Below are 241870 nucleotides of genomic sequence, written 5' to 3' on the forward strand. Positions count from 1 at the left end.
TGCAGAGGGTTTGGGAGTTCTGCAGAGTGCAAAAACTTTTTTTTTAATTTACCTCCTCAAAATCTTGGTGCATCTTATACTCTGAAAAATAAGGTAAGTTTACTTGCCTATACATTCTTTCTCTTTCTACACACACCTCTCTCTCTCTCTCTCTCATCTATCTATCTATCTATCTATCTATCTATCTATCTATCTATCTATCTATCTATCATCTATCTATCTATCTATCTATCTATCTATTGGTATATCATGCATATAGTATGTTATATTCTTAAATAAATGATCCAGGCTACATTTTCTTAAGAAAGGGTCCTTTAAGAAATTAGGGTCTGTAATTTTTTATTTTAAACTCAGTTATTATTTAATTCATTAACAGGATTATATGTGAATTCCTGGTGACACAGGATTCCAACAGTGATTTTCTGAGCCAAGGAAACAGGGGATCTGTGGCTGGATGGTGTTCAGCAAAGCTCCCTAAAGTTAGCACGATGTCTACAGACAATGCTGGCAATTTACAGTATCTGGAATTTGGGTGAGGTCCTATACTGTGATCAAAATTCAGCATCTTGGAGCAAATTATGGGACCATCTGTGCTTGATGTGGCTTCTTTTTAATTTTTTAATTTTCCACTGCCATTAAGAACTTAATTTGCCTTGAGATTCTCTCTCTCTCTCCCTCCCTCCCTCCCTCCACACACAAACACAACTTCAATGCCCTCCTCCAAGAATCATTACTGCATATATGATTACAGAGTTACAGCTTTCCAGAGTGAGAACGTCCTTGGCTTGTACTGCAATCTTGGGAACTAAAAAGACATTCAAATATAGCACAGCATATCTTACAACATACATTTGGGCTTCTGCTGGCCAAATCTTTGAAAAGAAATAAAGGGGGAGGGGTAGAAAAAAAAGTAAATGTTGGACCAGGCTGCATTAATTGCTGATATTCAGCCTTTTGTCACAAAAAACAGCTGTTCTGTATCAACCTGCTTAAAACACATTATGGTGAAGAGTAGATACATTGATAAACATGTATTTTTTTTTGGTTTGTTTCTATCACAAAACCCCTGTGAAATATAATTGGATGTGAGTGCAAGAAAATCTTCATTAACCAATTCACATCACCTTCAAGCTATGGGCTTTCCCTGCTTACGTGGCAGGTTTATGGGGTGAAAGAAATGAACTGCTTGCTGTAAAGGAAGGAACATAAAGATGAAAATATATCTTCAAATACAATCATTTTAGAGATATAATTTTAGAAATTTGCTTAATTTGTTAGAAATCCAGAATCTGTGGTATAACAAAATGTTTCACAATAGGATGGACTTTCTAAATAACTTAGTTATAGCTTAAATACAAATTAATCTATGTGGTTTAAACACCACCTGGTATCTTCTGGGTACATTGGGACTATACCTTTCATAATCCAACAACCATGCCAGGAAAGACTACAAAAGTTACATAACCATTAGTCCAAAAATATTGATTCCATTAGAGAAACCAGGAGTTATTCTAGTTTCATTCCAGTTCATAGAATGGAAAGAATAACTGTGTAGCTAAGTTGTGAGCATCCTATCCATGTGTATATTAGAGATAATTTCTAATTTTGCCACTAAATGTATCCACATAAGAGCAACATGATTAAAAAAATTAAACAAATGTGACTATTTGGGAGATGAAAGACTGTGTCTCCAACAATTGATTCAACTTCCTGACCACAGGAAGAAAAAAATAGGAGAAAACCAATTACTGAAAAAGGGAAGAAAACTCACAAGTGATCTGGTGTAAACACAGCTAAATTACTTCAGAAAGCAACCCCATTTTAAAAGTAAAACAAGGGCAAATGATCGAGCATGAGCAGCAACTGTAGCACAATCAAATCAGATTCATGGTATTAAATATATTACATTTTTAAAACAGAAATAACACGAAGAAGTTGTGTTGTTATTTGTGCAGCCAATATAAACAACTCCTAGGACAAAGAGCTCCTCCACGTGCCTTGTGGAAAAATTACAAGAACACGTGTTCCATTAATTTGGCATCCTCTGCATCATCTGCTTGAATTTCAAACACTCCTTCCAGGCTAGCAAGGATAGAGATGATAAGTTTGTATAAATTTTCCTTTTTGGCATTGAGGCATGTTTCAGCTATCTCCTTCCATCCTTCCACATTGGTGGCATCTTTTACAATAATCTGTTCCAATGTATCTACAAATATGTTGAGAAAGAAGACAGACAAAGAATATTTGGCTGCTTTTTGTCTCTGAATCAGTAATGCTTTAAAAATGCATACTTTTTTGGTATGATCATTCAGCAGGTGTTACTGTTAAAAAAATATTTAAAGCAGATAAATTTTAATTTGAATGGAAACTAGGTCCAACTTTGGAATTATGATTGAAGCATAAGGAGAATCTAACCCTTTCCTCTCTCCATTTTGTAATTAAAATCTCTCCCCTACATTTTATCTAGTCAGATAATTGCAAGCAAACAAATTTATATTGCATAGATGTCATAGGGCATGGCCTTGGGGGGGGGGAGGAAAAGAGATACCATGATAACAGTCAGATAAGAGGGGACTGAGTTCAGGTCAAGAAAATATCTTGAGAAAACATCTCAGACAATAGCAATAGCAGTAGCAATAGCAGTTAGACTTATATACCGCTTCAAAGGGCTTTCAGCCCTCTCTAAGCGGTTTACAGAGTCAGCATATTGCCCCCAAGCCCCTTCCTAGTTCACATGAAAATAAAGAGAGGGATGGGGAAGCACATTCAGACTTGCAAGATTCTGTTACTAAAGCTGTTACAATGAAAGAAGTTCCTTAGCCTGGTCTACTTCTAGGGTTGCCACATTCTCACGGGAAAAATTCAAGCTATATTTACCTTTGCCCTTTTTGGTAATATCCTCCAACAAGCGTATGCCATGTATTTGATGTTCTGTTCCAATGAGAGAAAGGATGGTTTCCGCAAGGGACATGATTGGTGGTTTCCCATCCCATTCTTGAGTAAGGAAACGGATGAAATCTATACGAGGACAATGCTTCAGTAGAAAGATATAATCCCCTGAAATCAAACAGCACAGGGGTTAGAAAGCCTAAAAAAAATCAGATATTTTTATATTTCCAGCTCGAAAAGCGTGGCTGTCATTTTTACTTTCCAGCATAAAATGAGCAGAAGTATACCATCTCTGAAAACTCAATACTGTATGGAATATATTGCATTTTTAGATATATAATCTCAGAGTTCTTTTTCATTTGTTAATAATTTAAAGCAAAGATTAAAAGAACAATGAAATATCTCTCAACCCTGGGCCTCTGTCATGTGTGTTTGTATGTGAACAATATCAAAATCAAAGGCATGATTAGATGATAAATGTCCCACTACTTTTTTCTGTGTACCACATGCATGTAAAAATAGGTAGGACTTTGATAGCACTGGTTGGTGTTGGCAATGCCACAGACATCCCTGATCTAAACCTTGCTTTGGCAATGACCAAGAAATACAGTGCTTTGTTCAGGAACAAATTCTGGATTCAATTAGCTAACTTCTGGAGGACCAGTTCATTAACACTGTCAGTCTTGATAAGATGGACCTGTAATAAAATGTTTCTTCTTCAAAAATGAATTCCGGCAGAATAAATACATGGAAAGAAGACATTATATCATTTTTAAAAATGGCTGGTGATGTTAGAAGTATGCTAAAATTCATTGGAGAGAAAATAGTCATAGATTAAAAAGAATAGTAGCCATTTCATATCTGCTCAACTTATTCAAAGTTCAGTGGATTGTTTGAGGAGAAAATGTTGTCCTTAATTGAATGGGGCCAAATTTCTCTTTTCCCACAGGGGAAGAACAGAAACATACACACACTCACATTTGCAAAACATTTACATTAAATCAGATTTATTCATTCCATCCTTTTCTCAGATACACATACTATAGGCAAACACATGCATACATCGTGATAGCACTGAAAGCCACCTGAACATCTCTATAACACTATCAGATATAATTTAAAACAGAGACGTAAATACAATGTAGCTCTGAAATATACCTGTGGAAAGTTCTCTGAAATGATGTAGATAATCTAGGGCTCCATAAATCTGGCCCTGTTTGCACAAGCATAAAACAGCTTTTTTGTGTGCCCCACACTCACTGTATGCAATTTGAGCCAAAGCTAGACACTGGGACCTGTTGTGCGTATCCACATCTGCATACCTAAAGATTGCATCACCGGCAGCCTCAGAGAATTCCAATCTGGGAGAAACAAAGTGAACAAAACATTGTTAGATAATATACGAATTCTGCACATTGTAAAGAAAAATGGAATAATGATGATAATAATAATAATAATATCTTATTCTTTTAAATGATAATATAAAATCAAAGAGTTAGGATAAATAACAGAAGAAGAAATGAGGAAAAGAAAACAAGCACATTTGAAGAATTCACAACCCAATTTTTTGTTCTCATACATTTCTCCTTTTGGAAAATAGGCTATACTTTACCAAAGCCCACCTTTCTACACCTTAAAAGTCTCTACTCTCTTTTAAGACCATATCTTACTCCTTATCATTTATAGGCTTGACAGATGTTGCAGAAAGGAATCATGAGCCCCAATAGATTTACCTGAAAGGTGATACCTCTTTCCCATTCAGATGATTATTATTTTTTACTTCTTAAACCGACCCTGGATCCTGCTTCTCAGGGATTCCAATTGCAACTGGAATTTGAGACTGAGCTACAGGTTGGCTGTCGTGTCTAGAAATTTCTGGAGATGGACCATATTCAAGTTCCACTTCAGATATTATCTTAAAAATGGAAGATGAGCTATAAACAATAAACCTCATTCTCTTATTTAATTGGACGCTTTCTCCTATAGCCTTTCTGAAAGAAACTGTCATTGGGCTAGCTGGTTTTGTCCATAATAATTTTTGCTCCAACAAAATTTGCATATAATAAATATTCTATTTTTGTTGGCTTCTCCTAACTTTAAATATCCTGCTCTCCTTCTGAAAGATTCCTTATTCTATCCTGCCTTCAGCTCACATGAATTGAGTTTGATGGAGATGGGCTAATTCAGTTTGAAAATAATGCCTGTTATCCTTTAAGAATTGTTGTCTAGAATGTACTGATAATTAATTTATCAGAAATAATACTATTCTTCAGCACCTGCTTTCCTGAAAATATGTCATTTAGTTTATAAGTGAATATTCTGGCAGCCAATTCCCATGATCCTGCTATTCTTGAATATTTGTTATAGTTACCTGGAATTCCCACAGAATGACCTATAGACTACTTGTATATAATATATATCTTCTGCTCCTGAGCCAGAATTCTGAATGACCACTTACTTGAACAATGTGATCCAATGCATCACCAAGTCTAACCGTTTCTCAGCTAAGGCACATTTGATGGCTTCGGTTGTCAAATTTGCAGGAAGAGCCTTCTTAATAGCAATGGTTGTAGTTATGAGTGCATCACAATACAAAAGCAGAGGAAGGATCTTCCCTTTAACACAACCAATAGCTGAAGGGGAAAAGCAATATTTTTAAAACAATTGCTTGTTGCAGTTTGTTTTCTATGTCAGCAATTTTTCTCAAGCTCAGATCTTCTATCAAAGGAGGATTTGAACTCAGAATACTATAAATTAAGAAAATGAGCATATATTTCTTTATTTTACATCATTTGAAAAGTTTTATAAAGAACCATAGAAAGGTGTGAAACTAGAAAACGTGTGGAATGATTAAAAATACTTTTTGGCTATAAATTGCAATTAATTCACATTCAGTATGGTAGTAATCACATTAATAGAAACTAATTAAATATATGCCTCCAGTTCCTTAAATCACAAAGCCAGAGAATTGTCAAAAAATATTCATACTTTTGACTATGGTTTACTGATATTCAAGACTATATACAAAAGAGGAAGATTGCATCTCATGGTTCATACCCCTAAATTTCTCCAAGGTTTCTTCATTGCGTAGGATTCCTCTAGGACAGTTTGCTGCATATGTTGCTGCAGCCTCATACTGACAACGGGAAAACAGTTCATTGAATCTAGCACAGTTCAAAGAATATAACATTATAAGTGATAGAAAATGGATGCAAAAACACCTTTATTACTGGCAAAGCCATAGCTAACAAAGCTACAAAGACTATCTAAAATGAAGTTAAATGTGTAAGGTCATTTGATATTCAGCTCTTGTGTGAAAAATTGGGAAATGAAAGGAATTAAAAATACATGTTTCAACTTTGTGAAAACGTCCCCATTGGAACAGATGAATCACCCTTCAGGTTTCATTACTTTTTCAAGTTCTCTTTTTCCAGAATAAATCCTTGTCCAAACTATCTCTAGCTTCTTATCATCTTGGTCTCTATCTGCCTAGGTAAGTTTTCACTAGTGATACCAATCTCTGATTTTGTCCTCTACCAATGTCTTGTCAGTCCAACTATAAATAGCAGATCTCTAGGATAGTAGCATATATCATCATGTTATTCTATCCAATAAAAATCTTTGCTCCAAACCTCTCTTCTGTTTTGTTTTGCAAAGAACAAAACAATACTTTTCACTGGCATTTTTTGCCCGGGCAAGATATCATCTTCCTACTTAGCCTCTATGCTGCAGGTCTCATGAAAAGTCTGTATTTTTGTTTTCACTTCCTGTTACTCACTATAGTGCACTGTGCTCTTGTGGAGTGGATCCAATGTGTTATAACAAAGGGGATGTGATAATATTACAACCAAGTGTGCTTCAAAGATGATTTGAAGAAATGCTTCACACTTCGAGAGAGTACGACATCTCTTCACTCTACAGTAAAGTAGATTGCCATTTTTCAGACTTACAAAAATGTGGCTGCTGCAAGAATGACTTTTAAATCACTGCTTTTTTTCAAGATTGTATAGTTATTTTAGTGAAGAACCAAGAAGTGTTGCATTTGTGTAAAGCATTTTTCACATCATTTTCAAACTGGGAGTTAGTGTACTCGGTGTACTAAACAATTTCATTTGCCTAAATAAAAGACAAGATCAGAAGACTTACCTTTCAATATATTCAATCAGATCTTCTGCCTCTTTGCTTTTAGCAGGATCACGTTCAAATACACTTGAGACACTAGAAGCAATTGAACCTGAAAGGTCAGATCCATCCACAAGAGGTTAATATTTTACACACTTAGAAAACAAAGAATACATTTTAACCAAATCAAGAACTGCAAGGGACACATTTGCAGTAGAAACACACTTTCTTTCACTATTTCAAACTGTGGCTTACATTTCAAAGGGCTTGCTGTAGCCTCTGGAGCTCTCCTTACCCTGCTGTTAAATCAAAGATAAGGAAGAAGCAGGATACATGTACTTCAGTTTATGATCATAATAGCGTCTAACCATTCTAGTTGTAAGTCATGACAGTTATAAAATGGGTTAGTTACATGACCAATCTAATTTTACAGCCTTTTCTATGGAGATCATTATGCAAAGACCATGGTTGTTAAGCAAGCCAATGCTCCTCTATGGGGCCCTTTTTTTTGCAACTTTTGTGACTGTGTGGAAAGGAATCATTGGAACTTTGAATCTGGCTTGAAGTAACCCCAGGTAGGTCCATCAGAACCTCTCTAAAAGAAAGGAAGCAAGTCTAGGCATAGGAAGTAGCATAGAGAGAGAATCTGAGAGTGTTGTTGCACAGAATTTGTATGCCATCCCAATCATATATTCAAATTGTGAAACATAACATCAAGAAATTTTATATAAGTCCACATCATAAAATGTAAGCACTGAATGATATAATATAGCCACTGATGATATAGCGACTTTCATTTCAAAAGCTTGGTGGAAAAGATGATCTTTACCAGAGGTGGTATTCTGCCAGTCCACCCCGGTTCAAACAAACCAGTAGTGGCGGTGGTGGGAGGCTCCACCCATCTGCTCAGACATCATCACGGATGTTCTGTGCATGCACAGAAGGTTTTGCGCATGCGCAGAAGCGCCATGGCCGCATGCTCCCGGTTCTGAACCGATAGCGAAGATAAGAGGATTTCATGCCTGATCTTGCATCCTGCAAAGTAAATGGGCAAGAACTAATCTTAGCTGAAAGTATTCCATATACAAGGCTGGAGTGCTCCCAGAGAAAGGCCTGCATCTATTCTCACTTCCCTTTGACTTCTTGAAGAAAGGGAATCAGAAGCAAATCTTAGACAGAATGCACGGGGTGGGGAGCTCCTAATTGGAAAAGACAGTTGCAGGCTTTAAATGTACCCTGGCTGATTAAATACATCTCTGCAGACTAGCCGAGACGATGACCATTGTGTAAAATAAAAGACCAGTGAGTACACCAGTCCTTCACGTTTCTCTGGCAAGGAGACATTGAGAGATTACCCACTTATGCTCTGAATGACAGCTCCTTGCAAGGAGACCATAAAACAGTTTGAGTTGAGTGCTAGGAGCCAAGGGAGAAGACATCTTTACACTCAGCAGTGGCAAGACCTTTTATACAGCCATAAAGACAATAGAAACGAATCATTTTGGAAATGTTCAAATTAACTATTTTATGGATATTAGAGACCTTTGAAATGACAAGCTTAATTTTATACTCTTTGAATTTAAAAAAATAAAGTTTTCAAAGTTTAAAACAATATACAAATTCCAAAAAGCATGAAAAAAGGAATTTTGATTAATTTTTTTTAACAAATTTGAAGACCAGAGATGTGGTATATTGGTTATTTGTTATGTAACCTACACAAACCAAATATATAATTAAATAATATAAGAACGACTGGCATGGAACCAAAGCCATTTTAACAGTTGAGGTTTGAGGAAAGTTTCAAGTGGACACTAGAGGGGACTAAAGCACCAGACAGGAAGGAGTTAAAATGGCTAAGCCAAGTATAAACTTTTCCTATGCTAGTTTTTTGAAATTCAGCCTGAAATATTTATTAATAAATATTTGTTTCAGAAAGAATACAGATTTTAATGGATAACTGTTTAGAGGACGCAAGAAAAAAATAAATTAAAAAAACCTCTACTGAAATAGACCTTATAGTTTGAAAACATGAAAGACAACAAAATTAAAATTACTAAAATGGGAATACAAAAGATGAACTAATAAAAGAATCTGGATATGTAACAGCTACAACAAAAGAAAGTCTGGATTATGCCTCTTTATGGGAAGAAAAGGATCTGGATCTGTAGTAGCTTTGACAAGAAATCCTGGATGATGTCTCTTTATGCGATTTATAAAAAAAGGCTGGGGAAACTTTGAGGACTTCTTTTACATACTAAAGAAGTGATAAAAGATCAAATCTTTATGGAAGATTTAAAGGTCAGATTGTGCAGAGCAAAAACAATATAAAGGACTATTTAACCAGGGATAAACTATTTCATATTTCTAGTAATGCCTAATGGGCTTTTTGCTGAACCTAGATTGAAAATATTGGTTTGCATATAGATAAAAGGCAAGGAGGGGGGTTGTTTTTTTATGTGAAGAGATAGTGAAAAAGATAGTGAAAAGTTAGTATATTATGTGTATTCAGTGTGATTAAGAGTGGAAGCAACTTCTTTATTATTGTCTTTGTCTTCTTTTCCTATTACTTTTTTCTTTTTTTCTGCATTTTGATTTTTATTTTCATTTAGTTTGTATTAATTTTTACTATGTTTATTAAAATTTTAATAACTTTTTAAAGGAAAGGACAGTCCCATAGTTAATAAGGACCTATGCCATAAATGGTTTTATAGGTTGCAATCAGCACATTACAAAATGCATCCAGAAACCTATTGGCAACTATTACAGTTCCCACAATATAGGTATAAATCAAAAAGCCTAATAAACAATGGTAAAAACAATATAATCCCTATTTCTGTAAATAAATGGCACAGTGTTTTTCCAGCATAACAGAAACACGCTGACCTTAATGCACCACCAGAAACATGTATTTTTTTCTGATTTGTTGTAAAAAGATGAAGTCTGATGTGTTTTTACCTTTTGCAAGTTCCTCACTTTCTATCATTTGATGAATGAGGTGGTGCAGTGTCTCAATACTCTTGTCTGAATTCTCCCAGACAACGACCACATTTGCAAACAGAGTTAGACGATAATAACTATAAAAATCAGAATATTGGTTAAAATGTGACTATGTCAGAATCAACTGTAGTTTGAATTCTCCAGGGTTTTCTGTACCACATTATTTTATCCCCTTGTATCCAAACACATGACAAAACTTCCTGAGAAAAAGAATTTCTCCAATGTCTAAATTTGTCAGTGGCATATAATATACACATACATAACTACACTACAATCATGATTGCAAATAGTATTAACTAAATTAAAGCATTTCCTATACTGGCAATTCTCAATGCTAAAAACAGGTTTCATATGCATATTATGATAAAGTCCCTTGCTAGATTGTATTTGCTTCTATTTGAGTAAGTGGGTTCATTCACAATCTTAATTTTAGCTCCACATTTAGTTAAAAAGTACAATGGTGGAATTTTTTTTGTTTTTCTTTCTGTTTTCTCTTTGCAAGCATCCAAAAGAATTTAATTGTCAACTGAAAAACAAAATACTGGGCATTGGCCTGATTCAGCAGGCTTTTCTGATTTTTAGTGGACCATACAATCATGATATAATACATGAATAAGCTCTTACCCTATACATAGTAATTAAATTTATTTTTAATTTATCAAAGTTATTAATATTACATCATATCATAGATCTATTAATTAAATACTAATTATTCTGAGTGACTGGCTTTCTCAGATTTCATGTGGGGGTATTTTGTACTGTAATGTGTGTTGCTAATAAACTTCAACTGGTTGTTTCATAACAATTTATTACTGTAAATTGTTATTATGCCATTTAATAATGCTAGGAATTCCAAGAACTGAGCTTTACATATGCAAAATATTTATTTATTTGGCTACCCTTCTCACAATGGTCACTTTGGATGGCAAAAAACTCCTGGCATCATGGAAAAAATAATAACCCCATTTTTAGAGAAATACATAGAGAAATACAGTAATAGCAGCAGAGCTACCTAAAATTCTGAACCAAATGTCTGGAATTAATATGTCTTCGATGTATTGATTTCCCCCATTAAACCTATTAATGGTTGCTATGTTCCAGTTGAGGTTTGTTAAGTTTTCTGTTGGTGCTAATCTAACCACAGTTGCTAAGACAGAACATACAATTTTAGAAATTACAATTCTAGGATCTATTGTAAGTCATTGCTCTAATCCAGGGGTGTCAAACTTGATTTCATTGAGGGCCGCAAGGGTTGTGTGGTGGGCATGGCCAAGGTGGGCAGGGCCAGCTCAATGTCACTTGTGTTGGGTGCCTGTGGTGGCCCAAGTGCTCTACCAGCAAAAATGGGCTCCTGAGCTCCATTTTCAGCTTCAACACCTTCCTGAAACCCTCTTCCAGCAAAAACGGAACTCACAAGGGCTGCCCGCTGCCTTTGCAAGCACCATTTCCAGCTACCACGGACTCCTGCAACCCTGTGCCAATGAAAGCGGAGCGCTGTTTTTGCTGGTAGAGGCACCACAGGACAATCTTTTGCTGTTTACAGGGCTGCCCTGCTGGCCAGATCCAAGCACCCCACGGACCAGATCCTTTAGTTTGACACCCCTGCTCTAATCTGATGAAAATAAAGTGAACAATGTTATTACAGCTATTCTCACTATTCAAAAAATGAAGAAAAGAGAAAATACTCCAAAGTAAGTAAGTGCATATCTTTATACCAAAACTTCAGATTCTCATTATTTTTTTCAGCTACATTTCGCTTTTTAAGAGCTTGATTCATGTCTCCTTCAACATTGGCTGTGTTTTCTATGGGAATGTATTTTGTCAGCATGTCTTCTTTCAACTCCTTAAACCTTTTTTGTAGATGAGTTAAGTGATTAGAAAGGACATCTATATCAAGAGAGTCTTTCATATTAAGACCTAATGAAGAAAAGGAGAAAAGTTTCCATCAGTGATCATACTGACAGACTATAATTTCAAACTGTACACATTCTGTTATAACAAAAAAGCATTCTGCTATTATTAGCCAAAATTCAAAGTCATCAGAGAGGTCTGCTTTTCTGGAAAGTATAACTAAAAAACAGCTACCATTTACAAGTAGAATTCATTCTTTGCATGGCAGATTCAATTCTACTCTTTCATATATTGCACGTGATAGTTAATTTCAATTTCATCTTGAGTACTCATCCGTTTAAAAAAAAAAAAATAGAAAGAGCACCATCCAACTGTCCATTTAGGCTTGGCCTTCAATCTTGGCTCAGCTAAGATTTAGAATGTAATGAGAACATATAATTATTCAAACAATCTTAGATATTAACATTGCAATATAATACAAAAGCTGGTTAGTGCTCCTGGTGTCAGACAAAATTGATTTTTTAAAATTATAAACAACTCCATCTTACCTGGAATTTTTTTAGCAGGATTAACTTTCTTGACTGGAGATAAATCTTCTTTTAATAAGAGTGTTAACCTTAAACTTTTTATTTTCTCTATTAAGTTCTCAGTTCTTACAGAATTCTTCTCAATTCTTTTCACTCTTAAAAAGAAAAACAATTCAAGTAACACATTACTTATAGACAATTGCATATAATTTCGATAATTGGAGAAGAATTATAAATGCCTTTCAGATATTTAAGTTTTAAGTATTCCCTTAAAAATTATGCTATTAATGAAAGTTATTTAGCTTTGCGTAACTTCATTGGGAACAAAGTAAATGAAGGAAGATGGCGGGGATATAAGTAGATAGGGTAAAACCTTCAGTTAAAAAAAAGAATATTTTTGTTCATCTTCCATAATTCCTTAACTAGCAGTCTATCGGGATGATTACTACAGTTAATCCTTGACTTATGACCAGAATTGACCCCAAAATTTCTGTTACGAAGTGAAACAGTTAAGTGAATCTTGCCTCATTTTACAACCTTACTTTACATAGTTGTTAAGTGAATCATTGCAGTTCTTAAATTAGTAAATCTGGCTTCCCCATTGACTTTGCTTATCAGAAGGTCAAAAAATATAATCATATGACCCTGATACATGTCAGCGGTCATTAATATGAGTCATATGCCAAGCGCCTGGATTACACATAATTGTATCTTTTGCTCTTTTTATAGATCATCTATATATTTAGAACCTAATCTCTCTATATAAAAATGTGTGTGTGTGTGTGTGTGTGTTCCAACATAATTCTGGAACGCCTCAAGCAATTTCAGTCAAACTTGCTACACAGATGACTTACTCTCTAGAAACAAATACTGTGGGGGTAAAACACCCTGTGTATGTTCTGTTAAGATACAGCCTGTTGTACCCTAAAATGGCTTCCACCGTACTGCCGTAAAATGGCTTCCACTGTGCAGCGCAGTGAAGTTGCCATGAAAATAGCTTCACAGTATTGCACAAGGGGGCTACCTCTTAGGTAAGGGGGAAAATGCAACATTATAAATTACATTTGGCCCAGACATTTTCAACAAGGTTATTGATTATTTTTGAGGACAAATGTATGGCTTCTAGGGGCACAGGGGAAACATTTGTAACTAATTTAATTGTCACCGAAATCAGGGCTTTTCCTGTCTAATACAATATTAGCATAAATAAATACCTGGGCAATGCGGGGTTATCAGCTAGTTAGTCTAGAAAATGAATAATTTTCCTTAGAGAATTTTCAAAAAACTTTCCTAAAATTATGTTCAAATTTGGCCATCTTAGCTCCCTCTAGTGGCCAAAGGATATTCATTGTTTGCTTGCTTGATTGCCAATCAGAATTCATAAAAATCAGGGAATTTCAGCCACCCACAACAAAGCAATCCAGGTTACAGGTTATTTAAAAATAATAAAATAAAACAACAGCTTTCTACTCTATGTTTCTCCATCAGAATTAAAAATTTGCTTCCTTATTTTAGCTTGTCTCCAGCAAACTTCTTCCTTGTCATTTAACAATAAAGAAGTCTCAAAAATGCTGCAGAGCTTCAAAAAGGGGTGACAGGCTGTGACTGAAGAGAGCCTCTTTTAGTGAGTACAGATAATACTGTCATATGTTGATTAAGAAATGAAAGATACGACGTATTGTCAATTTGAAAAATAAATTCCAAAATGGCTGCTTTTCCAACAATGAGGTGATTGCAGTCCTGCCCCAACCCCCAGCTGAATGGTTCACCAGTTGCTCTGAAGCACAGTTCCTGAAGCTTCTGGCACAGCACTGCTGTACAGAGGATCCTGTGGAATGATTCTAGAACTTTCCCTAAACCAGAAGAGTCATATAAAATGAATGCCTCTTTTTTCTGTTAGTAAATTGGAAAAAATGGCAATCCAGAGAAAGAAGCCTTTCTGGGCATGTCAACCATTGGCCATGTCCACAGGAAGTCTCCTGATTTGCAATCTTTCAGACTATTGCAGTTTTCCCTCAAATCAACCTTTGATTCTTCCATTATCACCATTCAATGGAGTATAACACTTAACTTTACCCAAACAAAGGTGCCATGGAATAATTCTGCATATTGTGGTACACTAATATGCTGTAGATACGTCCCTTTCATGTTAAATTTGCTAGCTATCATTATCTGATAGCGTGCAAACTCCAATGTAGTTCTACTTGGTCATCTGTGGTAGTATCAGAATTTATGATATATAAAAATAGCATTTCTTGCTTATTTGCCTTTCTTTTCATAAACCTAACTTTCGTTAAAGAGAATATTCATTCTGTAAGCATCCACAAAGGCATGACACACTTTTTTTTAAATGAAAAAAACATCATGTAGTATTAGCAATTTCAAATCACATCATATCACTTTATGAGAGACTAGTTCAAAATTGTGCCTTGAACATCCCACCCCTGCAAAAGAGTGAAAGAGGTTCTTACTTTTCTTCCAGCTGAGTTATTCTTTTCTTATAATACGTTAAAGTTGAAGATTCGCAGGCTAACGTTTTAAATTTTCCATGAAGATAAAATGCATCATGCTGGCCCTTTTTTATTACTTCTATAAAAGCATCATATTCTTGCTTGATTGTGGTCAAAATGCTTTTGTATGCATTAACATGCTCAATTATCTGTTTTAACAACACAGAAATTGGTTAATGTCATAATTGTTTAATAGTGATACAATAAATAAATAGTGATATAACAAAAAGAACTGACTTTACTGAAAGTTTAAAAAAAACTCTTTCTGAATCAAACAAAAGAAAATTTTAACACACTATCCTGTTCCCCATTATTGGTAATTAGATACTTCTGGAAAGTCCATCAGCAGGAAATTAATGCAATTAATATTTCCTTTTATTCTTCAAAAACTGCATGCATACTTCTAAATTCAAAGTTTCAAAAAAGTTCATAGTAAAACTATCTTATATTAGTACTTTGCCTCATCTTAAAGCACACAAAACATCTTAAAACTCATAGAAGAGGATGGAATAACCAGAATGTCAAGAACATATCAATACTGCCAGAAGGCAGGGCAAGATTTGTTTTAGGTGAGAGATTGAAGAAAGAGGAGTGTGTGTTCCGGCCTACAGTATTTATTTTCTATCTTTAGGGGGGGATGCCACACTTTTCTAGGCTGCTCCTCAAAGTGAGTGAGATCAAAATAGCAAATACTGTACAACAAGGATGCAGCCTAGGATCAGGGGTGAAATGGTACCGATTCGCACAAACCAGTAGGGACGATTGTCATTGGTTCAGTGAACCTGTAGTAAAAAAAAAAAGCTTTGATGATCACGCGGAAGCTTTTTTTCCCACTTTTTAAAGCATTTTTTTCCTGTCTATTCACCCAAACTGGCAGGAAAAAAATGCTTTAAAAAGTTGAGGGGGGGGGAAGGGTCCATAACAATCAGCTGTGCCGTGCGATCGTAGGAACCTTTCCTCCCCACTTTTTAAAGCATTTTTTACTACCTATTCGCATAAACCAGTAGTAAAAAAAATGTTTTAAAAAGTGAAAAAAGGTCCCCATGATTGCATGGCACAGCTGAACCTTTTCATTCCACTTCTTAAAGCATTTTTTACTACCCTTTCGAATGAATATGTAGTAAAAAATGCTTTAAAAATTAAAAAAAGTTGGCCATGCCCACCCAGTCACATGACATCCCCCACCAAGCCACGCCAAGAGAACCAGTGGCAAAAAAATTTACATTTCCCCACTGCCTATGATCCTGTTTGAGCCACACCACAGTGTCCAGCAGAACAGCATCCTGCTTGGGTGGGGTTGGACTGGATGACCTACAAGGTCCCGTCCAACTCTGTTAAATCTGTTAAGAACCTCTAGATAATGTACACACCCAGAAAAGTAGTACCAGCTTAAGAGTTGATCTGACTAAATCTGAAATAATTTAATTCTTGTTGTTTTTCCACCCATATGGGCTTTTTTTATAGTTTAGGGGAAACAAATAATATAATCCCCCTTCTTCTCATGCATTAGTGGAAAAACAAAATCTTTAAAATGGCCAGTTTGCCAAAAGCCTCTTTCATAAGTATATTTATCAAACTAAGATATTAGGCTGTGTAGAATAGCCAGCAAATTCAGATGCCTTGCTTGAGGACTTGTTTCTCAGAGTAACATGCTGGTATTGTGGTCTACTACCCATATTACACCTGGTGGTCTCTGAGGCTGCCATACTTAGAGAAAAGATCACTCAGAGTGAGATAGAAGGCTGTAAATTCATGTGCTGGGTGAACTCTGTAACCTCTCACCTCAAATTGGTCATCTTACATCAACGTTATTGTTATTATGAATTAATCAATTATTATTATTAAACAATTTTATTTATATTTATATAGCTGATCATTTAACAAAATGTGATTGTGGGTGGTATACAATAAAAAAAAACATTAAGAACATTCTACAACTGAAAAACATCAATCAGCCTTACTATTAACAGCCTACGAGGATTCAGTGTCATAAGAAATGAAGTTGCCTCACTAGTTCATGTTAGATATTATTATTGTACTGATTTCAGCATAAGTCAGACAATATACCAAAGCCATAAAGATCACATTCACTTATCATGAAAATTGGAATATCTTTAAAAGAGTTTAGTTACCATTTCAAACACATTTCTGTATATTATGTAATAATCCTCTGCTGGTCCTTGCTCAGTACAGCCCACGTTTTCAATTTCTGAAATGATATAATTCTGAATGCTCTCCAGAAATTCTTTCTCAGTCTCTGGGATGATGGGAGGAAGTACTGAATGTTTAGTTGCTCCAACACTGGCTGATTTCATGGTGCAGAAGACATCTAAATTTCTGTTGCCGATAGCAACTAAGGTATCAGGTCCTTACTTTGATCAGAAGACATGCTTCAGTCAGAACCTAAAAATAATGCCACATCAATAAAAGAAATGAAAATGCCATCTAACACATCAATTTAAGGATGCATTCTACATGGCTTATTCCCAGGTAAACTAAGGACCATACAGTAAATCAAGCTGCAGTACCCCTAGTGCCATATGAAATTCAATATGAAGGAAGAGGTTGTGCGAAATAGCAAGATTTTGCAGATCTCAAATACCTTGTTGAATTAAATGATAATACATTATCAGGTAAGTATGGATTGCTGAATAACAAACTGAACCATAAGTTAGAAACAAAATATTTCCAAGCCTGAATCTTACAAACCTGAAAGGATTTTAAATTTTTATTTAAGGTTACTATAGGACGTAATGTAGGTCCCCAGCTCCCCTCAAGGTTAATGTAAAATATAATGTAGATCCTAAGCTGGGCAGATTTTTGATAATGGCATCATGACCTTTGCCTAGCTAAGTCTCAGTAATGTACACCAGATCTGTGTATTCATCCACCACTGACTCATGACTGGATGCAGTGTCATTTCAGAGAGACTTGGCATTTACCAGTAGTACACAAAGGTCACATAAGCAAACAGATACAAAATCACCACCAAATATTTTGCGGTCAATTCTTAGTCTTTGGACTGGCATTGTATTGATGGGAAAACACATAACCATATTATAAGTTTAAACAATTCAAACGATTTTCTTCTTTAAAAAATGAATTGTAAGAATGAATATACCGTATTTTGATATGTGGAAAAGTGAAAGTTTCACTTACACTATATTATTGGTAATTTTTGTTATTGGTAATGTGAACAGTATTAATGAGTTTTTTTAAAAAAAGTATATTGTTTTAATAATTCAATATATTTATGTTTTATTCGTAATAATATTTATTCTGTTGTTTAAAAACTAAATGGAAATATTTTAAAAAAACTCTTTTAGAGGATAGTCTGGAATCAATGTATCTATTTTACTCATTATACATTGTTTAACATTTTAGACCCTTTGGAAACATCTCCTTGACACCATTTTTGACTAATAATACTTATGTCTGTAGAGCTTCAGCATTACAATTAAGGGCTCCATCTGCCTTTTCCTAGCAGCCTGTGGGCTCTAAGAGAACTATCTCAACGCGAGGCCATCAACTCTTTTTCTCGCTCTGACGAGAGGCCGTTAAGAAAGCGGCCTATTCGTTTCTCTTCCGATGCTGCCAAGGAAGACCCACCTCTTTCATCCAACTAAACTCACCCAGTAGCCAACTGTTGGTAACAACAAGGCGGAACTGTTAATCAGGAAGGGGGGAAAACTAGCGGTCTTCGAGGGACTGGTGGGAAGTGTAGTTTTCCTCCACACTTCCTTTCTCCCACTTCCGGTCTACTTAAAATTCGATTTAGAATCCTGATGATTCTTCCGCGACTTATCCGGTCGTAGACTTTCTCCACTAGGCGCCGCCATATAACCAAAACTACTACTCCCATCATGCTTTTCAATAATTTCGAAAGGAAATTAGTCTTGGAGATTGTAGTCCTGCCGTGTGGCGACGCATGGCCCTCCTTCCTTCTTTCAAGGCTCGGAAACCCCGTGCGCAGAGGAGTGGCCTCTCTTTTCGGCGTCGGCCATTCTGAGAGCGGGTGGTGGGTGAGCGCTTGGCCTACTTCGATTTTTCTCTCTCTTTCAGGTTTGGCGCTGAACGAAGCCTTGATTTTTCGATGTTTTTCCCCTTCTAGGTACAACCATCACTAGGCGCTCTACCGCCGCCATGCAGATCTTCGTGAAGACCCTGACGGGGAAAACCATCACCCTCGAGGTGAGGAAGGCAGGCTGGTTAGTCTGCGGACCTGTAACCGGTGCTCTTTTCAAACCGGTTCCCCTCCCTTTTCTACCTTTCTGTTCCTTTCCTTTGGGGCGGGGGTGGGCATTTTGTCGCGGGATTGTCAGATTGAGTAAAAATGGTGCCTCGCTGCACACTGGACGTTAGAAGGCTCTTCCTCGTGGGCGTTGAAGCGAGGGAATGAGCGGAGAGAATTGGTATTTTCGTCAGTGGAATAATGCTACAAAGAAGATTAATAGGAAGAGCAAACTTTTTGTAGAGGTTTAAAGGATTAAGACAAAGATGGCATTGATTAGAAAATTGGAGGTCTATGCAGGAAATCCAGAAGAATGCAGTTTTCAAATTTCTGCTCCGGTTTTTTTCAGGCACAAAAGTGCTGAAGCAATTGCAGATATTATTTAGCGCTGTTTTTGGTATGTAGGTAAAGTGGGTTCAGAGTAAGAAGTTACGGCAAAGGCCTTTTAACATCTCGTGTCCCATAGTTGCCAAGCCGCAGGAAGACATGACAGCAAACAGTTTCTTTTGTGTAGTGCAAATTAATTTAATCAAATGAACTTTCGTTCCTTGTGTATTGCTAGAAAAAGCTTTACCTGCTTTTTGCCTGGAATTTTTTATATACTTGATGATATTGATGCTGAAACTAAGCCACCCTGAAGAAAACTTGGTTTTAAATTACAAAAATAAATTACAATAGCATTTTAAATTGCAAAAATAAATATTAGCATTTTAAATTACAAAACTAAATACTAGGAATATACTATTTCTGTAATATTTACTTGTTTCCATGTTTAATTGCTTTTGCTTTGCCTCAACTTCTCTATGTGGTATGTAATGATGCTTGTTAAAGTATTGTTGGTCATTTTCATTAAAAATATCTTGATAATTCCAAATATAAGAATATAAGTATGGTTTAAATTGAATTTTAAACATGATAACTCTTTGGTAGAATTGAAATTATAATGCCAAGGACAACAGGTGCTACAAGAAGTGCTTTTAAAGTGAAATAGTAAAACATAATCTAATAAACCTTTTTAATTTGACCCTATTTTAATAAGCATATAAAGCCAGAATTGAGAAATCAGCAATAGTTGTAAATATTAGAAAATGAAGAATAAAGCAAAAATGCTTTAGAATTCAACACACAAACATTTGCAACACAACACCCCAAACAAAACAATTAATTGTTGATAAAAGTCTGGACAGTGGACATGCAATACCTGGCGACAGCAGAGTAGAAGAGAACAAACTGGAGAAAGTCACAAAACACAAACAGCTGAAAATGGAAGTAGAACAATTGTGATCAGTGTTCCCTCTAATTTTTTTTCAGTGTGAGCAGAAAAGTATAGTGTTTGAGCGGCATATTTTCATGCCTGAGCACCTGATTTTTCTTCACAGATGTCACCTAAGACAACAACGAAATCAGTATTATTTGAAACTCAAAGTTATGTTTATTCAAGGTACCCGCTTAATTAAAAGTGTTATATAATATCAGTATCACTTAACAACGGTCCTGCTTAGCAACCAAAATGTTGGCTCAGAAACTCTGGCATTGAAGCATGCAAGTCTTAAAGCTGTCAAGTTACAAGACCTTTGCACCCCTAACCCTTTAGGAAAAAAACCCCAGGGGTCTTCAAACCTGACAGCTTTAAGCCTTGTGGACTTCAACTCCCTGAATTCCTCCTCCAGTCATGTTGCAGCAACGTCATCTGCGTGGATCTGCTCCATTTTTTATTTTTTTCACAGGGGGCAGGGCTGCAGTTGAAGATGCCAATGAGCCCCCGCCACCACTAGAATAGCTGCTGCCGCCGCCTCCTCCTCCAAAAGCACCAACATATTTGCTGCCCAGCGCTGCAGCCGAGGTGAAGCCTCCAAAGTTCCCACAGGCGCCCCCACCCATGGCAGCGGCGGCGGTGCCTCCACCTCCGCTCGGAGCACCTTAGCTGGGCTCTGGATTACCTCTGCCAGCTGCCGCCGCCTCCACCTCCGCTGTGCTTTTGAGAAGCCATGAGGCCTTTTTTCCTGCTCCCGCCCCCTCCGCTGCCTTCCTATTAGCTCATGCGGCCAAATGGTTCCTCAAAAGCACGGTGGAGGAGGAAGGGGGAGGGATAACGTGGGGGCCAGCTCAGGTGCAGAGCACAGCGGCAGGAGTAACCCAGAGCCCAGCTGAGGTGCTCCAAGCGGAGGGGGAGGCATCGCCGCCGCTTCCATGGGCGGGGGCGCCTGCGGGAGCTTTGGAGGCTTCACCTTGGCTGCAGCGTTGGCGGCAAATCCAGCAGTGCTCTTGGAGGAGGAGGAGGCGGCAGCAGATATTCCCCTCAGCTTCCGGAGCCTGTGACAGAAATCACTGCGCACAGTTAGAAACGGCTGCATGGTGTTTTCTTGCCACGTGCGCGGCTGCACACCTTAGAGGGAACAGTGAGTGTGATGACAGCAATTATGGTAACTATAGTAATAGGCACTTTGAATGCAATTTCAAAACATACAGTACCTTTTGAACATTAGCATTGGCATGTCGTGTCCTTTTGGGGCAGCTTGTCCACCTTTGGTCCCCACTTGTCACTTAGTTCTCACTGTGTCTCCTAGTAGCTGTAGCATGGGTAGTGGCCACAACCTGGGCAACAGCTTCTACAGGCTGGCCAAACCAGGTTGAGAATAGCTGTTGGGTCATTGATCTTCGGTGAGATAGAGACTTGTCTATCCCAAGCATGTGAAGACAGATTCCGGTAGATTGAGCGAATGAAACCTACTAGAATAGGACAATGGTCATGAAGGTGGTCTCTGCAAGCGATGTGGTATGCTAAGAGCGTGGCAAGACATGATAGACACCATGGTCAACCACTGTGCCCAGCCCATCTCCAACTGTCTCAACTTGTCCTGCTAATGGAACAAGATGGAATCTGGGAAGAGAGAGTGAGGCTGACTGCGCACCTCTCCCTCACTTTAATCCAATTCACATGCAAGTCTTGACATTCCCTCAATTAGATGTCAAGGTCCTTTTTGAACAGGATGGACAAACATCATAGTATTGACAAAATCACTATCAGTCAATTGCAAAAGGGCAATTTTACTTGGAACAGCTTACATACCTAGGAACAGCTTATATATTATGATACTTTTTAGCACCATGAAACATCTGACTGTCCCGGGTCATTGGGAAGGAATTAATAGATAAAACTGCCAATATCTGGCTGATTGTGCAACCAACTATAATATGTATACTGTGTATCTATAGCTTGTTTGACTGTACGCCTTTAAGTGCAATTTAAAACTTTTACAATAGGTTGAACCATCTGATACTATAGAAAATGTCAAAGCCAAGATCCAGGATAAAGAAGGTGGGTGTACTATAATTTATTTGAGATTTGGGGATGGCTTGTGTCCTAAGTTACTCTGGGCAGCTTACATCACAAGTAGAAAACAATAAATGGAAACAATAACTAAAACTCATATTTGTAAAATTAGCCTGGATAAACTTCTTTTATGTTGCAATCCTAAATTCAGTATTTTATGATAATAGATCTGTGCATGAAATGGAAAAATGTTTTATTTTGAACCCAGAACAAACCAGTACATTCCAAAAGTTCTATTTCATTGTTTCAAACTAGCCATGATTCAATAGAAACCTAGAATACTTTGGTTATCTGGCTTTAGATCAAATAAAAGCCTTATCCTATAGGCAAATTGGGCAAAGCTGATGCAAATTGTTCTCTTTCCTTAGGGGCTATCAGCATGGCATCTCACTGGATTGCCTGCCTGCCAGCCAGTTTTCCCTTGTTTCTCAGCCATCACCGCCAGTGTTTAAGTTGGCATATCACATTTATCCACCTGTTTCCTGATTTTCCCAGCACCTTTCCCTCCTTTCCATAGTCACTGATCTTTCTCTTCAGCACCTTTCTTTCCTCCCTTTGTATAACACACCATCACCACCCCAATGTATATTAAAAGCATATTGTTGAGCAACTCTTTAACAGTGGTGCTTTCCAGCCATAATAGACTCAATTCTCATCATCCACTAGCCAGATGGCCCAATTTGGTGATTTCACATATATGAGGATTCTAGCCAAGATAATTATGGAAGGCAGTACTGTACCTAAAATCTGACAGTAATTATTTTCTGTCATTTGAAAAAAGGAAAAGATACAGCTTAGGTAATTATTAGAGTAGGGCTGCTTTTATTCAGATCTCAGTCTAGGGATCCAGCCATCACCAGATGAATGGGATTTTCTTCCAGATATATGTGATGTTTAATCTGGTGTGCTCCTTTGTGTTGAAAGAGTGGGGGATCTTTACATGCATAAAACAGAAAGCTGATTTTTCTTCCCATGTGAATATTGTGCATGCTATAATCTTTAATACATCATGGTTTTAAACTAGCATATGATAATACAATGCTTGAAGTATCACCTTTTAATATTTTTCATTTGCTAAATACTTTAAATCTAATATATATATATGTGTGTGTATACACACACACACACACACACACACACATATATATATATGTTTTTTAAAATTTGTATTATTTTATTTGTATTTAAAAAAAACACATATATAACAAAGGCAACAGTAAAAATATTGGGTTTCTGTCGTGATGGACTCTTGTGACGAGCCGATTGACAGATGATGGAAGCAGTTAGCTTCCTCCCATGGTTGGTCCCATGGTTGGGGCTTACCAGGGGTTGTGACTCTCTCTCTCTATATATATATATCTTAGCTTTTCTTTGTTTAAAAAATAACTCCTAAAAAGGAATTATTAGCAAACAGCAATAGCACATAAAATTAAGATTTAAGTTATTGGACCAGCATATTCAATAGTCCTGAGAAATTTATTCACAAAATATGCATGTGAAGATATTGCAAGTCATAAAAGTATTTGGCTCTGTGTATTATTTAATACATCCTATTGTGTTCACTTTTCTAAATGTATTATTTACTATAGTTTATTTAATCATATGTCAGTGGGGTAGTACAAAGCAGATGTGAACCTGGGTGCTACTGGCAGAATAATGTGTATTTTGATACATTTCTTAAACTAGACTTGGAAAATATTGAATACATAATTGTATTTCTTTTACAAATTGTTTAGTATGACTGTTGCTAATTACGTCTTATTCCAGAAGAATTTTAAGGCAATCATAAAAAAATGTTTCTTTTATCAGAGCAGGGCTGTCAAACTCACGGCCCAAGGGCCAGATGTGTCACACGCTGCCCATGCCCGGTTTAGCAAAAGGGGGGGGGGATAAGCCATGCTATGTCATGTTACGACCAGTTTGACACTCCTAATCCAGAAATTTAATAATTTGTGGGATATAATTATGTAAATAAACTTGTACCAAGTTGTTTAGCGCTTGTAAGTAATTCTAAATTCTGTTGAGCCTTCTGCTAATTCAAGTTCCAGCAAATGATTTATAATATAATGGCTCATTAGAAGAGAATATACTGTTTGTAGCTCAGGGTTGTGCTGTAAAGTCCTTGATGCACTCTTGAGCTTGGTTGTTTGCCTGCAGACATACCAGTGTCAAAGTAGTTAGCATCATCAGTGCTAGTAAATGCAGGGTTAGCTCTGTTTAGATACAGTAGCTTACTCTGCCAGTATTGGGAGTGTGGTTTTCTCCTTGGTTATAGATTACTTATGCTGCCTTTGCTTACTTTAAAGGTAATTCAAGGTGGTGAATGTACACAACAACCCTATGAGATCCTTGATTAGGATGTTGCTTTTCTGCTTGATTTTTGTTTAGTGTTAATCCCTGCTTATCTGGGAACAAACTCCACACTCACTAGCAGTAATGATGTTACCTAGTTGGTTTATGAATTGTCTTCAAGCAAACAACCAAGTTTAGAGAACAACAAGCACTCCATAAAAGTCCATTTAATGCACTTGTATGTTTCAAATTTCAAAGGGGCAATTAAGATTAACAAAAGCTTTATAGTTATTGAGAAATTTCTCAAAAGATATTTGATACATTTAATGTGATATTTTATAACCTGATAGTATTTGAAATGTATCTGCCCTTCACAAAGCAGATAGAATTAACAGTGAAATAAATGAATTGAGAATAATTGCTTACAAACACAACAAAAATCTTTACTTTTTTCCCAACAAGGAATTCCTCCTGACCAACAGCGTTTAATTTTTGCTGGCAAACAATTGGAGGATGGACGTACTCTGTCTGATTATAACATCCAAAAGGTATTTTAACGTTTGAAACCTGTTAATACAATAATTTCATAATATGCAATAGACAAGTGGCAAACATTCCATCTTCTTGTGGCAATAGTTATATATTGTATGTGAATAGGTCTTGATTCTATTAAAGATACTTTTCTGGTCAGCACAGTTTGCTGTAGATGAGTTCATTTGCCATCAGTATGTATTGCTGACTTGAATATTGCTATACCCACAAGTTATAAATTTATCTTATTTTAGCAAGTAGAAGGTTATCTTTGCAGGAATTAGTTTTGAAAGGCATAATGATGTATCACAATTATTGTTTTTTCTGCAGCATCTGTAGTAAGTAGGCAATTTTTTCTGGTTTCCAGGAGTTTTAATAACTTACGCACCAACCACCACTTCATTTTCAAGTTATAACAAACAGATAGTTAATTTTCTCTATAACAATCTGTCCCTAATCTGATCCTTTGTTTTCCATGGTGTACCAATCATCACTTAGTCCATCCATTTTACTGCTCTTTGTCCTCTTCTTCCTTCCAGCTTCTTCAGCATTAGAGTATTTTCCAGAGTCAAGTCTTCTCATAATGTGTCCAAAGTTTTAACAGAAGACAAAATTTATTACTTTCCTTTAATTATTAAATTATCTCTCAGTGCATGATTTACAATGCAGTAAGCAAGGGCCAGATTTTGCATTTGGTTCAAAGTTACTTTGGATTTTAATAAACAAGGTTTCATAAGTCTCAATTTTACCTATTTTATTGGCATTAGCATTTAAGCACCAGTTATGCTGATTTTCCAAGTATGCTGTTTTTTTTAAAGGAAGGGTAAGGCAAGCATACTATTTCAGAATAGCTGCAAAGTGAGCTGAATGACTTGACCAAGCTTCATGACTCATAGAAAACTATCTTCTGATTTCCTTGTCTAATTCTGTGCTTTTTGCTGCACCACAGAAATGCTCAAATCTGGATGTTTTTCATCTTTAAAAATATTTTCTTTTTTTTAAAAAAAACCCCAAATTTAGGAGTCAACACTTCATCTTGTGCTGAGACTTCGTGGTGGGGCAAAGAAAAGAAAGAAGAAGTCTTACACCACTCCTAAGAAGAATAAACATAAGAGAAAGAAGGTGAAACTTGCTGTCCTTAAATACTACAAGGTAAATCAGTTTCACTGTTGCAACTTGAATTCAGGAGAAAAAGTTGGCAGTTATAAGCTGCAGATTCTCAGAAAAAAAATTTTAAGCCTGCCTTTTTTAACATAAAGCTCAAGGTGATATCTAATCATGTATATGTATATATACACATACATATATATATATGTATAAATAATCCTAACATATATAATTTATACAGTTTTTAAGAGTCAGCTTTAAATAGTAGTTAAGATATCAGGTTAGAAAGGAGGAGACCACAAATTCTAATTCCACGTTAGGTGCAACACCTAGCTGGGTGATTTTGAACCTGTCACTTTCTCTTAGCCCTATAAAAAGAAAGCAATGGCAATCATTTCTGAAAAATCTTGCCAAGAAAACTGCAGAGACTTGTCCATATAGAGTTATATTATAAAATTCAACATCAATATGAATAAAAATATAAATTATTGCTGGTTGTTTATTTTGCTAGAAAGCCATTCCCATTTAGGTGACAAATGCAATCTGTTTTGTGTATGCAGAACTAGAACTTTTGGAAGCTACTACCAAACTAAACGAATAGTACTAGTTCAAATGTTTAAATTGTTTGTTTTATACTAATTATTAATAATTTATCCTACAACTTTATCCCAAAATTCTAGATTTACAGCAATATAAAATGCAAAAGATAAAAGGATAGAAGATGTTTATTTGCTGCCTTCTTAACTTGGGAACCACATAAGTGAAATTTCTGTCAACATCAGCCAAAATCAAGCTTTTGGCAGTTCCTATGTCAGGTTCATAGCCAGAGAGGCAGTCTCCCAGTTAGAGGCCCAAATTGCTAGCCCTTTCAACTCTGTTTGATAGCTAATGCCGGTATGATCATTCATAATCTTGTATTTTATACCAGTTGGCAGCCTGCATGCTGCATTTTGCATCATTTGCAGTTTCTACCTACTATTTAACTACTTAAGTTGCATGTACAGAACATTGCATTAGTTTAGACCATGTGTGTCAAACTTGCGGCCCACAGGCTGGAGATATCACATACCCATCAATCTTTCTAAAGACAGTTGTTCCAAAAACTTTTTATGTTCTAATTATAATTATATAGATAAGCCTGCTTTTGAAGTAAATGCAGTACTGCACTATTTACTGAGGATTTCTTCTTACAGGTGGATGAGAATGGCAAAATCAGCCGTTTACGCCGTGAGTGTCCCTCTGAAGAATGTGGGGCTGGAGTGTTCATGGCTAGCCACTTTGATAGACATTATTGTGGCAAGTGCTGCTTGACATACTGCTTCAACAAACCAGAAGACAAGTGAATATGTCTGTTTTAATAAAAACCTTTAAACATTGCTGCGTTTACTTCTCATAATTGCAAAAATGTATAAAGCAGGGATTTATAAAAAAAATTTTTAAGTGCATTTCTATTGTAGGAACATGATATGCTCATAAGTGAAAAACAGAGGGCGGAGGACATTATTTTGCATAAATTTACCTGCTAACTGTAGCTCAGACAAAATTTCAATTTCAATTTCAGTTTATTTGTATGCTGCCTTTTTCCCTGAGGGGACTCAGGGCGGCTCACAGTTCAAAGGGGGGGGGGGGGAAACAGACAAGTTACAAACATGAAAACCATACACCGTTAAAAAGCACAACAGTCATACCATTCGAGTGGGGTTGCAAGTCTTTTAGCCCCAGGCCTGTCGGAACAGCCAGGTTTTAAGGGCTATGCGGAAGGTCTGGAGGGTGGTGAGGGTACGAATCTCCACGGGGAGTTCGTTCCAGAGGGTCGGAGCAGCCACCGAGAAGGCTCTCCTCCGGGTAGTTGCCAGACGACATTGGCCGGCAGATGGAATTCGGAGGAGGCCTAGTCTATGGGATCTTATCGGTCTAGTGGAGGTAATTGGCAGTAGGCGGTCTCTCAAATCATACTTGAATTTAAATACACAATAGTTCCAATTACTTTTTTTTAAATTATAGAACTAGAACAGCTTTTTCAAAAGATGGTTTTTAATGCTACTTTTGTTTTGTCATAGGGTATTTTTTTGCCTGCTTTGATAGCAGTTTTAGTTCCTTTTGCAGAAGTGTTAGCAGATTTCTGTTCTTTTACCTACTATCATAAATTGCTTATCTTCTACAGCAGGGATCCCCATGCTGTGGCCAGTTGGCCACTGGCTCATGTGAGTGACTGGCCAGTATGCGCACACACACACCCACTCTTGCTATCAACATTGCAGGGCCTGTTTGCACACATGCATGGACACATAAAGGCACCTCCCCTCCCCCCCTCCCAAAAGAAAAGTTGGGGAATTCTGTTCTATAGTACATATTCTTAGGAAAAGGGGCAGGGTATCTTGCATTTTTAGCATTTTTTTTTCTATTTTATTTTTTTTATTTTTTATTGTAAAAATAGTATACCTCCCCCCCAACTTTCCAGAGCAAATACAGGCTATAAACATTTAACAATCATACACTAAAATAAACTAACTTTAGCATCGTACCTTCGCTTATACTTTAACTCCCCTTTTGTAAAGCTAACTTTAGATAAATTGTAACATTCCTTGTTCATTCATTCATAAGTTAACTGAAATTTCTTAGTCCCATATTTATTTTGAATATAATCAGTCCATCTTCTCCATTCCAACTTGTATTTCTCATCTGAATGGTCCTTGAGGCATGCTGATATTTTAGCCATCTCTGCTAAGTTTGATACTTTTCCATTCTTGAATAGTAGGCAATTCTTCCTTCTTCCAGTACTGCGCCACCAACAATCTGCTGCCGTTGTTAAATTCAGAATCAAATTAGTCTCTATAACTATACAATCTGTAATTATACCTAACAAGAATAACTGAGGAGTAAACTTTATCCTCTTTTTAAGAATATTTTGAGTAATCCACCATATTTTTATCCAAAATGCTTTGACTTTTTTACAAGTCCACCATATATGATAATACGTAGCATCAGCACAATCACATCTCCAGCATTTAGATTATAAGTTCGGATACATACAAGCTAATTTTTTAGGATCTAAAAAACAGCTTATAAAAATTCTCAAGTTTTGGGCTTGCGTAAATTTTACATTTCTTACCCGTATCTTTTCCCATGTTTCCATCATTATTGGTTCTTCAAAATTTTGTGCTCATTTTATCATACAGTCTTTAACTAGCTCTGTTTCAGAATCTGTTTCTATCAATATATAACCTTTTTATATGCATTTGACTCTGGTCTCTAATTTGTTTTACTAAATTATCCTCATTTTGCATAATACCAATTTTCTGGTCTTTTTTCCATCTAGCCTGTAGCTGTCCATACTGAAACCAGGTTTGAATTACCCTTTCCTCTTTTAGTACATTCATAGGCTTTAACTGTAGTACACCTCTTTCTGTATTGAGCAGCTCTGTATGTAGTTACATCCTATTTTTGTTCTATGCTTACATTCTCTATCGCATGTCTGGGTACTGCTCACATAGGTATCATCATTTAATATATATATATATATTTTCCAGACATGCAATAGAGCATTCCTTAAAATATGGCTTTTAAAAATCTTATCCACCTTATCATATATTAAATAAGCATGCCAACCATATACCAAATCATATCCCTCAATGTTCAATATTCTATCCTCTGTTAAGTTAATCCAATCACTAATTGTTGATAAAACTGCTGCTTCATACTATAATTTTAAGTTGGGCATTTTCAAACCACCTCTTTCATGTGCATCTTGCATTATTTTAAGTTTTATTCTCGGTTTCTTCCCTGCCCAAACAAATTTATTAATACCCTTCTGCCATTCCTCCAAGCATTTTTAACATACTTTTATTCCATGGCTGCGAAATTATATTCCAGAAATACTGTATTATTATTTGTTTATAGTGTTACTGCACCCTAACTGATTATCTGCATTTTTTCCTTATTCATTTCCATGCAATGTTATAAAAAAGCACAATTACCTAAAAAATACCTACAATTCTAATTTTAATGTAAGGCTGATTGGCTGCAACTTTGCAGCTCAAAGTTGGAAAACTCTGTTGAACATTATAGTGTGAGAGATGACAGTCATCCCCATGTTTCAAATCATTCGATAATGGTTTGGGTGTGGTAGGTTCTGTAATTTAAACATACAAAGGTGTTTGATCCAATAGCTGTTGGTTTGGGTGCTATAGAAAATGTAAAATTTTGTTAGCAAAACATCTAAAATTTTTGATAATGACTGAAAAACAACAATTGCAGTTAACAAATGTAATGTTTTGGTTTTCCTTGTAGTGAACACTTAGGTTTTAAAATGTTATTTCATAACATAAATATACACTTCCTGAAAGGGCAGACTTCTTTTTTCTGTAACCAATTTTACATTAGAAGCAGTAGAAGTCTGTAATATGTTCCTTCTAATTGTACTGTGCAGGACACTATCCCAAAGATTCTATAGTCGATACTGAATGAAGATTCAAGTTTTCTTGCCTTCCATATTTTAGGCAGCCTGATTTAAAATCCTGGGTTCCAAGAAATTATCTGCTTTACTTCCCTTGGACTGAAGCAAACAATTTCATCTCCAACTTCAAACTTCACATTATCATTCAAACTAAGTCCACAATCCATGCCAGTCTTTGCGATAGCAATATCTTCCTTATGGTGCTTCAAAGACGATAAGCATCCTAAATCAAACAAATGAGTAAAATTTCAGTACAAGTAACTGCATAATTTATCAGAAATGTCAGTAAATTGGGAATGCTATAAGGGTGGCTGTATACATAGCATTCATATAGAACTGTACACATTTATACTTAAATAATCCAGACAAAAGTGTATGAAGAAGGAAATGTAGCAGAAATATTAATCAGAAGCAATACCTTGAACAAATTAAAAAAACATTTCAACAAAGTAGAATCTGAGTAACAAACATAGCTACCAAGTTAGATAAGCACTTTACCCACCTGTCCAAATACATTCTCCGTTGCGAATTAATTTAAAGTTCATTTTTTTGTTTAGTTGTCCTTTCTGTACTCTGCAACCAGCCACTGGAACTTTATGTTTTCCTACATCAACCTCAAAGATGGCTAAAACCGCAGCTTCTCCTGAAATAAGGGGAACATGAGAATCATGGTTAAAATGTAGACTCTCAAAATCCACATAAACATAACACCTGGCCTCTCGTATTAAAATCTGCTATCACCCTCAATTTTACTTTTTAGTTATATCACAGCAAAAATTTTATTGGTTTGCACAATTTGTTTTTGTTTTTCAAGGAAAACATCTAGAATTTTTAAAGTCTGGGAACATAGAAAGTTACCTGCTGCTAGATTTCTACTATTGAAATGCAGCTTGATTATTATTTTCTCTACAGTAGGTCTAGAACAGTGATGGTGAACCTTTTTTGGTTTGCGTGCCGTAAGCGGGGCGAGCGCAGGGGGGGGGTCATGTGCGAGTGTTCTGCACCCATAATGCAATGCATTACCCCCCCCCCCCCAGTGTGCATGCGTGCATGACAGGTGCAACCCATTTGCAAGTTTTTTACGCCCTCCCCAGGGTCCACATGCTTTATAGGAGCCTGGGGAGGTTGAAAACAACCTCCCCTGCCCCCCAGAGGCCCTCCGGAGGCTTCAGGGAAGTCTGGTTTGCTCGTAGGGTCATTTTTTGTCCTCCGGAGCCTTCAGGGAAGCCTCCTGAGAGCCCCTGAAAGCTTCGGAGGCTAAAATCAGCCCTACTAGCAACCCAGAAGTGACTTTCGGTTTGCTCGTAGGGTTGTTTTTTGCCCTCCAGAGGCTTCAGGGAAGCTCCTAAAACCTCCAGCGGGGTCGGGGGAGGCTGTTTTCGCCCTCCCCAGGCTCCTATACAGCCTCGAGTCTGGGGAGGGTGAAAAATGGCTTTAAAAAAGGCTGAACCCAGCTTTCCAGCTTGCGCATGCACACTGACCAGCTGACAGGGCAACGCCTCGCGTGTCCTGACAAATGGCTCCACATGCCATAGGTTTGCCATCCCGCGTCTAGAACAATTGAATTTTTAAAAACAAACATCTGCAACTTTCTTGATTTATTTCCTCTAGTGCAGTAATTAAGAATAACTTATTTTTCATTTCTTTCACAAATACTCTAACGGTATTCAACCTGTAATAACTGTCTTGGTCCTAGAAGGCAGCCTAAGTTTGAATTCTACAAGTAGCAGAGAAAACTGGAAACTACTAGCACAGCAAAGTTATGAAGCCCAGATTTCTGTCCCCTCCCAGTTATCGACTAGATAACTTCTAGAAGCTCACTTCTAGAATATTTGAGATACCTAGCACATCCTCCTCTACACCAAGAGGCAAAGTGTTGCTGAGCTCTTCCTGTAAATCCTCCACAAGCCTGTAGATGATGTTGTGTAGTTTCACCTTTACTTTCTTTTTAGCAGCCATTTGCTGAATAGATTTATGTGCTTTTACATTGAACCCATATATGATACCTGTCAAATGAATAAGAGAACAAATATGAAGTACTGTCGCTTCTCTTTTATTAACTTCAGACTGTACCATGTATCCCAAGACAAAGGTGCAAGAAAGGTTTTTACCTGCCAAAGCTAAACTTTAAAATCCAAGCAAATTCCCTTATGCCTGTTTGTATATTCTTTCAAACATAATTTCACACAATTTACTCTTTATTTTTTTATGCTTTGGTTTCTGAAAGATTTACTGACAGGTTCTGGGGTTTTACCAAGCGCTGTATTCTGAGACTTGGTTCAAACATTTTTCATTGTAATGCCAATATGCTTAACTATTTTGTTGAAAAGGGAATTTGATTGATTGATTGATTTTATTATATTTATATGCCGCCCTTTTCCCCCGAAGGGGACTCAGGGCGGCTCACAATTCAAATCAGGGAAGGGGGATACAGACAGAAAATAAGACAAAAACATAACAATACATAATTTAAAAACACACGACAGTCATACCATTCGATACGGGGGCAACAGCTCTTTAGCCCCAGGCCTGTCGGAACAGCCAGGTTTGAAGGGCTTTGCGGAAGGCCTGGTGGTGAGGGTTCGAATCTCCACGGGGAGTTCGTTCCAGAGGGTCGGAGCAGCCACAGAGAAGGCTCTCCTCCGGGTAGTCGCCAGTCGGCACTGGCCGGCGGATGGAATTTGGAGGAGGCCTAATCTGTGGGATCTAATCGGTCTAGTGGAGGTGATTGGCAGCAGGCGGTCTCTCAAGTACCCAGGTCCAATACCATGAAGGGCTTTATAAGTGACGACTAGTGCCTTGAAGCGTATCCGGAGACCAATAGGCAGCCAGTGCAGCTCGCGGAGGATAGGTGTTACGTGGGTGAACCGAGGTGCACCCACGATCGCTCGCGTGGCTGCATTCTGGACAAGCTGAAGTCTCCGAATGCTCTTCAAGGGCTGCCCCATGTAGACAACGTTGCAGTAGTCCAGTCTAGAGGTCACAAGGGCACGAGTGACTGTTGTGAGGGCCTCCCGGTTCAGGTAGGGACGCAACTGGTATACCAGGCGAACCTGGGCAAATGCCCCCCTGGTCACAGCCGACAAGTGGTGTTCAAAAGTCAGCTGTGGGTCCAGGAGGACTCCCAAATTGCGAACCCTGTCTGAGGGGCGTACTGGAAGCATTTGCAATACAATTCATTCACCCTAGTAAGCCTCAAAGCAGCAAAAACTGAACTTGAGCAGTAAGCCTGTACATTCCCACTGAAAAATTGGATTTCTACATTCCCAATTTCTTGGCATTTAGAAAAATAACAGATAGAGTCACAAATTAATTAGAGCTCATGGTTAAAATAAACTTTGTAAAATTCAACAAATCCCAAAGTTTGAAATAGATATTATTTATAACTGACTGGTTTATTTCAAACCATTATTTCTGATTAATATGTAACCAGCCAAATCTCATGGAAATGAACAAAAACTGCAATAGTTCTGGCTTTTTAGACAATTAGGGAAGTACATAAATTCATTATCCAATGAAGATTAGAGCCCTAAGTGGAACAGGAGATGCTAGAAATTGAAACTGGCTTTAGAAACAGTCAAGGAGCATAATCCTTACTGCTAATGAACACTGGATAATTAAGAAAGCCAAAGAATATGAACAAAAAAGTATGTGTTTCCTTGACTCAGATCAGGGACTGATCAAAGACTCAGGGACTTTGATTTCTTTGATTATCAAGGTATGGAATGTGGGATGTCAAGGTATAGGAAAATAGGAACCCAGAACATCTCATTATTCTCATGCAATATCTATACCTAGTATAGGTCAGAAAGCCAGAGTATAGACAGAATTTAGCAAAACAGGCAAAAGAGAGAGACATATATTTTCCCTTTATACAACCTAAATATGGACTATGTATACAGGTAATCCTCAAGTTACAAATGTAATAGAACCTGCTTGAACATTCATAACCTAAGGATTCATTAATAGGATTGTATTAAATGAACGTAATCCTTCCCTGCTTTACCCAATGCATTCACTAATTGAATTCACAGGTCATTAAGTGCACATGAGGTATCTCAGGGTAGGGAAGTTTATGAGGGGCCTAGTGCTTCCAACCATCCAAGGCCTCTCCCGACCCACTGAGATATTCCCCTCCCCCCATCGTGCCTCGCTGGGATATTTATCTTTTAAAGATCTCAATGATCAAGTGAGGTATCTCCTCTCCACCCTCTTTGCTGTGGTTTCTTCGTCTGCTCCCAGTGCTCCAAAAGCCTTCTCAGCTTGGCTGATTCACTGAGGCTGCCTGGGCAAGATCTGCTTTTGAAGCACTGGGCAGCCTCGGTGAGTCTTGCTCCCCAAAGGTTTCTCTTCTCCATGGAAAAAGCTTTTGCAAAGGGATGGAAGGCTTAGGGAGAGCGATCCACTGTTTGAAGCCTTCTGTCCCTTTGCAAAAGGTTTTGGTGCGGACAACAGAAGCCCTTGGTGCACAATCTCAGTCCTTCAGGCTCACCGAGGCTGCCTGGTCCTCCAAAAGCGAATTGAGTGTCCTGCGCAGGCAGCCTCGGTGAGTCAGTCAAGCTGAGCAGGGCACACTCATCCGGTTTTGCCTCTGTTCTCACAATTCTGCTTTTGCACTGCCATGCAAATCTTGGAGCAGAGAAGCTGGAGAGGAGATGGCTCATTTGAGGAGAGAAGGAGCAGTCAGCCTGTTCTGGAACTCTGGATCTTTGAAAGGTAAATGAGCGAACGATCAGTAATGGGGTGGGGAGGAGCTGATGGGCTAGTGTAGCAGGGCCAGCCCCTGTTAGGTCCCTGTGAGGGATGGAAATAGGCATGTGGAATGTTGCAGTCTGCGGTCGGTCGGTCATAAGGGTGATCGACCGCTATGATGCTGCAACATTCATAACTTCAGGACTATGTTGTAAGTACTCTTTTGGGGGTGGGGTGGGGTGTTGTAACTTTGAACCATTGCTAAGTGAACTGTTATAACTTGAGGACTACCTGTAGAGAGAGTGGAGAAGCTGAATTGGAAGATGAGTTCAGTTTAAAGATAGAGGAATAAATAAAATCATTTCTGCTATGCTGATAATACTAGTCTGATAATTGAAAACTCAAAGCATTGGAAATTCTAGTAATTAAAGTTAAGCAGACAGTAAAAATGTGACTAGATTAACTACACGGCCAAACTAATGACAGCAGTTATAGCAAGCAGCTTTACAAATGACAATGAACTTATTGAAATAACTGATAGTTTTTGCCTTTTGTGATCAAGGATCACAGTTAAGAAATATGCTTCAATTAGCACTTGGTACTATAACCACAAAGGCCTTTGAAAAAAATATTCAGACACTGGGACGTTTCTATACCTATAAAGGTCAGAATCATGTAAACTGTGGAAGTCCCTGTGGCACTGAAAATTGGACTTTGAGGAAACAGGACAGAGTACTGATATTTTTAAACTTGGGTATTGGAGAAGGATTCTGAAAATATTATGGATGGCCAAGAAAAAGAATAAATCAATATAAAACAACCCAACGTTCTCACTTGAGGAACAAATAATTACTGTATTTTTTGGAATATAAGAAACACTGGAATATAAAACGCACCAAGGTTTTGAAGAGGCAAATTAAAAAAAAGTTTGCACTCTGCAAACCTCCCAAAAATGGCCCGTTTTTCATGAAAACGGGCCCGTTTTTTTCCTCTTCAAAATAAGGGCATGAATAGTCTTTAGGACACTTGTAGAGTGCTGCAGGGGGCTGGGATGGGGGGGGGAATGAGCAAAAAACGGCCCGTTTATTGCTCATTTCCGCCCTCCCCAGCCCCCAGGAGCACTCTGAAAGCCTCCTAAAAGATATGGGTGGCCATTTTGGTGAAAAGGGTGGGGTTTCGGGTGGCAAAAACTGCTGTATTCAGTGTATAAGACAGTTTTTCACCTTCTTGTTTGAGGGAAAAATGTGTGTCTTATACTCTGAAACATATAGTAAGTTCAAATTATCTGATGGACACATTACACAAGACTTAACTCTCTGGAGAAGTCTAGAATGTTGGGATAAGTGGAAGGAAAGTGAGGAAGAAGACAAACACTGACAAAATCAGTTGCCTTAATTAGAGAAGTGCTATATGCACTGTTGGAAGATCTGAATCTCTTTTTTCTACATCACAGACCTGTACAGATGAAAATTGTATATGAACACTGGTAGTATATGAATAGCTTATGCTACACTCAGAAATTGACATGGAGCATTATTTCAGTTTCCTGAAAAGGAGCCTTGTTTACCACCCTATAAGTTGTCAGAGGTATATGTAACTGCAAAGTGACACCAAACTTTAAGGGGTGGAGTAGGAAAGTGCACATAGCAACTGCAAGCCACTACCTAATTTACGTAATTAAACTAAAGAACAAGCCATTAATTCTAATTAATCCAACAAATAGATAACCTCAGATCACAACTGGTTACCTTTAAACGATTCTGCTAGATTTATGTCATTTTCACTAATATCCCCAATTCCACAATGAATCACATCTAATATACATTCTTCATCAGCATCATAGGTTTTCAGAATATTCAGAATGGTTTCTACAGAGCCATCCACATCACCTTGGTGAAACAAGAAACCTAGTTAATTTCAGTGGAAAGAAGAAAAATCATACTCAAGCAAGTCACATAACTCAGGAACTTTATATTATTGTATTGGGAATGTGTGCTTATTTTTTTAAAAAAATTAGGCAATTTATATTGCTGCCTATTTGCACATGGCGACTCAAGGCGGCTTACAGAATATAAAACCTCACATAAAAACAATAAAATTAATACAAGAAGATAAAAAATAAATTTTATAAATTCAGTGGGGGGGGGGATTCAGCAACAAAGGCATCTAATTCTGATCCAATTATACAAATATTTCTAAGGAGCTGCTTTTAATGTGTTAAATTTGTGATTGAAAGTCCGTAGTCTGGACTCCTTCAGTGGGCCTAGATGGATGCTGGGGCTTAGTTTAAAAACTCAAACAAGTGTAGAGCTGAGCACAAAGATAAATAAGCAGTAGAAAAATAAGTATACCTTTGATAAGGAGAGGCAACTTGTTTTTGTCATTCTGAGTAATTTTTTCAGATTGCCTAGTCATGGACTCCTTTTGGCTCTTCTTTATTAAATATACTCTCTGTCTCCAGCTCATGTTCATGAGACCCTCTCGCTTCTTCTTGTAGTCTTCCTGATGAGTCCTTTGCTTTTCTTCTATCATTTTTTGATCTTTATTTATCTTTTCCTGCTGTTTCACATAGTTCCTCCATTCAACAACTTCATGTGCCCTTTGCTTGGCAGAACAAAAGTAATTAACCAGTTAATTTGCCAACATAGCTTGGCTCCTATCATTGCTGTTGCATAGTATGCTCATGGCTCCCAACCCTGAACATGCTCAGGGATGCTGATGCCACCACATTCCTTTCAATGTGTATTCCCATTGTGTGATTGCTTACTCGGTTGTAATTCCTTGCTCTACAATCTCTCTGCTCTACAAGGGGAGCAAAAATCAAGTGAAGCACACAACCACCGATACCAATTATAATAGCAATAGCACTTAGACTTATATACCGCTTCACATGCTTTACAGCCCTCTGTAAATGGTTTAAAAAGTCAGCATATTGCCTCCAACAATCTGGGTCCTCATTTTACAGATCTTGAAAGGATGGAAGGCTGAGTCAACTTTGAGCCTGGTGATCAGCAGAAGTAGCCTGCAGTACTGCACTCTTACCACTGCACCACCACTCTTAATGGTGATCACATGACTGAGTGATGTTTCAAAGCTCACAAAAGTAGGCATTGATCATAAAATTGTTTTTTCAGCACTGTGGTAACTTCAAACAATTACTGAACAAGGCAGTCAATAAGCAGGGTCTGCCTGTACTCCAAGATATCAAATTCTCATAAAATCACATTTTCATTTTATACAATTTGAATAATATCTAAATGTGCCTGACCACCATCTTCGGCACTGGGAAAATGACTTTTATATAATTCTATATTGTATATAGAACTTAGAATTTCTATGCTATAATTTATACATATTAAATTTCTATATTGTAATATAAGCATCTTTTTCCATAGAGGCATGTTATTAGCTTATCCCCAAAAAGCTTTAAACATAGACTATACCCAAATTAGTTGACCCTCTTTTAATTTGAAAAAAAATATTTATCAAATTTATATTACCACCCGTCTCATAGAAAATGACTGATTAGCGTACTATACAACAGTGAAAAAACACCATATTGGTACCTTTATTGTAACTCAAAAAAGTGAGCACCTTCCAATAACAATAACATTAAAATGTCATTTTCCCCTATTACAGATTTTTTTTTATCCAAACGAAGACATTAACTACTGGTGAATAATCAGAAATTAAAACTGAATCAATATTATATTTCTCAACTAAATGAACCATCAACAGAGGTATTAAAATATTGGTCCAGTTTTGAGCAAGTGCCACATGGAGTAAAAGCCTTTCTTGCTTGAATTAAACTATTTCCAGATTTTGAAAAGAAAACATGTTCCTTTTCCCTGGTTTTTAATTTCTGCAGAACATTTTCTGGTGCATCTTGGATGAAACTTTGGATAAGCATGGAATAAAGACAATTTTAGGAACATTACACCTGGATACTAAAGCAAGAAATGTACTTACCTCAGATTCAACTTCAAGGATTTCGTCCCCTGCTGCAGGGACCTCCTTCCACCCCACAATCTCCGTGGGCAAACCAGGGGAAGCATTTTCCATGATTTTGCCATTCTCATCAAATAAAACTCGCACTTTGGCCCAGGTTTCTCCAGCAACCAAAATGCAGCCCTTTCTCAGACTGCCTCTTTGGATAATGGCCGTGGTTACTGGACTGGGGTCAGGTGGAAGGCAAGTAAAAAGAAAAATGACATTTGATTTGATATTCACAATTAATGGTATGTTTTAATGTCTAAGCCTCTTGAGCTTTATTATGTCAATATAGCTATATAATTTTTTCAGTTTAAAATCTACTTTGACACAAATCTATAAAACAGATCGGAATAATATATTTTTCACCCAATAATCAGAATGCTCAATTATCTATGAATGCTTAGGAAGCTCAAGTAGGGCTTAAAGACTTTCTTGGCAATTAATATGATGTTGAAATCTGGTGCTGCTTTGCTTTGCTGCAGGCTGTCTTGCCATTCATTTTTTTCATTAATATCCCCCCACCCCCAATTCAGGTGTAGCAGGGAGCCCATTGTGTGTGATTTAGATGAAATCTATGGGAATTGATCACAATAGCTTTTCAATTTCACACTAGCACATTATAGGAGTGCTATAGGAGAGATTAAGTCCAAGCAAACAGGTTTTCTGTAAAATCACATGTTTTAAATCAAGAAAATTTAATTTAATTTACAAAAGGACTGTTTTTAAATTTTAATTTATTATGCATTGTTATTTAATTGCATTGTTGAAAATTTTAGAGCAACTCCCAGCCAAAGATGAAATGGAATGAAAAGATGCATGCTCACCCTTTTCCTTTATCTGTGCGAGACTCTATTACAATACCTTCCATGAGGCCTGTGCTATCTGCCTTCAGTTCCATTACCTCAGCAAGAGTTACAATTGCCTCTTTTAAGTTCATCAAGTTATGGCTCTAAGTCAAAAAAGTCAAAAGTAATTAAGAAAAGGTAGGACTTAACAATCATTGTAAGTAAATCAGTATGCATAGAAGATTTACTGAAAATCTATTGTCTTAAAATCTAGGATATGCTGGAGGCTGACTATAGCCTTTTTTATCATATTTTCCAAGATCAATACCTAGGATTGAATAGCAAAATAAAGTATTTTTCCCTCATTAGGAAATTTCCTGTTCAGTGCTGAGAAAGAACTGCTTTTCTCCAAACAGCTGGGTTCTAGAGTAGACGGTCAAATGAAGGTTTTCCTCTCCTAAAAACTCTACCCGATGTATCATGTGACTCTTGATGATTCAAATTTTTACTGCTAATAAACAATGTGATACAGATTTACCTTAGGGATGGCACTGAAACTGATTTGCATTACCTTTAATGCAGAGATAGGAACAGCCTGAACATCTCCTCCATAGTCTTCACAAACAATATCATGAGCCAGCAGTTGTTTCTTTACTTTTTCAGGATCAGCGTCAGGTTTGTCACACTTATTGATGGCAATAATGATTGGAACTGAGTGAGAAAAAAATGTGGAGGGACAAGTTTCAGATACATATATATAATTTGTTCCAGATGACCAACAAATCTTCAAATAATAAGATATTCAGTAACAGTAATGTCAGTAGTAGTATATATCTCCTCCCTCAACTACCCAAAAGAGAACAAAATCCATGAATACCATTAGCATTTTTAGCATGTTGAATGGATTCCACAGTTTGTGCCATCACACCATCATCGGCAGCTATTACCAGTACAACAATATCAGTGATATGTGTACCTCTTGCCCTCATGGCTGAAAAGGCAGCATGGCCAGGAGTATCCAAGAATGTTGCCTTCTCCCCAGAAGGCAACTGCACTGCAAAAATAATGGGAAACATACACAGTATCGTCTCAACAAGAGTTTAATGCTTCTCATATCACTTTCACAGAACACACTGAACAGCTGCTTTCATGAGATTTGTAATAATTCCTCATATAAACAAAACTCTAAACAGAGACATTGCCTAAAATTGACAAGTCAGTTTTCTATAGTCCATGTTCAGCTGTTAAATTTTCCTGCAAAACAATGCTTTACTTGGGGCCTTACTCCTAGTACTTAAAGTTTACCTTCATTTCTCTATTTGCTAACTTTTGCCAAAATGGCATCCTCCAGTTATGTTGGACTACAATTTTCTCATATAACAATCTGCAAGATTGGAAATTACCATATTTTTCAGAGTATAAAATGTATTGGAGTATAAGACGCGCCAAGGTTTTGAAGAGGCAAATTAAAAAAAAAAAGTTTTTGCATGCTGCAAACCTCCAAAAATGGTCTATTTTTTGTGAAAACGGGCCCGTTTTTTTAAAAAGTCACGAATAGCCCTTAGGAGACTTGTAGAGTGTTCCTGGGATGGGGTTGGGGGAAATGATCAAAATATGGCCCGTTTTTCATGAAAACGGGCCCGTTTTTTGTCAAAAAAAAAAAGGGCATTAGGAAGCTTATAGAGTGCTCTTGGGAGCTGTTGAGGCATTTTTGCTCATTTCTACCTTCCCCAGCCCCCAGGAGCTCTCAGAAAGCCTTCTACAAACTATGCACAGCCATTTTGGTGAAGGGGCGGGGTTTCAGGAGGCAAACAAATGCTGTATTCAGTGTATAAGGCTTACCCAGATTTTCAGCCTCTTTTTTGAGGAAAAAAGGTGTGTCTTATACTCCGAAAAATATGGTATATGTATCCAATGCATCTCTCTAAGTCCAATACACCACTTAGAGAGATTCCTGCTCTATAAACTATAATTGATTTGGCAATGAAACTAGTTAGGATCCATTTTTGGACATCAGTAAATAGACAGGAACACATGTATTTAGTTGCTGTTAAGACCAGACTGGGAAACTTCATATGACTTAGCTAGGACTTGGAACTTGAGTTCTTCAGACAACTTTACTTCAAGGACAGGAGAAGTGACTTTTGTCAGATTTCATACCTAGGGTTTGGCAGTAAACCTCCCTGTAGTTAAACCTGAATTTAGCTCTAAGAGAAAGCTGGCAAAAAGCACTATTAATGACTATTGCAGATGAGAAATTGACAACAGAGTAATACTCAAATAAATCATACCAAGAAAGGCACCAATATGCTGGGTGATACTTCCTGCCTCCATTGCCGCCACATTAGTATTTCGCAGGCTATCAAGCAGCGTAGTTTTTCCATGATCAACATGGCCCAATACAGTAATAACTGGAGGCTTGGGGGTTAATAAAGCTGGATTTTGAGGAGGCCTGCAACCAAAAGTAATACATTCAATTTTAAATGAAATAAGCCTTTTTATGTTTTGTATTCTATGCTTAACAAAGCTCTTAAAATTCCCAATCTCTGTATTTCAACTTTTTGTAACAACAACAATTTGGAACTAGAGTGTCCTTTAGATGCAGTTTTTTTTAACCTAAGAAGGAAACACGGTTTTCATGGCTAAATTCTAAATAGGGAACCCATGAATGTTTGACCTCCTAAGTTTTCCGTAAACAACATGTCATATTGGCAACTAGAAGGAAAATTGAAAATCTTGGGCATTTTGGGGGGTGTTTGAAAAGGTACTTTAATCTGTGGGTAACTTCTGGGAAGCAAAGTCTCAGCTCTAACTGCACCTATCCATGAAAAATGGTCAGAAAATGCTGCCTTTTTGCCACCAGCTGTTTGAGCTGCACTTTCAGGGTACCAGGAAACCCACATGAGGGTTGGAATCATGCCCTAAGTATAGATTTTGGGTTTCCAGATCAATTGCTTATATAAAACTATGATCAGAATCGCTGTAATGAGTTCTATTTAAACTCAGGAATAGAATTCAGACCACTGAACCATAACTCTCTGTAGTGTCACCATTGGAAGTGATTTTCCAGGAATTCAGAGAAATCTGTCTCATTTAAGACCTTTTGCAAGGGAAGGTGTTCTACCACTTATCCAAGGAGCAACTTGTTTTGTTACAGTAGTTTCTACAGGATCAATCGGTGCTTAACACTTGTTAACACTAAATAAATTAGCGTGTTTTATAAAATCATCAGTTCAAATTTCTTGAAAATTACCAACTGTGATTTTCTTTCATAGTTCACCTTCTTTCAGCATCTCCCAGGAAGTAGGGGGTCAGAGCCACTTTGGTCTACGGGTTAAAGTACCGGACTAGAAACTGGGAGACTTTCAATTGTAGTCCCTCCTTAGCTGGAAAGCTAGAAAGCCAGCTAGATGATTTTGGGCAGTTACCCACCTCACATGGTTGTTGTTGTGGAGCAAATAGGAGAAGGAAGTACTTAAAAGGTTATATGAATTCTTTTATTTCATATCAAAATGTAATAAAATGTTTAACATTAGTAGAAGGCAGATAAAAATTCTTGTGGGCAACTATTTATTTTCTATTCATATGAACTAAAGAGGTCATGGTAGTATTTTGGTTCCAATTTTCCTTCTCTCTAAACAGAAGTAGCTTCATTTTGCATACAAATAGAATGGCAGAAAAATTGCATGCTAAAAATATGTTTGGCAAATTCCTGACTGAAATACGTAAGAGATGATATGAACAATATTTGGGAATTTGAGATGTTAGGCAGTTTATGTGTATAGTTATGATTCTTGGCAGGCCACTGAAAAATGTATGAATGTGAGAAAATATGTTTACAGCACATTGTTGATTTAGAGTAAGATTCTGGTAAAGTAAATGGGTTTTACTTTATGCAAATATGAAAGTGAAGTTTGGCTACTAAATAAAGTAAGAACAATATATAAAGGAAAAATCACATTTAAAAATAAATGGAACACTTACCATTCATCATTGATCAAAGATGTGTGATGTCCTGTGGTTATTTCATGCATTAATGGATAAATGTTTACAGAATGGTTGTGGTGATATTAAATGTGTTGTTCAGATAAAATATTATATAGTATAAATATGGATGTGAAACATGAATGGATCAAAAACCTACCCAACAAGGAAAATTAAGTGAACAAATACAAATTACATATAAGTGGCAAAAAGGAGGAATAAGTAAATGCATTTATCTACTTTGATAGAATGTTTACTGAAGATGGGGATATGGATGGAGAAATTTTAAGATAGCTGAAAGGTTGTAATAGTATTATGGTCTAACGAGGGGAAAGAATGCTTCCTAAAGAAGTTTAAATGGCTGCATATAAAGGTGTTTGCTTTGCTGGTTTATAGAAACAAGAATTGGGTATGTCAAAGATACATAAAAAGTTAAATGCAGTGGGAATGGAGTGAAAATGGATATGGGATTAAAGTGGATTGAATACAAAAGTGAGTGATCAATATAAAAGAAATACATTGAGGGATGAAGTTGCAAAAAAATACATGAAATAGAAATAGATGTGATAAGAAGATGGAGTGCTGAAATAGCTAAAAGGATGCAGGTCTTATGCAAGGTAATTCAATACTGAACATACTTTCACAGCGAATATGATTAGTATAATCCAAATAAATATACATTAGAAATATAATTTATGTTACTAATTAAAAGTTCCAATAAATATTTTCATGATTTACTTTTATCTGAAAATTAAATTGTGGCTTTGAGAGAAACAGTGCACTGCACATGCTTCCTAGTGATGGGATATGTTGAATAGAATGTTGCCTTTAAAGGATTTAACTGCATTATAGATCATAGCTTGCACAGCAGTATGTTTACATAAAATTGGACTTCGGTTTAGGCGCTGCTCAACAACAAACAGATTAACAACAGTCTCCAAGGGCTCATCATTTTCTGCACTTCACATATACTGGATTACATGTATTATATAAGTTATGTTTAAATCCAGCACTAAAAAACCCACTTAAGCATAGATGTTACCTTCTAACCACATCTTTATTTTCTTTTTCTTTTTCTTCTTTCAGTTCAGCCCATTTGTATTGCATGCCAGATTTTTTAACGATGTCTTTGATCCAATTTACTTCCAAGATTGAATCTGGTTCTAGTGAATCTAAATCTATATCTGTGTTCAGCAGAGCTTCATACACATGATCTGAGTATAAAAACACAACGTTCATTGAGCAATGATCCAACCAAGGAAGAGGCCTATGATATAGTAGCACTAACTGGAGAAAATGTTTGTCATGTAATTTCCATTGTCCAGACAGGATATGCAGTCCTCAAATACTTTGATGCTTTGTCAGATTTCAATGCTGTTATCATTACCAACACATTCTTAAAATATATTTTATGCAATGAAAAAAGACTAAGAGCTAGACAATTGAAGAACTAGATCAAATTATATACTAAATTCTGTGCCTTAGCAGTCTCAGGTAACACACTAGGCCAGGCCTGTTTCCCAGGCAGTAATCCACAAAATATGAGAGGAAAATACAAAAAGGACATGAAGGGGAAATGGTTAATCTGAACCACATGTATCTATTTGTACTCAAAAATCAGAAATTATGACCTGACAGAAGGAAGGAATCAGAGATTTTTCTAAAATTGTGGACTGCCAGTGCTCTATGGGTTTTTTGTGCAGTATATACCTCTGTCTTTGAAACTAAATATGTGGGATTCAAAAATGAAGCTGCAACACAAGGATATCAATCAGCTGAAAGGAAGATCAGGAATTGCTCCTTTTGTAATTTCCAGGTATTATTTGAAAGAACCGGCTCACCTATATCTTTATGCATCGCTTTTGCAAGCTCCTCCACAGTCATTGTACGCTTTATCTCAACCTCTTGCTTCTTTGCTTTCATCTGTACAGGCTTCAATTTCCCTTTGCCCAATTTTTCTCTCTATAACAAAGTTTAAGAACAATATATTTAGTCACTGGATCAACTCAATACACTTAGCCTTAAACTAAAGGATTCTCATGACTCTCATGATCTTCACAAATCCGAGTTCTCATTAATTTTGTGGCCCCTGAAACTCAATCTAAATATGACTGCTAAAAAAATGGCATAATTTCCTGTCATTCTGGAACAAATGGTGTACCGGTAAGTTCTAAATAGGCAAATAAGTTTAAAAATAAACAAAGAAATCCCCTACTCCTGAGAGAAAGTTGTGTAAATATATGTGATGTGTCTTTTCACCCACATTTCAACCTTTTGTCTCCCCACTAATGCTAAGGCTGCTTGCCTGGGCTCATGACAATGAAGCTGTGTTAATCCCTCTTCTTCTCTAATTGTTAATTTATTACTAAAGTTGACTGAAGTTTGGCAAAATGATTCCAGATTAAAACTTTTTAATACTTTTCTAATGAAACCCACATATTCTCCCAGGAAGTTGATACATGCAATAGTATGCAAAGATCTCCTAGTGATAACATTCACTGAATAGAGCACAAATGCTTGAAAGGGGCACAGCATCAAGTGAACTCAGAATTCTTCCTCTTAACTACAATTCAAAACATTTATAAAAAATAAAGAAAGGAATCAATTGGTTGTTCTGCACTGATGCATTTTGGACAGGTTGCTCTTCTTTTTGGAGGCCAGCTGGACAAAAAACATGCATGCAATTGTTTGGAAAGTCTACAATATTTATATTTACCTCTACTGCATCTCTCTATAAACAACATTGTCTTTTATTTCTTAGCTAGAGGCACACAAAAGTCATTCAAGGCAAGAATAAAGTAACTATTAATTACCTCCTTGGTGGTGAAAGGCCTGAATTGTGAGGTGGTGTGTGGATGCCAGAGCACTGGGTGCAGCTGAATGGGACACATGGGATAGGCAGAGGACAGGATAGACTTCCACTGTTTTCGGTAAGTCAGGGAGTGCAGCTGCCTGCAAGCACTAAATAAACGGGCCAATTTCTCTAGTGGCGGCATCCAATTCATGTTTCTATCTGTACTGTAACCAAGAAAAAAAAATAGAGCTTGAATGAAACAATTTTCAAGTGGACAGTCTAAAAAGAGATACCCCCAAAGCAAAAGAGGATACAGCTGCTGTAACTTCCTTCCACAATGATTTGGAAGAGAAAATGATGGCATTACCCGATGAAACTTTTTTTTTGTTAAGCCAGTATTCAAAAATACAGAGGCCATAACCAATTTTGTTTACATTAATCATAAAATTAAGACTACCAGTAGCTGGTAGCAAAGTGTTCAAATCTGTATTGTTGTCATTTTGTGGCGATCAGAATTTTTGCAGCCTGTATCTAGAAGTTTCTTGGATGAGAAGCGAAACGTCTTCAAAGAAAAGAACAAGAAAGTCCAGTTGCCTCTTGAAAAAACACCTTTGGGACTTCTAAATAAAACAGTAAACTGTCACATCTGGAACCTAGCAATTTAACAATGAAGGGATATGTGGTTGGTAAAACGCATCCCCTAAAAAGACGCCACCCAGGAGCATCGGCTTAGGACCGAGGGGTCCTTGTGCCAAAATTACTATTATTTTTCTTCTTCTTGGTGATGCAGACCAACAAAGCTAACTTTCTGCAGAAGAGAAGCAAGCAATATTAGAGAGAAAGCGCACGCGCAGTTCTGAAAGAAGCCACTCTTTCAGCTGTCCAGACGCTGAAAGAACAGACAAATCCGCCGAGCCTTCACTGTGTTTTTTCTTCTTCTTTTAATATCTCACATAGGGTTTACCTTCCGTCTCTTTAAGCGCTTTACTACCGCCCAGCCAGAAGATGGCACCCGCCCCCCTATCAACTAGTCATTCCTCTGCTTCCAGCCGTTTGAGCGCGCCTCCCTCTTGCAAGCAAGGTCCACAAGCATAGCGTTAATATCCGCTGCTGACTTTTTTTTATTGTCCCGCTATTCATCCGTGAGCTCTTCGGCTACCTGCTTTTCTAAATGAATCCGTTCAGCAAAAATTTAAAAAGTAGCAGTGTTAAAAAGGTGGACGAAGCAAACAAAATAAACCCTAACCCGCCTAGGCAATTGAGCATGCGGAGTTTTCGCGCACGCTCAGTATTAATTCCCAAAGCCACCAGACTTTCGTTTGCCCTCAGATCAGATAAGGGCTGAAACTGGGTCGTAGTTTAAAGCAGGGGTCTCCAACCTTGGCCACTTTAAGACTTGTGGACTTCCCAGAAAAACTCCCAGAATTCCTTTGCCAGCAAAGTAAGCTGGCTGAGGAACTCTGGAAGTTGAAGTCCACAAGTCTCAAAGTAGCCAAGGTTGGAGATCCTTGCTTTAAAGTGATTACGTACCTTTTTGCCAATGAAAAGGTATAAATTAGGAAAGCCCCCCTCAACCATGAGAAACTTTTCAAAAGATTGCCCGAAGAAACTTCTGAATGTGGGCTTAAGTGGGATAAATAGTAACCCATTTGTTTCCAGGTTGACTCCTGAGGACAACAGCTGCATTTAGGAATATGTGACTTCTTCAGTTTAAAGCAGCTTCATTATTTCTTTAAATAACAATTTAATTTCTTGCATAATACTAGAGTGGTTGAGTTTGTTCTTTGAGGGTGGGGAGAGTTGCATCTTTTTAAAGTCATAAATTGCATTAACAGATGTCTTTCATGTATATTTCTATTTGAGATTTGGCCTAGCAGGGCACATATTATTGTTATAACTTAGAATGTTAGACTGATCTGCTGCAAGGAGAAAAGACTTAAAACATTTGCCAAAAATCATATATTTTCTTGGATATAATAAAGTATTTGTTCTAGGGCTGGAAAACACTGGAGACAGTCAAGTTCTCCTTTAGACACAGTACACCAGTGTGTACAGTGCATAACTGCATCCTTAAATGAATTGACGTGGAATAACAATTATGATGATAATAGGGTTGGGGTCTTCCTCACGGCAGCACTGGAGTCTGTTTGTTATCCAGTGTGAGAGTTGGCAGGAAAGTATACTGACACAAAGAAGTGTTGATTGCATTTCCAAACTCTATTCTGCCTTGCCAAGGAAGCAGAATAGGGCTCTGTCTGCACAAGACATTGGAGGAAGAGTGAGATGGGGACTATCATTCATTCAAGCATATGATAGAAGTTTCAGTTGAGTCCAAAATTTCTGTTGCTAAGGAAGAGATTTGTGGGGTTTTTCCCCATTTATGAACTTTCTTGCCACAGTTGTTAAGTGAATCACTGCAGCTGTTAAGTTAGCAATACGGTTGTTAAGTGAATCTGGCTTCCCCATTAACTTTGCTTGTCAGAAGGTCGCAAAAGGGGATCACATGATCCTGGGACACTGCAACCATCATAAATATGACTCAGTTGCCAAGTATTTGAGTATTGATGACATGACTATAGGGATGCTGCAACAGTCATAAGTATGAAAATTGTGAAAATTGGTCACATCACTTTTTTCAAAGATCACTAAATGAACTGTTGTATGTACACAGCCCACTAAATGATAAAATAGCCAACCAATAATGAGTGTTTCCCTTACTGTAAGTTTAATAATGAAATGAAATGATAAAATAACCAACCAATAATGGGTGCTTCCCTTACTGTAAGTTTAATAATGAAATGAAATTATTGATTTATTTAATAAAACACACTATAAAAAGCTGTTGTCGTCATTCAGTTCAAATGAAATTCATTTTACAACCCATATAGTCAGTAAGTGCCAAATAAGGGTGAATGCACAATTAAGGCCATTCAGCTTAATATCTATGTTTCTTCAGAATGAATGCAAATTTATTCTGTTTACCATTAAAGGACCAAGATTAGAACATTTTGTTGCTCTTAACAAACTCTTCCTGCTGCATACACAAAAAGTAACAGCATTCTAAGAGGGTCTTGTGCAAAGAGGTTTTCTTATGCAAATTCCATTTAAAGAATGGTAGCTATATAAAATCATGAATTCATTTTAACAGAACTTATACAAATGAACCTATTATATTTTATAATGGAAAACAAAATAAAAATCAAGCATTGAAACATATCCATTTAAGTCTAAATGAAGTAACGTTTATTCAGAAATGAATTTCACTGTGTTCTGTGAGCTTCTTAGTAAAATGCCTTGTATTTGAGCTTCAGAATTTTTGGAGGATGATTAAAATCACTATTATTTGATTTGCTGTTTGGCTAGTTTATAATAAAAGTAATTTAGACACTACTTGTCTAGAGGTAAGTCTCATTGAACCCTCTGGAAATTATTCACAATATAGGACATACATATACTTACACATACAAACATATATATGTATCTACATATCTACCAGTTTTGAGAAGATAGTCCTAAGATTGCATCATAAATATTTCCATATGAAGCCTGAATACAAAATAGATGCAATTTTTAACATTCAGATGTATGCTTATATTGAAATATTGTAGTATAAAGATGCGGAAACTACAAATGATAAGTAGAGTTTCAGTAATTTACTTTGTTTTAAAATTAAACTGCCTATTTATAATAAGTTTTTATTCTAAAATAAAACATTATTTTCATATTTTTATTGCATGGTTAACCCATATGCATGAAATCATAAATTAAACTGATCAATTGTCTTTTGATAACTCACTTGGAAAATTCAATTATCAAGTGGGTGGTTTGGTTTGTACCATTAGGATGGTATATTATATACATATACAGGTAATAATGGAAGTTAATAGAAAAGGTCATTTTGAAAGGAGAAATGTGGCACTCAGTACTGTCTTCCTTCCATGTGGACTTCAATTTTCATCAAGCCAGGCAAACATTACCAATGGCATTTTACATTGGAGAAACAGACTGTGAGGCACCAGTTTTGCAAATTGCAAATAAAGACTGAATTCAAATACAACTCTGAAACAGAACACTCAAACTAAAGTTGTAATGCTTATGGGGATAAGTTCGCTAACCTAAGGGCCCAAAACGTAAGCTTTTTTAAAACAATGACACAAAAGTTACTTGTGAGTCAAAAATGAAGAATCTGATTATCATATGCCATTAAATAAATGTGTTAAATAAACTTCACAGTGAAGCATTACTGAAAACAGTCATTTAACTTTGGCCACTTAGTTGCTAGTTTTATATTAACGGAAACACCAGCATTTCATTTTATTACTGGATATATAATACTTTTTGGAAGATATATTTAGGAAGGAACTGGGTAGCATCTGCAGTGCCTACAAAATGTTGCAGGGGTAAAAAATTACTAGAAGTTCTCTATGTGGGCTACAAGCAGTTTGAGAGGTCCACTCTAAACCAAACTGTCATGGGCTAGTTTGGGCATAAGCATTGTTCAGTACTCATGGTTAAGACTAGATGTAACTTTTAATACATAATGTACACAGTTTTTTTTAAATCAGCATTCTCCAATCGGATTCCCTTGAAAGGTGTAAAAGAAATACCTTCCTTTAAGACCTCCAGTAACTATATGGTCACAACTCTGAAATGCTATGCCAGCGTTAAGCAATACAAATCATAAAAATTGGAGACTTACAGATGACAAGGACGTTAATCAGGGAAGGCCTATTTATTGATTGATTGGAAGGGGGGGGGACAAGCTAAAGAACAAGATAAAACTATCCCAGTGTCCCAATCCCTACCTGCTTCCAGGGAACCTGCTGGAATCCCAGTAAAGTCACTGAGGATTTATTTTTGAATAAATGCCATTGTTGCCCACAATACAAAGTTATTCTCAGAATACAGATGTTCACACTCCAATCCAGATCAAACGGCTAGTAACGGCATAGAAACACTGACACTTACTAATTTTGGCAAAATATGGAATACCTGTTTCCAGAATGTTTTTCTACTACGGTGTCTAATTTATATCCCTGGAATGTCCTGGTAGTTTTCCGCTTTTTTAAAAAACGGGCAAGGTTGGCTAAGCGGTGCCATCCAGCAGGCAAACGGGCAGCGCTTCAAGTGTTGACATGTCTTCCGCTTCCGGTGTTTCGGTCGCCGGTGGCCGCGCTAGGATTTAGAAGGAAGCTGTTATTGCTCGAGAGAAAGGCGTCTCCGCCTCCTGCTCAGTCTTCCCGAAAGGTTTGCGGCAGGTACGGTGGGCAGAGCTTGCAATGGCCGAGCCGCCGCCTCCAGTGAGGGGGCTTCGCGAGGCGCTGGAGGCTCACTTGCAGGGCCTGGGCATCCAAGCACTCAGCGTGGAACATCCCGAAGTGAGTGAAGAAGCCGCGAAATGAAGCGTTCTGGAGAGAAGGGGCCCGGCAACAGCCAATAGAGAAGCCGATGTGCGGAGAAAGGCAGCTGCGTCTGGGACGTGGCTGATCAATCCACCCTCCCTTTTTTAAATCGCTTTTTCCAAAAAAGGAGTAACTTAATACCAAGTCAATGCACGTGAAGCGAGTCGGCCTGAGTTAATGGAGTTTATTGTTCTGAAATAAGGGCGGCATACAAATCTATTAAAACTTAAACTTAAAATTGCAGGCTTGTTAGTTGTATCCGCACTACACTAGGCAGAGTGGTATTACTAGAAGCAGCGAAGTGATAAAACATGTCGAGTTTTAGGCCCTGGTACAGAAGACCTGCATAACACGTTAAATTATAAACCATGTTAACATACGGCCATATCTGCGTCACTGATCATGTTGTCCTAGAGCAGGGATCCCCAAAATTGGCAACTTTCTGGGAGTTGAACTCCACAAGTCTTAAAAGTTGCCAAGTTTGGAGACCCCTGTCCTAGAGTACAATAAACATTAAGATGTTACAAGCTACACACCAAGACATAATACCAAGACATAATACGGCTTGTTTGCTGTTTATCTATATAAAGGATTGGCCTCACTGAGGGACTTTAGTCATGATATCAGCTGATTGTCCAAATAAATCAAATATATTCTTTTTTATGTTCTTCATTATAAACATTTGTTAATGTTATAATAATTAAAACAACAAACAGGATAAATTTAAAGTGCTAAGAAAATTATTTTGGATAGTTCAGAAGCTTCCCGATTTCCTTTGATTGATTGCAATTAATTTATATCATGTTAGCTATGTGAAATATGTGCCATATTAACCTGAGCAGGGAAAAGGATTTTAGCTTTAAAGAAACAATTTAGGTATGTATGTAATTATTCTGCTGAAAGTCACCCCTTAAAAGTGCAGGTTATATGCAATTTGAAAAACATGTAGCAGGTAATAGTTCAAGGAATTCACAGTTCATTTCTCTCTTCCAGGTATTTACAGTTGAAGAAATGATGCCTTATGTACAACACTTAAATGGAGCTCACAGCAAAAACCTTTTCCTTAAAGATAAGAAGAAAAAAAGCTTTTGGCTGGTGACAGTTCTGCACGATCGACAAATCAATTTAAATGATTTGGCAAAGAAACTGGGTATTGGGAGTGGGAACCTGCGTTTTGCTGATGAAGCAGCCATGTTGGACAAGCTGAAAGTTGGCCAAGGATGTGCAACCCCCTTAGCTCTTTTCTGCGATCAGGGAAATGTGAACTTTGTTTTGGATGCTGGCTTTCTGGAAGGAGGTCATGATAGGATTTATTTTCACCCAATGACTAATGCAGCAACTATGGGCCTGCACCCAGATGACTTCCTAAAATTTCTGAAGTCCACAGCACATGAACCTTTAATTGTGCATTTTGATGAAAGCCACAAATAGTTTTTTAACCCAATAGAGTAACTAGGTTGGAACTTGCATGTATAACTATATGCTACATTCAGAGAGGTTTTCTAAAATGGAAGTCATCATTGGAAAATCACAGAGGTAGATCTCCACTCCTTTTAGTGCTGAGATTTATGATTAATTCATTCATGATTTATAAGATTAGAAAAATGTGCTCTTTGTGCACTTTGTATGTTTTGTCTTGTTTCCTTTAAAAAAAAATTAAATTTAAATTATAATTTTAATGTATTTTATTTTATTGTGTACGCCATTCAGAATCAATATGTGAGATAGGTAACTATAATAATATGATAAAATAAATAAACCCAGCACTCTTTCCCAAGAGAGAAATTACCCCATTATCACTGTGTGCAGTGTTGCTCCACCTACTTTGTGTCATTCATTGTGGCTCTAATCTCTCCAAAAGTATAAAGAGTGGTCCTTAAAGGCTTCTATAACTGTACCAAAGTTATAATAGGTCTTTTTCCAATATAAAGGTTAGGAAAACTCATTAAAGTGCAAAGCATGGAATGTGACTGTTGTTCTGAAGGGCCAAACAAGGTTCTTTCAAAATAAGAGAAAGTTGACAGCTATTTTGTTTCAAATTTTAATAACATAAGTAGTGTACAATGGCAAACATTACAAAATTCCTTATTAGGTATAAGAAAGGAAGTTACAATTTTAAATAACAGTTTCTGTATAACAGTGTTTAGTTTGTGTCACAGCCACATGCTGTTTTTTCTTTTAAGGCAGTTCCATTCTGAACAATGTTTGAGTTATACACAATACAATATAGAGTTTACAAAGAACTTATATTGGCCCCATGTTGGAGCTGTGCCATCTCTCAAAATACAAGAATTTTAAGAAATAATGCATTCTGGAAAGAATGATTGTAGCTTTAGCAATCAGCAGCAACAGAGTGGGAATATTTTCATTGTATTACAGCAAATTTGCAACTTTTATTTTGTAGCTGCTGAATGGTGTGTATAAAGAAAAAAGCCCTTGCATTTAGTCCTAAAGGTGACTGATTTTAAAGTGACACATTAATTGACACTGCTACAGATTTATATTTTTTAAAAAATATTTTTATGAATCATTAATGAAAATTGGGACAAGGAACTATGGCATACATTTTAATTTCTTTAGATTAAAAATTTGTGAAATCTAGAGAGATAAGGAAAGCCAGTTATATTCAAATGTAGTCTGGAAAGGAAAGCTATAAACAAACAAGGCTTTGGTTTTCCTGAAGAATACCTGTATCAAGATTTATTTGTCTTAAGTTATCAGCAGAAAATCATCTGGCTTTTCACAAAATACATTTTTAAAGAGAGCTATGGAGACAAATTACATATAGTTCACAAATCTCAAACTCCCTGTCCAGAAATATCAGTGTTAGGTTTCATTAAAACAAGATGATAATTCATTTTAGCTGTGGATTATGCCTAAATATACATATATAACTTTGCAATACTAAACCAAACCTACTGCCAAAATTGGATAATTAAAAAAGGCATAATCTATTATTAATTTTTCCTAGGCAAACCTCATGTGACTAATATTATGCTCTTGGTCATCTTCATTATACCAAAAGCTTGTACTACGTAAAACTGTATGTAGAAAAAGTTTGTACCTAAATCCAAATATAAACTGTATGAATCATGTACAAAACTGAAAAATCAAGAAAAATAGGTACAATCAAAAATAAGTGCTTGAAAAACAGGTGTTTCTCAACACTGCAAACATTTTGAAAGTAATTAATACAAAACAGTAGTTTATTTGATAAATATTCAGATGTACAAGATTAGAATCATAAATCCGCCTAATGTTGAGAGTTTTCAGGTTCCCATATTTCCATATCTGCAGGTAATAGTGGTTGCACAAGATGGCATAGAACAACTGAAGAGGCCCTTCATTTCTGTGTTGTTTATAAAGAGGCTTGCATAAAAATCTTTTCAGTGCCACACAGCTTTTTATTCATCTAACCTAGATTTAACCTGATTTAGTACAACTGCTTTGGTATTTTCATGGAACTAATTTTGAAAATTGTTCAATGCTTATTAGATGCATCTGTTCCACTACATTTCTGATTAATTAATTTTAGCATTAATATGAATTTCTTTTAAGTTTGTATTTTTTAAATGGTAGCTGTCTTAACTTTCTTGAGAAGACCGAGTATAAATTTAATAAACAATAATAATGATAGTCAATTTGAAGATCTCTGGATAGATATTTCATCAATAAATAAAAAAGAAAGTATCTCATTGCTGTGCCCAGTGTAAAACAGCCACTGCAAATAGTAATGTGATTTGGCTCTTGACCATGTCAATCTACCTATATCAAGTGTAATGCCATTCTTACCTAAATAGACAATGCTATCTAGGAGGCTTAAACTTTAGGATTTATTTATTCAAATTACTTTTTTCCAATAGGTTGAAATTGTATGAACTGTATGAAAGGGTTCCTGCCCTTTATTTCCATTTTCATATTTCATTCTCTGAGAAATAAAGGTGGCCACAAGTTCATTCTACTCTGGCTACTACTATAATTTTTCCCCACATTAAAATCGGGGAGAGCCTATATCACACACCATAAATTTTATGGCTGCAATTGTGCAACATATGAACCCATTTTATTGAATTATTCCAGTTGTTAAGGTAATGCACCACCAATGCATTAATACTATTACTGGCTGGATGTGTAAATATAGAATCTATACCTTTGTGGGTTGTGTGAACCAAAATATTTTAATTTTTTTCAGTTAAATCCTGATTAGAAATTGATTATGGCTTAATTTGTTACATTAATCAGGAATAAATCTACCCAGGCACAGCTGTTTGAAGATTATACATTGTATTGCTCCCAAACCAGGACATCTAGTTGTTCTGCTTAGCTGACCCATATTGCTCTGTAGGTTGCTTTTCATTTGGCACAGAAAAGGGCAGGATTTATTTTTATCTAATAGAAATAACATTGATTGTCAGCAAAATCCTGGTGAGTATAATTATAATTTTTTAAAAATATATACAATGTATAGGCAATGGATCTGATTTAAACAAGATATTGCAACTCTACTTGTGACTAATTTGGCTGAGATACAAATAATGAAATTAAAGATACACATATATTAAGATTAAATAAATCATTTAAGGTTAAATATGATACATATGGAAATATTAATAATTTAGTGGCTTGTAAGAAAATAAACTTTGAAATTTAATAGAAACCAGAAACCCTTGTACATCTGCAAAGTTTAACCAAATCTAATTTCCTGTATTGTTCACTTATAAATATTAAGTATCAACTATTTTAATCAGCCTTAATGCACATTATAAGAAAGAAATATGATAGTAAGTCATTAAAACAGCTTGAAAAATGTTTGATGGATTTTTCCTATAAACACTTTTTAAGCCATTTGTCTCAAAATACCAAATTAAAAATATAGATTAAATACTTAAAATGAGAAAAATTATTTTGGATGGTTTTATTGAAAATAAAATCAATTTCATCCAACAAAACTTTAGAAATAGTTTTTAGCATCTTTTTGTCCCCTCAAAATGAATATATTTTTGTGACACAAAGTATATGGAAAAGTAATTAATTTGAGGGTCTATTAAGTATTCAATTGTGTTTTGAAGTACCTATTCTTCTTGCCATATACATCAAAATAATCAGCAGTTTTGTTTTCCTAAGAGTAACATCATGCACACCAATAAGACTGAAGTGACAAGATGCTTGTGGAGGTATTTTTCCTACCTGTATTTACAACTATTTCCACAATTTACAACAGTCTTTTTTTAATTCAGATTTACAGAACTAAATGCTAGTAGAGTGGAAGTAGTAAGCAACTGGTGACCATGTTCATAAAGAAACTAGAACACACTAATTATGTTCCTGAAGTAGTTCTTGAGACTGCACAAACCTTGGTCCTCGGAGGGATGAAAATTCTCTTTTAGAGCATAACAGTGCAATGTGCAATATAGTATTTAAAAAAATCAGCAGCTGCTGGTACAGTTCCTTGATTCAAGGAAAGGAGATGTGCATTTCTTGACTGTTCTATTCATGAAGGACTGTAAAATTTTTGAATTTTTTAAAACCATGACTCCTATAGCCGAATACCTTGTTACTTCAGAAATAAAGGCTTCATACTGAGATACTGAAGGACACTTTTCTCTCTGTTCAATTTAAAAGCAGAAAGAGAAGAGAAAATGAAAGGAAAGCTTAGCTATAGAAGAAATCTAAAAATTTGCTGAAAAGAACTAGCAAGATACAATAGTAGCAGTTTAAGCAGCAACTAGAAGAAAAAAAGGGGGAAACCTATATAGAAAATATTATATAGCATTATCATCTGGTTGTAATAAAGTACAAATATTGTATTGAGTTAAATTATAGAAATTGAACCATGCTGAATCTGACTTTATATAGGATTGCATCCAAGGTGTTTGATTTTCTTTGCCTATACATGTATCATATGCAGAGTTGGTCATGCTATAGTTCTGTCAAAAAATGAGATAACTGGCAATACTAGATGTTTCTAGTCCCTGGAATAGCAGAAACATACTGCAAATATGTTTTTAGGAACTATAATAAGGAATGTCCTAAATATTCCTATCTTCCACTACATAGTACGATCGATATTATGCAAAAAATAAAAATAGCAGACACTTCAAGTAAGAGGCAATCTGCTTACAAAATACTAACTATAGAATCCTGCTGTTCTTGGTACAGAATCTGAGTTGCCCTGATCATAAATTGCTATCTCACTGAAATATAATGGGTACCCCAGTATTTACCCTAGACAAAATACAGTATCATCACTCAGAATAGTTGAACATAATAAGCATGAGCCCTGCTCCAAAAAGATTATATCAATGCAATACAGAAAACAACAATAAATCAATGTTCAGATAAGGATTAAGTACTGTATGTATATAAAATAGAATTTTGGATAAACACTTTACTTTTTAACAGGAAAAAGAAGATAAACTTAAAAGTGAATATTCCTTGCCTGGCAGGTAAAATTAAATGTGCCACTCTCATTTGGCTTGAACAGTAGGCAAAATATCGAGTCACTAAGCACTACTGGCAACTGTTAATGTAGTGTGCATGTGTTCTTATTTATTAATATTAATTTCTTCCTTTTCTTGGTAAATGAAAATGATATCATTTACACCCTGGGCAAAAAACTCACCACGTGGCCCACATCTCATGTTGTAGGGGCAACTGAATTAGAAGCTTTCTTGCCCCCTACAACTGCTTTTTGAATGTCTGTTTTCTTGTTTTGCTTCCACATCTGCAGAAGAAAAGCATTTCGTGTTACTTGTTTAACAGTTAAAATAAAATTTTCTCACATTGCAATAACATTGGCAAGTTTCATTTGTACAACGTTTACAAAAAATAAGGAGAGAAATAAAAAAGGGGGGAAGGAAAATAAGGAACACAGTTGATATATTTTACAGATTTCTTCTGTTAATACTTTTTCTTGCAATTAGAACTGAGAATTTATCACTTGGAAAAGAACAGTTCTAAATATAATTCTTCAGTGGAATAACAAGAACATTTATGGAATTATGTCCGTGTATATATATATATATATATATATATATATATATATATATATATATATATATATATATATATATATATATATTCATTTTATCAATTATGAAGCTGAAAATCATCCTTGCATGCAGTGATAATGGAACATGCAAAACTCAGTTATCTGAAATTAGTTCTTTACTTAGAAAAGCAACATTGCAAGTACTGCACTGTAAATAAGACAATTATCCTTTCTCAGCAAATCAACTTAGTAGCTTCTTTTCAAATCGACAATGGATGCTTTTAGTATAAGCTCCAATTGGTATTAAGATAAATGAAATCTGTAGTGCTAAAGTTATTGGGTTTTTTTTCCACCCAAACTGAGACTAGTCCTAGGCTACTTATTACTATCTCTGAAGAACTTGACTTTTACTATTATTTTTCTCTGTCTGGATCTTCCTTAGATCAAATTCTAGATCCTCCTCCCATTCTAAACCTTTACCATTGTTACAAGCGAGGAAGAACAAAGTTTGTTTCCTTTCTGCTTTGTTTAACAATAGAAGGAAATCAAGCTACAAATCTGAGTTAAGAAAATGCCTTTAGCTGTTGAAGTAAAAGAGGATCTGCTATTTCCAGAACAATTAATCAGTGGGACGACTTGTCCCAGAAATTGTGGGTGCACTCCAACACTGGAAGTTTTTAAGAACAGATTTGACAACCATTTATCTGAAATGGTATAGGGTTTCGTGCTTATGCAGGGGGTTAAACTAAAAGATCTGCAAGGTCTCTTCCAACTCTGTTATTCTGTTATATATTCAATAAGAAATTTATTTTTTAGTGACTGATGAGAAGAGTACTGTGTTTTTTGGAGTATAAGACACAAAGATTTTGAAGAGGTAAACAGAAAAAAGTTTTTGCACTCTGCAGACCTCCCAAACCCTCCGTACACCTCATTTTTTTGTGAAAAACGGGGCATGCAGAGTTTGAGAGACCTGTAAGTGCTGCTCGGGGGGGGGGGGATGAGCAAAAACCATGAAAACAGGCCTTTTTTTTGCAAAAAAAAGGGACATGCATAGCCTTTAGGAAGCTTGTAGAGTGCTCCTGGGGGCTGGCGGGCAAAAACGAGCAAAAAAATGGGCCACATTTCTAAACATTAAATGAAAGAAGTGACTATCTGATACGATCTCCAGTCCCCAGGAGCATTTTGCAGGCCTCCTAAAGGCTATGCACGTCCATTTTTGTGAAAGGGGTGGGGTTTCAGGAGGCCAAAAATGCTGAATTCAGTGTTTAAGATTTTCACCCTCTTTTGGGGGGGGGGGGCGTCTTATACTCCAAAAATATGGTAATCAAAAAAGATGGGGGGTTAATTTAATACTTTGTTATATGTGCCTCATTTGCCCATTTTTCTCTCTCCCCCAATGTCTGTAAACAGGAATGATCTTAATGATTCTGGAGCCCCAATTCTGACCAAAAATATACCATGTAAGAGAGCCAGTTTGAACTTGTGGTTAAGGCAACAGACTAAAAAGCAGGAGACCCTGAGTTCAAATTCTGCCTTAGCCATGAAAGTCAGCTAGGTGACTTTTGGTCAATCAATCTCTCTCAGCACAACCCACCTCACAGGATTTTTGTTGTGGGGAAAACAGGAGGAAGATGTGTTGTATATGTTTGCCATCTTGAATTATTTGTAATAATAATAATTTAAAAATTTAGTGTTTCCTCAAAAATAAGATAGGGTCTTATTTTCTTTTGACCTCCAAAATAAATGCTTGGCCTTATTTTTGGGGAGGTCTTATTATTTTTGAGGTGCAGAAGATGGCAAGCGTGGTCACCTCATGGCTGCTACTGTGTTGCAATATTTTCAGGGAGGGCTTATTTTAGCACATGCACTCAAAAGCCCGATTGGGCTTATTATCCGGGGAGGTCTTATTTTCAGGGAAACAGGGTAACAAGCATAGAAGGTATTTATTCAAGGAATTACAGGCAAGCCCATGAAAAGGTTTGGGAACTAGTAGCTAATCTGTTAAAAGTAGCAGGAGATGTAAAATACTAGCTGGCATAACTTGGGGCAGTAGAGAGATAAATGTGATACAAATAAAGTAAATATATGAGAAGCGGGTCATATAAAGTTTTTTTTATTGTTAATAGAAGAGGAATAGGTCTGATTCTATTCTGCAAGAATAATTCTGGAGAAAATTAGCCATTACAATGATAAATTGTTGTTTTCTTAGATTAATAATAGTATTCCATCAAGGCACAACCTTTACTCAAGCAAAGAATAATATTCTTGGTGATTTAATTGAACCTATCAGCAAACGTATAGAGCAAGACAATAATTTCATCTCTTATTCAGCTTTTACATTAACAATATTGTTGAGATGTATAAGCCTCCCTCTTACTGCTCCATCTCTAATTTATTTTATCTGATTATGCAGCCATACTGTCTGTAAAGTAAGTAGGCCTTAAGATGCCTTAAAGCTATGCCATGTTACTGCTTTAGAGAACACCTATTGTTCTGAATTACTCCCGAACAAAAGTATTGGTATTTTCTAGGTAATGCTTTAAGATCCAATTAGATGGACAATTAATAGCAAACCCATCAAGCAGGTAAAATCCTTTAAATATCTATATCTTTATTTGTATTCTTCTATCTCCTGGTTTACTCAAACAAGAAAGCTTCAAATAAAAGCCCCCAAAGCATCCTTTTGCAACCACTAAATTTGTAGGTCAACTAGTGACAATTATGTTCCAGGAGCCATTAACTATTTAAAGCCAAAGTTCTGTGTATAATGCTATATGGTGCTCAGCTGTGTATTTATAAGAACTCTTCTAGTTTAGAAGCATTCCAATAGAAAGTCCTTGAAAATCTTACCAGTACCTTATTCACATTACAGTGTGTTAACATAACTAGAAATAGACTGCTTTTTCTTTTAAAATTAATTATGACTTCATTGTCTTACATTCTGGCTGAAGCAAGACTACTGAGAAATTTCTTAGTTCATCTCACCTTGCTGAATAAATTGTCTTCCAGCCTAAGGAGATAAATTAATGATGATTTTGCATATTGTGATATTACCTTGTCAGCACTGCCTGCTTTGAAATTTGATTAAAACAGAGCATCTGGGATTCTATGGGATATCCACAATGACAGAGCCAAAGTCTCCTGTCTCTTTTGTAGCATGATCATTCCTCCCTGGTCGGTCCCTAAATGTTCCCCTAACATCTTTTATCTCCACATAAGAGATTATTTGCTTTGGCCTGAATTGGGGCAACAATGATAGGTTGATAACCTCACCATATGACAGCCAAACTTGCTTTTGTTTAGACTAGGTGATAGAATTTGTTTCATATGTGCTATTAAAATGTTCAATGTAGACCAATGGTGATCATTCTTAATACTTCCAATTACAAGGTGTCCTTGATGCTTTCTGAGCTTGGTTGTTTTCTTGCAGCCATTTCATTACCCAAACTAAGTAACATCATCAGTAATAAATCAACAACTCACTATTGATCCCCGCATACCTTTGGAGTCCCAGGTCCAGGCCTAGAACCAGGGTTTCAGGACTTTATGAAAGGCGGGGCCATTCTCCAGAGGAAGAATGTTTCATAAGCCAGGCACTAGTGCAGAAAAGGCATGTCTACTAAGCCCTACCAGCTGACATTCTTGGCCTGATGGGACCTCATCTGTCAGGTGAAAACAGCTGGGGAGTTGGTCCGTCAAGTAACCTTGTCCTTTAAAGGTGACAATCAGCACCCATAATTGTATCTCGAAGCACTCCGGCAATCAATGCAACTCATGGAGTAGTTGTGTTACAAGTGCCAAATAACTGGTACCATTTACTATCTGTACTGCTTCATTCTGCACCAGTTGAAGTTTTTTTAATGCTCCTCAAGGGCACACCTACATTCAGTGCATTATAGTAGTCCAGACAAGAGATCATGAGGGTATAATGACAAGTAAGCACCGTTGGTCCAGGAATGGATGCAACTAGCACACAACTTGAAGATGTGCAAAGGTCTTCCACAGTTGTTACCTACTCTTTGAGCAGGAGCCATGAGTCCAGAAGGCTCCCCAGATTATACACTGGGTGTATAATACACTGTGGCAGTGCCGTCCCATCCAAGATCAATGATAGAAGTCTCCTGGCACCACTAAATCCAAACACCCAATGTCACTCAAGTGTTGTTTGGATTGAGTTGAAGCCTGCTGTACCTCATCTAGTTCCCCACAGCTTTGAGACACTGGGAAAAGGCATCCATGGTATCACTCACTCAAGCCATCCGATGGCTACTCACTCAAGGGCCTCATGTATATGTTAAACAAGACAGGAAAAAGGATTGAGTTGTGAGGCACTCCACAAAATAGGGGCTATATACTGGATCTCTCCCCCATTAACAGCAACTGGAATCATCCAGTTTTACTGGCCAGATGCCTTTCCTGTCACCTATGTGGTGTTCGCAGGAGATATTTTTTCTTTGCATCCCTAATAAAGAAACATCTGCCGCTCCTTAGGATTGAACTTTCAATCTTCTGAGTGGTGAGGTGAGCATCTTCACTCCTAGGCCACTATGCTGTTCCCACTGTTTTCATCCCATAGGCCAGACTAAATCCTAATTGAGCCTAGGCCAAGGTCTTGATAACCTGTTTCATTCAGAGCTGATTGAAACTGCACTTCAACCATCTTCTCAACAATCTTCTCTAAAAAGTGAAGGTTGGAAATCAGATTAAAAGTATCCAGACTGGTTGGGTTTGAGCAATGGACCCTTAAAGAGCTCATAGAACTCCTCTCTCTCAAGAAATAATTAACCACCACCAGAACCCAATCACACATCCCCTCGACAACCTTGACCAGCCAGAAGGGCATGCATCTAATACAGGCAAAAACTCCACCCACTTCCTCAGGCTCAACAGATAACCATACAAGACCTAGCCTCCATAGCCATCACTGGCTCTGCTTCAAAGCAGAGTCCGCCACAGAGAGAATCTGAGCAACTTTATCTAACAGATTCCTAGCATATTCTTCACAGCAACCCTTTAAATTTCTATCATATTCACAGCAGCTTTTTAAATACAAAATTTTTCCTTCCAAGGAGGGTCTGGGTTACCCCAAATAGGGCCACCAGACAACTCTGCAGATGCAATAATGACAGAGAAATATACAGTATTTTGCCATTCTTTCTGTCACAAGGTAGGCTCTAAAAGAAGTTCTAGCCTGTGTTTGATGAGGTTTGCTCCTTGTCTTCCAGTGGTGCGTTAGCCACCTTTTAAACTGCTTAATCTCTCAGCTCTTTCACACTCAAAATCAGAAAGGGGACACCATACCCCCAAGCCAGATGTCAGTAATACATGATAAGTTGGCCCTCACAATCTCAACCCATAACTCCAAGAGTGCCCTGCCCCTATTTCCCATCTCCCTGCATAAGTCACTGCTGAGATGATATATCCCACCCTCATCCTTCCAGAGGCTTCATATTGCTTTTATCTCATTCCCAATATCTGCTTCAGCTTAAAATCATTTTAGCCATTCCAGTTCTGAACAGTACCTGCCTTTTAAAGCAGGTAATAACACTGATTGCCATGCCAGGGCCATTCCATTTTGGATAGTAGAGAAATCCTGTTCTTTCAAGCCAAGGTTTTCCCTTTTACCTACTAAGTAAAGGGCTTTCATATGAGGATTGTCCTGAAACAAAGCTTAACCAATGGTGGTGACAGGGGAATTGTACAGTGAAGCAGGACACAGATAACTCTCTGCCTCCCTGCTGTTTTATAGCACAGCTTTATTTGCTCCTGTCAATTGTTGTTTGGGGTACTTCTGAACATGGATGTGGTGTTCTTTAGGAATAGTACTAAACCTATGTCAAAAGGAGCCTATCAGCTATTAACAAACTGGAGCACTTTGACAGTCCCATCCACAAACTAAATTAAGGATTCTAATTGCTGGTTCTCACTGGCTGATGATATTTGTTGAAGTGGGGAGGAAAAGAATGTAAAATGTCATTGACAAGTTCAGAGTTTCTATATATATTGTAAACAGCAGTCAATAGTATATGTTGTTGCTATTTTCAATCAATTCTAGATTCCACTTTTAGAAAATATAATGCCATTTCACGCTGAAAATCTCATTTTTAATTTTAATGAAATGGAAGAGAATCATGGCAGCGAATATATGGAATCATATAATCAAGTGAAGAGCACTCAAGTATTTTTATGATACAGTTGTATGCAAAAGATCCCTTCCCTCCAGTCAAACTGTACATTCCACCAAATCCCTAAGTGTAGAGAAGACAACATAATCTCTATGTTGCACACAGATAAGCATATTTTACTGATATTTCAATGCATATTTACTCTCTATATGCAGGGTATTATGGAAAATCTGTTGGGAAATTTCAAATGCATAGATCATATAAAGATACTGAAGAATATTATAGTCTATAAGATCTCTGCAAGGAAGAGTAGGGTTAGGGTTAGACTCTTAGCAGGGATATAGGAACTTAAAGCTGTAAATTGTGTTTACAAAGTACTAAATAAGAGGATGCTTAAAGTGTATCCACTGTTTTCTTCTTTTGAATCTGTAAATAACTATACATAAATAATTAACTAGGCATTCCAATTTTCATAAAGAAGTTGCATTTAACTCTGTTATCATATGGAGGCTATGTCAGCTTGAATTATGGTGGTCTAATCTTTTGGCTTGCCTGGGCTGCACCGAGTGAAGAGGAACTGTTAATAATGTTAAAAGTTTATGATTTTGTGGAGTCGCATTACTAGCTGTCAAGGGCCCCATGCAACTTGGAACAACGTATCTGAAACTTTGGTTCTCTAATGATGCACAAAAAATTAGATCCTTCTAAAATAAGGCAATAGAGATTTAATTTGTTGTAGCGGATCTAGACTAGCGGATCTAGTCATCAGACTAGAAGCTGAAAGACTGTGAATCTTGCCTTAGAAAAAGCCAGCTGGATGATTTTGGAACAGTCAATCTTTCTTAGCCCTAGAAAAGAGGCAATAGCAAACCACTTCCAAAAATCCTTGCCAAAGAAACTGCAAGGATTAATCCAGGCTGTCACCAAAAATCAAATACTGACTTTAAGGGGACAAAAGAAAAAAAGAAATGTGAACCAATTATAATGACGTGCAAAATAGGTAAGCTGTACAATTATTAAGGTCGTACAGAAATTTTTACATTCTTTAATCTTATAGGTTTCAAGTAATTCTGCAAAGACTTTTTAAAGGCTGTGATTCTTAAATAGCATAACACAGGCTACCTTACAGTAAGGAAGGCCATTAGTTTAACCACCTCATATGTCAGTTCATAGTTTTAAGCAGAAGTAGGATTTTCCCCAGATGTAGAGACAATAGTAGCCATAAACAAAAGTTTCCTGAAATCCTTATTTTATACCATATTAAAAATGTATACTTATTGGATGTAGCTTGAAATACAACATATGATTTAATTATACAATGAAAAACAAATGAATTAAGAATTTGAGCACAACTAAAACAATATGTTGAGGCCAATTTAAAAGATTTTGACGTTTTCTAATTAGCTATTGTATTCAATAAGAAGAAAAAAGAAAGTGCGTTTCCATTTTATTTTTTATTTTAACATGTCAAAATGAATGCTATATAATAAAAATTCTGATGTACACCTACAGACAACACAACACAGGAGTACATAAGTGCTTCAAGCATGGAATGGAAAAGAACAGAAAAAAACAAAGAAATGAAGCAGGTTTGTCCTTTCAGTGCAACTTTGCCTTATATATTGTTAAACTAAATTAAACTCATCATTTAGGCTTTATGCCTTGTATTTTATACTGAGTATGAAAATGACAGTTACACTGAAATATTCTGACTATGACATTTCTGTACGATACATTATAAATTAAAAGCTACAATGCAGACTTCCTTCCATATTTTTTACTAGCCTGAGTGGGAAAGAACAGGAAGGACTCAATTCAGGTCAGGTGACATGAATACAATGAAACATAAAGCACACTTAATTTTTTTTGAGGGGGGATCCAAACAAATATTTTGTGGAACTTATTTCTGGGTATACATACATAGAACTGATCTATAAGTTATAAAGCGATAAAATAAATTCTGGACAACCAAACAATTCTACTTATTTTAAACCAGTCAAAATTTAACGTAGCTGAATTGGGCCTAAAATCTAATCCACAAAAAACTCCAGCATCTGAAGAGAAGAGAAACTGTCCCAAAATTAGTAATTGCTGTAAATCTTAATTGCTATACTGTAATTATCTTTTAAAATGTTGTTTCTGGCATGGCACCATGCAACTGGCTAGCATGCATCTAGGAACGTCCACAACATATTTTTAATAAATACCAGATAAAAAATCAGTTAGCTTGCATTAAGATTTTTGATGAGGCATGCAGCAATCACACATTGCAGTTAATACTTCATGCAAACTTTAGCATGACTTTATTCCTTCTCATGCTAAGAATTCACATGCTAAGAAAAAAAAAGGTGAGTTATTCATCCCTACTCAAGGAAATAAAAATCTTAGTTTTTTTCCTATCTAATTAATAAGGCAGGCTCTAAGTTTCAAGTCCACTCATACTTTATCAGAGAAAGTTACTTAATTGTATAGCTTATCATACACAACCATATTCATACCAAATAGTTTGGGTATCTTCATCAGCTAATAAAGGGGATTCAGTATCATTAGGATCTGTATGCTCAAGGCTTTTAAGTTTATTGCTATTCTGTGTGACATCTACTTTTTCATTATCAGATTTCTGATTTTCATAAGGTTGTTTGTGATCTTTCTGTGGCAATTTTACAAATGAATGAAGTGTTTTAGCTGTTCTGGTTATGGATGTTTGAGGTAATCCACTAACATCACAGACTAATTCAGTATTAAGTGTCAAAAATGGCATGGAAAAATGGCCTGAAGATGATATGCCTATTTTATCATTATTTACATTACTGAGAGAAAATGTTTTAGTAATAAATTTGGTCTTTGTTCTGGAATTGCTAAGCCTTTCAGGTATATTCAAATGATCGGGTGTAGTAATATTAGCTAAGTCATTTTCGGGAAAAGTAACTGCATTATCAGGAGCATAATAAAAAATAGAAGATTGTTGTTGAGGATTGTACTCACTCGAAGATGATATAATACTTTGTTCAGCTGTAGTTGGAGTTGGATCAACAAATATTGGCTGCCTAGTGTCCTTAGATAAAAAATCATGGATACTGGTCCTCCGAGTAGTTCCTTCTGCTGTTGAAATCACACTGCTTGCACGAGGTAAAGTAGCATAGGGATTGCAGTCTTTTGATTGTCGCTGTGACTGGACATTTTCTTTAACAGACCTGATCTTTCCCTTAGTGCCTGCATAAGTCTCTGAAAAGTTCAAATCTTTAGAATCTTCTGTTCTGTTTAAATTGAGCCTTGCAAGAGGTTCTTGCTTACCTAACTTTCCATCAAATAATTCTGTTGTGTTTCTCACACTCTGCGATCTGACAATACCACTACTGCCTGATGTCTGTTTGCTTAGTTTTTCTCTTCCTGTTAATTCAGCATTTTCCGAAAAAAATTTCATTACTTCATCCAAAAGATTATCTTTGCTTGAAGACTTTAGCTGCAAAAAAATAGATAGAAAAAGAGAATGAATATAAAAAACACATAGTATCCCCCATCAAATTAATATAGATCCAGACTGAACACATCTGCCTAGCCCCCATCTCTCCCCTTTTGGAAACCCTGCATTTCACCGAACAACCACATTGCTTAGGTCCCAATTAGCTACCTGTACCTGAAAACCTAATTCCAGAAGAACTATGGCATATTATAAAAAATGTTTTCTCTAATGCTAAATTACAAAGTATTGAAAAAATTATTGAGCTTTTACTTTAAGAAACCTGAAAACATAGCATAAAACATTAATTCTAAATTGCCAGTTTATTTATACTCCAAAATGAAAACATCACAATTTACTGAGATATATACTGACAGCTGCAAGAACAAATTTGAGACAACAATGAAAAAAAGGATCCTAGTAAATTATGTCAAATTAGGAGACAAAACTGAAGAATATGTAGTAATGGCAAAATTAACATTTTATATTCATAATAGATGTCTAACCAGATTTAAGTAATTGTAAAGTATGTTACTGTACTTTTTTGCAGAATCAATCCACAAGCTTAAAAATAAAGAATTGATTATCTATTTAATTATACAGCCAAAATAATAATTGTGCATCACTGGAAATCTTTATAGAATATAAAAACTGAATTGTGAATAAGTAAAGCCTCTTCAATTGCCTTATTGAAAAAACACACACAGAGAAAGTAATGAGATTTCAGAAGCAGGTATACTCAGAGAGTATTTTCTCTATTTTTTAAAATATATCTTAGAATTATGTTAATGCAGTTAACTTATATTGTAAAAGGAAAAACAAGCAAGAGACTACTTCTCCTTAATAAAGAGAGAGAAAAATGAATGAACTAATGAATAATAGTCTATGATTGGAAAACACTAGACTGGTGATGAATCACTGAGTAAAATGCCATGCAAGGTTGGTGTTTGGATGCAAGATATGCCTTGAGGGGGCATTAAGCTACTTTAAGTCTATATGCCAGCTGATCATATTTGATGAGGTAGATGCCATAAGGTCCAAAGAAATTGAATACTAGTGAGAAGTTATAAAAAAACCTGAAAACTAAAGAGAAGCTAGAGAAATTATAGTAACTGGGAAATTTCCCAAAAGTAATGGGTTTCAATCCAGTTTCAATCTCATAATTTTGTGATGGAAATGGTACAGGGTGCTAATCTGGCCATTCTCTTTGAGCAGCAAGGTGGTTTGGAGAATAAGATTTCAGGGAAGATCTATCAGGAACTTTTGTCTCCAGAATTGAAGCCTAAAGCTGATGGGTTGAATGGAGGCATTGAACTTGAGGGGTTGAATGGACAAAGGGAACTTGCTGAAGAAGAAGTGAAAGGGTTTCAGACAAATTCTAGGACATGAGAGGAGTTTGAGAGGAAGTTTAAAATCCTATGATACCTTCTACTTTAACAACTCATTTCTAAAAAGCAGGACATGCCCCAATGAATGATTATGGCAAATCTATTTTACTTAGGCAATAATGTAACAAAGTTGCTGAAAACATTATTTAGGGCTCGGGAATAACTATTCTGTTGTAGAAAATCTGAGGTTAATTTTGTGTAGCCTTATTCAGGTTTACCATGCATAATGGCATTATCTTCTTTTTATAGCTATGACCATTAATAGAATGTATTTTTTTGAACTAAATATCTCAGCTATTACTTTACTACTCAGTTATCTTCAAATTCTTAATAAATGATGAATGCTGTCTCTCAAATTTAAAATTAGTTGTTTTTCTTTACCTGGATTTCAAATCACATTGTCATGATCTACTTGAACTCATATTATGTTTACGGGCTTAAGTTATGTCTCTTAAAATTAAGTACTTTTTAACATACCTCAGCTGAAGTAACTTTATTGCTTTCTTCCAGAAATTGCTGCAGAGTAACCATTTCACTTCCAGGGGATTCAGTTTTAATTCTCCGTATTCCTTGTTTATCTATTTTTTCTGACATTGTATGATGAAGCAGGAGACTAGACTTAGTGTGACTTTTCAAATATTGTATGGGGCTGCTGCTACTGCTGGACCATGCTTCATGCTCATGAAGTAGGCTAAATTCTCCACTACTGTGGCTTTGAGGCCTGCTTTGGTTGTTACTTGCACCTGCTTTAGAGTAAACAGCACTGATATTTTTCTTAGGTAAAATAAATTACAAACATTTTAACAAGTACATTTGAAACAAAGTACAATATATTGCTAGATGTTTTAAAAGGACTGAAACATCAATTGCTGTACAGTAACATGCTTAAACACCTATTAAAATTTGTACAATAAAATGTATTTTCTTAATTTTACCCATTATCGGTCTTCATTATGACATCTAATATTTAATTTTAAAAGTTTCAACTTCAACTCTTTTAAAAGTATCAGTTTCCAATTTTCTATACTTATATACACACACACATCCAACACACAAACCTTTTCAGCAACCCAGATCACAGGGTCATAGTAATAAATATTACCATATGCTATATTTTATGTTATAAAAGTAAAAAGAAAACAGAAGCATGGAAAAATAGTTTCAAGTTAATCAAGAAATATTTTGCTGAAAAGATTTATGTAAAAATACATTGCTCTTTATATAAAGTGTCAATTCCTATGAATATGACTTGAAGAAGAAACATCACACTGTGCACAAAATAACTGAAGAAATGCCAATTTCTCATTTTGGCATTTCTTCAGTCCAAAGCAGTTGAAACTATTCTCTGCAATATTTTGAATAACATTTTAAAAAAGCAATATATACTTTTAGAACACAAGCATACTTAACTGACATAGTATTTATGGAGGGAATAATTTATATTGGAAAAACACAAATGCTCAAAAAGATGCAAAATCCAGTAAAGCTAATGAAAAGAATTCATTGAGGCAGTGATGTTTGTAATTGATCTGCTTTAAACACAGATTATTATTATTTTTTTACAAAAAGCAAGCTAAATAGATAGCCTAGTAGTGTGCTTCTGGAGCTTTGAATAGGAGACTTTTTTCCTTTGCCTTTTTGTTACTCTTATTTGTATTGATTTCACTCTAGATATGTCTAAACATTTTTATACTCTCCTAATTTTTTTTCTCTTATGAGATATCTTTCCTTTCTTTTTTAATTTTCTCTATCCCCTTATATCTACATTTTTTCTTTGCTTCACTCCTATGAGTTCTCATTTTTCCTTTTTTTTGTTCTCATGTTATCTTTCTTATTTGCATAAATTCCACTATAGAAATATCTAAATATTTTTATGCTCTCCTTTTCTGAATCCAAATATGCTTTTCCAAAAGGCAACTGGATTTTCTTGGTTTTTTTCCTTGAAAACATTTTGCTTCTCATCCAAGAAGCTTCTTCAGTTCTGACAATTAGAACTAAAAAAGTTTCTTGGATGAGAAGTGAAACATTTTCAAAGGAAAAAACCAAGGAAGTTCAATTGCCTTTTGGAAAAGCATCTTTGGGACAACCATGACCTGGATTTGAGAATCTGCATAGACATTCCTTTTCTAAACCTTTATTCTCCTAATGAGATATATTTCCTTTCCTTCTCATCATCTCTATCCACTTAAGTCTGCATTTTCCTTTGCTTCACTCCTATGAATTCTTTTCTTTGTTTGATCACTATTAATAGCAATACACATAGAAGTTCAATATTTTCAGCATTATTATGAATAATTATACTATATTACTAATGGATAACTGGGAAATTAAATGCCATCAGTGTAGCTATACCTGTAATTTCTGGACTGCATATTTTATTTTCTACCCCTGACATTTAGGGGGGGGGGGAAGTATCAAGAGTATTTTAAAAACTTTCCCCGTTAGTGATATGTTCAGTATATCATGATGTATTTGAATTCTACTTATATAAAGGGAAGTAGAGCAGTAAATAGAGACTACAGAAATGCAAGTATTTATTATATTTGTTTGCCATATACTTCTAGCACAGTAATCTATTTTAAAACTTTATTTTAAAAATAACCAAATGGTTTAAATCATCATAGTAAAAATTCCTTCATGCTATGAATATCACCCATTCTTCTCTGTAATATAAAGAATGAAGCACAGGTTCATTTCTTTAGAAGCATACCTTTGACATCATGGAGTGATGCATTATTATTGCTATTGCTAGTCGATGTTCTGCCACTGTCAAGACTGGCTGGTCTGGAAGCTAAATGTAAAAGAATCAGTAGATAGCATAAAACATCTATCAAATCAGAATATACTGTACATGAGATATTTCATTCACAGAAATGAATAAATTATCTCACAAATAGTTTGGCCCTGTCACTAAAAGTTAGAACTAGTAGTCTGAATTGCATACAAGAATACTGGTAACAACTGCTTTCTCAAAGAGCAGAGGTATCAACATATATCTGCAACTTTGACAGGTTACTGCATTCTGGATGAGTAATGTTTCCAAGTAGTTACCAAGGACAACTTCATGTAGACTGCACTGGAGCAATTCAAGCATAAGGTGGTTAATGTATAAGTGACTGTAAGCAAGGCCTCCCAATCCAGGAGTCGGTGGAACTGACACACAAAATGGATATGTGCATCTCTCAATCACATGTCTAGAAGGACCTCCAAATCGTGCACCAGGTCAATGCAATTTCATTTAGAATAAAATAAAATGAAAAAACCCTGGATTTAGGGCATTTTACAATCCATAGCCACTTTGTCTTATAAGGTTAAATTGAAGCCTATTTTCCCTCATTTGGACTCCTCCATCCTCCAACACCAAAACATAATTTCAACAGAATCCCTTGTAGGGGCCAGGATTGAGATATATAATTATAATTGAGTAGCATCAACATATTGACGGCATCTAATCCTGTGGCAATAGATAACTTCACCTAGTAGTCTCACGTAGAAATTAAACAGCAGCGGTGAGAGAAATGTTGGAGATGTACAGGCAAGAAATGAGAATCTATAACTAACAATCCAGAGGACCAAATGCTTAAGGACAGAAATCAGTGGATGCAAAATAAACAAAACTTATTACATTAGCACTGTGAGACAATGTTGTTAATTTTAACACTGAAGTAATCACTTTAGTATTTACAATACTCGTTACGAAGTTTGTATATGAGGTTGCACTTCAGAAATTCATATAAAAAAGCAATGCACAAGGTTCGTATGTCAAAAATGTTAAGTATTTATATCCATTGTCTGGGAATACAACACGATCTTGATTAATCATCTCCTTGCAAAGGCCTCCTCCAATTTTTATCAAATTGGTGGCAGATGTGTGTTGATATTAAAATCTCCAAAATTGCACAAACACTAAAAAAAGTGCATTAAATTTACCATTTACTGTAGAAATATGAATATCCCTAAAACAGAAAAAGATGTTTATAGGCAACTTTTAAAAAATGCCCTACAGAAATGGTCCCCAACCTTTCCAACTTTCCAAACCGGCAGGTGAGGGGAGAGAGGATAGTTTTGCGTGAGCAGTCGGTGAGCATGTATATACAGCTCCATTTGCATGAGCAGCGGCATACAAGCCCATCACTACACAACTGGAGCTGCATGCATATATACACCACTTCCACTGTCCAGTTCCAAATGGGCCACAGCCCAGTACTGTGCTGAAGTCTGGGGGTTGGAGACCCCTGCTTTAGAGCAGTAAAAAGATATAAAAAGAGCAGCAAAAACAAGAAAAATAGAATGCGTGTTTTGAATTGGAAAAAAAAGGTAAAAACAGCATGTAAAACATGCAGAAAATTATTTTGTATCAGGCATTTACAATAGATTCCACATGGATATGACCTATGCAGAAATGCCACCAATAGAAGAAAAACACTCCTACATTTAACATCATGTACTCTTAAACAATATAAATGTAGAGACAGTATTAATATATTCAGAATAATGCATTGTTTTGAGTTAAATCAATTTTCAATGATCAATTAAATTTTATAGCTGTATCTTCTATTTGGTACTCTTTGGTTATATCTAAATTGAAATTTGATTAAGAAAATAAATTAACGTATAAGTGAACATATTTTGAGAAACAGATTGCCGAAGTAATTCTCAACACTGAACGCTGACATTTAGAACTGAAGGAGAACTGAAAAAAATGAACCTTGCACTCAACAAGGTTTTACTTAAAACAAGTGCATTAGGGAAGTGGGGAAGAATTCTATTAGATTAAATGGAAAAAAATATGAGATGAGATGAGATGCAAAGTTGAAAGAAGAAAGAAAAACAGCCAAAAATGACAAATGCTCATTTGCAAAACTGTTTTTGGTTAAACTTCATTAATGTTCTCATAACCAACACTCATTTAAAGTACAAATCTTACCTTGAATTCTTGAACCTGTACTAGAATCGTCACTAATTCCTTGTGGACTTACATCTTCAAAAGATGTTGTATCTAGGTAGAAAACAAAAATCAAAACCTGAATATTAGTTTATCATCTAGAAAATACTATGAAGTTTTTGCTCCAATAAATCCATGTTCTCACAAATAATATGTCAGAAATATAAACGTTTTCCCCACTACATAAATCTGTATTAGAAATATTTGCTGAAAAATCATATGAAATATTAAGCATGAATAGATTCCAATACCACTAGTGTTGCTAACACAGCCACACCACACCGAAAAGTTTCTACCTATACCTTTATTATTAAGCAACTGCTTGGATCTCAAGCCTGCAGCAGAGTTGACAGTTGTAAAGTTGATGGATGTAGTAGAGAAGGCCATAGATCCCAATTCTTTTCTCCTTTTACCCGTGGATATATCATCAGGACCTTCCAGATGCTCAGAACTACCTATCCATTGTCCTCCTGCTAAGACCATGGACTGCATCAGGTCATTCATTGCTGGGATGCAAATGAAAGCAAATGAATCAGCATGATTCAATGATTTTTTTTTGCATTGTAAAATGCTTCACATTTATCTCTAATTATCATACTGAAAGGTACATTCCATGTTCATATATGTTACAACATGCATTTGGCTGAATGAATGAAAAATGTTAAAAAGCAAGGCTTTCTTGTGCAGATGATTGTAAATGTTTTTAGCTGCCATGCTTGTGCTGGAATGCTACATAAATATACATAGGAGCTCTGATGTTGTAATGATAAATGTAATGAACAGGGTAAGATGAGCACAAGTGCTTATATAAAGTCAGTGCTGGCAATGATAAGGGGCCCTTTATTGTGCAGGCTTCTATATGGATAGATAATTGTGCATAACACTAGAGAGAAGGTTCTAAATCAAATGTGCTCTATAACAGCTATCTACATATTGAATCCTTAACTTAAAAATAAAATAATACACTGGCAAAAACTTGCCATCCTGTTTCCCACTTTTAGAAACTAGTAAAAGATAAACAAGCTACTATTTATGTTTAGACAGGTTTTAGTTTAAAAATACCCCAAAGAAAATATGGCTTTATAAGACTTATAACAATTTTTAAAAATGACATTCACTTTGCAAATGTGTGCCTGCTACCTAGTTACCCATATGCATTTAATGCACATATGCTCAAATGCACATAGAGGTGTTCCTTGCTTAACCACTCATTCAGTGAACTTTCAAAGTTTCAATGGTGCTGAATAAATGGTACTTATGATCAGTCCTCAAAGTTCCAGCCATCACACTAACTTCTGGGCATCTAGCAATTGAGGTCATGTGATTGTCATTTGCTATCCCTCATTGCCAGGTTCCAACAAGCAAAGGAAAGCTGGCAGGAAGTCGCAAATGGCCATCATGTGACATTCACTTAATCTGGGCTTGCTTAACAAAAATAATCAGAAGTACAGGAACTGCATCATTAAGTGGCATGGTCATAGCAGTAGACTTATATACCGCTTCATAGGCCTTTCAGGCCTCTCTAAGCGGTTTACAGAGAGTCAGCATATTGCCCCCAACAATCCGGGTCCTCATTTTACCCACCTCGGAAGGATGGAAGGCTGAGTCAACCCTGAGCCGGTGAGATTTGAACCGCTGACCTGCTGATCTAGCAGTAGCCTGCAGTGCTGCATTTAACCACTGCGCCACCTTGGCTCTTATGTGACATCATGTGACATTGTGCTTTATGGCCATATTACTTAATGATGGAAATTCCAGTCTCAATTATCATAGCTAATGGGGAACTACCTGTAATTTCCATAACGTGAGCATATAAATGTATCTTCAATTTTGTGTTATTTATAGAGTCCTATAATTATGTACATTTGGTGTCAGTGTTTAGAAACATTGCTTCAGCTCCTTGTATAAAGCAGGACTTGCAGAATAGAAAAAAACAGTGCAGTCCAGGAAAGGGTTAGGAAAAGTTAGTAATAGATGCCAGTGTAGCCATTTAAAAAGAAGCTGAACTTTCATAAAGTCTTACACATGGAGCGACGGTAGAAGGCCTTCATTTTGTCTTTTTCCTTCGGTCTGTTCCTCAAAAAGGGCAGTCTTTTCAGTGCAACCACTTTTATGTCATAGCATAAGGAAAAACAGAAACGGTAAATGAAAGATAAGGGGAGAAGAACAGATGTTAAATGTTGAAACTAAGGACAGAAATGAATGTTTGAGTTTCCACTAGGTGCAATTTACTATCAGCTATTAATTTCATGTTGCTGAATGACAATGAAATATGAAACCTTCATAGTGAAACTTTTAAAATATCCAGAAACCCTGGAAATCCTGTGTGAGGAACAAAAAGAATTTCCATTGTTCAGGATTATTAAATGTCTCAAAAACCAATCTAACAAAACCCAAACAAAACACTAATTTTGAGACGGAAAGAAAGTTAAAAATCACCATATAGGTTTTTTTGAGATTGAAAAACATTTTTAAATGCTAATTTGGTTTATTAAAGATCTTTGAGCTTTGTTCTTACTTGCTACTAAATTGTGGCTGCAGTTTTTTTTAATAATTTAACTGTTCATTTGAGCCTGTTTTATTTCAGCAAATTGTTGTGTATACCAGTTGCAAGGTTCACTTTTTAATATAATGTCAAGGTTCACACATTGCACTAAGCCATAATCTGCTCTGTTTTTGCCTTAATTAATGCATGGATCAGGGTCAGAGAATAAAAGATATTTTATTCTTAGACAGTAAATTGTTTGAAACTATTTGCTGTTGGCTTCATTCATTATGTTAAGTGTAACATGATTTCATTATGGCTTAGTGTGATATATGAATCAAGCTATTGTAGTTTATTTCCTTATTATTTATTTATTTATTTGTTTGCTTATTATTAAATAAATATGCTACTGATTCTCGTGACCCTGGGTGGTTCACCAGCAAAGGTAATTTCCCCCTCTATAAATCATGGTTAACAAACTTTGACATAGCATGTTGTATAAACTCAACAACTGCATCTGATAATAATGAACAAATGTGAATATATACTATATGATTTCCTGGCTTAGTCCCAATTTTCTTTGTGTTCTATCAAGTATCCATTCCACATGGACACAAGACAAGGACCAATAAAAATAGGAGGGGAAAAATCAGGGATTGGCCAAATGAGCCAAGATTACTATGTTCATCTGCAAAACAGCTTTAATATGTCCATCTTTTTCTATTAGTCTCAGTTAAAACAAGTTAAGCATGACCACCGTATACTATCCAATCAAGAAAGGAAGTGTAAAAAATTGTAAACAATCCAATAGACTGTCATCTTACATAATAACACTTGCATATTGGGGCAGGGTATGCTATCATTCAGAAAATTGATACCATAACAACAACAAAAATCCCAAGAAAAATATGACAGCAAAGTGATGTTAGAATCAAGCAGAAAGTATATTCAAAAACAATTTTAAATTCAGTGTTACAGAAGGATTTTACATGGATCTCTTATTCCAGATTTGAAATCCTATGCAAGAGGACTTGGTAACTAGAAAATAATTTTTTTCAGTATGGGTTTATTCCAGTCCAAACACAAAGCATATATGTAAATTATTAAGCTCAGAAAAATAATGGGAAAAATCAAAATGATGTTCAATAACATTATCTTCTAAGAAATTTTATATGATACCATAATCTTAGAAAATTTAATCTTTATTTATGACCTACTTTTTCTATTTTCATATGCACTGCATTTTTCAGATTTTGCTGGAGTAAAGAGTAGAAAAAATTGCCAGGAGTTAAGTACGAATGTTTCCGTTTACCAATTCCAACTCTAACTGTCTCTCTCTCTCTCATCTAAAGAAAACAAGGACTGAATACTTCTAGTTATTATTTCCATCTAGAATTCCATTCTAACACTTCAATTCTGAATATGTGTTTGTAGTGTGATTCACTGCAGACAAGATGGAATTTGTATTGATTCTAGGAACTGGAACTCACAATTCAGCTGCTATACAGCAATAAAAACTGATAATCTGTAATGGTGAAGCTGATAAGGAGCCTATCTCATCCATTCTACAAATGATATCAAGGAAGGAGAGGTAAAAAGTGAACAAAGTCACTCAAATCTGTATTATAAATATACTGTACCTCATAAGAGAGTACACTCAATCAAGCAGTACACAAAAATGCAGGTCAGAATGTAACTATAAATCACAAGCTAACTATTATAAACCTACTATAAGGAAAAGTATTATTTCAGTTTTGCTGAGATGCATATAGAGTGAAGAGAAGCTTCGGTATTTGTTATCTGAAACACCTAAAATGATACCAAATTGTCATTAATATAAAACTATAAAACCTAAGAACATTTTCTGTTCATTTAAAAACAAAACATTACTTAAAATGTTTGTATAGAAATATAAAAATTAAAAGGCAGAGGCGCTACATTTACAACTTTTAGCAGTAGGTAAAAACTTCAAGCTATTAGTCTTATAAAATATATATTGTATTTTTCTTACTTTATTAATGAAAAAAACTACTTTTGTGAATTAAATCAACAAAGAAATATTAAAAACTCATACATTCCAACAATGCAATATTTGAACTGTTTTGGTACAATTCAAATAGCTTGAGAATTCTGAACAATGGCCATCAAAGTGTAATGGTCATAGACTGGGTTATGAAAATAAAGAATACTTAAGCAATGTGTCTCATTCTCCAATTTTATACATCCCACTGAGTTTACTATTTAAAGGTCTTAACATTGGTAAGTCTGAATTTCCTTCCTTTGGGGTTTGTGTGCTAAACTGATCCCATTTGCTACCAATATAACTTAACTTCTAAGATCAATCAAAATCAGCCAGTTGCTACTGAGCATATTGTTGTTTTGATGGCAGAGCACAATTAAAAATCTACAAGCAAAATGAATGCCAATTGTTTGTTTCCCTAAATTTACATAATATGCACAGACTGTGACTATTCTTAACTTGAAAGGTAGAAAGGTGTAGTGGTTAACATATTGGACTAGAAATTGGGAGAGCCAAATTGTAGTGCACCCAAGGCCATGGAAACCTTTGGATCAGTTACTCTTTCTCAGTTCAACTACCTCTCAGGGTGACTGTATGGAAAAACAAGATATAGAACCATTATATACATTGCCATGAGCTCCTGAATGAAAGATGGTATATATGTGTAATAGGTATATACACATAATAGGTATATATAATTTATATAAATAAATCTCTCATCAATATGCAGCTGAGCTTTGCATATAATATACGTGAACCAAAACATTGTCTCTTCCATGCAATGTTGGGTGCAGGGCTGTACTTTATTAACTTCAGATGGCAGGTTGGTAATGGACATGCAGACAAATAGGATCAACTTTAACTATATAAAAGTTGTTCACAAGGAAGCATTTTGCAGGAAAATCACATGATAAAAATGTCATGAGTGAATGAAAAAACAATATTAAAAAAAAAGAATTCGGGTAAAGGAGGTATAAATTTCATTAGCCAACTCGTTAATTTCATTTTAAATAGTGAACCCCTGAAAAACATTTAGGAGTGTACTCTGCTGTAGAGGTTGCTTCTCTACTATCAACTACATAATAAGAATATTAAAATACTTTAAATCTAGTTTCTTCCCTCCAGTAAATTCTGAACTGGAAACATTACAGCAGATACTACTCGCTATTTAAATTTTAAAAAATTACTCACTGCTACTTTTTTTAGTTCCCACTGTCTGGCCATCTTCAAGTGAATTTGAGCCCACAGAGGAACTATCTTGACTATCTTGATGTGGCAACTGAAGAAATCCTTCACTAGATTCTGAGCGGGTTGGTGTCAGAGTCAGAGATTTGAGGCGTTCTCGGTTGACATCTTTCTTTGATTTTATCAATTTCCTCATTTTCAGAGTAATCCAGTTGCCTCTTCTTTTGAAAAAGAAAAAGAATATTAAAGGTTTATACAATCTAAACAGAAACCAGTCAACTGAAACTGAAATGCTCTTCATCTGATGAAATTCTGAAGTTGGGACATGAACATAGGCCTTAAGTCTGTGATGGAGAACCTGTGGCACACGTGGCACGCAGAGCCCTCTCTGTGGGCACCTGTACTGTCGCCCCAGCTCAGAGGCATTTCTTTTGTGAGCTTGTTTCCCTGCAAATGACGAAACAGAAGCTCACAAAAGAAAAAGATGTCACCTCCGGCAGAGGTGCTGTTGTTGGGATATCCTGCCTCCCGCTGGCCAGCTGGTCTTTGGGTCTCTGCTGCACATTTGCAGCATGTTTGTTCATGTGCATGCATGCTCGCCTATGTGCATGCATGCTCGCCTATGTGCATGCATGCACATGTGCCTTGCAGTTTGGGCATGCACGCACAGTTTGGGCACTCAGTGCCTAAAGGTTTCGCCATCACTGCCTTAAGTAGTGTGCTATGGTTTTGGAAAGCCAATTAACACTGACTGACCTATTTAATGATATTGGATGTTAATGATATTGGATGTTCCTGAGCAGTAACTTCCTTTTTTTTTAAAGTTAGGAATGTATTTAAGCCAAATGATGTCTCCAAATTCAGAAAAATCCTAACTTTGACAACATTAACCTCTTCCAAGGACTATTCTTGAAGAGAAATTTCAAGATATTCCACTTGAACAAAGGCTTTGCCTTCATGGTGAGGAAGCTACAGAAGTATTAAACCATGTTTTGTTATATTGCCTTTATGACAAAGTTTATTGTTACAGATAGTAACTACGCATATTTTTAACTACTTTAATAATTGTTCAATCAATATGATTTTATTTCTGATTCTGAATGAGACATTTTATAATTTTATATTGTACTTGACATCATTGTACTTTAACCACATCATTGTAACTATTTTTATTATGATTTTTATTTGCTGTCTCACAGTTTATGATCTTTTTTGAATTGATAAATAACCAAAATAAATTGATTTACTGACTGATGAAGAAGAATGCTAAATTTAGAATTCATTAACCTTCAAAAATAAAATACAACTTAAACAATTCTCAACAGAATGAAAATGATGCCCATTAACTTAGTTGTCACATTACCTTCTAGGGGGAGATGGTTCATAGAATTTATACTGATCCATAATTTTTTCTTCTAATTTTTCTTTTTGTCTTCTTAATTCATTCAACTTGTCACTATAAAAGAATACATTTCAGAAGGATGTATTTCTACAAAATTGCTTTTTCTTTTAATTTTGTATCTAAATATCTTAGTACTTTTTCATTACAGGTCTCACTTTATAAATACATGTGAAATTGTTTTTTACACAGTAGTTGATCCAGATTACTTCCACGTAGATTTTGCATTATAGAAATGTATTTCTGCAAAAGGGAATTGTAGTCAGGGGCCTTTATATTGTCTTTTATGTTTTTACTGTAAATCATCCAGAATCACTTATTGAGATGGGTGGGGTAGAACTGTGATAGACAGATAGGCAGATAATAGCTATAGCAATAGCACTAGCAGTTAGACTTATATACCGCTTCATAGGGCTTTCAGCCCTCTCTAAGCGGTTTACAGAGGCAGCATATTGCCCCCACAGTCTGGGTCCTCATTTCACCCATCTCAGAAGGATGGAAGGCTGAGTCAACCTTGAGCCGGTGAGATTTGAACCGCTGAACTGCAGATAGCAGTCAGCTGAAGTGGCCTGCAGTACTGCACCCTAACCACTGCGCCACCTCGGTGATTTCTAGCACCAGGCTAGAAATAAAAAAACTGTGAAATCTAGTCCAACTTCAGACATGAAAGAGTGACTTTTGGCCAGTCATTCTCTCACAGTCCAACTTACTTCACAGGGTTGTTGTTGTTGTTGTGTGGAAAATAGGAAAAGAATATATATTAGGTTTGTCACTTTGAGTTATTTATAAAAATAATAAAGACAGGATTTAAAAAAATCTAAATCTAAAAATAATGAATCCACAATATGTGCTGTGAAAATATCCCCAGTATAGAACATGGATTCCCCTTTGCAACTGTGTGTATGAGAGTTTATGTCTGTTTTAACAAAGCAGTAACTCAGCCCCCTGAAATTAAATCACTTTTTGAAATGTAATTTTTAAAACATATATTGTTCAAAAATTAATATTACCATGTTTTACATTGATTATTCCCCTTTGAAAAAAATATTGCAAATTGAGATTACTCTTTTTCAAAGTAAATATATATATGTATCTCATAATTCCTACTTTTACCCCATGGTTCTTGTTTTAGTTTGTGTATTTCTCTCGTCGATATCAAAAGGCGTATCTTAGTTTGACTAAGATGACACCTTCAAGTACAATTCCTTTTGCAGAAAAACTGGATCTCCAGTCATGGATGATAGATGAAATCATGTTAATAATGAACGGGGTTGGCATGAAAATTCTCTCCAATCCAGAAGTATTTTATTATTACTGGAATACAGTAGTCATTAAGTATTCACAGCAAGATTCAGATTACATTTTAATGGTATATGCATACATTAAATATAATATATGTACCTGCAAGACCGCCTACTGCCACATACCTCCCAACAGCCGGTGAGATCCCACAGGGTGGGCCTCCTTCAGATGCCATCAGCCAGACAATGTCGGCTGGCGGCTCCTCGGAGGAGAGCCTTCTCTGTGGTTGCTCCGACCCTTTGGAATGAGCTACCCCTAGAGATCCAGACCTTGCCCACTCTCATGGCTTTCCGAAAAGCTGTTAAAACCTGGCTATCCTGGCAGGCTTGGGGCTGTTGACCTCATTGTTGAGGTCCAGCCCCAATCAGATTGGGTGCATGTGTGATGTTTTTAACTTGTATTCTTAATTTTTTTATTAATTTCTCTTCTTTTCGCTTTGTAAGCCGCCCGGAGTCCTTCGGGATTGGGCGGCCTATAAATTTATTAAATAAAAAAATAAAAAAAATAAAAAAATACATAAATAAATAAATGTATTTTTTTTAAATAGTTATTTTATATCTTTTATGTCTTTAGTCAATTCAATTCAAAAGATGTATTTTAAAGAATCTTATTATTCATTATAATAATAAAAACATCAGGGGAAGAAACAGGTTGCTTACAACTTGTCATAAGAAATCTGTCAATTTCTTGAATTGCCTACACAGAATCTGAGTGAGACTCATTCAAATTAATTCAACACTGAATATGCTTTCATAGTAAACATGTGACTAAAATCTGATTGGGTGTTAGTTAGACATTTTTCATTAGTTCTTAACAAAATGTCCCAATAACATTTTCATTATTTTTATTTGACAGTTCAACAGCAATTATGATTTTGTAGCTGGCTTTCCTGTATTGATACCCACATATATTGCCTTTGCTCAACATGGAAGAGATCTTTGCTTTCCATATTCTGTTCCAAAAGTGTTCTGTTTTGTAGCATTAAAGTCTGTATTTGGTCCAGTAGATGTCTGTTTTCTTCTTCCAAGTTCCCCTTTAATTGGCTAAGCAACTGTTAAAATGTCCAAACACAACATTTAATGCCAATATTGAGCCAATTTTATTTATATAGTGCAGTTATATAAGACAACTAATGAAATAAGAAAAGCTTGCCCTAGAAAATACATGATCTCCATTTACTTTTCTTTTAACCAAAAACACTCTACAAGTTCTGTTATCTTTTATCATTTTTTTGGCTATCAGTGAATATATCTAAAATTATAGCCAGTGGGGATGGTATATGGCAAATTTCTTTTTGGAAAATTTCAGGGCATCGTTACATTCAGAATGAAACAATGATTATTTGTCATGAAGATTTCTTATTGTTAGGGATAACAGAAGAATCCAACAATGCTAACACATTCTGTTGTCCTAGAAAGAATAGATTGTAAATTGAATAAATTGACAAACTAGATCTTCATTTATATTTAATTACATCCACAGAGTGATCAACAAAGATCTGTTTAATAAAGGACCAAGGAAAACTGGGAAAAGGTTGTTTTTCTCCTTTTTATCCTCTCCTATTTCTGTTATTTCCTCTTTAGGGCAGACATAATTCTTTTCATCTCCTTCCCTAAGGGATTTATTTCACATCTGTTCAAATGGAGCCTATTCTATATAGATCTGGCATTTCCCAAACATTCTCCAATACCTAATAAAGAGGAAATCCTCCTTCTGAAGCAACATCTCATCTGTACATTGAGCATTCCAATTCTACCTGTCTAATTGGTCCTGTGCATGGAAGAGGTAGCATTTCGGGAGAAAGCTACTCTGGTGGTTCTGGCTTTCATCTTAACCATCTGAATTTAGTTACCAGGACCTCCCAACTATATTATAAGAATGCCATTAGTGCCCACAATAACTGCCTCCTCTCCAGCAAATCTAGCAGTCTATTAGACAGTGCATAATACCTGCAACCTTCATACAGGCAGACAAATCACTATGCAGTCAGCAGCAGATACCAAGTATCACCACAAGACACATAGTCATCTAAATTCCTAATGATCAAATCATCTGCCACCAGAAGCCACATGACCCTGGGAGAATTTTCAATGAAAGAGGAAACCTGTTTGGACTTTGTGTTTCTTCTAAGAGAGAGCTTCCCTCTTTCTTAGACTGATGTCCTCCTTCCACAGGACCCTTGTTCTCTGAAACAGCCAAGGAGCTGTCACCCTGTGAATGAGATTGCTATTACATCTCCGAGCCCTTCACCTGTATATCTTCCTCTCCCTATATTTTTGTAGAACTATATTTCCCTCAAGGGAATTGTTTCCTGAGCACCAAGAGCTGCTGGCACCAAACAGCCACCCATGATTTCTTCCAGTAATCCCTGTTTAACACTCTCCACTTCTCCTCTGTTCTTGTTTCAACAGTTGTGGATTCAAACTTTTATTTTTTTAGCCTTTATTTTAATTATTTACTGAGTGCTTCTTCACACATCATTAACAATCTCCTGCTAGACAGATGTTCTTGTCAGAGAGAGGAGTGGTGTAATTATATTCTCCCTCTTGCAACTGAGATGGAAGAAGAATCAGAGAATACATGTTCTTTGTTTCTATTAAACATTGCTTGTTTTCTGGCTATAGCGATCATGAAATCTGTTTTATGCCCTTAAACACAGGAAGAAAGGCAGAAAGCTGAAGAGAAAGACAAAAGATGGAAAAGAGGGAGAAAGGGCAAGAGACCACTACACTGAGTTAAAGTTTTAATATCAAATATCTGCAACTTTCCTGGGATGAATGAATTAAATCTATCATTAGAGGCATTCTCAAACTTAGGAATCTTAACTCTTTATGTAAAGCATAAATTCAATATTTGATTCAATAAGGGAAAATGTATTAAAGCTCTTTATAGTTTTAATATCTTGTAGCAAAAAATACACACGATAAGTATTTTTTTTTAAAAAAAGTTTTAAAAAATTATAAGGGCATCTTGAGGTAGATTCTGGGACTAGAAGTCTCTTTTACAAATAAGTCCTATCTTCTTTTTTAAAAAAAATAAGTCCTATCTTTGATGCTGGGGTTTGGTGGGGTGAATGGGCAAGTTTTGCTATTCCATCCAGACAGACCACCAGCACATTCTAATCTAACTTGCTCCCAAGCCTTCAGAGCAAAGATCAGATAAGATATTAAAAATCAGCCATCGAAAATATTCTTTTATCTACAGAATCAAAGTCTAAATTCAGTCCCTAATGAAGTTTCAAACTATGTCCTCCCATAAATGTCCTCATAAAATCCTAAAACAGAATAAATTAAAGCCAAGAAACATAGAGACCATATTTTAAAATGTTAAATTATGAATGTTGTAATTCTAATTTACTCACAAATCCATATAAATATACCATATATTTAATTTCACTATAATAAAGTATTATAAGGATAAAATAAACTTCTTACCTCACACTGATTATTTAATTTTGTGTGAATAATATCCAGTTGTTGATATTGTTCTTTAAGTTTAGAAAATTCAGCCTCCAGTCGTGTTTGCTCTAATTTGGAACTGTTGAGTAAAGTTTTTAAATTCTTGTGATCAACCTGAAGAACTTCATTCTCTTTCAAAAGTTGTATATATGTATGATTTAATCTGTAATTAACAATGGTAAAAATGAAATAATATTACAATAAAATTTACTTTCACAAAGAGTCTGTAAACATTGCTGTTTATATATATTTTAAATTTATTATTTTTATAAGCAATTCAAAGCAGCAAGTATACCTAATATTACTTCCCCCTATTTTCCCCATAAAACAACCCTATGAGGTTTGCATCAGAGGTGGTATTCAGCGGGCTCTGACCAGTTCTGGAGAATCGGTAGCAGAAATTTTGAATAGTTTGGGGAACCTCTGACTGGCCCTGCCCCCATCTATTCTCTGCCTCCTGAGTCCCAGTTGATTGGGAGGGATGGGGATTTTGCAGTATCCTTCCCCTAGAGTGGGGAGGGAATGGAGATTTTACAGTATCCTTTCCCTGGAGTGGGAAGGGAATGGAGATTTTACAGTATCCTTCCCCTGCCATGCCCATCAAGCAACACCATGCCCTCCAAGCCACGCCCATAGAACTGGTAGTAATTTTTTTTGAATCCTATCACTGGAATACATGTAGTATTGCTCTCAACAACAGAAAGAAAGCATGATTACTAATGCTATAATCTTTTTCTATATATACAATATTTTCCTCATATCTAAGATGAATTTTTATGAATATATATTATAGATGGATTGCAATGTTTTTGAAATAACTCAGGTTTTAACAATGCTTTTGCACTTTGCTAAGTAAAATCCAATACTGCACTAATGGAAATGTCCTGTTTTTTCTCCTCTCCCATTCCCCTTTATTCCTCAAAATCTTCTTCACTGATTTTAAAAATTTCAAAACAGTTTTTGACATACCGTATATACTCGAGTATAAGCCGAGTTTTTCAGCCCACTTTTTGGGCTGAAAAAAGCCGCCTCGGCTTATACTCGAGTCTACAACTGGATCCGGCAGTGCTGTTGCCTGTTGGAGGAGGAGGAGGCGAACCAGCCTGCCACTGCCGGCCACCGCCAGCCCCGCCGCTCTTCCCGCCCCCTTCCAAGCCCCACAGTCCAGCGGACGCAGCAGAAGCAGCCCCGGGGCTCCGCTGCCGCTCCCTGCATTTTCTGGACGGGGTCTCGCAGGAAGGAATCCCCTTTCCAAGGGATCCCCGTCCAGAAAATGCGGGGAGCGGCAGCGGAGCCCTGGGGCTGCTTCTGCTCCGTCCGCTCCTCTCTGCTCTCCTGTCGCCAGCTGGTGGGGCTGACCCTGATCCATAAACACTGCCGAATTCAGCCTCAGATCTTTGTCGGGACCTCTTTCTGGTCCGCCTCTGAAGTCCATATTCTCCATAGTCTCTCGAACTGCTCCCCCCCACCTCCAGTTTCTTCCTAGTTTGATCCCACGCGCCGCTGACCTAGGAACCACATACCTCCCAGCAGTTTTTTCAGGCTGCTCCCAGATGGGAAGGGAGGGGGATTGTAAACCCCTTCCACACCCTGGCTCCTCCTCTTCCAGAGTTCAGGCTCTCTTTCTTTCTTTCTTTGAAAGAGAAGCCCAAATTAGCCAAAGGGGGGAAAGCGAGCGAGCGAGCGAAGCAGTGGGAGGGGGAAAGGTCCCTGTGAAGCCCTGCGGCCAAGGAGCGCTGCCTGCTTTTTAAGAAAACCTGGAAGGGGAAGAGGGCGGGTTTTTTCCCCCTCCCTTTTTCTTTTCGTTCCCGTGGCTCAGCCTCTCCTTTCCTTGGGGCCGTCACGTTTACTGTTTGCAGTTCCTTTCTTCGTATAAAAACCCCTCTGGCTCCAACGGGACCTCTTCCAAGAATACCAGGCGCAAAACTGCGCTCAGTTTCTGAAAGGTGGCCACGATCCCCAGTGGAAAGGCGTTATTCCCCTCAGTTGTGAGGGCAATGCTGCTCGCGACTTTCCCCTAAATGTTGGAGAAAACTTTTCGCCGCTGTCCTCCTCGGCTCATTTGGGAAGGACGATTGTAACAGGTCGAGATTTCCTTTCAAAACAAAACAAAACCAACCCCTCCCCCGGTCCCAATGTTTCAAACAACCCCCTTTCCTGCTGGGAAGAGCCCAGCCAACCCCCCGTCCCTTCCCATTCGAAAGGGAAGCTCGTATCACCTTCTAGAGAAAGTGGCAAATGCCCTCCGTGACTTCCTTGGTTTCTCTCCGGGCTCTGCTCTTCGGCATTGCCCTTGGGGAAAACTGCCGCGGTTTGTTTCCGTGAATATATTAACAGGCGCGCGGAAAGCAACTAAGCCAAGGAGCGTACATAGTCCAGCCAAGCGAGTCTAGTTTCCTGGGGTCCCTTGCTCGCTCGCTTTCCCCCCTTTGGCTAATTTGGGCTTCTCTTTCAAAGAAAGAAAAAAAGAAAGAAAGAAAGAGAGCCTGAACTCTGGAAGAGGAGGAGCCAGGGTGTAGAAGGGGTTTACAATCCCCCTCCCTTCCCATCTGGGAGCAGCCTGAAAAACTGCTGGGCGTCCCCTCCGCCAGTCCCTGCCAGCCCAGCCAGGCTGCGATCGGCGGCTGTCCCTGCTACAATCCACGCCGCCTGCCGCATCAGCAGAATCTACCGTAATTCAAGAAATCTTAATCTTGACAGCATTGTTGGGATCTGCGGTGAAGAAATTACTTTAATCAGTGAGGTAAAGTCCTTTCTTCCCCCCCCCCCCCGCAGCTCTGATGCAGGCGTAAGAAAAGTCCTCTCTTTCCCCCTCATCAGAGCTCGGGCGAGCGAAAGAAAGAACTTTACCTCACTGATTAAAGTAATTTCTTCACCGCAGATCCCAACAACGCTGTCAAAATTAAGATCTCTTGAATTACCTACGGTAGATTCCGCTGATGCGGCAGGCGGCGTGGATTGTAGCAGGGACGGCCGCCGATCGTAGCCCAATTGCGCCAGGGGGTTCCGCTGGTTGGAAGAAAGTCCTCCGCGCCACGCCTGCGCCCCAAACAGAGCTGGGTCCAATCAGCCTTTTTTTCCCTTTTTATGCCCTGTCTCAGACGTGCGGGCGCGCATGCTGTGAACTTGCCCACTTAGACGTCGAGGTTGCCGCGTGCTTAGCTGTGGCCACTCTTGTATTTTCCCCTTCCTCTTACGTGCTCCCCTTGGTGCAGCGGGCTAACGCCGGTGAAAGGAGTGGGGTGGACACAACTGGTAAATTATAAACCACAGATTTTAATCCTATTTAATTTTTAATGGTATCAAATTTAGCTATAAAGTGGCTTTACCTACGGTACTTTTTTTTCCTGGGCCTGCTAAATTCTAGTCCCTGGTGATACAATGAGTTAAATGCATTCTGGCCTGGATTTCCTATTGTGCAATTTGTGTCATGGACTTAATCATTTTAAATTCCATAAAATGCCAGTACAAATTCTTTCTGCCAAGAGATCAGAAAAAACAATGCTCGAATCTTCTGATATTTAAATGATTTATAATGTTGTTTAGATATATAATTTGGATTACATTTGAAAGCTATGCATTGATTAAATACTATGGAATACAATCCTGTGGCAGTTCTTCTTTCTTTTTTGGTTTTAGAAAAGGATAATTCCCTTTTTAGCCAGGCTTTTTGAATTAAATTAACACCAGTTTTTAAGTAGATTTCAATTTTAAAAAAATCTGTTAACTGCTTTGAATACCTTGATGGGGTACAAAACTTAAATAATAAAAAAATTGTACATTCATTTTGAAAAATAAATGTAATACTTGATTAATTTCATATCTTTATTTATCTTACAGAGCTAGTTTACTATTTTTTCTTTGAAATAAATATTCAAAAACATTACTGGTATCTATTTTTATTTTTGAAATTTACCGGTAGCTGCTGCATTTCCCACCCTAGGCTTATACTCGAGTCAATAACTTTTCCAGCTTTTTGGGGTAAAATTAGGTGCCTCGGCTTATATTCGGGTCGGCTTATACTCGAGTATATACGGTATAAATTTGATTTCAAAGCAAGAGAAAGTTATGTTTCTACTGGTTTTAACAATGGAAGCAATTACATCAACTGAAAGACTTCACTGTATTTCAGTTATGATCACGGTCAATTTCAATCTCTATAATACAATATAAACACAGAATCTATACCTTACTGGTTAACCAGTTGCTTAAGAGTTGTTTGAAATTATAGGGGACCTGGAGCAACTTGTAAAGCATTTGTGACTGTCATGTGATCACATTTCAGGTACCTTGCAAATGGCTCACATCTATTGTTAGGAATATAATTCTAACAGTTGGGTTGGCAATTAATCATGCTGTAAAATGTGATTGGTTGCTGTTTTCCTCAATAAGCTATAAGAGGGAGCCAGAACTACTGTTAGCTCTTTCTGTTTCCTTAGAAGCTGGGCTGATCTGATCTGAGTGCCGTGAGCTATTTTATGTTTTGCAATTGGTAGCAAACTTTGTGTACTGGACTGATTATATGATTACTGGACTATGTATTTGGATTATCCCTTAACTGAAAGACGTTGATGACTGACTGTCTTATCCGTGTATGACTTGGACTGTTTGATGGACCCTGATACCTCTATTTCCATGAAAGTAAAAGCCTATTTAAACTGCAGTGTCTCTGTATGCTGGTTTGTGTGTTCTCCAACACAACTCTAACAACGCGTCTCTGAACGTACTCGCTCTCCCAACGGGGAGCTTACCTAACATCTATGACTGTTTACAGTGTCCTATGATCATATGACTGTGATTTGCAATTCCCTCCCCCTCTGATTTCTGGCATTTTTGCCAGTTTCTGGCAAGAAATGTTCATTCAGAATAATGGGCTTGCCCTTATGACAGTGGCGTTCACTTAATGACCATAGTGATTGCCACAAACTCAATAAAAGGAATTGGGATACAAATAGTAAACAGCAACTTGGAAAAGAGGATTAGAAATTTTGTTATCAAACATAATTAATTCTTACTTCGAACATGTTATAAAGGTGTAATGTTATTGGATGATATTAGAAATAATTAATCTCATTATGTGGTTGTGTTTTTATTTTGGGATACGTCCCGCAAAAGGACATTAAAACAATTATAGTCAAATGAGAATTGTGGGATGTTGATAGTAAGATATATAAAGATTTTTTATTTAAAATATACAATGTGATATGAACTATAAGTAATGACTGTGGAAGAGATGCACGAAAGTTATTTGTAACCAATTGACACACTTCTACAATATGTAATGAAAGATTATTTTTTGTGTGTTGTGCTTGTCTGCTTAATCAAAAATTAAAAAAAATCTTAAAAAACAATCACCACAAAAAAGGTTGTAAATTAGGCCCATCTCAGCTTATGATTGTAACTGAAAATCTGGTCCCAAATGCAGTTATAAGTCAAGGACTATCTGTAATTCATTAGTATTGCTTTCTCACCTGTCATTTTCTTCACCAAGTTTTTTGTATTCCACTGCTACCATTTCATGTTTCTTGTTTTGTTGAAGCATCTTTTCTTGCTCCACTTTGAGGCCTTTTTCCAATTCCTCTAATTGTACTTTTTGCTGAAGTAATTGACTATATCTGTCAAGTGAATATAAAATTATAAGAACTATTCTCAAATATAAAATTATAAAAATAATTACGAAAGTATATTCTTTTTTATTAAACTGTTTTATTTCCTAAATCAATGTAAACAATTCTATAGCTTTCCTAATTTAGCTAGATTTAACACAATGTGAATTACCTGTCTTCCAAATCCTTATGTTCTACTTCAAGATTCTTATGTACAGATTTAAGGTTTCCATGCTTAGAAATGAGAGATTCATATTCAACTGCTTGCCGCTCATGAAGTTGTTCCAATTTTTCATGATCTTTGATTAGAGAATCATAAAATGATCTCAGGTCTTCCCGTTCCTTTATTATGGATTCATTTTCATTTTCTAAGGTTGATTGTTGAATCAGTAGCTGTGCATTCTGGTTCATAAGTGATGTGCTTTGAGAATTAATTGTTGAATTCTCCACCTATAATGAAAAAACTTGTAATTAGCTAATGCATAATGGACTCCTTTTAATGTATGAAAAACATGTTTTCTTTGCCATCTTCTTTCAGCTATTTTGACCTATCAATCTTACTATATCCAGCTAGCATGGATCCAAATTTGAGAAGATTGAATTTTGATAACAGAACAATTTTGCACGTTGTTTGCATTACAGAAATGATTTATAGAGGAGAAGGGAAGCCAAAGCCAACAAATATAGGTACTGGACTCCTCTGTTCTCAACCCTACAAGCTCATTTCCCCCAATTACTCTGTTAGAAGAATTCTTAAAGACAGAAGGAGGACTGAAGAAGAAGACCATCTGCAGAACTACTGGATTCTACATTCCACTGTCCACACAGCCATTGTGACCAAACATGTTCCTCAAATAAGAAGGTCTTTGAAAAGGAAGGCAGGAAAAAAAATCATTGAAAAAGTCTGCTTAACTGAACTTAAACCATCAGGTAAATATAGCAGCCTCCCTGCTGCTCTCAATTAGACACAAAAAAAGTTAGATAAGTAGATGTCTTGCAGAAAATTAGGACGTTGTGGGGAAAAGATATCTAATAGTACCTGGAAGCTTACACCCTAGATCCATGATGATGAACCTATGGCACACATGCCACAGGTGGCATGCGGAGCCATATTTGCCATCACAGCAGCACTCAGCGCCAGCGCGCATACAAGCACCAGCCAACTGATTTTCAGCCTTACGGAGGACCAGGGGGAGGCCGTTTTTCCCCTCCCCAGGCTTCAGGAAAGCCTTCGGACCCTAGGGAGGGTGAAAAACAGGCCCAACAGGCCAACCAGAAGTTCATTCCCATTGGCCTGTTGGGGCAGTTTTTTGCCCTCCCCAGACTCCGGAGGCTTTCCTGAAGTCTAGGCAGGGCAGAAATGGCCTCCCCCCCGGGGGGGGCAGGAGAGGCTGTTTTCGCCCTCCCCAGGCTTCAGGAAAGCCTCCAGAGCCTGGTGATGGCGAAAATCCCCCCCCCATGGTGGTGGTCACTTGCGCATGCGCAGGTGGGGGTTGCTCACGCATGTACAGGTGGGTGGGCCAGCACACACAGTTTTGGCACATCTATAGAAAAAGGTTAGCCATCACTGCCCTAGACAGATTAATTCCCTATAAAACCATTACAAGACTGGTAACATACAAGGTCTGAAAACAGTACGACCATGTCATATTCTGTGAAATGGAAGTATAAAGTCATTTTCAAAGAGCAGAGTCACTCTGGGGTCAGGTAGGATCATTAAGAAGGAGAAAGAATTGCATTGGCATAACGTGGAAGTTACAGAAAAAACATACAATCAAATGTCTTATTAGCGTCGCCTGGGCTTCCCGCTGCCCGCTCCAAATACCGCCTGCCGCCCTGGCTCAGCAAGCCACACAGCCAAAACTGCGAGATCGGCTATAAATTGCCCAAGCACCTCTTGTTGGCTCCCAAACGCGCAGCTTAAGTGCTGAGGGTGAGCGGTATGTCCCTCGCAAAGTTCCAGAATTGGCGAATGGGCCTGTGGGTCAAAGCCCTGTGGCCTATGGGCAATAGGGATCCCTGCAGTCCACCCAAATAGTCTAGTCACAGTCAATTGAAGCAAGGGTGATAAAGATAGGTTTTCAGAATTACGAATTAATTGAAATATCATCAACTTCGATGATAACACAACCATCCCAGAGTGGACTGAATTGAAAGCTGGGTGGAGCTACTCACAAGGGCGGGTTATATATGGTAGTAATTAATTATTAATCAGACTCAGTCCAATCAGAGTAAGGACAATGTCAACCCATGCATGGATGTTATCTCCACCCTTATTGAGAAGCAAGATAGTCGCTATTAAGTATGTAAATGGTCTTTGCTTAATGACTCTAACTGGGATTGCAACTCTGCCACAAAGCAAAATGATTGCTAAGTGGGAAATCAAGTGATTAGGATTATGCTTTTCAGATGGAAAGAGACAAAACTAATCACAACTCAACTTTTGTTTGTCTCCTAATCATGTTTCGGAATGCTGTAGTTCCTACTTATTGCCTTGTACGTATTGAAAGCAATGGGATGGCACTGCAGCAAGGTTTAGGAGCTGCAGGCATGTCCCCCCTGTACACCAGAAAGATTTGAAAGAAATTTCAAGAGAGTACTGTAATCTGTTTCCATAGCATGCCCACAGCTCCTAGTCCCATATTGCTGATGTAATTGCATTGCTTTCAATGTGTAAAGAGCAAACAGCTTACTTTATTGCAGTTTGTTTCTCTCAAATCAAACTGTTCTGAAAGGGGAGGAAAAAAGGACGAAACCACAGGTCAACATAGGATTTGCGTATTGAGTTTAATAGTGATCACATGACTGATGTTGTAAATGGGCTGTAAGATTTTTTTTCCCCAGCACCATTGTAATGTTGGTCACAGAACAAATGGTCAGTAAGCAAGGACTACCTGTACATTTGAATGGAGAAAATATTTATAGATGAAAACAGAACCTGAAGTTTTGCATTTTGGGTTTGCAAGGTTGTATTTTGCTCCTGTAAGGAAACAGTCTGTCTCTGAAGTGCTGTTATCTGAGCTTGCAAATTATTATTCTGTGTCTCAAGTTGCTTTAGCTGTGTTTTCAGGGCTTGCTTCTCTGCCTGCAGAGTTGCATTCTTTAGGAATGGAAAACAAAACAACCATATTAAATGCATGTACCTTTTCAGTAAAACAAAACAAAAATCAAAACTTTTAAAATTTTGTATCAAACATTCCAAAATGTGTGAACTTTCAAAACCAGTAAGTTAAAATCACAAAATATAAGCATAACTTAAAAACAGATAATATTTGCGCTAAAACCCCACATTTCAATCTATAATTATAGAGGCATATTTGAACAACACAATATATGATTGAGAGCCAGTGATTACGGAATAAGGGTAGAAACTGGGAAATCATGAGTTGTAGTCCCAACTTAGACACAAAACCAGTTGGGCTGACCTTGAGCAATTCACTTTCTCTTAACCTTAGAAAGGAAGGTAATGGCAAACCACTTGTGAAAAACTTTGCCACAAAACTACAGGGACTGGTCTGGGCAGTCTCTGAAAATCAGACACAATTGAATGGATGGAAACTAATCAAGGACAGAACCAACCTTAGAACTAAGGAGAAATTTATTGATAATTAGAACAATTAATCGGAGAAATGACTTTCTTCCAGAAGTTATGAGTGGCCCAACACTGGAGGTTTTAAAGAAGAGATTGGACAACCATCTGCCTGAAATGGTGTAGGGTCTCCTGCTTGAGCAGGGTTTTAAACTAGAAGACCTCTAAGATCCCTTCCGACTCTGTTATTCTAGAAGAAAAAAAAGTGCAGAAATGCTGACAAAGCTGGAACTGCAACCAGCCTGTTCTAGTCTTGGCAACAGTTCTGCAGTCTTTTTTTCCTGGCCAGCAGATCTTCTCTGGATCAGAACAGATGAAGAGACTGTATGCTCAGTAAGGCTACTTCTCACTAGGAGGCCTGCAGGACCGAGACCAACTCTGCAAGGAACCTCTTGAGTAATGCTGAGAGATTAGGAAAGGAACATAAAGCTTGAAGTCTCAGGGGAGCCTTTAACTGACACTGAGTTTGACCAAATCCCACTTTCTAAGGCACTTTGACTATAATTATTTAAAGGCTATTAAGTGATCTTTGAAGCACCACTTTTATTGAACTACCGGTCAACATTCATATGGCCAGTGGTAACTGGGCGGGAGGGAGGGGGGAAGAAAACTACGAGAATAAAAAAATTAATTTGTAGCATAAAGCAAAATTAAGAGTTTGGATTATTTTTTTTAATGGACAAAGGTATCAGAGGTATTTTGATGGACTTTGTTTATAGAGTACTATGTTTCTTTAAATTAATTAAATTTAAATTAAATTAAATACTACCTACTTCCATTGGGAAGTGTTTTGCTTGGGTTCTCCTAAGAAAATGATTGATGGACTCTTTTAAAGACAAAAAAGGATGATTGTGAAAGGGCATAGACTGCAGAATTCTGAAGAAAGAAGAAAAATAAATTTCTTCTTTTTTATGTTTCTTCATTTTGGACTATAATATGATAAAGATGGTTACTACTCGCTAGAGAAGAGAAGGAAAGAATTGCAGATTGACCAATCTGCTGGAATAACTCCTGAGAATTTATAAAGAGTGAGAAATGCGAAAGGCTGTAACATAGAGGAAAGACTGGTGAATCTGGAGGGAAAAAAATCAGAGAAACACATACTGTCTATGCAGTAGTCAAAAGGAAAGTGGAAGAACAGGAGGGAACCATGGGCATGCAAACTACAGGCCTGCATCTAACTAAAAACAAATTAAACAAAGCCCACATAGCTCTAGAAAAGTCTTACGTGTAGTCTCTACAAACATATCACCTGTGTAAGATTCACTAAAACCATGAAATGTTTAGCAGTTTCTAGTAAAGCAAATGATATACTTACATTTCTTTCAACTTCAATTAATCTATCTTTAACCTTCAAAAGTTCTCTAGTAGTTTCCTGATTATCTCTTTCCCATTTAGTGACAGGATGACTTTCTTCATCAAGTTTTGAAGAATAACTCTGTACCATTTTCTCCTCCTCTTGTCTTTGCTTGAGGGCTTCATAATTCTTTTTTACCTAAAGATAAATTAGTTCAAATTTTAATATAAAAATTCTACATTTCTACTCTATTTTGCCTTGAAAAGTGTGTGTGTGTATGTATGTATGTATGTATGTGTGTGTGTGTGTGTGTGTGTATGTGTGTATGTATATATGTATTGTGTCACAACCCCTGGTATGCCCAAATATGGGAGGAAGCATACTGCTTCCTTTCTCTGTCTATCGGCTCATCACAAGAGACCCAGTAATAAATAAATAAATAAATAATATATATATATATATATATATATATATATATATATATATATATATATATATATATATATATATATTAATTACTGGGTCTCTTGTGATGAGCCGATAGACAGAGAAAGGAAGCAGTATGCTTCCTCCCATATTTGGGCATATATATATATATAATGTGTTGAAGCAGTGGACTTCCTCCCATATTTGGGCATACCAGGGGTTGTAACTCTAATTATTTTATATATATATATATATATATATATATATATATATATATATATATGTATGTATGTATGTATGTATGTATGTATGTATGTATATGTATATATATGTGTATATGTATGTATGTATGTATGTGTATGTATGTGTATGTATATGTATGTATATGTATGTATATGTATATACACACACTTCATAAAAGCCAGTTAAAGGTTAGGTTGTAAGTCAGGGTAAACTAATTGAACGGAGATTTGAACCTAGATCTCCCCAATTCTAGTCCAATAATATGATCACTATTAAGGCAGCAGGACAATTATTAATTGTCTTTATTTCTATAACAGCCTTTTTGCTGTGAACTGCAAAAATAAACAGGATAAAAATGCAAATAACAACCTGCTCTCGAGATCTGTCACATTATTATAGAAATGTTGAGAATAAGATTTAACACTTCTTGACACTACTTATTGTTGCAGAAAATACTGTATGCAACTATTTAGTATTTATTTAGCCCATATCATGATTTTTTCTAATGATTGCATTGTTAATTATTCCATTATTTCATTTATGATTCATCAAGTACCATACAGATTAATGCATGTCCAGACTACAATCCTATACCCACTATTTGGAGTAAGCTCTACTGAACAAAGATATAGAATTTGGCTTTCAAGCACACAAAAGAACTATACATCTAAATATTCTTATGACTCAATAACTTTTAAACTATATTTTAAATAATCTATAACATTCAAGAATTAATATTAGTATACTATATATTATATATGGTATAATACTAATATACTAATATATTATATATAGTATTAGAAATAGCATGATGCAAAAATTAATACTACCCATCCATTTTAGAGTAATTGGCAATCAAGTGGAGTGAAACCCTTGCAAGAGAGGCAGAAAGAATATAGTGAAAGGTATTCTAGTGAGCTAAGACTTAACAGCTATTCCCCCTTTCCTATTCTGAAAAAAATGAAGAGTTTAATGGTGGAAAAATACAGGTTGTGAAAACTGTATTTTAACAACTCTTGCTTTCAAATTAGCAGTGTTTGCAAATAGTAGACATTTTAAATTTATGGATTTGCAGTTTAATAAGTGTAAACTTTTTATGAATTTAAAAATAAGTTGGTGTTATTATATCACAAGATGGGAACACGTCTTAACTTACTATTTTAAGCTCTTGGCGCAGCTGTCGATTGAGATTTGTTGATTCTTCTAAACGAGCTTCCAAAGCAGCAATTTTTTCTTCTTTTATTTCAAGTGATTTCTTCAGTGTGGACTCTAACCTTGACTCCAAAAGTTTGTACTTACTGTTTAATGAAACAATTTTAATGAAGTTCTCATTATCAGTAATTCACTTTTAATAATTCATAACCCTTATGTCAACTTAGTGAATTTGAAAATGCTAAACTGACAGTTTTGGAACATTTATATGTGTGGGGAAAAAACACTGTTCCCACATGTCAAGAGTGGGCATATGTTCAAAGCTAGACCTGAATTTAGTAGGGTCAAGAATTTTTTAGTCACAGTCCCAGTGTTAAAGAAATATGAATACCTATTTTCATATTTCATATTCCACAGCAGAGATGGATTTCTGCCGGTTTGCCCCAGATCAGGCAAACCGGGAGTAGCAGTGTTGGGAGGCTCCACCCACACGCCCGGACACTTCTGCACATGCACAGAAGTGTCACACGAGAGAACCGGTAGTAAAATAAATTGAAACAGCTTTTAATCTGCTCTGGTTTTAATATTGTTGGCCTTTTTTGTACTATATTTTGCATTACAGTTTGATTACTGTAATTTTGTTTGTTTTAAAGGCAACAATTGTTTTATGATATTTGTTGGTGTATATACGTTCCAGAATTTAAAAAGTTGATACATTGTAAAAAATGCAACCATGGCACAAATGTCTTAACTACCATAAAACTATTTCAATGTTAGTAAATTGTCTTCTATTCTTCTAAACAATACACTGTAATTACACTTGGAGGAAAAAGTCTAAAATTTCATATTAGCATGGATCCTATTTAACCTGACAATATAAAACATTCAGTATTAAATAAATTTCTTCATTCCACTTTATTCCTCTTCTGATCCAATCGCTAAATTTGCTTCCCCCATACTTCTAACTCTGATCTAATTCTATAGTTGTTAAGAGCTATGGATGGATCAAATAATAGAAGATATATTTTAAAATAGGAAAACCACTGGTATGTTCCTTAAGACTGCATATTGAAAACTTGTTGCAAAATATAAAATATAAAGTCATTTAACTTAGAGATAAAATATACTAAACATATATACTATATATTAATTGCTGGTAATAACCGACTGCAGGACCAATTATTACTCTCAATTGACAGAAGAAGTACTGTATTTTTCGGAGTATAAGATGCACCAGAGTATAAGACGCACCAAGATTTTGAATAGGCAAATTTTTTAAAAAAGTTTTTGCATTCTCCAGACCTCCCAAAAACGGCCCGTTTTTCATGAAAACAGGCCCGTGTCATTTAAAAAAAAAGGCATGATTAGCTTTCAGGTGGCTCCTGGGGGCTAGGGGGGGGGAGGACAAAATTAAGCAAAAACTGGCCCATTTTCTTACACTCCAAAAAATACAGTAGTCAGAAGCTGAAATTCTGCCTTTCTTAACCACCTTTCCCCCATTTTCACAGGTATATCCTTCAAGCAAAGGATATACCATACAAATATTACATTTGCAGATATAGCAAGCTAAGGATAATCAAATTATTTTCAGAGGTTGTGCTTCTTTTGCCTGAAACTGAACTGAAAAGAGTTTTCTTATTACTACGCTCCAGAATCTAAATTTCTAAAACCATCACCATTTTAAAAAATGTGATACATTTTTCGTTACCCTTGCACAAACACCACAGAGAAACTTCATTTCTTTATTAATGTACAGCATTTCTTATAATAAAAATCTGACTAGGAGACTGAAAGAAGTGCCTATTTTCTGAAAGATATGTGAGTAATAGATCCTTAAAAAAACAAGACGGGAAAAATATCTTGAAGAGTTTCCATCAATCTAATCCAGAATGTCTTTTACATATTCATACCTGTCATCAGTACTCTGCTCATCATGTAAGAGACGTTCCTTGTTTAAACCTATCTTTTCAAGTTCATGTGTAAGTTTTTCTAAGTCATTATTCATCTGCTGTGTCTTCAGTTTTTCATTCACCAAATCCTTAAAACAAAAGAATTGATTGAACAAATGTTTGATATAATATATAACAAGAGACACAGATTTTCAGAAAGTGATTCCTAGAAAGGTTCCTATACAACTCACATTTGTTTTACAAATGTACAAAATCTGTCAAATTTGTTTAGTGTAAACAAAACAAGATGGATACAGAAAAGAGATAACTGTCTTTCAAACCACCTTCAATTCTCTCTCTCCCTCCCTCCCACTCTCTTTTATTGGAAAAGACTCTGATGTTGGGAAATATTGTAGGCAAAAGGAGAAGGGGATAGCAGAGGATGAGATGATTAGATAGTGTCATTGAAGCAATGAATATGAATTTGGGCAAACATTGGGTGACAATGGGGTGTGTGTGGCATGTTATGGTCTATAGGGTTGTAAAGAGTCTGGTTCAACTTAGCAACTGAACAACGACGACGATTCTGTTCACTATGGACAAACAAATTACAAGTATGGTTTTCTAATACCACTGTGTTTAATTCAATATGTTGTTTAAAAAAACTGACTCCATTATTTCTTTTTATTAACACAGCAGGATGATGTTTGATTGGTCTCACAATTAAGTAGCTTTTTTGTAATGTCAATCAGAATAGATTACAGTATAATTTTCACTGTTCCTACTGTTGTTTTATAGCAAAATAGCTGTGACTTCAGGATAAAGCAAAGTTGCATATCCTCTTTGTCAATTAACTAAGTGCACAATGTTAGGAAACAATAAGAACCTGAAAAAGCAAGGAAGAAGCTATTACTTAATTTTGAAGGGAGACAACTTATATATGTCACAATATAGCCTTGGAGAAAGTGATTGTTATATGAAAGAAATGTAGTTAAGTGTCAATTTACTCCATTAAAAAAATCCTTTCAAGAAACGCCCAATAGCAATATGAAGCTATGGTGTGGAAAGAACCAAAGTACAAGTACTCGGAGAATTGACAGATCTAACTAAAGAAAAAATAAAATAAAATGATTCTGATTTACATATTATACGGAAGCTCATAAAATAGTACAAACTTAGTGTCTTAAAACATCTACACAATATTTCTGAATCTGAGTTTATAAAGAGCTTTTAACATTCAGTCTAAATAAATTAAAATACAAATAATTTCTGATTATTAAATTATTGTGGAAATAACATTGATATATAACTAACACATTATAGCTACGTTCCTGTTTATGAGAGCATATCATGCAATAATGAACATTACCTCACGTAATGTGACAAGTGTTTTTTTGTCAATAGTAGCTCTTTTTACAAGCTCTTTATTTTCCTTTTCCGCTTCTTTTAGACGAATAGATGCTTCTTTACATAAACCAATTTCTTTAAAGAGTGACTTGTTCTCTTTTTCCAGGTGACCTATTTTCACATTATTTTCTTCTAGTGTGCTATCCATAATATCTGCTTGCTGCCTGAGTCTTTTATTCTCTTTCTCTAGCTGTTTCTTATCTTTTTCTAGCTGGGTTGTCTCTTGCTCCAAAAGTTTATTCTCTTTTTCTAATTTTTCTAAACGTTTACTGGAGATTTTGAGTTCCTCAAGATTTTTTTGCAGGGTTTGATTTTCTGACTCCAGTTCTTGTAATTCACTTTCTAGATGTTGAATCTTTTTGTTATTGTTTTCTAGGGTTTTCTGCAACCTTTGATTTTCTGTATCCAAGCCTTGATAACTCACTTCTAAACGTTCTGTCTTTTTAAAGGATGTTTTCATAAGATCCAGGCTCTTCTGTAGCTGGCCTTTCTCACTTTCTAGTTCTTTATTTTCTAGTTCTAATTGAGCCATCTTGATGTTGGTACTCTTCAAAGATTCAACAGATCTTCTGAGTTCTAAGTTTTCTTCATCAAGTTGTGCATTCTCTTTCTCTAAGGACTCTAATTGAAAGCTGAGATTTTTCAGGCTGTCTAAAGTCTTTTTCAGCTTTCTGTTTTCAACATCTAGACTGGAATTCTCTTGTTCTAAAGAATCAATTTTTTCACATGTAATTTTTAAGTTAGTAATTCTTTTTTGTAATAGTTCATTTTCTTTTTCAAGATGATGAACTTCTTTCTCCAGCTCATCCACTCTTTCTTCCCTTTCTTTATAATGTTCTAACTCTTTTTTCATTTGCTTTTTTTCAAATTCTATTTTACTTAGTTTGCTGCTTGTCTCCTTGATAGATTCATGGAGAATTTTATTTTCCTTCTCAATATCTTTTACTCTTGCTTCAGCACTGATTTGTGAACGCTGTCGAAGTGAAGTTACAGTTTGATTCAAGTGTTCAATTTCCTGTTCCAGGATTTTAATCTAATTCATTGAAATAAAAAATACAAGTTTAAATCAGCCATGGGTATTTTGTATTTAGATAATATAAGAGTTCTAAGAGTTAAGATTTGAAAGGATGCATTTTACAGTCTAAATTATAAAACTAAGTTTTGACCTGCAGTGAGGCAGATATATTATTTTATCACTCTATACCTATTTCAATTCAAACATCTCATTTTCAAATCTGTAGAGGGCAGGCATTTCAAGAAACTAGTGGAGTTCTATCTTAAGCATTTTATCAGTTTCATCAACAGGAAGGTTTCCTTTCACAAAGAACTAGTGTCAGAGAGCTAAAACATTGGAAGGAGGACTTTTTGATCAAAGATTGTAAGAGTTTGGCTTAGTCTTTAACTCTTTACACTTTAACAAAAAAGAAAAAAAAAGAAAAAATCTGGATAAAAACATTATTATCAAATCAAATTATTTCTTGAATTAGTCAAGAAAAAAGGCTTGAACTATTCTGTTTGAATAAAAACCCAACAGTCACACACTTTAGGGATAGTGAGCAAATTTTCTGGACAGATTCCTTCCCACTTTAGAACAAATGGAATATACATGTATTCTAGTTAATCTGATATCAAAGAGAAGGGTTGCCGGCTCACTGAAAGGCTAATCATTAATGCATATGGTTTCTGTCTCTTGCCTTCTTTTGTACCCTATGGAAAAGGCTAGTTCTCAGGAAACTGACAATTTGAGATTTAAACACAAAGACATATAAATAATAAAAAGAAATTAAAACTATTCATATAAAAACCACAGTAGGAAAACTAGATCAATATTCATTTATTTATATAATATATTCTAAAATATATGATTAATATTGCTGTAAAAATCTAAAACCAATGAAATATCTGCTGATTTCTTGAAACTATAGCATATAGGATTGCAGTCCGAAGCTCTCTCAAATTATTTTAAGGATTTAATTTTTTTAAAACATGAAAGAAAACTCAAGGAAGAATTCTAATTATTCATGACATTTCAGAATGAGTTTGCACAATCTTAGAAGATTTTGAAATATTGTGAAGTTTAGGGGACAATATTTGTTTTTGTTGTTGAATTCTGAAAATATAGAATGTTGTTGATTGCTGATATTATACAGAAAAGAAGTTGTACAAAAATCATTCTCTTCTACTTATGACAGTTTCTGTTAGATTAAGAACATTTTATCAAAATTCCAGAGAATATAATCCTTATTATTTAAATACACAAACCTCAATAAAACAAATATCTGTGTATATTATGTACCTGTCTCTCTGAATTTTCTCTCAAAGTTTCAATTGTTTTTTCAAGCTGTGCTTTCTCTTTCATGAGATCTTTGCAAAGATTTTGACTACTCTGGTGACTTTGTTTCTCTTCAATAAATTCATTCTTCAGTCCTTCCAGCTGTAAGGAAATTAATTAAATTTTATTTTTGAAGTGAAAGCATATAGCTTTGAAGGAACAGATTAAATAATATTTTCCTATATCAAAATTCTATCAGAAATGAAATTTTAATAAAAGAAATTCACTTTGCAGCCTTCTTTGTATTCAGTCCTCATAAATCTCTATCACAACATATTTACACATATTGTTACTTAGCTTCACTTTCATTCATTCACCTGCCCACCCTTGTGTTCTCTTCCTTCTCTATTTTCTCTGCAAAATTATATATTAATCGAAAGTCCTAATGAATGCTATTTACTTACAAAAGAATTGATACTAAAATCCCTCCCCCGCAAAAATGAAATATTATTCCACTAAGACATCCAGTAAAATTGACCAGATTTCTACTGACTAGAGTATTGTTATACACAATAGAATAAACAGAAACAGCAACAGCAACAGGCAGTTAAGTGTAAGGTAACAGCATTGTCCTTTGGATATATTAACAAAAGCTAAATTTATAGAGTATTACGTGTATATAATATCTTTCTAACAGAATCATAAAATAACTGATACCTTTTTATTTAGCCTTTGATTTTCTCTTTCCATTTTCATTAGTTTTGAGTTATTGCCTTCTACAGAACCCATTGCATGTTGTAATTCTTCTACTGTTTTTAATAAAGTTTGGTTTTCCATTTCTAGTTTTAATAATCTACTTGATGTTAGTTCATTTACTTCATGACCAAGTGATTTCTGTGGCACTGTTGAATTAAAATGGAAGATAAAAAGAATAAGTTGTTATCTAAACTATTACTTATATATAATTGGAAAAGGACAGAGCTGTATAAAGAACAGAGCTTCAGCTACTGTTTACTTTTTTCAAAAACTAATATAAATACTAAACCTAAATAATTACTTTAATAAATGTTTTTCCAACCTGAAATTGAGCCTCAGTAGTATGGACCAAGCATCACGACTTTTTATTAATAAAAATATAATTATGAAGATTATCCTGAATAACAAATATTAATATGCATAAAGTATTTTCAAAAATAACTTTACAATCTAAACAAAATCAATAATGTACAATTGGATACTTCATTTCATTTGCTGTGAGACTGCATACATCCACTTTCTTGGATTCCATTGCATTCCACATTTGAAAAAATATTATTTAGAGGCATTTTTTCAAGATGGGCAGATACAAACATTTAAAATATTATAATAATAATAATTATTATTATTATTATTATTATTATTATTGTATCGCAGCGGCCAGTTGTTTCGCCGGATTTGGCATTGGTTACTAGTCGGGCCCTACCCAGGGGCCTAGGACGTATAATAATAATAATAATGAAGCAAACAGTTGAAGAAGAAAAACATGCACTGGCTGATTATTTAAAAGAAAGTCAAGAACATCTATTAATTGAAGTAAAGAACAAAAATCTACTGAAGGCCCAACAGACGAAACAAGAATACAGAAAACATGTGATAAAATCAAGAATGGAGAGTTGGCAGAACAAAGCACTGCATGGCCAATTTCTAGAAAAAATAAAAGATAAAGTGGACAGTGAACAAACTTGGTTATGGTTAACAACAGGTACATTAAAGAAAGAAACAGAGTCACTAATCCTGGCTGCGCAAGAACAAGCTATCCGCACCAATGCCATTAAGGCCAAAATCGAAAAATCCTCTGATGATGCCAAATGCAGACTTTGCAAAGAAGCTGATGAAACTGTTGATCACATACTCAGCTGCTGTAAAAAAATCGCGCAGACTGATTATAAATTGCGGCACAATTCAGTAGCACAAATGATCCATTGGAATTTGTGCAAAAATTATAATATTAAAACAGCAACAAACTGGTGGGAACATCAGCCTGAAAAAGTCACCGAAAATCAGATGGTCAAGATCTTGTGGGATTTTCGCATACAAACGGACAAAATACTGGCGCATAATACACCAGATATCACACTGGTTGAGAAAAATAAGGTCACAATCATAGACATCGCAATACCAGGTGATAGCAGGGTCGCTGAGAAGGAACATGAAAAAATCGCAAAATACCAGGACTTAAAAATTGAAATTCAACGACTATGGCACAAACCAGCAGTGGTAATTCCAGTGGTAATTGGCACACTGGGTGCTATTCCAAAAGCACTGGAATTACATTTAAAACAGTTAAAAATTGACAAAATCACCATCAGTCAAATGCAAAAAGCCGCACTGCTTGGATCTGCACGCTTATTACGAAAATACGTTACAATGTCCTAGGCCCCTGGGTGGGGCCCGACTAGTAACCAATGCCAAATCCGGCGAAACAACTGCCCGCTGTGATACAATTGTATAATAATAATAATAAAAACAACAACAACAACAATAATAGTAATAAAAATAAATAAAATAAAAAATGCTAATAACAATCAAAATTAGCAGGCAGCAAGTATTCCTCTGAACGAACCAGTCTGGATATTACTTTTTTCAAATAACCATGTATTTGGGTTCCTTGAAGGAAAATTGAGAAATATTTGAAAGAGTCTTTAAAGAATTTGAATGTTAAACTGCTCATATACTAGTTGGACAACAAATAAGTATAACTTTAGCTACCTTCGGAAATTTCTGATGATCTGTTTATCTGTTCAAGTTCCCAGCCTAAATGTAGTGATTCATCCATACTTTGCTTCTGAGCCATTTCTAGTGACATATTTTCCTCCATAAGTTCCTCAATTTTCTTCCGATCCATATCACGTTCCTTAAAAAATAGTTTCATATAAGCTTTCTTTAAAACCTCCTCTCAAAAGGCAATCACATATGTTTTAGTAATCAAATTTTAGCCTAATGCTACTGCTTGAATCTTCAACTTTATTAGTGAAACTACAATAAGTTATTGGCAGCACAAAAACAACATAATTAAATCTAATGCATGCATACAATGCTTATACAGATAGTCCTCAACTTAAGACCACAATGGAGCCCAAAATTTATGTTGAGACATTTGTTAAGTGAGTTTTGTTCCATTTTACAACTTTTCTTGCCACAATTGTTAAGTGAATCACTGCAGTTGTTAACTTAGTTTTACCATTAGCTTTGGGAACTATGGGAACTGATGTCATAAGTTGGTGTGGTCAATGATGGCATGCCTTATGACTCCATTGCTTAGTGATGGAGTTCCCAGTCCCAATTACCATTGGCAATTGAAGACTAGCTGTAATTTTATTCTAAAAAGTAACTTTTTCTATCCCATCCTGTATGCTTACCATCTCCATATCGTGGAGTTTAGCTTTTAATTGCAGATTCTCCTTTTCCAATTCATGCAATTTATCAGAACGGGCTCGGGTTCCCTCTAACTGATCTTCCAACATTGTCTTTGTTTCCAGTAATACTTGATTATCTTCTTTTAACTCCTACCGTAATAAGTGAAAAATATGAAACTGACAATCAAATAAGAAACAAAATAGTAAAAACAATAAAATGGCACAATCAAGCAAAAAAAAACCCCTACTTGTTATATTTTACATAAATTAATGTAACTATTTAAGAAAAATACATATGACAGAATAAAATTCTAAGGACATTATTCTAAATCTAGATGCAAAACTAATCCAATACTTTTCGAATTTTAGAGAACCATATTTAAAAATTGAACTCCAAAATTCCCACAAGTAAAATAAATAGGGAAATGTGGAAAGTAACTGATAATAACTACAGAACAAAGGAACAAAATATTTCTTGCTTTAAATGCATAGTATATTAACAATACCCTTTGAAATCTGATTTATAGTTGACCTCTGGGGAAGTAATGGTGGACTGAAAACCACTACATTTTTAGTAGAGTTGATGACTGTGGCAGAAAGTGGAGTGAGTGAATGAATTGACTTCGTGAACTCCTCTCCAGATTAAGAGGAGAATTTGGGATTGCCCAGAATGCTCCTTATAGGTGCTCCTTGTGATGAGACTGTAAAACTATGGTTTCCAGCAGGTTTTGGAAGCCATGAGAGTCAACTCTACCCAAGCAGTGGTTTGGAGCCTTCAAAAGGATGCTAGATTTCTCCACTTCTTATCTTAATCACCTTTACTGGAAATGGCTTGTAAATTGCTTTTTGGATATGAAGATCCTTCATAAGGACAAGTTTCATTATAACAATGATTTCCCATCAGTCTGCAGTGAAAAATGTTTTATGTAAGCTTAAAACTTAAAGAAGAGCTTTTTTATTTGGAATAAGCAGCAAAAGGGTGATTAGAATGTTAACTTCGGAATGCTTTTGAAAAGACTAAGGGACCTGAAAATAAGATTTTAAAATATTTATAAGACAGCATCCTGTAGTTTGTTTAAAGTATTATTAAAATATATGAAGATTTTTAGTTTAAATGCAAGAAATCTCTCCCTGGGAAAAATGTGCTGATAAGACCTTGAAGGCTGGTTAATAGATATCACCAGAAATAGTTAAGGATTATAAAAAAGGAGAAGAGTCACTAATATAGAATGGAGAAAAATATTTTAACTCTGGAAGAATTCAAGAATATCTGACAACAACATACCCAGAACTTTCCCTTTAGACTATTTTATATAATAAAAATGAGCTTAAAAGAGACAGAAGAGGATATAACTGTTTTGGCTGTTTTGATTATTGGTTTAAAATTGATAGGACCCAACAATAATATAGGTAATCTTTCACTTACGACCACAATTGAGCCCAAAATTTCTGTTCTAAGTGAGACATTTGTTAAATGAACTTTATCCCATTTCATGACCTTCCTTGCCACAGTTTGTTAAGTGCATCACTGCACTTGTTATGTTAATAGCTTCCCCATTGACTTTGCTTGTAAGAAGATTGCAACAGGATCAAATGATCCCAGGACATTGTAACCATCACAAATATGAATCAGTTTTCATGTGCCTGAATGTTTATCATGACGATGTCACAAAGGTCATAAGTGTGGAAAACAGTCTTAAGTAACTTTTTTCAGTGCCGTTGTAACTTCAGTCACTAAACGAACTGTTGTAAGTCAAGGACTACCTGTAATGACAAAGAAATTATACGGAACCTGCAAATGAACTTGGCTGAGATTTTAATAGTTAAAAGGGAAACACAAATAATAAACCTAAGATGACTTAGATATGTGGAATTTTTACTCAAGTGACTTGGAAAAATTTCTTTGGATTTACAAAGTCATATGTTATATTTATGAAGGAATTCCTGAGAAAAATAGAGACATTATCTAAAAAGTACAAACTTCAATATCTTATTTATTAGCTTATATGTTAGCTTATTTGACCAAGGTAAAATGTATATTATTCTTTTTTTCTGATATTAATAGGTTTTCCTTGACTAGCAATGAATGATAATGCTTTAAAGATTTGTTTATAGATAAGACTTAGGAAGAAAAGAGTTTTTCTTGCTTTTTTAAAGAAAGTGATAAGCTATAGTATTAATATTGAATATAAAAAATGATAATAAATTAATTTGTAGGATATCATTTGAAGAAATTAACGATTAAAATTTTTAATGTTTCATTGGCTCCTAATGGAGTTTTTCTTGATTAAATGATGAGGTTTTAAAAGATTTGTTTACAGAATAAACAAAGAAAACATGGCAAGAAGAATTTTTTGCTTTGTATTTTTTGAGAAAATGATAAGGTACTTTGTAAAAGAAGGAAATATAAAGTGTTTCATTTTTTTAAAGTTAAAATATATGCAGTGTTATTTCTGATAGACCATCATTAAAATCATCTTTTTCTGATTAAAATTGAATGACATGGCTCTATCTGCTCATAGATAGAAGAGATATGGAATTAGACTTTTGACTAAAATATTAGAGAAGGTGTTCAATTACTGAAAAAGCTATTTTTTCCTACATTTTTTCAGCTTTTCTTTTCTTTTACATTTTTTTTCATTTTTCCTTCCTCCTTTTTTTACTAATAAGAGGATGCATATTTTTTTTAGACCTGTAACATAAAACAAGATCAGCACAAACACAGAATTATATTAAAATAATACCTTGATTCATGTTAGAAACATAATCAGTAAAAAAATAAACATACATATATTTTAAAATGTTAATTACCTCTATTCTAGCCTTGTAAAATTCAATATCGTGTAGCCTTTCTTTATATCGGCTGAGTTCACTTTCAAGCTTGTCAACCCGGATTGCCTTCTCTCTGAGAACATCAAGTTCATCCCGATACACTCTGGCAGATCGGGCATCTGAAAGTAAACTCATATTCTAGCAAATAAGACAAAATATATGTTAGTGTTTATGAAAAAAGTGATTGTACAGAAGGCAAGAATAATATTATATATTAACGTAAAATTGCACAGATATAAGTGTGCATGGAAAAGGGGAACTAGTAAACATTAGCTTTTATTCAGAATACAAAATCAATAAATAGCACAATTTATATCTGGATTTGTATAAGCATTCTTCTTTCTAACAACATCATTGCATTCATTTTTGTAACCATCTTTTCAAGATCATAAATGATCTTGAGCATAAATGATCTTTGAGCATTGATTTTATTCGGATAGAATACATTTCATCAAAACTCTATAACTAGGAACCCTAATTCCCACAGTAAGCCTGTAAGGGACATGGGTGGTTCTTAAATATGACAAATAAATGAATAAAAATTCATACATGATGAAAAAGATGCGCAATTATTAAATACTTATATAATGTTAAAAATTATGTTTTCCTTAATGTATTATTCATTTAGCTATACTATCTGCTCTTTGAAATGGGCAATTCAAATATTTAATAAATTAGAATGTTTTCTTTTAGAGATCAAATGTTTACTTTTAAGATATTATATTAGTTCTGATAATGAGGAAAAATATAACATAGAAAAATATTATAGACAAAAAGAATGTGTATAGAACATATTGTCACTTTTTTATAAATTCTTCCAAAGATATAAATAAAAGTGGATGTAAGTGGCATTCAGCAGATACCTCCTTTCCTAAATGTAAATTGATTTGTTAAGGTTTAAATATAGTACATGAAAATTTTCTAAAACTAAAAAACAAAACCAGAATATAACAAATACACTGGTCAATACCAGTAATTTTATGATTTTAAGTTTAAGATCCTATGGCCATTATTTAGTTGAAATCTGCTTAATTAAGACCCACTGTTCGAAACATGTATCATTAATAGAACTGATAAACACAAGCAAGTACATTTCATGTCAACAAAACAGTTTAACCCATGATTCACAAACCTCTTGTTGAAGTCGCTTTAATTCAGTTTCATTCTGTTCAAATTCTTGCTTACAATCCAGCAACTGTTCAGTCTTTTCCTCACTAAAAACAACAGAAATATTTTATTTACAGATATAAAAAGCTTTATTTACACTCCAGTTAATAATTAAAGGAAACTGCACCAGCAAGTCTTAATAAGTTGACTAAAATGATAAAAATAAAGCAGTGATTAAGAATGGATTGAAATATTGCTAAATTCCTTCCCTCTGGTGATTTTTGCTCTCTTGATTTCCTCCAGTTACATCAAAGTACTTCAAATCTGAAAAAGAGCTTGAGAGCGAACACACAAGACAAAGCATATAAATTCTGGATTCTCTAAATCTCTGTTCCTAATTATTGCTGTCTCCCATTGCTTTTTTATTTTGTTTACTTATTTTAAATAATAGTGAAACATATGTACTTGCTCATTAACAACAGTTGAATCCCTAATTAATACCACAGGTTGAGAAGATTTATATCCATTATACACATACTTCATTATTCTCTAACAACAGTTCTTCAGTCTATCCTCCCTGCAGATGTACAGCATAAATGAGTCAATTTTCTTCCTTGGAAAAAAACCAGTTATATAGAACTTCATTATAGATTCTGGTTTTGATTAATTTGAGTAATTTTTGAGTCCTTCAAAAGCAATATTTTCTCCATATTAAGACATTCTCTTTCCCCTTCCAATTATACAGTAATAGTTAACATTAATTTACAAATCTTGGGTAATTTATTGTTGGATCCAGTTTCACATTTACTCCTGTATTTAATAAAAGTTAGATTAAATATTCAACAAGCAGTGTGCAAAATTAATTAATGTGGGAATTGACTGCTCTGGAGAACTCTGGGACATTTCATATCACTCTAGTCCAGTAGCCCCCAACCTTTTGGGCACCAGGGATGGTGCCCAACCATGGAGAGAGGTTTTTCCATGGACCAAATTTGTGTGCTGTCTTCATCCTGCAGGTGGGGTTTTGCTTGTTTGTGTGACCCTGTTTCTGGCATGTCATGGTCCAGTGACAGTCCACAAACTGGAGGTTGGGGACCTCTGCTCTAGTCTAGACTCCTACACTTCCTCCTCTTCTATGCTTTTACTGGGATTTGGTAGTTTTCAGAAAAGCAAAACTTGGAAGTAATTTGATAATGGACACCTTTTGCATATTTCTAATTCTTTCTAACCAGAGAGGTCACATATTGTAAAATGATTATGGCACACAAGATTTAAAATAATATATACAGTTTCAGTTTTGAAACATGAATATCAAAATAGAAAATATTTTGTAATAACCATTCTTTATTATCATTGTTTGATATCAGTGAAGCATTAGAAGAATCTGCAATTGTAAATTAGATAAAACAGAGGACACTAGTAGTACCTTGAAAAAAGCTGCTCATGCAATGGATTTTCCACAACCCCCTTTATTCTAAAGCTTTCCATTTTACCTCAGAAAGCCTGAAGGGAATCAACAAAGTTCCGACATGAGGAATACGGGGAAATGAAACATATAAGCATATAAAGTTTGTGCAAATTCCTTGGGCCTTTCATTTAAGACTCCTTAAAAGAAATTTGAGAAAGATTGATTGGGAACAGTTGTGGAGGGTTCAGAAAGCCCCTTTGTACTTTGTTATGACAAGGAAAGAGAAGTTGAAATAGAACCGACCATCACTGAGGAAGAGATCATGTAGGCAATGAGCCAACTGCCAAACCACAAGACTCCAGTTGTTGACACCATCCCTGTATCATTCACAGTCATTAGATACCTGTGCCAGAAAATTTAGGAAATCAACACATGGCTGAAAAAGGGTGACTCTAAAGATTGTTCCAATTATTGTATAATTACGATCATTCTTCACATCAGCAAGATTTTGCTTAAAATAGAACAAGATCTAATATGAACCATCCAAAGGGAATTACCATATTTCTAAGCTGGCTTCTGAAAGGGTCGTAGCACAAACACCCATGTTGCAAATCTTCACAATAGAAGATTTGCAGATCACAGAAGAAATCTTGTGAATATCAAAAGATCATTTACATGTGTTTCGTCAGTTACAAGCCTTTGATTGTTTTAATCATGAGAAGCCATGGAGAGCCCTACAGGACTTGAGTGTACCAGTACCTCTGGTCAAGTTGGTGCACTCACTATATTCAAATCAGGAAGCCACTGTGTGAACACCATATGAAAACACTGAATAGTTTAAGATAGAGAAAGTGATGTGTCAAGGTGGCATTCTCTCCCTTTCTTATTCAACCTGTGTGCCAAAATGATGATGAGGAAGCTTGAAGAATCAAAAAATAGAATACAAGTTGTGGAAGAAACATCAACAATATTCATGATACAACTCTCCTCTCAGAAACCAAAGAAGGCTGAGAACATCTGATCAAGAAAATCAAAGAAGAAAGTGAGAATTTTAGTCTCTTTCTGAACATCAAGAAGACCACAGCAAGGAACAGAAACATGAAAATAGACAGTGACTGTGAAGAGATAAAATGCATGGAAGAATTCACTTTCCTAGGATTGCAGATCGCTCAAAGCAGTGAATATAATCCCAAAATAAAATGTCAGATTGCACTGGATCATATAGCAAAGATAAATGAAGCTGAATATGGAAAAGCAAGGACATCAGCAACCAAATGTAAGTTAATCTGCTCTATTGTGTTCCTTGTAGTTAGCTATTGTGAAAGTTGGACCTTAAAAAAGCAAGACAGGGAGAAAATCAACTCATGATGTTAGAGAAGACTTCTGCATATTTCTTGGTAACTAACAAGCAAGTACTGAAATGAGAAAGGTGACCAATAAGCAAGTACTGGAATGCATAATGCCAGACCTATCATTGGAATGCAAAATCTCAAAACTCAATCACTTACTATCTATGGAGAGATTTCTTTTGCATCTCTCTTACTTTGGCCATGTCATGAGGAGGAATTCATTAGAGAAAGCAAATATGTTTGGAAGAGATAGCGGTAAGAGGAAACCAAGCAGTCAAAGAACAAGCTGGCTAAACAACATCAAAGCTGATACCAGCCAGATCGTAGAAAAATTCAAAGTAGCGCAAGATGGAAAGATGTCAAGAGACCTGGCCCGCAGAATAACCAAGAGTTAGACAATTACTGAATGAATAACATCAGCAGCACTTTTTGTTATCACAACTTTCTGTGTATAACTTAACATGGGGAGGACAAACATTATCCAAATACTTTTAGAGTAATCTGACATTAAAGTGATCAAGCGAAGTCCAAAATCAAGCCAATTAACTTACATTTATGAACTCTAATTTCTTCCCCTTACATAAGACTAAGATAGAGAGGTAGGTAGGTAGCTGGAAAAACAGAGGAAATAACCTATTTTTATTTCCAGTGGGAGTTCAATCTGTCAGTAAGGAGATTAAATAGGCATAGATTTTAATATTTCTCAAATAGTACCTGAATACAACAGATAGATTATATTGAAAAACAGTGCTTTCATATAAAGCAAGACATCTGATTATTATCAAGTAATCCACTTCAATCCTCCCTACAAAATCATCTGACTGGGATTTTTTTCAGAAAAAAATAATGCAGCACAAACAGCAGTATTGCATATGTGAATGTAGAGTATGGAATAGACAACATATGGATAAGAATTTGTGTTATTTCTCTAAAACAAAAATCTTCAGATTAAGGGAAACACATTTTTCCCCAAGAGAATATTACTTTATCACTCAGATTTTTCTTTCTGAGAACCTTAAACTGGTTGGTGGGATTATTATTCACTGTTCTCCTCAAAGAAATCTGATTATTAAAACTGAATTCCCATAGGTTAATATGTGTTTGCTTTTAATCAGGTTAACTGAAATATGTTCATAACAGCAAATGTGTTTATCTGCAAGACATCCTATTTAAATCAGAAATTATAGAAATGTTCAGTCAAAAATGTTTCTTTCATTTTAAAATTATAAAAATATAAGTTCCAACTATAAAAATATTCAACCATTTTATATGTATACATCTATTGCACAGCATGTATTTTATGCATAATATCAAAGCTGGAATTAATGAACTTTTCAATGTAGGGCCTGTTTTAAATAATGACAGTTCTTATGTCAAACCACAGCTTCTCATAAGTATTTACTCAACCACCATGCTTTGTATCTAATTTAAGTGTAATGTTATTTAAAACGTATAGAACTAATGGGAATTACTTTAGCATACCAGCACATTGGATGCTACTGACAATCATTAAAAGATATTAGCATTTTATAGGCAAAAATGTTATTTGTAAATAAATAAAACATTGGTAAAATGTAAAAATATTCTCAGAAATATATACACTTCCAAAGAGCTATTCAGTTAAGAGTAATGGGATTGTTTTTAATTATACATTCTACACCAATGTTCACTATTTAGGCTATTACATGTCAGTCAAATTAATAACAGCAATTTGCATTAACTTCCCTAGTGCAGCTGTTTAGAGAATATCTTGGCTAGGCTCATTTCAACAAACACCCAATATCTGAGTCATCAAAAATGGTATCATTTTTTGTATTTTTGTACTCATCATGACTAAGTTTTTAAAAAACATTATATTCTGTTCAAATAAAAAAGTAATTAAATAGACATAATGATATACTTTGCCCATTTTAGATGATCCAGTTAAAACTCTCTTGTAATAGTCTGTTGGTCTTTGTCTGTATGCGTGTGGGATGGAGCTGCTGGCTCTACATATAAATGTTCCCATTTCATGCTCCTCTCTTCCCAAAACAATATTTGAAGCCCAGCCTACCATACTGCAGTTCAGTACAATTCTAATAATGAAACATGTCAAATAATATCCAAGTAAAATAATAAAATGCACCTAAGGAAGAGCTTTGAAATTTCAAGGGGCCTAGAAATGTTTCTCAGCATCAAATTTTGACAGGAAATTACAACGGAAAAACCTTATTACCATAAATTACTATGCCTTTCTGTGTCCAGAACAAATATAGAAAATGTGACCTTAGTATTAGAGGACAAGCATACGTTAAGACTCTTCACCTCTGTTGTATTATTCATTCAGCAAGCACCATAATGGCTTAATTAGCCATAAACTTTGCAGCATTTATCTAATGGTTAAAGCATTTCACATGCACAATTGCAGCTAAGGATTGGAAACAGGCCTTTCAGACAGAGCACAGGTGGCAATCTTAAAGTCATTTCATTGCTAGACTGAATTTAACAATGATTCTGAAACTTGTATGCTAAACTCCTATTTCACATGACTGTGTAATTAATTTGCCAGAGATTTAGAAACCTCAATATACATTGTATTATCAAATCAAAATTAGGACACAACTTTGATAATAATGAAACTTATAGTCTTGGATTATATTTAAAAAGTTAATGTACAAACAAGTATTTGTGTGAATTGCACACTCTTCAGGAATTTTACTGATATGGACATTAGCACCATTTATAATCACCGAGTAACCTTAGGCACTCGTACAAACGGACACTCTCCAACTGTTAATGGCAAACATATCTGTAGCATATGGAACTCATGGGAACTCACAATTTTTTCCCCATTTTTTTTAAGTACTGTTTTTGACAGTATACAAATATATTGTTACATGTATACAAAGCCATTGAGTGGCACGGTAGCCTAGAGATGAAGAAGCTTGCCTCCCACTGGGAAGGGCTGAAAATTCAATCCTAGGCAGGGACAGATGTTTCTCTACCAGGGCGCAAAGAGAAAATATCTGCTACAAACTCCGCATAATATCAGGAAGGGCATCTGGCCAGTAAATGCTCATCTTCATTCATTCACCCCTACTCCACGCTGATAAAAAGGATTATACGGTGGTAAAAAGAAAAAAAATCTATAGTCATGCAGAAGAATGAGTAGGTATCCCCAACAACGGCTGAAACATATTCCGCTAGCTGGCATGCATTTGTAAATAATTCCATTGGCAAAACACAATACTACTTTAACTACAACAAATGATATTAAATAGTAGTCTCGTATTACTTGTAAAGTTTACAAGTTACAAAGTTACAAATATTCTACATAGAATATTTCAGAAATAATCTACATAGTTGTTTTACCTATACCCACACCAGAAGTGTACAAACAGAAATTATTGTGTTTCCCCGAAAATACGACCTGTCTGAAACAAAGGCCTTGCCACATTTTTCTGGTGGGCAAAAATATAAGCCTTCCCCCGCAAATAATCCCAGTGGACAACCCCCATCTCCAGCCAGGCAGAGCGCCGCTCACCAACCTAGCGGTATCCCGAAGGTGCCAAGCCGTGGGAACCCGGGGGGGAGGGGCGAAGGTGATCGTGTTGCTTGGCACCTTCAGGATAACCTAGGTTCTGAGCCAGCTGAAGAGGGAGGTTGCTGGGCGGCTGCTCTCTTGCGAGTGGGCTCCCAAAGAGCCAGGCACAGCCTCAGGGGTGAACAGCTGTGTTGTGCTGTCGCAGCAGCACAGCACAACAGCCATGAAGCAACTACGCTCACAAGCAGTCCCCCAGCAAACCCCCTTTACGGTCGGGCACAGTGCCATTCACTGACCATGGGGTATTGTCAAGCCGTGTGAGTGCCTGTTTGCCGCCGCCCAGCTCTCGCAGCTTGCCACCTTCGAAATGCCAGTGAATGGCGCTCTGCATGGCTGGAGAGAGGGATTGCGCAAGCGGCTGTTCTGCTCCCGCTCGTGTGCCTCCCAGCCTCATGATGCCCTGGCCCAGCTCTCCCTGCAGAGCCAGAGCACCTCCGCTGCTGCTGCCACCATCCCAGCATGGCTTTTTCAGCAGCTTCCAAACCGAGTCTTCCGGTAGTGGCCGCTCTGGACATACGCTCTAAGGGTGTACACTCTGGGAGTACGCTCTGCCGGCAGCTGGCTCACAGCTGGGGGGGCTGCAGGGAGAGCTGGGCCAGAGCATCGTGAGGCTGGGAGGCGCACGAGCGGGAGCAGAACAGCCGCTTGCGCAACCCCCCTCTCCACCTGTGCAGAGCGCCATTCACTAGAATTTTCAAGTCGTTCGCCCCTGAGGCTGTGCCTGGCTCTTTGGAAGCCCGCTCGCAAGAGAGCAGCTACCCAGCAATCCCAAAACAATAAGCCCTCCCCTGATATAAGGCCCAAGCCATATTTTGTGGGTAAAAAGAAAATAAGACCCTGACTTATTTTCAGGAAAATACGGTACTGAATGTGCATAGATGTTCAGTTATAGGTAGAAGAAGAACAGGGAAAATATGGTATACCTATTTTTATTTACATTTATAATAAAAATGCTTTTAAAACCTGTTCCTTCAGATTTACTTCTAAGCTATTTTAACCTTTTGAAATTAAATGCATGCTTATACAGCAGTAATCCATAAGAAATCCAAAATCTCTAAAAGGGAGTGTGCACATATGTATTTTACAACAAATATACACATACTTGGGTGGTAGGCCTCTTCTTGCTATAATCATTTGCTTAATCTAAAACAGTTACTAACTAGTAAGAGAGCCCACACAAAGTGCATTAATTCAATTATGTGTTCTGTTTTTTAACCATTTATGTACAATTTAGAATTGTCCATTTCATTTTCCATATCAAATCTGACTATATTGGCATTCAATATGCTAATTTTCAAGTCAACATTCCAAACTGCACCATATATTTATTGTTCACTGCAAATCATCTGGGACCTCAGCAAACAGCATAAACTGCATATAAAAATACACACTCATATTCCCAGTCAACACACCTCTAACCTAGGCATATCAAAGGAGACATCACACATCCTTATTGTCATATGTATTTTTATCAGAAGACACAGATCACAACCAACAATTTTATTCCTTTTGGGAGAAGGTTTTTTTTTTACAATTTTTATTTTATTTTACTAATGTTGTTATGGTTTTTTAATTATCATTAGAGCTAAGGTCTATGCCTATTTCCATTATTTTATTTTTTATTCCTACATTTACACCTTATTCTACATAGTTGCTCTGTTAATCTCAGCCTTATATTTTTGTAGCTATAATTTCTGTTCTCATTAGCTATTATTATCTATATTTTTATATTTTTCATTTGCAAATTATCTCAATAGAATAATATATCTTCTACATATTTAGCACATAAAACATGTGAAAAAATCACATAATTATTTCATAAGCAAACAACATCCATATTTTAATATTTCTCTAGTCACGCCTTCTTGAATACCCATAGCCTTATTATTTTTTAACATTCTCACAGTAATAAATGCTTTTCCGTTTCTTGGAAAGGAATTGTTTAATTCTACTCCTTAACATAAAACTATTTTTTCTATACAAATATTAAAATAATCCTCCTGGCATTATCTTCTTTCAGCCTCATTCCATCTCATTTCATCACTTTTATTCTTAATTTTATTCATTCCACAGAATACTTACATTTCAAGTCTTTTTAAAAATGTTCACTTACAGTGCTTCCAAATAAAATTAACAGGTATATTGAAAAATTATACATGAGTAAGATTATGAACAAATTGTTTATAAAACATGAATTTCAGACTACTTCAATTTGGTAATGTTTAATAATAACCCCCTGTGCTTTTATTTTTTTTAAAGTTTAAGACAATGAATATACTCGTCAATGACAGTTTATAGATAGCCCACAACTTAAGTCCATCCTTAACATCTGTTCAAAGCTATGATTATTACATATCTTAAGTTACACCACCACCACAATCATGTAATTTCATTTTGGGCACTTGGCAACCGACTAGTAACTAGTTGCAATGATCTATGGTTTGCAATTTTTTTGCCATTTTCCACTGGATAAACTGAATTCTGCCTTACAACCACAGACCACTGTAAAAGCAGTGGTAAAATCAAGCTGGACTTACGACTGCAATAATTTATTCTAGACTCAATTATGATTGTAAATAGAGGACAACCTGTACCAAGTTCCTAATAACTTAAATCTTATTTCAGGCTAAATTTTATATCATAACTATTACAAAAGTAGAAGGTGCAAAAAGCCAAGCATACAAATTCTGTTTCTAAAGGAAAGAATTAATCTGCTGCATCTTGACAGTTTTGTTAAGACCTTACAAATATTTAGCTATTACAAAATAAAGGCAATCCAAGCTGGAGAAAATCTACTTGCTAGATCTAAGGAACAAATGCTTCCTTGCAGGAGGGAAACTGCCCTTGGAGATTCCTGGTGTTTACCAGTTCTAATAATTATTATTTATTATGTACTTACAGCTCTTGTCTAAGCCTTCTAATCTTTGCTTTGGCATCTGCTAATTCCACTGATAAGTGTTGTCTGCTTTCAGTGCATTTCATTCCTGGAGATCCACAAGGTGATTGTGCTGCTGATGCATGAGGTAGAAAATGAAGAGAGTCTCGTTCTTCAGAAAGCTCTATGATAGTCTGACATAAAAATAAAATCAGTTAAGTATATGGAAGTAGAACCCTTCAGATTTTGCAAATTGTTAGTTAACTATGTTATTTCATACTTAACTATTTCATTTCATTGCTAATCAACAAAATCCTAAATAATAAAATTTTTAAAATGCTGTTAATACCTCAGAATGCTCATCTCGCTCATCTATAAGTCGTTTTAAATGTAATGCCATGTTTTTTAGGAGAGGTTCAATATAATCTTGTGCCAGAGCACTATCATCCATCCACTGGAGATCAAACACATTTTCCTGATTATGGGTTACCTACAAAGAATAAATAACAATGATGTAAAACTATTGTATTTAAATAATTAGATTGCTAAATTTGGACTAATTAAGTATAACTAAATGTGAAAAGAAATTGGAATTCAAGCTTGTTTTAATGAACAAATTATGTGCAATTTAATTTATTTTAGAAATATTCTGCAATTTAACTTTGAAGGTTATCATTTATCTTAATCTTTTCTAAAATTGTATTTTTTCCTTGTCTTCTCTCTAATTAGAAATTAACTCACATCTACTAATGATTTCTCTAATTTCTCTTCCAACTCACTTTGCTAGGGAAAAACAGCCTATGCATTTGAAGTCATATCTTAATCCTGTAGACATTAAAATGCAAACAATAAGTACTGGATAATTATTTTTAATAATTGTTTTCAATTATTATAGAGTGCTCTATTTCTGTTTGGAAAATGCTAAAATTTTAATATACTACCCTATTTCCCTGAAAATAAAACTTCCCTGGATAATAAGCCCAATTGGGCTTTTGAGCACATGCACTAAAATAAGCCCTCCCCTGAAAATAAGCCCTACCTGAAAATATTACATCACAGCAGCAGCCATGAGATGACCACACTCTCCGCCTCCTGCACCTCAAAAATAATAAGACCTCCCAAAAAATAATGCCAAGTGCTTATTTCGGGGGTCAAAAGAAAATAAGACCCTGCCTTTATTTTCGGGGAAACACAGTACTAAAATATATACATTTTTATTTTCATATTTCTTTCAAAGAGCTCATTTCTGGCATGTTATCTTCCTTACCTCTATGCATAAACAGAAAGTTCATATCCCAATAAGGGATAAAATTATTCTTGTTTAATCTAATGAACTCATACCTACCATCAACTAGAGAAGAAATAAAGTGTTGTCTTTGTACTATGTTTTATGATCTTCCATACAGCCACAACTAGCACATACATCATTAATCTATTTATTTATTTCTATCCCAAATTTATTGTTTTTTTTATAAATAGCTTAAAGTGGTGAACATACTTTAATCCTTCCTCTTCCTATTTTCTCCATCACAACAACCCTTTAAAGTTGGTTGACTGAAAAAGAGAGGCTCAGTCACCCAGCCAGTTTTTATGCCTCAGGCAGGATTAGAACTCAGTCTCCTGGTTTCTAGCCTGGTGCCTTAACCACTACATCAAATTGGCTTTTTTTCTGCAGATTGTAAAGTGTGTTGCCTATTCCTTTCAATCTTTCTTCTTTTAATGTATTTTAAATTGATATAATAGAATTATATGGGCTTATCTAGCTAACTGAATCTTAGCTAACTGAATTTCAAACAGGACCATATTCAACATCTTCATCAATGACTCAGATAAGGGGATAGATGGGGAACTCAGATGACACCAAGCTGGCAGGAATAACCAACACTCCAGAAGTTAGGCTTAAGATACAGAAGGATCTTGACAGACTTGAACATTGGGCGCTATCTAACAAAATGAAATTCAATGGTGAAAAAAGTAAGGTTCTACATTAAGGTAAGAAAAACAGAATGCACAGGTACAATATATATGGTATATTGCTCAATAGTAGTAACTGTGAGAGGGAACTTGGAGTCCTAGTGGACAACCATTTAAATATGACCCAGCAGTGTGCAGCAGTTGCCAAAAAAGTCAACACAGTTCTAGGCTGCATAAACAGAGGGATAGAATTAAGATTACGTGAAGTGTTAATACCATTTTATAATGCCTTGGTAAGGCCACACTTGGAATATTGCATTCAGTTTTGCTTGCCACAATATTAAAAAGATGCTTGGGACTCTAGAAAGAGTACAGAGAAGAGCAACAAAGATGATTAGGGGACTGGAGGCTAAAACATATGAAGAATGCTTGCAGGAACCTTTGTCTAGTTTAATGAAAAGAAGGACTAGAGGAGACATGATAGCAGTGTTCTGATATCTCAGGGGTTGCCACAAAGAAGAGGAAGTCAAGCTATTCTCCAAAGCACCTGAGGGTAGGACAAGAAGCAATGGGTGGAAAATAATCAAGGAGAGAAGCAACTTAGAACTGAGGAAAAATTTCCTGACAGAACAATTAATCAGTGGAACAACTTGCCTCCAGAAGTTGTGAATGCTCCAACACAGGAAGTTTTAAAGAAAATGTTGGATAACCATTTGTCTGAAGTGGTGTAGGGTTTCCTGCCTAAGCAGAGGATTTGACTAGAAGACCGCCAAGGTCCCTTCCAACTCTTCTATTCTATTCAAATTCTAGTCTAGTCTACTCTACTCTATGCCAGAAAAAGTAATTCCTAAATTGATTTGTTGCCTTATAGAATTGCTGTCCTATTGAATTTCATGAGATTTAGTTTTAATTACATAATTGCTTATTTTTGTGAAATCACTTTTGAGTTACCATAGAAACTGAATTTTCATTAGTTTTGAATGAGATTCATAATGGACAATGCAGATATGCTTTGTTTACATTTAATCCTTTTAAGAAATTGTTTCAACTAACATCCTTGTACACAGAACTTTAAAATAAAGAAAATATTGTTAATTCACCTCTTTCAATCTTCTCTTCAGGTGAAAACATATCTAGCTTCTTTCATCTTTCCTCAGTTAAATGGACCACTGTTAATTCTGTCGTTTAAGCCTCTGACACCATTCTTTCTTGTTCCAATTTAACAATATACTGACAAGACTATTCCTGATGATACCTTCTTATCAAATAAGACTGAAGCAGTGCTACTCAATACCTCATTATAATTAACTCCAACTTCTCAGACTTGATCTAACATATTTAATATTTCAAGATACATACCAACTGGTGGATTTTATACTAAGAATTCAAATAATGTACAATTTTCTACATTTAAAGAATCAGTTTGGCTTTCTGAGAACATGACATCCAGATACAGTTTTATTGATATATAACCTATGATTTCCATAAATCAACTGCTGAAATAATAGGATGACATCCAAATCAACAGGAGAATCCCACAAAAACTAAACAATCAGATCCAGGAGATGGATTGTTCTAATAATGCACCAATCATATGAAGCAGGAGCTCCAGAGGAAGGCTATAACTATACTTTATTGAGATAGGCCAAAGTATCAGAATCTTGTAAGTAGGCCTATGTTTTCCCCTCTCTTCCATTTATACCTGTGAAAGTCAGAGGCGAGCCAGTTTGATCTTTCTAAAACAAGTAACTGAGCTTAATGCATATTTCTACAGTTGTTGCCTTAACAACTTTTCAATGGCTTCTCATGGCTTCATGTCTTTGGCTCCTTGCATAAGCTCATCAATCCTATGAGAAGCAATGGCTGATCTTTTTCATTTAAGTGCCTATATAATTCTTTCAAATACAATAAACATTCTGCAGAATAAATTATTATGAAGACTGCCTTTTAAATATTTTTAATAAATTAGGATTTTGTAATAATAAACAAAATATTTACCTCTTGTATATGGGCAGCAACAGCTGCTCTGACATCAAAATCTAAACTCTGTATTCTTTCAATGAATTCTTCTTTCTTCTGGCACTAAATATAAATTTTAATTAGTATTTACTCTATAGGCAGCTAAACAAAATAAAACAACATCCTTCTGCTTTTTCTTAATGTAATACACCTGAAATACTTAATAAACACACATCAGCATAAAATAAATATTTACAGGAAGATTGTGATTTATTTATCCCTGATCATGCACTGTACTTTTTCAACTCCTTTAAATTTGTCATATTGTCTCCTACTCCCAATAAACACCAGCCATCATGGCTGTCTGCTAGATTAAAACAGTGATCTATTTTAAAAGTTTCTACTGTACTGCATATATTCTCATTTATTAAGCTTTGATTCCAAAAACTCATTTTTACATCTTTTATTGAAGGGTCTATCTTTAATTTACTTGAAGACGTTTATTTAGAACAGGAATGGGAAATGTGAGACCATTAAGGTGTTGCTAAATTATAACTTTCACATTCTTTTTTTTTTTTTTTTAGAATTTTTTAGAATTTTTTTCTTTATTGGCCAAGTGTGATTGGACACACAAGGAACTTGTCTTTGGTACATATGCTCTCAGGGTACATAAAGGCTTTTTGCTTACTGGCAATACTGGCTGGTTCTGCTGAATGATACACATTTTCTACCCCTGATTAGAGGGTATAAATGTCAATCCCTTCCATATGAGGAAATCAATGCCACAGAAATGCTAAACTATTTTTATTGAGATTATCTATCAAAAGTGTTTTAGCCCCTTCACTCAGACTACCTTCCTTATAATATACACTAACTCTAACTGTTTAATTATATATAAGACTAGGAAGATAAGTGTCACTCAAATAAACATTCTAAGTAGTTTTAAAAATTAGCAGACCTTACCTGAACAGCACAACCAAGGAGAAGTAGAAGGAGTTTTTTTACTTCTTCAGTGCCTTGTTCTGAAAATATTTTAAAAAATATTTTAAAACAATATACTGGTTTACATTTTCAGTAATATTGAACATATTCTGTTTCCCTTTCCCACACTATAGGCTTTTGGGTTAGCAGTGGTTTAGCAGACATATGGCTGCTATTGCAATATGATGTGAGAGAAGTTGGAGAATAAGCTACAATCAATGGGCAGAATACAGGTAGTCCTCAACTTACAACCACAATAGAGCTAAACATTTCTGTTGCTAAGTGAGACAGTTAAGTGAATTTTACCCCATTTTATGACCTTTCTTGCCAGTTAAGTGAATCACTGCAGTTATTAAGTTAGTAACATGGTTGTTAAATGAATCTGGCTTCCCCATTGACTTTACTTGTCAGAAGATCACAAAAGGTAATCATATGACCCCAGGACACTACAACTGTCATAAATATGAGTCAGTTGCCAAGTGCCTGAATTTGGATCACAGGGCCATGGGATTATTCCAACGATTGTAAGTGTAAAAAACAGTCTTAAATCACTTTTTTCAGTGGCGTTGTAAACTTTGAACGGTCACTAAATGAACTGTGGTAAATTGAGGGTTATCTGTATAAAATAAATATTCCAGTTTTCTATATTTACTATATTTATTATTTATATTAAATAATCAAAATATTCTTTCTGGAGTTGCTCTGCACACTATTTTATAATCCATGAATAGTTAATTCTTACCCAAATTCAGTTCCACATTAAAAACAAGAGAAATGTTTTGTGTGGGACCTTTTTGGGGAACTTTATTCATCCAACCACGTTGAGAACAAAAGAACTGTCTGACGGATTGATTTTGCCCCATGTGAGGCGGATTCTCTCTGCCAAGCAGGGGTTTTCCTCTCAAGGAAGCTATTAGTATGAAAGTCTCTCCAAAAATTGAAGCAGGATTTCCTGCTTGGATTTCATGATGGCTCTTTTTCAGCCAACTCCCAAGAACCAAAGGAAGTCTTTTCAGCAGGTGGCAGCAGCTTGCGATATTCCCTGCTTCTCCATTGACTTTCTAGGGAAGTCATCCGGGAAGAGTGTCCATGGCAATCACATGTTTGCGGGGTGCTTAGCAACCTGTCTTAAGTATCAACAGGTTGCCAAGTACCCAGATTGCAATCCCTTGGCCATAGGAGCGCTGCAATAGCCCTAGGTTTGGGTATGGGTCATAAATTCTTTTGTTCAGCACCATCATAATTTTGAATAGTTTCTGAACAAATGGTTGTTAAGTGAGGACTACCTGTACAAATATACAATGCATGTAAAGTCAAAAAACATTTGACAGTATTATACAATATTACTAATAAATATTTGTGATTGCCAGATTCAGGGCAGGCACAAATAATTCTTGACTATTTAATTCCATATTCAGAAACCTATTTACATCTAATAAGATCACAGATATAACATTATAAATTTACTACAAACAATAATAAAGCACAGCTTCTCCAAAGCAGGGCAATAGAACCATATATATAGGTATATATCATATACCTTATATATACTACAGGATTTATATTCAAAGCTTTTCCTCTTTTTCTGAATCAAAACATAATTAGCTATTATTTTAAAGGTGATAAAAAAAGATCTAAGATCTAATAGATGTAAGATCTATTTACATAATATTCCTCCCTAACCTGAGAATAACTATTATTTTCTTGCCAACTTCAACAAATAAGAATTACATATTACAGTATTTTAAACTAGATGCAATGCTTACCTGAAAAGGGATTTTTTCCAATTATTAAAACATTTGGCAAAGGCATCATGATCAATTGCTGCAATGTCTCCTGTGGAAGAAGATTTAACTTTTGTAACTTTTATAACACTTATACCGAGGCTGAACTTTCTATATGTTTCTGACCTTAATTGACTATATTAAAATAAGCAACAAAATTATCCCTTATTTACAAGTGTAATATTGAATTAATTTCAAGAAACCATAACTTTACTTCATGGTATTTAAATGGTTCAGGTTTTACTTTTTGTAAAAGATGAAAGGCCTAGAATATTTTACTTATCCTTTTTGTTCTGCAAATATTCTTCTTATAAATTGATGTTCTTTTTTCTATCAAACAATTGATATATTGTTTCTGCCTTTATTGTAAGGAAAATGAAATTGAAAAATTGCCTGTTCCTAGTTGTTGTGGACAGTCAGTATTCCTAATATACCCAACATTTAATTAGTTTTGTTTCTTAAGACTTTTGGACATTTTTATGATTATGTTATTGTTTATGTCACATAGAAAATTAATGTTAAAACAAGAAAATCTAGAAAATCTATTAAGGAAAGTTAAGGAATGTTAATGTTAGAGAACATACATATTCAAAACAACCTATGTCAGAAGTTTAAATGAGCAATATTAGAAATACGTACCTCTTTAAGGACTTTAGAAATATTTTTTTTTATTTGTACAGAGCAATGATACTGGGAATGAGGTGAAAACAATTTGTAATTGTCATTTTTTCTACTACTAAAGATTCTTGTTTATTAACAGGTATACATGTATTAATATTTGTAACTTATTTCAAGCATATTGATATTAAATAATTATTTGAGAGAATGATAAATACCCAAATTCCCATAGCTAATTTAATTTAAATTCAAGTAAATAAATACGTTAATTGTAATGAATTAAAACCATATATAGCCTAAGTCTTCAGGGTATATAGGTGTTTTAAGTTTTCCTTCTATATGTAGATTCCTAAGATGCATTAAATTAATGGTTATGTAGCAAGCATATTGATTTTTCTCAATATTGTGAAATGTCTTACCTTAAGAAAGAAGACTAATTAAATGCTAGGTATATTAGGAATACTGACTGTCCACAACAACTAGGAACAGGCAATTTTTCAATATCATTTTGCTTACGAAGAGAACTACATCTTGTGTTTTTAAACCATTTTACCATGTCTATAAAATAATTTCCTACACTGACTATGAGAATGTAAAAACCTGTGAAGCTGACATGCAAAGATGATGCTGTACTAGGTTATTCAGGATTGAAACTGAATAAAAGTGGGTTGCAACTAAATAGTATCATTTCTGACAACTGTCAAATATCCTTTAAAAAGGCAACAATCTATTCTGCAAATTATTTCCTGAAGGTTGCCCTAATAAATTATATCACTACTAGACACTAATAGTTCTTGTAAGGGGAAAAAGAATAATCTAATTCTTTAAAGTTGCCATGCATTCCCTCAACATCTGGATAACTAAGAAAAAAAAGTGGTGACTATACAGATCTGAGGGACAAGAATACAAATAGTTCTCAATTTATTACCAGTCAAAGTTCTGATGGACCATTCAAAAAAGTTACTTGCAACCTGACTTTGAAGTTCCAACTTTGGTTCCTCCAGTCAAGTGACTGCATTTTGGGCACTTGGCAACAAACCCAATTTATAACTGTTCGCAGCGCTTTTCTATCATGTGACTGTAATTTATATTATATTTTTGACAGAAATCGGTGTTTACTTCCGGTTTCCAAAAAAACCCCAGTCTACAATGAACAATGGGTTCATTTAACAACCATGATGTTTGCTTAACGACTGCCATGTTCATTTATTGTCTACCACCAAGTAATGTACTGGAGGGCTGCAAGAGAATCAGGACTGTTTTAGTACACATATAGGTACTGTAAACACTATAATGCAATGATGGCTAACCTTTTTCTAAAGGTGTGTCAAAACTGTGTGCACATGCACATATGCGAGTGACCCCATCTGCGCGAGCGTCCCAGGCTCCGGGGGCTTTCCTGAAGCCTGGGGAGGGTGAAAACGTCTACCCCAGAGGCAGGGCCGCGGAAGGCCGTTTTCACCCTCCCTAGGCTTCAGAAAAGCCTCCATAGCCTGGGGAGAACCAAAACGGCCTCCCCAGCCCTCTGGAAGGCTGAAAATCAGCTGGTCAGTGTGCCAGAGCTGAGAGCTGCCGTGCCAGCAAATATGGCTTTGCTTGCCACAGCTATAATGTCTATTTGAATACACACTCAATTATGTGTGGCACAGTTACAGATGGTATAATATAGGCATTGAAGGTATGGCTGCTCATGAGGCTACTGGGCCAAGATACTGAGCCAAGCTTTGAAAGATGTTTCATAGAGATGAAAGTTAGTCATAATTAGCACATTCTTTTTTTGGTGTTTTTATCTTTGTTTTTAAATTTATTAAAAGCATTTTGAATTGCATGATAATATAAATTGAAAAAATAAAATAAATTGATTGAAGAACCAAAAACTCTATTTTATGCTACTCTCAGGGGTGAGCTTCAAAAATTTTAGCAAGGGGTTCTCTGCCCAACCAGGAGTGGGATTTGGAGATTCTCCAAACTGTACAGAATCTTAGCTAGAGGTTCTCCCAAACCCCTGTGAACCCCCAACAGCCCACCCTTGCTCTTCTTCGGTTCATAAATTCAACATGGGCTTGAGCAAAAAGCAGTAAAAAATGATCTTGCTCTCAGGCATATAATCTAAAACAAGTAACAGAAAAAAATGGAGTTGGGGGCGGGGAGGAAGTAAACTCTAGTTCTTAATGATATATCTGATTGGCCCTCTATCCCTGAAATTTTCTAAAACGACTTCAATATTACAATCAATGTAATTAATTATTAACCATTTATACTATGACAAGCTTTAGCTGTCCAGTCATTGTCCCTTCTTCCAGGACAGATAAGTGGATTTAAATATGTTTCAAACATGTTTTACACACCTGATAATATGATTTAATTTGTCTTATTAAAATAGACAAATTTTGAATTCGAAGTGATGCATCATTGTTGACCTTCTTATTTATTCTTTGACTAGCTGCTTTAGGATTTCTGAAAAGAAATTGAAATAAATAAGTACTGTCACTTTATTTGAATTTCACAAAGAAAAATATACAGATCAATAAATAATAAACACTAGAATACTTAGGGAACTTAATTTATAATTTACATAATGTTGGAACTACACAGCAGGCACATTAAGCATTGTTTACAGTAGAGATGCTATGTATTACTGAGTACATCAAGCCTTTTGTTGTTTTGAGTTTCATTTTTTTAAGGAAGTTACAGGAGAAGCTTAACTACTACTTCTACTACAGCTGAATGTCCAGAATATGTGGAACAAAACATAGGCTAAGGGAAGCAATTTAAAGAAATAAACTTGACTGTCTAAACAGGTAGTACTCAACTTATGACAATTGAGCCAAAATTTATGTTGTTAAATGAGAAATTTTGCCCTATTTTACGACTTTTCTTGCCACATTTGTTAACTGAATCACTGTAATTGTTATATTAGAGTAACACAGCTGTTAAGTGAATCTGGCTTCCACATTGATTTTGCTTGTGAGAATGTCACAAAAGGGGATCACATGACTCCATCATAACTGTGAGTCAGTTGTCAATGATCCGAATGTAAATCACATGACCATGGGGATGCTACAATGGTCATAGGTGTGAGAAATGATCATGTCACTTTTTTCAGTGCTGTTTAACTTCGAACCGTCAATAAATGAACTGTGAAAAAGAAAGTACACTCTCTTTGAGTTTTATGGTTTTACGTAGCAGGACATAATAAAAATCATCTGGTAATCATCTGGTCAATGCCTAGAATGCACTACCTGATTCTGTGGTTTCATCTCCATACCCCCATAACTTTAAACTTAGACTGTCTACTGTTGACTTCACCCCATTCCTAAGAGGGGAGTGCATAAGGGGAGTGCACAAGTGCACCAACGTGCCTACCGTCCCTGTCCCACTGTCCCCACTTATTCATATCCATTTCCTGTGTTCATAATCATGTTTATACTTATATCTGTTATCTTATACATGCTTGACAAAATAAATAAAAATTTAAAAAAGTAAAATTACTTAGCAATGATTAAAAATAGATAAATACAACCTCAGATAAACACATGACATATTACATCACTTATTTAACAAAAGGAAAGTCAAAAAGGAGACATTAGCAATGATCTTAGAGAAGCAACTGTTATCAATCTGGGAACGGTTATATTTCCAAACAATTTAAAATCCATCATTCTGCAGTGAGGAATATTATTCACAAATGGAAAACATTAAACACAGTTGCCAACATTCCCAGGAATGGCTGTCCCAGAAAATTCACCCAGAACCTGGAATGCTCAGGAAAATTGTAAGAGTTTTACTGTATCTCAGACTCTATAAACCTCAGTTAGTATGTTAAACATTAAGGTTCATGACAATATAATTAGAGAAAGACTGGATAAATATGGTTTGGAAGGGTTGCCGGGAGAAGGTGTCTTCTCTCTAAAAAGAATACGGCAGCATAGTTTAGATTTTCAAAGTTGCATCTGAACAAATTGGAACACTGTCCTTTGGATAGATAAGACCAAAGTGAAAATGCACAAATGAATGAATGAATGAATGAATGAATGAATGAATAAATGTAAGTGCTGCTCCAGGGCTTAAACCCTGAGCTTCTTGACTCATCCATTTTTGTACAATACAGCCATTTCTCACTATAGTACAGCAGACCCATTTTTATATAATGGTTCTATTCCAAGTATACAAACTCCATCTTTCACTTGTACCATATTTTTCGGAGTATAAGACACACCGGAGTATAAGATGCACCAAGATTTTGAAGCAGCAAATTAAAAAAAAAGTTTTTGTACTCTGCAGACCTCCCAAAAATGACCCATTTTTTTGCAAAAACTGGCCTGTTTCCCCCCCCCCCCAAAAAAGGGCCTGCATAGCCTTTAGGAGGCTTGTAGAATGCTCCTTTTTTACAGCCCGTTTTTTGCTCATTTCTACCCTCCCCACCCCCCAGGAGCACACTATAAGCCTCCTAAAGGCTATGCACGGCCATTTTGGTGAAGGGGGTGGGATTTCGGGAGGCAAAAAATGCTGTATTCAGTGTATAAGATGCACCCAGATTTTCAGCCACTTTTTTGAGGGAAAAAAGTACATCTTATACTCCAAAAAATGTGATATCTGCAGTTACCTATAGTGACCATACGTCCTTTATCATGGGACATATAGTTTTATAGGTATAGAAGTATATTATACATATACTATTTCAGAAAGCCCTCCTTTAGATTTATTTTTTTTCCTGGGTTTGCTTTTGAATTTTCTTTGTAAATGAAAGTTATAAATAGAAACACATTTTATCTTTGGAAACATCTCAGATTTGCCTTCTTTTCAGGTTTATTCTTTATTTCTTCCAGGATAAAATGATCACTCTAATATTAGAAAGAATGTGAGAATGATCTGTCTATTGGCTCTCTCTACCACCAGCCCTGATTGATCCAACCAGGACAACCTGCAGGAATACAGCAGGGACTGCCGACTTGTGGCTGTTGCTTTCTTTTCTTCTGTCAAACTCACAAAGCTCAAAGAAGCAAAATGCTATCTCCTTTCTGTTAAAGTGAAAAACAAAAGAACATCTTCATCCCATTATCTTGTCCATTTGGAGAAAATTTCTGAGTCAAAACACAATTTACTACCAGAATATTGGTATAAAATGGTATTTGGACTTTATTAAGAACACCCAACAGCAAAAATAGATAAAGTTAGGCTTATTTGAGCCTAGTATCATCTAGTCAAACTTCCTGCTCAAGGCAGGAAACCTTATACCCATCCCAAACAAATGTTCATCTAGTGTATACTTGAAAACGTCTAGTGATGGAGAACCCACAACTCTGGAAAGCAATGTATTCCATTGATTAATCGTTGCCCCTGTCAGGAAATTTCTCCTTTGTTCTAGGTAGAAATTTCCTTTTATGAGCTTCCACCCATTGCTTCTTGTCCTGCCCTCAGGTGCTTTGGAGAGAAGAAGGGGTTGATTTATTCTGCAAAGCTTCTGAGTGCAGGACAAGAAGCAATGAGAGGAAGATCATTAGATCCAATCTAGAACTAATGAGAAATTTTCTAACAGGGAAAACAATTAATTAGTGGAATGGCTTATCTCCAGAAGGTGTGGGTGCTCCATCACTGGCAGTTTTCAAAAAGAGACTAGACAGCCATTTATCCTTCTTGAGCAGAGGGTTGCACTAGAAAACCTCCAAGGTCCCTTCCAACCCATTTATTTTATGTCCTATTGTTTTTAAAGCTTTTCATGGCAAGGGGTATTTGAGGGACCCAGGAGATGGGGCTTTTCTCTGTAGGACCTGCTTTATGGAATATCTGATACATCTTACTTCAGTGTCCATTTTCCCTTGTGGCAATGTCCTGGTGAAAACTTTCACCATGTTCATCACTGACTGCAAATAGATTTTCAGGAAAGAAGTCCATGCATGAATGCAGAAAATGTATCTTCACTGACATATTGTAGTTCATGGTCTTATATGCTATAAGATGCTTGTCAACCAGCTGAATATAGTTTAGTGCTCTGTAATTGCCAAGAAAATTCTCAATGACATCCTTGAATGCCTTCCAGGCAATTTTCTCTGGGTCTACTAACAGATCTTTAAATCGTGTGTCACTGCAGTATCTGATCTTTGGACCAAAAAAAAATGCCTCCCTTAATCTTAGCATTAATTATTCTTAGAAATATCTGTCTGATATACTGTAGCTTTCCATATTGTAAAAGCTAGTTCGTTAGTAAATTTAATAGGAAATTAGGTTAAAATTCCTGGATTCTTTTCAAGAATAAAAGCTTGAAAAATTAACTTTTTTCCGTCATCCTGTACATGGTGGCTCTGATTTTGATTTAGAGGTTTTTATTTATGGAAATACCAGCTAGCCACAACAAATGTGACCAGAGCTCCAGCTAGGAGGAAAAGAACTGGTAATTGCTAAATTATCTTCAGCCTGCAACATGGTAGGTCCCTTACTTATGTTAATGATAAGCTTTGCTTTGTGTAATGAGCATGATCATATTCCTTCTCAGTGATCCATTTTCTGCAAAAGCATCTAGAGATAAGCAGCCGCTACTTTCCCCAAGTAAAATATACCCAGGATGAGATTGTTCTTTAAATCATTATTAAGTAGTAAGTTTTTCATTTTAAGTTCTTTGGTGTCCTGTCCATATAAATGGTGGCAAGCTCAAGAATATACTTCATATGTTTTTCATTAATGTACTACACAATTTCCATCAAAATACAACTTGTTTGTTCATAACATAAGCAAAACTTAGCTGTTTTGAAAAATGTTATTCTGACTTTTTTTCAAAATACAACAGCATAGTTTAAAAATCGTGGTGTGACAATTACTACCGATGTTGATATTGCACAGGTTTTCTCTCACCGTGTTTGAGCTTCAGATTTAGTCTCATTTTATGTACATGAATTAAAAAATACTCATTTGGGAAATCATTCATAAGCCTTAAACTAACAGCATCCCAGGGTCACATGACCACCCTACACAACCTTTCCAAGAGACCTTCATAAGCAAATGAAGGAAGCCAGATCTGCTTAATAATCATGGTGATTCACTTAATGGCCATGGCAAAAAGGTCATAAAATCGAACATGAAAAACTTAACAAGTTTTTCCATTGCTTAGCAATGGAAGTCCTGGTCAAATTGTGGTTGGAAGTTATGGGCTACCTGTACATTTATTTAAAGAACGAGATCCTTCTTATCAATGGAATGAGTTCCATTAGCAGAAAGAAAGTTATTATATTCTCAGCCCTTGTACCCCAGCTCTTAAAACAGAGAAGCAGAGAGAGGGAAAAGATATTAGATGAGGAAAATTTCACTCATTGACATTACATTTTACTCAACATGTCTAGCAAATGAAAAGGTTAATTAATATATAAGATTATAATTTAAATACAAATTTACATTAATTTAATTTCTGCAAGATTACGGATTTTTTTTTAAAAAATGCAATATTGTGTTATATCTCACTTAATTTTTACCTGTTGCTACCTTAGTTTTAACAATGTATCAACACATGTATATAGTATACTTTCATCATAACAACACAGCATTTATTATTTGTAAAAAAACTGAATAAAATTATTAGAGTAACAGAAGTGGAAGATAACTCATATCTGAAACCATACAAAACTACTCCATGGAAGTTAAACAGCGCAGAACCAAATAAGTCAGTGATTTTATGTTAAAAAATTCTTTAAAATTCACTTTGGATAGCAGTCATGTTTTTCTATGAAATGTACCCTTCTCTCTCATATATAGGTATAGGTATAGGAAATGCCCCTTCTCTCTCATATATAGGTATAGGTATAGGTATAGGTATATATGTATATGTTTGCAATTGCCAAATGCAAAGAAGACTTTGGGTGGCTTACTACATAACCAGTATAAGAAGTTAAAAGAACACAACTAAAACAATATTGGATAATATAGCACTAATATTCTAAAAAGTGAACAATAAAACTACTGCTTTGAAAATATTTTAAATACCAACATAAATCCCTTATTACTGCACTGTATTTAAACAGCAATATGGATGAAATAATTTCTGAACAGTAAATTCAGTAGTCAAAATAGATAAGTATTTTAAGGCAATGGTTCCTACATAGTTCAATAATTCATTCTTTAAAGCAGAGAATAGTATAGCAAAATAGGGCGGATTTGTCTAGAAGTCAGTAATTAGCGCAATTGTAAAAGCTAGCCTTAAGCTACTATACTATACTTTTAAAAGCAACCTACATATGACAAGTTACATTAATTTCAATTGGGGAGAAAACAGGGAAGAACACCCAGAATGTTGTTTGTTAAAAACGAAAAAGTACAGGAAATAGAAGAAAGTCTGTCATTTCTCAAAATCTATCAGTGTTACAAGATATATTCAATCATCACTTAATTAGGGATTAGTTATATTTTCATTCAGCAAAATATCTCAAATAGGTATCTAGCCATTACACTACCAGATTTCTAAATATAAACAGACCACAAACCCCATTATATTCACTGAAGATATTTAATAACAAGACATGCTACTTTACCATATGAACTTTTGAACATTTATTTGTATAGCTAAATAAATATATTTTATATAAATAACATAAACTGTTCTATCATCCATACCTGTTAGACCTACATACAAACAACCGATCCCTCAAATATTCCAAGTAAAATAGATCCTAAAGTAGTCTGTGTTTTGGTTTTTAAATATATTTGAACACAACTTCACAGAACGTGTACAAACATTATATCACTGTTTTATATGTATAGAAGATACTAAATGAATTAAACAATCTCACTGATATATTAGTAACTTCTTTCTTTTTTCATTAGTTATCTAAGTGCATATACTTTAGGGTGGCATACATTATTTGAGATCATGAAAGAATTATATTACAATATTGCCACTTTTAGAAGAAGGAAAAAAGAAGCATACAGTATAATCATCAGGGGAGTCTTCGACTAAAGCTAAATTAAACATACCTAAAGATATTGAAAGGCAGAATTTTCAAAGGCATTAGTGGTCTGAGTAATTTAATACTGTGGTTTGATTTATGGTCTAAGAGTCCAACTGCATGAACAATGTTCAGTAGCACGGCAGTTTTTGCCAGTGTATTTATACTTATTTCTCATGTGATCTCTCTGGATGTTAAAATCCGATTAAAAATGAAATATTTATCCAGCTTATTTTGTTAAGATTCTGCATTGAGCAAAAATGACTACATGTTGTACATTTTGTTGATTGATACAAACATAAGGCCACGTGCTTGAAAGTATATTCAAAAGTGGATATAGATAAACTTACAGTAGTGCTTAAAGATTGTGAACTCTTTTAAATTGTTCATATTTTTGCATAATATTTCCGTCCCACCTCACAGGGTTGTTGTTATGGGTTAAATAGGAGGAGGAAGGTGTATTGGATATGTTTTCCACCTTGAGTTGTTTGTAAAAATAACAAAGGCAGTATACAAACAATCAAACAAACATCATCAAAAACATGATCAGTTCTACATACGAATTATAAAACTAGATAAAGAGATCCAATTAAACAAATTAGTCAAAAACATACTTGTTCATTAATTTATTGAGGAAAATTATACAGAGTCAGTTTGGTTAAGGTGCTGGCCCTGGAAACCAGGAGACTGTGAGTTCTAGCTCTGCTTTAGGGATGAAAGTCAGCTGGGGGATTTTCAGCTAGTCACTGTTTTAGTCCAACCAACCTCACAGTGTTTTTGTGGAGAAGAGGTTTGAGTTCTACATATGTTTGCTACCTTGAGTTATATATTTAAAAAGTGGGATAAAAACATTATCATCATCATCATCATCATCATCATCATCATCATCATCATCATCATCATCTCTAGATAATTGTCTTTTCCTCAACAGCAGGTGACAACCAAGCCTAAGAGGAATTTCAACAGAACCATTTTGTACACCAATTACATCAATTTATACTCAAGGTTAGTCATGCTTTGGTCACGTTCTGTTTGGATTCTGGCAATGCCCTCTATCTGGAACTCTTCCTTCAGAACACCCAGATAGTTATGTACATACCACAACACGTCCATGTACTGCAACTACTTTATTAGCTTCATGGGCTGCTAGAAGGCTTCTAGGAGTAATGCAAGCACTGGTAATCACCTATAACTTGACGGCGAACCTATGGCATGCTTGCCAGGGGTGGCATGCAGCGCCCTCTCTGATGGCATGCAAGCCGTTGCCCCAGTTCAACTCCGGGACGCGTGCCTGTGCGCTTTGGGCACTTGGTCCGGAAAAGGTTAGCCATCATTGGATTAGGCTGTTTCACCCCTGGCTCAAACAGGAAACCCTACACCCATGATGACGAACCTATAGTACATGTGCCAGAGATGGCACGCAGCATCCTCTCTGATGGCACACGAGCCGTCGCTCCAGTTCAGCTCCAACACGCATGCACATGTGCCTCCCTCTGGCCAGCTGGCCTTTAGGTCTCTGCCGTACATGTGTGTGGGGAGGGGCATGTACGGGGGCACGCGTGCATGCACAAGGGTGGGTGCATGCATGGGGCGACATGCACATGCGCAGGGTGGTGGGATGCATGCTGAGGGGTCATGCACACATGCACGGTGATGCATGCATGGAGGATGCATGCACAGGGGATGCATACATGGGACACATTGCATTTTCTGGGTTCGGCCGTGTGCGCTTTAGGCACTCGGTCCGGTAAAGGTTAGTCATCACTGACCTATAAGGTATCTATGACACATAGTCATGAAAAAAATCCATGTAGTCACTAAGAGTTGACACAATTTGATGACATATAATCAATTCCGTCTTTAAAAAAATTATGGACTTCTGTGAATGGGCTTAGTTTTGAGTCATCAAGGTCTTGATTAGTGGATTACATACTTTACAATATTAAAAATTGTAGAACAGGAACAACAAATAGGAACACAGAAATTAGTAAGAATACTGAGGAGCATTTTATAGTCCTATAAGCAAATTATTTTTGAAAAAAATGCTGTTCAACATTTACACCTCATTTATAATCAAAGAGTAAACAATGAGAAATATTTCTAGGTATTATTCTATTTGAATGAACTGATTTAATTTTCATTCCATCTCTAACATAAAAAACAACATGGTCCTTCTGATCAAAGTACCAAGGAAGCAGCAAACAGAGCTCTCCTTTATTGGAAGTGTTGAAGCAAATGAAGGAGAATTTGTGTCAGGAACACTTCAATCTGGAATCAAGTTTAGGATTGGATTTGATGGAGTAAATAGCCCCTGCCAACCTCTTGATAACCTCTTATTGTCATGAAACATGGTAGTCCAGAAAACAGAATTTGAATTCCACTTCGCTGGAAGAATTGTCTTCTCAACCATAAGAGATAGCAATGGCCTCCTCTACCAAAAAAGTAATCTCTATTCCCTCCCCTCCCAGCTTCCAGGAGTCTGACACGGCAAATCAAATGAGGGCTCCAACAGTGCAACAACACTACTGACATGGTGGAGGTGACCAAACTATAAATTCTGCATAATATTTCAGTTGGCTTTAGAGAAGGCAGACAAACTGATATTCATAGGATCCAGTATTAAGGGTTTCTATCTCTCTATACTTCATTTTTTCTTTATATTCCTTAATCTTTTTTTTAAATGGAATTTGAAATGCTATGAAGTGCTAGCTTTTATTATGACTCTTCTTATTATTTATAAAATGATGGGTAACCCACTCTCTGCATGCACCTCCCAAATAAATTTTAGCAATAAAATCTTGTGTCATTTTTTGAGTCTGGGCAAGGGGAGTCAAGGATTACTAGTGGTTGTCTGACAGAGATCTCCCTTTCATATGCTTACTCTTAACCTCATAACTTCTCTAAATGTCAACCAGGCTCTTTCGGTTGATGTCTGTGGATGGTAGCTGAAGGTTCTCCTGAAAACTGGGAAGTTTAGTTTTGTTCTCAACCCCTCAGAAGATGCCCAACCAGACTCGACGTTGAATTTCTTTATTGGAATCCAAGGTCACTAAATTCCCTTATGTGCCAGGTAATCACAGATCAATGCATCAATTAATTGATACCAAAATTAAGCGTAAGTTTTCTTCTCTTCCCACTACCATAATCAAGCACCTTTAAGGCCAATGAGGTTAAAAAAACATCAAGTATGAACTCAATGTAATGTCTACCATTCTTCCAATCACATGTTCAAGAGTACATTAAATATTTGTAGCGGTTATGATTTGATATCAAAGCAGTTGAAATATGTCTTGCATTGTAAATTCTTCTATGGAGGTTTAAGGAAAGCAAATATTTTTCATAAGATTCAGATTTCCCCCTCCTGCCTTAGGGTATATATCCGTGATGTCGAATCTAAGGCTCGCATGCCAGAGGTGGCACGCAGAGCCCTCTCTGTGGGCACATCCGCTGTCGGCAGCTGCTCTTGAGGTTTCCGGCACACGCAAGCATGTGCCAGCCAGCTGGTCTTTGGGTTCCCGGTGCTCTAGCGCGTGTGAAGACCAGTTGGCCAGTGTGCATGCGCATGCCGGAATCCCAAAGATCAGGTAGCTAACTCACACATGTGCACTGGCCACGTGCACATACGCACACACACATTCCAGTTTGGGCACTCGGTGCCGAAAAAGTTCACCATCACTGGTATATATACTCAATATTAACAAGGAAAAAAACAATTCAGCAATAACACTTAAACTTATATGCTGCTTCATAGTGCTTTACAGAACTCTCTAAGCCGTTTACACAGTCAGCATATTGCTCCCAACAATGTGGGTCCTCCTTTTATTGACCTCGGAAACTGGAAAGCTGAGTCAACCTTGAGCTTGTCAGGATTGAACTCCTGGCAGTGAGCAGAGTCAGCCTCCAATACTACATTCTAACCACTATGCCACCATGCCAATTTATTATTATAATTCATATTTAAAAGCAGACTGATAACTTTATTTAATTATCTGTTACAGTAATATCCTGTCTTTCTGCCAGAAGCCCAATAAATTTTACAAGTATTGGCAGTGAAATGCTTCTGAATTAGAAATCACTGAAATGTTTCCAAAGTCTCACATACTATCATATCTTCTTCTGTGCCCCTTATCATCATGTACAAATTCACAAAATGTCCAGGGGACAAAAAAGGTGGTGACCCCAATTAAAACAATACTGTCAGAAACCTTACAGTAGTACACTTTTATTTACAAATTTTTAAAAATGCCTGTTATTCTAGTTTCCTCAATTTGGTTTGCAGCACTGAATTTACTGAATCAGTAAAATTTGACAAATTTCTCACTTTTCCATTGCTAACTACAATTGTGCTTTCTTGTGAAGACCTTCCTTATTTAGGTCAAAAAGATTTAGTAAATTATTGTGTCATATATCCAGAATAATGATTCATGTATGATGATTCCCACATGTTGAATCACTAGTTTCTGAGGGATGCTCTTGGGCAAACATACAGCACAAGGAGCTAGTATATCTAATCAGCCTTCTTCAACCTAATATTATCTTATCAATATTCATTAATTCAACTAGTATGGCCAAGTTGGGGAAATCTCATCTAAATATAAATATAAAGTTTCTATGTAAAATTGGATCTTAGTCACAAATCTAAGCCCTTTGAATAGTAGATCCTATTATAGATAAGTTATATTCATCCCACCAAATATGTATTTTAACTGTATTACTGAATAAAATACAACCCCATGGAATCATTCTCTTCCATTTATTTGATAAAGCATGTTTTGTACACTAACAAACTTTTATTTTTCAGTGAATATAATAAAACAAATTTTAAAAAATAATTAGACCTATAAAGTCTAATGTGATTGTTTTACTAAGTGAATCAACTGGAGATCTAATTAGACTTCATAATAATTATTGCAAAATACTTATATGAAAATGAAAATGTATAGTCCTTAATTGGAGCATGTTAAATCCTCCATACTTTTGTTCTGTCTTTCAATATATATTATAACCCAGAATAAATATATTAAAACTGTAGTTAGCCTAATCAATGAAATTTAGTTCCAAACAAATACTTCTAGAATCAGGATATAGATAAATCATGCTACATTTTAATAAACAACTGATTAAAATCAAGCATTTGCTATTCCATATGCTCTCTACAGATGCAGGGATGGGCCACAAATAACAGGCAGATTATTATTATGCACAGGCAAGGTGCAGTGCTTAACCCTTTATTTCTGCCTGATTTTCTCTTCTTGCCCCCGCCTTTTTTTCACTGAAATCAGAGATTTGTAAGACATCAAAAATATAATAGCAGAGAAAAACAGCATACATCTATGTTATAAAATCAAATAACAATATAAAATGAAAATATGGTAAGGCACTATTCTGTTCCTACAATACCTGAAAGAAAATAAGGTCAGAGAGGGAGCTACCTTCTTGAAGGAATTCTTAAAGCAAAACATCAAAAAGCAATGAAATCACAGAGCAACTTACATTTGCAGCATAACTTCATTTAAGAAAACTCCATCTAGAAGTGCAACATATTCTTCCAGGTTGGTTGCATTTTGTCCAGCTAAGGATCCAAATGTCTTAACCTAGAACACAGAACATATTTATCATCACTATGACACGAATTCTGCTTGTACTTGGCAAGAAATCCTTTATATAAATTCCATTACTGATCAACAAATGCTTACCCAGGTAACAAGTGGGCTCGATACGAAGACCTCCAAAAGAGGTGTGAATATCTCATTTTCCATGTTTTAATAAAATATCTGAATTACAAAAGGTTAGATGAGAAAAGTCTCTTCTTTGCGGTAATTCCGTGAAATGCCCAACGTCTTCAGGAAGAATATACCCTGGCTAGTTCCCAAATAAAATTCAAAAGTAGTCAGAGCTGTGGCAACAAAGATTTCATTATCCACCTCGTCCAAAAACGGACTGATCGAGAGGCCATGGACGTTCTTGGGGTTTTTCGCCTAGGGCTCCGATTGACTCTTTCTTCCTCCTCTTTCCGCGCTGAAGGGGAAGGAGAAAGGAGAAACCCGACGACGATCCTACATCAGCCGCAAACTCTCCCCCCCACCCCCCTCTCTCTAGGCTGCACCACCATAAGCAGGCTAGCCGCAGGCATGCGAACGGGAGGAAATTTCAAGGAAACTCGCCCCGACAGCTAATTTTAAACCCCCAGCTAGCAAAAAACCGTACGTATGACAGGAAAAGCAAAAATCGCATTCTCCTTCCCAACCACTCGAGAAGTCTCTTAGATTCAAGCTGAGAGAGGTCGCCCTCTTTCCTATCCAAGCCCCCCCCCCAACACACACACACAGACACACACACACGTACGTTTCCCCCTTTCCCAGGCAGACAGGACGCCCGCCGGTTCCTGCGCTCACCCCACCCAAGAGCCTCGCACTGCCCCTTTCTGTGCTACCTCTATTTCTCGCCTTGTCCCCAAAACCTTCCTTACTTTAGGGGTAACTGAGCAACACCCATCAAAAATGAAGCAGAGCCCCACCCCCTCGCCTAGTCCCTCGGCGCTCGCAATTGATCGCTCCCTCCCGCTCGGTTCCAAGGCTACCGGCAGCTCCAGCCTCTCCCTTCCGCAGCTTCTTCCACAACCACGGCCCCCTCACTCCCTCCCACCCCACCCCACCCCACCCGACTTCTTCGCTCCCTTAAGCCCTTATTATTCGCTCCTCCTCTACACCCCACCACCCTCGTTTTATTCCCCCCCTTTCTAGTAGTTCAGTTCCAGGAGCGGTTCTCCAGCCCCCCCCCCCCCCCCGCCCAAGCCTACCACCCTTCCCTTCCCTTCCCTTCTAGGGACTAATTTTCCGCTTGCGGGTGCGCACACCCACTGCCGTCTCCCTGAAGTAACGGCCACCGATCTTCAACAGATTCGCATGGCTCACACGCGCACTCCCCTTCCTTTCGCTTCTGTAAGGAAGAGGAGAGAGATCCCTCCGCAAAGCAGGGGAAAGGGGGGGGGGGGTTGACTTTTTTCTTCTTCTTCCTTGCAATCTGTAGGTTTCGACTTTATTCCTCCGCCGCTGGACTGACTGATGTTGGAATTAAGGGAAGGGGAGGGACGAGTGTTGAGGAAGGCAGAAAAACCGCTGCAGGGCGCGCGCGAGGAGCGCACCCGGGTCGGCCGCAGCTGCAGACCCAGCGAAGGGCGCGCGCCGAGCAGCTTATAATGGAGAGAGGAGGAAAAATACTAGTATGCTTGGGAGGAGGGTAGCATGATAAAGAGGTAGTAGATTTTTCCCCCCCTATATGACATGCCACCAAGTCTGGAATTCTGGCTTGAGTATGTAATGTATATGAATGTTCTCTCTGGATCCTGCATTTGCTTCCTTTATGCATTAGAAAAAGATAGGTGAAGAAGATAAATAACATGTTATATGCAGATCTTTATGACATTAAAAAAATAATGGGTGAATTCCTTATGTGGGGAAGGCTGGAAAGATTAAATATATTTTTGTCCATGTTAGAAAGGACTAATTCTATTTCCATCATAACCTCCAAGCAAAAATAGTACACTGGAAGAGTTCTTTTCCTGTCTGCATTGCATGGATGTTGATGTGCTCCATGACTATATATCCCATGGCTATCATTCTGTTGGATGGTCTTCATTCCACTTGGTGGCTCTCAATCTATTCCTTAGTTTACTGTATGAGATCTCTGGCTGCCTTTCAGTTACAGGACATTTCAATTTTAAGTGTCTTGTGCTACTTCTGGAGTGAAATATTTTACTTTCAATATTGCCATTATGGTCCAGTTGGTGTCTATCAAGTCCCTTGTACAGAGGGGCCATTTTTTTCTGGTCTCTGAGCTGTCATTCTGAGAAGCCATTATTTCACCATTCCTTTGTGTCATGCAATTCTCCAGTATTGGGGGAGTTCATTAATATTTGATGTAAAAGTTTACCAAACTAGGAAGAACATACATAAAAATATTAGAGAAAATAATAACATTTAATGTAATAAAATAAGTGCAACATTTCTATCACTGGCGTATTTTAAAATAATAAAATGAAAAGGCTTATACAACTTTGCCTTATTCAACTCTTTCTTAGGACATTCCTTGGTCTACCATACTGAGAAGGTATAAGCAAAAGAAAAAAAGATAAGTCAGATGAGAGTTGGCAGAATAATCAATAGCTTGCATTGTAATCTAGGACACAGAAGAAGAGAGATAACTACTGGCAGATATGTCTTCCCAAAGGTGTCATCCAATTAAACTAATTGCTGCTAGATTCAAGACAGACAAAAAAAAACACTGTATTTTATTGCACTTTAGGTACCAACAAATTTATTATAGCAAAAATTTTCATGAATTTATAGATGAATTTATCAGATGCATGAAGCATCATTCTAACATATATGTATTGTACATGAAAGGGTAGACATCTACGTAACTATGTCACTGTAAAGGTAAACGTGTAATGGAAAAAAACCAGTATGATAATTAGATCTAGCCTGTACTCAATTTACCATGACAGTATTTTTTTCCAGAGGACTAAGATTTACACAAACCCACTTTATAAGGCTATTTACTTGCAGACAGAAAAATATTAAAATCTCATAGTAAAAAGCACGCAATAAAATTAAGCAGTTCATATACCGGTATTTAAATAGTAAGTTTTTATTTTAAAGTGTTGCCATTAGCAATATTTAAATCCTTAAAACTACGGAAATTTAGCAGCAGCAGCCCTGTGACATAAGCTTTACCTCTGTTAGGTAAAAGAAAAGCTAGATACACAGGGAAAAAAAGGAACTTCTAATTCATCAGTCTCAGGATATTGTGCAACAAGATGTGCGGATGATTAGCAGATTTTATTATTTTAAAGCAAATGTTAACTTTTGGCAGGAGGTTAAATAAAGACCTTTTACCTTTCCCACACCAAAAGTCATGCTTCTAAAAGTAACCAGGGCCAAGACACAGACAAAAACTATTACTTACTTTTTAAAGTATTTTGTATACTTATATTTATTACCATAAACTAATGAAATAGTTGGTATGGTTATTTCTCATGTACTGAAGGATTTTTCACTCCTGTCACATTAAAAAGTATAACCTAGGTGAGAGGATTTTAAAAATAGTTTTTATTAAATGATTTTAAATTCATAAGAACTACATTAAAAAAGATATAATAAACGTGAAAAAAAATTAAAACGGAAAAGAAGAGGCAGAAAAAATGATGTACAAAGACAGAAAACATGAGAATAAATATAAAGGTATGGCTTCCAATCTTCAAACTCTCTCTAATATTACATCTTTCATCCAGTCTTTCATAACCTTTCTCTAATTATCAAAGCCAAAAGTCTCAAAATCTTTTAATGCAAAAATCCATAAGATGAATGTCAATATCTATCTTACTCTAATCAAAGAAGTCAATTTCACCATTTCAGCAAGTTCTATCAATTTCACCGACTGTCCTCCATGGTACAAAATCTTCCTATCTTTTGCATATAATAATATTGCTGCAGTAGTCATGTACTAAAACAATCTTTCATGACTCTTCTAAATGTATCCATCAGTCCTGAAAGGAAAAGTTCTGGCTTCAAATGGTGTCATGTAACAATACGTCATTTTATAAAAAATCTCTTTTTTAAGTTTATAACAATGTAAATTCCTGCCTTTTTGACTATATATTTTTCTATTGACCTATCCATAATTTTTATACCCAAAATACTTACCATATATTCTTACCATATATTCTTTAACCTGTTCTTCTATTTCAAAGTCAACAAAAGTTTATACATTTTATCAATTACACATATTCATCATTATTACACAATTGCACTTCAAATTCTTTTTTTGCTCCAATATAATATTTTAACCATTTAATTTTTTTCTGATAAATGTAAACCATTGATAGCTATAGCCTACTGCCATTGATTGCTCTTTTCGTTTGAGTTTATATTTGATTGATTACATTAAATGATAATTCTGCAATAATTCCTGGTAGTTAGCAATTTGTCTTTGTTTCACTTCTATAAAATGCTTCTTGTGCTGAGATTCATAGAGATGTTTTCAGCACAGCCATATCTATTCTATATTCTCAGTATGAAATGTCTAATAAAGTGATTTTGAAATCACTTTAAGTTTAACAAAACATAACATAGATATCCATGCCTCAGTTATGACCTTCTAAATCTGTTGCTATTGCATGTTTTTCAGCAACACCCATTCCTTAATCCAAACCAAAGAACAAGCTGCAAAGTGCAATTTCAAATCCGATAAAACCAAACCCCCTCTTTGTAAATAAGAAAATTGTTGTTTCTGCAACTGTTCTGCTCATTCAATCAAAATGGAATTGACTATAAAGAAAATACCATTACCTCCCCCATTCTTAATCCTCATAATCTGCCTACAAGGATATGCTCAGTAATATGGCAACTGAGACATCAAGGACAGTCAGGACAGTTGCACTACTACTATCCAGGCCAGAAGTCATCAGCAAGTATAATCAGTGTCATCTCAATATTGAGCCCCAGCCTGAAATTGGACTGAAAATGGACCAGGTAATATGTTCACTCCAGCATCCTCTGAAACTGTAGCCTGACTACCTTCTCAGAACTTTCCCCAGAAAAAGGAGGTTGGGGACTGTGTAAAAGTTGTCCAGGACTGTTGATAACTACAATAGTTTCACAAGGAGGTGCACAACTCCAACACCTTCAAGACATGCAAAACCAATCCCACCCTCAGAGGGGAAGTCACCATTGCATAGACACAGCCACATGTTCATCCCCAGGCATAGTGATAAAACATTTATGACTAGTGGCCACAAAGTTCAAATAATAACATCTGTGTCCTTTCTCCTGGCCCAGCACCCACTACCCAGACATCTCTCACTATGCTTCAGGAAATTTTCTGTTGGACAGCCAATAGACCTTAGAAGCCAAGAATCGTGTAGCTTCATCCATTCCACCACACTTCCCAAAACATCTGGGCATTGAACCTCATTCAACTCCTGCAAATACAATTTTTCAGCCAAAGCCGCAGTGTAAATCCATATCATAGACCAGGGGTCAGCAAACTGCGACTCTGGAACCGCATGTGGCTCTTTCTTCTCTGTGCTGTGGCTCTGTCGCCGGTTGGCGCCACAATTTTGAGAGGAGCTTCCGGTGCGTGGGGGGAGGGAGAAGCACAGTGCGCCTGGAGAAGACTCTATGGCAAGGGGAGGGTTTTCCAGTTGTCTCCACAATTGATAGGGCTTTCGGTTATGACAGGTAGAGGAAAAAGTACACCGTGCTAGGAGGAGACTCTATGGTGGGGGAACTGAACTTCCGGTCAGCTCCAGAATTGAACAAGGTGCTTTCAGTTAGGATCTTTATGGCTTTTGGTGTTTTCTTTTCTGTGGGAAACGGGTCCAAATGGTTTAAGTTTGCCAACCCCTGTCATAACCATCTCAATTATCAGGCTGAGATCTGTCTCCTGGTGCCACAGCACAATAGGGCTCTCCTTCTGGGCTGTCTCACAGTAACTATAACACTGAGATCAGGCTCCCATACCAATATTGCAGTAGTGACTTAAATCATCAGCTTCATGGTGAATGGTTTACATTCTATCCTTCTTCCAGAGCAGCACTTGTTATACTCCTTTTGCATTTTTTCCTCCAGAGCAACTCTGGAATTTATTAGGTTGAAGAAAAATGTTTGGATCAAAATCACACAGTGACCTTCCGTGCTGAGGGTGAGCTAAAAGGTAGCTTTCACTGGACAAAGATTTTGCATCCTGGACATGTTTGGGTATTTCCTTACAGATTTTGGGCTGCTAATCATGAAAATAACCTGTAATTTAACCTACCACATACCATTTTATAGAAACCTTCTGTTTTTACTCAATGGGAATTTACATCTTCAGCATCTGTTGGCTATGCTGCACACCAGTGTGGGTTCCTACCGATTCGGACCAACAATTTTAATTGCATTGCACATGCAGCGGGCATCAAGCATGCGTGCCAAGCGCACACACAAGCAAACCAGCAATAGTGGCTGCCAGAACCCACCCCTGCTGCACATATGAAAGAAACATGAAAACACAGAACAGGGGTTGAAGCACATTCAGTACACCAAGTACAACTGGAATATCTGGATATCTAAAAGTAGTGGTTCTGCTGCTTGGAATGCAGTTTGGATATACCAAGTATTGTTATTATGTGAATGGGACAATCATGCAAGAGAGTTGCATTACATTAAAAAGAAATGGCCTCTCTCCCTCGGCATGGCTAGACTACATGACTCTGTCTAGGAAGTTGGTGCCATTTTCTATATATGAATTTCTGCTTTTTAAGTGTGTTAATCTGCTGGAAGATTTCATATAAAACAATTAGAATTTACTGTTTTGGCCTGAATTGTAGATATATTCAGTTGTGCTCAAATTTGCTATAAATTGACAAAAAGTTAATTTTCATGTGACCATTTATCAAATGTTGTTGACATTTTGCTTTGAAAAACTTTGTACACCAGCTGTCACCATTTAAAAAAAAATAGTTTTGACTGACCAAAAAAACCATGTGATGTTACTATGGAAAAGGTCTGCTGATCTCACCAAAGCAAACAGAAGAGAGTTGTTCTTTCCCTTACTGAAGTTTGGCAACAATATTATCTCCAACCTCTATTCCGAGCAAATATTAAATTTGCTGTTTAGTTGGCTTGGTTATAATTGTTATTTAAAACTTAGAATAATGCCATTAAAAAGATCCATGAATTCATATTTGAAAGGCAACACTGATTGAGGAACAGCAAGCATGAACAGGGCCAATTCTGTTTAAACTTTCAATTAATTTTCTCCCTATCCATAAGCAGAATTGTTAAAAAGGGAAAGTTAGAAAACCCACAATATCCTATCTTCTTATATACAAAAAATTCAGAACATTTATTTTTAGTATTGAAGGACAAAATATATAGCCTAGATCTAGCAGGACAAAGGAAGCAAACAAAGCCAGGAATAGTGTGCCTGGAGGGATAATAAGGGAACAGATGACGGAGATGGGCACATATAGAACTGTAGTGTTCTGTACAATATGCAACTAACAAGAATTTTAAAAATTGGATTAAAATACATACTATGCTACACATGTTTTATTCTAAGGAATCTTCAGTGTGCCTTAAAAAGAGGGAAACTTAAAATTAATCAATCAATTTAACAAGATAAGCAGGGCAGCATCAGGCACATGGGAAATTATTTAAAGCTGTAGATTGAAGGTAATTGAAGCCTTATTCAAGTCAAATTCAATTCCTAGTAATTTCATGGAGACATACATACAATTTTTCTGGCAGCAATGCATAATTGGTTTGGCATTGCCTTTGTCTTGTTTTGGAATGACTTTCTTTTATTTCCCACTTTATCCTATCAGCTGATAGTTCCTGAAGGCCTTCTATCCAAGCCCATCCCTGCTCATTTAGCAAACCTAGTTAAGGTTACCCTACTGGTTATATTTATATATTAATTATTTAAAAAATGTTACTTAATTTTATTTATTACAAAGTCATCTATGTAGCTCCACTCTGAGTGCCTAGGTTTGGAAACACAGTATGACATCCTCATTAATCCATGATACCAAGTTTTCAGCAGAATAATAATCAAATTTTCATTTCTACTGGAATTCAGATATTCATAGCCACTTGAAACACTAATACAGCTAAGGCTATCCTTGTATTTGTGAGTAAGTTACTCTAGTGCAGTGTTTCTCAATCTTGGCAACTTGAAGATGTCCGGACTTCAACTCCCAGAATTTCCCAGCCAGCATTTGCGAATGTTGGGAGTTGAAGTCCGGACATCTTCAAGTTGCCAAGGTTGAGAAACACTGCTCTAGCGATCAGGGTCAATCACCAAAAAAGATCATATTATAATGCCTTATGTTAGACATTCTGTGAACATAACCAGCTGCAAGGTCTCTCTCTTGGATTTCACTAGATGGGCAGATTTCACATAAAATAGTTTAGGACTAAGGTAAGTTATATTATCTCAGTCTAATATATTTTACATAGTTGTAGGAAGAAACTGGAGGAGAGAATGCTATGTTTACCATATTAGGTTTCTGAAGAAGAAGAAACCAAATAAATACTGCATGTTAAATAATAACAATACTTTATTTATAGCCATAGACCAATTATAGTTAGTTATATAAATGATTTCAAGGGCCATGAGGAGGCATATTTCCCAAATTAAAGATCAGAATTAATCAGCAGCACCCACACAGTGATATCAATAAAGAAAAAATCAGCAATCATTTTACAGATTTTTATTAAAACAGCTAATAGGAAGATTACATCTTTCTCAACCAACCTTCCTAAAGATGATTAGCTAGCAGAGACATTTTCAAATGAAGGCACCAAATGTGATAATCGGTGTTAGGTAAGCTCCCCGTTGGGAGAGCGAGTACTTTCAGAGAAGCGTTGTGAGAATGTTGTTGGAGAACACAGAAACCAGCATACAGAGACCCTGCAGTTTAAGTAGGCTTTTACTTTCGTGGAAATAGAGGTACCAGAGTCCATCAAACAATCCAAGTCATACACGGATAAGACAGTCAGTCATCAACGTCTTTCAGTTAAGGGATAATCCAAATAACATAGTCCAGTATCATATAATCAGTTCAGTAATCAAAGTTTGCTAGCAGTTGCAAAACTTAAAATAGCTCACGGCACTTTCTAACAGACAGCTTCCAAAACACTCAGATCAGATCAGCCCAGCATCTAACAAACAGAGAGCTAACAATCATTTTGGCTCCCTCTTATGGCCGATGGAGGAAAACAGCAACCAATCACGTTTTACAGTATGATTTTAAAAAACAGGTACAACATTGTTACATGATTTATATATTGCCAACCCAACCGTTAGATTATATTCCTAACAATAGGTGTCTACTGAAATATTATGTAAATTGTAAATATATATCCCAAATTCTGCCATGATGTCTCATGGGGATCGGTGAAGGGTGGTGCTATGTTTGTTTTTAGGAGGATGAGTAAAGACTAGCAGGGGCTTATGCCAAGAGTATATATTCCTAACAAGGTCCCTCAAAGTGTGAAGTTTATCTCAACTGCCCTGCTAAAACAACCAGGCATCTATATTGGGGAGTAGTGACACAGAAAGATGCTGGAGACAGATTATTATTTAGTGATAATGGCAAAGGCATCAATTCACCCAAGTCTTTCAAAAGTTTTTGAAAGATTTCTGAACTCAGAAGGTTTCAACCTCAATTTGGTATGCTTGGTACCAATTGGTACTGCCAATAAGCAGATAGTGACATATTCAGAAGAGATCAAACTAAGATGGTAGGATTATACTGAAACATTAAACAACAGAGATGTCAATGTCCAAGATACTTTAGATACTCTCCACAAACAAGAACCTCTAGTATTTTAAGATCAAATTAGATCAGCACTCGGGCCTTTACCAAGTCAAAAGGCTACAGAAATACTCAATGAATTATGGCAATCAACAGAAGAAGAATCAGTAAATGGTTTAAGCAAACTATGCCAACAAATCTGGAGAATGACACAGTGGTGAGCAGCTTGGAAGAGATCAATCTACATTCCAATACGTAATGAAAATGCAAATTAACATATAATCTTAATTGCACATACACATAAAATGATATTTAAGATTATCCAATGCAGATCAGAGCCTTACACAGAAAAAGATATGTTAGAACTGGCTTTAGACAAGGCCAAGCAACATGAGATATTACTGAAAGATGTACAGTAGATAATCGAGAAAACTAAACGATACCAAAAAGAAGACATTATGTGCTTCATTGACTTTAGAAAGATCTTTGATATTGTCAGTCACACCAAAACATCTCATTGTCCTCATGAGGAACCTATCTAAAGATCAAGCATTGACAGTACAGGTAGAGGATGGTGAAACCAACTAGCTTCAGGTTGGCAAAGGATTATATAACCTATAACCTACTGTATAACAAGACTATACAATCCATAGGCTAAATATATTTTGAAAGTTCTGAGTAAAATCTTATTTTTTCTATAAATTTAAAATCAAATTATCATTCTTTGGTTTAGAAAAAAAGCAAATGCACAAATTTAAATATGGTTTGTGCTTTGTAATCAACATATATTATTTTCAGTATTAATGCATGAAATAGACTGGTTGTGCTTAAAATCCTATGCTGGATGGGACTGGCAAAGTCCTGTCAGCGCTCTCAGTTCTCAGTGTCAGACTTTAGATTGTAAATTCTTTAGTTCCTATCAACATTTAAAAATACTGTGATTTATAACTGCCAGGAAACTAACTTTTCTAGGCCACTGGGTACAAGAAAAGCAGAAATGAAACTAAATTCAAACAAGGAATTGGTATTTAACTGAAATTAATTAAATGTAAATCTAGTTTGCCATATGAAGATTGTGAAATCTTCTTTACTTTTGTTTTCAAGACTTAAGTTGACTAAAGGACTGGAATCTCTAGGCTTTAAATCAGACTTCTATAGTGGGGTGATCTCTAGAAGTGTTGGACTAATCCCATCATCCCCAAAAGATTCCTGTCAGATTTAACTTTTTTTTTTCTGGATTGAATGTCATCCAAGAACTTCATGCAATATTTTAGCACAAATTACTCTTTGGTTGCTATGCTGATCTACCTATTGTATTTTTTAATGTATTTCTAAAATTATTTGGGGAATTTTATTTTTCCTTACTCCTTTAGATTTGAGCAAACAGGAAATATTTCTTTCTAACCAGATAGCATAATATAAAACAAACCTAACAATTTATTATATATTTATTACATTTTTATGCAATCTGTTAAGGTGACTGGACAGTTTACAAGTTATAAAACAGGCAGAAAAATAATTAAAATATCCAAACATTAAAACTACAAAGATTAAAATTTTAAAAACTATGCTGAAAGTAGAACCATGAGATGGACAGGACAAGGATGAGGTCTTCTTATGCTGTCAATCAGCTCCAGCAGTGAACGCCCCCCGCCCTCGGTGGCCCAGTCCAAGTAGCATAGCCAAATTTTAGTACCCTTCCAGATGGCGAAAAGAATGGAAGCAGTTCTCACTTCTGATGGGAAAGTGTTCCACAGGGATGGGGCTGCAGTGGGAAAGACTCTTCTCCTTGAACCTGCTTGTTGGAATTCCTTAGGAGACAGGATCATTTGTAGATAGGATCCGAACAGTCCATTGGCTAGTCCCATTGGGCTCCTTAGATACCCTGGAGTCTGGACCCATGCTATGTAGGGCTTTAAAGGTAACAACCAAAACTTTGAATTCGATCTGGAAGCAAACAGGTAACCAATGCAGCTTGCACACTAGTGGTGTTACATGTGCAGCCCTAGAGGCTCCCAAGGCTATGCATGCTGCTGTGTTTTATACCAACTGCAGTTTCAGAATACAAGTAGTCCTCAGCTCATGACCACAACAGAGCCCAAAGTTTTTGTTGTTAAGTGAGACATTTGTTAAGTGAGTTTTGTCCCATTTTATGACCTCTCTTACTACAGTTGTGAATCACTACAGTTGATCAGTTAGCAACTAAGTTGTTAAGTGAATCTGACTTTCCCATTGACTTTGCTTGTCAAAAGATCACAAAATATGATCACATGATCTTGGGACACAACAGTGGCCATAAATATGAATCAGTTCCCAAGTGTCTGAATTTTGATGACATGACCATGGAGATGCTGCAAAGAACATCACTGTGAAAAATGGTCATCAGTCACATTTATTAGTGCCATTGTAACTTTGAATGATCACTAAATAAACTGTTGTAAATTGAGGATTACCTATACTCTTCAAGAGTAGCCCCATGTAAAGTGTGTTGCAGTAATCCATCTGAGAAATGTGTATGCTAGAGCATAAGTGACCATGTGTAGGGCCTCACAATTCAGGTAAGGGCACAATTCCTATATACACACACATACATATTTCCCTATAAATAATTAATAAGAATAAATACATTTGAAATAATAATAATTACATTTGAAAATTTAGAAATATTACATGAATTCTTGGAACTGCACCCAATTCAATAATTTATGTTTCTTCGGTAGCTCTTACTTTTTTAAAACAAGGAGAGTTGTCCTGATTATGACTTATATTCATAAATAGATTGAAACTGAGATAACATAGTTACTGGGATATATGAGAAAAAATATTGGAAGGACAACTAACATTGTATTTCTTTAAATGTTGTAAAAGAGGAAAAGGCAATAAGAAGGGAATCCCAGAAAAAGCAATGCAGAGCATCATTTTCAACCCAGATTAGAGCTGTTTAAAAAATACAGGTCATAATGGGCAATCCAGATAAAACATATAATCCACTCTAATCACTCTGCAAATGTTTGCATTCTCAGCTATTTTTATTCAGACTCCTTTTGTCTTGCACATTTAAATGCTGTTTTAAATTTTAGAATGCCATATTTTAATTTCTTTCTGAAATACTAGTTCTCTAGGCTTGTGACATATTGGTTTTGTTTTATGTGCTTATATTTTAAAAACTTTTATCATACCCCAGCATTGCAATATATATTCTTACATTTCTTCTTCTTTGCAAAATACAGGCCCTCAACTTAACAACTGTTTTATAACATTTATAACTGCAACTGTTTATGACTGTTCAAAGTTACAACAGCACTGAAAAATGTGACTTCTGACTGATTTTCAACTGTAATCAAGTGATCAAAATTTTCAAGGTATTTCCTAAAAGGGCATAAACGTGTTGATTTCAGCATAATTAGATTAGATTTAATTTAATTTTACCTGCATTAAATTTAATTCTGAATGAAACTTGTAAATTCCTACATGGTGGTACAATAAAGAGCTTTTTCTTGTGTTTTTAACTTTTAATTAAATTACATATATTTTCATTTCAAAATAGCTTTGAATATTAAAATAACACCTACTAGCCCCTGATGATAGAACATGTGTGGTTTTTTACCTCAGACTCAAACTTGAAGTTATCTTAAATATGTATTTATTGAAAATAGCCTTTGGACATTTTGTCCCTCCTTTTCTTTATGTAACATATAATTAAGAAAACTTGTGATGTGAGGTCTCCGTGTTTATTTATTTAAATTATTTAAAAGATTTATATGGTCTCCCATCTTAAGCAATTCTGGTAGCTCATGTTGCTTTTTTATCTTACCTTGATGCATATAATTGGCTACCATGGAAGACATGGGACGTTCAACACGATGATGCTCTATGACAAGGTTTTTCAGACATCAAAGTGAGACCAAAGAAAAGTACAGTATAATTTTTGGCAATAAACATACATTTAAGGAAGCATCTAATTTGAGCTTTAGTAAAGATTTTGTCATGGTGTCCATAAACACAGTGGCATCTACATAGTGATGGGTTTCAATTTTTTTTAGAATCTCTTCTGTAGATGTGGCCTGCTTTGTGGGAGTGGTTTGCCAGCTATGTGACTGGGTGGGAGTGGCTTGCCGGCCATGTGACTGGGGGAGTGGCTTGCTGGTCATGTGACTGGATGGGCGTGGCCAACTTGTAAAATGTGGTGAAACTCACTTAACAATGCTCTTGCTTAGTAACCAAAATGTTGGCTCTGAAACTCTAGCATTTGAAGCACGCAAGTCTTAAAGCTGTCAAGTTACAAGACCCTTGCACCCCTAACCCTTTAGAAAAAAACCCCCAGGGGTGTTCAAATTTGACAGCTTTAAGACTTGTGGACTTCAACTCCCAGAATTCCTCCTCCAGTCATGTTGGCTCAGAAACTTTGGCATTTGAAGCATGCAAGTCTTAAAGCTGTCAAGTTACAAGACCCTTGCACCTCTAACCCTTTGGAAAAACACCCCCAGGAGTGTTCAAACTTGATAGCTTTAAGATTTGTGGACTTCAACTCCCAGAATTCCTCCTCGTGCTCTTCATCTTGATGATGTGCGGACGGGCGGGGGGAGGGAGCTGGAACCGGTTCTAAATGGCACTGTAGATTTGTGGAACCTCTTCTATAGAAGAGGTTAGGACTGGCAGGAACCCACCCCTGCATCTACAGGAGGGGAGCCAGGGGGGCACAATAATGAAAGCAGTCCCACAAGATTGTAATGTGAATCCCACCTTTCTTTGACAAAAGCAGTAAGCCCCTCGGGATGCCCATGAATAAAGGTCTAATTTAGCTCTTTCTAGTCCAACAACCTTAAATTCAAATTATGTTACATAGGCCATAGGTGGCCTAGTTAAATACATTTGAGGTAAAACTCTAGTCTAGTGAGTCAAAAATGAAGAAAGTGATATATCATTAAACATACATTTATTAAATTAAACAACAACCTTGAAATGGAATGAAAGTACATCTTTACCATTTCTTTTTAGCCACTCAGACTGTAGAGATGGCTTTTCAATGAGAGTTGGGACTGATACAGTATTTTAATGTAGTGTCAGCCATATGGTGGATGATTTTTGCATACAGAGAAGATAGGAGCAGCAAAATTATGACTTCTATCAAGGAGAACCCAAGGCAGCTCAGATTTCTGCTCCATTTTCAATATATGTGTCAGGCCAATTGTAAAAGTGTGAAATGTTTTTTATAAATTTAGCAGTGGATAAAAGGTTGGTCTATGGTGATTTCTCGGCCTTTGTAAAAAAGTTCCTGCAACATCCTGCCCTATACTCAGTTCTCAGTAAGCATCCTTTCCATTTGCACCTTGACTATGTAAAGCCTACTCTGATTCTTCTCCCAATTCCTACCAACTATGTGCAAAGCTTCCTTTGGTTCTAGAACTAAGCCTAAGAGAAATATCAAGGTGGGAATATTGCATCAAACTCCTAAAGAAAGATCTGCTAGATGTAAGGGGGTTGAAGAGAGTAATAACTCCAACAAATACATTAATCAAAGGAAGGCGGGATCAGTCCACATCCTCAGTTCATTGGGGCAGCATTGATAATGATGTTAAATGGGAAAAAATAGGAGAAATAGGGAATAGTATAAAGCAGGAAGACATTCTGTGAGGGAATGCCAGACAGCGATGTGGAATCAATCCTTGATTGATCTGCACAGATGGCAAGGAGAAAAAGAAAGCGAATAACCAATGAAGCTCTTGTTGGTCCTAGGCTAATCTGGGCTCCAGACTGATCCTGTTGCCAATTCACAGCAATTCTCTGAAAACTGGTGTAAAAAAATGAAGAAGTCAGGAGTAGCTTAGGTTGCCATGCAAAAATGCCATTCAAAATTATTCTGAATCCAAACTTCAACCCAGCACACATCTAAATACACCCACATGGTTATTCAGAGCCTTCCTTTAAAATAGTATTTAAAAAGTGCATGGAATCCTAAATAGATATGATGGAGGGAAGGAGTAAGATAATGTGACATGTATGTATGTATGTATGTATGTATGTATGTATGTATGTATGTATGTATTTATTTTCCATGTTACTAAACTACCCATCTCCCTCAGATATATATTAATTGGTAAGTTATAGCTGGCTAGATTATTTTGTTTTTTTAAAGAATAATAAAAGTCTAACAACTGGAATCATTTATTTTCCCTTGGTAAAAATATTAGTTTTCCTGAGAAAAATTTCTGGTATTATTTTTATTACTACTACTTTGGTTTGTTGCATAGTCAGCCAGATATTCAGACTGGATTTTGGCATTTTTGTGCACCAAGTACTTCCCAAGGACCTGGGATAGACAAATGTGGATGGGTTAAAAATATAATTGCAGGATGTAAGCTGTTCCGAATAAAGCTACCTTTTGCAATTGATTTATTACAATTAATATTCAATTGAAATTAGCATTTATTATCAGAAAATGCAACTTATCTGATATTAAGAGCCGAGGTGGCACAGTGGTTAAATACAGCACTGCAGGCTACTTCAGCTGACTGCAGTTCTGCAGTTCCGCTGTTCAAATCTCACCGGCTCAGGGTTGACTAAGCCTTCCATCCTTCCGAGGTGGGTAAAATGAGGACCCGGATTGTTGTTGGGGCAATATGCTGATTCTGTAAACTGCTTAGAGAGGGCTGAAAGCCCTATGAAGCGGTATATAAGTCTAACTGCTAAGTCTAACTGCTAATGGAAACTTAAACAGAATATTGGGGGGGAGGGGTATCCTTGAGGTAGAAATGCAATCACTGCCCAAAATATATCTCCAAATCAATGAAGATATATGTCCTGCCAATGGAATGCTCAGCTAAAAGTGGCATACTATAAGAAAGAGAACTCTTTAAAAAAATCAGTGCTAGCCATCAAGATCTTTGAACCTTTTTGGGGACAATTCAGAATAATCACACTGTAAATTGCCCTACATCAGTGGTCCCCAACCTTTTTATCGCCGCGGACCAGTCAGCCTTTGATAATTTTACCGTGGCCCGCTGAGCGCACGCAGGGGTGGGGGGGCGTTGTTCTGCAGCGATCATGGCCCCCAGCCATTAATGTCTAAACTGCTGCAAGATATACTTAAATATTGATAAAATGTGAGGGGGTGTACTCACTTCTGTGATATCTATCCATCCATGTCTGTCTCTGTCTCTGTCTCTCTCTCTCTCTGTGTGTATGTATGTGTGTATGCGTGTATGTGTATATATCCTCTATCTATCTATCTATCTATCTATCTATCTATCTATCTATCTATCTATCTATCTATTTATTTATCTATTTATCCATCCATCCATCCATCCATCCCTCTCTATCTATCAATCACCTATCCACCATCTATCTATCTATTCTAGCTGGCTGGGCAATTTGGGGAGTTGAAGTCCAAAAGTGTTAAAGTTGCTGAGATTGAGAAATGAGGACGAAACAAAAGGGAAGAGAATGAAACAAGGTCGTAGAGAGAGATTGCAAAATGAAAGGGCAACTTCTCTTTTTATTTCCTTCCACCCCCACCACCCCCACCACCCCCACCGTGCCTCTCTGGCAATTGGCTGCCCAGGAGGTGGGGAGGGGAAGATGTTTCACAGACAGCTGCCACCCGCCCATCTCTCTCTCTCTCTCTCTCTCTCTCCGCCTCCCCATCTGACCTCGGCTGCTCCACGGCGGAGACCCCAGAAGGCAAGCAAAAAAAAAAAAAAAAAGGGCTCAGGAGTGGGGGAAGAAAACAAACCCCATCACGTTCCTATCTGTGAAAGCTCCCCGCTCCCTTCCTGGGCAGCCAATTGCCAGAGAGGCAGTGTGTGTACGTGTGTGTGTGGGGGGGGGGGGGGGTTGGCAGCCCGCGGCGCGCCTAGTCCGCTGTGGAATGCGCTGCCACCCGCCCAGCACTCGCTCTCTCACTCTCTCTCTCTCTCCCCACCCTCCAATCTCCCGCTTCTGCTTCGACCGGCCAGCAACTTGTCCCCGCTTGCCCGGGGACTGGCCTCTGATTGGCTGGCGGGGAGAAAGCCTCGCCAGGGAAGGAGGCGAGGACTCCGCGGTGACTTCATGGGGATGGCGCCCCCAGGTAGCGGCGAACCGAACGCGCTCCGTCTCCACGGGCTACCAAGGCGGCCAGGCGGGCGGCCGGGGTGGGAGTGGGGTTTGGACCGGAGAGGCGGCTCTCGGGTTCGAGTCCCGGGGTTGATCTCAGGCTGCGCGTGTGGGTGAAGAGGCAGCAGGGATCATGGCCCCCGGCCGCTGCAGCGATCATGGCCCCCGGCCGCTGCGCGGCCCAGTGCCAGGTACTCCGCGGCCCGGCACCGGTCCGCGGACCGGGGGTTGGGGACCACTGCCCTACATGTTTTTAAATCTTCAGATCATTTTTTATCTAACAGCTCACACTTACTTGCATGATGATTTTTTTCCATTCCATTTTATTTTTATTGCTTTTCATCTATATACACCAAAAATAAACCAAAGAAAATAACTTCTTTTATTTTTAGGATAAATGCATATACAATGAAACTCAGGTCAAACAGCAAATAAAAATGTGGATCAAATTTGGGTTCATTTAATAACTTGACAAATAATACCAACGAATGCAAATTCTGTTGATTAAACTTAAACTGGCAATTTTTTTTTTAATAATGAAAAAAGTTTAGCAGGAGATATCCATGGGTAGTGTTTGAAAAGACAATCTGAGAAATTTCCTTCTACACAGGAAGGGTGGAAAGGAATCCTAAATAAAGTTATGTGCCTGAAATGAGTGAGATCTGGATCACCTAACCTGCATTTATATATTAAAATGAATCAAATTAATAAGCCAATTTAGAATCTTTCCTCTCTGTGGTCTAATGATTAGGATTCTAAGCAGCTTATTCCAAGATATTATGTAGCACTTTTTAGCTATATTTAACATTCTATTATGTATTGCTTATGAAATCAACTGCTATTACATTCCTTCAGGTCAAGCTTGAAAGTTGTGCCATAAAAACAGTCTGACAACAAGGAAAAAAAATCTCTGTGCAGCTGTTTCCGCAAAGACAAGTACGGCATTCTATTATACTCATAACATGCTATAACTGGATACTGCTGGGAGGGGAACAAAAGCAATCAGCCAGAAAATACAAAAACAGGAAAAATTATGAAACAGCATTCCTAAAAGCAGAATAAGAGTACGGTACTTCAATAGGTTGTTATAGTGTTACCTAAATTTCATCATCATCATAATCAGTAGCAAAAGAAAACAAAGATAGTACCAATAGTAATAGGGTACAATCGCGAAACAACTGGGGTGTCAAATGAACCCCATGGACATTGATTAAATCAGCATCAGTCAATTGCAAAAGGTAACTTTGCTTCTAGTCCAACCTCCTGCCCAAGGCAGGAATTCTTTCCCCATCCCAGACAAACGGTTGTCCAATCTTTTCTTGAAAACCTCCAGCAATGGAGCACCGCCACCTCCAGGAGGCAAGCTGTTCCACTGAATACTCATTCATTCTTACTATCACAAAATTCTGTCTTATTTCCAGGTTGAATCTGGCGCTGATGAACATCCATCCAATACTTCTTGTGCTGCCCTTGGGAGTTATGGATGTCCTCTTCCCTGTAATAACCCCTAAAGTTCAAAATACTGCTATCATGTGTCCCCTGAGCTTTCTCTTCATTAGGCTAAACCAGTGATGAAATTCAATTTTTTTTATTACCGGTTCTCTGGGTGTGGTTTGGCAAGCATGGCAGGGGAAGAATACCGCAAAATCTCAATTTCCTCCCCACTCCTAGGGAAAGGATATTGCAAAATCTCTATTCCCACTCCACTCTGGGGCCAGCCAGAGGTGGTATTTGCCAGTTTGCCAAACTACACAAAATTTTCGCTACTGGTTCTCCAGAACCTGTCAGAACCTGCTGAATTTCACCCCTGGGCGAAACATATCTAATTCATGTAGCCTTTCATCATATGATTTAGCATAATCTTTATTGGTCTTCTCTGCACTGTCTCTAGGGCCTCAGCATCTTTTTTGAATCATGGTGACCAGAACTAGATTCAGTATTCCAGTGTGACTTTACCAATGCAGTATAAATTGAACAAATTTAACAAATAAATAATAAATAAAGTGGTGCTATCACATCCCATGATCTTGATACTGTCTCACTATTGATGCAACCTTGGCTTGCGTTATCTGTTTTTGGCAGCTGCAGTGCACTGCTGATTCATACTTAAGTGGTGTTGCACCAGGACACCTAGGTCACTCACATAGTTAACTACTATTGAATCAAGTACCTCTTGTTGAGTCAGATAACTATACCTATGCATTTGGATTTTCTTGCCTAAGTGCAGGACCTTAGTTTTCTCAATACTGAACTGCATCTTGTTGGATAGGAGTAAATTTTATCCTTCTTTTAAAGATATTTTGCATGATCCACCACATTTTTATCCAAAATGCCTTAACCTTTTGACAAGTCCACCATATATGAAAATATGTAGCATCGAGAGAACCACATCTCCAACATTTAGGCTGTACATTCGGATACATAGAAGCCAGCTTTTTAGGATCTAAATGCCATCTATAAAACATCTTATAAAAATTTTCTCTCAGGTTTTGTGCTTGTGTAAATTTCACATTTCTTACCCATATTCTTTCCCACGTGTCCAACATTATTGGTTCTTCAATATTCTGAGCCCACTTTATCATACAATCTTTAACCAATTCCGTTTCCGAATCCCGCATGTGCGGGAATCGGAATGGCGGCCAGGGCTCCTTCGTCGTAGACGACCTGACGAAAAAAAAAGCGCTGGGAGCCCGTGGAACCAGCTTCTTACCGCCTTTGCCGGGGTCCTCCGGGATGACAGAGATTCAGTGGACGTGTGCGGGCCAGGAGTTGAGGGAGGCCGACGCCTTCTGCCGATCTGGGGCTTCGGATTCTCCGACGTGGCTGGGCGTCCTTGGCGGCGGGTGCAGCGGCCTTATGGTAGCGGTGGAAGCGGAGGCGATTGAGGGCGTTTTGCGGCGGCTTCAGCAGCGGTGGGATCCTTTAACCCCTTCTTTACAAGTTCTGAAGCTCGGGGAACAGCTCGGGGAACAGCTCGGGGAGCCTAGGGAGCTTATAGTGACTCTGACTGTGTCAACTGTTTGCTGCTATCTTCTGGAACTGGGAAATTCGAACGGGGGCTTTATTCGGACTAGGCGAAGCGGGCGGCTGACTATGTGTGCCGTGGCTGGAGCCTTTTCCGGATGCCTCCCCCCCCTCCATATTTAGCTCAGCTTTTACAGCGACGCTACTGTCTTCAACAGCGCTGCTCCTCTCACCAATGCTGTCCCCTTTACCAATGCTGCTACTGGTATTATTATTGCTCTTTTCAACAACATAGCCTCCTGCTCCAGCATTGCTTCCTTCACCAACGCTGCCTTTTTCCCCAACGCTGCCTTTTCTACCAACGCTGCCCTTTTTACCAACATTGGTTTCCTGCCACTCTGGACTTTGACTGTCTGACTTCCCTCACCCATATATTTAGGGCCTGTGATCCTGTTTGTTTTAGCCCTGACTGTTACCATCATTATTATACTGGTTTTACCCCCAGAAGGAAACTTTGGACTGGGCTGCGGGTGGACAGCCGATGGCAATAATCTGAACTCGCACTTTAAATTTTTAATCAACTGCGCAACTATTTTACTTTCTTTCTTTTCTTTCACCTTTCTCTTCTCTCTTTGTATGGGATATGTATGAGATACGTATGAGATGAATGAATGTCCCACTTTTTATTATTATATTGTTGTAAATTTTTGTGTTTTTTAACTCTTACGTGGGGACTGTTTGGGGGAGTGTATGAGTATGTGTGATTCGGAGGACCTGCCGGGAGATGCGGGGGCCATGGGGGTGGTTGAGGGGACTAGAGACACGGGAGAGGGTCGGGGTATTACGGTCGTAACAGGGAGGGGCAGATACGGCGGGGACTTTAGGGCAGGCCATTATCGGGGAAGGAGGGTTCGCTACATTACAGAGATCCCTCCTTCCGGCCCTATGAGTCCCACTCCGAGACCAGATGGCGCAAGTGATCAGGACCCTGGACTCAGGCTGTTGTCGCTAAATGCCAGGTCTGTGGTACATAAAGCTCCTCTCGTCCGGGACTTAATTTTAGACGAGAGGGCAGACCTGGCATGTATTACTGAAACCTGGCTGGGCCCAGAGGGAGGAGTCCCCCTTGTAGAGCTGTGCCCAGAAGGATTTCAGGTGCTGCACCAGCCGAGAGCCCAGGGAAGGGGTGGGGGTGTGGCCGTCGTTATCCGGGAGTCGTTAGTTCCTCGTAGGGTCCCTGCTCCGGAGCTTGTCGGGTGTGAGTCTCTGCTGATAAAGTTGGACCTCAAGGGTCAAGTGGGTTTGCTGTTAACGTACCTGCCTCCCAACAGCGTTGCAGCAGCCCTCCCCTCGCTCCTCGAGTCGGTAGCCGAGCTGGCAATTGAGTTCCCTAGGTTGATGATCCTGGGGGACTTTAATTTGCCGTCGCTCGGTGAAAACTCTGATGGGGCGCAGGAGTTCATGGCTTCCATGACAGCCATGGGCTTGACCCAAGTAATTCGGGGCCCAACCCATTCGGCGGGTCACATGCTCAACCTCGTATTCCTCTCGGAGCAGTGGATTTGTGACCTTGGTCTGAGGGGTAACGACATCATACCCCTGTCGTGGTCAGACCACTGCCTACTGAGGCTCGACTTCCGGAGGCCAAACCCCCACTGTAGGGAGGAGGAACCGACCAGGTGGTTCCGCCCCAGGCGACTTATGGAACCGTTAAGGTTCCAGACGGAGCTTGGGGTTATTCCTGATACTTTCGCCCACAGTCCGGTAGAGACTCTGGTTGCTGCTTGGCACTCGGCAGCATCGGAGGCCCTCGACCGGATTGCGCCACTACGGCCCCTCCGAGGCGGCGGATCCCGGAGACCTCCTTGGTTCACCGAGGAACTCCGGGAGATGAAGCGCCGGAGGAGATGCCTAGAGCACCGATGGAGGTCCGATAAGTCCGAATCGAACCGAGCAATGGTAACCACCTGCACCAAGGAATACACCAGGGCTCTTAGGGCAGCGAAAAGATCTCACATAGCCACCTTGGTTGCGTCCGCTGAGTCCCGCCCAGCCGCCCTGTTTAGGATAACCCGCTCCCTATTAAATAAAAGGGAAGCGGGGGAACCCTTGCAGGGCAGAGCTGAGGATTATGCCCAATTCTTAGCGGACAAAATTGCTCGGTTTCGGTCGGACTTGGACTCCATCCCCGCAGTTCCAGCCGAGGCACAAGAGGATCAAGTAGAACATCTCTGGGTTGAGTTTCAGGATGTTACCCCCGGGGATGTGGACAAGGCCATGAGGGCTGTAAGTGCCTCCACCTGCGTACTGGACCCGTGTCCCTCATGGCTGGTTGCTAACAGCAGTGAGGTGACACGAGGCTGGATCCAGGCGGTTGTTACCGCCTCTCTTCGGGAGGGGAACTTCCCCGCCGCACTGAAAGCGGCGGTGGTGAGACCCCTCCTAAAGAAGCCATCTCTGGATCCAGCTGTTCTTAATAACTATCGCCCAGTCTCCAACCTTCCCTTCCTTGGGAAGGTTGTTGAGAAGGTGGTGGCCTTCCAGCTCCAACGGTCCTTGGAGGAAGCAAACTATCTCGACCCCTTCCAGTCAGGCTTCAGACCCGGTTACAGCACAGAAACCGCTTTGGTCGCATTGACCGATGATCTCTGGAGAGCCAGAGATGGAGGACATTCCTCTACCCTGGTCCTCCTTGACCTCTCAGCGGCTTTCGATACCATCGACCATGGTATCCTTCTGCGACGACTGCGGGAGGTGGGAGTGGGAGGCACCGTGTTGCGGTGGTTCTCCTCCTACCTCTCGGACAGGTCGCAGTCGGTGTTGGTGGGGGGGCAGAGATCGTCCCCTAGGCCCCTAACATATGGGGTGCCTCAGGGCTCGGTCTTATCCCCCCTACTATTCAACATCTACATGAAACCGCTGGGAGAGATCATCCGTAGGCACGGGATCAGATACCATCAATATGCGAACGATACCCAGTTGTATCTGTCCGCCCCGTGCCAACTCAATGAAGCGGCAGACGTGATGAACCGAGGCCTTGAAGCCGTTATGGACTGGATGAGGGTTAACAAGCTTGTGCTCAACCCAGAAAAGACCGAGTGGCTGTTGTGTTTTCCTCCCAAAGATTCGACAAATATTCCATCACTCAGGCTGGGGGGTCAAATTTTACACCCCTCAGAGAGGGTTCGCAACTTGGGAGTCCTCCTGGATCCACAGCTATCGTTTGACCACCACCTGACGGCTGTGACCAGGGGGGCATTCGCCCAGGTTCGCCTGGTGCGCCAGTTGCGACCCTACCTGAATCGGGAGGCACTCACAACAGTCACTCGGGCCCTTGTGACCTCTAGGCTGGAATACTGCAATGTGCTCTACATGGGGCTGCCCTTGAGGAGCATCCGGCGACTTCAGCTAGTACAGAACGCGGCCGCGCGAGTGATTGTGGGTGCACCTCGGTTCACCCACATAACACCTATCCTCCGTGAGCTGCGTTGGCTACCTGTCGATCTCCGGATGCGCTTCAAGGTGCTATTAGTCACCCATAAAGCCCTGCATGGTAGTGGATCTGGATACTTGAGAGACCGCCTTCTGCCAATTACCTCCCTGCGACCAATTAGATCTCACAGGTTGGGCCTCCTCCGTATTCCATCGGCCAGCCAGTGCCGGCTGGCAACCACAAGGAGGAGGGCCTTCTCAGTAGTAGCCCCGACCCTTTGGAACGAACTCCCCGTGGAGATTCGTACCCTCGCCACCGTCCAGGCCTTCCGCACAGCCCTTAAGAACTGGCTAGCCCGTCAGGCCTGGGGACAAGGATAGCCGCCCCTCCCGAATGATGAATGTATGTTGCTTATTACTTTTATTATATGTGTCTTCGTCATTGTTTTGTATTCCCCCTCCCTGATTTTATGTGAGCCGCCCTGAGTCCCCTCAGGGAAAAGGGCGGCCTACAAATATTAATAAAATCTCTAAAAAAAAAAAAAATCTGTATTAGTACATTATATATCCTCTTTATATGCATTAAGCTTTGATCTCTTATTTGTTTAAACAAATTATCCTCAACTTGGATAAAACCAGTTTTTTGGTCCATTTTCCACCTGGCCTGTAATTGGCCATACTGGAACCATGTTTGAACTACCTTCTCCTCTTTCAATACCTCTAAAGATTTTAGTTGTAGAACCCCCCTTTCCAAAGTGAGAAGTTGTCTGTAAGTGGTTCTATCGTGTTTTTGTTCTATATTCATATTTTCAATTTCATGTCTAGGAATTGCCCACATGGGTAACTTATCATTTAGTTTATATTGATATTTTTCCCCCAGACCCGCAATAAAGCATTTCTTAAGATATGACTTTTAAAGTTCTTATCCAATTTTTTGTTGAATAACAAGTAAGCATGCCAACCATATACCAGATCATGTCCCTCGATATTCAGTATTCTATCATTGGTTAAATGGGTCCAATCACTAATTGCGGATAGCGCCACTGCATCATAATATAATTTTAGGTTAGGTAATTTCAAGCCTCCTCTCTCGCGTACATCTTGCATTATTTTCATCTTTACCCTCGGCTTATTTCCAGCCCATACAAATTTGTTGATACCCTTCTGCCATTCTAAAAGATTCGCATCTTTTTTAAGTATAGGTAGCATTTGAAAAAGAAATAAAAATTTTGGTAAAATGTTCATTTTCACTGCCGCTATCCTACCCAGCAAAGATAAGTGCAATTTCTCCCATTTTTTCATCTCTAGTTTGTAGTTTGTAGTTTATTATGATATATAGGCCGCCCTTTTCCCTGAGGGGACTCAGGGCGGCTTACAATACATGGGAAGGGGGGTGCAAAACAAAAACACAAGACAGTGCATAAATAAAAATAAAACAATAAAACACAACTTTCATTCAACATTCGGGTGGGGCAAATTAGAATCTTATCCCCAGGCCTGATGGGATAGCCAGATCCTAAGGGCTGTGCGGAAGGTCTGGACGGTGGTCTATCTGTATACTCCGCCAAAGTGGTTCATAATTATGCTTATATAGTTTCCCATTTGAGGCTAAAATATTGACCCCAAGATATTTGACTTTTTTAACTACCTCACATCCTAGTATCCTTCCTAGTTCTTCCTTTTGTTTAGTATTCATATTTATAGCTAATATTTTGGTTTTTCCTAAATTTATTTTAAAACCAGACATTTGACCATATTGATTAATCGTGTTCATTAAAACCATACTAGATTCCTGCGGTTGTTCCAATATTATGACCAAATCATCCACAAAAGCGCGGACTCTGTATTCTTGCTGCCTAATCTTGATCCCTTTTAGACCATCCAAGCCCCGTATTTTATTCAATAATACTTCCAAAGTTATAATGAACAATAGTGGGGACAAAGGACAGCCCTTTCTTGTACCTTTTCCGATTTGAAAAGGGTCTGTTAAACTTCCGTTGACTATGATTTGAGCTGTTTGCTGTTGGTATATTGCTTTAATTGACCGTAAAAAGCTATCTCCTATCTGCATTTTTTGCAATATCTTCAACAGAAATTGCCAATTAACTCGACCGAAGGCCTTCTCAGCATCCAGAAATATGAACGCAGCAGGGATTTGGTTGTTCTTTCCCAAATATTCTAATGCATTAATGATTAGTCTAACATTACTCTTCATCTGTCTCCCCTGTATAAAACCTGTTTGGTCGGTATGCATCAATTGTTGAATAACCACCATTAACCTATTTGCTAGTATTTTAGTAAAAATTTTATAATCTACATTAAGTAATGAGATAGGTCTATAATTTTTTGGTTGGGTAATATCTTGATCTTCTTTGGGTATCAAAGATATAAACGCTGTCTTCCAAGATGGGGGCACTTTACCTTCCGTTTGAATTTTATTAAATAGTTCTCTAAGAGGTTCTACCATTTCTAACTGTAAGTTTTTATAGTAAACCACTGTCAAGCCATCTGTGCCTGGCGCTTTCCCTAACTTTAGTTGTTTGATTACCTGCAAAATTTCCCCTGAGGTTATTGGTTGGTTCAACTTTTGCCTGTACTCTTCTCTAACTAGGGGTATTTTCTCTTTATCTAAGTATTTGTCTATATCTAAACCCTTAATTTTGTCCCCTTTGTACAATTCTGTAAAAAATTCCCGAAATGCCTTTTGAATCTCCTCCTGTTGAAACACCTCCTTCCCTCTATAACTCAATTTGGTTACATTTCGAATTTTCCTTTTTTTCCTAATCTGATAAGCTAACCATCTGCCCGGTTTATTTGCGTTACAAAAAGTGTTGTGTTTTGCATATAATAAACTAGTGGCTACCTGGTCAGAGATCAACATATCAAATTGGGATTTTAATATGGTGATTGCTTCCTTAACCTTTGTATCGCCTGGATTCAATGTTAACTCCAACTCTTTCTCTTTAATTTCCTCTTCCAATTCTTTTCGTTTTTGCCCTTGTTTATGTCTATGTATTTTGTTTATATTCATCAGTACTCCTCTCATATACGCTTTGCTTGCATCCCATACAAATTCCATAGATGTACCCTTATTCATATTCAGAACAAAGTATTCAGATAACAATTTTTTACAATCATTAATGTACTTTTCATATCTGAATAAGTTTTCATTCAGCCTCCAAGATCTTCTTGCCTGCACTACCCTTCCCAATTCCATCCAAACTGGGTTATGATCCGAAAGGACCCTCGCCGCAATCTTTGTCTTCTTCACCCTAGAAAGTAAATCATTAGTGATTAGTATAAAATCAATCCTTGAAAGGGATTGATGTCTATCAGAAAAAAAGGTGAAGTCATATTCCTCTGCGTTTCTTTCTCGCCAAACATCTCTCAATTCGAAGTCGTCCATCATGTCAAAAAAAGGTTTGGGTAACTTAGCTCGGATTTTAGTATTTGGGCGAGAGGTCTTCTTATCTCTTTTAGTGTCAATCACGCCGTTCCAGTCACCCAATAGTATACAAGACTTAAAGTCCCACTGTACTAATTTAGCATGAAGATTTCTATAGAATCTGTCTTGCTGTTGATTAGGAGCATAAATTCCCAAAAGTAATGTCTTTTTCCCTTCTAAGATTAAGTCTAGCGCGATATATCTTCCAAAGGGATCTGCTTCAATTAGTTCAGCCTTAATGTCTTTTCTTAAGTATACAACTATACCATTTTTCTTTTCCGTAGCAGAGGTCACAAAATGTTGACCAAGTTTGGGGTTAAACAAATATTTTTGATCAGTTGATTTGATATGAGTTTCTTGCAGACAAATTATATCATTCTTGAACTGTTTGAGATAGTGAAATATTTTCCTTCTCTTCTGTGGAGAGTTCAATCCATTGACATTCCATGTCAAAATCTTAGTTGCCTGAAGCTTTTTTAGAGCCTCCTGCATGGCCTGTTTAACCTTTGGCCTAGCTCCTCCCATGGCTTCTGAGCTTGTTGCTGTAACTCCTTGATCAATGGCCGGTGATTGTTGAGGTTGTTGCATTGTAGCTTGTTTTTCCATTCGTCTGGTAGTCATACGGCTAGGTCTTTGTTCCATGACCCCTTGCCCTTCCGGGAGGAGGAAATGGTGCGTTTTGTCTGGTAGTTGTGTGGTTTGCTGTCTATCTTGTCCTTCTCGTGGTCTTTCTCCAGATCCAGATGATTCAGGGTGTCCCACCTTCAGAATCTTGTGATAGAAATCTCGAGCTTTCCATACAGAGTTGAGACGATATCTTTGCTTGTCAAATGTAATTATAATACCAAATGGCACATCCCATCTATACTGTATCTGACGGTTTCTGAGTTCTTCCACTAGAAAGGCATAGTCTCTCCTGCCTCTTAGCATTTGGGTGGTATTTCTTTCAAGACAATCAAATCCTGACCGCCAATTTGAAGCCTGGTGTTATAGGACTCTTGTAATATCATGTTTCTGAGCTCTCTTGTGGTGAAGTATATGACTACATCGCGGGGGAGTTGCTTCTGCTTTGCCACCCAAGAGTTAACACGATAAATTTTATCAATCTGCCAGTCAAAGTTGGACCCCGGTCTTCCCGCCAGACAGTCAAAAGCCTCTGAAAAAATCTGTTTCAAGTCCTCCTGTTTATCCTCACGCAACCCCCTGACTCTTAATGCGAGCTCCATCTGCATGTACTGTATCATAATAATTTGTTTTTCAGCGTTTTCAACTTTTTGCTGCACCACCTCTGTTTTGGATGTCAAATTGGTATTAGCTTCATTAAGAACCTCTAGGTTATCTTCAATTCCAGAAACATGTTCTGTCAATAGTTACAAGTCCCAGCATATCATCATTTATTTTGGCAATCCTAGTATCAAGTTTATCATATAAGTCCGCCTTAAACTCTTTTATCTTGTTCTTTATCTCCCCTCTGAATTCTCTAAAAGTTTCTAAATTCTGCTCTCTAAATTCTCTAAAAGTTTCCAAAAAAAGTTCTTTCGTTAGCAAATCTCCAGTAGGGGGCATAGAGGGTGGAAGCTGCAACTTTGTGCCAGGTATGGGGATGTGCTTCTCGGAGGAAGTTTCGGCCCAAGATTTAATTTTGATGCCATTATGTCTTATCTTCAAGCAATTAATCAAACTCTACTGGCCTGCGGTGCAGCTTACGAGAAGAAAAGTATTAAGTCACCCCTTTGTTAGTTCTTTAGGATTTTTCAAAAGGTTTCAGAAAAGGGCGTTGTAACAAAGCAGCTCGGCATATTCAGTGCCATTTTGGACTTCTCTATATCAGAAATATATATTAGCAAAGTTAATAAGAGGAAAGTCTTGTAAACTCTTCAGAGAAGTGAAACTAATTAATAAGATACTGCTAGCCGACTGTTCCTCCCTTTTTGCAGAAAATTTACAGAAGGTTTCAAAAGATTAGCATTGTAACAAAACAGTTCAGCATATTCACCTCTGTTTGGAGTGTCTATATATTAGCAAAGAGTCTTTTAAAACTTTTAAAAGTTGATAAGAAAAAAGTCTTGTAAGCTCTTCAGAGAAGTGAAACTAATTAGTAAGAAGCTGCTGGCTGGGTGTTCCTTTGATCTTTTTTATCACTGTTCTTTGGAGAAGAATTAGGAATGTGGCATTGTTACGGAGAATGCACAATCACCATTTTAGGAGCTTATTTTTTAAAGAAAAAAAAAACAAGTGCACAAAGGAAGCTCTTGTAAAAAATGAAGCTAGGATTTTTTTAAAAAAAAGCAGATAAGGTTCTCAGATACGGACTCTGCTTGTATTAATTTCAGATAAATAGTTCAAATATTGTCCTAAGTGGAGGTGCCTTACTCTGAGCCGTAATAAACAGCTAGGGATTTCCAGCACGGAGATATGATTCAGCCTCGGCTGGCCCCCCTTCTATTCGCAGCAAAAAAAAGCTGCAAACTTCAAAGGAAAAGCTCTTACCAGCTGGATCTCTCTTTCGCTCTTCTTTGCCTGAAGAATGAGGTATCTATCAGATATCTAGGCAGATAACACGACCAGAAACCCAAGGGCAGCTCTGTTAAGCTACCACCATCAGCAAGGTCCCGCCCAGGAAGTCTTTGACCTGCATTCTTGTTCTCTCTCTCTGTGCTGCTTTTGATAGGTTGGGCTATTTTTAGCTTTTGTGTAAAGACAAATGAAAAGACAAAATCAAACAGTTCTGTTTTCTACCTGCTGGCTGTCATCTTCTTGCCATCTTCTCCCATTACTTGACTTACCATTTTCCTTATTTTCTTCTTCCTTCTTATATATTGAAAGAAACCATTTGCGGGGTGGTGTATTTTTGGGATTTGATGTAAGGCTTATTTCATTCTGAGCTTTACCCTTCCTGATTTTGTCTTTGTAGAGTCAGACTATTTGCTGGCATTTTGCTCTAGTTATGTCCCTCTTTCCATTTGTCCTTTTTGTCCTTCCTTTGTCAGAAACTTGACAAAGTTTTCCTCAGAAGGATGGAGGGCTGAGTCAACCTTGAGTCGGGCAGGATCAAACTCCTGACTGTGGGCAGTTAGCCTGCAGATACTGCATTCTGAATATGTGTCACACTTTTTGTTTAGCTTACAAAAAGTGTGTTGAGGGGAGATATAATAGCAATATCTGAAAGACTGTTACACAGAAGAGGGAACAGATTTGTTTTCTATTCCCCCAGAGGATGGGTTCAGAACTAATACATTAACTATGCAAGGAAACTGGTCCAATTAGACATCAAGAGAAAGTTCTTTTTTCTATCAGCAGTTAGCCAGCGAAACAGGAGACTACATGAAGTGGTAAATACTTCCTCATCAAACATCTTCAAACAGATTGCCTGGCCATCTGTCAGACCCAGACCCAAGTCTGGGTGCTGAAATGAGTAGAGTGTTGAGCTAGATAAATCCCTTCCATTTCTCTGATTCTGACTAAAGTGATGTTTCAGTACTTATTTTTGTATAAATATGTAAAGAAGTGCACTGGAAACTATAAATTTAATATTTTAAGATATCCAGTTCAAATATGAAGTTAAATGGGTGCCAGTATTTTCTCATCATCATTACTGCATTACCATTGTTGTTACAATATAAATTTTAGTATATCATAACAAAATGGATTAATAAGAAAAGCAAAATATATCAAATAAAATACACTAATATGAATTAAAGCAGGTTAAGATAATAAAGTCAGAATAGATTGTAGGTATTAACACTTTTGGATTTTTTCCACTAAGGACTATTTCTTGGGTCGAAAATAGGAAGATTTAACAATTTTCTGTATTTTCTAGGTCACATATTATCTTCTTTATTGTTCAAGATGATCTCCTAACAGATAATAATGGACTGAGTGGGGAAACAGCTATTATTGTTACAGTCATTGCACGTGTAATTCCTTTAAAGGCTCTTTTTTATTTGGCTGGACCTAAGTTAGAGTGCTTTATTGATTCAGCCTGCTCTACCTGACTTGATTTAATTCATCTGGATCTGTCAGATGTAACCTGCCTTTTCACTTGTGGCCTCAAGCTTTAGCAATCCAGATGCCTATTTGTCCCTTGGGTTAAACATAGTATCTGAAAGCATTTATTGAGAGTCTTCAAAGTCTTCTTCCTCAACTAATTAAATAAAGCTTAAGAGGTTTTTATTTATCTTCTCATCATTAAACAGCTGCATTTTAGAGTAATCAGCTTTTTTCTGGCTGAAATATGGCACTCTAGAGATCAGTTTGGAAATGATTGGAGGTTTTGGAGGTTATAAACTCAAAGGCCAACTACAATAACAGAATAAGACAGTACAAAAGAAATGATTTTTGACAGTTATAAGAAAGAAGAAATATTGCTTATGCAATAATGCAATCTAGTTCTTTAAATTTTGATTATGAATACATTTAATCTACATTTTTGTAGCTTTGAATAATAATAATATATACTGCAACTCAGTAATAAAATACATATGGAACTTTTATTAATAGTGTAATCCTATATACATACCCACCCACCTACTCACACTCATACATATATAATCTAAAATTCATTATTTCCAAAGCAGCAGTATATACTGTAAATGTAGCCAAACAAATCTAATTTTTCCCTTTACAGTGATTGAAAACAAATATTTTCAATTGAAATTAATATGCTTTGAAAATATCTTGGAGTTTTCCAAACATATATGCCTATAACATTTAATATTACAAAATGCAGCCTTTTTCAACCAATGTCAATTTAAATGTACTACAGCTGTCATCAGCATTAGTACCAAATGATCAGGGATAGCAGAAGTTGTAATCAAATAGAGGCCATTAGTTTGGAGAAAACTGGCATAGTGCAAATTTAGTTTAAAGCACTTTGCATGCATTATCTCAGTAATCCAGGTCATTAGAATTATCTATATATGGCAGATGTGCAGTTAGAGCATGGAGGAGATGGCTGGTTTAAAGCCATATAAATATGACAAGCAACAGAAGACACATCAATAAAGATTATAAACAAACTATGCTGGCAAATCTGGATCTCTTCATATCAATAGCAAAGAAAGGAGTGCAATACTGTGTGCAAACTATTGTACAATATTCTTAATTTTCAATGCTAGCAAAATAATGTTTAGTATCATCTAACATAGATTAGATCCAACATAATGCTTACTATCATCCATCATAGATTAAATTTCCATAGTTGCATGGAAAAAGAGATGCCAGATGTGGAAGCTGGTTTTAGAAAAGACTGAGGAAATCAAACTGGATGTCAGAACAGATGGTGGAAATAGCCAAAAATATAAGAGAAGTCAAAGGACAGATAATTGATTCAAATATTAAACAAATATGCAATATACTGAAATTCCCTGTAGTAAAAATGACAACATCCAAGATATTTTGTTTATAAGAACTTGCATTACATGAAGATAAAACGAAGTTAGATCAACACTTTGATAATTACCAAGCTAGAAGGTTATAGGAAATCCTTCATTTTACATGCTAGTAAAATAAGGCTGTGGATCATCCATTGCAGATTAGAGCCCTACATGAAAAAAGGTGCCAGATGTTCAAGTTGGCTTTAGCAAAAGTAAAAAAAAGAAACATTATTGCTGGTGTGTGCTGGATAATTGAATAAGTCAAAGAATACCAAAAGGAGGTCAATATGAGCTTTATTGAATCTAGAAAAGTCTTCGATAGTGTCAACCATGTCAATCTGTGGAATATCTTTGAAAATAAGAATCCCAGAACATCTTTGCAAGATAAACCTTTAGAAGCTGACTGTTCTATTGCTGAATGACTCTTACAGATGATAATTTTTTTTCTAATATCTATTTACTCATCATGTATATCCATATGGACATGCTCTAATTTATGCGTTGCCATATTCCCAACAAATCCCTCAAGCATACAATATGACATATATTATAAAATATAGGATATCTAATTATTATAAGCTTTCTTGGACAATTTGCATTTCACTATTTTCCTAATTATTGGGAGGGAAGGCAGCATAGGGTTATCTGCCGGAGAAATTGTTTTAGAAGCTAGGGGCTACCACAAAAAAGTACTGATTTCTGTCCCTTCCAAATCTCTTACAGGGGAAATTCTCAGTTCTGTTTCAAGCAGATAATCCTGCATGTACTTGGCAGCAAATTGTGTGTGTGTGTGTGTGTGTGTGTGTGTGTGTGTGTGTGTGAGAGAGAGAGAGAGAGAGAGAGAGAGAGAGAGAGAGATCACTTAAATATTTGTTCAAGGACCATTCAAACTTGCAACCTTGAACAAGTGATATTTACAACCCATCCCCATAGTTACGTCAGTTCCAGCATCCTGCAGTCATATGATTGCCATTTGTGACCTTTCCTGGCTTCCTATACATTAATGGGAAAGCTGGTAGGAGGTTGCAAATGTGACCACCTGACAACCTCACTTAACAGCCTGTGTGGTTTCATTTAATGATGAAACCATTCATTTAAGTGCTGGAATTTCTAAGGTGGCATGGTGATGTGGAATCACACTATGTTTGTGTCACTTAGTGATGGAAATCCTAATCCTAATTGCCACCATTAAGTGAAGACAAGGTCAATACTTTAAATTATATCCAAAACCAAAGGAGAACCTGCTGTACTGAAGTAACATGCAAATAATACTCTCATCAGCAAATAAATGGGCTGCTGCATTTTGTACCTAATGCAATTTCCAAGGAGATCTCAAAGTCAATCCATGAACAGTAATATCCCTCCTAAAACATCGTGAACAGCTCACATTTGGACACCAAAGTCTAGATGCAACCTGACCTAAATAGAACAATATTAAAATTATTTGTCTGTTTGAATTACAAAAAAGGGATCCAGTAATTTTCTCCACAGACATTTTAACTTATTGCCATAATGCCTGGTGACCCTAATCTTCTCTCTTAACCACACAATATTGGACTTAGCTGATCCCCAGCCTAAAACTGAAACAATCTTAGGTTGCCACCTTGTGTACTAGAATAAAAAATAATTTCCCCCTTTAATAATGTTCTGCCATTGATTCAAGGTGTGCAAAATGTATAACACTTAACTTCCATTTTGGAGGCAAACTTCTTGTGGGCAAATTAGATGTCTTTGGGAATTTGTGGAGTTATACACATGCCTTAAGACCTTTGGTCCCTAGGAAATAGTCACAGCTATTTTTCTACCAGATATGCATTATTAGTATTATGTTTCCTGGATTCCTTTCATATCTGTTATTTTACTATGCTCTTGTTTTGAAATCAACTTATACCTCCTACTATATTCAGGGAAAAAGGTTGTGTTTGTATATGTATTTGTGCAACACTTTATTGCACATTTCAAAATAGCATCAGGGAACATAAAACACATTTACTTTTGCTCTATGCAACAAACAAAAAAACAATAGGGAATGTTGAGATGTTTTTTTCACAATTATTTGCTCATTTCTTATGTTTGTTAATTTTAATCTCTTTCCCTGAAGAAATTAAAGAGATGTCTGGCCAACTGTAATTGGGTTCATTTACTCCACTTTACAAGATAAGTTTGATTGATTGATCCTACATTTCTAAAGAACTCTGGGTGGTATATAGTAAAACATCAAAATATAAAATAGTACATAAAAATTAAAATGTTAAGAATTAAAATTTTAGAATTAAAATGTAAAAAGTTACAAAAGTTTTAAGGAGGCAAAAATAATTAAACCCTGTTAAAATTAGCTGAGAAAGGTAAAAGGAGGGCTCTCATGATACAACTGCATGCTTCTTTGAACTCCCCATGCAAGACTGGAAAGCCATGTTTTACCTCTCCCACTTCTGGGGGAACAATATTCCATAGGGTGGAGGCAACGGCAGAGAATATTCTCTTCCTGCACCACACCTGTTCTTCAGGTGACAGGGTCTGCAATTTATCTTCCTCATATTGTATGATCCTTGGTGCTCTGAGAGCTTGGTGGTTTTTTTGCAGAAGTTTCATCCAGGAGTGGACTTCAAAAATTTCAGCAATGGGTTCTCTGCCCGGTTGCTGGGTGGGCGTGACCATGGTGGGCATGTCCTAGTCAGCCTCCTGCACCACGATGAGGGACTGTTTTTGCCTTCCCCAAGCTCCGGAGGCCCTCCAAAGGCAGAAAATTGGCCCGTTTTCGGCTTTCCAGAACTTCTGGGAGGCCTGTTTTGCCCCCTCCGCATAGGCCCTGCATTTACCTTGCATCCAAAATGAGCTGCATGGAGACTCCTGGGAGGGGAGGGGCAGGATGGGCAGGGCCAGCCAGTGGTGGGATTTGTAGGTTCTCAGAACTGGCCATAACATTAGCTACAGGTTCTCCCGAACCCAGGCAAACCCACCCCTGGTTTCATCACAAAATTAGATAACATCACCTGCCTCAAATAAATAAAAATAATAGAAAACTCATTCTCTTTTAGCATTTATGATGTTACCTAGTTTAGTAATGAAACATCTGCAAGGAAACAAACAAGCTCACAGAGCACCAGCGACCCCACAGTTCAACCCCCAGCAATAAATATTCTCTTCTATTGATATATTTGTATGCATGAAATCTAACTTTTTTGTTTAGAAAATGTGTGTAAGTATGATATAATCTGTTTAAGCACATCATTTAAAAGTTGTACCACTTACATTAAATGCCTGCTGTTGAATTGCCTTATTGGTAATTAAGAGAAAACTAAAAAGACAGAGGAAGGCAAAAACTCTTCTCAGGATGAAAACACCATATGGAAAATTGTGCCAACAATAATCTAGAAAAAACATTCAAAAATCTTTGGGGAATACATGAAATGTACAACAGAGTTGTCAGAACACATTTATGTTAATAATGTATTTCACCTTCAAGTTTGTCTTGAAATTAGGTAATATGTATAAAACCACTATGTCAGCTCTTGTAGATATCAGCAAAAAATAATGTCTGAAGGCGTATTTTAAGAATGCCGTTTATGGTTGTTAAGGTATAATAGAATCTTGGGGCTATTGGGATCTCTCTACATTGTATAACAAGCAAAACAACATGAGGTTATTTTTGTAGTTTGAGGAAGATTAGGGTGGTTTACTATTTTTTTCTTTTCAGGATTGAGTAATGTTTTCTAGGCCTCTTCCTCTTTTAAGTTTGTTCATTCCTTGTTGCTTTCCAGAGCCAGATTTACATTCCAACTCATGCAGGTAAAGTAACAGGCTAATAGAGTTGGAACGTAACATGGAGGTCTTCTAGTCCACCCCCCTGCTCAAGCAGGAGACCATATACCAATCTGGACAAAGAGGTGTCCATTTTTTTCTAAAAAACCTCCCATGATGGAGCATCCACAACTTCTGGAGAAAAAACTGTTCTACTGATTGATCTGTCAGGATTTTTTAAATTTTTTAGGTTGGATCTATCTTTGACAAGTTTCCATCTGTTACTTCTTGTCCTGCCCTCAAGGTGCTTTGGAGAATAGGTCAACCCACTCCTCTCTGTGACAGCAGTCTTTCAATATTTGAGGGGCTGTCACAAAGATGGGATTGACCTATTCTCCAAAGCACCTGAGGGCAGAACAAGAAGTAATGGATGGAATCAATGAGAGATCCAATCATAGAATTCAAAGGGATCTTGGAGGACTTCAGTGCTCTTCCAGAACAGTGCTAAATCTGTGTCCAAAAATAGCTTCGCTGACAAGTAACACACGCAGCAGCAAACAAACATGGGATGAATTTGGAAAAAGGTCCCAGGAGAAAACTCTCATGTGTTAATCTACATCTGCACGTTATAAAAACAGTGGTTGATGACTGTTTTCCCTATCCGCGGCAGGTGATCACTGATGAGAAGGGAAAGGGGAATCCATCAATCTGAACTTTTGAATTGTTTCAGACTAAATTCTTAACGGTCCCTCTTCAGGTTCATCTCTGAGGCAGGCAGCGCAAAAGATAAGCATCTGCATATCTTTCTGGCAACTGAAAGACTGCAGGGATGCAATTAGGCAAACTTGATAAAAGGCAAAATGCCAAGCCCCTCTCTCTACGGGCTTCAAACTGTTGAGTTACGGAAGTTCGATTCTTACAAAATATATATAATTGGTCAGCAAGGGGGAGGAGCGGCGCATGCTTATTGAGGTGGGTACGATCTCGCGCCTTCTCTCGCGTGAGTTTATTTTAGACCCTCCCCTCCCCACCTTTTAGTGACGGCGATTGCCATAGTGACGGCAAATCGAAGCCTAACCGTCGCCGGAGTTTTGCTGTCATCTTCCCCCCCCGCCCACTTTCCTCCGGCGCACGCGCATATCGTCTCATTTGGCCGTGCAGGGGGGTGGAGCGGCGTGCGTTTGAGGGCGTGGGAGAAAGTGGGTGGGTGGGGGAGATGTGATGGCGACCGAGGCAGAGGCGGAGGTTGAGGCTGAAGTGGAGTGGGTGGTAGATAGCATCGCCGGCTTTCTCCGCAGCCCCGCTTGGTCTATTCCCATTCTGGAGTTTGTGGAGCACAAGTGTGAAGGTGAGAAAGCTGTGGGGTGTGTATGTGTGTGTGTGTGTAAATCCCGCCCATAGGTTTGTCGCCGTGTCCGAAGGACTGTCCTTGGGTGGTGATTTTCTTTATTCTGCTGTATAGTTACGTTTCACGGGTTGTGGATTATTATCGCAATCATTATCACCGCATTACAGTAGATCATAAGGAATGGGAGTGGCTGCCGGTCATGATTCAGCCGAAGCTCAATATGTTAGCATCCCATTGATTTGGGTGAGTCCGTTAACCAAGGGGCTGTTTATTTTTCCCTTATGATGTACGGTGCGTAGAATTATTACCCACCCCACCCCAAAATTGTAAGAGTTATTGTTCAATTTAATGGAAACCGACGAAATGAGTGATTTGGAAGATTGGGACATTCTACCATAGCAATGTTTTAGATTTTCAGCCAGTTGGAGATTTAGGATGCTTGTGCTGCATGGGAGAGAGAGTGTCATACATTTTATTTGGTAAGAGTAGCATGCTATTCTTCTTTATATTTTACTTAAGATGAGAGATCTGAAGTAAAAAAAAGTAGTTATTGACACATTTACAAAAAAATTATGTGGTCAGCTCCTCATGCATAGTGACTTTACGCAGCTCACAGAAGAAAAACCCCAAATCAAAATCCAGTCATCCCCCACCAACAACAAACCTCTTGGTGGGCTCCACATCATCCTGGGGTCCTAGGCCTACTGGCAAAACCGTGTCTTCCCAGCCTTTCAAAAGAGTAACCAATCTTATCTCCATGAGGATGATGCTTCACAGGGAGGGAGCCCTTGTTCTCTCTAGATCATGGGTGTCAAACTTACGGTGTCACGTTGCTGTCACATGACATTTTGTGATTTTTTTCCCCCTTTGTGGAGGTGGGGGTGGCCTGCATGTAGCGCATTTGGCCCATGGGCCGCCTGCCAGTTTGACTGCGCAAGATGGATCTCTTTAATAAAGGGGACCAGCAATGTACCCTGCCTCCCTGATCCTTTGGTTGTAACCAGGAAAAGATAATTCTTCAAATAACTTGATCCCAAACCTTGAATTGGACCTGGAAGCAAATCAGCAATCAGTGCAGCTCCAACTGATGCAGTTACTTTTGGCAATGGAATATGTGGAATTTTAAGAATTTCCACCCTTTTATCATGAGGGTTCTATTAAATTATAATTGTTTTTATTTTTCTTACAGTAGGTCTTTTTGTTGTATTTTAGTTTATTGTAAACTGCTGGGAGTTAAATTATTTGGTGGTATATAAATTTAAATAAATAGCAAATAGTAAAAGTACTAAAGTATACTGGCAGTTTAAACACTTTTGCCAATAGGTGTGTGTGTGTGTGTGTGTGTATGTATGTTTTTTTAATACAGTATATCTTTTGATGTCTGCTTAATATTTTAAAGAGTGGGATCAAAAAATATAGAATATTTTTATTTAGTGCATTTATGCACCTTAGTAGAATTAAAAGTAAGAATCTTAGTGGTGTTTGGTGATTATTTTTATTACTCCAGGAGCAATTAGTACAAACAAAAATTCCTAAGTAATCTCTTAGGTCTAGAACACTGAAGCTGCTACTGTATTTGTTCGTTGAGTCAAGATTACAGAGATTACTTTCTTGCAGGTTTCTAAAATAAATAACAAACAAACTCTGTCTGTGTATATGTGTGTGTGTGTGTGTGTGTGTGTGTGTGTGTGAGAGAGAGAGAGAGAGAGAGAGAGAGAGAGAGAGAGCGCTAGCTAGTGGAAGTGTTATATGCATACTCTTTGAGTGCCATAAATTGCCCGTATGACATATTTTGTAACTGCTGGAGCTTTTATTTTTATATATTTTATATTTTAGTTCAGATAAACTGTTGTGTGCAAAATGCAATTTTAAGATATTACTAGATGAAACTATTTTTTTAGTTTGCATATTGTAAACAACCACGAAATATTATTTCTTTCAGTTTTTGATGATGAGGAAGAAAGCAAGTTATCTTACACTGAAATTCATCAGGAATATAAAGCTTTGGTAAGTAGAATTCCTTAGTCTTTAAAACATAATACGATGTTAAAGCAGAAATATGCTGTGTATCTCTTTGAATATGTTATAAAATGTATACATAAGAGATTCCTATGTATTTATATAACTTATTAGTACTTGTGTATTCCAAGAAAATATGCATTGGTTAAGGAGGTGTTATATGTGTGATGTGCAAACTCACACATGATCTGAATCCATCTTCTCCATTTTGAATCTGGATTGCTGTAGAACCCTACAAGAATATATTTTATTTATTTTATTTATATGTCACCCATCTTACTCATAGAATCAGAATCTTTTAAAAGATTCTCAGAGAGGCTTTTTGTAGAAGGTCTATTGAAAAGGAAAGGGACTGTATTACACGAATATTGAAAACTAAGTACTTTCAATTTTATGACCTATATAGCTTTTAAGTTTTCTAGGCATAGCTTTCTTCATTCTAGCTATCTGTTTTCCAGATAACGGAAGACTGTACAGATATTCTGTGTTTGCAATGTTTTCCAAATTGCTTTTGTTTCCCAGGCATTTAAGAAGATAAATAATAATATCTTTCTCATGAAACCTTTTGGTATAGCATTTTTAGATTTCCTACTCTTTAACTAAGCCCAAACAAATATAACCCAAATAATTGCAGATTCTTCCCTGTCATCCTTTTCCTTCTCTTTTCCCTTGCTGAATTTAACACAGTAACTTATTAGAGTCTATTCTGCTGCTTTTACTAAACATTACTGAATATTGAGCTCATGTGTTCAAAATCAAAATTACTAGCTTTTAGAAAAAAAGATTCATCACCTTGAATGCAGAATTAAAATATAAACTAAGAATGTGAATGGGGTGCTGAAAGGGAGTAAAAATATTTGAAATAAAATATTCCATATACATGGTCTGTTATAGAAACAATTTTAATATTCTCAGTAATGCTAATATAATCATTCATGATGATTTAATCTGACGTTGTTTCTCCTCATTCCATTCAAATTAGTTCCAAACATTGGTTCAGGACTTCCATCTCAGCTCTGCCTAGGTAATGATGTACAATTGACTATTATCAGTGTACTGTTGATACCTCAGTATGCCTAAAACTGCTCCTAGTGGTTTTATTTGGATATTAAATAACACAGAGAAGACATCTGAGCCCTGCTATAATTCCACATTGGAGCAACATCTCTCTCTGTTCCTTATAACTACTGTCTTATTTTTTATTTTTAAAAATATTTTAACTACGTTTATAAGGCCAGTCATTTCAAACAGTGCGACCCTCTGCAGAATGCAGCAAGAAAAAAAATCTATATAATAAAATATGTATAATACATAAAAATACTGAGGGATTTAGGAGTATTTCAGAGCAGATTTGGGAGATGCAGGAGAAACAGGAAGTCCTATTGTGGGAGATCATATCATTTATCCACTATTAAACCATTTATGTGATTTTAGATATTAACTTCTAGATTTATACTTTTATGAATCTAATTTCATTCTATTTTGAATAGAAACCACAACTGCAGTATTTCTTCATTTAAAGTAATTTATGTCCCATTTCTTTGGTAAAAAGATGAATAAAAAATATCTGTTTTTTTTTAAGGTTGAAAAATTATTAGACAGTTATCTTAAAGAAGTTGGAATTAATGAAGACAAGTTCCAGGAAGCTTGTATGTCTCCTCTTGCTAAGACTCGAACTTCCCAGGTAAACTTTTTAACAAAATTAAAAAATTGCATTGAGCAATCTTTTTGTGGATAATATTGTACTTATTAAAAACCATTTTTGACTTATGAGATCTGCAAGTCATTGGAACTGATCTAGCTGAACTTTTTTGTCCCTTTCCCCTTGTTAGTTTGGGATTTAATGTACCTATTTTGCTACTGTTTTATTTTTATAGCAGGAAATTAAGCTATGGTCTAGTGTGGTACTTTGGAAACTACAGAGTGCTCTTAGGGATTATATGTTGCTCAATCCTCACTTAAAAGGCTGCACATTATACATTTAGAATACTAGGATTAAGCTAATGGATATGGATAATGTTATAAACCACAGATTTAGGCAAACGTGATTTAAAATTACACATAGAAAATAATGGAATTTATGCATTATTACTCAAAATTGCTAACATTCTGGCCAAACACAAACAAAAGAATCAGATTGGGCCATAGAAAGAAATGGACATTGATTGCTTGACACCATTGGGACCCTTATTGCCCTTATGGAAGAATTAGAGACTGAAATTTTCCTCAGTGGCAATGAATGTATCTTGCAATCAACTAATCAATCAGCTATGAGTTGCTCATAGATTGCTCAGTGGTTCTAGAATAGCCATTGAGCAATTGAATGTTCAGAACATTCAATGCTACTGAATGCTCGAGTTTGGAACATTTCTTCCAATATATCCTTGTTAAAATAAAAAAAAACAAAAAAAAAAACAGAAGTCTCCAAAGCAGTCTTAAAGCTACATTGATTTTGACTTTATGTCTACCATACCTGAGGCCTTACTAAATGTCTTTTTCCTAACATTTTAATTATTGTCATAAGGAAATTTTGAATTGTTTAAAATTTGAATTTGTTGGCATTCTGACATAAAACACTTTTCATTTTTTCAGGCCATTTTACAGCCAGTACTGGCAGCAGAAGATTTCAGATTGTTTAAAGAAATGATGGTCCAGAGAAATATTGAAATGCAGTTGCAGGCCATTAGAATAATTCAAGAAAGAAATGGTAAAAAAAAAAAAAAGAATAATATTTTCATTTATTGTGATTGGCTGGAACATGGATTTAAGTGGATTTCCTAAACCTGGACATATATAACCAAGTCAGATGAAGAAAATCAATACTGATCAAGGAAGTCTGGTGGCATAGCAACTTAAGGAAACCAGATCTGCTGACCAGAAATAGTTGACACTAGTGGTTTGAGCTCTGGTAGCACTGTGGGACAGGATGAACTATCGTCACTTGTCTCTAGCTACTGCCTTGCCCACTCAGCATTTTGAAAGCCTTATTGTGAGTAGATAAATGGGTACCACTCCGGTGGGAAAGGCTAACTGGTCAAGGAGAACAGAATTTGTTGCTGGACCTGCCTGGACATGAGACAAGATTGGCAGAAGACCTGGAAGATATCATCAACTCGAATGCTACTAGAGAGATTGCTACATACCACAGCCAAGCTATTTGCCCACCTCCCCCCATGGCGCACTGTTATAAGTACACAGGCATGAAACCAAACAAATTAGTTATTAGGCTGTCAGGACTACTCTGTAAAGTATAGATCTCCCTGAAAACTATATGCTTTATAAAATAAAACAATGATCAAAGGAAGGCGAAGAGATAGTCTGAAATATATTATTGTTTTTAAATTCTCTTGACAGTGATTATTTCAGGGTTTACTTTACTACAGTATATTTACTTGCTTTCCCATGTGTAAAGAAATTGATCTAGTATCAATTGGAAAAAATGATTTTATTAAAAGAAACATAAAAAACACTACCATTCTATTAATATACAAAATATGTGGGTTAAAACTGTTTCTAAGAAAACAATATTTAACAGCCAAATATATTTTCATATCCTCATAAAGGCGGTTGCAATGGCAAGTACATCTGGTAGAAATCTTCCTAAAATCAAACCATATTTATATTTCCTTGTGCAGTATTTTATTTTATACTAAAGTCAGATGTGTACGATTTAATTGTCCTTTCAATAAATTCATTGAAGTTGTCATGTGTGAAGAGAAATATACATTTTATTTAGAAACAAGCTTTGACGATAATTCAGTTTGCTATCTTCCAATCATGACATGTAAATTAAAACAATATTTTGAATATAATTTATTTTCTATTCTAGAAGGAAATCTGGACTTTGATACTTAAGTTGAATAGTTTGTCATTACTTTAATCGGTTTTTGATCCCTTTATTCTTTTTTTTTTTTTCATAAAACAGGTGTGCTACCTGACTGTTTGACTGATGGATCTGATGTATATACTGAAACTGAAGAAGAAGAAATGAAAATACTAAGAGAGGTTCTTAGGTTAAAAATAGTTTTTTTCCTTGTTTTATATCACATACTTGGGTATGGCCTCTTAAAATAAAATTTGATTGCCACAAGACCCACCTAATTTGCACTTGACAGCATTTTGCAGCAGAGTAACTGAGGAGGAATTATTCCATTCTGTGTTAAATAGCAATAGCAATAGCAATTAGACTTATATACTGCTTCATAGGGCTTTCAGCCCTCTCTAAGCGGTTTACAGAGTCAGCATATTGTCCCCAAGAACAATCCGGGTCCTCATTTTACCCACCTCGGAAGGATGGAAGGCTGAGTCAACCCTGAGCCGGTGAGATTTGAACAGCCGAACTGCAGAACTGCAGTCAGCTGAAGTAGCCTGCAGTGCTGCATTTAACCACTGCATCACCTCGGCTCAAATTACAGATATATCGTTAAATATTTGGAAAACATGAGATACAAAATTTCAGCACAATGCATAAGTAAATATTGATTATATTTGTGCTGGTTGCTGCCTCCTCATTTAGATAAAATTTTCTTGTGCAGCAGTGCCAGTGTTATTTTCCTCGCACATGTGCGGTTGTCAGGTGGAAGAATTTGAGAGTAAGTGCACCCCATTGGTCAGGATATCATTTTTTATTAGTTTATTACCATTGTGTTTATGCACGGTCGTAAGGTAATTGCTAAAAAAACTGCTTGTATATTATTTTCGTGCAAGGTCTTAAGGCATCTCTGTAGGCTTGGATTCAGAAGGACATTGATAGCAAGTAGTGAACCTAAAGTGACTTTTTTCCTTTTCTGGGCAGTTTTTCCATTTTGCTCAATCCATAAATGAGAAAAAAGGGAGACAAACCTTGCAGAAACATTAAACGTTAGTCTGCTTGCTAAGTTTGTTTTAATCATTTTTCATTGAATTGCTTAATGACTTTTTTTTTCAAACCATGGAGTATTTCAGAATTGTATGTCATTCACATTGACCTGAAAGATTTACAGCTATATTATATTCTGGCTGTAAATTTGGCTTCTTGCAATGTTATGCGCTTACTTGAGTAAATATAACTTATTTTGAATTTGAGTAAATAAAGTACCACTATGTTAAATAATAAAAGCCTCTTTTGAAGGTTTTAGTTGGAACTTTTATTCTGAGAGCTTTTATAGATGAGGTCTTCTAGCTGCTTTTGTTCACCCTAAAATCTAAGCAAAATCTTAAATTAGTTACTTAGCTTACATCCAGAAATCCCAGGGCTCTAGCCTATACTGGGAAATTTAAAAAAATCCTAGCATATTGGAAGAAAATATAGGCAAACTACTTTATAGTTGGGGCGCAATGGCTCTGCAGTTAAAGACACTGAACCTGTTAGCTGGAAAGCTGACAGTTTGGGTTCAAGACCTGAGCGCCACGCTATAGGGTGAGCTCCCATTCCTGTCCCAGCTCCTCTCCACCTAGTAGTTCAAAAGCATACAAATGCAAGTAGATTAATAGTTACCATTTCAGTGGGAAGGTAACAGCATTCCATGTGCTTTTGGCTCCCTCAGCCAAGAAACAGAGTTGACATTTGCACACTATTTTATTTCATAGTCAACAGAAGCAAAATCTGCTCAGTTTTTTTTCCTTCAAGGAATTTTGAAGTGCATATAGAGATCTCCTATTTTATCTTTAGACCCACAAAGCTGTGATGTAGATTAGGATGAGAGTGATTGGCTCCCTATGTCTAAATAGCGGAAGCAGTGGTCAGGAATTGAGTTCCCTGGGTTTACTTATGCCTAATATTCATAGTGACATCACACTTTTTTCCATAAGTCCAGCTTCAGAATTCAGTTTTTTCCATGATTTTTAATTCTTTTGAACTGCATTTTGATTATTACAGTCTGTTTCATTGTGTTAGCTTTAATTTTGTATGTTATTCTTATGTTTCTTGCAAACATTTTAAAAATGTATTTTAATAGAGATTAAATTTGTCTAATTTGTCTTGTCATTTTTAAAAACTTTTTATGTTTTGTATTTATTTTAGGTTTATTACATTAATTATAAACTGCAACAATCATATGACAGTTAAAGAATGGTAGGGCAGTGTATATATTAAAGTATTTCCTGTTTATCTTCGCAGAAAGTCTAAGGAAGAATATGATCTAGAGCAAGAAAGGAAAAGAAATAATGAGGTATATTGGGAAATCAATTCAACAAAACCCCAAGTGGTTGCAATTATACAATTATTCTCTTCAATAAATTCAGTCTTCAGTAAAAGCTGCCCAGAGTTGTTTGATAGTGAGATGGGCCATATATAAATTTAAATAAATAAATAAAAGACATTTATTTCTCATCATTGATTGAATAAAATGATCAGCATATTCCTACTAATTGAAATCAGTTTTGTGGTTTTTTGCAACTCTTGATTTCTTGCTTGTATCCACTTGTGGTTTTGGAATGATTATGATGCTTATCTTGACTTTTGATGATTCTAAGAAAATAATGCAAGCTGACATTTTTGTCCCTGCCCCCTAACTCAAAAAGCTGTTACTTGGAATTGTAGTTGATGCATAACACGGTCACCCAATTCAAAACTTCTTCCAGTTAATTGACTCATCCCTGTGCAGTGGTAGCACATTGCTTCCTCGTGACACAACCTTTTCCTCAATACTCAGTTGCCTGTGAGCTGCAGAGAGGTATACCACAAAGCAGTTTACTCTGCCTCAGGAGATGCCAGCCATAGCTGCTGGCAAAACATTACACAAAACTAGATCATGGCCATTTGCCTGAAAATTCATCACTGCTTCATTGATGCCAGCCATTAAAGCTTACACCAGGATTTTGTTCTGGATTTATTTACCCAAGTTACTATGTTGGATAAGGTGATTGAGATAGAAATTTGCACAATAAACTCCTTTCCCTGTATATTTAAGTGTTGATTGCTAATGTGTTTGCCGAGTACTGTGAAGAAAAGATTTTGATGGTTTTTCTTTTTTTAATGAGAGACAGTAATTTTATTTTTGAACTGTAGCTTTATAAGAAACAGGTTTAATTTATAAGAAAAGTACAGGAAACAATGGAGGAAAAAAATCTTCAAAATCCTAATATATTCTTTCTTTAGGAGATCTCAATCTTAATATTTTAATTATTACTACATCCTGCCATCTATTTTAATAAGATGGTAACTAGATTTAAATAACATTTATTAAATTATGCATTTAATAACATGTTGGTTTTTTCTGTATATGCGACTTTTATTTATTTATTTATTTGTTGGAATTTGTCAAACAAAAATGAGAACAAGAATAAAAATACAATGACAGGGACAGTAGGCACGTTAATGCATTTATGCACGCCCCCTCTATTGACAAATTAAGTATCAAGTAATGTCCAAGGAAATCAATTTGGGCCTGAAACTGTGAAAATTTGTAGCTGATTGAATACTTTTGTAATACTTAAATTGATTTCTCACTATTTTTTTTTCTTAAAAATGCAGGCACATGATAAAATGAAATCACCTGATGTTGCACATAAATCTCCAAGACATTTTAATGAAAGTGCGGGACCTAAGAGGTCTCTAGAACACACTACAAAACTGCCAGGTATGATTATATTCAGGTATTTGCCGCATTTATATTAAAGTTGTTGCATGTGTGTGTCCTTTCAAATTCAGCTTGACTTCTACTGACAGAACAGTAGTTTTCTTGGCAACATTTTTGGAACTAGTTTCTCACTTCCTTGTAGGAGGGTGATTGACCCAAAATCACTCAACTGGCTTCATGCTTAATGCAGGACAAACTCACTGACTCACAGTATCTAACCTAGTGGCTTTAACTGCTACCTGGCTTTTGTATTAAACATACTCAAAGTATTTATTCATATTTCTATTGAAATGAATTTCTTGCTTCTACTAAATTGATGCCAAACTTTGTTAGTTGGGTGTTAGATAACCATTATAGCAATTGGTCAAAACTCCATCACAAACAAAATCCTTATTTTCATTTCAAGATAAATTTAAGAAGGTATGTTTTTGTTTTTGAAATACATAGCCACTGATTATATCAATTGGATGGACAGTTTGGGGGGGTGGGGTGGAAATGGTAATTCAGCATTACCTGAAAGTAATTTGTTCATGGAATATATTAATTTCAGGTTTGTAGTTAGTTTTTCTATAATTGAAAGTTGCAGCTCTATATCCAAATGCCAAAAAGCTGTTTTTTGATTTGAGATATGTATGAATTGATACTGAATCCAGTTCTGCTATGGATTTATTTAGTTTTTCATAGCTTATGAAATGGAGAAAGAAAATAGTGGCTTTCCTTGTCTAAATGGAGGACACGTCTCTATCAAATTGAACTGTGAGCTTCTTTCCCTATTACATCAAATTGGCAATTATTCCAAAAATGGAAAAATTAAATTAAAAACCTTTGGTTTTAACTATTCGTTATTGATTATTAATATCTTCATATATGGCAGACATATAAGTATATGCATTTATTTCAATATATATTCAGGTCCAGAAGCAAAACAAAATGATGTATCTATTCAAGATCATTCCTCTGTCAAACTGAAGGAAGATAGTTGCAGGAAAGCAGTTGGGGATGTCTCTGAATATGTAACAAAGCAAGGAGTGCTAGAAGGACGTGTAAGCTGCATGCTCACTTTAAAAAATATATTATTGAACTAATATTTTGTAATATATGTACACACACATGAAGATGCACACAAACATTACAATAACTGTAAAACAATAATATTCTAGGACCTTATAGATGTTGTGCGTACATAATAATACAAAGCCTTCCTTGTAGCTTACTGATTAAAGCAAGGCACAAGGGAAGAAACATTATAGAAAAACTGATATGTAAGCTCAATTATTGTAAAAGTGATAAAAGCAGTTTTATCAGGTATTTAAATATACTGTATTCATCCCAGTCAGATAGCAAAAGGTAGTGAGTTTCAATAGTGGGGATCAGTAGAGAAGAATAGACTATTTGTGGACTTCTGTTAGATCATTCTCTGATTGCTTTGGCAGCACCCCAACCTGCATGGAGATAGTGCTCAATAGATCAGTTTGCCCCAGTCAACTTAAGAACTCTAGAGGGTTCCAGGGATAGCTTAGTGTTCTCCCTGAAGGTCTGATGGGCATTAGAGGTCTGATGGACATTCTTGTAAGTAGGAAATAACTTCTGAGTATCTTGGATGTTGACATCTCTACAATAGTGCTTGGTATACACTACTTCCATCTTCCTTTGATCTCTTTTAAAAGAGTCCCTTGGCATTGTTTGACATACCAATTCAAAGTTGGAATTTTCTTCTAAGTTCAGAGATCTTCCCTTGTTTTTCCATGTCTGTTTCCATTTTCCGTTTCTTTAGATGATGTAATATTATTGCTTATCTCTTCTAACATCTCTCTGAAACTCTTTGTTTAGTACCTTTCTGTGATTTTTCCTTCTTTCTTGATTTTGACTTCTCTTTTCTTCTTGGATATTTCCATGATTCGTTCTGACATCTAATTGTTTTCTTTTTCTTCATTTTTGGCAGTCTCTTTACATTCTACTTAACAAATTCTTGAAATTCATTCCATAATTCCTCTGGTTCTCAATGACTGTTAAGACTTCAAAGTGATTCCTGATGTTACTCTGGAAAATAATGGGCATATCTGAAAGATCTTATTGTGAAAACTGACTAGCTTTCTTTTTTCATTTTAACTTGGAATTTACATATGAGCAATTTGTGATCTGTTCCACAGTCAGCACCTAGCCATAAATTCGATACTGTAATGGACTCTTCCATCTTCTTTTTGCAATAATTTGATTTGATTTTTATGCACCCCCTTCTGCTAATGCCCATGTGTAGGGCATCTTTTAGTTGTTTGTAGACAGTGTTAGCTACAAAGAAATCAGTGGAGCCATAGAAATTAGTAAGATGATCTGCTTCATTTTGTTTTCCTAAACCAACTAAAGTTCCAGTCTCCAATCACAAGCAGCACATTTTATTTATATCTTGCTTGCATGTTCTGACAATTTCAAATTGAACTTGATCATGTAAACTTCTGCATCTGTGGTTGGAAGTCAATAAATATCAATTAATTTGGTCATTGACTGAATTTTAGCAAAGTTCTTACTTTACCCCACCCAAGAGCAGTGCTGTCTTTCTTTACTTTTTGTCCTGAATGTGATCTTTTGACTGAAAGATCAATTCCAATGAATCTTATTTCCCTGATGCTTAAGATGTTCATTTTTAATTGTTTGATTTTTCATGTTGAGCTTTCTGTGTTCATTTTAATTCCAACATCACAGCAAGCTGCAAATATAGGATCACATTTTCCTGTGTTCCATGCCAGCTTCTCAGATGCAGAGTAAATGGGGAGTTTGGCAGGAAGTTGCAAGTTGCTCCTACTCCCATTTTTTTCTAAACTTTGTTTTTCAATCTCATTTTCAGCTGAAAGAGCATGATAGAATAAACTTTTTTTCAGTAGCTGCTACCCATGTTTTGTGACCTGAATGGAATTTGGGAAAGTTTTGAGCAGTTCTACACAATGTTGTATTTTTTCTCTTTTGTTTTATAATTTGTTATTGGGACTGTAGCAACTGTATTTGATAAAAATGTTTTTCAGGAACTATATATAAAATCTGATTTTTAAATTCAAATAGAAATTATCAGAACTTGGAGCAAAAGAGCTGAGAGAACGTGAGGACTATCTAAAGCAGAAACGAGATGCATTGATGGCTTTGAAGAAGAAATCAAAAACAAGTCTCCCACCACAAAATATAGAACAGAAAGAAGAGTTGTCCCCTTCTAAAGAGGTGAAGGATAACAGAATTAAAATTGCCTGTCTGAAACCACCTGTCTTCTTTAAGTCTTCAGTCTACTTTGGAAAAACATGATTCTAATCTGAAAATGTACATCATAGTCTCAAAGATACTTTTACTAAGACAAACAAGTTAATCTGTTTAAAGGCCTTGTTAACTTAGTTGGAGGCAGTGGTGGGCAGATAGAGAAAACAGCTAAATCTCATCAGTAGGGATGATTGGCTAGAAAAAGTTAATTCAGTTCCTGAGCAGCTCTTGGCAAAATTAATTCTATTCATTCAGCTGTGTTGTGCTTGACAGTGTTAAACCTCTCAAGAAGTTGCCAAAATACCATCAAAGTCCAGTGACCCTAGGAAAAAAATTGGGCTACCTTAGAAATTTCTTTTGTTCATTTGACAGGTCATCCCCTGCCTTTGACTAAATAGGAATAGGACTAAAGCTCCTTTGACTCTGCCCACAGTGGCATACAGCTATCTTATGCGTGTGATTTTTTTTCCTGTTAAAAGAAAAAAGTGTATCAAAGCGATAGTCGCCTAGCATTCTTTAGGCCAGTTGAGGAAGAATGATATTGAACATTTTTACTCTCTGAAGTCATTGACAATCTTCACTGGCAATGTGTTAAAAGGTGTAATGAATTTTCACAGCAGATAAATCAGAAAACACTATTTAAGGAGAATACTTTAAACATTAGGCATAATTATTGTACAAATATGACTGAAATCACAATCACACATATTCCTGTCCAGGACAGAGCTAGTTTGCCCTTTCTAATATGTGAAGTAGCATTTTATCTATTGCTTTTCTTGCTTTAATATAACCTACAAAATTGTGATGATATTTTTGTTTTAGTGAACCAAAAGAAACTAACATTTATTTACATATTCTACAAATTGTTTTTGTCTTTTGCCTACAATCTAATTTAACTTGAATGTAAACTTCATTGAAATCAATGGGAATACTAAACATAAATGTAGTTAGCCATAATTACTGCAAGCTAATTTTTCTTTTCTTTTCAGGCAATGTCAGAAGAAGAGGAACAAAGATTGTTAAAGAAGCGAATTCTTGCAGCAAAACTAAAAGAAGAAGTCATTAATAAGCGATAGTTTAAAGAAGCTGCTTCTAAGGTTACATATTTAACCATGAACTGTTTGCTTACAACCATTCCATTGCATTAACTTGATATTATATATTATAAAAACAGTAATTCTTTAAATTGGTTCAAAAGTAGAGTGGAAAGCAATGATTTAACATTTTTAATAAATTCCACTATTTTGTTTCTTGCTATTTCTGGTATATGCTGGGTCAGGCTGGTCACTGTTGTACTTTTGTTGGATTTAATATTACTTTTTGAATGTTGCTGTCAAATACTTTTATTAAAACATTAAATTGACTAAACTTAATTTTTGTCTTAAGATGGCCTCACCAACCTAAACAAGAGATGGGAAAAACATAGATGGGTAACATCAATTCACAAACAGATTGAAAACGGGGGAGATCTCACTCATGTGTTCCGCTGTGTCTGTTACCATGGGGTAACAGAACTCAATGGGGATTGAGTTTAACAAATACAATCTAATTCCTATGAAATTTAAAGAGATATCTTGAGTACCATTTTTATGAACAGCAGTAAATCCTATGAGATACTAAAACCTTTTCTATCTGCTTAGAAGATAGAAAAGGTTTTAGTATCTCATAGGATTTACTGCTGTTCATAAAAATGGTACTCAAGATATCTCTTTAAATTTCATAGGAATTAGATTGTATTTGTTAAACTCAATCCCCATTGATCTAAGATCAACTAATTTTATTTATAATCTGGATTTAAACATGCGTCATTGTGTGTATCAGACTCCGTATGCATTGTACAAATGATAGCATGATCAGTCAGGTTAAGTGTTAGCATTTCCAAACCTTTTAAATGAGCCCATGCCATGACTAGTTGTTTTGGATATACCATTCAACTTCATTGTAATCATAATTATACCAAACAGCTTTCTAGTATTGCTTATATTTCATTGGTCAGAGTAACTTAATATTTCTACCTCGTTGGTAAGAAAAGTTTCTTGTAACACAGTATAAACACAGGTTATTCACATTTCATATAACTTTTTATTAAAATAGTATTTAACTCAGACATGTTGGCAGATGTCATCTTTAAAAAAACCTTAGTTGAAGGACCCCAGGCATTTGAAATGTGGGCTGTCTTGTGGCAAAGAAACCAGACTAAAAGAACTGAGGTGGAAGTATGTACCTGAGGCAGATTGCGTAATTTAAACTGGAGAAATTCAATGCATTTTTCACAGCATTGCTGAGTGTTCAGATATTGGTTAAAAAGTCACCTATTGTTTATATTGAAGTAAAAAAAAAAGATCAACTTTTTTTTCTCATGTATTGACAGCTTAAATGAATCTGCATATTCTAAAGTTTTTAATAATCTTTGAAATAGGCTGAAAAAAAAGAGATCCAGATGTGTATTGGGTCTGTTTTTCAGTGATGTATTGAATAGTTTGGATCCACACCAGATGAACATCACTGTCAAGGAAATGGCACACCTTTATTTTCCTATGGTTTGCTATTCAGTTTTATGGGAAAGTTACTTCTATGAAGGGTAAAGACTTGCCAAGAGTACCCAAAAAAGTGCAAGTCAATACAGAAAATCTGCTGAAGCAAATTGTTTATGTAACAACTTCTTCTAAGTCTTCATTGAAAAAGAGAACAGGAAAGCCCCATTGTTGGTTGCCTGGAGCCCCTAAAGGGCAGAAATATGTCCTTCGGACCACATTGTCAGTCATCACAACACACTGAATCAAATCTAAGAGTATTGCTTTTTCTGCTAGATTTGATTCAGATTAAATTGTACAAATCACTACCATTAAAATAAACTAAAATGGCCACATCTCTAAATTTGAATTAACTTACCATTTACAACAATAAAACAATAAAAAACCACTAATCATGGAATTACAGGGTCACATTTTAATTCCTGAATTTTACAGGTCAGCATTAGTATTACCACATGTATACAAATGGTGTAAAACAAGTACAGTGGTTTTTTTCCCCTCAATACAAAATAAACTTCTGTTTCATGGAAAAACTATACTTCATATCTACAGACAGCCCATCTTTTCAAACAATAGCTAAAATTAAAACTATGAAATTTCCAGGAGAAATGGACCCATTACATATTGTAAGAGTGACCAATAACTGAGGATTCCTGCTGGTTTCAATTTGTATCACTCTTACCGCAATTTGTAATTTAGGGAATTTTGTGTGTGCATGATCTCAGATCATATATGGCCAAACTAACATTAAAATATTTACAATTCAGTTGCTCTGAAAGGAAAAAAGTCTCAAAATGGTTGCCTTCATCAATTCACCTAGTGTACTTTTAGACATTTGCTTAAATACATGGAATGTGTTTAAGAAGCAGCTTTATGCTAAACCCCTTAGGTTTATAGTGCTGCATATTAACTCTGCCCCCCAGATTACATATCTTTGAAGTAAGATTCAAGAGTTTCTGGTAGCATTTCATAACACCTCCTGCTTTTCCTAACGTGAAATGTGGATGGCTGAAGGAAAATATTTTTGGAAATTAGGGAGCAATTCCATTCAATGTTATTTCTGTAAAATGCTACTAGTAATTGCAATTCAATTGTCATTTCAAGTACCAAGGTTTATTGATAGTTTCTAGAGGGTTGTTTTTTTCCTGGAAAGCTGATGATCTATAGAATGATTTTCCTGGATAGCTCCTTCTAGTCTGCTTGCATTTAGAACCCAGGTTCTTTTTCTTCTTCCAAAATAATGAGAGTTGAGAAAAAAATAAAACAGTTTGCCACTCAACATGCACTATGTAGCAGTGTGCAACCCTCTATAATTTGGCTGACTGTGTAAAACAGTGGTCCCCAATTCTGATTTTTTTTAATGGAAAGAGAATTCATTATTTAAAAAGAGGCAATTGCTAAAAAAACACAATGGACAGCACCATTACGAAGTTATATTACTAGGTTTGCAACTGAAGCCTTACAAGTTTTTCCTAGCTTGCTACAAACTGGGGAAACCCTGCAATATCAAAATTTCTTCTCCCATCCCCATCCCCTCACAGAACCCAAGATGACTATTTTTTTCTGGCAAGCTTTCATTCCAGGTGCTGATTACTAATCCACTGTTTTAACATTTTAACAGTCTGAATGGCAGACTCCTTGACTAGAAAGGGATTAGGTTCTTTGGAAGCGTGGTGTTCTCAGAACATAACCTTTCTAGTAGATTTTCGTTTGCTACTCCTTGTATTCTCATGTATTTTCCAGGGAGAACGCTTTCTGAGTCAGACTATTTAGTTCAGTCATAGCATTTAAGCACCCTCTATTAGAGTTTGTTCCAACATTTTTAAGAGCCAAGACGAGGTCTTTTTCTTGGGGATGTTTCTTCTTCTTCCTCTTCCTCTTCATCATCTGGATAATCCACAAGGCCAACTAAACTTCCCTGTTGGATGTAAAGAGTCACATATGAACCAATGGAGAAAGACCTTACAAATAGCAATGACATTTTCCCATTTTATAAATTCTGTTTTCCACAAAATGTGCCAACTACCACTCAATGAATTGATTTTAGAAGAACTTTTTCAAGAAGAGATCAGAGACTAGCAGCTATGATCACTAAATGAAATTGCCATGATAGAAAATACTGGGGCAAAATACTAAGATCCTGGTTGTTGCAGCTAACTAATACACTATAGATGATCCTACTCTCATGCAGCAGGGCAACATATTCATTTACAATTCTGGTTACCATGTCTAAGGCTGTCTCTATTCAAACTAGGACAATTTAAACAATGTAAATGTAACAGTAGCACCTATAAACTTGAACTCTCCTGCATATACAAAATCTAGCATTAGAAACAACCCTAATAACTATCAATATCAATATGGCAAAATAGCCATTTTGTGGCTTCAATATAGTACATTGAGTTTATTAAACTTTTAACCTCCCAAATAATAATTTTAAGTGACACAGATAATATTAACATTATCTATGTATTACAGCTTACCTAAACTTGCCAGACTTTATAAATGACTAAGAATAAAAACAGTATGTATTTATTTAAACATTTACAAGGCTGCCTATCTCACAAAAATGATACTGGCAATGTAGAAGGATTAAAAATAATTTAACAACCATAATGCCGGCGGTTATAAGCATAAACCTTACTTAAAACAGATAACAACACTATTTAGCAGAGCTTGCCTAACTATACTATCCAAATGCCTAGGGGAACATACTATGAAAATCATTTCAATTCATGAGCTCATAAATCCAGGACACAACCAAATGTTAAACCTAATCTGACTGCTGAAAACAGTACAGGCTGCAAGTCAATATTACATTCTAATAGAATACTACTGACAAAAGATATGCATCTTTACTTCATGCACTCTGAATTCATGCAATCCCCATTCTGGATTCTTAAAATGTTATATATGGATGTTTACAGTAATTGCCCTTATCATATCATTAACAATTTTAAACTACAAAGCTCCATATCACAAGTTTAACTCACCTTTGTGGCTGTGACTGCTGTAGTCAAATTGGCATTCTTGGAAGAAGAACCATTTGAACTTGCTGGTGATGTCTGAGCTGCAACAGATTTATTATTTGTACTATTTGCTCCATTAGTTGCACTGGTAGAATGGGAAAATGTAAATTTGAAGCCACCTGTGGAAGTCCTTTTGGGGAGATTTTCTTTGTCTTCACTTTCTTTTGCTAAAAGAAAAAAAATGTTTATTTATAGTAGTCATTGGGATAAATTAATTCAATCTGTTCGTTGTTTTCTTAACAAAATAGCACATTAGCAAAGGTGGGAAGGGAGCATTTTATCTAGCTACATGCTTAGAACTTTTCTGATAAAACCAGAACATGACTCCCGATATGATGAAACCACAATATCTCTATTGGTGGTTCCTCTGATTTCTCTATTTTCCTTAACCTTGCCATGCATGCTCTAGTCATTTTTCTTCCTGGTTAATCATCAGTAGACATCATTTATTTCAAATATGTGAGTTATGCATTGCTGATCACCAATAAAGGAAGCAGTCAACTTTTATTTGGTCCAGGAGTGGTTGACTGATTCTTCTTGAAATTGCTGTTTGTTACTAACCATTTCTATTATTTTATGTTGTCTTTTTCTTTTAATCTTTTTCAGTATCCAGGTTCCATAGCCATACATTACCACTAGAAAGGCAACTACTTTCATGTTTGCTGTCACTGAATGCCCAGCCAACTATGAACACCCGAAAGGTGTGGCAATTAGTTTCCACTACAATGATTTTGCAAAGGAAAGACGTTTGTGCCATGGTTGTAGACAAATCACTTTCATAGCATAGTTTCACAGTAATTAAGACACCATATTAGGAAATTGGGTTGTATAAAAAACAGTTTTTTTATTTTTATATTTTTATCTATTTTTCCCAGTCAAATAAAATGCAATGAATTCTCAAACATCCAAGGTGTAACATTTCTAAGTGACAAAAGGAACTGGAGAAAACTAACAGAATCAAATAGTGACTGAGATCTATTGATTATGGAAAGAAATGCATTATGTGGTCAAAGATACTTATCCTTTCATAAGAATAAATAAGGTAGATTAATCCAAAGAGTTTCACAAAATAATAGAAAATGCTTTTGAGAATGTCTTATTAGACATGGAACAGAAAATTGCACGAAGACACTAAAATCCATGCAGCTTTGTCTGAATGCTATTCCATCAATCCATTAATAATTAATGCAATATAAAGGAACATAAAAAAGAAGCCCTTCCACTACAAAACAAACATCTTAAATGTGACAAAAGAGGAGGAACCAATATTACAGAAAGCACAACTTTAACTTGCAAATGGGAAAAACACTAAAGCTTCAGCCTTCTTCAGAACTGAAACCATGGAAATGAATACCTTTGAGACCGTATTACCCACTGTTGTTAGCAAAGACTTTGTTCGGTGAAGAGGACAGAAACTAATCTGGAGTCCTCCCAACATTTCTGAAGTCCATTAAGTATTTTTTTCATATTAATTCAGAGAAAGAATTGTCCAAGATGGATAAAGAGAATAAAAGGAAATGGAAGTAATACAACTAAGAAGAAAACAGACCATTACTCAATAGCTAAGATAAACAGATTTATGCTAAGCGGTCATCAAGTATCTGATAAAAAGGAAAAACAGTGATAAAGATGGAAAGAACTACTTGTACTGAAATTAGGCAATTCATGAAATAAAGCACTCTGTATAATAGCTGTTCCAGTAAATGTCTGATGATTTTAATGTTTTTATGCTGTAAGCTGCCCAGAGTTGCTTCGAAATGGGTGGCAAATAAATGAAATAAAATAAATAATAAGAGTAGACGTTAATGAAGTCCACTGACATATTCATTAGGAATCTGCTAGAGAAGCAAAAAATCATTTGTCTATATCAATAAAAGAAATTAGTGAAATATCAATAAAAGAAATTTCCAATTTCTCCCCACCAGTAGATTCAGTAAACTTTACTAAACAAGAAGCAAAAAACCCTTCAGAACAAGGGATACAATTTTTTGAATATTCTCAGGTAACAGGATGGGAAATGAATTCAATGTTGAGACTCTAGGAAAGAGTTCAAACAGGAGCAATAAAGTTGATTAGATGAAGGCTAAACATACAAGAATGGGGTATTTCTAGTTTAATGAAAAGAAGAAATAGGGGTGACATGATAGCAGTGTTTCAATAGCTAAGGGGTTGCCACAAAGAAAATGAGTCAACCTATTCTCCAAAGCACCCAAAGGCAGAATAAATAGCATTGCATGTAAACTAATCAAGGAGAGAAGCAACCTAGAACTAAGGAGTAATTTCCTAATAGTTAGAATTATTAATCGGTGGAACAACTTGCTTCCAGAAACTGGATGCTCTAATACAGGAGATTTTAAGAAGAGATTGAACGACCATGTGTCTGAAATATTATAAGGTTTCCTGATTGAGCAGGGAGTTGGACTAGATGACTCCAAGCCCTCTCCTAATGTTGTTATTCAATAGTAATAATAATGTAAGAACAATAATGAAAAATGAAATGCTTGAAAAATGAGAAGATCTATCAAAACCTGTAAACAGAGTTGTAAGGGAGAAATATATTATTGTTTTATTGAACCTATTTAATATTAAAGATATGAGAATTGAGAATAAGTTTATTTATAGGCCGCCCTTTTCCCTGAGGGGACTCAGGGCGGCTAACAACTTATATGGGAGGGGGAACATACAATGACATATAACACAATGTATAATTAAAATCAAGCAACATTCATTCAACATTCGGGTGGGGGCGGATTATACTCTTTACCCCCAGGCCTGACGGGATAGCCAGATCTTGAGGGCTGTGCGGAAGGTCTGAAGGGTGGTGAGGGTACGAATCTCCACGGGGAGATCGTTCCAGAGGGTCGGAGCTGCTACTGAAAAGGCTCTCTTCCGCGTAGTTGCCAGCTGGCACTGGCTGGCAGATGGCACTCGGAGGAGGCCTAATCTGTGAGATCTGATGGGTCGAGAGGAGGTAATTGGCAGGAGGCGGTCTCTCAAGTATTTAGTGTGGACTGAATGCACAAAAAAGTATTTCATGATTAGTGGAGTCCCAACTTTGAGGATGAAAAAAATAGGTCTCATTTTACATCTGATCTTCAGTTTTTTGGATTCTGTCCCTAATATAACCTATTTTGGCATCAAATAACCTTTATTATTAAAAATAAGACTGTCTATTTAGGATCTGACTTATCTGAGCATAGACAAATATGTCAATATTTGACATATAAAGCACCAGTTCAGATGCCCAGTTGGCCATGACATACAATTATTATTTTTTAGCCAGCAGACTAGATACCTCAGGTGAATACTTTAACTCCTTAATTATTGCCTTAAGGAAAATGACTCAAAAGGTAGTCTTTGGATTTGAATACCTGGCAAACTTGATACATAGCAACAAAAGGGGATAACATTGCAAGGGAGTTCCATTTTATCATATTACTTCCTGAAGGGATGGTTTTAGTTTCAACAATTTATCCAATTCTTTTAACAGCTATATGAAGCAGCTTGACAGGATCAACATCTCTACATCTTGATCCCGAGTCAAATACACAAAGTGGTGCTTGAATCAGAACAGGATTACATTCAATCTCAGAAATTTAATTTAATTTAAATATTAAATTTCTGTGCCTCTGGATTTGAAGGGTTTGTTGTTTCTAGACAGAAACCATCTTTAGTTCTGAAAGAGATCTTCTCCCAAGAAGAATGTGGTCAAAATTTGTTGTCCAAGATTCATATGTATTCTTTGTACCATGAGTTTTCCTTGAACAGAAGAATTATTGTCACTCATGTCCTTGTTACTTCTTGATGGATTACTGTAATACTTTTCACATGAGACTAGCTTTGAAGATTATCTGAAAAGTAGTGCTGGTCCAGAGTGCAGCAGCCCGAGTAAATATATTGGTGCACACCAAGGTTCCCATATAACACCTCTGTTTTGAGATTATAAATTACTTTTGACCTCAAATCATATTGTTGAATGTCATATTTAAAGCTGTTCATGAACTATACTCTCAAGCCTGAAATTCTTAATGATCACCTCCCAGTAATATTTACCCTCTTAATAAGACTGAATAGAATGGCTTGTCTTCATGTCATCTACAGAGATCATGTATGAAAAGGCTTGGAAGCTCCACTGCTTTGTTTATTTTTTGTGCTTTCAAGTCAGCATTGACTCCTAGTTGCTGCAGTTTTCTTGGCAAGATTTTCAGAAATGGTTTGACATTACTTCTTTCCTAGAGCTGACAGAGAGTGACTTGCTCTTGTGGTCATAAGTCAAGGACTGCTTGTAAGTCACGCAGAAATATCATGTGCTACAAAATAGAAAACAATACCTTTTTTTGTTTCCATAAACTTCTCATAACTTTCTGGAAAATCATCCTCAGACTTGGATTTCTCTACAGGTGGTACAATTGCTTCACCTTCTTCCTCCTCATCTTCATTGAACCACATTTCTTCATCTTCCTCCAAAGTTCTAGCATCTCTACGAAACCTATTGCTACGCAGTATAGACGGGACGCTGTAAAACATTTTAAAAAATACCCCTTTACAATTTGATACGTAATGCAAACAAGGCTGATAAATACACATTACATATGTTTGTTATGGTATGGAAAGATTACTAGTAAATAGTTTTGAGAGTTTATGTTTTTATTAATGTTGCTATTATTTAGGCTTCTCTTAATAAGCTGAGGTCAATACATGGGGTTTCATTAGTTTCCTTCCGAGCCTAAAGGCCAGGTGAGGCATACACACATTTTGTACTAAACATAATCTGGATTTAATAAATCGTCCTAATATATTTTATCTTTATTATGGAAAGATTTCAAGATCTGTTAAATTCTTTCTGCTATCTTTTCTAGTCATTCTCTTTCTAGAACAACAGATCCTGTTTTATTTTGATTAGTTCATAGTTGATGAGAATAATAAGCAAAATTATGCTCTTAAAATATTGTCAAAATATGTTTCTCAAAAAGTATGCTTTAGTATCTAAAATACTGAACTCTCTAAGTCCCAAAGAAGATAATAATATGGCTTAGGACAGATTCTATGGTAATATAGAAAGTTAACTTCTTAATACAAATAAAAGAAAAGTCAAATCCACACAAATTCTGATGGGTTGGAACACAAAGCTAGCTATGTAAGCAAATCTTTAAGAATATCCTAATGCGCCAATGAATAAAACTCATTGCTATTAGTTTTGCATTGACATGCTTGGTAGTACAGTTAATATCTATTCCCTTTTGTTTTATTTATCACCCCATCTTTTACAATATCTTAACTTGAATTGGGGATGCAAACACATCAAGGCTATCTGTAAGCTGTAAAGGCTGGACTAGAGCCCCTAGAAGCTTTCCCAAAGTTGTTTTCAAAATGCAATTCTTAATATGCCTGGGGAAAATTAATATCTGGGGACCATTCAATAATTTAGCTGTTCATTTCTCAGGGCAATATGGAAAGTCATAAAAAGAACCCAACTAAGAATAAACCACAACATCCTCCCTGATAGCATGAATCTGAATTTTGTTTTGGTTGTTTAGAAATTTTGAAATATATATTTCAAATTAACTAAGAAAACCCTAAGCATTAGAATATCTCTAAAACAAGGACTGGAGACAGATACGGATTATATATAGAAATTCCTGAGACAATTAAAAATTGCACTGCTATATAGGATATAATACTTATATGAAAGGTGCTTATCACAATATTAATGGAACAAACAATAACGGCTCAGGAAATCTGCAAGATAGACTATCTAGTACTGGGCTTCAGATTTCAGTTTTAAAGTCTGTACCTGTTCAGTTTCTGGCTCTGTCTGTCTTTCTCCTGCTCATATTTTGTCTTCAAGCCTTTGAATGTTTGAACATATTCAATAGATTCAAGTGCCTTATAAAAGTTTTCAACGATATGAGCAGTAAGTGATTTGATATCTTCCTGCATTAATACAAAATAAAAGTTTAGTGCTACTCAGCTAAAAAAGATAAGAAACATCAATATGAAGCTCTCATTGAAATTACAGTAATTTATAACAGCAAAAGACGATGCTTTTTTTTCAACCTCTCTCTTGAAGAACAGGACTACATAGGAATTCTAAGTAATTCATGTTTCCTACATTAGTGAGCTGAGACAATAGGTAATTTGAATATACAGAACACTTTGTAGACAAGAATTCTGAGATCATTGGACAAATGTTTCTCTACAATGGAAGAGAAGAGTCAACAGCATGTCTTTAGGATAACTTTCCTCTACTACATCACATTTATTTTTAACCTACTACACAGAAGACGGAAACATAGCAAGTGGATTACTGTCCAAAAATAAGGAAGATAAAGAAAAATCTCAAGATGTCTTTGACCTCATGAAAGTGGTATCTCTATGGGAGCTCCACTATCTCTCCCTTGTAAATAGTCTTATGGTATAAATGGTCCTGCAAAGATTTTGTTCCTAGCATCAGTGAGAGTTTGGCTTTCTTGCAGATACTATAGACTATGTGGAGATTCTGGGATGAAAAAACAATAAGTTCTAATGTTCTATAAAACTTACTTTTTTATACATATGCAAACACACATATTTAAATCAAATCCAAAATCTTTAATAGTTTTATTTAATAGTTACATACATCTTTATTTAAAAAGTGGGAATTAAATTCAGATTATTGTAATTTACTTATCTCTGGGGGTGGGGGGAGAGAACACACCATATAAATACAATGCATGAATGAAATTTTATCTAAAGCTCTATTTGCACATAGAATAAATCTGATTAATTATGTCTTGTCCAGCAGCATGCAGTTTGTACAATTGCATGAAAAATGATGTGGAGCACATAGAGAACACTGCTGATATTCATGGGAACAAAATAATTACCAGAACTATAACCTTTAATTTTTATGTATATATTTTTCCCCCTTCATAATGTTTTCCCACAAGGGCAGCGTCTATTAATTTCAGACCAACTTTGTGTGGATCCATTGGATAAGAATTGACCAACCAGCTTGATCTGAGAGAGAGTGACAGGCCCAAAACCACCCATCCAACTTTCATGCCTAAGATAAAGCCAGAACTCAGTCTCCTGGTTTTTAACCTGGTGCCTTAAGCTCTAAATCACTAAATTATTAACTAAAATTACCTTTCCTATTAAACAAGAACATGTTTCTAAGAAAGGTTGTATTTGAATCACAGGGGGAAGAAGTTTAGATGCAGGGAAGAAACAGGAGCAGTTCTGAACAGAAGCAGTTTTAGCTCACTGAGTAAGCACAGTGGGAGTAGTCGTAGGTGTTTGTTTTATGGAGTTTAAGGGGAAGTCCCTAAGAATGTTTTTCTCTAAATTAAGCTCAAAGAGGAAGGCAAAAAAAAAAATCAACCTACAAGACAGAGTCATGATAGTGATTCATTATTGTAAGAGACTGAAGCAAACACACGCTGCTTGTGAGCCATGTTATGTGACAAGAGCAAAGAACTCTTGATCTTTGAGAGACTAATTCCAACATGGTCATATCCATTTACAATTATATTTCCCTGCTTCGGGAGACAAATTACAATGCAAAGAATAGCTCAATATGTATTACTAGAGACTTTTCTTCCCTTCTAATCATGGTAATGGACCAGAAAGAAAAAGAAAAAGACTACAAAACAATAACTCATAATGGCATCAATTAAACACACTTGGTCTAGATAATCTAAATTATCTAGATCAGTGGTAGTCAACCTGGTCCCTACAGCCCACTAGTGGGCGTTCCAGCTTTCATGGTGGCCAGTAGGGGTTTGCTGTAACTCTGCTTTATAAATTTTATAAAGTAAAGTTACTTCCCTACTTTATAAATTACCATTACTGTGGAACCGGTGGGCGGTTAGAAAATTTTACTACTAACAGAGATACAAAAGTGGGCGGTAGGTATAAAAAGGTTGACTATCCCTGATCTAGATGATGGACTATTGATACCATACTAGCTGCACTTAAAACGGACTGGTTAAACTGTACTAGGCCACAAGAGCCCTTGACTGGGAATGCTTTAAAATGAATACTATGGTGGTAAGAAATAAAATACTGAGGAAAGGATTTCAAAAAAGACAAGGGTATCGTAAAAAGTGGGAGTGTTGCTCACCTGGGGCAGGATGGGGACGCTTTGGGTCCCATTAGTTCAGGAAGATTTTCTACTGTAAAGCTCACTCTTAAGAAATATTCTCCCTCTAGAGATAAGAATCATCTGACCCTGTTGGCTTTTGTAAGGCCCTAAAAACCTGGCTCTCTACAGGCATCAATTCCTTGCTTAATTTGTGATTATGAGCTATATTGGGGGTAGCAGGGGCATTAGGGCATCAACAGGGGATGGCACATCAGTGTGGGAAGGTGGGGCAATGGTAGTCCTCCACAACAGTCCCAGTTTCCCCTTGGAAAAATTAATTGCTCACTCCTGACTCAGAATAACCTGCTGAGATGAGGAGCCATACAAACTGAATGAATGAATGAATTCCAAAACCAAACTGCAAACCCCTCAAAGAGGCACAGTGATGGAGACTTTAATTATTTTGATATCTATTGGGTGACAAACTGTGCCAAGAATGGTCCTTCTAGGTAATTCCAAATTTCTCTTGCTGACAATTTCTCCTTTAGAGGGCAGAGGCGACACAAGAACTATTTTATAATATCTTATAAGAGCTACTACAGTTGAGGTTAATCAATTTGGAAGACAATGAGGAAGGGAAGTTATCTGGAACACTGGGGGAACATGAACCATATAATGATGAAGTTTTAGAATTTTAGAGAAACTGAGTATAGTTAAATATGTAAAACTTAAAACAACACATTTTAATGAATTCTGAGCAATTACAAGTAGGTTACTATGATAGAAGCAGATAATGGGCAAAGAGGTTCAAGACAAATTAAGAGTTCCTAAAGAAACATATAACAAAAGCACAATTCAAATAATTTTAAGGAGGAAAAAATGCAATAAAGCAGAAAAATTAAAATGAACACATAAAAAAGGTAGTAAAGATGTGAAAACAAAAAGATCCCTTCAGAAAATTAAGAGGATCAGTTGCTACAGGAAGATTATATACAGTAACCAGAACACAATAGCTGAGGTCAGAAAAACAAGCATTATCATACAATAACAAGAATAATTTTTAAAAAGGCTTCATTAGATATGCTCAGAATAAAAGGATTAAAAAAATAAGAAATCAGGATACTAGTTGTTCCACGAATATGGAAAAATGCTTATAAATAGCAACAATAATAACAAAAAGACAAAGCTATTCAAATCCTATTTTGGTTCAATATTGTCAACTAAAAGAGCATTTATTCCACCAGGATATTGTAAAAAGCAAGATGAAAGAGAAGAACTGAGATTAATAGAGACATGGTCAGGGAATAAATACATCTTTACTTTGAATGAGTTTTAAATGTACAGGATCAGATTTGTCTCTTATAATATTGATGGAACTAGCCAATGGTCTATCAGAATCCTTATATACTATCTTAGAAAAATCCTGGAAAGCTAGTTGATTTCTAGATGAGTGGAGGAAAATAAATGTCCTCAGAAAGGGAAAGATCAACAATGGTAGGATCAGTCTGATAGAAGTGTTTTGGAATATTTTAAGATTACAGATAGATTGATTTGTACACATTTTAAAAATGAAGTATTGATTATACAAGTCAGAATGGCGTTATCTAGCGCTTACTATGCCACAATGACCTGAAAAGGCTCTAAATTTAATGTGTCTTGACTTCAACAAACTACTTGACAAAGTAATCCATGATATGCCAATTAGAATGCATAGAATGCATATAAGTAACATGATATATACTTGACTCAAAAAACATAATAAAGAATACAGGTAATCTTACATAAATCATTGCAGTTGTTAAATTAGTTACACGGTTGTTAAGTGAATCTGATTTACCCATTGAGTTCGCTTGTCAAAAGGTCACAAAAGTTAATCACATGATCCCAGGACACTGCAACATAAATGTCAGTTGCCAAGTGTCTGAATTTTGATCTCATGACCATGGGGATGCTGCAACGGTCCTGTGTGAAAAATGGTCATAAGCTCCTTTTTTCAGTGATGATGTAACTTTGAACAGTCACTAAGTGAATTTTTGTAAGATAAGGATTACCTATATTCTTAATCAAATCTGAGCAGAGGATCAAATAGGATTCCATAAGGATTATCTTCCAGTCTTCAGTATTTTTCTTAATGATTTGTTGAATAAGTGAAGAGAAGGGTCATCAAATTTGCAGATGATACAAAATTGTGATAATATACTCAATGTCAGAAATAAAATTTAAAATAATTTTGATATGTTACAGCAATGGATTTAAAGTAATGTGAAAAGGTACCAGAAATAATATTTTTTTTAATTTAGGAAATTAAATCACAAGAAATGGGAGAGACCATCTGACTTCATAATTCTTGGAATTATAATTGATTGCCAGTTGAATATGAGCAAGCAGAATGATGTAATTTCAAAAAAGATAAAAGCAATTTTAAGATGAATCAGTGTAATTTCCAAATCACAAGAAGCAATCATTCTACTTTATTTTGCCTTGACTAGTTCCAACCTCAAACATTACATTCAGTTCTGTGGACAAAACTTTAAGAAGGATACGGAGAAATTGCAACAGATTTAGAGATTGTGACAAGGATAATAAGAGGGCCTGAAATGAAATTCTGTATTGAGAGATTGAAGAAAAAGCGTATGTTTAGGCTTGAGGAAAAATGACTGAGCCCATTCCAACTTTATTATTTTGTTCTGTTCAAGTATTATTGAAATTAAGTTAAAATACTGGCTTAAACTCTGTGATTCTCTGGACAATAATTATGTTCAATGTTAGAGCTCTAACTCTGAGGAAGTACTGATATCAATGCTAGAATAAAATTAGTCATTAGTTACCTTACTATTGGAATTAGGACCATTTTTAAACAATAACACTCATTTGGGAAAATTTATATAATAATAATAATATAATATAATCAAATGTTCTTAGTGCAGAGCAGGATTTATACTCTAGTTTTAACCTTACCATCCGACAACCCCCCCCCCCCAAAAGCTCACCTAGCATCAAACTTGTCCAGTTTCCAGCACTATCTATGTTTAATGCTATGTGTTCATTATTTATTCTAATTTGGATCTAGCACAGGGGTCCCCAATCTCCAGACTGGCACCAGGCCATGGCATCCCAGAAACCAAGCCACAAAGAAGTGAAGCCCTATTTGCAGGATACAGGCAACATGGAAAACCAAGCTCCTTCTGGTTCATGGAAACCGGTTGCTGGTTCCTAAAAGGTTGGGGATCGCTGATCTAGTAGATTGATAAGAGGTTTTAACTGAAAACTTGGGTAACAAAGAGAATTTTCATTTATTCTTACTGAAGATGATTCTGAACTCACAAGTTGATGAGCTCAGACCCTCTTTGTAATTTATTAAAGTACATAATCTTTTCTTCCCAGGCTTCTATATAACTCTGAAAAAAGATGCTATCATTTTACGCAATCTAGTTTTTAAAGCTAGTGAATGCCATAGAACTTAATGTATTGGAGAAGGGTGTACATAATAATATGGATACAGTTGTAACTATTTGGTTCTAACAGATAAAGGGTCAGGAAATATAAGCAATAGACCAAGACTAAGGTCCTTTCATCTTGTGTTCATCTTATAATAGTAGCCTTATGGAAAAGAGGCCCTTTGATATTGCTGCCTTTTTTTTTTCTATTGTGGTTTTATAATTAAAGTCTTGAGGTATTTCTATGCCTAAAACAATATGTTTGAAAGATAAAGTTGAAAAATACACATAAAACTTACCACTCTGATGAATTCAAAAAGTTCAATGACTGCTGAATTCAAGAGATTATATCTAGTTCCATTATCGAGAAGAGCATTTATGACTGGTTCAAATAAGTTTCCTTTGGTAATATAACGGTTATAAAATTCATCTTTTAGGCCAATTATCCTCCTCAGAAAACGAAGGGCACCTATAACATTAATATATTTAATGTACATTTCTTGTGTTTCATATGTCTTTTCTCACTTTCTTTGCATTTTACATTAAACATTAAAGGTTATTCTACTACAAAGAAGAGCAGCAAAAAAGTTGCACAAGAATTTTAGGCATTTAAAAAGGAGTCTATAAATACATTAACCCCATGGATCTAACCAAGAGAAGTTACAGTACCTCTGAAATGTGAAAGCATTTAAAAAGTACAAGCATACTCATTTACTTAATGAAGGGCAAGAGGGTTGATTGTGGAATGCTAAGTTTTGTGTTCAAGATATGTTTAAACTACAGCTTTCTTATCAAGCCCTGGGAATCTTTCTGGAGCCAGCCGTACAGAACCACTGAAGATGTAAATCAGGCATCCTCAAACTATGGTCCATGGGCCAGATATAGCCCACCAATGCAAAATATCCAGTCTGTGGTGGGATGAAAAGCAGCTGCCACCTTGTAAAGTAGTGTTTTAAAAGTCTTTAAAACGCTTTAAAAATACCCTTTCAGATGTTTTTCACAGCCATGTGATTCAGGGCCGGTGGGTGAGTAGGGAAGGGGCTGCTTTTAAAGTATCGCTTTAAAAGTGGGTGGGTGGGGGACATGTCTCCATGTCTCCTAGCTTTTTCAAAATCAGCTGAAGTTGGCTAACACTAATTCAAATGCAACCGCAGTATAATGCCTGAAGGAGACCACCCACTGCTTTGATTCTTCCCATATATAAAGTAGATCCACCAAATTGGTTGCTGAACAATTTTGGTAGATATTCATGTGTGTATATATACCACAGGTAGGATTCAACTGTTCTCACTGGTTCACCTGAACCGTTAGTTAATTGCTTATGCAGTTCGGAGAAAGATACAAGAGAGGTTTTTTTCCCCTCTCTCCCTTCAGTTAATAGCTTCACTTAACAGTTGCAGTTGGAATGCAGCCAATATAAGCTGAATCGTCAATAAACAACAGAAACTGACAGGAATAGGGCAGGGAAACCCATCAATCACCCATGCAGGGATGGGATTAACCTCTTCCTTTCAGGAAAAAGGACAAGATTATAAACATTTTCATTATAAAGAGTATTAAGTAACACTTCTGTGATCAGCTAATACTCCCTGGAGTTTCCCAAGACCTTTTATAGCTGCTGCAGTGTTGGCTACTTCTTGTTTGGTACAGGAGGGGGACAAAGATGCAGGCCGTGAATTTAGTGCATGGGTGGTCCAGCCAGCTGTATTGCTTCTGCTGTGAAGCACCCAATTTAGAACAGAGTGTTTGAAGGGTTAATGGCTTTTGGCAGCAAACCAGGCTTTCAATTAGCTTGAGCAACTGCACTTAGTTTCCCTTTCAGCTGCTGTGTTTGCTCTGGAGTTGACTTTTTTAAAAAAGGGAATGGCAGTTTAAAGTTTTCTGCATTGTTTTAATGGTGCCTGGCACTGTCCTTTTGGGGTGTATTTCCCTCACTCTTTTTGAAATTCTCTAGTGATAGAGCACCTACAACTTATGAAGGCATGCTATTGCATTGGTTGATTAGGAAATTTCTCCTTAGACCTAGGTTGCTTCTCTCTTTGGTTAGTTTCCATCCATTGTTTCTTTTTGTGCTTTGGAAAATAGGTTGACTTCCTCATTTTTGTAGGAGCCCTTCAAATTTCCTGACAGAACAATTAATCAGTGGAACAACTTGCCTCTAGAAGTTGTAATTGCTCCAACACTGGAAATTTTTAAGAAGAGATTGGACAATTATTTGTCTGAAGTGGTATAGGGTTTCCTGCCTAAGCAGGGGGTTGGACTAGAAGACCTCCAAGGTACTTTCCAACTCTGTTATTCTATTCTATTCTATTCTATTCTATTCTATTCTATTCTATTCTATTCTATTCTATTCTAAATATTGGAACAGTGCTATTTTATTTTGAGTTGGCTTAAGGAGAAATTTCCTAAGGGTGAGACCAATCAAATTGGCTATGCCCACCCAGGCACAAGACTACCTAGCCACGCCCACCATGTCACATGACCACCCAGTTAAGCCCACCCAGCCGGTCCATCCCCCCCAACAGTGTAATGTACTGTGAATCAGCCCCCTGGTGAAAAAGTGTGAGGACCCCTGATGTAAACAAATAAATAATGAAAACCAGTATTTGGATATTTTTTTAAATTCCCATTTTGAAATTTCAGTGTCAGCTTCTCGGTCTCCTTTGCTCACTTCTTCTCACTGCCCATCTAGTGGGAATTAGAAAACATTTGGGGGTGGGGGTGGCAATGTTTAATTTTCATAACAAGACATAAAGGGATTTAGATTTTTACTATTATTTTTAATTATGTATATGGAGAGGATGGGCATATTATATGATCAATTTCATTGTAAATATAATTCATTAATTTAATTTTTGATTGATAATATGATGACATTTATTAAGACCAAATACAATTTATGGCTCACTTCAGCTGCATTATTTCTTCATATACATGGTGTCATGCTTCCAAGTAATGATCCCAACCAAGTCAGAACTCTTGAGACTGGAATTCTTCTCAAAGATTCTCTTTATTGGGTACATCATATTGGCTTGTTCAAATGTGAAGCCAACTCTAAATATTTCCTGTGGTTCAGTAAAATTAAAGAGCAAATGATTCCCACCCCTGAAGTGTCACAGATCACGTTGCTCAACTGGTAAATGGCAGGCTCTTCAGGCACTCCCCTCCTTTCTTGCGCAGTACTTGTTGAGATGACCTTGGCTCTACCAGCCTCTGCCTGTGTTATGACTAGCACCTCCTAGAATAGCATTCCAAACCTCTATCCTTCCCCCATCTGTGTGGCAACTGAGAAACAAAATTTTAAAAAAGGTCTCAGCCAGAATCATTTTGAAAATTGACATGTGGAACAGAAGGCACCCTGCAATTGTCCTGAACAAGCCACAAGAAGAGAAGAACACTGATCAAAAGTTTCAAGTTCTTCTGTCAATTTCATTAAGCATTGCAACTTTGAATACAAGGAGATTTACTCAATTGTGAATCTACTGTCTTTATGAGTAAGGTTTTATCCACACTGGACTAATGAAACCCCAAAATACTTCCTGAAACACTTGCAGAAGGAACTAAAATAGCACATCTTAAAATCTGGGCCAAATAAACTAAGGTGCAAACTAGAAGTATTCAGTTTATCCCCAATATCATGTTCTGAAATTTTGATTCACATGAGGATGTGAATTTATCTTGGGAATGAGAAAATTTAGAAAAGTGATTTGATGCCTTAAAACAGGGCTGCTAAACTCCTGGCCCGCGGGCTGGATGCGTCACATGCTGGCCACGCCCACGCCCGGTTTAGCGAAGGGGCAAAAATCCTAATAGGTCAGGTGACACCCCTGTCTTAAAACATATTCAAGTTAGTGGAATTTTTCTAGATTTTGGATTGCTGAATAAAGGAAAAATAAATGATATGTAACCTCCCCTCAATTCTATTATGTAGTGAGATATATTTAATTTTGATTTATAAGTGTCTGCTTTCTCTTATTTTGCACATTTTTTGCTGATTCTATAGATCATGATAATGACAAGACTATAAACAGACAATTATCCCACCTTAATTACTGAGATTTACCAGGTCCTTGCTTAAAGCATTTTTTATTTATTCTCAATAGTATTTCTCTATTCATTTGTTCAGGATAGATTTGAACTAGTTCAACAACATGCAGAGCCACCCAGAGTCATTTGACAGTGAGACAGGTGGCATATAAATTTATTAAATAAAAATAAAATGTATCTTTAAAGAAAATTCTGCTGCTACTTACACAGTGCCAAAAAAGTGTGTTTTGAATTCATCAAGACCAAAACTCTTCTCAGTAAGTCCTTGTTCATAATATAGTTTTTGATGTGATAAGTGTGATGTTCCACACAAAAAGTAAGCAGCTCCAAAATTAAAGCAAGCAGCTGTGCTGTCTGATAGTTATCTGCAAAATAAACAAAACGGAGACTCAGACAACCCTATGAAGAATTACACAAATATTACTCCTGAAATATGGCTTCTAATGAAGTCAGTTTTTGTAATGCAAACAGACAGCTAAATTAGTCACTACCTTAAAACAGGTTCTTAATGCACAAGCAGGGATTCTAAAAATACCATTACTTTAAACAGCTTGCCATCATAATTAAGAAGTTGTCAAGCATAGATAATTGTTATTCCCTATACCAATTACAGATTCTGTAATTCTTAGGTTCTGATAATTTTCAAGGGAAAAAAATCTATCTATGGATCTGTAACAGAACTCCATCCTGACAAACTACTATTCTGTTACTGTATTCTAGGGAGATCATAACAGCAAAAATGGTAGAAAGCAAATATATTCTTAAAATTTAAAACACCAACAATGATTTTGCTTAAAGGTAGAGCACAGTCGTTAATTTCTCCCACATGTCAGCTGACACATAATATGAAAATTGCACTGTGAGTTACTTTTTTCCTTTCCAAACCAGGAGAAACAGGAGATATCAATCTAAAATTTAGAACATAACCTTGCGTATCATTTTAAGTAATTTAAAGACTACATATATTATGCAGAATAATTTTCACCTACCTGGGCAAATGGTATTATTCTTGTTCGCAACTACAGCATCTTTCAAAAAAATAAAAATAAATGTGTAAGTTCCCTACTTAATATCCATGGTTCAGAAAAAGTATTTTAGTTAAGAAACTAAACTCATTTCAGAGCTGGAAACTTTTTTTTCTTTTTAATTAGATTTCCTTTACACGCAAGAAACAAATCTACTAAAGAAAAAAGAGAAAAAAAAATTATGCAAAAAAAAAAGAAAAAGCTAAAGAAACTAAAGTAGATGTTTAGATTTTTTTTCATCAGATATTAATAAATCCATTATAAATCTTCCTTCTTAACTATTCGAGAAATTCTCTCAGCCCCTTGTTTAATTTTCATTTTTTTCAATCATTAAATCCACAAATCATCATGTTATGTTTCCAGTTTTTTTTAAAAAGGACATTCTTTTCTCCCTAGGGAAATAAGTCAATTTTGCCATTTCTGCCAGTTCCGACATTTTGTCAATCCATTCCCTCACTGTGGGAATTCAAACTGTTTCACCTTTAGGTTTGCAATCTAGATACTGTCATGGCTGGAAACTTTAAATTTCCGAACATACCAGATGCTCATTTATCATCCCAGACGTTACAATATTACAATCCACCCAATTTTGTCTAGAATTCCAATACAGCCTCACATAAAATAGCAAGGAGCTGGTTTCTAATCAGTATATGTGCAATATATCTCAATAAAGATGTTATTGTAGAAGGAGTGGCACAGCCTGGGGTCGGGGATCAAAAGATAGATCAGCCAAGAATCCCTATGTAGCCACAAATGTACTATGTCCAATGCACCATGAAATCCTAGCAGGTACTAGTCATTAGTTGAGAATATTCCTGTGCATAGGCATGAGCAATAAATCAGAATTTCCAATAATTGGAATTTCATGTATGGTCCTTGTCTTTCACACCTGGCAGTTACTGAATTAAAAAACCCTTTTTATATGTTGTTGTTACTGTTAAAATTTATCATAGCTGCCACTCCCACAGACTTCTGGCAGCTTAAAAATAGAAATGCAAAGCAATAAAAAAGTTAGAAGCATACAACCTTACAGGCAGCCTGGACTAAAATAATCAAATCAAATGAGGGCCCCCATTAATGCATTCACCCCAAACCTGAAAACAAAGTCAGGATAATTTTCCTGTATTGGATTTGCAAAAGAGGTTTGTTAAAGCTTTGAAGAATTTTGTGAGAAGAGATAAATAACAAATGAAAACAAATGAAGTTACAGGGCCTTATTTGAATGTACTAAAGATCAGGATTCTTACAAATAAAGGAATATAAAGTTGGATTATTTAATCAAGCTTAAAATAAATACGTTATTATATCTGATATCTCTTAGTAGACATGCTGACATCACAATTGAAATAAGTTTTTATGGATTTATAGATAAGAGATGGAGGATGGGAAGAAGATTTCACTTGTATTTTAAGAGAAGGTGATATTAAAAGTGTTTATAGAAACATGATACATATTTTGTCCAATTCAAAATTCATAATATATAATTATGTTACTAACTTTAGCAAGCATAGATCCGGAATAAGAATAACAAAGGAAAGCAAGAAATATTTTTACCTTTGTCAGTTTTATCTTCTGATGTATTTGCCAGAAGTGGAGCAGTGAGAACATGCATGCAATGATTGTAGAAAAAATTTAGAAATTCACTTTTCTCAGTTTTCTGGAACATAAATATGCAATATATTAACAATACTGTAAAAATATTTGAAGTTATGAAGTTCACAAATAGAATCAGTCATTTTACTCAATGTCTAATTTCAATCTAAGTATCATTTTGGTGTTCCCATTTTCTGATATGAGATAGTCTGTTCTACGCTCAAACACTTCAATTACTTATTTTTATGCAAAAATTATTAATTATTTTGGTACAATTAAAAAACAAACATCTCAGGCTCTTATATTGTGATTTTTGATAAATTCATTTATCTGACTAACTCTTTACACTACAATCATCTACTTTAAAACAGTGTGCAAGCCATCTTGAAAATGTCATAATGCAAAGGATTAAATTATTATTGTTGTTGTTATTATTATTATGATGCAATAGATATAAATTCTGCCTCTGCAAAGAAGCTAAAGAAATAGTGGAACGCCAAGAAGGTTGCACAGGCTGACTGCACATAACGTCATGATAATATAGCCACAATGATGCCTTGGAATATCTACAAGAAGTTCTATTTGACTGCAAGCAGGAACTGATGGGAGCACAAATAGACAAAGTAATAGAAAATGAAGAAATTAATGTGTTCCAGGAGTTTAGAATTCAAACACAGAAGCATCTGACAAGTAAAACTTCAGATTTACAACTGTTGACAAGAAAGATAAAGAAGTCTGGACATGGTAGTACCCGGAAACAGCAGCATAGAAGAATTGGAGAAAATCTCAAAATACACGTAGTCCTTGACTTACATTTGTTCATTTAGTGAATGTTCAAAGTTACAACGGCACTGAAAAAAGTGACTTATGACCATTTTTCACACTTATAACCACTACAGCATTCCCATGGTTGCATGATAAAAATTCAGATGCTTGACAACTGACTCAAGTTATTTATGACAGATACAACCTTCTGACAAGCAAAATCAATGGGAAAGTCAGATTCACTTAACATCCTGTTACTAATTTAACAACTGCAGTGATTCACTTAACAACTGTGGCAAGAAAGGCTATAAAATGAGGCAAAACTCACTTTACAAATATCTCACTTAGTCACAGAACCTTTGGGCTCAATTGTGGTCATAGGTCAAGGACTACATGTTCAAAGACCTGCTAATAGAAGTAGACTGGCTGTGGCAAAAGGAAACAAATATGATAGGCACCTTGAATGAAATCTGAGTACCCCTTGAACATCATCAGCATTGACAAGGCCACTATTAGTCAATTGCAACTTTATTTGGAATAGCTTACATGCTGTGATGATAAATTTAATATCACTGAACAGCACCAGCCTATTCCAAGACCTTGAGAAGCCTCAAAAGGTAGATAAAAATATCAAATCCAGTCTAAACATCTGGCTGACAAACCATAATACTGGCAGAAATTCACAAATTAAACTGCCAATATTACTATAAAACTTATTTGCTATGCACCCCACTTCCATATCTTTAGGAAATCCTTGATGTAAATTTGAGACCATATATGAAGTACAGAATAGAAGTAAAGGAGAAGCCCTGCTGCATAATTGGTTGTCAACTTGTGTAAAGATAAATATTAGCTAAACTCTGTTAAAATTATCTTATTTATTCCTTAGCTTTTCAATGGATTACTATATAGAGATAGTAAATGTCATGTAGTAATTCAAATTTTGGACTGGATCTGGGGAAATCCATTTTCAAATTCCTATTTGGATATGGATCTCATTGGTACCTTTTATTCAATTATACCTCACAGTTTAGCTTGCTCAAAGGACTACTGAAAGGAGTAGAATTGGTGCCTTTTACATTAAAATCCCAAACTATTTCTACTGTAAATACTGCATATATTTTAAAATATTTACTGACAAGATTATGTAGCACCCTGGTCTGTAGGCAATGACAAAATCCGTGCTCACAGATATAACTTTCTTTCTTTTTGGCTCATGGACAGGAGACATTATTATGGAAGAGTTGCATCACCCAAACATGATTTATAATCAAAGAAATAACTGGTCTGTAAACATAGGAATCAAACTTCTGAAGTCTCTGTATACTGGCAATAATATAGATTGGCAGTATGCTATGTGGATTATTTTGAAAAATAAAGCTACAGAGAAAAACATTTCAAAGAATATTTGCTCAAAATGTAAAATGTTCTAAGCCGTTTTTCAAAAGTTAACAAGTATGCTTAAAGTTTTTATTAACTATGTTTTTTTAGACAGTAAAGTTTCTTTACCCCTTTCCATTTTCTTACATTAGCTGTGGCCAACATGTTCTCAGGATCAATTAGAGTACGCAAGAGGCCCATTAATTGAACAGCACCCCCAAGTTCAGGATCAGTGTCACAAATCATTTGCTCAATGACTACATTTATGAGGAGAATATCCTGTAAAAAACCAAAAACAAGTTATGTCTTGCTTTCAAAAAATTAACAGTGATATTAAAACTTCATAGCTCTCCAATATTTTGCACCCATATTCTGCCTAAAGATAACAATTTGGCAAAAATTTATTACAGGAGATGTTTTTGGAAATTTTGTGTTAAAATAACCTTGTAGTGAAATGAACACTATACATCAGGGTTGTCAAACTCGTGGCTGGCAGGCCAGATGTGTCACGCGCTGCCCACACCCGGTTTAGCAAAGGGGAAAAAAGTCCAGATATGACACGTGACGCCACTGTGACGATGCGAGTTTGGCACCCCTGCTGTATATTGATGAAGTTTACTCTCTTGACCCTATTTGTTTCCCTAGATACCTACAAATAGTCCTCATGACTGTAATTGAGTCTACAATTATAATTGTAAATTGTGACGATCCTTATGTGGGTTATTATGTGATTGTGACCAATTTTTACAATCTTTTTTTTTGGTACTGTTTATTGTGAACCCAGCAGTTGTTAAGTAAACCCATCACTTGCTTTGGGTCATTTGTTTTTGCCAGAAATTGGAAATAAACACCAGTTTCCAGGAAAATGTTGTAAATTGCAGTCACGTGACTATGGGATCCCGCAAACAGCTATAAATGGTTGATTATTGAGCACCCAAAAAGTGGCCACATGACTATTGAAGGTTGCATTTTCTATAACACCGGGATATTCATAGAAAAGTCACACTTGTGGCTCACACCCCTCATATTTTTGTAGGGACAGAATCCAGAGGACACCCTCTTTTTGGACTATACAGGATAAATAGAATCCTGTTTGTTTTGATTCAGTTCCATACAATTGTAATTACAAATGTAATTGCAATCATAATTGGTAATAATCAACAATTTGAATTGGCCACCAATGCAGTGACCACAAAATTGTATTATTCTGCAATAGCAGATTTGAGCTGCTAGCAATATGGTGGTGCATTCCACAGTCTTAAAATAAAGTTCTACATAGAGTGCATTGCAACAGTCAAACTACATGGTAATCGTCACTGTATTTTAGGATACATTACTGATGCACGAACTAAAAATGGGCAAAGGTCCCGCTGGCTAAGGCATTCTGTTAAAGCACCAGCAGTAGCTATAGGTTCAGGAGGACCCCTTGATATGGACCTGATCTTTAGGGTGAGCATCACCCTGCAAAGAACCACCATCCGAATCAATATAGTTGGAAAGCCTATCTGTTTATTGGCAAATAGGACCTCTATGTTTCTTCCCAAATAGTCCCTCACTTTCAAAACTCTGCATGAAGACTTAAAACAGCAGCCCAGTTGGGATGATAATGAGAGTATAGTAACATGATTGGAACATGATAATAACATGAAGAAGGTAATAACATGAAGTAGGGAGGGGCCTAAGGTTATTCAGAACAATGGTGGGGTAAGCTTCGGATTTCATTACATAGGAACAAAATTGTAGATAAAAGAAATACTAAACTATTAGAACAATCAGTTCAGTTCTTGCTTCTTGAAATTTTCTGGGACATTTGTATTATTAATTAAATGTATCTAAAAATATGTCATTTATTTAATTCATACAGCTACTCATCTCATGCTTATGAACATGAGCGCATGTGCGTACACCATTAAAAACATAAAACCAAACAAAATAATTAAACCAAAACCATTAATATACAAATAAAACAGTTAAAATTATTATTCAAAAATACAGCCAAATGCATTCTAAATTTATATACAATACAATTATTTAGTGGGCTTGGAGTTGGAAGAACAAGGTTACACAGAGAATAAATACTTTGGTTTGACAGAACTAGAACTTTGATTCTAGAAATGGCCACTATCTTTACTTATGGATATAATATATATCTGTAAGAAAGTTGCATGGTTCTTACATCATCACTCTGTTGTGCTTCTTGCATTACAAATTCCCGAACCATAGATGGACTGAATTCTACTAGATAAGAAAATATGTCTGTAGCAGCAGATCTAACTTGTAAATCATCCATACCCTGAAATAAAAACCAGATCATTTAGTTATATTGGAATGTTTTTGATAGAAAATTAACTTTATAGAAAAATTCAAATGAAATGAAGACCTCAAATACTGGGGAGGGAAGGAACTAATTCAAGATAGTGTGAGGCAATCAGATTGGATCTAAAGACTGGGGGGGCCGCCATCCTGCTATAAAACTTATATAAATATATATACATTGAATCTAAGGTCTTCCATAAGTGGTTATAACTTGCTCTACCCATCTAAAATTCCTTATATGGCATAAAGTTGAGCTTGTTTTGCTATTCAATTTATAATTATTACTGAAAATAATTTATTTCTAGAAAAAATAAAATATTTATCATGTATGTATGTAGAGAGCCATGAAGATGGCCCTGTAGGGAATACTCAGAAACTATTAATAGAAACAGTTCTTTTAACCATTCAGCCATGTCTGACTTTTGGAGACTTTATAGGCAGGTGCTCTCCATGTTACCCTCTAAAGCGTGACTTTTTTAGTTGTTGGATGTTCATCTTTCTATTAGTTCTGATGTTATCAAGCGGGTATGTTTTTTGCTTGCCTCTTCTTCTTGTTCTACTAACCATTCCTAGCATCACTGACTTCTATTTGCATGCATGACATGGCCAAAGTAAATCAGCCATAGTTTTGTGATTTTGACTTTTAATGATGTGTCTGGCTTTATACAATTAATCAACCATATGTTAGTTTCAAGCCCACACAGATAAATAGAGAGGGTCAGGGAAAGCAATGGTGAACTACCCTGCAAAAAAAAAAAAAAAAAAAAATCTCAACAGAACACCTTATGGCAATAACTCATAATGACTCAGAAACAAGGGAAGAAGCATTTTTTTTTAGCCCAAGGCTCCCTGACTGTGGGGTATCAAAGGGAGAAAAGGTAAAACAAAAGCAATTTAGCAAGATTCTTTACTGTTAATAAAATATAATAAAATATAGTTTTTACCGCTTTCTGTGGAGTCAGTTTCTTGATCTGATATAAATTGTTAGGCTGGCATTTCAAACATGTTCCCCCAATTTGATGTGCATATCCACACATACACTGCATATTAGGTACATTTTAATTATTATGAGAGATTAGAGTCAAAGTTCAGATGTCTGTTGAGTATTTAAATTAGCATGTAAATATTTATTTATTTATTTATACATTATATAACCATCTATCTTATGTTAAACTTTTGGAGGCTTCCAAACAACAAATACCCAGAATCATTTGCTATGAGATGGGTGGCAAATAAATTCAATAATTAAATAAAATTAAAGCATCAATAAAATCAGCTTAATATAGTAAATACATCTATTAAAACCAAATAACTTTTAAAAATCATCAAAATTAAGCATTCAATATCATTAAATTTCTCATCCTTCTCATCCTACCCCAACATTTATGCAGGGTATATAATATGCAAATATGCAGAGTATCTCTGTATCTGTTTCAAATAATAAGTATACACTTGAGAACGAAATCCTTATAAGCAAATGTACAACATGCCTTGCCTGGAATTCAACTTACCATTACTATTTCAAGAGCAGGAAGAATTCCTAATTTTGCCAACGTTTTGAAAAAGGTGTCTCTGTTTTGAGGCTGTAACGTCTGAGAAAATGCACAGAACTCTTTGAAAAAATTAACCTGCACCAAGTGAAAGAAAAGATTTATATAAGGAAAAAAAATACATTGCTGACAGTTTAAATGAGCACAGAACCTGTATTGTCTGGCACCATACTCAGCAAAAAGAGTATACATTTTTAAAGGAAATATAGGTAAAAGTCCTAATTTAGTGAAATGTTATTTTTTCATCATTTCTTCCCCAAATCATATCAGAATATTCTTTTTAGACCCAATTGGTATCTGAAACTATTGAATAAATACTTATCTTATTCAGTAAAAGTTTCTTATGCTTTTAATGTGTTATGAATCACAGGGACCTACTTATTCCAACATTTTGAATTAAAAATAGTGACAAAGCTACAGAACTACTTATTTGTTGACCTCACATTTCTGTAAATCAGCCCAAAAACAATGAAACCAAACCAATGTAGAAGTCTTGGGTGCCATGTCATGCTATAGGCACTCACACAGAGTCCCTCTCTGAGGGATATAGACAGTTATAAAATGTAATAAATTAAAAAAATAAAGCAGTCATAAGTATAATCTTTCCACACATGGAAAATCTATAAACAATCAGAAGAGTTAAATCTACAAATGAACTTACCAGCTCACGTCTTTTGTCATCATCAGTAGCTTCGTCAGTTAGCTGTGCAAAAACTTCAGACAAAAACTTTTCATCTTCCTGTAGAATATTGTAATGTATAGTTTTAACACAAAGCTCACTATTTTAAGAATTAGAATGTAAAATATTTTTCTCCAATTAGTTTATTTTATGTGCTATACATTTGTATGTTTTATTTTTCTATAATTTCATATCACAGCTTTACAAATGTTGTTTTCGGTCTCATTGTAAATGTTAAATTTACAATTTACAATTGTAAATGCTTCATTTGATGTAAAATTGTTCTGCAGGTGAATAATATTGTAATTAACAATAAGTAATACTCCAAATCATGAAGATCAGTTTACTCTGCAATGGTACAAGTAGTTAGCTTAAGATATTTTCAAATAGCCACAATTTACTGAAATTGATATCATTATCACCTATCTATTACTATCCCTAGTTAAATAACTAGAATGGCAAGAGAAAGCAGGGTTCTAAACTGCCTGAAGAGCTTAAGAATGTAACCTAACCTCCCTGCTTCAGACTTTCTGTGGCATGTATAAAATGATGGAGACAGGCAACAGTAATATGGTTACAAGGAGAGCCATTCTGATTTTTGAATAAGCTTGAACTAAATGCCTATTTTATGCCTCATCACTCTTTTAAACAAATAGGTAAGAATTGCTATTGTGACTTCCCTAGCCCTAAAATTGTGTGCTTCAGAAATTGAGGGAAGGGGGGAAAGATGGAAAGGTCCTCATATCGTTACTACTTTGTATTTTCATTCTAAAATAGATTCTCCTCTCACAAGTCTCATTTGTTTCCAAATTCAAACTGGAATTCAGAAAACTGATAGCAGAGTGTATTTGATTTAAATCAAATTGATTTAAAACATGATTTTTAAAGGGCAACTGTCATCTCTGTCCCACAGCAGCTCCTCCTCTGACCTGCAGTTGACTCACCGACAGGCCCAATATTGCAGAATATACAGCCTTATGCTACATAACTAAGCTCCATTTCATGCTGAATAAACTAAATTATTAATGTATCTTAAATAGAAAACTATCTTTAGATAGATTTTTACCCCAAAAGCATTATATTAAAATAAAGATTTAAAAAAATCCGATTTTTTTAAAAATCTGATTTTTTTCATTAAAAAAAAATCATCATTTTTATCCACCCTGATGACTGATAGGGTTGACTGCCAAAGGAGCCTAACTGAACCGTTAATTCAATTTTTCCCTCAAAGCTGCTCTCTTTTCTTGTATTGATCTGTAGTTTCCACACATCAATCAAACTAGTAGAAAATTACGGGAATTATATAATCCTTGGTTAAGGCATCTTAAAATAAGAACATTGAAGCAAGCAAAAAAAAATGTAGCAAGGCTCTTAACCAATACAGCCAATAGATTTATTGTAAAGAATTTAAAAACTCAAAAAAGCACTCAAAGGTGCCTATCATTTGGGAACTGTACAAAATAATCCTAAAAATAAATAAATGTGGACACGGATATAGCAGTTTCCTAAGACCTGTACTTTCAAAGGAAAATGCAGGTTCAACAGTTATTTTACTAATCTTAAGTATTCTCACAATTGATTTACCCTATCTCAAAGGTATAGAACTGTGATGGTGAACCTATGACATGCACGCCAGAAGTGGCACACAGAGGTATCTCTCTGGGCACGCGAGCCTTTGCCCATTGTTCTTCCGGGTTCCAGCACGCCGGCCAGCTGGTCTTCACACGGGAGGTAAGATGATCTTCCAGTTCCTGGCACATGCATGCACACCAACCAGCTGGTCTTCACGCAGGCCTGTGCCAGAAACCGGAAGATCAGGTGGCTGATGCGCATGCACACTGGGCAGCTAGTCTTCCGGTTTCTAGCACATTCCTGTTGATACTTATTCTATACCAAACCAACACTAGTATAGAATATCTAGAAATAGTGATTTGTATTAAATGTCTTGATAGTTCTAGTAGTAAATGTAACATGTATTGGGAATTTAACTTGTAGAGACTATACCAAGATTTCGAGGAAGAAATATAATGCACAATTGAAATAATCACAAACTGTCTATTCTTAAATGAAGGCACATGATTACTTGTAATTAACATATTTTAATTAGGTATATATTAAAAAATAAATTATTCTCATTTTTTCTAGAGTATCAAACCTGCCCATCTCCACATTTATAGCTATGCTACTGTTGTAGGCACAAAATCAATATAATCCTGCCAAACAGATGCAGGTGAAATATACTTTGGAACTGGGGAAGGTAGTACCACAAAAAATAAATCACTATTTCCTTTTCCCCACTATAACATTTCCCAAATGTTCTTCTTTCTCATTCTTCCTGCTTCAACAATAAGTTTACAAATTAGTTAATGTCGTGTTGTTTCCTGAGAAATGTGTCATGCAAAACAGTCATGACTACTGCAGTCAGTAGGCTGCGTTTCTAAATATTCCCTCCCCAATTAATAGTTAGTATGTGTCAAAAACCTCATACTCATGACACATCCTTTTATCAAAATATCTAGCCTAGAATTTCTAACTAGTTGCCACAAAGGATAATTATTGTGGCTCCCCCACCTTTTGAAGAACACTGCACAACTCAAATTGATATTTTTAGAAAAGAAATTCTGAAGGTACAGTCTGTTCTTTCTTGCTTCTTGGCTACAGTTAATAATATAATTAACAGTAGTTTGTGTGTGAAGTTGTTAAGCATGTGTTATAGTTTCTATAGATCAGTTAATACTGTACCACCAAAAGACAAAATGTGCTCTATAACTTTACCATCATATCATATTACATTAATAGATTATTTCTATTTTAGTTACAGATCATGCTTCTAAATATATAGCCATGTTGTCTTGTTATTAAGAAGTAAACCATAAGCTTAAAATATTTTGGTTATTCAGTTTTTTGCTTGTAAAAAATATATTTATTAATAAAAAAAAGTTTATTATCCTCCACTAGGCCAATGTTTTGCAGTAATCACAGTAAAATGAGCTTTAATTTCATCATTTCATCACAAAAGGAAAATATTTTAACTTAATAAGGAAGAGACGGGTAGAAGTTAAATCTCCTTAGTTGCTAAATTCAAGATGGAACTGCATCGTGAAAACTGCTTTAACTTTATTGCTGTTCAGAATTTGTTTGGATCTGGATTTCTAGACTTTGAATTGAAGCATCTTTATGAATCCTACTGCTTCTGAATGACTATTTACTTATATACAATATAAGGGGCCAATGTACTACAGGTTTCTCTACAAATTGCAGAATGCTTTGCTTTTTTTTAAAGGTTTTAGCTATGTGTACTGTACATAGTTCATTGCCACTCCAATATTGTTCATATTCCCAGGTAACAAAAAGATTCATCCAACTTTTTTTCCTTTCTGAAGCAGTCTTGTTGAGCAGGAAGTAACAAAACTCAAAACACACAATTTTGTATTGTTGCAGTAGTGTTAACTTGGCCAGAAAAAAAGACCTGTTTCCACAACATAGCTGTTGACAAGTATACAAATTTATCTTACGTGGCTCATGCTCTTTGAAAATGTGAGTGGGTGGAAAGGGAAGAACAGAAAGGCAATACTATAACACTAAAAAATTGCCTACTCTATATCATTTACAATACATTTATCACATATTCAGTTTATCACAATTAGTACTGCAACATTATTAAAATCAAATATTAGAAATCAAGAACTAAACACAATATTAAATATCTGCAAATCTAAAACTTCATTAAAATGTTACCTAAGAGCAGTAAGACACCACCCTGAAAAAGCCAATTCAGCTCAGATGGCTTTGTGATACTTCAACAGAATGCTTTAACTAAAACAAAAATAACTATTACACAGGTAAAAATAGCTACTAAGGACTAAATTGCAAACTGAAGGACACAACATCAATAGCTTGTTGAAGAGAATCCTGACAAAACATTGTCACTACAGCTTGATGCAAAAAGACCAAATGATCTGAAAAATCAAGCAATCTAAATATTTTTAAAGTTATGTTTTATCATGCTCAGAATTCAGGTTATCAGTACATGCTAAAATGTTGAGTCCAATTTATTTTGGTGACCTTGTACTAAATGAACTACAACTTATCTGCTGATTACTAAACTATCATATACTTAAAATAAGCTAATCCAAGAATTATAGTAGAATGAATGATAAATGAGTTTTTTAAAAGCAGCATTTGTTGCATCACCAGATTTAATATTAAGTACAACCGTTATTTGTTATTCAGAAGGAATAATAACTGCAAAATGATTTCTAGTTTTTAATTCTTCATGTCACAATGTTAAACAAACACTCCAATCTGAAATCTCAGGTTGCATTTTGTCCATTCCTTTAATTCTTCAGTGAATCCCCAGAGTTGTAAAACTGTCATTCTGCTGTAACTGATGTGAAAATATTAAATCCATTTTGAATAATTACAATAAAAGCATTTAACTAATTTCACAACACTAAGTAAGTTTTATTTTTTCTCCAAGTCTTTATACCCTTTTGGAGCAAGGCATCAAGAACCTCATTCAAAGGCTAAATGCAGAAAACTTCATTCTCTAAAAGTTCTTTGAAAGCTCTAATTAGGCTTTGCATACAAAATATCCATTTTCAATTCCTATGCAATTTTATAAAATCTTCTATCTGAAACTCAAGAGTCATTATCCATTAACTCAGATGATACTGATCTAGGTAAACCAGTGATTTCACTTGGCACAAAGCAAGTTTTTTTATTCCTATTTAAACCTTCACCAATTTAACTTCAACTCAACTTCTTCCTTCAGTCACCCACTATGACATGTTGAACATGCATACATGCACAAAAGAAAATAAACCTGAGAAGAAGTAAAAGCATATAATGGAATATTATAATCAGACTGAGGATACTTACAATAATAACTCAGTTCAACTTCTTATTTCCTCAGCTCTTTTCCAATTGGTTTTTATAAGGGCTACTGTTTATTTTAAAACACCAAAAGTTTATTTCCCCCCCTCTTCCCCCCTCTCTCCATTTTTCATTTTATGTTGTCTTTTTCTGACTGTAAGCCTATGGACAAGGATTAACTTGTATTTACTATATCAGGCTAGCAGTTCTAAGAGTCTTTTTGCTGAACACTATGGTAAAAATTCTTTAAATAAATAAATATCAGGTGAACAATTCCAGAAAACTTTTAATGTACTAGCTCATATAATTGTTTACTTAATCAATTAATCACAACACATATCTGAGCAGTCTTAAGAAGATTCAGTCCACTTCTTCCTTTTTAGTGAACCTGCTGGATTTCATTGGACTCAAAATATTTCACACTGAATTTAATTGAAACTATTGTTTAAGGAAGTGGGAGTGCAAACTCTATCCAGCTATCTTTGACAAATTTTACACAGAGTTTAACTGTATAACAAACAGCCAATAGCTATGGCAGTAGCTAAACTTTGGCACTGCTACCATCACAACACTTTTTAGAACTACCTCAATATAAATATAATTCAGCATTATCATCCAGATTTGCACCTGTGATGCCATTTAGGAGGCAAAAAGGGACAATAAAATACTTACAAAATGTTGTCATCCTAATCTGCTTCATCAGGTTCATCAAAATAAGAAACAACTACTAGCAAATATGTTGGGTGTATATGTCTTACTGCCACCATAACTGAAGCGAGCTTTTCCTCCAAATATATTTACTGTCAACAATACAACTGAAATAAATGGGAAGCCCAACAAGAGCTTAGATGCATTTTGCATACATAAGGTTCTTGGGAAGTTGAATTTAAAATAAATTAGGCCAATTATAGACCGATAGAAATAGGATGTTTAAACTATCAGGTAACGATGGAGAGATCAGTGGTATATACATTCTCTATATGCAGAAAGACACAGAGCCCAACCTGTGGATCATCAATGAAGATAAAAAGATCTTAGTGTAGGAGATCCCTAAAATCCTTTGGAGTTGTTGCCAATTAGGCTATGTAAGATTGAGCTATATGGACGAAGTAACGTGCCAAAGGAAGCTTTCTATATTCCCACCTCCCTTGTCTGGGTTTATCTCAGTTCTGTATATTTTTCTTACCTCAATATCAATATTTATAAGTATAATTTGCAACGAACAAGGCAATAGCCTGGAGATTTTACATTTATTTTCCTTTTATTTCAAAAGGATTTTTCCTCAGACTTTTTATGGTTACAGTATACCAGTAGAAATTACTGTATGTTTTAACATATTTTGATTCCTCTTCGGAACCTTATGACTGGTGCATGACTGATTTTTAAAGTAGTAAATTTTAACAAAATTAACACCCTTTCCATGCAGCCTGTAGAAAATGTTCACTGCTCACATATTGCTGTATATGGATGGCAGGGGGGAAATAGTAGTATTATAAACATCTGTGATAATAATATTTTACTCTTAGTACCATGTTTAACACAACTGTTTAAAAGCTAGCATCAATGCTAACTAATATAAAAGAACTGTCAGAAAACCATGTACATCTCATAGCATTTGTAAGAACTTATGTGTAGTCTATCTTGTTTGAGAGAAATCTACTGTGTTCATGCAGTCTATGAAATATACATCAAGGAGTACACAAACAATACAGCTAAATTATGCTGTGATAGTGAAAAGTAATTTATCAGAACTAGTAAATGAGCATATGTAAATAATAACAGCACACTAAAAAGCTTTATGGTTAGCATCATAATTATATTTAGAATCTTCAAAATGCAACTCTTTTAGACTTTTGAATTCACTTACCTGCAGCATACTGACAATTTCGACTTTGTTAAAGAAAATGAATGAAGTAAGGGTCGAAAGAAAATTCTCTTCAAAAACAGATGGTGTTGGCAAGATGATGTCCTGAATGTACTGTACCCTGTAAGTCTGATGAATCTTTTGTCTGAGTTCAGAGTCTGTTATGGGTATAACCTCTTTAAATTTTGCTGTTTTGGTCAAAAATTCCCTATGCCTTTTTGGTTGAGCTAATGCAGGGTCATATTCAAGGCATCCCACAACATCCATAATGCACTCATCTGAGAACATCACCTCAAAAAGAGTTGCTTTATTGAGGAACAAAATTCCTCGAATAATTTCATACAAATGATGCAAGCCTTCAGTATTTTCTAGGTTCTCACAAAGTTGGAAAAGCTGTAATAATTTTTTAATATAGCCTTCATTCTCCAGTGCTAAGGCTAATTTTTCTCTACGAATGGGTGATGAAAGAACTGAGGTAACTAGGTCTGCTATTTCTTCGAGTTTGTTGAGTTCACACGTAGGGAGATCAATCAAATGACTAGTTTCAGGCATTTCCTCAAAGCGTTCTTCTTCTGATTCATCAATGAGATCCTGTGTAACTTCTACAGAAGGGTCCTTCCCTTGAACCTAAAATCGAAAACATTAATAATTATTGACTTATTATGACATATATTATAGATTTTTAAAGGCAAGGAGAGAAAAGTATGAAAATCAATGTTATTACCAAATATCTAAATCATATGTTAATATAGTTCTGACATTCTGTGAACTGTCAGTGAAATGGGACTGGCTGCACACCATATTTAGGTTGCTGTATCATGTCAGCTGATGAAGAAGGAGTAAGGGAGGGAGAAAGAAGGATATTCCTGTAAACCATCACAGCTATCCACTTTTTCTGAGCAATATCAAGGGTAAAAGTTAATGATAGTATTTATAATTGATGTTATACAACAGAATCAGTCACTGCAAACCTCAAAATAATTTCATTGTAGAAATATAAATGTAAAGCTGTCCTGAAACGGTATTTTAAATAATGCCATTGAAAAATCGCACATCAATTAAACTAGAAAATAAAATTTGTAATTCATACTATAAAAATTAAGATAAAATTAAATGGGTCACCAGAACATTATTTCAATCACAAAGTTTATGAAGAGTCAAATTTAAATTTAAAAAAAAATTAAGAACTTTAAATGTAATCCTTACCTGGCAAATTTTTTCCCAGATCTCATCACAGCCAGCTTTTTCTTGAAAACTCAGAGCTAAATCATAATTTTCTGCTTCTGACCAAACAATCAAAGTATCCTATTTTAAAATGGAATATTAAATTTATTATTTGACTCTACTGAAAAATGTAACATACAGCTAGGTTTAGGTATCAAGAAAATAACTTTCAACCACCAGTACAAAATGTAACAGAATATGGGAAGAAGAAGGGAAGAGAAAGATGATCCACCACTATTATATTTTTCTCCAGGTCTAGCCATACAACTTTTCAAAAACATTTTTAATGTAGGATAGATAACTTCTGATACACACACTACCACTCATTTATTAGGAGCTGTAGTCCACAGAAGCATCTTACTAGAAAGATGGTAAACAATATACACTATGTCAATTTTTATGGAGATATTTAGAAGTTCACTATTTAATTGCTATCATTTTATTCACCTGAACTAGATTTGTACATTATAATAAACCATTGTGATTGAAGCATTATACTTTGGATTTGTATAACATCCTAAGCTAGAATTTTAAAAAAATCATAGTGTGCAAAGTATACTTTGCATACATCAGAAGACAAAGAAGAAAAGTTTTCTTCACATTTCAACAAGTCCTGCATTGTGATTTTAATCCATATAAATACTGTGGAGTAACAGAATGAAAGGGTATTCAAGTCCTGCATCGGTTATATTCAGCATTCTTTTTTCAGTCTGTAAACAGCTGTTCATAATATAATAAGTATGAATTCAACTTTGAAGGAAGATACAAGCAATTTTAAAAAACACTTTAGACAGATTATATTTCTTATTACTGTAATAGGGTTATAGTGAGGGGAATATATGTATGTATGTATGTATGTATGTATGTATGTATGTATGTATATGTATACATATACATACATACATATACATATACAGTTAAAGGGAAATATAGTGGAATATAAATATGATCTACTGTGAAAGGAAATGACAATCCAATCCAATATTCTATCAAGGAAACCAAATAGATATTCATAACCAAGACAATGCCAAAATGAAACTGGAAGATGAACTTGTCAGATTAGAAAGTATCCAAGGAGCAACTAGAAAAGAGCACACAGCTCTGAGTGATATTTATGATGTGGCTGGATAAAAGTTGATAGGAACCCAGGTGTTGATGTGGCAATGGCAAAAGGAAAATGTAACACAGTAAACATATGCATCCCATCGGTATGTGGAATGTCAAAACCAAATTGTTGTCAAAGCAGAAATATCTAGATATAATACTGACATTATGGAAATTAGTGAACTGAACTAAACTGGGTTATTTCATCTCAGAAGGACGTCAGATATTTATTGAACATCATAGAACAGAGTAGTGAAAATTAACAAAAGTTATCAAAGTTAGTGTTCAGACACAACAAAAAGACAGGATGATCTCAATTTGAGTCCAAGGCAAATCAACTGATATTGCAATGATTCAAATCTATGTTTCAAACAAGAAGTAGCGAAGAAGTGGAAGAGTTCTATGGCAGCACTTTGCTAACATCAGACTAAAAAAGGGAGATGTCATATAGGAGGGGGGAATGCTAAATTAGAAATGAAATAACTGGAATAATGGGAAATAGTGGCTTTGGCATACAAGATAAAGCAGGAGAGAGCTGCCAAGAAAACCTAGTAGCTGTAAGAAATTTCTTCTATCAACAATCTAAAAGATACCTTTATACATGGTTGATTAAAAAGACACCAAGTACAGCTGGAGAGGCTCAACTGATTCAGCAAAAACAAGACCTAATCTCACTGAAGCTCACATCCCAAGTTATCTATTACAAGATTATAATTTAACTTAAAATAAAACTTAAAGAATCAAACTCAAAGGATATCTCAATAATATTTCATATGATTATGCATAGAATGTGAGTTAAATTAGTGATAAAGATGAAACAAATAAAAGTATCTCAAAATGGCAAAAGGTCAGAGAAGATAAGTTTGTAGACATAATAAAAGTACCGGTAGCTGAAGAAAGATGGAAAGCAAAAGGCAACAAAAGCACTGGGAATTTTATGCAGTTTATGGAAGAATTTGCATAATAACCAAGTCAGAATAGAATATTGGGAAAACAGCATATCAAGGTTTATACTGTCACCTTGTTTATTTAACTTGCATGCAGAATTTAGTATTTCATTTTACAGAGCATATTCAGGATTGCGGAATTTTTAGATGTCAGCAAGATTCTCTTGTGATGATCTCTGAAAACTATGAATATAGCATTGGAAATGCCAGGCTAGAAGAAATAGCAACTGAAATTAAAATTACTGGGAGAAATATGAACAACTGCTGATATGAACAATATGCTGATGATGGTATTTGGTACCTGGAATTAGGAAAGACTTAAAAGAATCTGTTGAAAAGTGAACAGCAATTCAAAATTAATGCAGTTATCTGTGTGATCATGTGAAATTTAGGAATCACGTGAAAATGTTATACCAGCCAATGCATATAATTAGAGAAATCGATATAGAACACCTTTCTAGACTCAAAAATTCACAGGCATACTATGGCCATGAAAAGAAAAAAAATCTACTTATTTGTTGTAACATATTGGTTAAATTAAGTCTATCAGAAAGATGGAAAAAAAATGATGTATTTCAACTGCGGTGCAGAAGAAAATTCTTGAAAGTACCTTGTATCTGAGGAAAAACAAATAACTTGACTTGAAAGAGACTTTACCATTTTATGGAATCTGTTAGAAATCTATTGCAATGAAAAGGGCATCATTAATGACTAGAATAAAATAGAAATAATTTGAGATTTGCACTAATTGCAATCCACCAAGATGTATGCAAGTCATCACTCCAAACTGTAACCTACTAGATACTTGGCACCAAACTTTGAAGATTGATGAACTTCCATATGGGCTGCAATAAATAGCTGAATAGCTGCATTCATCATGGAGTAATATAATGTAAAGTAGTACATTACAAAATAAATAATTAATATATTGATTAAAAAAACAAACACCAAATAGTATTATTAAAGCTGGACAGAAAACAGAAAACTAATGGCAGATAATTCAGCAAAGGTGCTGCCAACATATAATTCTGTATGGCTCACAAAAAGCAAGAAATTATAATAAAACCAATAAAACATAAAAATAAAAAGATGGCAAGTTTGATGAAGCAAGTGGTTTCACTCTCCCTCAACAAAGACCTGGGTGAAGAGCCAGCTGTTCTTGGCTCTTCTAAACAGCAGTGGGGGCTATCTGAAACTAAGAGGCAGGGGGAGCCTTGTTTCAGAGGATATATAGGTGTGCTTCTAATGTCCCAAAATGTGAATGCAAAATATAGTATTTTCATATATTAATCTCCAATATTTAATATACACATAGCCCGTGGCTTGCCTTTATCAGTATGTGGACAACCAGGTTCTGATATATAACAAAACTCTAGTTGACCAACCAGCACAATGAAAGGTCCAATGGTTAACACAGTTGCCAGACTTTTTTTTAAAATAGTATTTTCAATAATAGTAACATAGTTGAAATATAGAAAAAAAATACATGCCTGTTGTTTTTGATACGCAGTGTTTGGATTTATCTTCGATTCCAACAAGAGTGAACCTGAAATGATGAAAAAAATCCACCAAGAACTTAAATAAGTAAATAAAAAAGTCTTAGGCAACTTAAGTAATAATTATCCACTTTAAAGACTGTACTTTATTCTAAAACCTTTATGCAAACATAATGATCAAATCTGGGAATTTTAAGATAAAATGTTAGTGTGCTTTTCTCAAGTTATGCACAATTCACTTAGCTATGAAAAACATGTTCTTATTTTTCTTTGATAGCTAACATACATTACAGCATATTTACAAAGCTAAATTATGTAATCTGAATTTATATATTATATAGTGTGTCTAAGCAATCATGTTTCATGGCAACAGCTCTCAAGCAATCACTTCCAAGATTCACAAGATTTATTTAGTACATTAGGACTTGTTCATTAACAACAATAAGACATTTTCTTCTTCTAAAAACAGATTTTCTAATTTTGAAAATAAACTATCATGGTTTTACTGAAACAGAAAAAAGGCTTTCTATCAGCATATAAAATTTGATACAAACGTTTATTTTTCTTCTTTTCACCAACTAGTACAGCCAAATTAATGACTAGAGACAATTTTGAATATTTTGCTTTCTTCAAATATAGTTTTAGGTTCTATTAAAATACTATCTCCTATATTATGACACACTCAAAAAAACAAGACAATAAATTGGATAAACGTTTAAAATGTAAGAATTTTAAGTACCCAATATTCTAAACAATAGAAAATATAGTAACACAAAGTTACTACATTTTTTTCCAAGGGAAAAATTATAGTTTGTCCTAGCACTCTAAAAGTAATACTTAAAATAATTATGTTAAAACTTAAATACCATAAATGTTACTACTTTCTTTGCTCCACACTAAACTCACTAAATTTCTGGAAATAAAGTTTAGATGTAAAATGATGGAAAATAAGCAAATCCCTTAATACTGTAAAATTGTAAGAAAATATGAAAAATGGAACGCTATTGCAAAACCAACTCAGAGTGCTGGGACATATTTGAAAAGCTAATACAGTAGTATCTGAAAGTATAAATCTGTACTCTGAAAGGACTATTAAAAAATCATTAGCCAGATCATCTTCAATGAGTAACAATTACCAGTTTAGGATTATGAAAGTTTTGAAAGTTTTCTAGAAGTTAATGTTTCCCACTCCTAACATCTCATTTACTATCTTTCCCCCAAAGTCGCCCAATTAACACTGACAAATAACTTTTATAATCAACTAGAACAAATGAATCTCTTAAAGCAGTCAGTAAGGTTCCCTAACTATAACATGCATGAATTCAGGGGACTATCAGGAAAGTGCTTAAGGTTTTAGGGGTGGGAGCCTGTAACATTTGAGGTGAGGGGGGTCCAATAACCTGACCCTACGATTTCGCCTAAATATAAAAGAGAGCCTACATATGCGGGAAGGAATCCGTGGCCTCAGCCCAGGGCGTGTGAGGTGGCGGTGGCGGAACTCTTCTCCCATGGGTTGTTTCCCATTCCCCTGGCTGGGCTTCTATTGTCCCAGAGAGATTAGCAGCTGCCGCCATCCCCTGCCTGCCATTACCCTTCCCCTTTCTCACCGTCCGACTCGGCTCGGACGAGCAGCGACATCCCTTTGAGCCGCTCCACGTATGTGGACGAGACGTGTCCGGTGCCTCTGTCGTCCCATTGCCGCTCTTCGTTGAGCGTGTAGACCTTCACCCGCCGCCGGGTATCCGACATGGTGGGGCCCCGGCCCGATCGCAAGGGACGGGGGAAGGACCGGCCGGGGGCTGAGAGCGTCACTCAGGAGGCCTTTAACTCGCCGCTTTTCATGACGTTCAGGTCGGAGTCGCCGCTCCTCTTCCTCAGCAGTACCAACTAGCAGCAGCAGCCACTAACGCCGCGGCATAGCCGCCATCTTGTAATCCGACTCCTGTCCCGTCCCTTCCTTTCTCTTCCTCTCCTAGCCGGGGGAGGGAGAGGGACGGAAGGCCTGCACGGGCTCCACTAGCAGGGGCTATGGCGGCCGGGAAGGGAAGCAAAAGAAAAGGCTGTCAGTTTGCGAAGGAGGAAGGGGTTGAGAATACGTTGCGCCTGCGTGCTGCATACTTTTCTGCTGGCGGCGGGAAAGCTGCGTTGCCCTGGCTTTTTTCCCCTGCAGTAACAGTTATCTATTGCCGCGGTTTCTTGGAATGATATCGTCTCTAAATAGGAGGTGTCTCTGAAGGTCCGTCTCCAAGATTCCCAGCAGTTCTCTCCTTTATTTATTGTTTTATTAAATTAATCTGGGTTTCTTTGCTGCCGGGGCTGTTTGAGATGAAAGACTCAGTCCCCTGGGTTGCAAAGGCGTTGAAGACGACGACGATTTGAGGCGATATTATACTCTTAAGAACGTGGAGACAAAATCATCCACTTCCAGCGCTCATCAGCCATAATACTGCATTTTTTTTTCATCAAAAAGATTCTACACCTATTTTACCCCAAGACCTATGCTTAACCTTTTCCTTCAACTGCCTTTAAAAAACATGCTACTTGATACAGCTGGAGCATAGCAAAGAAAGACTTCAGAGATGGACATAATAAGTAGGGCGGGAGAAAGACGTTAGCTTCAATTTTTGGAGATGGAGTCACCTTCAGATGAGAACTGACTTGCTAAGGATTTTAGCTTCAATTAATTCATAAATAACAGTCTTGATGCCCCACAGTTTTTATCAATTCTGCATGGTTTAACACCACTGTATGTTAAGCCATGATGCATAAAATTAAGAGCAAGCAATTTAAGAAACAGGCCTAGAAGGATGCCATGACCAATGGTATCAAATAATAGAATAACAAGAGTTGGGAGGGACCTAGGAGGTCTTCTAGTCCTTGATCTTCTCTTTTCTAGAGTCAACTTTTTTATATTGTGGCAACCAAACAATGCAATGTATATTTACCAAGGTATTGTAAAAATGCAGAGAGGTCAAGAGGACCACCTTCATTCCTTTCCAGTCAGAGGTCATCCATGGGGATGCTGCCTTCTCAATCCCAAACCATGACCTGAACCCTGATTGAAATGACCTAACCCCAACTGACTGGCACCAGGATGTGGCATGCAAACAAGCAAAGCTGCGTCCGTGGGATGCAGGCAGCATGCAAAACCATGCCCCCTCCAGACTGCAGAAAAACTTCTCTCCATGGAAGTACCTGGTGCCCAAAAGGTTGAGGGCTGCAGGTCTAGATAATCCTCTTCATCCAAAGTTCTCTCCAGCTGCCACACATCCAGTGTTTTCACAATCTTCCCTGAGAAGGGAAGATTGGAAACTGGGCAAAAGCTATCCAACTTAGTTGGGTCAAGCCATGTCCTCTTAGGAAAGGGTGCACCACTTCCTCTTTATGAGCTGGTGGGACCACTCCCTCTTTCAAGGAGTTAACTACCATCCTGACCCAATCCTGCACCTCATTCCACAAAGTTTTAATAAGACAGGAAGGGCACGGATCAGGTGATTGAGCTTGCAGCTGAGAAGGCCTTGTTTGAATCTATATCATGCATGCCAGAAGTGGTACTCAAAGCCATCTCTCTAGGCACGGGAGCCGTCACCCACTGCTCTTCTGGGTTCCGGCACGCTGGCCAGGTGGTCTTCACGTGTATGGGAGTGCCAGAAACAGAAAATGGAGGGAGGTGGTATTCCCCACCCAATTTTCTCTCCCTGACTGGGGATGCAGAACCAGGTTGTCAGTGGGGATGTCCTGCCACTTCGATGAGGACCAGGGAGCAGTCGGGGACGGACAGGAAGGTGTGAGGACCCCAAAAAGGGAAGGTGGCACCAGCACATACACACCAAACAGCTGGTCTGCTTTTCTGGTTTACAGTTTGCACGCAGTCCCATTTTGGCACTTGCCAATGTTGCTTTAGGTGAACTTTGGTGTTGCTCTGGATGGACTGGATTGTAGCGGTTTTGGGTCCATTATTCAAAGTACTGAAGGATCAGGTTAAGGACAGATTGTTATGGGAAAAATATGTGGTTGGTAAGGGTCAACAGTAACCTGATGGTGTAGAATCAGATTTCTAAGATAACTGTAAAATAGTGGGATTGACATTAAATAAACCCTGAAACTTTAACCAAGCATTGGCTAAAAGTCTGTGGCCAGACTTTTAGCCAATGACTTAAATGTTTTTAATTGGTTTAATTGTTTTTGTCCAGTTGTTCCTTACTGGTAGTTTAGTTTTGAGATTTGCTTGCAAATGGCTAAAATGGTCACTGATATTAAATAAATGCAGTATGTTAACTGAAACTAACAATTTCCACTGAATTAAAAGTATTAAGGAAAAGGGAAAAATATTTAATCCAGGTGCTGGAATGCCAGAAAAGCAGACATTTGGAGTCATTGTATAACAGAGGATAATATAGCAATATTATCATTCAAACTTTGCAATTTTAATGAAAAAAAGGAATGGCTTTAGATATATTTAATTTTTAGATTTAAAGAGGTGATGGAAAGATAATCCTTAAAAAAGGTAGAAGTTCTCAACTGCCAAGGTAACACTTTAAGATGACAGCAAAAGTAGTATTTCTCACACATTTGAATAACACAAGTCACTTACTCTGAACATACAAGGGGATTTTATTGCTGTCTTGCTGCCAAGATATATATAGCCCTAATCCATCAGTATTAGTTGGAATAGATGCAAAGAAGTTCTGAACTATTTACTTAAGACCCTGGCATGTCAAATAATCTTGCATTACTAGGGTAAGACTCTTAATTATTAAGTGTCACAGAACTAAAATCCTTCAGTTTTACAGGCTAAAGTAAATTTTGAATTATGTTCAGAATATTAAGGCAACTCCACCAATTCCCAGTCATAAGTCAAGCAAAGCCTATTATTAGGATATGCTCATGATAACTCCAACTGTGTATCGATGACAAGAGTAAATATATCACTTTGTATATCAGCAAATAACAGTTGTAGAGTTTATTTGGTCTGTACTTCATATTTTAAAATGTAGAAAAAGTTTCTACAAATGATGTGTATAAGGTACTTGTTTTGGAAATGCTAGTACAAAGGCTTTCAGAGACACTAGACTAGATATAAAAAAATCTGAAAGTATCTCAGCCTGAGACACTTGAGATACTAAACTAATCCAATTCTTTAAAACTAAAAAAACTATTTTTATACGTATTTGTTATCAGTAAATCAATTTGACATGCAGATGTTAAGAAATGAGCAGAATAAAGAACTTGAGGTTCCTATATTATGGAAAAGTGTTTTAACTTCTATAGCAAGAGTGCCAATGGACCTCAAATTACAACTTACACAACAAAAATATTTGATTCCATTATGCTCATATAGAAAACCTGTCAAAAACAGCATTTTGTTGGATATGTAATAAGGATTTTTAAAAATGTTTCTATACTTTATTTTGGGAGAAAATATTACATGACTATGCAACAAAAGCTAAAATTTTTAGAGTATATTCTTCTAAATTATATTACCCAATACATGGAATTTGACAAATGGATTCTATATCCTTATTATAACTAAAAGGTTGATATTGCA

The 241870-nt window shown here is 36.1% G+C and overlaps 7 protein-coding genes across 18 annotated transcripts; 3 read left to right on the top strand and 4 right to left on the bottom strand.

The window, feature by feature from the left end:
* Positions 1-614: 614 nt before the first annotated feature.
* CLHC1 (clathrin heavy chain linker domain containing 1) lies at positions 615-18612 on the bottom strand. 3 transcript variants are annotated; one of them, XM_032216242.1, is made up of 12 exons: positions 18529-18612; positions 17029-17299; positions 14858-15045; positions 12408-12541; positions 11724-11925; positions 9967-10085; positions 7036-7123; positions 5947-6053; positions 5348-5522; positions 4048-4250; positions 2878-3057; positions 615-2206 (listed from the first exon to the last, which is right to left on the bottom strand). In XM_032216242.1, exons 2-12 carry the CDS (start codon positions 17209-17211, stop codon positions 2010-2012), a joined length of 1776 nt encoding a protein of 591 aa, XP_032072133.1. In that variant the 5' UTR covers positions 17212-17299; positions 18529-18612; the 3' UTR covers positions 615-2009. The 3 variants fall into 3 exon arrangements, with proteins under 3 accessions (XP_032072133.1, XP_032072135.1, XP_032072134.1); XM_032216244.1 differs by having other exon boundaries at positions 18506-18583; XM_032216243.1 differs by lacking the exon at positions 18529-18612 and adding an exon at positions 18352-18512.
* A 196-nt stretch (positions 18613-18808) lies between these two features.
* RPS27A (ribosomal protein S27a) lies at positions 18809-27767 on the top strand. Of its 2 annotated transcripts, none has more exons than XM_032216418.1 (6): positions 18809-18918; positions 19008-19087; positions 22392-22446; positions 25216-25301; positions 26305-26436; positions 27585-27767. In XM_032216418.1, exons 2-6 carry the CDS (start codon positions 19040-19042, stop codon positions 27732-27734), a joined length of 471 nt encoding a protein of 156 aa, XP_032072309.1. In that variant the 5' UTR covers positions 18809-18918; positions 19008-19039; the 3' UTR covers positions 27735-27767. The 2 variants fall into 2 exon arrangements, with proteins under 2 accessions (XP_032072309.1, XP_032072311.1); XM_032216420.1 differs by having other exon boundaries at positions 18852-18914.
* Positions 27768-30171: 2404 nt separating this feature from the next.
* Positions 30172-52267, bottom strand: MTIF2 (mitochondrial translational initiation factor 2). Of its 3 annotated transcripts, none has more exons than XM_032216997.1 (14): positions 52088-52267; positions 47115-47319; positions 46143-46263; positions 45344-45515; positions 42609-42769; positions 41195-41371; positions 40889-41028; positions 40357-40481; positions 39509-39713; positions 37891-38143; positions 37288-37428; positions 32689-32853; positions 31350-31490; positions 30172-31070 (listed from the first exon to the last, which is right to left on the bottom strand). In XM_032216997.1, the coding sequence occupies exons 2-14, from the start codon at positions 47304-47306 to the stop codon at positions 30901-30903; spliced, it is 2163 nt and encodes a 720-aa protein (XP_032072888.1). In that variant the 5' UTR covers positions 47307-47319; positions 52088-52267; the 3' UTR covers positions 30172-30900. The 3 variants fall into 3 exon arrangements, with proteins under 3 accessions (XP_032072888.1, XP_032072889.1, XP_032072890.1); XM_032216998.1 differs by having other exon boundaries at positions 52064-52239; XM_032216999.1 differs by lacking the exons at positions 45344-45515; positions 46143-46263; positions 47115-47319; positions 52088-52267 and having other exon boundaries at positions 41195-41366; positions 42609-42765.
* Positions 52268-52301: 34 nt separating this feature from the next.
* On the top strand, positions 52302-54176 carry LOC116508400 (prolyl-tRNA synthetase associated domain-containing protein 1-like). Its single transcript, XM_032217000.1, has 2 exons — positions 52302-52473; positions 53491-54176. The coding sequence occupies exons 1-2, from the start codon at positions 52375-52377 to the stop codon at positions 53926-53928; spliced, it is 537 nt and encodes a 178-aa protein (XP_032072891.1). The 5' UTR covers positions 52302-52374; the 3' UTR covers positions 53929-54176.
* Positions 54177-54520: 344 nt separating this feature from the next.
* Positions 54521-144493, bottom strand: CCDC88A (coiled-coil domain containing 88A). 4 transcript variants are annotated; one of them, XM_032216996.1, is made up of 33 exons: positions 143568-144493; positions 143365-143465; positions 131290-131398; positions 128306-128375; positions 126522-126580; positions 125598-125681; positions 122035-122175; positions 121710-121879; positions 112496-112577; positions 111343-111501; positions 108535-108681; positions 107885-108029; positions 105854-106038; positions 105161-105298; positions 102827-103897; positions 101479-101606; positions 99573-99714; positions 97769-97945; positions 95800-95961; positions 93034-93311; positions 92727-92870; positions 87232-87418; positions 84703-84848; positions 82460-82552; positions 81103-81317; positions 77430-77513; positions 75709-75912; positions 75389-75460; positions 73172-73252; positions 70939-71207; positions 68599-69076; positions 59120-59221; positions 54521-58103 (listed from the first exon to the last, which is right to left on the bottom strand). In XM_032216996.1, exons 1-32 carry the CDS (start codon positions 143628-143630, stop codon positions 59157-59159), a joined length of 5649 nt encoding a protein of 1882 aa, XP_032072887.1. In that variant the 5' UTR covers positions 143631-144493; the 3' UTR covers positions 54521-58103; positions 59120-59156. The 4 variants fall into 4 exon arrangements, with proteins under 4 accessions (XP_032072887.1, XP_032072886.1, XP_032072885.1 ...); XM_032216995.1 differs by having other exon boundaries at positions 54521-59221; XM_032216994.1 differs by lacking the exons at positions 54521-58103; positions 59120-59221 and having other exon boundaries at positions 66898-69076; positions 70939-71204.
* Positions 144494-181285: 36792 nt separating this feature from the next.
* Positions 181286-195765, top strand: CFAP36 (cilia and flagella associated protein 36). Of its 2 annotated transcripts, XM_032216590.1 has the most exons (10): positions 181290-181574; positions 183517-183581; positions 185176-185277; positions 186186-186300; positions 187519-187606; positions 189691-189742; positions 191047-191152; positions 192065-192195; positions 194207-194359; positions 195382-195765. In XM_032216590.1, the coding sequence occupies exons 1-10, from the start codon at positions 181448-181450 to the stop codon at positions 195466-195468; spliced, it is 1026 nt and encodes a 341-aa protein (XP_032072481.1). In that variant the 5' UTR covers positions 181290-181447; the 3' UTR covers positions 195469-195765. The 2 variants fall into 2 exon arrangements, with proteins under 2 accessions (XP_032072482.1, XP_032072481.1); XM_032216591.1 differs by lacking the exon at positions 194207-194359 and having other exon boundaries at positions 181286-181574.
* Positions 195766-196946: 1181 nt separating this feature from the next.
* Positions 196947-238336, bottom strand: PPP4R3B (protein phosphatase 4 regulatory subunit 3B). Of its 3 annotated transcripts, none has more exons than XM_032215135.1 (16): positions 237930-238334; positions 236317-236372; positions 232758-232856; positions 231555-232178; positions 224795-224872; positions 224095-224211; positions 222444-222560; positions 220397-220546; positions 218084-218186; positions 216494-216532; positions 215711-215869; positions 211757-211926; positions 205750-205889; positions 204287-204471; positions 199920-200122; positions 196947-198844 (listed from the first exon to the last, which is right to left on the bottom strand). In XM_032215135.1, exons 1-16 carry the CDS (start codon positions 238069-238071, stop codon positions 198749-198751), a joined length of 2478 nt encoding a protein of 825 aa, XP_032071026.1. In that variant the 5' UTR covers positions 238072-238334; the 3' UTR covers positions 196947-198748. The 3 variants fall into 3 exon arrangements, with proteins under 3 accessions (XP_032071026.1, XP_032071027.1, XP_032071028.1); XM_032215136.1 differs by having other exon boundaries at positions 220415-220546; positions 237930-238333; XM_032215137.1 differs by lacking the exon at positions 196947-198844 and having other exon boundaries at positions 200030-200124; positions 204288-204471; positions 237930-238336.
* Between the last annotated feature and the right edge of the window lie 3534 nt (positions 238337-241870).

Source organism: Thamnophis elegans, chromosome 4 (genome assembly GCF_009769535.1).
Source record: "Thamnophis elegans isolate rThaEle1 chromosome 4, rThaEle1.pri, whole genome shotgun sequence".
Lineage (NCBI taxonomy): Eukaryota > Metazoa > Chordata > Lepidosauria > Squamata > Colubridae > Thamnophis > Thamnophis elegans.

Excerpts from the sequence above, each read along its gene's own strand:
- CLHC1 (XM_032216242.1), bottom strand. The coding sequence starts at position 17,211 with ATGAAATCAGCCAGTGTTGGAGCAACTAAACATTCAGTACTTCCTCCC. Across the intron at positions 3,058-4,047 it reads TTTCAGAGAACTTTCCACAG|GGGATTATATCTTTCTACTG; the intron begins GTATATTTCAGA and ends GTTTGATTTCAG. Across the intron at positions 2,207-2,877 it reads TATTACCAAAAAGGGCAAAG|ATACATTGGAACAGATTATT; the intron begins GTAAATATAGCT and ends ACATATTTGTAG.
- RPS27A (XM_032216418.1), top strand. The coding sequence starts at position 19,040 with ATGCAGATCTTCGTGAAGACCCTGACGGGGAAAACCATCACCCTCGAG. Across the intron at positions 22,447-25,215 it reads CAAGATCCAGGATAAAGAAG|GAATTCCTCCTGACCAACAG; the intron begins GTGGGTGTACTA and ends TTTCCCAACAAG. Across the intron at positions 26,437-27,584 it reads CTGTCCTTAAATACTACAAG|GTGGATGAGAATGGCAAAAT; the intron begins GTAAATCAGTTT and ends TTCTTCTTACAG.
- MTIF2 (XM_032216997.1), bottom strand. The coding sequence starts at position 47,306 with ATGAATTGGATGCCGCCACTAGAGAAATTGGCCCGTTTATTTAGTGCT. Across the intron at positions 42,770-45,343 it reads AATAAAGATGTGGTTAGAAG|GCCTCCTCAAAATCCAGCTT; the intron begins GTAACATCTATG and ends TTTTGGTTGCAG. Across the intron at positions 41,029-41,194 it reads ACATGCTAAAAATGCTAATG|TTCCAATCATTATTGCCATC; the intron begins GTATTCATGGAT and ends TTTCTCACTCAG.
- LOC116508400 (XM_032217000.1), top strand. The coding sequence starts at position 52,375 with ATGGCCGAGCCGCCGCCTCCAGTGAGGGGGCTTCGCGAGGCGCTGGAG. Across the intron at positions 52,474-53,490 it reads TCAGCGTGGAACATCCCGAA|GTATTTACAGTTGAAGAAAT; the intron begins GTGAGTGAAGAA and ends TCTCTCTTCCAG.
- CCDC88A (XM_032216993.1), bottom strand. The coding sequence starts at position 143,630 with ATGGAAAATGAGATATTCACACCTCTTTTGGAGGTCTTCGTATCGAGC. Across the intron at positions 112,578-121,709 it reads AGAAGGCTTAGACAAGAGCT|TGAGGAAAAGACTGAACAGT; the intron begins GTAAGTACATAA and ends TGTTGTTTTTAG. Across the intron at positions 87,419-92,726 it reads CTTGGTGAAGAAAATGACAG|ATTAAATCATACATATATAC; the intron begins GTGAGAAAGCAA and ends TGTTAATTACAG.
- CFAP36 (XM_032216590.1), top strand. The coding sequence starts at position 181,448 with ATGGCGACCGAGGCAGAGGCGGAGGTTGAGGCTGAAGTGGAGTGGGTG. Across the intron at positions 181,575-183,516 it reads TGTGGAGCACAAGTGTGAAG|TTTTTGATGATGAGGAAGAA; the intron begins GTGAGAAAGCTG and ends TATTTCTTTCAG. Across the intron at positions 194,360-195,381 it reads AGTTGTCCCCTTCTAAAGAG|GCAATGTCAGAAGAAGAGGA; the intron begins GTGAAGGATAAC and ends TTTTCTTTTCAG.
- PPP4R3B (XM_032215135.1), bottom strand. The coding sequence starts at position 238,071 with ATGTCGGATACCCGGCGGCGGGTGAAGGTCTACACGCTCAACGAAGAG. Across the intron at positions 224,873-231,554 it reads AAATTGTCAGTATGCTGCAG|GAAGATGAAAAGTTTTTGTC; the intron begins GTAAGTGAATTC and ends AATATTCTACAG. Across the intron at positions 211,927-215,710 it reads ACACACTTTTTTGGCACTGT|GTGCCCTTCGTTTTCTGAGG; the intron begins GTAAGTAGCAGC and ends TTAATGTTATAG.